Source organism: Canis lupus, chromosome 1, assembly GCF_048164855.1.
Source record: "Canis lupus baileyi chromosome 1, mCanLup2.hap1, whole genome shotgun sequence".
In the NCBI taxonomy this organism is placed as follows: Eukaryota; Metazoa; Chordata; class Mammalia; order Carnivora; family Canidae; genus Canis; species Canis lupus.
In genome coordinates this window covers 44,013,912-44,302,269 of record NC_132838.1, presented here as the reverse complement: position 1 = coordinate 44,302,269, position 288,358 = coordinate 44,013,912, and the positions used below count along the sequence as shown (strand labels likewise).

The following is a 288,358-nucleotide window of genomic DNA, read 5'->3' as shown; positions in this document are numbered from 1 at the left end:
ATTGTCAAGAAAGATTTCTAAATAATAAAGGTAAGTCATATCATAAAAATGCTAGACTTGTACCAATTCAGACATGCATTTTGTTATAGAAGACATGAAGATGAAGGGACATCAGAAAGTGGCATTGAAGCATTTCATTTGGTTTGATAGCAAGTATGAATTTGCAAAGTAAACAGTCTTAATTAAAGATAATTCTGGAAAAAAAAAAGATAATTCTGGAAAACCTCTATACCTGTGCAAATTGTTCTACATCTCAATTTTGAATAAGTATCCCTAAACTTGTATTAATATCTTAATATTTGGCTTTGGAAAAGAATAAAGTGAAATACACCCCAAGAAATCAGTTACCAGGTCATTTGCATGGTCTCTATCTTTGGCAAAAACGATAAAACTAATCTAAAGACTAAGCTAAAAAAGCTTGCTTCTTGGATATAACAGTATTTTTTCTAGGTATTTCTATTAGCTTCAGGTTGAGGTCAGCTCATCTCTACTCTCTGTCTCTGACTTAGGAAATCTATCTGTCCATATTTCTGGCCTTTTAAAATTTCATTATTTTTTTCATGTTACTAGTAATGATTTACTCATTAACAGTTCCCATTTGATAATCATCGTCTTCCTATTGACCCTCTTCCAAGTCTCTCAAAAACCTGTATTTGTTTCCACCAGTAATTCTATGATGGAATACATATCAATTCTTCCCTATAAGAATGCCCAAATACACAGTTCCAGCACATAGTTCTATTTAGTGCAGATCATCTCCAGAGTCTGACATATGCAACAATCATCTTTAACCTTAGAAAACTTTTGGAAAAGTGCATTGTTTAAAATTACCTAAAATTCATGAGGTTATTGCGATAATGGGCCTAAATAATAATGTAGATGTAAAGATTTATTAACTTCAGTAGAAGTTAGAGTTTCAAATCAGTTATAAATATTGTTGGGTGCAAAGCAAGTGCAAATCCACATTTTTTAAAACCTCAAAAGAAATGAATGAAAATTATATATGTCATCATGATGAGAAGGTTGCAAATGAAGCCCACCTATTCTGACTTTCTATGAGGATATTATTTCAAAACAGTTCAAAGCTAATAGTTATTATATATAGCATACTTGACCAACTCACAATCAGACTCACAAATATGAACCTTCCCACATGTTTCAAAAGAACTACATCTTTACCAATTTGGTGAACAAAATAATACCACTTGTCTTTTATTTCTAATTCCCATTATATATCCACTTCTCCCTTATAATGTGAATGTGTATCATCTCCCTATGATTAGTAAAAGAACTTGAGGTATATGCCCCTGTATTGACTAGATCCCAAGATTATCAACAGAAGGGCATACCTTTCAGTTTTATTGCTAAAGAATCTTGGTAATAACTGATATTCTATACTGATGCACTAATTACTTGTTCCATGACAATATCAAGTCGCTGAGCCAAAATGAAGAAAATATTCTGGATTGAAAAGTTAAAAGTTGCTCTTATGTCTCCTTGTAGACACATTGAGGAAATTAAAGATGAGTAAAAGATGTTTTCATATGTAAATATAGCTATCTGCAGAAAACATTGCATTCATCGGTTTGCTTCTTGAAACTTAAAGCATAATAGAAGGGAAAAGGCTCTGGGTCAAAAAGTAAGGGTGTGGTTTCTGGTCCTTGTTTTCCACTCGTTACTATGTCATCTTAACCAAGACACAATTTTGGATCCATTTTCCTCAACCTTATCTCTAAAATTAGTGTGCTGAAATTTATAAACCTTAAAATCCTCCAACCGCTGAGTTTCCATATAAGAGAACAAAAGCTCACTGAATATTCAGATCACGAAATTCTTGTCTATCATTTAAAAACAGAAGAAGAAACTTGCACACATATTAACATCTCATTTCCATAAATATTCACTGGGCACCTGCTTTCAAGGTATTATCATATCCAAGTATTGTTGGAGACATAGGATGAAAAACTCTCCAAATTTGGTGCAGTAATAGAAATTAGAAGTCTTGTATGCTATTATCCTGAAATCTTGTATCCTATTATCCCCTATGATGGGGAACCTAAGGCCATAAGTAAACCATGCTGCAAGAACCTGCCTTTATTCTATTTTACAGTTATTTTTTCAATTATTTTAAAGTATATATTGTAATTTAAAGTATATATTATAAATACGGTATATTACTTTAAAGTATATATTATAAATATGGTATACATACATTGACTTCAATAAACAGGGCTTATTGTTTAGAATTAAACTTTACTTGGAAAGTAATTTTTTAGAAAATACCAGCAATTTCAAAATGTTTCACATTACAGTCTATTATGAATCACTTTAGGAAAAATAAAATACATAGTATCATTTAAAATATAATAATTAGCATTACTATTCTTTTCACACAGCATTATTCATTTAAGAAAAATTATATTTTCATAAGAAAAAGCTGTTATTCCTTGATTAATAATAGAAGAGAGCAGGCTTGTCTTCATTATGCTGTTATGAAAGTTGCAAAAGCCTTATAATATTTATTCCTGTAAATGACCCTACATCACACTTAAATGTTGAATCAGTAGAATTTTTTATGCAACTAGCCATGTCATAAAGTACCTCTGACCAAGAGTCGCATCATAAAATTAAATACAGAGAATTTTAAATACACAAAAGTTGACAGAATTGTGTGAACTTTCATGTACTTTTCATCCAAGTCAAACAAACATCAACCCATAGCCCTCCTGCCCTCTCCTCTACCACCCCTTTCGTATTTTCTATTTGTTATTACTTGGAGGTAAACCAAGGGCATTGGAACAATTTTATTCATAAATATTATCTATGTATCTGTAAGTATAAGGGTTTTCTTTTTTTTAAGATTCTATTTATTTATTCATGAGAGACACAGAGAGAGAGAGAGGCAGAGTCACAGGCAGAGAGAGAAGCAGGCTTCCTGCAAGGAGCCTGATGCGGGACTCGATCACAGATCCCAGGATCACACCCTGAGCCAAAGGCAGATGCTCGACTGCTGAGCCACCCAGGCATCCCTAAGTATAAGGATTTTCATCTCTATTTTATAAAGTTTCTTTTTTAACAAAAACACAAATCGTAAACAATAACAGTAATTAACTCATAATATGGTAATATCCAGTCAGTATTAAAATTTTCCAATTGATTTGTAAATGTCATGGATAGCCTTTGGATTCTTTTATACAATCCTTTAAAATTAATAAAATAAATCCATACATTGGGACTGATTGATAAGTTATTAATATCTCTTTTAATCTATAGCTTTCCTTTCCATCTATTTTTCCTTGCAATTTATTTCTTCAAAGTAAAAAATATTTGTCCCATACAGTTTCTTACACTTTAGATTGTCTTCATTGTCCCTTAAATTTATCTTATTTTCCTATTTCTTGTTAAGTAGTAGTCGATATAAAGATTTGATCAGATCCAGTTTCATCCTCTTTTTAAAAAAAAAACAATATATACATAAGTATATGTTATGCAATCAGGATGCAAAGAATAATTCATTGTCCCCTTTTCTGCTAGCAGTCCTTAACGTAGCATTAGTTCAATAGGGTGAAATTCTAATGTCATCCTCTCTTCTCCATTTACTCTCTTCAACAATTCTTTAAAAAGAAACTTTCCCTTTTCTACTATTTTTTGGCCAATTGTAAAAACTTATTTAAAAAATCAAAGTAAATGTTTTATCTTTCTCTTGATTTACCACTGTCCACAACTATGAAATGGTTTTTCTGAATCCCCCAGTGATGACCAGTCCTTTTTTCAAAGAATAATTATAAAATTATTAATGTAAGCATAATGTATGTTTTTGTTATTTGTGTATTCTTTCTCTTGATTTTTTTGTTTATTTTTTATTGGAGTTCGATTTGCCAACATATAGTGTAACACCCAGTGCTCATCCCATCAAGTGCCCCCCTCAGTGCCCATCACCCAGTCACCCCAACCCCCCACCCACCTCCCTTTCCACTACCCCTTGTCCGTTTCCCAGAGTTAGGTGTCTCTCATGTTCTGTCCCCCTCACTGATATTTCCCACTCATTTTCTCTCCTTTCCCCTTTATTCCCTTTCACTATTTTTTATATTCCCTGAGTGAATGAAACCATATAATGTTTGTCCTTCTCCGATGGACTTACTTCACTCAGCATAATACCCTCCAGTTCTATCCACATTGAAACAAATGATGGGTATTTGTCGTTTCTAATGGCTGAGGAATATTCCATTTCATATACAGACCACATCTTCTTTACCCATTCATCTGTCAATGGACACCGAGGCTCCTTCCACAGTTTGGCTATTGTGGACATTGTTGCTATAAACATTGGGGTGCAGGTGCTTCACTGGATCTATATCTTTGGGGTAAATCCCCAGCAGTGCAAAGGCTGGGTCATAGAGCAGATCTATTTTTAACTCTTTGAGGAATCTCCACACAGTTTTCCAGAGTGGTTGTACCAGTTCACATTCCCATCAACAGTGCAAGAGGGTTCCCTTTTCTCCACATCCTCTCCAACATTTGTGGTTTCCTGTCTTGTTAATTTTCACCATTGTCACAGGTGTGAGGTGGTATCTCATTGTGGTTTCGATTTGTATTTCTCTGATGGCAAGTGATGCGGAACATTTTCTCATATGTTTGTTGGCCATGTCTGTGTCTTCTTTGGTGAAATTTCTGTTCATGTCTTTTGCCCATTTCATGATTGGATTGTTTGTTTCTTTGCTGTTGAGTTTAATAAGTTCTTTATAGATCTTGGATACTAGCCCTTTATCTGATAGGTCATTTGCAAATATCTTCTCCCATTCTGTAGGTTGTCTTTTAGTTTTGTTGACTGTTTCTTTTGCTGTGCAGAAGCTTTTTATCTTGATGAAGTCCCAATAGTTCATTTTTGCTTTTTTTTCCCTTGCCTTCATAGATGTATCTTGGAAGAAGTTGCTATGGCCAAGGTCAAAAAGGCTGTTGCCTATGCTCTCCTCTAGGATGAGATGGATTCTTGTCTCACATTTAGATCTTTCATCCATTTTGAGTTTATCTTTGTGTATGGCATAAGAGAATGGTCTAGTTTCATTCTTCTGTACGTGGCTGTCCAGTTTTCCCAGCACCATTTATTGAAGAGACTGTTCTTTTTCCAGTGGATAGTCTTTCCTGCTTTGTCGAATTTTAGTTGACCATAAAGTTGAGGGCCCATTTCTGGCTTCTCTATTCTGTTCCATTGGTCTCTGTGTCTGTTTTTGTGCCAGTACCACACTGTCTTGGTGATCACAGCTTTGTAGTACAACTTGAAATCTGGCATTGTGATTCCCCCAGCTCTTTTTTTTTTTCAATATTCCCCTGGCTATTCGGGGTCTTTTCTGATTCCATACAAATCTTAAGATGATTTGTTCCAACTCTCTGAAGAAAGCCCAGAGATTTTGAAATGGATTTTGAAATGGATTGCATTAAACGTGTAAATTGTCCTGGGTAGCATTGACATTTTCACAATATTAATCCTTCCAATCCCTGAGCATGAATTTTTTTTTCCATCTCTTTGTGTCTTCCTCAATTGCTTTCAGAAGTGTTCTGTAGTTTTTAGGGTATAGATCCTTTACCTCTTTGGTTAGGCTTATTCCTAGGTATCTTATGCTTTTGAGATTGACTCCTTAATTTCTCTTTCTTCAGTCTCATTGTTAGTGTATAGAAATGCCACTGACTTTTGGGCATTGATTTTGTATCCTGCCACATTGCCAAATTGCTGTATGAGTTCTAGCAATCTTGGGGTGGAGGCTTTTGGGTTTTCTATGTACAGTGTCATGTCATCTGTGAAGAGGGAGAGTTTGACTTCTTCTTTGCCAATTTGAATACCTTTTATTTCTTTTTGTTGTCTGGTTGGTGAGGCTAAGACTTCTAGTACTATGTTGAATAGGAGTGGTGAGAGTGGGCATCCCTGTTCCTAATCTTAGGGGAAAGGCTCCCAGTGTTTCCCCATTGAGAATGATATTTGCTGTGGGCTTTTTGTAGATGGCTTTTAAGATGCTGAGGAATGTTCATCCCATCCCTACACTCTGAAGAGTTTTGATCAGGAAAGGATGCTGTATTTTGTCAAATGCTTTCTCTGCATCTATTGAGAGCATCATATTGTTCTTGTTTGTTTGCTTGTTGACATGATCTATCATGTTGATTGCTTTACAAGTGTTGAACCAGCCTTGCATCCCAGGGATAAATCCCACTTGGCCATGGTGAATAATCTTCTTAATGTACTGTTGGATCGTATTGGCTAGTATCTTGTTAAGAATTTTTGCATCTGTGTTCATCAGGGATATTGGTCTATAATTCTCCTTTTTGGTGGGGTGAGTTTGGAAGTATTCCATCCCTTTCCGTCTTTCAGAACAGCTTTAGTAGTAGGTATTGTTTCTTCTTTAAACGTTTGATAGAATTCCCCTGGGAAGCATCTGGCCCTGGACTTTTGTGTCTTGGGAGGTTTTTGATGACTGCTTCAATTTCCTCCCTGATTATCGGCCTGGTCAGGTTTTCTATTTCTTCCTGTTCCAGGTTTGGTAGTTTGTAGTTTTCCAGAAATGAGTCCATTTATTCTAGATTGCCTAATTTATTGGCATATAGCTGCTAATAATATGTTTTTAAAATTGTTTATATTTCCTTGGTTTTGGTTGATCTCTCCTTTTTCATTCGTGATTTTATTAATTTGAGTCTTTTCTCTTTTGTTTTTAATAAGGCTGGCTAATGGTTTATCTATCTTATTAATTCTTTCAAAGAACCAATTCCTGGTTTTGTTGGTCTGTTCTACAGTTCTTCTGGTCTCTATTTCATTGAGTTCTGCTTGAATCTGTATTAACTCTCTTCTTCTGCTTGGTGTAGATTTTATTTGCTGTTCTTTCTCCTCCAGTTCCTTTAGGTGCGAGGTTAGCTTGTGTATGTGGTGTTTTTTTTTTTTCCAATTTTTTGAGGGATGCTTGTATTGCAATGTATTTCCCTTTTAGGACTGCTTTTGCTGTCTCCCAAGGATTTTGAATGGTTGTATCTTCAAATTAACCCATGTTGGACTAGGATAGGCCTCTTCAAGTTTGCATCCAAGATTTTCTGACCTTTTCTAAGAGGTCTTTGATAGTTTTCTTAGTGTCAGATGTGATAATATGTTCTAGGTTCATCTTATTTATTTCCTGCCTTAAATATTAAGTCAGCCATTTATCAAAAAAGAACTTTCTATTTTATAAAAAATGAAGGCCAAATTCTGGACACTATGGGTATGCACATCTTCTTGGCAAGTTATAATTTCTAGGCCTTTTCAGTGAACAGTGCCGATAAATAGGATTCTTTTGTTTTTTCCAAAAGATAAAACATCTCATATATTCAGCAACGCATCATAGACAACAGAGTACAACTAATTCTCTGATCTAGAAAATCTCAAAAAATAGTAAGCTGCTATAATTAATAAATGACTTTTTAAAAAGTCTTCAGAATACAAATAAATGTTGGAAAATTAATTGCATTTTTTAAAACAATGATAAATTAAATATTGAAATTAATAAAACATAGCCATATGTAATAGCATAAAAATATGACATACTTTTGGATAAATTTAACAATGTTTATGTGAGACTTCTTACTGAAAACCATGAAATATTGATGAGAGAAATAAAGAAGGTATAAATGAATGGAAATATGCACCATGTTCATGGATTGGAAGACTCAATAGTTTTAAAATATCAATTCCCTCCTAACTGATTCATAAATGTAATATAATCCCAATCAAAACCTCAGCTTTTTTTTCATAGAAATTGAAAAATCAATACTCTAATTTGCATAAAAGCATAAACAAATTTGATTAATCAAAACAATTTTGGGAAAAAAGAAGAATCTTAGAAAACTCACACTACTGCATTTGAGGATTTTCTATAAAGCTGAAAAATCAAGAGAGTGTGGTTTCTCTGTAAGCGTAGACAAAATAGAATATCTGATAGGGACATCATCTTAAGGATACCAGAAGAGCTAAAAGAGCACATGGCAGGTCATCTACCATAGAAAATGATCGGGTTTAAGTACGCACAAGTGTCTGTTAAGACTTCCTGGAAGAACCCAAATTTAAGCTGAGATCAGAATACAGCAATTCAAGAGAAGAAGTGGGAGAATGAGGGCATTCCAGGTGGAGGAAACCATATAGGTCACACCCAGCAGTGAAAGAGCACACCTGATTAAACAACAGAACTAAGATCATAAAAACTAGAAGACAGAAGAATGATTTGGTTCAAGGGAAACAATTGGTATGTTGTCACAGAAACAGTAAGAGAAGGGAATCCCTGGGTAGCTCAGCGGTTTAGCACCTGCCTTCGGTGCCGGCTTGATCCTGGAGTCCCGGGATCGAGTCCAACGTGGGGCTCCCTGCGTGGAGCTTGCTTCTCCCTCTGCCTGTGTCTCTGCCTCTCTCTCTCTCTCTCTGTGTGTGTGTGTGTGTGTGTGTGTGTGTCATGAATGGATGAATGAAGTCTTAAAAAAAAAGGAAAAGAAAAAAAAATAGAGAAGATGGTGACTTAGATCCCATTGTGATGGTAGGGATGTACCTTGAAATGATAACTTGCTGGATCAACTGGCAGAGAGTTAGAAAAGGGAGAGACTCTCTGTGGAATTCAAAATGACAGTGTCTAATCATCAGTTGGATAAGAGTGTCTATCAGAAAAGAGATTTTGAAGTATAGATTTGAGAATAAGTGTGAGTATAAATGGTCATTGAAGCCACGAGAATGGATGCAATGGCTCCAAAGAAGGAAGAGAATAGAAGGCACACAACAGCAAATCCATTCAGCAAAGCAGAGTTTAAGTTGATATACTCTTCAAAGCAATTTGGCACATACATATTACAATTTAAAATGTACATATCACATAACCTGAAACACCGCTATCCACTTCCACCCCGGTGCAAAAACCTCCTACCTATATAAAGGAGGCACACTGACCTTTTTGTTATAGAGTAATAATAAATCACTATAAGTGTTTCAACAGGGAAATGGAAAAATTGAATAAACAAACTGATTTACACACTATGGAATACCAAACAGCAGTATAAAAAGTGAAGTAGACCTATATGTACAGCCATGGAGAGCTTCCTCAAGACATCTTTAAAAAAAAAAGTTTTATTTATTTGAGAAAGAGAGGGAGCACAAGCAAGGGGAGAGGAAGAGGGAGAAGCAGACACTCCATCAAGTGGGGAGCCTGACAAGGGGATTGGACACCTAATTCACAAGTCATATCCCAAAATCTTTAACTTAATCCCACCTGCAGAGACCCTTTTTCCAACTAAGGTCATATTTACAGGTTCTGGGGGTTAAGATGTGGGGACATATTTTTCTTGGGGGCCACAATTCAAACCTTTACACACTTACTTTTTTTCTTTTGATAAAGACCTACTTTTTCTTATTTTTTATGTCTTAAGATGATATAACTTTAGACATTAAGGGAAACACACGTAGAAATAAAATAGAAAATGCACCAAATGGTGCAGAATTGCTAGGAACGTGCAGTGTTTGAAAAACTCAGTGTCCGAGGATGAGTAAGAAAATGGAAGAAGAGGAAGAATTCTTGAAGAAACAAACTCTTGTCATACATTTTTTATATAGGAAGAGGCTGGTTATGGTGATTGGAAAAGGAAGCCAATTAGGAGAAGGGCCTCATTTATAAAAAATCTTTACATAGTTTATGTTTGCCGTGTATAAACAGAGTCTGTTGGATCTGATCTGATAACCATCTTAAAAATTCAAAAAGCAATGTTGCAATCTTGTGACTTAAAATATCCTTTGTCTTCTAGGCATAAGATAGGGAGTCAAAGAGAAAACTGTGACCAAGTCCTGCTTTTGGTAACGCTACATGGAGCATTATTCCCTTACCACACACTGAGTAACCCATGCCAAACGCATTGCAGCAAATAACCCCAAATGACCTTGGAAGCAAGTGTGTACAAGAACGATTGGATTTCAGGAACAAGTTTATTAGTTACATGAAGCAGTCAAGTCTCTGATGGATTCCATCCTGCAGTTTTGGTTTGTTTCATTTTTTCATTTTAAAATAAACTGTGAGACCCTCCTTGGCTAAATTCAGGTATCAGAAGGGCAAGTGGAAAAAGGAGTACAAATCTGTTACCCTGACAGCTGTTTCAAAGGAATTATAGATCAAAACTGCTGTTCCATCAGGTCAATAACAAAATGCTCTCCTTAGGGGTCTGAAAAGGCAAAGGGAAGAAGAAAATCTGTTCTGTTCGGTCTATCTCTAGAAACAAGACACTGAGGGAGGAGAGAATCCAATACACCCCTTCACTCAACCTTTTTTCTGTCCTTAAGGATCTGCTCACTAATCCCACAAGGTGTTCTATGGCACAAAACAACACAATAGGGAAGACACTTTCACAAGTCATCTGCTGAATTTCCTCCAAGAAATTGCAGAAGTCAATGAAAGCTTTTCTCCTTTAACACCTCCTCCTATGTAGTGAATATATATATATTAGAGAGAGAGAGAGAGAAATATATATATATTCGAATTATTAGCGCCACCTTCAGCCCAGGGGTGGTCCTGGAGTCCTGGGATCGAGCCCCACATCGGGCTCCCTGCAGGGAGCCTGCTTCTCCCTATGCCTGTGTCTCTGCCTCTCTTTGTGTCTCTCATGAATAAATAAATAAAATCTTTAAAAAAATTTTTTTCCCCTTATTGTTGACATTAACTTTGATCAGTTCATTAAGGTGGTGTCTTTCAAATTTCTCCCTTGTAAAGCCACTATTTTTCTGTTGTAATTAATACGTTTCTTGTGGGAACACACTTTAAGACTGTGCAAATTTCCATTTTCCATGATACCATTGACTTCTCACTTATTATCTACTGATTATTCTTCCTAAAAAATATTACTAGAATTCTTGGCAAATAGTGATTTCCTAATACCGTCATTTCTTGTAGAGTTTTAGTTGGGATCCTTCTGTAGAAAAGAACTTGCCCCTTAAATTATTCCAGTCATTTGTTTGTGTTGGTATAAATGTACTATTTTCTTATATTCAGTGGGTTGTAGTTTTTTGCTATAATTAATTTTTTGGTTGAAGTATAAATTGTCCTGTATTCAAAATGGTCCTCGTGTCTTTTGACATACCCTCATTTTTTGAGATTTCCTTATTTTTTTTAAACAAGCTATTCCAGGTCCATCTTATACTTTTCCTCAGTATATTAAGTTCCTAGAGCTGCTGTAACAAAGTACCATAGGTTCTGTGGCTTAAACGACAGAAATGTATTGTCTCATGCTTCTAGAGGTTAAAACTCCAAAATCAAGGTGTCAGCATGGCAGTTCCTTCTGGGACTTTAAGGGAGAATCTGGTTCCAGGCCTTGATCCTTGGCTGGTAGAGGTCCATCTCCCACTCCTAGCCCATGTCTCTTCACTTCATTTTGCCTCTACACGTCTCTGTATTTTCACATAATATTCTCCCTTTTTATAATGACACCAGTCATATTGCATTATGGCCCACCCTAATGACCTCATTTTAACTAATTACACTGCAATGGCCTTATTTCCAAATAGGGTGACTTTCTGAGGTGGTGGGGGTTGGGACTTCAACATACAAAATTTGAAATGACATAATTCAATTAATTGCACTGTGTGGGCCCTAGAATCAGCGATTTCTCCAAGGACTTCTGGCTCCTTTTATAGGAAATTAGTTTTTAGAAACCAGTATGTATTGCTGGATGGTCCCTCTAATTTGGGGACATTATAGGTACTTGGCTTTCCCCCCACCCCGTGATATGGACATAGCTAAGAAATACATATGCCAACACATCTGCTTCTACTTTCATAGCTACATCTGGACCTAGATATAGATATTAGTGCAATCATATACAAATTGAGTTTACACTGAAACCTATGATTCTAATCCAATGTCACAGAATTTATTATAACCTTCTTTCTTTCCTTAATGTAAAACTCTCTCTAATAGCTAGAAATCCGGGTCTCCTTTTCCATAGAATATTTATTTATTTGCTCAGGCCATAAATATCTGCTTTAGAATTGATAAACTAAGCCACTGTGGAAAACAAGCATTGTGAGTTTTTAGTCCAGCCTGTAAGGAACTCGGAAGCGCTAACACTGAATTGAGAGGATATGGAGTAACTCTCATGTTGGTGAAAGTGAAAAATGGTACAGCACTTTGGAAGACAGTTTGATGATTTCTTACAAAACTAAACATTCTCTATCCATGTGATACAGCTCCAGTAAAGCTTCTGGTATTTACACAAAGGAGTTAAAAATGTTCATACAAGAACCTCACAGAAATGGTCATGGCAATTTTATTCATAACTGTCAAAACATGAAAGTAACCAAAATGACCATCAGCAGGTGAATGGGTAAAAACAAAACAAAACAACAAAAAACTGCAGTACATGCAGAATATGGAATATTATTCAGCACCAAAGAGAAATGAGCTGTGAAACCATGAGAAGACACAGAGGAAACCTAAATGCTTATTACCAAATGGAAAGAGCCAATCTGAAAAGGCTGCATATTGTATGATTCCAACTATGTGATATTTTAGAAAAGAAAAAAAATGGAGATAGTGAAAAAAGTCAGCAGTGGCCAGGGGTTGGTGGGAAGGGAGTGATGAATAGAGGACCTTTAGGGCATAAAAATCTTCTGTATTCTGCTCAAAGGGGAGTCTGCTTGTGCCACTCCAAAACAAAACCCTCCAGCTTCCCCTGGCCAGGGAAGATGGTCTTTGAGACATTATTCCTCCATCTTCCCAAGTTGATAGCTTCCTAAGTGAAACAACCTTTCCTGCTCCATTCTCACATGGCTCTCAAGTATTGCTTTTTGAGCAGTGAGCAACCAAACCTAAGTTAAGAAATGGTTCTCTGTTCAGTTTCACCTGTTGTCAGCATCTCATCTGCTCTCAACTACTCTAGCATGCACTTCACACCCTAGGAAATGGTGCTCTCCATTGCTGAATACTTTTTCTCTATCCCTACCACAACAAATTCTTATTCATCCTTCAGTGATAAGCTCTGCTCCGAAATCCTGCCAGATTTTCTGAAGTAGACCTAGCACTTTCTTGTAGCATGCTCCTCAAATATATGCCGTGGTCTTCTGGACAAAGATTCACACTATATTATCTCACTAGCTATGAATTTTCCCAGGGCAGAGATCGAGGACTGTTCTCATAATAGGATATCGGTAAGGGTGTTTTGAATCGATCAAAGAACTACATTTTTCAGTAAAGCTTTGCAAAACTTCTTTTATTTTGCTGGGAGCAAGATTAAGGCACTAGCACAGGTCATATAATTGATGTTAAAATCTTGAGGTGTTTTTGAAAATGACAAATGATTCATGCTTTTATCTTAGAAAGTATTCAATTTTGAGAAAGCCACATACTTATATATTTTGAAGTAGCTCTTGATTTTTATAATTTTGCAGGGATTTAGAAGGGGAGATATGTACTCTACATAATTTCAATGGGAACAGATTATCTACAGGTAATTGAGGGGTCTTTGTTCCACAGAAAGGATAAATTGTCACCAAGATCCACAGAATTTGAAGTTATCTTTGTAAAGGCAACAAATCTATGTATATACTTTAGAAATCAGTGATTTCTAGGGCAGCTTAGATTAATGGTAAATGACACAAAAAGAAAAAAAAAACTTTCAGGAGAGAAGGAAGCAGGTTTCTGAGTGACAGGGTCGCCTGTGTGAAGGAGTTTTGTGTTTAATGTTTTTGCACCTGTAATATCTTGGTTTTATGAAGGAAAAATAGCATGATTAATCGCTTCTGGTAAGTTCCAAAGTCATACGTTCAAGGGAGGGGATAATGAGGGTCAGGAATATTCCAAAAATAGAAGAGTTCATTTTCCTTATTGCAAGGAAACAGAAAATATTGTTTTTACTAGTGTAAAATATTTAGAGTGTCTGTAGATAAGATTTTAGCTTCTTAATATATAACCGCATGTATATGCCTGATTATGGTACTAGCAAAGGTAATGTAAAGGCTTGTCTTTAAATCACTCCTAGTGACTTCCTTGCATAATAACCATGGTTGCACGGTATTTAAAAAACAAAATTGCTACTAATATAATATTAATAATATATATATTTTTTCTATTGCTACTGTAACAAATTACCACAAGCCTAGAACAGCACAAATTCATTATCTTCCAGTGCTGGAGGTCAAAAGTATGGAATGTTTCCTCACTGAGCCTAAATCAAAACATTGACAGCCACATTCTTTCTAGAAGAAAGAATGCCTCCATGCCTTTCCCACCTCTCAAGGTCACCTGCATTCATTCCTTGGCTCTGGGCCATTGCCTCCCTCTTCAGAGCCTGGACTGCACCATCCTGACCTGTTTCTGGCAACACATCTGGCTTCTCTCCCTCCTCTGCCTCCCTTTACCCATCTTTTAAGTACTGCTTTGACAACATTGGGCCCACAGAGATAATCCAAAATAATCTCTACCTTTCAAGTTCAGCTGCACTCCATCTTCATATTTTATTCTTCTTGCCATATAACATGAACATGTTCATAGGTGATGGGGATTGGGATGTAGACATCTTTGCCAGGGACAGCATTCTGCCTACCATATATTTACACATAGACGTAGCTATTTTTAGGTTTTTTAGAGAAAATTGAGGTAGGAACTATGGTTTTAGGACAAGAAAATAAGAAAGCAAGCAAATATGAGACTCCAATATTAAACATAGGAGGTCATTTGCTCTATAAGTTCATTAATAATAGCAGATCTGCAGTTTTTGCAGTTAGAAAGCATGTAGCTACTATGGCAATAAATAAAATGCAAATCCATTTAACAGCATAACTGAATTCCCTAGTGGCTTTTTTCCTTCACATATTTTATTCAATCATTATTTTAAAATATTATCATGATCCTTTTGGAGAGTCTATAAAGTTGATGACAAAAAGGAGTTACTTGTATTTAAAGTATTGGGAAGTAATACCTTCATTTTTTAAATTGCCACTAATTGCTAAGGCAGAAAATACTAGAAAGCCAACCTTCTAAGGGTGGCCAGTGAATAGAGAATACAATAGACATCATTTAATCCACTGTTTTGATATACTTCAGATAAATGGATGATGTAGCAAGCATGCAGCTTATGTACAGAGATGCCAAAGACCACCTCCATGAGTTCAAATCCCTGCCTCTTTTCTTGCTATTGATCTAGGTCAAGTTACTCAAATTAATTCCATCTTCCTTACTATAAAATACATAAAATATTACTACTACCATAAAGTTAGTGTGAAAATTTAATTAGGGAAAGTTTATAACATATTAGCACATTATCTGGCATTTGACAAGTCCTCAATAAATGGTAGCTATTACTCTTATTACAAAAGCATCCAGAATGGTACTCAGATGTACACAGCCAATGAGAGAAATCCATGATTTTCAGAGATAAGGTTCCTTTGTCTGGGCAGTTTTGAATATCAGTGAGGACATCAAGCCTCTATTATATGCAGAATAAAGGAGTACTGAATCAAACAAATAACTATTTACTGGGAAAAATGAATTCTGGATATAAATGAAAGAAGTATACCAGAAATATACTTTTAGTATCATACTGAAAACCTATGGAATGACAACACAAAATTAAGTCTAATTTTTCTGGCAGGGAAAAAAAAAGACTTAAAAAAAACTGAATCCCTCTATTATTAAAATAAAAAGAAAAAATATAAGTACACCAGAAAGAGATGTTAGGATATGCATGTTCAAATGAATAATTTTCAAGAAAAAGGATGGTTTTTTAAAACTACATATGTAAATGTAAAATTTTACATTATGTGCCTCATCAGAAAGCTCATAAACTCAATCAAAACTCAGCAAACTGGCCAAGGCAAAGTAGTCTCTGAATGAAAAAGAAATACTTGCTTTATGACACTTTTAGAGAATAACCATGAAAGGCCCATGCAATTTCATCAGAAGTAAAGAAGAGGAATGCCTGGGTGGCTCAGCGGTTGAGCGTCTGCCTTTGGCTCAGGGCATGATCCCAGGGTCCTGGGATTGAGTCCCACATAGAGCTCCTCACAGGGAGCCTGCTTCTCCCTCTGCTTATGTCTCTGCCTCTATCTCTCTCTCTCTCTCTCTCTCTGTGTGTGTCTCTCATGAGTAAATAAATAAAATCTTAAAAAAAAAAAAAGTAAAGAAGAAATTGCAGAGGACATTGCATGCTATGGAAGCTCCAAAGGCCGGTTGGGGGGCTGGGGGAGGATTGTTTTTCTTTCTGTATGAGGCTGGAAATCAGGCCATCAATAAAGGACCTGATTAACATGGCACAAAAGGAAATGACACAAAAACAACCATAATCTAATTATTTGCTTTGGATTTTACTGAGGAAGCTTGTAAGAAAATTCCCATTATGAAATTTTCTCTGAAGGAATGTCACGTTTGAAACAGAATAATTGCTCAGAATGTTGTCAAAGGGGGTTATCTGAAAAACTAAATGCAAATAATTATGAAGATTGCATGGCATATGTGAAAAAGTTTTTAAAGGCAGACAGCAGTGAAATTATGAAATTGAAAAATCAGTACTGTGGCTGTAACTCTTCTACAAGAATTCCAAAAATACCCTAGATATAACGCCTGAGTCCTCTAAATATGGCAAGACTTTAGAACTAAAATGTCATAAGCAGTAAATTCTTAGCCAAGGGACCACTGTAGAAAAAAAAAAAAAAGTATAGAAGAAAATGTTAACAGAGTTTTGCAATGGACCTGAGGCATTTGACAAAGTTCCGGACCACTGGTTTCTTTATCATGAAAGGCAGTTAAAGTCCATTATTCTCCAGCTTTATTTGCTAAGTTAACTTTTACCTGTGAAAAAAGAAACACTTTGGGACAGAAGAGGATGACTTAGAAAGCAGGGATCAGAGCACTCATAATCATATTTAATGTTTTCATAAGCTATATGGAATAAAAGAATAGTTCAACAAACTATGGAGCCAGTTTTATTTTTCAAACAGTTGAGTGCTTATGAAATCCCAGACACAGCAAAAAGTGCTGAGGTCAGAGAAGTGGGTGAGTCATGGTGTTTTCCTTAAGTAATTCACCCTGCCCTGGGAGATATGACCTCAAATTGATGATTGGTGTAAGTGCAAACAATAGGAATGTACAGAAGGAGTTACAGGTGTTCACATCCTCAGGATTTGTGGATCTCACTAGCTCTTTCCAACGGAAACATCCCAAACCTATGAGGACAAGCAGAAAGCCAGAACCCTAGAGACTGTTTAACTTAGCACTGAGTGGCAAATAACATCAACTTTAAAGTAAACAGATGCATGAAAAGCTGGTCTCCAGCCTCCTTAGATGGCATGATTTATACTCGGTCATGGCCTCTAAGAGTCCAAGAATACCACGTCTCCATCTGTACCAAATATACTTAATGTGATGCTTGTCTCTGGAACTTGCGAGAAGTGGAATGATGCATAAAGACCATCGAAGCACTATTTAGAGACTCCACACAGAAAGACTGTTGTAGTGACTTTTACCAGAACATAACAGCATTCCTTCAGACTTCGGAGAGAGAAAGGTTGCTTGTTTCTGCCTTCTTCACAACAACTGCTATACTGCAACTGTAACAGATGGTTTGCAGATTAAACATGATGTTTTGTGTTGAAGCACCAAAGTTTTGGTGAACAAATTCATTAAAGACATCCTAAAGCATTACATAATTCAGTCTGAGACTCACCACTGTCTTCTAAATTCTTCTCCTTCTAGATATATTTAAAATATTTCAAATGTATTATCTCTTTTTCTAGTTACTATAGTCTTTAGTGATTCCTTAAAATTTTTATCCCATACTCATTTCTTGGATAGCAACTGTTTTCTAAGGACAATTTTTAAAATGATATCAAATATGTTTCTGGTAATTTTGTTCCATCCAATCTTTCTTCAAATTCTTTTGATGTATCCCATGAATCACCCTCTACTTGAATAAATTCTACCCCTAATACAGTGACAAATATATTAAAATGTGTTATCATTCCCTTTCACCATTACCATCAATAAAATGAGTTTATTTTATGAACAAATTGAGAAATGACTTAATTATGGTGTCAGTGGGATGCTTTCTTTGCTTTCCCTATAAATGGATCAGTCTCATCAATAGTCACTGAAGGCCCATGACCTGCTTAGAATCTTGCTAGATTCTGGGATAAGATGCCAGTAGCTACCCCAAAACACACCTCTAGCTGAATGTAGGCATCAAAAAAAGCATAGCCGTAAGTTTTATTCTTTAGTTACTTTAAAATAGGCAGTAAGTTTTAAGACATTTTGTAGCTTATTTTGCCCCACTGAGTATTTAGTAGTTCCCAATCGTGGTGGCATTTTGTTTACTCTCCTTGCTTCTGGGAAATAGATTTTATACTATTTTATTTTATTTTGCAAAATGGGTTATTTACCATAATAAGCACAAATATACCAATTGGCAGCTAATTTTGAAAGGACAGATAGTAATGGATCCAAAATTAAGTTTGTAGGATAATAATGCATTTTGCAAGCAAAGAAACAAAAAGCAGTTCTTTCTGTAAAGCATTTGTTCTTAATTGCTATAGGTCTCAATACTACTAAAAAAGCTATCAAAGGAAAATCTGCTTATTTCAGGTACTAATTTTTTTAAAGGGTATTCACACTATCAATTAGCAGTTACATTATTTCTCAAATGTTTTTATAATATCTCAAATATTCTGGAATCTGTCCAAATAATATAAACAGACTGACAATTAGTCTGTGAGCCCAATGAAGAAATTAAACAAACCTTATTTTTTCTGGCATGGAAAGAACAGTTTTCACTAAAAAGTTTCATTTGGTAAAGCAGCATTCTCTGTTTATGAAAACCACAGGCTCTACATTTTTTGTTGCTTTCTTTGCATTCTGTAAATATATCTACAGCCTGCTACCCTTAGGTAGGATATGAATAGGAAAGTCTATTTATTCAGTCAACTCATATTTTTATCCCATCCTATGCCTATCAGATAATTACCAAGACAATAAAACAAATGACCAAAATTTCCGCATGCATATGGTTTACATTTAGTAGAAGGAAAATATAGGTCTATCAAAAATGTCAACATCCAAGATGTCAAGTGGGTTGTGAAATACTCCAGTCCAAAACTTCAAAGAGTGGGTCAGGATGGAAATGTGAACTTGGGAATCAACTGCACAAGTGTTTAAAGGTTTTAAGATTTAAAGTATTTAAAGCCATGAGGCTGGGTATCATCTTGGGGATTCATGTCATCAGTAAAGCTGTAAGAACCAAAACTGAGCCCAAGGAAGTTCAGATATGTAAAGACTAGGGAATGATGAAGAGTCTAAGAGAAGTAATCAGTGAGATCAGTAGGAAAATACCACTGTAGTGTTCCGAAGGCAGAGAAAACACTCTTTCAAAGAGGTATCCATGATCAGCAGTGTCAAAGTGAGGTGTTGACCAAGAATTAACCATTGAATTTAGGAATACAAAGGTCATTTTGACCCTGACAAGAGAAATTCCAGGGAAGCGATGGTAGAATGAGTAAGAGGAGAATTAGAATGCAGGAACTATAGCAAACCATCTATGTTTACAGTCTAGATATAAAAAGAGCAAAGAAATGGAATACTGGCAGAAGGGAGATGTGGGGTAGGATAGGTGGGTTGTTTGGTTTTGTTTCTTTGTTTTTAAGAGGGAGATAAATTTCATGTGTTCCTATGCCAATGCTGATGATCCAAATGAGAGAGAAAACCTGGTGATATAAGACAAAGAGGTAAATTTTCTTTTCTGATGTCACTGATAAGCCAGGGAGGATGGGATCTTGTTTACATGTAGAGTGTTTACCTTTAGTTAGGAACAAAGCATAATTCATCTAGAATAATAGAAATGAAGACATTGCATGAGCTCAAATGGGTGTCTGTGTGGTTGGAATTGTGTGCTCCCCCCAAAATATGTTGAATCCTTAAGTCACCAGAACCTGTCAATGTAAATTCATTTGGAAATAGGACCTTGGCAGATGTAATTAAGTTCAAATTAATTCATACTGGATTAGAGTGGCCCTCATCCAGTGTCTAGCGGCCTTATAAGAAGATAGAAATTGGAACACAAAGCCATAGCCACACAGGAAGACCACAAGAGACAACAGAGGCAGAAATTGGTGCTAGGGATGCTAGCAACACCAGAAGCTAGAAAGAGGCAAGGACTCTCCTGCAGGAACTTCAGGGACCACATCATCTTACTGACACCTTGATTTTGAACTTTCAGCCTTCAGAATAGTGAGAGAATAAATTCTGGTTGTTTGAAGGCACCGAGTTTGGAGCATTTCCATATGGCAGCCACAGGAAAGTAAAACAGTGGTATACACAATGGTAGTTCTCCTTTGATTGCTTCCTCTCTGAGTCACAAGGCATGATGAACTATTTTTACATTTATCAAAGCTTCTGATATGTTTGTTTTTTACAAATGTCTATAATGTCGAAGTTTTTTTTTAGTTCATTAATAATGGAAACAATAGGAAAGACAAAAGATTTGGGTAAAAGAATGTTTCAGAAACATCATCAAACAGGAAAGAAATGCTTGAATGAGATACTAAATTATATTTTCAAAAATTGGCTACATTTCTACAGAGTAATAAAGCCATAATACCTTTCGAAGTTTTCTCTACCATGCTATAAAACCATAACAATGTTCACATTTCTCTGCCTTAATCTCTACCCCTAATGATGGCAAATCACCAACATCTCTATCCATTGCGTGTTATTCAAAAATTCTGTGCTACACATTTCATTTCCAAAGATCCTCTGAGGAGGTATGATGTCTGAGTTGGAAAATCTGTTTTTACAGGTTAATTTAGAAAATGCCCTAGAATGATATCAAAATTACAAGCAATTGGCCTTCTTGCTTCTTTCAAATCTGGATAATTTGGGATAATTTTTCCTAATTGTGCTGTAACTGAGATTTATATCCAGACTCTATGACATCAGAGTAGATACTATTATTTTATTGACTACTTCAAACACTGATAAGTGTAAACTATAAAACAAACATTCAACAGATTATAAATGAGCTTACTTTCAGGCAGCCTGGGTGGCTCAGCGGTTTAGCACTGCCTTCAGCCCAGGGCATGATCCTGGAGACCTGGGATCAAGCCCCGTGTCAGGCTCCCTGCATGGAGCCTGCTTCTCCCTCTGCCTGTGTCTCTGCCTCTCTTTTTCTCTGTGTCTCTCATGAATAAATAAATAAAATCTTAAAAAAAAATGAGTTCACTTTCATCTGATAATGAACTATAACATACCAATTAAAGGAAACAAAATTATTTTTTAAAGACCAATTAGTTTTCTATGTCTAGAAAAATTTTCTTTTGATTTGGTTACAATATCAGATTTTTACATTTATAGTAGGCTAATCCATTGACCCTGATACTTAAATTGTCATACATCTTGAATTTTCATAAATTCTCCTTCTGTTTTCTTCTTCCCAATAAGCCTATAATTAGCTTGATGTAAAAATTTCCTCAGAAAGGACTGTGTAGTGACCACATTCCAGAAGAGATCAGTTAATTTACTAGTCACTGACCTCACTGACTTTATATATTGTAACATTTTAAGATATTCTATCATTTCTAGTGCTTCTAATTAATCCCTCTCTTGATGAGAATGATACCCCAACTTGACTATTTAAGTAGGCCAATTATTATACTATTTGAGCAGTTTAAGACTTGATTTATTTAATATACTAATAACTCATAGATATAATAACACCCATATAATAAGCATTTTAGTCCTAGGAATAGAAATGGCTGTATTTATGTTCTACAATTAAGCATGTGTTAATGCTTAATTTTTTATCTTAGATGGGCACCAACTGCCAGTAAGCTGAAAACATCACCTCTTCTAAGTAAGCGCCTGAGACATTCACTATATTGAGTCAAGAAAAACAGTAATTTAAAAGCAACTAGGTCAATAAAAAGTGTCAAAATCTCTTGAACTGCACTGTCATCATGTCTTGGGGGTCTTTTTAAACTCAGTGAAATCAATGAAGAGTATCATAATTTGGGGTTTTTTTTAAGATTTTATTTATTTATTTATTTTTGAGAGACAGAGAGAGAAAGAGAGGCAGAGACACAGATAGAGGGAGAAGCAGACTCCACGCAGGGAGTCCGATGTGGGATTCTATCCCTGGTCTCCAGGGTCACGTCCCGGGTCAAAGGTGGCACCAAACCACTGAGCCACCAGGCTGCCCAGTTTGGTTATTTTAAATTTACTTTTTACAATTCAGCATGAGTAGTTTTTAAAATGGATTTCACTTATTTTAATTTTTGGAACAAGCTTTACATTCTACGGTCTTGGCTTGCTGGCTAATCATTTAAAGAATGATTGACTCATCCTAGGTGGACCAGTTTATACATTTGGCAATAAAATATTATTGTTGCTTTTTTGGGTGCTTAAAAACTTATTATTAGACTGTTTATATGCTGTTTATAGACATTAATCAATCATATGAAAAATTTACTTATTCAGACCCTAGAGCTTTGAGGCAGTTCATAATTTGGACTATCATGGAGAAAAATTCATAATAGAATTTTAAACTATAATACTCATCATAATACCTCCTTCAACCCCTGACTAATTCTTACTATGATAGTTATTTGCAGCCATAATTATCTAGATGGCAAAAACAAAAGGATTTTGCTAGTTTAACATATTTTCCATCTAAAGTTAAAAGCAGCTAAAGAATATCACCCAAATATATTGCAAATTATTGGATACAGTTCAACTGTGGGTATTGTGCATCTCTATATTTCAGTTAATAAAACATGTACAAAATACATGTCTTATACACCTATAGAGATTAAGTAATAAAAGTCATTTAATATTTAAATAAATACATTTATTTCTCTGAATAACAAATTCTGAACACTCAATTACTTTTTCTAGCATGGAGAGTCAAACTTATGGGGGTTAGCATTCAACCAGTGGCTTCGTTAGAAAGAAATCCTTCATGGAATATTCCTAGATTCAGAATATTTTAGGTTGCATAGAGCTTTCTCAACACCTCTGAACAAGAGCCAGGCAAAATTATGACAACATCGTAGAGGTGAAATTAAGATTTTAGATGAGGATCATCACCATGATGCCATTTTGAAAACTTCTTCACTAATATTAATAAATATATTTTTCTTTCAATATACTCTCTAGTCATCATTAACCTAGATTAAGCATCAAATGCTGCTTTTAAATAATTTGGCAAAATCCTTACTTTTTTCACATTAAATCCTTAATTTTGCTCTACCTGATATAAAGTAATAATTTTTTAGATCAAAGAAAAAACTTTTTGTGGAATAAATATGAGGAAATGTCAATTTTAACACTTCTCATGTTTATAGAACAACTTGGATTTTTATATTACCTTAAATATAAACAAAATAAAATTATAAAAGTGATATATTTGAGATTTCAGTAGAAAGAAAAACAGTGAACATCAAAGGAATATCATTAAATAAATGATAAATAAATTAGAAAAAGCAAGAAACAAAGTGGAAAATAAAACACTGGATAACAGTAATACATGAATTAATTTAAAAAGATGTAGACAAAAGTTAAAGCACTTATAGAGAAGGTCATAGATATTCAGTTAGATCAACATAAAAAAGTAGGGTTGATTATAAAATTTTATAAGTATATCTTATAAAATATGCAATCCTAAAGAACTCAAAATACGGAACAGAAAATACATTACAAAATATAACAATAAAAATATTTTGCAACAAAAAAGAACTATATCTGCAGACCAAAAGAGGCTTCAAGTTTGAGAAAATGACACAGAAGGATTGACACCCAGGTATCTCCTGATCATTATTAAATTTAAAAGAAAAGGAAAAAAACTCTTCAAGCATCTTTGGAGATGGAAGATGTTTTTACAAGAGAGAGAAAATCAGACAAACTTATGATTTCTTCATAGCAGCATCCAGAATTAAGAGAAAATGAAACAATATCCACTAAGTGTTGAGGTAAAGAAAATTTGACCCATGGTTATATAACTAGTCATTTAATAAAGAGCTGGCAGAAAACAAAAAAAAGAACTGGCAGAGAAACATTCCCATATATGAACATTCTCAGGAACTATAGCAAGCATGATTCAAATTTTAATAAATGTGTAATGGAATTGAGACAACTTAAATATATATATATAAACCCTGCTAAATGTATCAATGGGAAACACTGAATTTTTATTTTTTTAAAGTACTCTGTCTCTTTAACTGTGTCAAACATTATTTTTTAAAGACTTTATTTATTTATTCATGAGAGACAGAGAGAGAGGCAGAGACACAGGCAGAGGGAGAAGCAGGCTCTATGCAAGGATCCTGATGTGAGACTCGATCCCGGGACTCTGGGATCATGCCCCCCCTGAGCCAAAGACAGACGCTCAACCTCTGAGCCACCCAGGCATACCCAAATATGTGTTAACAAGCTAAGGTAATTCTTGAAAATATGAAATTAAATAATCATATTATGAAGGTGAAGAAAGCATAAAAATGGAAAAAGGTTGAAGTGCTTTAATTTCTTCATCTACCTTTTTAGGAAGACAACAGGCAGCTTTAAAGTTGGATAATCAAGAACAGAGCATTGCATATATTACTTTGAGCTATAAATGGGATGACATGAGGGAATTAAGCCTATGAAGAACACAACCCACTCTAAAATGTGAGCCAGAGTAGAAAAGGAAACCGAGAGAAAGACATTATTGAATAATTTTCCCATTTTTTTCCCCAGCAGGAAGATAGTGGAGCCCATCTACAATAGGTAAAACAATAAAAGTAGTTCAGTATATTAAATAATGACATAAACTCAACCACTAGAAGAACGAAAGTAAATTATAAGCCTTCCAAATGACCTCAGGGAAAACACTCATGAACTACAATACCACAAATTAAACAATTAAAGGCAAGGTTCAGAACAGCACACGGAGTTTTCTAAAAGAAACCACAAGAAGTTATTAGCAGTGGTTTTCTTTGAGAGTATATTGTGGAGAAGGAAAGGGAGGGGAAAGTAGAAAGTCTCACCACTTTTGCTGTGTTTTGCTGAGCCGCTCACATTTTCTGACTGCTTTTTTATCTTCATTAATAAGTTCTATTGCATAGCATATATCAGTCATGAGAAAACAACTAAGATAGGTGTCTCACAAATGTCACAAACCCTTGCATGCATGATACATACATGTTTCTGTACAATCATTAATTATCTTTATGTTCTACAATTGAGTTTATTGATTCTTCATAAGCTCATACAATTTAGCTTATGCTCAATCAAAGAGAGAGCACAGAGAGAGGCAGAGACGTAGACAGAGGCAGAGAGAGAAGCAGGCTCCATGCAGGAAAGCCTGATGCGGGACTCAATCCCAGGTCTCCAGGATCACGCCCTGGGCTGAAGGCAGACACTTAACTGCTGAGCCACCCAGGCGTCCCTATCATTAAATTCTTAAGTCAATACATAATGGATCAGAGATATGTGAACTCACCTTAAAAATAATGCATATCTCTAAGACCTGCAAAACTTGATTGGTACCTAATTAAATGTATTATTTAAAGGAAGTTTGTTCCTTGGCACAGATATGATATAAAAAGAAATATTAGCAAAGCAAAACAATTAGCATTATCCTGACTGCCCAAGAAAGAAATAGTTTTGGCCCCAAAACAAGAGTAACACAGTCCATTTGGCAGCTTATCCTACTTTTGGTAATGAATGCATTAGACTCCCTTAGCCTAATGCCACAAAATACTAAAATGATGTAAATCCACCTAATTCATTTGGATCTCAATTCACCAAGCTTCCTTATAATTATAATTTGGCTTATCACAATGGCTTATCACATTTTCAGGGAAAGAATCTGTTAGTCAGAAAACCTAATTGTACAATCTTTTTTGGCTGTCACAATTTTTATTGTAGGGGCAACTGGGTGACTCAGTTGGTTAAGCGTCTGACTTTGGCTTAGGTAATGATCTCAGGGTCCTGAGATTGAGCCCCATGTCGGACTCCCCGCCCAACAGGGAATCTGGTGGTCCCTCTGCTCCTCCCTCTACTCTCTCTCTCTCTCTCTCTCAAATAAATAAATAAATAAAATCTTTGAGAAAAATATTTTTATCATAAAGTAATGCATAACTATTTTGGTTCATGCACAGCTTTTGAAATCTTAATTGAAACCATTCTTGCTTGGGTGGCCCGGGTGGTTTAGCGGTTTAGCGCCGCCTTCGGCCCAGGGTGTGATCTTGGAGACCTGGATCGAGTCCCACGTCAGGGTCCCTGCATGGAGCCTGCTTCTCTCTCTGCCTGTGTCTCTGTCTCTGTCTCTCTCTCTCTCTCTCCCCCCCCCCCTTTGTGTCATAAATAAATAAATAAATAAATAAATAAATAAATAAATAATCTTAAAAAAAAAGAAATCATTCTTGAGAGATGGATCTATTCTAGCTGTAAAATTTTTAAAAACCATACATCTGAAGCTGCAAAATGAAGAAGATGTTGTGTTTTAAGGACGGGAAGCCAAGGATATCGAATCCATCAAAACAAGGATGCCATCCAATAGTAAGAAAGTCTACGAACACACATCTCACTATTTCAGTTGACCACACTTTCCTATCCCTTATTGTGTGCCCACCTCTTTCTAGAAACTCTGTATAGTTAAACTATACAGAAACATAAATATATGTCATAGTTCATAGTAAGGGCAAGTTACCTAGATCAAATTAAAATTTTATAGCAATTAAGAGATAAAAGAAAACTGTAAGGAGAGAAATCTGGAAAATTTTAATAGGACAGTTGGAGCTAACATCTAAACTTGAGGAAGGGGAAATATTTAACTGTATAGAAAAATAAAATTGAAGAAAGTTATTCCAGGCAAAGAAGGAGTCTAGGAACAAAGTGCTAGAAATAAGCACATGATGGATTGTAGGGTTTAGAAGGTCATTTTTCTGTGATGAAAGTTGAAACCAAAGATTACCAAAAAAATTACAGATAATTTTAGTTTTTAAATACTTCTATTTAGCATCATAATATTCACAAAGATTGATCAGTTCATGTTTATTTTTAGTAATCATCAAAGTTACTTATGTGGCTTGTGTAAGATGGTGCCCAACCATTATTATCTATATGTATTTTTATCACATCTCTTTTTGTAACAATCTCAAGGCACATTTATAACAACAATAACGATAACCCACAAATTTAATGATGTTAGCCATATTCCTAATCTAAGGACATGGAGTTGTTTACCCTTCAATAAATGCTGTGTTATTATGTTAAATGTTTGGAAAGGTTCTCAAAAGGCTTAGAACAAAATGACAGTAAGTACTTTCACATTCCATAGGAAAGTGCTAAACCACCTATGCTGGACTTGACAATGAAATGGAGGAAAATTGGTTATGTGACCCTTAAGCCACCTTGAGGAAAGGTTGAGATGAAGCCCATAGAAAAAATTCTTGGGAGAAAACTCTTGGTGTGTGTGTGTGTGTGTGTGTGTGTGTGTGTGTGTGTGTCTCCTTCACACAGTCTCAAATCTGGTGAGAAAGCTTTCAAGGAGACATTTAGGGAGTCTAACAAAAGTCTCCTAAAATTTAGGGGATACAGAACATTAGTATTTAATTCATGACTCAAGTCAACTCCAGAAAAGAGCACTCAGCAGGAGCTTCTCACTATGATGGGGCAGCAGTGAAAACCTCTCCTTTCTCTCTCTCTCCTCCCTCTCTCTCCCAGACACTAATTGCATCTATATTAGACCACTTGATAATGTCTCACAGGTCACTGAGGCTTTGCTCATTTCTTTTTAGTCATTAATTTCTTATTTCAGTTTGGATAGCCTTAATATTGAGTTCGGAAGTCCAATGATCTTTTATTTTGCAGCCCTTTATCTGCTGTGGATCCCATCCATTAAATGTTTTAAGATGAACTGTATGTTTCATCTCTAAAAATTCTAGTTGGCATATTTTATTATATCTTCTATTTCTCACCTTGTATGTTCACATTTTCCTTCAAATCTTCTATTTCTCAACTTGTATGTTCACATTTTCCTTCAAATCATGAGCACATTTATAATAACACCTTTTCAAAATTCCTTTTTAAGATTTTTAGACCAGGGAAAATACTCTGTATACTATAAGAATGAATACTTGTCATTATATATTTGTCCAAACCTTACATATAACACCAAGAGTGAACCCTAGTGTAAATTGTGAACTTTAGGTGTTTATGATGTGTCAGTACAGGTCCATCAATTGTAACAAGCCTACCACTCTTGTGTAGGATATTGACAATGGGGAGGCTAAGCAGTGTGGGGGAGGGGGTATATATGGGAAATCCCCATACCTTGTTCTCACTTTGCTGTGAACCTGAAACTGCCCTGAAGAAATTCTTTTAAAAATATATTTGAAAATCACATCCCTAATAAACCAGAAAACAAACAAACAAAAAGGTCTTGTCTGATCATTTCGTTTTTTTCTGTCATTACTAGGTCAGCAGCGTTTGATTCCATGAACGATTCCCTTCTAGCACTTTCTTGGCCTCCAGGATCCTAGGTTTCCTTTTGTTTTACTCTGGCGACACACACTCCATTTGAGAGCTCATGTCGTGGTATAGCTTGGAAAATAACATGTCAATGGTTCCCAGATGGTACCCCGGCCTACACATCTCCCCTGAAATACTCCTATCTATTGCCTGTGCCACATCTCCACGTGCACACCTGACATCTCAAACTTAACCTGTTCAAAATTGAACACCTGATCTTTTCCCCAAAATTGTTCTATCTGCTCCACCTCCTCCTGCATTTTACTATCTCTCCTTTAGCCTGGCATATTCTTTTCAAAGATAGCCACATGGTTAACTGCCTCATCTTCTCTGGATCTTCGTTCAAATATTATCTTCTCAGTGAGGTCTACCCTAACCACCTAATGTAAAAATTTGCACCCCAAACCTCCATGTTCAGCATTTACATTGCTCTATTTTTTCCAAAGCACTTACTATGTTTTACTACTTTATACATAGCACTTCACTTGCTCATGATGTTTACTGTTTATAGTCTCACATCCCAGAGAGAATATAAGTTTCAAGAGGGGTAAGGAATTTTCATCTGTTTTGTTGACTGATGAATCTCAAATTTGGCACATAATTGATATTCCATACATATTATTTATATGAATGATATATTTTAGTATATATTATATAGATGAATACATATAGATATATAGCATATATATATTAGTCTAAGTCAGTAATTTGGCAATTCATAGGCACAAAATTGAGACATCAACTTTATAGTCTATAAACTATGATTTCAATCTATTATTATATTTTTCTGAATATTGCTTATAATTATATATTTTATCTCAAATATGGTTTAAGTTCTTCAAGAGTAAAAATTATGTTTTGGAATTTTAGTCCCTCTAGTATTATTACTGCATCACTTTGTATGTAGTAAGAGTAGACTAAAAATAAGAATAGTATTTTCAGTTTCTATTTTATTCTGGAGACCTGATTTCTAATGCTGGCTATTTTATTTATTTTATTTTATTTTATTTTATTTTATTTTATTTTATTTTATTTATTTTAAAGATTTTATTTATTCATGAGAGACAGAGAGAGAGAGAGAGGCAGAGACACAGGCAGAGGGAGAAGCAGGCTCCATGCAGGGAGCCTGATGTGGGACTTGATCCCGGAACTCGAGATCACACTCTGAGTCAAAAGCAGATGCTCAACTGTTGAGCCACCCAGGCATCCCTAATGCTGGCTATTTTAATGTAGTTAGTAATTTTTTTTAAATGCAGTTTGTTCCAAACATCTTAATTTTGTCTATCTTTGAACTTTTTCTTGTTTGCTCTGTTTATTCCCATTTCTCTACTATTCCCAATTCATATTTTTACACCACTTCTATCATAGACAACCATTGTAATGTGTTTCATTTATATAAATGTATTTATGTATCTCTTTCTAAAACACAGGGTGTTGTTTGTGGCATATTTATTTTTATCTTATATAAATTGAGTTGTACTCACACATCTCATTCTATTTTTTTTGGTCACTATACTGTTTTTAAAATCCCTCTGTTGCCATGTACACAGCTAATCTACAAAACAGCCATTCTATGTGTCCCTTGATCTATTATTCTTTATCTAAACAAGGTAAATAATAGTAATTCTTCTGCTTATTTCACCATGTGATAATGAAGTTCCAATATGAAAATTCACATGAAAACACTTGGAAAGCATTAAAAATCTCTCTGCAAATGTAAAGTAATAATATTTTACAGAACATTGCAATAGTAGAGATTACAACAGAAGTTTAAAAGATACAATGCAGAAGATAATATATGTAAGCTTACTGTATTGAAGAAGGGTCTTCATCTTTGCTGGTCCAAGGAGCCATAGAGAGCTGGTTCTGCACTAGAGATTAGTATGACTGAGATATAAACCAGAATGTAAATGCACTGAGTCCACTGGTCTTTCTGATAACCGGAATACTGACATTTATCATCAACTTGCAATAAAGGTGGAATTATCAGAATTCTTTTAAAATAACTCAGAAAAAAAAGGATTTAGATGTTCAGCTAAGTTAAATGGTTGAGGGGCAAGGACCATGACTTATTTTACCCAAGATAAAGCGACATGTATATGATTTTTTTGTAATCTCTTATTCAACTGATTAGGCACCCTTCTGACTTGAACACTACTAATGTATACTGATAAATTATTTTTCTTAGTACTTTTTTTAAAAATACTTGTTCTGAAGAATGACTATTCCTTAACACCACATTTTATTTACATTCTTTATATAACATCTTTAAATAGTTACATTTCATATGTAATATACCAAATGTATATGTATGATTTTATGATTATATATTATAAAAATAATTATAGTAAATAATCTTGGAAACAATACACAGATTAAAAATAAACATTGCACATACCCTCAAAAACCTATACCTCTCTCTTTACTGTATTTCTCTCTCTCGGCATTACAAAGATTATTTCTTGCCTTTTTTAGTTTTAGTTTTACCAAATCTTTGCTTACTACTGTACAATATATTTTAGCTTTTGAATTTCTTATAAATAGAATCATACCTTATATGGCCTTCTTTCTCTCACTTTGAGGCTCGTGAAATTTCCAGTGGCAATACATGTGGCTATAATTCATTTATTTTCATTCTTCCACCGCATTCATATGTATGAATAGACCATAACCTAGTGCATTCTATTATTAATGGAAATTTTGTTGTTCCCAGTTTTTTGCTATTACAAAAAAAGCTGTTGTATACATTATTCATGAGTTTCCTCATACCAACGTGCAAAAGTTTCTAAGCTTTATTCCTAGGCCTTGAATTCTAGGTCATAGTATACGTGCATCCTCAACTTTATGAGATACTGTCAGGCAACTTTCCAAAATGTTTGTACCAATTTATATTTCCACTAGCAATGTGTGAGAATCTCCTTTGTTACCCAGCCTTACTCACTGTGCTTATTATTTATTCATACAATCCACATAATTAGACTACTGCTTCCTCTCACACAATCATATTTTCAATTCTAACTCTCTTAGACTCCAGTGCTTCTGCCGATCCTCTCTCCTGAATTGAAAACTACTCTATTTCCCAAGGTAGCTCTCTCACAATGGTGATCCCCACCTATTATTTGCTGAAAATAGGTACTAGCTTACCCAGTGAGACAGCAAATTACAGCAGGATTTCTTGACCTCATCACAATTAATATTTTGAACCATATAATTCTTTTTGAGAGGATATGTCCTGTGCATTTTGGAATGTATAGTGGCATCTCTAGCCTCTACCCACCAGATGCTAGTAGAAGGTCCCTCTTTCAGTTGTGAAAACCAAAGTTTCTCCAGGTATTTCCAAATGGCTATCTGGGGCATTTGAGAACCTCAGTGGTAGAGCACTACCCATATCCTGACTAGAGAATTTAGGCTAAAATAGTTGTAGCAAAGTCAGTGAGTTGAGGACATCAGTTACACAGAAAGCAAAGGTGCGTTTGAGACACACTTGCACTTCTAGGAATGGAGAGGGACATACTTTCTTTTATGCCTCCTGCTAAGTACAACTGAAAATCCTGGATATTTTATTTAAAACAGTAAGACTTTTTGAAAGATGGAGAAAAAAACAGGTCAGAAATCTCAGGACCCAATAAATGACATAGTTGTGAGTTCCATGGTTGCTTGTTGGTTTGTTTCCAGAGCTGATGGGCCCAACAACATGGAAACACCAACAGTGGGGGGAGAAACATATCAAAGAAACAATATCTGCTTTCTCTTGCCAAAGGACCAGAAGAGGGACAACTTAGAAAACTTGTAGACAGTAACTACTTTCTTTTAGTCAAGAAACTCAGAAAAATCTGTGCCTCCCCCAACTCATGTAGCAGAAACAAAGAAAGAAGCCTAGACCTCCATTCTTATGAAGCTGTAAGGAAGAACCTCAACATGCCTGCCAGAGCAGTGTCAGTCAAACGAAACCAAGAGAAAGCCAGGACCACTCGCCCTGCTGGCTGGTCACCAGGCTTTCTCCACAGTATCACTACAGAGCAAGGGGCAAACTTGGACTTCTGCCCTCACTCTAAGTAGTAAGGCTCCTCCCTATTGGGATGTTGTCAGAGGAAGCCTAATATAAATCAGATCTATCACTATTGCCAGCAGTAACTAGACTACCCTCCCACAGTATCAGTGGAGATCACATAAGATATGGTAACACTCACCCCACCCAGCAGGTGGGACAAGGAGTATCAACAGGTAGGGAATTTGGCAAAATTCCCCCAAACTGGCAGTAATAAGGCAATGCTTGCTGTCCCTTGACAAAGCAGTGTCAGAAAAAGACAATTAAGATGGAAAGTGAAATAAGATCCAGGCTCATAATGTAATACAAATGTGTCCAGATTTCAATTTTCAAAGTCCATCATACCAAGAACCAGAAAATTCCCAAATAGTGAAAAAGGACAATCAATAGATGCTAACAGTGAGATGACAGAGATATTAAAATCATCTTACAGGGTGGATTTTAAAACCACCCTGATAAAAATGCTTCAATCAGCAATTATAAAAACTCTTTAAACAAATTAATAACAAACAAGTAAGTAAATTTCAGCAAAGGAAATAGAACTATAAAGACTATCAAATCAAATAAAATGGAGATGAAAATCCTCCAAATAGGCAAAACCATATAAACCACATAATCAAAATTAAATCTAGCTTATTTCATAATCACAAGCAAAACTTAACAGGTTATTTCTTACAAATGTCTCTGAAAATCATAAAATAAATTTAAGTCATCTTCCTACAAATGGTGTAAGATAATTACTTTAAAGCAAAACTCTGCCGTCTGGAAATCCTCTTTGTAATAACCAATCCATAAACAGCTTTCTCATTTTCACCTCATAAGCCATCCTATGACATCATGCCTCTTAGATTCGTATCTATTTGTTTTGAATTTGAAAGCTCTCAGATCATGAACTGTTTTTATATGCACAGTGAGCTTTTATTAAATAGTATCTTATGTGTATGGATTTCATTTTTACTGTTTCTGAATTTTTGACAAGAATTACATGAAAATTTTAAAACTTAAAACTGCAGTAACTAAAATAAAAGAGTGAATGGACTCAACTAAGAAGCAGTAGATGATAGAATAACAAAAATTATACAATCTAAACAAAAGGAAAAAATAGGCTCAAAGAAATAAGCAGAGCCTCAGGCACATGTGGGACAATAACAAAAGATCTAACATTTATGTCATTGGAATTCCACATGGAAAGAAGAGGCCAATTCTGAAAAATTAGAGAAATTATGATTGAAACTTCTCAGATTTGGCAAGAGGCATAAGCCTACAGACTCAAGAAGCTAAACAAAGTCTAAACAGGATAAACCCAAAGAAATCCACACTAAGACTCATTGTAATTTTTTTAAATGTTGAAAGCAGTCAGAGAAAAATGACACTTTACCTTTGGAAGCAAAACAATTAGAATGACAGTGGTTTCTCACCAGAAACTATGGGAGATAGAAAAAAGTGACAAATATTTTTCAGGTGCTGAAAGAAAAGAATGAATTTTGAAAGAAAATACCCTTCAGAAATGAAGGGGAGATTAAGACCTTATCAAATGAAGACAATGAAGAGAATTTTTTACCATCTGACTTAATCTAAATAAAGGAAATTATCTAAGCAAAAAGGAAATGATGAAATAAGGAACTTGGGAGCATCCAGAAGAAAGAAAAAGATATGTAAACATATGGATAAAGCAATACTTTCCTTTTCTTTAGTTTTCTAAATTATTTTTGAGCTTGGAAGCAAAAATACTGTCAAGGATTAAGAGAGAAAACATTTAAGACAAGCATCTTATAAAAGGGGAATGATAACGTGATATAATGGAAGGTAAGCTTATTATATGTTACTCAAACTGGGAAAGTGACAACTCTTATAAACTGTGATACGCAACTGATATAATATTGATATTGATATAACTTAGAACATCTAATTATAAAGCTAGACAAATAGATACTAAAGATATCTAAAACACTTTAAATAAATAAAAATGGAGTTCTAAAAAAATTGCATGTAACCATTAGGAAGTTAGGAAAAAACAGAGAAATGAAAAATAGAGAACAGAAACAAAAAATAGAATGGTAGACTTAAGTCTTAGCATATTAATACCTATATCAAACAGAAATGGCCTAAGCACACCAATTAAGAGACAGAGGCTTCCAGAGTAAATCAAGAAGCAAGATCAAACTATATGCTGTCTACAGGAAACTTGCTTCAAATATAAATATATATATTGAGAGGATATATCAAGGGGAGCCCTGGGTAGCTCAGTGGTTGAGCGCCTACCTTCAGCCCAGGGCGTGATCCTGGAGTCCCAGGATAGAGTCCCACATCGGACTCCCTGCATGGAGTCTGTTTATATATATTGTCAGTTGTTTGTATTTTTATCACCTCATGATTGACAGGATTAGAAGTAGGGTGTTAATTTCTCTTAATTCCAGCCTATTTCTGGTTTATCTTTATGCCTAAGATATAGGTTCCCTGACTCTATGAGTCCCAGACTTCTTTGGCAAACCCTGAACACCAACTATGGATCCTTAACTGTTTAACTTTGCAAAATCTCTGGTCAGCTTTTTAACCTCTCAATAGCCTCTTCTGGAACCAGCAAATAATACTGGAATCAAATCAGGAATGTCCAGATACTCATGATGCCCTGATGCCCTTTGAAAATCTCAAAGGAGGGATGCCTGGGTGGCTCAGCGGTTGAGCACCTGCCTTTGGCTCAGGGTGTGATCCTGGAGACCCCGGTTTGAGTCCCGTCGGGTTCCCTGCATGGAGCCTGCTTCTCCCTCTGCCTGTGTCTCTGCCTCTCTCTCTGTGTCTCTCATGAATAAATAAAATCTTTAATAAAAAAAAAAGAAGAAAAGAAAAGAAAGAACAGAAAAGAAAAAAGAAAAGAAAGAAAAGAAAGAAAAGAAAAGAAAAGAAAAGAAAAGAAAAGAAAAGAAAAGAAAAGAAAAGGATATATCATGTAATCATTAATCAAAGGATTCAGAGATGGCTGCCCTAACATCAGACCAAGTGAACTTCAGACCAAAACGATGGCAACAACAAACAACAACAAACAAAGAAAACTTCCAAGGAGAGAGGGAGGATTATACAATGAAAAAAAAGGTCAAACCACTAGCAAGACTCAGCTATTCTATATATTAGGTACCAATAGAGCTGCAAAATATGTGAAGTGAAAACTAAAAAATGTAAAGGAGAAGCAGATAAATCCACAATTATAGTCAAAGACTTCAACAACTAGACAGAAAGTGAGCAAAATATAGAACATACTAGATATAAGAGAAAAGGTAAAATGGCCATCAATAAACAAACTCTAAGGAACATTATAGAATATTCTGCTCATGAGTAACATAATGTACATTATTTTCAAGTGCCCATGGAATTACACATATACATATATCTACTTCGAGATCTACATCTCTAGACTTCATATTCTGACCCATAAAACAAACTTCAAAATTTTACTTATTTTTTAATAATAAATTTCTTTTTATTGGTGTTCAATTTGCCAACATACAGAATAACACCCAGTGCTCATCCCGTCAAGTGCCCCCCTCAGTGCCCGTCACCCATTCACCCCCAGCCCCCGCTCTCCTCCCCTTGCACCACTCCTAGTTCGGTTCCCAGAGTTAGGAGTGTTCATGTTCTGTCCCCCTTTCTAATATTTCCTACCCATTTCTTCTCCCTTCCCTTCTATTCCCTTTCACTATTATTTATATTCCCCAAATGAATGAGACCATATAATGTTTGTCCTTCTCCGATTGACTTACTTCACTCACTTACTTCACTCACCATAATACCCTCCAGTTCCATCCACATTGAAGCAAATGGTGGGTATTTGTCGTTTCTAATGGCTGAGTAATATTCCATTGTATACATAAACCACATCTTCTTTATCCATTCATCTTTCGATGGACACCGAGGCTCCTTCCACAGTTTGGCTATTGTGGACATTGCTGCTAGAAACTTCGGGGTGCAGGTGTCCCGGTGTTTCATTGCATCTGTATCTTTGGGGTAAATCCCCAGCAGTGCAATTGCTGGGTCGTAGGGCAGGTCTATTTTTAACTCTTTGAGGAACCTCCACACAGTTTTCCAGAGTGGCTGCACCAGTTCACATTCCCACCAACAGTGTAAGAGGGTTCCCTTTTCTCCGCATCCTCTCCAACATTTGTGGTTTCCTGCCTTGTTAATTTTCCCAATTCTCACTGGTGTGAGGTGGCATCTCATTGTGGTTTTGATTTGTATTTCCCTGATGGCAAGTGATGCAGAGCATTTTCTCATGTGCATGTTGGCCATGTCTATGTCTTCCTCTGTGAGATTTCTCTTCATGTCTTTTGCACATTTCATGATTGGATTGTTTGTTTCTTTGCTGTTGAGTTTAATAAGTTCTTTATAGATGTTGGAAACTAGCCCTTTATCTGATAGGTCATTTGCAAATGTCTTCTCCCATTGTGTAGGTTGTCTTTGAGTTTTGTTGACTGTATCCTTTGCTGTGCAAAAGCTTCTTATCTTGATGAAGTCCCAATAGCTCATTTTTGCTTTTGTTTCTTTTGCCTTCGTGGATGTATCTTGCAAGAAATTACTGTGGCCGAGTTCAAAAAGGGTGTTGCCTGTGTTCTCCTCTAGGATTTTGATGGAATCCTGTCTCACATTTAGATCTTTCATCCATTTTGAGTTTATCTTTGTGTATGGTGAAAGAGAGTGGTCTAGTTTCATTCTTCTGCATGTGGATGTCCAATTTTCCCAGCACCATTTATTGAAGAGACTGTCTTTCTTCCAATGGATAGTCTTTCCTCCTTTATCGAATATTAGTTGACCATCGAGTTGAGTGAATCCACTTCTGGATTCTCTATTCTGTTCCATTGATCAATGTGTCTCTTTTTGTGCCAGTACCACACTGTCTTGATGACCACAGCTTTGTAGTACAACCTGAAATCTGGCATTGTGATGCCCCCAGCTATGGTTTTCTTTTTTAAAATTCCCCTGACTATTCGGGGTCTTCTCTGATTCCAGAGATTCCAAATCTTAAAATAATTTATTCTAACTCTCTGAAGAAAGTCCATAGTATTTTAAAATGGATTGCATTAAACGTGTATATTGCCCTGTGTTACATTGACATTTTCACAATATTAATTCTGCCAATCCATGAGCATGGAATATTTTCCATCTCTTTGTGTCTTCTCAATTTCTTTCAGAAGTGTTCTATAGTTTTTAGTGTATAGATCCTTTACCTCTTTATTTATAGGTTTACTTATAGGTTTATTTATAGGTTTATTCCTAGATATCTTATGCTTTTGGGTGCAATTGTAAATGGGATTGACTCCTTAATTTCTCTTTCTTCAGTCTCATTGTTAGTGTATAGAAATGCCACTGACTTCTGGGCATTGATTTTGTATCCTGCCACGCTACCAAATTGCTGTATGAGTTCTAGCAATCTTGGGGTGGAGTCCTTTGGATTTTCTATGTAGAGTATCATGTCATCGGCGAAGAGGGAGAGTTTGACTTCTTCTTTGCCAATTTGAATGCCTTTAATGTCTTTTTGTTGTCTGATTGCTGAGGCTAGGACTTCCAGTACTATGTTGAATAGCGGTGGTGAGAGTGGACATCCCTGTCTTGTTCCTGATCTTAGGGGAAAGGCTCCGAGTGATTCCCCAATGAGAATGATATTTGCTGTGGGCTTTTCGTAGATGGCTTTTAAGATGTTGAGGAATGTTCCCTCTATCCCTACACTCTGAAAAGTTTTGATCAGGAATGGATGCTGTATTTTGTCAAATGCTTTCTCTGCATCTATTGAGAGGGTCATATGTTTCTTGGTTTTTCTCTTGCTGATATGATGAATCACATTGATTGTTTTACAAGTGTTGAACCAGCCTTGTGTCCCGGGGATAAATCCTACTTGGTCATGGTGAATAATTTTCTTAATGTATTGTTGGATCCTATTGGCTAGTATCTTGTTGAGAATTTTTGCATCCATGTTCATCAGGGATATTGGTCTATAATTTTCCTTTTTGGTGGGGTCTTTGTCTGGTTTTGGAATTAAGGTGATGCTGGCCTCATAGAACGAATTTGGAAGTACTCCATCTCTTTCTGTCTTTCCAAACAGCTTTAGTAGAATAGGTATGGTTTCTTCTTTAAATGTTAAGATAGAATTCCCCTGGGAAGCCATCTGGCCCTGGACTTTTGTATCTTGGGAGGTTTTTGATGACTGCTTCAATTTCCTCCCTGGTTATTGGCTTGTTCAGGTTTTCTATTTCTTCCTGTTCCAGTTTTGGTAATTTGTGGCTTTCCAGAAATGCGTTCATTTCTTCTAGATTGTCTAATTTATTGGCGTATAGCTGTTCATAATATGTTTTTAAAATCGTTTGTATTTCCCTGGTGTTGGTAGTGATCTCTCTTTCTCATTCATGATTTTATTAATTTGAGTCTTCTTCTTTTTAATAAGGCTGGCTAATGGTTTATCTATCTTATTCATTCTTTCAAAGAACCAACTCCTGGTTTTGTTGATCTGTTCCACAGTTCTTCTGGTCTCTATTTCATTGAGTTCTACTCGAATCTTTATTAACTCTCTTCTTCTGCTGGGTGTAGGATCTATTTGCTGTTTTTTCTCTAGCTCCTTTAGGTGTAAGGTTAGCTTTTGCATTTGAGTTCTTTCCACTTTTTGGATGGATGCTTGTATTGGGTGTATTTCCCCCTTAGGACTGCTTTTGCTGCATCCCAAAGACTTTGAACGGTTGTATCTTCATTCTCATTAGTTTCCATGAATCTTTTTAATTCTTCCTTAATTTCCTGATTGACCCTTTCATCTTTTAGCAAGATGGTACTTAACCTCCATGTGTTTGAAGTCCTTCCAAACTTCTTGTTGTAATTTAGTTCTAATTTCAAGGCATTATGGTCTGAGAATATGCAGGGGACGATCCCAATCTTTTGGTATCGGTTCAGACCCGATTTGTGACCCAGTATGTGGTCTATTCTGGAGAAACTTCCATGTGCACTTGAGAAGAATGTGTATTCAGTTGAGTTTGGATGTAAAGTTCTGTACATATCTGTGAAATCCATCTGGTCCAGTGTATCATTTAAAGCTCTCGTTTCTTTGGAGATGTTGTGTTTAGAAGACCTATCAGTGTAGAAAGTGCTAGATTGAAGTCACCAAGTATAAGTGTATTATTATCTAAGTATGTCTTAACTTTGGTTATTAATTGATTGATATATTTGGCAGCTCCCACATTCGGGGCATATATATTGAGGATTGTTAAGTCCTCTTGTTGGATAGATCCTTTAAGTATGATATAGTGTCCCTCTTCATCTCTCACTACAGTCTTCGGGGTAAATTTTAGTTTATCTGATGGCTTTAGTTTATAAGGATGGCTATCCCTGCTTTCTTTTGAGGACCATTTGAATAGTAAATGGTTCTCCAACCTTTTATTTTCAGGTTGTAGGTGTCCTTCTGTCTAAAATGAGTCTCTTGTAGACAGCAAATAGATGGGTCCTGCTTTTTTATCCATTCTGACACCCTGAGCCATTTGATGGGGTCATCAAGGCCATTCACGTTCAGAGTTACTATTGAGAGATATGAGTTTAGTGTCATCATGATATCTATTCAGTCTTTGTTTTTGTGGACTGTTCCACTGAACTTCTTCTTAAAGGGGAATTTTAAGAGTCCCCCTTAAAATTTCTTGCAGAGCTGGTTTGGAGGTCACATATTCTTTTAGTTGCTGCCTGTCTTGGAAACTCTTTATCTCTCCTTCCATTTTGAATGAGAGCCTTGCTGGATAAAGTATTCTTGGTTGCATGTTCTTCTCATTTAGGACCCTGAATATACCCTGCCAGCCCTTTCTGGCCTGCCAGGTCTCTGTGGAGAGGTCTGCTGTTACCCTAATACTCCTCCCCATAAAAGTCAGGGATTTCTTGTCTCTTGCCGCTTTAAGGATCTTCTCTTTATCTTAGGAATTTGCAAGCTTCACTTTTTAAATGTCGAGGTGTTGAACGGTTTTTATTGATTTTAGGGGGGGATCTCTCTATTTCTTGGATCTGAATGCCTGTTTCCCTTCCCAGTTTAGGAAAGTTTTCAGCTAGGATTTGTTCAAATACATATTCTGGCCCTCTGTCCCTTTCGGCACCCTCGGGAACACCAATTAAACGTAGGTTTTTCTTCCTCAGGCTGTCATTTATTTCCCTTAATCTATCTTCATGGTCTTTTAATTGTTTGTCTCTTTTTTCCTCAGTTTCCCTCTTTGCCATCAACTTGTCTTCTATGTCACTCACTCGTTCTTCCACCTCGTTAACCCTCGTCGTTAGGACTTCTAGTTTGGATTGCATCTCATTCAATTGATTTTTAATTTCTGCCTGATTAGCTCTAAATTCTGCAGTCATGAAGTGTCTTGAGTCCTTTATGCTTTTTTCTAGAGCCACCAGTAGCTGTATACTAGTGCTTCTGAATTGGCTTTCTGACATTGAATTGTAATCCAGAGTTTGTAACTCTGTGGGAGAGAGGACTGTTTCTGATTCTTTCTTTTGAGGTGAGGTTTTCCTTCTAGTCATTTTGCTCAGTGCAGAGTGGCCAAAAGCAAGTTGTATTGGGAAAAGGAGAAAAAGAGAGGAGAGAAAGAAGGAAAGAAAAGAGAAAAAGAAAAAAGATAAAAGGAAGAAAAAAAAGAAGAAAAAGAGAAAAAGAAAGAAAGAAAAAAGAGTGGGGGAATCAAAAAGCAAATCAAAAAGCAAAAACAAAAACAAAAACAAAACCCTAACAAACAAACAAAAGAAAACAAACAAACAAAAAACAACAATAACAAACAACAACAACAACAACACGGGGGAGTATCTTCTGATTCTGTGTACTTTAAGTCCCTTGACTTCCCCTGGAACTTGTCCTTCTAGCTGGTCTTCTGGGGAGGGGCCTGTTGTGCTGATTTTCAGGTGTTAGCCCTTGGGGGAGCTGCTGTGCCCCTGCCTGGTGCAGGGCTCAGTGGGGGTTGTTTGCCCCGTGAGGCCGCAGGAGGAACAGCCCCAGTGGCGGGGCAGCTCTGGAAACCTGGATTCAGCTCCGGCAGGAACTCCGTCTGCAGGGCCTGGAGGCTCCAGGGCGGGGCCGCTGGTCTCAGCTCGGGGCAGGAGCGTCCTCGCTGTCCTGGGCCCTCCCGGCCTCTGCCTGTCCCGGGGGAGGCCGGATCCTGGGCTGTGTCCCGGCGCCCTGTGCTCCGGAGCCTGCGCTGGTGGATTCGCGCTCCCGGCCCGCAGCCCCCTCAGCGGAGCCGCCGCCCGAGCCCCCCGAGCTGCTCCGGGTCCCGCCGTGCGCGCTGCAGCCCTTAGGGAGCTCGGCGCACTCTCCTGGGCGCGCAGTTGCTGTTACTGTCCCGGGGAGCCCGAGGGCATCCCCTCCCTTCTGGGTCCTGCTCCACCTCCCTGCGAGCCCCTTTCCCCCGGGAAGGTCGGTGCAGCTCCTGCGTCTCCGGGACGGGGCTCTCCTGTCCTGGGGACACTCGCCCCGGCCTCAGCCCGGCTCCTCGCGGGGCCCCTCCCCCTCGGAGGCCTTTTGTTTCTTTATTTCTTTTTCCCCGTCTTCCTACCTCGATAGAAGCGCGAACTCTTCTCACTGTAGCATTCCAGCTGGTCTCTCTTTAAATCTCAGGGCGAATTCGTAGATTTTCAGGATGATTTGAAGGTTATCTAGGTAATTTGGTGGGGACAGGTGACTTGGGGACCCTACTCTTCCACCATCTTGCCCCTCCTCCCAAACTTCAACATTTTAAAATAATTGAAACTATACAGTGTTTTATTTGACAGCAATGGAATCAAACTAGAAATCAATAACATTTAGATAATAAGAAAATCTAACAAGATTTGAAAACTAAATAATACATTTCTAAATCATGGGTCAAAGAAGAGATCTCAAGGGAAATTTTTAAAGTACATTGAACAGAATGAAAATCCAAATGTGACTTATAAAACTTGTAAGGTGCAGCTCATGCTAGGCTTAGGGTAAAAATATTCCAATGTAGTAATACATTGGAAAAGAAGAGAAGTCTCAGGGAAATGATCTAAGCTCCCTCCTCAAGATGGTAGAAAAAGAAGAGCAAAATAAACCCAGAGCAAGCAAAAAGAAGGAAACAGTAGAAGTAAGATTAGAAAAGAATGAAATTAAAATAGAAAAGCAAACATGGTAACCAAAGGGATGCAACTGGAGAATATGTCAAATAAAATGGATTTCATATAATGAAGCCATTATATGGAAGGTGTTTCAAGGTGTTAAAGTTTGCAAATTATTGAAAATTGATAAAGGGCTACATAAAAGGACATTTTAGTGTAGGTGGGTAAAAATCACAAAATATGATTTAATGTCATCATATTACTAAACTTGATGTGTAAATTATGGAAATCTGACTTATTATTTATTTAACACATATTAATTTATAATTTTGAGTCACTCAGTACAAACAAGAAGGAGGCATGATGAATTGAGATGACCTTATGGAATATCTATCATGGTCCCATTGCTGTCATAGACTTTGATGACATTTTCACAGACACAGTTTAAGGCAGCTCATACTTAAAGGTGTTCTATATCAACTGTAGACTTCATTCCGACCCTGCTCTAGGAATTGTGCTTTTGTAGTTTATCAAAAATGAAAACTATAAATAATAATGTAAAATACTGGTAGTATTGAAAACTATGGGGTTTTCAATTTGTATTTGTTACCTGTGTTTCTCATTTTTTTTTTTTATTTTGTGGCCAAGCTTTCACTAAAGGGCATCTTCACAAACAATAGGTAACCAAACTTTGATTAAAAGGAATGCAACTGTAAAATTTCTTTATAAGAGATTATTTGAGATACGGCAATATGTTTAGCTTTACTTTTTGCCAGCTTTTAATCAATGTCTATTTGCTTCAGATTCCTTAGCAGAGTTAGCAAAATAGTCTCACGATAATTCCAGGTCATCTGGGAGGCCCAGTTCCTTAGGATTCCATCACAAATATTGGACTGTTTTTCAAATTTTCACTGTCTGTTACATTATTTATCTTTTCTCTGTAATCCTTTCCTTCTAATATCCATCCTTTTATTTTGAGAGAGTGGGAGCATATGCACTAGTTGGGGGCTGGGGTAGGTGGGGTAGATGGAGAAGGAAAGAGAGAGAATCTTAATAAGGCTCCATGTTCAGCATGGAGCACCATGTGGGGCTTGATCTCATGATCCTGAAATCATGACCTGAGCAGATATCAAGCGTCAGTCACTTAACGGACCAAGCCACCCAGGTGTCCCAGTTAACATCCATCCTTATAGTCCATATACTATTCTCAAATCTCTTATCTAAATTAAGAAAAGAATCTTAAAATACTGATTAGATATTTGTCTAGGGTTAGATTGCTTTAGCTTTTTATTTAGAAGTCACCATTTCAAACTCCCTCTTTACAATACCACATGTTGGAGCTCCAGTGGCACAATCAGCACACGGTACTTTTACAATCCCACATACACAATTTTTATTGTCTATTATGATTTTCTCATAACTTATCTTCTAGAGGTTTTAACAACCAAACAACCTCAGATATTTGTTAATGCCTTTCTTGTCCTAACAGCAAACTATAAAGATAAGTATGCATAGATCTATGTTATTCTATGTTCTGATAAAGGTATAAAACTCAAGATATTTTAAATCATGAAGCCATTATATGGAAGAATAATAAGGAGAAATGAAATATAAGATGCTTATTTTGGTACCTTTATAATTGGCCTGAAGTTCTCTCTTAGCTTATGAGAATAAAACATATTGTTTTGCATTTGTTTTAGCAATATATTGCTATATTGTAATGAATATATTCATAGTAATATATTCATTAAGCCTACATATGAAACTACTAAATACAGTTTTAAACCTACATATAAAACTACAAAGTATATACACAAACTATTAAAACAATATACAATATAAAAGAACAAGTGATTCAAACAAAAATTGCAATTGTGCAAATTTAATTTGGTATTAAGGCCCATTTACTTTCATATTTCTAGATGTTTTCACAATGATACAAGATGGTGAACTTGAAGCCATTTTGAAAATTTCGGTCTTTTCAAAGCCTTATGATTAGAAACTGCCCCCTCCCCTCAAAAAGAGATAAAATACTGAGAATGCTCTTTTGGCTTTATCAATGGTAGAGGTAAGACATGATTTTCTTGAATATTATCTCCTGAAACTTGGTAAATTTTTAAGTGGTTATACAAAGTTTTCATTTTTGGAAAAAAGAACTGAGAAATAAATTTGAATATCTGTATTCATTATCAATTAGCAATTATGTTGCTTTAATCTTAACAAAAGTAATTGCAGTGTTGCCAGCAATAAGCTTCTCCAGAAACATTGCAGATACATGTATTGCCTCAAAACAACATTTCCTATTTTTAATTAAATAATTTGCCTTATTTTTTTCTGATTATTTATAGAAATACTGAAATACTCCAAGTTTAGATGTTTTTTTTTTTCAGATCGTTGGTGATAAATGTGAATAAATTCATTATAATAAGTATGGAAGTGATAGGTATTAGTATCCTTTTCAAGGGAAATCTAAAATATATCATCTGTTGTATACAGTTTTCTTTGAGATTCTCAACTATAATATTTCTTTTTTTTTCAACTATCATATTTCTTACAGAATCACCTCATTAAATCCAATGATTTAATTTTGATTTAACAAATTTGTTTTTACATTTTCTCATTTTATCTACTAAAGAGAAAATATAATCATAATACATTTTTGAAGTTTTATAATTTATTTTGTTCTTCAACAAACTTTTTTCTGAGAATGTCCAATACAATACAGTCATTAAGAAATAAAGCTACTTCTGGGTGTTCACATCTTAAAGCTGTTACATACATCATATCCTTGATGGCATCTCCAGTACTGCTATCTAATGATTTTCATTGTCATGAAATCATATGATTGTAGAATTCTAGATACACCCACAGAACAGAGAGCCCAGTTCCACACAGGGCCTGGGCATAGCCCATCAACATTAGTGATTGGTGATCACTGAGATTTTTGATATACCTCCAATGACAGAGCCTCACTTAATGTCAGAAGCAAAAAAAAAATTGATACTATTCAGGACTATATAAAGAAATTTTTGCATAATTTATAACAGAAGTACTCTGCTAAGTGTTTGTTGCCTTGCTAATAAATACATCTGTAGAAAAATTTTAAGGCAATTATGGAATTATGGCTAATTTTAGGATTGCTCCCCATCACACATTTTTCATCCATACCACAGCAACAAACCCTCTCTCTTTCTATTTTAACTCAAGAAGCAGCATTAAATAAAAGTATCTGCTTTTCTTAACTTTTATTTATACTAATATGCAATCTCCAAATCACCATTTTATCACTTTGAAAGGGAAAAAAAATAACATCAGAAAAAATAAGAAAGAGTTCTTACATTTGGATGGGAGTGGTAAAAAATGATTTTCCTCACCCATTGTTTCCCTAAATTATCCCTGAGCTTCCACCTGATGATCTTTTCTTCCTGTCATTTTCCTGATGTTTATGGCCAGTAATTAATTTAAACAGATACAGCCAGTTATTTCATTCCTTCCCACTCAGACACCCAAAGACGAATTTTTGCCATTCTAATTCAAAGAGGCAAAAGGGAATGAACTACATTCTTGAGCTCACTTGTGACATCCCCTTTCATGCACAGAAAGAAAATACCCTGTGTTTCATTACCTAAAATCAAATGTCATTACAATGTACCCCTGAGCATCAATCCCTCAGTGTAGCATTATGCGCAGAGCAGGGCTGTGAACACTACCCCACCTCCACTGGCAGGCAGACATGAACTGCAGTGCTTTAGTGCCTTCTGGTGTTGATGCCTAGAAACGCAGTTGGCATAATTTACAACATGTTTATAACATGCAGCACAGACAGCTTTTGCATATTTGCAAGAAATTTTCTATTATGATTGGCAGAGACACCTCCATGGAGAAGCATATTCATTCATTGTTGAAAGAAAACAAAATCTCAGCAATCGCCTTTTAAATTCCGTATCATTTGATTTATATTAGATGTCCTTACTATTTCTCTCAGGAAAAGAGTTGGAACAAAGGCAGTGTACAGCATACTCTCTCTACAAATATACTAGCTAAGTAAATACAGAGAACGCCCCCAATTTCTTTGAGTGGTTTTTTTTTTACATTTCAGTTTTTTTAAAGAAAAATATTAATCATGAACAATAGAGATGAACGTGGCCAGAACTGCTTCACTCATTTTTTAAATTATTTTTCCATGAGTAACTCCTATTTTCACCGATAAGAAAAAGGACTCTTAAAAAAAGGAAAGAAAGAAAGAAAAAGGACTCTTAAAAGATCAGCTTTGAAAATAACATACTAAAATATAAATAACCTGAAAATAGTTTGATCTTTTCACAGAATTCTAACGAACGTTTTTACACTATGACAAGAAAGATTAGGAGAGATGATCAAAAATCAGGTTAACCCTGGAAGTAAGCAGGCTGAACTTCCATGAAAAAGCAGAGTAAACATCCCCTAGGACAGTGAGGATCCATTTAGCAAATGAGTTTTTCCAGTGTGCTCAGAGGAAGCCTTACAAAATCCCTGAAAGATAATCATTTATCCACAATTCTCATGTATCATTAGGACCATCCATACCCTTGTAAAAATTAAAGTCCTACACACAGAAACATACAAATTACAAGCAATAAATTTCCCCTTAAAATATTGTAAAATATTTAAAACCCTTCCTAATGTAAAAATTATCCAAGTCAACGTGCTGAGAAAGAAAATAAAGCCAGCAGCATTGTCCAGAATCCAACTTGTTAAGAAACTTGTTAAGAAAAATTTTATATCTCTCAGTATTATATATCTTATTTCACAAGGATAACTTGTCTTTACCATGCACAGTAGGCATGATCATAACAATATAGCCACCATCATACTAGGAGAAGATCACTTCTTAGCTTTCTCTAGTGAACAGTGTGAATTTAAATTGAACTTTTTTTTAATACGAAGGTTATAAAACAAAGCTTCTTGGATTGGAACTTAAAATGTCACATTTGTTTAGCTCTTAATCAAGTAAAACTAAAATAGATTACCAAGTCCTTACTTAAAATAATGTATGGCATACTTACTTTTAAGACGCAACCATTTCCTTAAAGTAATTAAGCCTTAAATTAGGTTCTAATTCAGAATGGCATCTGATTAAATGGGAATAGTTGTACCTAATCATGGCAGAGGGGAGTATGGCCCTTGGATCTATGTGCAGAATACCATCCTGTGCTCAGGGTCCCTGCTTACCCTTTCAATACAGTATCCTTTTCTTTTCTGATCACTGGCATCCTGCTGGTACCTACTCCTGAACCCAATAGCTAATACCTCTACTGTTCTGCTCTTTCAGTGAGTTCAGGGCATAGTGACCTCTTCCTGTCTCAGAATACCATGGATTTGGCTACCTCATCTATTTGGTTCTTGCCTAGGCACCGCGCCTGTGTCTCTGCTCTGAGGTCACATTGCTTTTATCTACAGAAGCCCTATAATAGCTCTGCAATTTCCAAATTCAACTTCTTTTCCTACCCCACTGAAAATTTCTCAAGCCCTCCTAGGTCACAAGGAAGTTTATAATGAATGGGCATGGAAGACCTCTTGCCTGAACAAACTATTTTTACTCTTCAACTACTGGGGTAGCCCTACTGCACATATTGTAGTAATCTCTCCCCATACTCCCAAATGTGACACGAAGTACAGCACTATAGTATCAGCTATATGAATTCTCTCCACCTTTCTATTTTTCCCAAGAAAGGTTTCTACATTCTCTTCCTGAATGATGTAACTTTCCTACACCATAATCTCTTCCTACTCACGGATCAGTCATACACACATACATATTCTTCATTAGGGCTAAAAATACTAGGAAGTACACAAGGAGAAGAATCAGATCACCAAGAAGAGAAAAGCATCCAAAGTTGTTTCTAAAGTTATCTCCATCTTAGTAGAAGTATTACCTTGGCACTCCTACTTACAGTGTTCTACACCCTGAAGGATCTGTAAGGAAGACTAAGCCATCTGTTTTCATTATCTGATTTACTTCATCATTTCCTTTCTTCTTGCAAAAGTATTCATAATCTCACCAGTGAACACGCCTGTAAGGGCTAATGCAAGGCCATCCAAGCAAATACTCTCTAAACATTGGTTTAACCCTGAATTTGTATTTGCAGAAAGAGCCTAATTTATATTAATTAAAATTCTCTCTTTCTTTGTGTTCAAAAAGGATTTATTATATTTAGTATATGTACTGAGTGTACACTGCATTTTTTTACTTATTTGGAATTACAGTTTTACTTCAAAGTCTTCCTATTCATTCATCACCGGGCAACATTAGTCACTCACATTTGCTAAGGGTTGGGATACCTCACTTGGACATACTAAATATCTTTTGTTTTTTGGCATATCAATTTCATAAGCCAGACCATGTCTTGGAGGTATATGTTAAGACATATCTAGGTGATAAAATATGCTGTTCATGTCCATATTACAGTACTACCCCATGCATTATTTCCACTTAGAAGGAAACTAGTGGTAATACAAAAAGCATCAGACATCAAGAGGCTTCTAGGTAGTTGGTCTCATGGTCAAATCTAAGGTCTGCTGTTGTTTCTCACACTATCCACCTCCATCTCCACAGCAACTGTGACAGAAGTTAAGAGAAGCAGAGCTTACTCTGCTATTTATGTACAACATAGAGTCTAGTTTGATTGCATCAGGATCACTTTATATTTCGCCAGTGATAAATAAGATCACAGGAAGCCTGGCTTGCCTGGCATGAGAAATTAGTGTATTTCTGTCACATTTTGTGTTCCTTATAGATTGGACCAGTAGCCTTTAATCTATCTCTGGCAAGATGACTCAATTACTTGTCTAAGTTACTTGTGATCCAATTCCCCTCCCATACATACTCCAAACAACTTTCAGACTTATTTTTCTAAAATAAAAACCTGATCATAGTAGTCAGATTGCTAGAGCCTCCAAGATGGAGGTAAGAATGCTTATAATGGTTCAGAAGGCTCCTTCTCTCCTTCTCTAGCTCCTCATTTTCAGTCACCTTGAGTTGGGTCAGTTTTCTGAATCCATTTGTCTATATGGACATACCTTGCTACTCAAGATCAATGGAATTACAGTATCTACTGAATTACCAGAGGGACTGAACTAGAATCTACATTTTAACAGATTCCTTCAATAATTCTTAGGTACATTAAAGTTTGAAAAGCATTGGTCCACATAATGTTAACCACTCAGTCAGAAATGAAATGACTTTCAAATAATCCTTGAAAATTTATGAGTAGACCTCTATGTATCTTAGTTTTTAATTATATCTTAGTTGGATTTGGGTTAAAGGGAAGATCAAAATAGTTTGTGAGGGAAATTGCCACTGGAAAGCAGCCAGTCTAACTTCCACTGGGTGCCTTACTTTCTGATAGAACAAATACCAAATACTGGGGAAAAAATGTGTAACAAGCAAATTTTTATTTTTCATCTTATAATTAGTTGTTTATCTTTGTGGATAAACTGGCATGAAAGCCTCCTAGAAAAAGCAACAGTGAATCCATCTCCTCCCTTTCCAGGAGATCCCTCTGATGGATGGACACAGTGCACACTGTCATCAGTGAACAGGACCATTAAGAGACCACAATGCTCTACTCCAGTTAGCACTGTCATGTTTGGTTACCCTGTGTCACAGCCTGCTATCAGCCTATCAACACCCTGCTTACCTCCTTACCTTGTGGATAGTGTCGTTTGTCAGAGGCAGCCTCCTCCTTCCTGTCCCAATAAACTCTGGCTTGTAGTCGAAGTTAACAAATTGGTGATTCTTCCTGGACTGGGAACCTTGAGTAAGTGTCCTGAGGGCAAAGGCACATAGAAGTCACTGATTACAGCAACAAAATCAGCAGTGCTGATAGCATTGTAGACAGATGGTTTGTGCTCAGAGCATGGCTCTCCTCCTTGCTCACTGCCTCCCTTGCCCATTCCCAAACCTGGCTGCCCAGTGTCTCTTGGCCAGTTCCCTTACAAAAAATCCTCTATTGTTTTGAGTTAGCCAAAAATTGGTCTGAGGGTTGCAACCAAAAAAATTGATAATAAATTCCCCATGATGAAAGTGGTCATCAGGACTAAAGACTTCACCTAACGACTGAGTCTACATGGTCACAGGTAAGAGGCTATTTCTACCCTGGGTGTGACTGAGTCTGTAAGTCTCTGCAACTCTGCCATGAAGAATGGTTTTTTCAATGACAAAGCATGGAAGTCTTGGGGACCATGTGGGGGTAATTGCCTAAGCATTTTTTTTAAAGTTGTTACGAATTTATTATGCATTTAAAAAACTTAATTTAAAAGCCAACAGTGCAATATAAAGATCTTTTATATCTGGTCATAGCAGAACAGGTTCAAAATACATTTTCTTTTTTTTTTTTTAAGATTTTATTTATTTACTCATGAGAGAGACAGAGAGAGAGAGGCAGAGACACAGGTAGAAGCAGGCTCCATGCAGGGAGCCTGCCGCAGGACTAGATCCTGGGTCTCCAGGATCGCGCCCTGGGCCAAAGGCAGCGCTAAACTGCTCAGCCACCCAAGCTGCCCATACATTTTCTTTTAAATGTATTCAGTCAACACACAGTTCTTTGTAAAAGATACACACACACACACATCTATACCTTTGTTATGATACAAGACTTATACTGTTATTCCATCAAAAAATAAAACAAAACCTCTTAGAAATATCTGCAGATATATTTAAAGCACTCTGTGATAGGCGGGTGTTATTTAATGGTACATGTGTTGATGCAGCAAAATATATATAAATCTATAAAGTGTTTCTTTGTCCTTTGTTCCAAAACAGTAGGAAGACATTTGTCATGAAACTGAGCTTCATTAAACCATCATATTTCAGAAAGGAGTTTGATATGTATATTGCCCCCAACCTTTCTTTGTCATGGAAATCTGTCTGAATATGCACTCATGCCTGTAGTTAAAGGGCTGTGACATCCAGGACTCTCTCATTCACAGCAACCGCAATGTATGTGAGGCATTCTCCTTCCAGCTCTGTATTTATCTCTTCCTCCAGCTCAGAAAAGAAAGCAAGACAGTCAACGGGACATGGCAATGGGCAGCATGCAGCCACGTGTTTCCTATAGCAGCATCGTGTGGCACGGCAAAAACCAGGACAGCAGAACCCCAGACAGCTATTTACGGTTCTAAAGATTTTTGTTTTGGAACCTGATTTGTCCATCAAAGTAGTTAAATTGTTCTTAAATTAAGGGGTGGTGGGAAAAGACTCTGAGGGAATGCTGACATTCCTCTACCATGAGCAAGACTACATTATTTCCAAACTAAAAAAAAAGAATTCATACCTGCTAGAATTGTTTCACTTCTGCCTCCTTCCAAAAAATAACTTGAGGAAGATTATTTATATTATTATCTTAGCATGCTACTTATGCAGTTTTTTGTTTGTGATAGTTTTTGACATTTGTCATTGAGCTTAAGACAAATATACACATTCCAGAATTGTTTTAGTTCATGATACTTTTTGAGTGAAATGTGGGTATTAATAACCCAGAAATCTCAAGAAAACATATTATTGAGTTTGATAAGAATAAAGGTCAAGTGTATATGCCTAACCAATTATAATTTGCTATGTATAAAGTCATGAAAACATGTTATAAGTATGCCTAGATAAGTCCAGCACTTTAAAGCAGCTAGGACAAACATTAATTTTTACTTGCACTTCTGTTAATATCTTTATTCCATAAACCTCTATTACTAAAATCAACACTTAAAGAATGAAAGTCAGGTGTTCATATATTTTTGTGCTACCTGCCTGGCATTGGAATATCAAAAAACAAATGAAATCATATTCATTTGTATTCTTTTTCCTTCAATTTATAATTTGTTATAAATTGTCATGTATTAATGCCACTGAAAATTGCTTTTATATAAGTTCTAAAAATTCATCTCCTAAATAAGCTAAGAGTGTAAATAAAATGTCACAGGAAGGCTTTACACATTGGAAAACTAGTTCAACACCCTAGAAGCATTGTCACATGGCATTCTGTCAACAAAACTTGAAAAAATAGATTTTAATAGACATTTAATAGATAAAATATTTGCATTTATTTATATTAGTGTGTGCCATCTAAAAAGTGGGGTTATAGATACAGATTTTTATTTTTAAAACTTTTAAATTTTTTTTGCCTTCTTTTAAAATTATTTGTGGGGCACCTGGGTGGTGCAGTCAGTTAAGCTACCAACTCTTGGTTTCAGCTCGGGTAGTGATCTCATGGTCCTGGGATTGAGCCTCATATCAGGCTCCATGCCTAGCATGGAGTCTGCTTGAGATGCTCTCTCTCTCTCTCCCTCTGCCCCTCGTGGCCCCCATTAATGCACTCTCTCTCTTTCTCTCTCTCTCTCTCTCTCAAATAAATATTTAAAAAGATAATTTAAGTAATCTGTCCCTCAAACGGGTTTGAAGCCATACACATATAAAAAACTGTGCTTTCAATATTGATTTTCAGTACATTGGTACAATGATCTCGCCTATTGTTTAGTAATTTTGACTTACTTCATGTTTACTTTAGATACATCTTCTACTAATATCTTTTAGTGATTCTTTTCAACCAAACAATAGCAGACATTTAAGAACTAAGAAATGAACATACAATGTATGTACAATGAACATATCCTCACCAAAATATTTGAAGATTAATGAGATTAATTTGGCTATATGTGAATACAGACTTCTTTAGCCATCTGGAGTTTACTTTCATGGGAGAAGTCTGAGATAAGCTAATTGGTATTATTTTTATAATAAACAATTTTGTGTTCTCCTTTCTTGTTTACTCAAAGCCTTTCTGCTTGGTTTGTGGCACCCTTAAATAATCTACTGTTACTTAATAACTTTCTTTAAATTATATAATAACCACAATTGCTTAATAACAGAATGTGTGTGCTTGTTGATCACAACACATCTTCTCAAACCTTGCAATCAGATTGGGCACCTCCAGTATCATTTCTTATCCCACACTGATTTTCACATGGTATGAATGTGCTTTGGACCAAAGCATCCACCAAAAATCTAGGTTCACATAGATATGACATCAAAAAAAGGAATGTTGTGCAATCTAAAAATGGAACCAGGAACTACCTAAAGCAAGGAATTTAAACAGTATTTGAAAGATATCCAGTAGCCCAGTTTCCCTTAAAACTTTTAAATAGCCTAGGGTGAGCCTCGATGGTTCAGTCAGCTAAACTACCCAACTCTTGGTTTCAGCTCAGGTGGTGATCTCAGGGCTCTGGGATTGAGCCTCCTGTGAGGCTCTGTGCTCAGTGAGGAATTTATGTAAAGATTCTCTCTCTCTCTCTCTCTCTTCGCCCCTCCCCCTGCTTGTGTGCTCATGTGCTCTCCCTCTCATAAATAAATAAATAAATAAATAAATAAATAAATAAATAAATATTTAAAAATGTAAAATATCCCCCTGTGCCCTGCCTGAGCTTATAGTGGTGTCCAAGGCATTGCAGCACAAAGTTTAGGAACCACAGGTTTAAAAGACTCTTTCTTTAATCTTGAAATTGGGCCACCTGAGTGGCTCAGTCAGTTCTGCATCTGCTTTGGGCTCAAGTCATAATCCTGGAGCCTGGGGATCGAGCCCCAGATCAGGCTCCCTGCTCAGTGGGGAGCCTGCTTCTCCCTCTGCCCTTCCCCCTGCTCCTGTTTTCTCTCAAATAAATAAATAAAATCTTTAAAAAAATATTTTGTTTGATACTAAATGAGAATGTGGATCTCTTGTCATGAAATCTTTTGGCTAATAAGGAGCCTTTTTTTAACAGTAAACTTTACAGTTTATATGTAGTCTTTAAATATTTTTAAATTTCTTTCTGGCTTGCAGACAGCTGCCTCTTCACCATGTCCTCACACAGCCTTTCCTCTGAGCACACACACTCCTGGTGTCTCCTCCTCTGCTTATAAGGACACCAGTCTTATTAGATCCATTGTGACCTCACTCACCTTCATTTACCTTCTGAAATGCTTTTCTCCACATGGGAGATAGGGCTCCAGCATAAGAATTTGAGAGGACACAATTCCGTCCATAACAAGCTACATCTGTACACTCTAGCTTACTTGCTTACACACAAATACTTGTTCCCCTCACTCACTTCTTGCTTTTTCGATATATATGTGCCTCTTAGCTACTTGTCACCTATGGTTTCATCATCTTGTCCTCTATTTCTTACTTCATGTAGTTTATGTTTTTCTGAATTAAGCTGATAGAGGGTGGGAGGCACCTTTTAAATTGTACAACTAAAATTTTTTCTAAAGAATAACTATCCTCTACTATACTCTTTGCCTTTTATTTTACAGCATCTCTCCTGCACATGCCTTTGGTTGGTTTTACCTCTGCTCTTTCTCTAGTCTATTGACTTATCTTTCAGGAAGTAGAAAACTACAAAGTGTCCATTTCTAGCATTTACTTATAAAAAAAATCAAAGTTCTATGAATGATCCCTAGTTCCCTTCGCTGTGCATCAGGTTGCTCACAGAGTTCTCTCTCTCTGGCTCTCTGGCGAGGGGTCTGGTTGATGGGCACTGACTTTAATGAAAATTGTAGCGCTTTACCATCTTTTATTGAGAGTAAAACTGAAGAACTGAGAAGGGACCTGGTGGTTTCTAGTAGTGGAACATCTGATTATGGTCGTTGGAGCTTATTACTGACGTGAGAAATAGTCCATTTATTTTTCTTTCCAAAAATGTCTGTAATGTACATGCACCTGTCAATACCTCCATTGTATCAGTGGGATCAGAGGCTTCGGCATCTATTCATCAAACAGGTATCAAAAGGAGGCAAATGGGTAATAAATATTTATAACTATGTATCTATAGCCTTGACTCTAGCTTCCTTGCAGGAGAAATGGTTTCTTTTGCTCTGGTATGCAGAAGCTGATTCTCTGCAGTTTAGGTAAACTGTGGTCATAGATGGTTAGCTAATCACAGAACCTGCTAGTGTCTTCAAACCCACAGAGTTCAAGATTGATCAAACAAATATATTCTTCATTTGACGTGAAAAGGATGACTGTCAAATTGGTTCCATGTCAGAATAAAATTTATTAACCCGTAAGTGTTCCCAGACTTCTTTCTCCCTCCACTCTATTGTATGCGGGAGGCTTTCTTACTAGACTAGGCATGTTGGCTTTTGTGAGAAATAATTGGAGGAAGGTTAAGAGGGTGAGAGGAAAGTGTGAGGTGCTCAAAGGTGACAGTTGCAGAAAAATTTAGGAGTGGAGTATATCAGGCGTAGGAGCAGCTTTGGTGTAAGTCAGGTATATGAGAAAGGAAACAAAAGGGATTTTAAGTACTATTGGGGACTGAGTGTTCCCTTTATGCGTCATTTTGGAATTACTCTTGCTTTCCAAGACATTCTTCTTTCAACAGTGGGGTTGAGTCACCCAGGTCATGTTTTCAAGTGTTATATTTAATGGTGGTAATGGGAGTAAAATTGGAGTTTTGAAGCCAAGGTGTTTTACCCAGCTGGATTTCAGATTTAACTCAGCACCTTTGATCTGAGCCACATGTGTAGTAAGTCTCCCTGGATTCTGTAGAGAGGAAGAGAGGGAAAATCTGGACCCAGCATGAACAACAGTGGTTTTTGGACTACCACCAGAAAGTAAGAGGGATCTCGTGGAGACCACACTGAGATTGGAATTTCAATTTGGGGGGAATGCATGGGTTGGTACAGGATGTTCCAGGCAGAAAACCAGATTTGTGCAATGTTATGCCAGTTAACTAAATTGAGAAAATGTTTTAAACTTCTTAGTGAGTACTGACCAGGAACTGTACTGTTAAGTGGACCACCAAATTTCTTATAGAGATGCCAGACCAACAGGAGCTGATGCAAAGGTTTGGCCCAGTTCCACACATTATGACCTTGGGGACATGGCCTTGACTGGGGCCCCCCAGTCTCGACCCCCCTAAGACAAGCCATTTGCAACCAGAAAATTAAAACATTCTTAGGAAATAATTGGCAGAACATAAAAAGAAGGACTTTAACACCAAGTTAAATTGCTATCACAGAGACAGTGAAGAGATGAAAAATCACCATCATATGAAATTTTATGAAGCTTTGTGCTAAAAAATTTCTTTCTGGATTCAGAGCCATCAGGGTGGATGTTTCCATTAGGGCTGGCCCAGAAAAAACAAATTGGGACTGAGACAACAACCACAAAGTATATTAAACACAAAAATAATTGCCAGTGACCCAGGGAACGAGCAATATTCTGGCTTTATGTTCCATGAGGAAGAACCACTACATGCTGTCTGCCAAGGCTTTGTATTAGGGTAAGATTTAATTACATATATCAGGGGCTTCTGGACAGCTCAGTAGGTTAAGCATCTGCCTTGGGCTCAAGTCATGATACCGGGGTCCTGGGATTGAGTCCCACAGAGTGCTCACCACAAGCACTCTGCTTCTCCCTCTCCCTCTGCCATTCCCCCCACTTGCGTTCTCTAGCACTCCCTTTCTCTCTCTTTCTCTCTCTCTCTCTCTCTCAAATAAATAAAATTTTTAAAAATAATTACACATATCAAAAAAAATTTTTAAAGAATCTAGTATTGGCTTATATAAAACCTAATTTTATTTCTTTCTAATGTAAGGAAGCCTGAAGCTAAGCTAAAATTGGTTGTCCCTTAGTAATTTCAGAGCGCAGAGGGAAGGATGGGAAATTGTGTCAGTGCGAGCTCTATGATACTCCCTTTTACTTGACTCTCATACCTGGAAGTTAGTTAAAAGCCTATATCTAGCTGTAAGGAAAAGCAAAAAAGGAAGAAAGGAAAAAAGAAGGAAAATACATGATTTGAGGGCACATTTTTACTTCATTATTGAAATTATGTTAACAAAGAAGGTGAAAAAGAATATTGGAGTAAAAAAGAAAAGCACTGGTAGTTTCTGCCTAAGGACCATAAAAATAGCATTAAAATCCCAGAAGAATACAACCTATGAAAACATTACACATCAGTATGCAATTCTTGTCTTTACTCAGGTGCTGAGGAGAAAAGGAAGGTGATTCTAAGAAATAAATGAGAGAACAGTCAGCTCAGCGTCCCCTTGAGTCCTGACCCCTCAGTTTAGCAAGGATAATCAGTGGTTACGTCTTTCCTTGTTCTCACGCACACACATACACTTCCACAGGTTTCATTTCATTTTGAGTTATGATAAACAGGATCAACTCCTTGCTTTGCAACTTGCTTCTTTATGCAGGAAAATTACATTTCAAAAGAAAGAGATCTGACTTTATGTTTAATACGTCATATATAATTTTAATGCTTAATGTAATGACTAAAGCATAGATTTCAATATGGCTGCAGATCTAGATTCAAATCTTTGCCAGGTTTCTTTCTTATAATTATGTGTTAATCCTTTAATTTTTTTAACATAGATTCTTAAAAATGTGATCGCTAAACTGCAGAAGTGTCAAGAACTGAGATTTTTACCCTACTTCCAAGTTAACAAAGTAGTCTACCACATTTTCATGAATCTAACAAATGACATAAGTCTTGTGGGTAAGAGACAAAGGAAATTTATTACTTGTAGTAATAGTAGTATCCTTACGACCAATATTCACACCAGTGTCCTAAGTTCCAATTCCCAAAGAGTGATGGAAAGAGGATCAAGCACCCACAGTGAGGTAGGTTACAAAAGAGGTATATAAACTTAAGGATCTCGAATAGTATATGACAGTCAGTAAATACATCTGCTCTTTGCTCCAGAGGAAGACACAACTTCTTATCTTCCCAGGTTCTTTACTGTGCAAGTCATCCTTGAAAAGGTAGTTTAAACACGACACTTAAAGCACAAGGAACAAGGGGTGCCTGGGTGACTCAGTCAACTGAGCGTCTGCCTTCATCCGAGTCTGCTTCTCCCTCTTCCCTTCCCCCGTTTGTTACACTCTCTCTTTCTCTCTCTCTCTCTCTCTCACACACACACACACACAAATAAATAAGTAACATCTTTTAAATAAATAAATGAGGAACAAGGAACAAAATCAAAACTAAGCAAGTGCGATTACATCAAACTAAAAAGCTTCAGCACACAAAAAAAATAAAAAATAAAAAGCTTCAGCACAGCTTAAAAACAAACAACAAAACAAAAAGTCAGCAAAGTGAAAAGACAACCTACAGAATGAGAAAAAATATTTGCAAACCATCTATCTCATAAGGAGTTAACATTCAAAATATATGAAGACATTATTTAACTCAATAGCAAAATAATAATAATAATAATAATAGTAATAATAATAACACAATTTAAAAATGGGCAATGGGCCTGAATAGACAATTCTCCAAAGAAGATAGATGGAAAGCTCATGAAAAAATGGCACTTCCAGGAATATATCCAAGGGAAACAAAAACACTGACATGCTGATACGAAGAGATATCTGCACCTCCCAGTTCACCGCTGCATTATTTATAACAGCAAGGACATGGAAACAACCTAAGTGCCCATTGCTGGTTGAATGGATAAATAAGTGATACACACACACACACACACACACACACACATATAGGAATACTGTTCACCCATAAAAAAAAGGGGGAATGAAATCTTGCCATCTGTGATGACACAGATGGCCCTTGAAGGCATTGTGTTGTTAAGCATAGTAAGTCAGACAGAGAAAGACAAATATTGCATGATCTCCACTTACATGTGAAATCTAAATTTAAAAAGAAGAAAAAGAAAGAAGAAAGAAAAGAAAAGAAAAAAAAAAAGAAAAGCTCAATGAGAAAGAGCTTACACTTGTTACTAGAGGCAGAGGGAGGGGGAACAAGAGGGCAATTCTAAGATAAATAAGTACTAGGGCCGTACAGTACTACATCATGACTAGCTAACCCTGCTGTATGATATATAAGAAAGCTATTAAGATGGTAAATCCTAGTGTCCCATATCACAAGGAGAAAATATCTTCCTCTTTTTTCTTTCTCTTCTTGTGTATCTAGATGAGAAAGAGGATGTTAGCTGAACTTACTGTGGAAATAATTTCACCATATATGTGCTCTGTGCCTTAAACTTCTATAGTGATGTATGTCAATTATTTTTCCATAAAACTTTGGGGAAGAGATAGTTTGGAACAAGGCAATCAGTGCATCTGCTTTTTAAAAGTACAGATATAAAAGAGACCCTTGGAAAACTGTCTCTCCATAAAAAGGCATGTGTATATTTACCTTTGGTAACTATCATCAAATTACTTTTCAAAAAAACTGGAGACATTTACCTCCCATAATATTTGCAGAAAAACTAATTTCCCCAGATCCCACAAGCATTGATATTTTCAGCCCCTTCAATTTTGGTTGAAAGTTTGAAAATGATATTTAAGAATTACTTTAGTTGTATTTCGTTGACTGCATTTGATTTATGTACATTTTCATGACCTTACTGGATATTTGTATTTTTTCTTTTGTTATTTGCCTATTTATATAATTTACTCACTTTTTACTACAGAGTTGGTTTCATCTTTTCTTTATAAGTTTCTGCTAAAGATAACAAGCCTTTGTGTAACAAATATTTTTTTAAGGTTCTCTTTTTTCTTAACTTTGCTTAGCTAACCTTTGCCATATAAATTTAAAACTTTGAGGTAGTCAAATCTTTTCTTCTTGAATTCTTTTCCTGATCTGACCAAATCTCATACAAATACTCTTAAATTTTTCTTCTAACATTTTTATCATTTTATTTTGTATATGTAAACTTTTCATCTAAGTTGGATTTATTTTTGTATGTGGTAAAAAATTGGAGTCTGTCTTGGATTTCGCTGAAGAATGGCCATTATGTTAGTGTCACCTATTTAATAAGCCATTTTTTTGCAAGTGAAATGAAATACCAACTTTTTCACATCTTAATTTCTTACATATATTTATATTTGCAGCTGTGATTTCTCACATAACATTTATATTTATCACTGGTCTCTGTATTCTATGCCATTGATCTACTTGTTAATTTGCATATAAATATCATACTTTTTTATTATAATAAAATATGTAGTGACAAATGTCTTCCCACCTAGTGGAATGCTGGTAAACAATTAATAACTGATTGACTTCAAAGCCCTGACTTGTAGCGTTTGCTGACTTCCCTGCTATAAACACCCCACCATATCTGACTTACAGCTGTCATTACAAGGTCACTTTTCTTAGAATTGCAATTTTTTAAAATCTAAGTGTCTATTCCTCGAAACTTAGGAATAATTTATCTGTAAAACTGTGTTTGCCATGTGTCATATTTGTCTTGTTTGTCCATATGAGTATGTATGTGAATGTTTTCAATTAATAATTTAGTTTCTCTAATGATACAAGACAATTCAGCATTCTGGTAGAAATGTAATTACCCTAAGTTTTTAAATTTCAGCCAATAGAGCTACTCTGATATTCTATATTATTCTTTCAGTATGCACTGCATCTAAACTGTGGCTCTTACATCACTCCTTAAAAAACAACAATAATTATTATTTCTGACTTCTCTCATGGTATTGTGATCAATCTTGCCAAAAACCTGTGAAATGTATTTTTCTTTGAAATATTCTTTTGTCTTTTTGATTCTCAATTGTAACTTTATTATCATTATTTCTTTTGCATTCCTTCTGTCCTTAAGAAGGCTTTTTCTAAAATAAATAGTTAAGACTATAAGTTTCCTTATAAGTACTAGTTTAGCTACATTAGTAAGCTTTGGTACATAATATTTTTGCTTTCATTTAGTTCAAAATATTTTCTAAATGCTGAAATTATTTTTGACCTATGATTGACAGAAGAGTCATGGCAGTTAAAAGAATTTTTTTGTTTAATCCATTCAGTAAACTATAAAACAAATATAAATTTAGATAATAGGTATACAATTTAAAATAAAGTATAAATGATCATGTTAAGAAGTATTTTTTCCCTATTTCAGTAAATTTTAACTCATGTATCTCTGGCTTTCTTATTTTGATCTATTAATATGAAATTTATTCATAGATTTCTTGATATTGCATAGTCTTATCTGTTCTATTACAGATGTATTCATGTAGAATATCCTTCCAATATGTTAGTACATATGCTTACAAAGATACGGGGTTTTTGCATCAATACGTATAGTTAACCTGGACTAAAGTTTTATTCTGTGTTTCCTTTTTGTTAGGCTTTGGTATCAATGTTTTCTAATCTTATATAAAGATTTTGAAATGTTCATTGTTTTTTCCATTTCCTTAAATTTTTTTAAAACATTGCAATCATCCTCTTTACTGCTCTCTTGTAAAAATAATTTTTTCTATAATAAGCTGTCTCTTTATACCTTCTATATACCTTTATATCTTCTGTGGCCAATTTGGTCATTTGTATTGCAAAATGCAATGCTAAATCAACAAATCCATATAGTTTAGCTAGTTCTTACTAATTGATAAATCAAACAGCCAAGTTTAAAAAAGATTTGAAGACCAAAATTATCATTTGAAAGTTTCTAACATAAAGCCTACTATTGCTCAGAGTATGATCACACTAGTGGATGAAAAGACCCTTGTCCACTTTCCTTATCCTCTTACAGTATTTCAGCATCTCCATGAAAAATGGCAAAGGGTAATGTCTGCCTCATGGCTGAAAACAGAACATCAGACAAATGCTTCTGTCTGAGGAGATCCTTGAACTTTCAAGAATATCCCATGTAAGCTGACCTGAGAGGTCACCAACCCCTAAATACAAGTCTACAAACACTATAAGGCTGCACCATTTTGTCCCAACATCCCAGTTTCCCCAGTGCAAACAGCAAAGTGTATAAGAGCTGAGGTTGAGGATGTGGGAATGGATTTGGATTAAGAAAACAGAAAACTCCCATTGCAGACACATCACCTCAAAGAGGGCAGTGCCTTGCCTTTGGTTGGCAACTTATGGCCACTTCTTTGGAAGTTGGACTCTGGAAACCACCCACCTCCCCTTATGGTCACATTTCCCCTCTAAGTAGCACTGTTCACTGAGTTGCCTTTTAGAATAAGTCCATGCTATCTCCCTGTCACAGGTCCACATTTGGTCCCCAGACACTCATATCTTTGTGCCATTATCTCTACAAGAACACATGGCTCCATGGCTCCAAATACGGTCCTCACTACTTCACTATCGAGCAGGGCAGCTCCAGCCATAGCCTATCATTTTTACTTTTTGCCTAACAAGAGTCAGTCCCAAGTCCTTAAGCTGCCTCATCTCCAGAAAGAATAAACATCTGAAGTAGTCTATAAAGCAAAACAATTTCAAAAATAACAACATGCTTGGAACTTGAAACATGTTCTTGGAACTGTAGAAGAAAATAAGCAAAAATAGAAAGAAAAATCTAAAAAAGAATAATAATAAAGTAAGACCAACTGTAGCATATGTTAAAATATATAGTGACAATAACAAAATTCTTAATACCACCTATCAATGGGGTCAGAAGGGCTGGGGCAATGCTACAAGCCTCACCAAGTGTGAAGGAGAACCCACAGGAAGAAGGCACAGGTGTTCACAGTCTCTCCCTACCCCATGGAGACACACTGGGACTGGGCACAGGTTGACTTTCTCATGGAACCCAGCAGTGGGACTCTGCCACACTGCTGCTCTCCATCATCATAGGGTTCATGTAGAAACCATCTGCCCAGACAGCTGCATGTTAATACCAGAAGCACGTGAAGATCTTGTAGGAGGTTGAAACCATACTGACCCTTCTCCCTGGGAGGATAGGAAGCCATGGATCCTAACTAGAGTGATGCAATGCAGAGAGAGCTACCAGGGAGAGTCAAGGACAGTCCTCTCTCAGCAACTAGGCAGAAGCAAAACATAATAAGATCCAAATGAGTATGAGAATTTAGTAAATGGTAAAAATAAGGTATCAAATAATGGAGGAAAGACAGATTACTCAAAACACAGTATTGAGATCATGAGATCCAACTTGAAGTGAATTCCAAATGTATGAAAGATTTAAAGATTTTTTTAAATAATAAAACCATGGCAAAAAATACATATATACTCATATATATGCATGTATATTACATTTTCCAAGTGCAATGAGAACATGCCATGCACACTGCTCTGCATTCTGCTTGTTTTCATTTAGTTACACACATAACATTTATACAAACACATACATACATATATATGCATAAATATATACTATCTCTCTGAAAAAATAAGCAATTGACAACAGTGACAGCATCTGGAGATAAGTAATGATTGAGTATGACAGAGAGACATAAAAAAATAAGTAAACTCTTAAGAAAATTTTTAAAAATTCAAGTTAATTAAATTTTACAGAAATATATGCATAAGCTAAACTATTGCTTCTCTCCAAATTCGCATGTTGGAGTCCTTACTTCCAGTACCTCAAAATGGGACTATATTTGGAGATAGATTCTTTAAGGAGATAATTAAGTTAAAATGAGGTCGTTAGGGGATGGGATAGAAGGGCAAAGGGTATTAAAGACGTGATGAGCCGTGGGTGTTGTATGTACATGATGAATCACTGAATTCTACTCCAAAAACCAATATTGCACTGTATGTTAACTAAGTAAAATTTAAATTAAAAAATAAATAAATAAAGGTCATTAGTTTGAACCCTAATCCAGTATGACTAATGTCCCTATAAGAAGAGATTAGGATCAGCCATGTGTAGAGGGAAGAACATGTGAAGAACTAGGGAGAAGATGACCATCTACAAGCCAAGGATAAAGGTCTGAAAGAAACGAACCCTGCTAACACTTTGATCCCAAACTTCCAGGCTTTAGGATCGTGAAAAAATACATTTCTGTTGCTTGGACCACCCAGTCTGTGGTACTTTTTTATGGTAGTCCTAGAAAACTAATACATATTATATGTTACCATATGTATAATATATTATATATAACATATATGCATATGTGTATATTTAAACATATATGCACATATGTAAATATGTAGTAATGCAAAATTGAAAGCAAGATTTAATTGGATTTTATTAATTTTGTCTACAGTAATAACTTTAAATGAATGTTTTCTTTACTATAAGATTTATGTTAATCCACTTGAGTCCTAGAATTCTTTATTTTTTAAATAAAACTCAGGTTATTGTCATTATTTTTTTCCGTACACAAATGCTGAGTTTTAAAGGTCAATTGCCCTTAATTACTTGGGCAAAAGAGATAAATATATATATATATTTATAAAACAGCCTCTTCAGGTCATTCACAAAATTATTGGTGGTCTCATTGTATTTCTTATAGAAAGTGCTTTTTATAAATTACCCTCAGAATTCTAAAGTGGAACAGCAGTTACCATTCATTTTCACTTCTTTGATTAGAACTAAAGCGAGAACCAAACAGCTAGTTTCTGAAGCTCAGGAGCACCTGTTATCTGAGGATAACCTCCCAAATGCAGGATTGTTGAGGGAAAATAGCAGACAGTTCTAATGGGGGATAGAAACCTGGAGTGATTTACTAAATGTAAAAAAAGCGGGTCTGAGTTTACTTAAAAATGCTTTATTTCTGCTTTTATTTTTCACCCCTGGCTCAGACTCACAATTTAAAATAAGCAACATATGCTGTCAATTTTATAATTTACAGTGAAAATGAACCAAGGAGGAATACACAGCAAACCAATACATTCAGATTGGAAATATTTGATTTTTGGATAGCCGAACAGGAAAATAATTTCAAAGGGAATGATGGCAGGAGCCACAGGTTCTTTGATGTTTGCCTCTTTCCCCGCGGAGCACTATCCTTTTCCAGACTCGGCCTGTTTGCAGAAGCAGCTGTGCTCATCACTAAACACCAGATTCCTTCCTTTATTTTCTCCACTTTGAATCTGCAAAATATTTAAACTTTTTCCAAGTAATGTTGGACATGATAATTTAATGGATGTCAATTTTAAAGGAAGGGATTCTCCTTCTGCTGTAGCTCAGAGCTCCACTCACCATCCCACAGCAACAGCAATAAGTGAGGTGATTTGTGTTTTCACTTTCGTGATGCAGAAGCTGATAATGAATTTAACCGATTAGGTGCCTAATCCCTTCCCTTTAGAAGTTTGCAACCTCTGGTAGAACCTCTTATTCCACTGACAAAGAACAACAGAATGAGGACATAATACCAGAAGACCAAATACCTGTTCATGTCATAGACCTTTTTTGGGACATGAAGGGAAACAAGTCATGGTCACACAGAGATTCACAGAGAGACTAGAGGCTGCAGAATAAGGGACAGGTAGCATTGGCACACTCACTGCCTGAATTTCCAACTGATCTGGGAAGATTCTTCAATGAGAGTAAAATTTCAGAAGCTCTTGAAATGACGGAATCAAGCTGTGTTTTTCCAGAGCAGGTAATTTCTCAAACATTCTAGAACCTAGTTGTATTCTACACTTGACTCAAGAGCATGATGCAGACTGTGTGCTTGGCCTGTATCTATCCTTTTTCTGGGGGTGGTCTATGCAGGTAATAGAGATAAAGGGAAAACTTCAGAAACTAGAAAGTGAAGTTTAATCATCAGGATGTATTAGTTGTACAATGAGTAGCCAGGTATTGATTTAAATAAATAGTGACATCATTTCTAATGTATTATTAGAACCACTTTCCCACCATTCATCTGTTACATAAATAACTCAAAAGTCAGGTGTATGCACGGTACTATTCTAGATCCCCTTCCAAATGCATTTTGTTTTTTTTTTTTCAAACTTCAAATTTTTGTAAGATTGTATTTATTTGAGACAGAGAGAGAGGAGTGAGCGACAGACGGGGAGAGAGAGGGACAAGCGAACTTCATGCAGAGCCGGATGGGCAGGCTCAATCTCAGAACCCTGAGATCATGACCTGAGCTGAAACCAAGAGTTGGACACTTAACCAATGGAGCCACCCAGACACCCCTGAATATTTTTTAATGCAAAGATTTTTGCCTATTTTACCTTCAATGGGTAAAAAGTGGCAACATAGCTAGAAATATTGTGGAATATGAATGAACCAAATAATACCAGTGTGGTCCATCCAGAGCCACTCTGTCTGATATAGTAGCTCCTAGCTACACATCACTTTCTAAGTTAGTTGAAATTAAGTAAAATTTAAAATTCATTTCCTCAGTCACAGTGGCCACATTTCAAGTGCTTAATAGCAACCAATGGCTAGCAGCTTTCATACTTGGTGGTGCCATCGGTGAACAAATATTCCGTTACTGCAGAAAGTTATAGTGGATGCTGCTGAGCTAGACACATTTGAAAGTTGTAGCTGAGAGGATTATTGGGTGGTTGTTCCCTCCAGGGCATCTTGAGTTTCCACTCAAAAAAGAGAGTAATTGTTGCTTTTTGTCTGTTATTATATATCCACGAAGGAGAGCTTTAAATGGCTTGGAATCATTAACTTATCTAACTATCCCATACTCTGTAAAAATTATTCCAAAAGGAACAAAACAGATGTTTTGTTGGAGAGAAGAGGCTTAAACTTCAGTGGCAGTGCTGGAAGCGGTAGGAGAGGAGGTAAGTTACTGACTTAGGTAATCTCCTGCCATACAAACAAAAAGGCAAATGAGAAGGTAGAGTGAAGGGAAAAGTTCTTTTGTAGAACTCTACGTACGAAGTCCAAGGTGAAACTATCTTCCTATAGAACAAGTGAAAGTCTAGCCACAGGCACACTTCGATCATCTTCCATTCATTCAGACAGGCACTTAAGAGGGCTCAGAACACATTCATTTTGATTTCCATTAGTAAAAGACATAACAGAAGGAAAAGAAGGTTAAGAAACAAAATGTCCATTTGACATTTCTGGCTAAGTTGCTTAATAAATGTTTTTCATGCATAGAAAACGTAAAAGCCCCCATTTTAAGAGGTCACTTCAGACATCTTTGCTACCATCATTAGGGTATGTTTAGAGAGAAAGGAGCAGTAGCCTCCTTTTTAAAAGCACCAGCTTTACTAATTATCTTAAATAATTTGTTTTTATGTTATTTCACGTCACCCAAATTTTTCCTTCCACTCCAACTTTGCCACTTTGGCTTTTCTTCACCTAGCAATTAAAGTCCTTCAGGGAAGCCAAATTATAAGTAGAGCAGCTGCTGGGAGCTGAGATAGAGGCAGGAATTTGTGAAGTGGTTTCCTTAGCAATGGGAATGATTCGAATGTTTTCAGAGCTAATCTGTTCCCTTCTCCTGTCTCTCTCTACTTCCTTTACCATCCTCATAGCCTCATTCACAAACCTATTTTTCCTCTGGCCTCATGCACATTTTTGTTATTTACCTTAGGACATATTTAAATTTATTATTGTTTTCATATACACCCTTTAAAATCCTGAGTGTTGTATTTACCATTATTTAACAGTGCTACTTACCAAGTGTAGGGAGGCTGAACAGTGGCCCCAAAGATATCAGATCCTATTCCCTGGGACCTGTAAATGATGGCACTATGGAAAAGTGGACTTCACAGATGTGATTAGGTTGAGGGTGGTGAGATGGAGAAGCTATCTTGGATTTCCCCGGGTGAGCCCTGAATACCATCACACCTGCCTATAAAAGAGGCATAGGAAGGGGCACTTGGATGGCTCAGCCAGTCAAGCGTCTGGCTCTTGATTTTGGCTCAGGTCATGATCTCAGGGTTGTGGGATCAAGCCCATCCATTGGGTTCCATGCTGGGCATGGAGTCTGCTTGAGATTCTCTCTCTCCCTCTCTCTCTGCCCCTCCCCTACCCCCTCTCCCCCCAAAAAAAGGTATAGGAAGATGACATACACACACACACACCTCTATGAAGATGGAAACAGATTACAGTGATGCAGCCAAAGCTAAGGAATGCCAGAAGCCACCAGAAGTTGGTAGAGACAAGAAAGGATCCTCTCCTAGAGGCTCTGAAGGGAGTATAATCCTGCTGACACCTTGATTTCAGATTCTGAGTTCCAAAACTGTGAAAGAATAACTTTCTGTTGTTTTAAGCACCAAGTCCATGAGAACTGGTTATAACCTCCCCCAGGAAACTAATACACCAAGGACAATTAAAAAGTAAAAATATCCTTATTTTTCAAACAGGCATAAAATTTACATTTTATTATATGCTAGAAGTCCAAAGACAAGAGCATGAGCACACCATAACTAATTAGAATCTTTTTTTGATTACTACCTACAGACACTGTCAGAAAGGTGGATTGCTCATTCTTAAAGCTAGAAATAATCCCACACACTTGCTCTAAAAGGCAATGATGGCTCCAACAATATCATTAACATATTTCCTCTAGAGCAACTATTGAAGCGAGTGGCTACTTCCAAGGCAGGAATAGAAGAATATTGACAAAGAAGGAAGCCACTTCGTCCTTCAACTCTGTTTTGCGGATAAGCAATCCTATCTAGGGCAAGAAAATAAAAAGACAGCCCCACTCCTGCCCTTGGTGGAGGAGCCTGGAGCCAGCTGGGTTGCCTGTGACAGAGGGAGCAGCTGTGCAGGGTGGTTCTCCCAGATGCCAACTGGTAATATGCAACGACAGCATGCAGGTGCCTCTCTAGGCTTGTGAGTTGTCAAGTGTTTATTAAGCCTTTGGGATTGGGGATAAATTAGCCTGCCTAAAAAGATTGAAAAGAAAATTTGGATTTCCCAGAAATGTATTCTGTTCTGTAAACAGAAAGACTTGGATACAGAAAGTTCTGTAAATGATGCCATAGCAGAGGCCCCTTGAGGAAAATGCAAAATAGAGTTTCCTTCCTTAGTGCAATTTTGTTCTACTTGAGTGAGTGCCTTGAAGAGATGGCCTAGTGCTGGCTGGTGTTTCAAATGTATTTCCTACCCTCCTAGTTTAAGGACTCGGAAAAAGTTGTAGGCTGTCCATGTAGAGTGCAAAAGTCTGGCCCCTCGCAGATATCACTTGGTTGTATCACTTGTGAGAGAAGACATGAAAATCAAAGGGGCAATAAAAAGAGAAAAGGCCTGGAGGCTTTCCAAGTCATCTGAATGATGTCTTACCATAATCTTATAGGAGTCCAGCACTTGCATCTGGAGATACGCAGCAGAAGAAAAATGAAATAATGTGTATGTAGTAATTGTTATGCAATGAGTACTGTGCTAGTTGCCTTACATCTGTTTTTCATTAATCCCTTACAAAAACCCTATAAGGTGTAATTCTCCCACAGTCTATAAGATTTACCTGTCTCTATAGAGACAGAGATTAAATAATTTTACTCAGATCATTCAGACAGGAAGTGAAGAAATCAAATTTTGAACCCAATTCTGTGTGACTCCAAAAGGTACATTCCATCATTACACCTCACCAAGATCCCTACGAGAACTCAATGAACCCTGAAAAGTCCATCAGATTGATGGTGCTTCTATTTCTTCCATCAGTGAGAACAGAAAAACCAGAAATGGCCACGGTCTTCAAAATGGGAGAGATGAGAGACAATCTTTATGAGACTTGGAAAGCAGCTGGAATGTTTCAGGATGGGACAGACTTACACCTACTGTTAGGACAAAATAAGCTAAAAAATTCCCCAACTCTTTTTTACCCCCAGCTCCACATATGTCTATACCACTCGTTTATTAGGAAAGAAGCATATATTCTAGAAGGAAACTTTTCTTTGTTGGAGTGATGCCTTCATTGATTAAGGTAAGAAGCCTTTTTAATGAAAATCAAGCCCAGAAAGAAAAAATGTATATTTACAGACTAAGATCAGCTTATCATCTTTGCAGGAAACTTATATTAGCAGAAAGAATATGCTTCCCTCACATAAATTGGATTTGGTAGTCTTTGAAAGAAAATGAACTCTTGTGTTGACAAAGTGTGCTGCCTGTATGTATTTTAGGAAGAAATATTGCCACTGAATAACGGAAAGTGGAAAATCAGAGAGAGGAGGCATCCATTGATTTATACCTTTCTCTCTTTCCAAGAGAATAGAACTCAAGGCTACCTGTGAATCAGTCAAACACCAAGCCTAGAAAGACCCTATTATATCTAACCCAAAATGGTAGCAAAAAGAGGGGCCCACCATACTGATTTCATTTCAAAGAAGATAATTCCCTTTAGGAATAACAAGATACTGGTGGTTATGAAGAAAACAAAGAGTATTTTGAACTTAAGTCATCTTAGTTTCTATGGACCACAACTCCACCCCAACCAGAGCCATGTGAGTTTCAGGTTGAAATTTAGTTTCTAACTGAGAAACAGGTAAAAGGGGAAGAATCCTTAAGTACCCACTCCTTTGGAGGTCAAACTACGGATATTAAATACTCTTAGGTGGAGAAGAATCCTAGGAAAGAGGGAAATTATCTACATGATGGCATTTAAGGACTTCTGGATTGGCTGAGACTGGCTAGAACTTCTATTAAGGTTGTTAAGATAGGACTGAAGGGACATTGATGAGTGTATTGGGCATTGTTGGTTGGTTATCTGCATTCATTTCATGCCTCCTCCATTGGCAGCCACGATATGGTTTAAATAGTTTTAGACCCCAGTCCAAGTTTTAAGACTAAGAATTGACATATTTTTCATGGCATGCTTTGCTGTGAATGCTAAAAGAGAAATACAAAGTTTAATTAAGAGAGTTGAGTATTAAGGAAGGGTTTTTTAATTTAAAAGAAACAAAGCATGTTCCTTATCAAACAATTTAGAAATACAGAGATGTGAAGAAAAATAATCTTAATAAAAATAAATATTTTATTTAATAAAATAATTTTATTTATTTATTCATGAGAGACACACAGAGAGAGGCAGAGACAGGCAGAGAGAGAAGCAGACTCCTGTGGGGAGCCCTATGTGGAACTCGATCCCAGGACCCCGGGATCATGACCAGAGCCAAAGATAGGCACTCAGCCACTCAGCCACCCAGGCGCCGCGATGTTTATATATTGATGTTAATGACCCAGTGTGTAGGAAGAAATTAATGATGAAGAAAAGAAACATTTGTAGGGACAAGTCTGTATGTTCTTTAATGGAATGATTATCAGCTCTTGAAGAGATGGGCAATCACTCTCTGGACAAGAAAGAAGGTGGGAACCATAGCAGGTGGTTTGGCAGATATGGTGGAGAAAGAATGTGGAGACTATTCTGATGGTCTCTATTTTTTCAGGAAAATAATCAGGTAAGAATAAGAAAGTAGATATTAAAGAGTTAAAGAATGAGGAATAAATGTTTCATAGTTGAAAATTGACTGTATAACAATTATCCATATGTATATACATTAAAATATGGATAAAACTGATAGAATTTCAATGAGAGTTTAACAACTCCACAGTCCTTTTCAAGAGGTATTGGCACACCACTCTCAGAGGTGTGAGCAACCAGACAAAAGTTGTGAAAAGTATGGAAGATTTGAGCAACACAATTAATAACTAATAATCAATATCTATTAATCCAATAGAAAGAGAGCTTCCTATGCCATCACTCCCCCTTAAAAAAAAAACTACTTCAAATCATCTACATGCAAGATTGCTAATAATGTTTCAACAAGGCCCAATAATGATCACCATACAGGTTGTTCTCTGACTCATCCTAAGAAAATTAGAAGGCAACAATAAGCCTCTTCCTACTCCAAAAACATTTCAAACTAAAAAACAAACAAAAAACTCCTAAATAATTTGTGGGTTAAAGAGAAAATACCAATATACAATAGAAAATATTTGCAACTGAACAATGAAAGTGGTACATATTAAAAAACCAGGGGATGTAGCAAAAAGCAAAGCATGTTCCTTATAAAACAATTTAGAAATACAGAGAGATGTGAAGAAAAATAATCTTAATCCTGCCACCCAGAAATAATCTGTTATCATTTGCTGTATACGTTTCCAGGCTTTCCCTGTCCTTGTTAGCCTATTGGTGAGTCTCATCTGCAGGCTGAATGGAGAAAGGGCTTCAGAGCATCCTTCAAAACAAAGATCAGTTTTTTCCTAAGGAGTTTTATAGAGTAAAAGATTTTTCATTTCATATCTTAGTCAAACATAATCTTTTTCATTATACTACTGTATCATTTACTTTTATTTATTTTCCCACTGTAAATTCATGCTTGCAAAGAAGGCTCTCTGTAGTTCCAAAATCTTTGCTTCATCTCCGTTTAATATGGTTTCAGAAGGGAGCTTCTAATTTTATTGGCTCACCTGTTTATTTTTAACATCATCAACCAGTTACCACTTATGAGATAATCAATCTTTCCCCCAAAGACCTAAAGTTGTGTCTTTTCTAACCTATTAATCCATGTTTAAAATAGCCGTTGCTGTATGAGAAAACACACCAAACTTAGTGACCTTCAACACTAAGAAATTATTATTCCTTACAAGTGTTCAGGTCAGCTAGGTTACTCTCTGGTTGCGGCTGAGCTCAGCCATGCCTCCCAGTTAGCTTGAGTAGTAGGAGACCAGGATCACAGATGAGCACTCTCATGGATTCTGAGGTGGGGAGGCTATAGAACGGTCTAGCATGACCTTGTTGGGACGTTTGCGCTGCCTTCCAGTTGTCCCTGACATGCATGTGTCTCTCACATCATTCATGCTGACCGAAGCATGTGTTCATCGTAATTACAGAGAAGCAGGAAAGAATAAGAACAGTGACTCAAGAGGGCAAGTCCTCATGTGTAAGAGCCTCCTCAGCTTAATAGTGTATCACATTGACTAACTTCCCACTGGCCACCGAGACCCACGGCTGCGCCAAGAATCAGGTACCAAAATATGGTGCAAAATACAATGTGAATTCAGGAAGGCCATTGATATGAGCTATTCATGAAATCAGTCTGCCACGACCTACGTCCAGTTATGAAAGTTCAATAAGCAGCTTAATATAGAGTAGACAAAATTCAACTTCCTACAAACTTTTAAAAGATTCTATTTCTGGGAAATCTATCAAATAAATTTTATTGTGAAAACTATCTCTTCTTTCATTCTACCTTTTTACTGTTTAATGTTGTCTACAGTTGACTCTTGAACAACATGGGTTTGAACTGAATGCGTTCACTTATATGCAGATATTTTTCCAGTAAATACAGTACAATATTTTCTCTGCCTTATGTTTTTTCTTAACATTTTCTTTAGCTTTCTTTATTATAAGGATACAGTATATGGCATATATAATATATAAACTATGTGTTAGTGGATGGTTTATGTTATCAATAAGACTTTCTGTCAACAGTAGTCTATTAGTAGAGTTTTGGACGAGTTAAAATTCATACAATGGGGGGGAGGAGCAAGATGGCGGAGGAGTAGGGTCTCCAAATCACCTGTCTCCACCAAACTACCTAGAAAACCTTCAAATTATCCTGAAAATCTATGAATTCGGCCTGAGATTTAAAGAGAGACCAGCTGGAATGCGACAGTGAGAAGAGTTCGCGCTTCTATCAAGGTAGGAAGACGGGGAAAAAGAAATAAAGGAACAAAGGCCTCCAAGGGGGAGGGGCCCCGCGAGGAGCCGGGCTGAGGCCGGGGCGAGTGTCCCCAGGACAGGAGAGCCCCGTCCCGGAGGAGCAGGAGCTGCACCGACCTTCCCGGGGGAAAGGGGCTCGCGGGGAGCTGGAGCAGGACCCAGGAGGGCGAGGATGCCCGCGGGCTCCCCGGGACAGTAACAGAGCAACTGCGCCCCGGGAGAGTGCGCCGAGCTCCCTAAGGGCTGCAGCGCGCACGGCGGGACCCGGCGGGACCCGGAGCAGCTCGGGGGGCTCGGGCGGCGGCTCCGCGGAGGGGGCTGCGGGGCGGGAGCAGCTCGGAGGGGCTCGGGCAGAGGAAGAGGCTCCGTGCGGAGGGGGCTGCGCGGTTCCAGGAGCAGCTCGGAGGGGCTCGGGCGGCGGCTCCGCGGAGGGGGCTGCGGGCCGGGAGCGCGAATCCACCAGCGCAGGCTCCGGAGCACAGGGCGCCGGGACACAGCCCAGGATCCGGCCTCCCCCGGGACAGGCAGAGGCCGGGAGGGCCCAGGACAGCGAGGACGCTCCTGCCCCAACTGAGCAGATCAGCGGCCCCGCCCCGGAGCCTCCAGGCCCTGCAGACGGAGTTCCTGCCGGAGCTGACTCCAGGTTTCCAGAGCTGCCCCGCCACTGGGGCTGTTCCTCCTGCGGCCTCACGGGGTAAACAACCCCCACCGAGCCCTGCACCAGGCAGGGGCACAGCAGCTCCCCCAAGTGCTAACACCTGAAAATCAGCACAACAGGCCCCTCCCCCAGAACACCAGCTAGACGGACAACTTCCAGGAGAAGCCAAGGGACTTAAAGTACACAGAATCAGAAGATACTCCCCGGTGGTTCTTTTTTTGTTTGTTTTTGTTTTTGTTTTTGTTTTATTTTGCTTTTTGATTTGTATCCTTCCCCCACCCCCTTTTTTTCCTCCTTTCTTTTTCTTTCTCTTTTTCTTCCCTTTTTTTTTTTTTCGGTTTTTTTTTCTTTTTCTTCCCTTTTTTTCTCTTTCTCTTTTCTTTCCTTCTTTCTCTCCTCTCTTTTTCTCTTTTTCCCAATACAACTTGCTTTTGGCCACTCTGCACTGAGCAAAATGACTAGAAGGAAAACCTCACCTCAAAAGAAAGAATCAGAAACAGTCCTCTCTCCCACAGAGTTACAAAATCTGGATTACAATTCAATGTCAGAAAGCCAATTCAGAAGCACTATTATACAGCTACTGGTGGCTCTAGAAAAAAGTATAAAGGACTCAAGACACTTCATGACTGCAGAATTTAGAGCTAATCAGGCAGAAATTAAAAATCAATTGAATGAGATGCAATCCAAACTAGAAGTCCTAACGACGAGGGTTAACGAGGTGGAAGAACGAGTGAGTGACCTAGAAGACAAGTTGATAGCAAAGAGGGAAACTGAGGAAAAAAGAGACAAACAATTAAAAGACCATGAAGATAGATTAAGGGAAATAAACGACAGCCTGAGAAAGAAAAACCTACGTTTAATTGGGGTTCCCGAGGGCGCCGAAAGGGACAGAGGGCCAGAATATGTATTTGAACAAATTCTAGCTGAAAACTTTCCTAATCTGGGAAGGGAAACAGGCATTCAGATCCAGGAAATAGAGAGATCCCCCCCTAAAATCAATAAAAACCGTTCAACACCTCGACATTTAATTGTGAAGCTTGCAAATTCCAAAGATAAAGAGAAGATCCTTAAAGCAGCAAGAGACAAGAAATCCCTGACTTTTATGGGGAGGAGTATTAGGGTAACAGCAGACCTTTCCACAGAGACCTGGCAGGCCAGAAAGGGCTGGCAGGATATATTCAGGGTCCTAAATGAGAAGAGCATGCAACCAAGAATACTTTATCCAGCAAGGCTCTCATTCAAAATGGAAGGAGAGAGAAAGAGCTTCCAAGACAGGCAGCAACTAAAAGAATATGTGACCTCCAAACCAGCTCTGCAAGAAATTTTAAGGGGGCCTCTTAAAATTCCCCTTTAAGAAGAAGTTCAGTGGAACAGTCCACAAATACAAAGACTGAATAGATATCATGATGACACTAAACTCATACCTCTCAATAGTAACTCTGAATGTGAACGGGCTTAATGACCCCATCAAAAGGCGCAGGGTTTCAGACTGGATAAAAAAGCAGGACCCATCTATTTGCTGTCTACAAGAGACTCATTTTAGACAGAAGGACACCTACAGCCTGAAAATAAAAGGTTGGAGAACCATTTACCATTCGAATGGTCCTCAAAAGAAAGCAGGGGTAGCCATCCTTATATCAGATAAACTAAAATTTACCCCAAAGACTGTAGTGAGAGATGAAGAGGGACACTATATCATACTTAAAGGATCTATTCAACAAGAGGACTTAACAATCCTCAATATATACGCTCCGAATGTGGGAGCTGCCAAATATATAAATCAATTATTAACCAAAGTGAAGAAATACTTAGATAATAATACACTTATACTTGGTGACTTCAATCTAGCTCTTTCTATACTCGATAGGTCTTCTAAGCAAAACATCTCCAAAGAAACGAAAGCTTTAAATGATACACTGGACCAGATGGATTTCACAGATATCTACACAACTTTACATCCAAACTCAACCGAATACACATTCTTCTCAAGCGCACATGGAACTTTCTCCAGAATAGACCACATATTGGGTCACAAATCGGGTCTGAACCGATACCAAAAGATTGGGATTGTCCCCTGCATATTCTCGGACCATAATGCCTTGAAATTAGAACTAAATCACAACAAGAAGTTTGGAAGGACCTCAAACACATGGAGGTTAAGGACCATCCTGCTAAAAGATAAAAGGGTCAACCAAGAAATTAAGGAAGAATTAAAAAGATTCATGGAAACTAATGAGAATGAAGATACAACCGTTCAAAATCTTTGGGATGCAGCAAAAGCAGTCCTAAGGGGGAAATACATCGCAATACAAGCATCCATTCAAAAACTGGAAAGAACTCAAATACAAAAGCTAACCTTACACATAAAGGAGCTAGAGAAAAAACAGCAAATAGATCCTACACCCAAGAGAAGAAGGGAGTTAATAAAGATTCGAGCAGAACTCAACGAAATCGAGACCAGAAGAACTGTGGAACAGATCAACAGAACCAGGAGTTGGTTCTTTGAAAGAATGAATAAGATAGATAAACCATTAGCCAGCCTTATTAAAAAGAAGAGAGAGAAGACTCAAATTAATAAAATCATGAATGAGAAAGGAGAGATCACTACCAACACCAAGGAAATACAAACGATTTTAAAAACATATTATGAACAGCTATACGCCAATAAATTAGGCAATCTAGAAGAAATGGACGCATTCCTGGAAAGCCACAAACTACCAAAACTGGAACAGGAAGAAATAGAAAACCTGAACAGGCCAATAACCAGGGAGGAAATTGAAGCAGTCATCAAAAACCTCCCAAGACACAAGAGTCCAGGGCCAGATGGCTTCCCAGGAGAATTTTATCAAACGTTTAAAGAAGAAATCATACCTATTCTCCTAAAGCTGTTTGGAAAGATAGAAAGAGATGGAGTACTTCCAAATTCGTTCTATGAAGCCAGCATCACCTTAATTCCAAAGCCAGACAAAGACCCCGCCAAAAAGGAGAATTACAGACCAATATCCCTGATGAACATGGATGCAAAAATTCTCAACAAGATACTGGCCAATAGGATCCAACAATACATTAAGAAAATTATTCACCATGACCAAGTAGGATTTATCCCTGGGACACAAGGCTGGTTCAACACCCGTAAAACAATCAATGTGATTCATCATATCAGCAAGAGAAAAACCAAGAACCATATGATCCTCTCATTAGATGCAGAGAAAGCATTTGACAAAATACAGCATCCATTCCTGATCAAAACTCTTCAGAGTGTAGGAATAGAGGGAACATTCCTCGACATCTTAAAAGCCATCTATGAAAAGCCCACAGCAAATATCATTCTCAATGGGGAAGCACTGGGAGCCTTTCCCCTAAGATCAGGAACAAGACAGGGATGTCCACTCTCACCACTGCTGTTCAACATAGTACTGGAAGTCCTAGCCTCAGCAATCAGACAACAAAAAGACATTAAAGGCATTCAAATTGGCAAAGAAGAAGTCAAACTCTCCCTCTTCGCCGATGACATGATACTCTACATAGAAAACCCAAAAGTCTCCACCCCAAGATTGCTAGAACTCATACAGCAATTCGGTAGCGTGGCAGGATACAAAATCAATGCCCAGAAGTCAGTGGCATTTCTATACACTAACAATGAGACTGAAGAAAGAGAAATTAAGGAGTCAATCCCATTTACAATTGCACCCAAAAGCATAAGATACCTAGGAATAAACCTCACCAAAGATGTAAAGGATCTATACCCTCAAAACTATAGAACACTTCTGAAAGAAATTGAGGAAGACACAAAGAGATGGAAAAATATTCCATGCTCATGGATTGGCAGAATTAATATTGTAAAAATGTCAATGTTACCCAGGGCAATATACACGTTTAATGCAATCCCTATCAAAATACCATGGACTTTCTTCAGAGAGTTAGAACACATTATTTTAAGATTTGTGTGGAATCAGAAAAGACCCCGAATAGCCAGGGGAATTTTAAAAAAGAAAACCATATCTGGGGGCATCACAATGCCAGATTTCAGGTTGTACTACAAAGCTGTGGTCATCAAGACAGTGTGGTACTGGCACAAAAACAGACACATAGATCAGTGGAACAGAATAGAGAATCCAGAAGTGGACCCTGAACTTTATGGGCAACTAATATTCGATAAAGGAGGAAAGACTATCCATTGGAAGAAAGACAGTCTCTTCAATAAATGGTGCTGGGAAAATTGGACATCCACATGCAGAAGAATGAAACTAGACCACTCTCTTTCACCATACACAAAGATAAACTCAAAATGGATGAAAGATCTAAATGTGAGACAAGATTCCATCAAAATCCTAGAGAAGAACACAGGCAACACCCTTTTTGAACTCGGCCATAGTAACTTCTTGCAAGATACATCCACGAAGGCAAAAGAAACAAAAGCAAAAATGAACTATTGGGACTTCATCAAGATAAGAAGCTTTTGCACAGCAAAGGATACAGTCAACAAAACTCAAAGACAACCTACAGAATGGGAGAAGATATTTGCAAATGACATATCAGATAAAGGGCTAGTTTCCAAGATCTATAAAGAACTTATTAAACTTAACACCAAAGAAACAAACAATCCAATCATGAAATGGGCAAAAGACATGAACAGAAATCTCACAGAGGAAGACATAGATATGGCCAACATGCATATGAGAAAATGCTCTGCATCACTTGCCATCAGGGAAATACAAATCAAAACTACAATGAGATACCACCTCACACCAGTGAGAATGGGGAAAATTAACAAGGCAGGAAACAACAAATGTTGGAGAGGATGTGGAGAAAAGGGAACCCTCTTACACTGTTGGTGGGAATGTGAACTGGTGCAGCCACTCTGGAAAACTGTGTGGAGGTTCCTCAAACAGTTAAAAATATACCTGCCCTACGACCCAGCAATTGCACTGTTGGGGATTTACCCCAAAGATACAAATGCAATGAAACGCCGGGACACCTGCACCCCGATGTCTCTAGCAGCAATGGCCACGATAGCCAAACTGTGGAAGGAGCCTCGGTGTCCAACGAAAGATGAATGGATAAAGAAGATGTGGTTTATGTATACAATGGAATATTACTCAGCTATTAGAAATGACAAATACCCACCATTTGCTTCAACGTGGATGGAACTGGAGGGTATTATGCTGAGTGAAGTAAGTCAGTCGGAGAAGGACAAACATTATATGTTCTCATTCATTTGGGGAATATAAATAATAGTGAAAGGGAAAATAAGGGAAGGGGGAAGAAATGTGTGGGAAATATCAGAAAGGGAGACAGAACGTAAAGACTGCTAACTCTGGGAAACGAACTAGGGGTGGTTGAAGGGGAGGAGGGCGGGGGGTGGGAGTGAATGGGTGACGGGCACTGGGTGTTATTCTGTATGTTAGTAAATTGAACACCAATAAAAAAAAAATTAAAAAAATAAAAAAAAAAAAAATTCATACAATGGATTTTTGACTGTGCAAGTGTAGGTGGGCTGGTGTCCTTAACTCCCACGTTGTTAGAGAGTCAGTTGTATTTTTCACTTGTATATTTCTTTTTCAATCAAATATTTTTTGGTTTGGCTATTTTGTACTTTCATCTATTTTATCATGCTTTCTGAAACTAATAATACTCATTCTCATCTTTTCTATTCTTGTTTTGTTTCCTGGTCTAAGTCAATGTGCTGTAATTTGTAAAACATTTCTTGTTCCAAAATTGAATGCAAATGCTTTTAGTTATTCTACATTAAATATAAGGCTATCCGGGATCTCTGGGTGGTTCAGCGGTTTGGCGCCTGCCTTTGGCCCAGGGCGCGATCCTGGAGACCCGGGATCGAATCCCACATCGGGCTCCCTGCATGGAGCCTGCTTCTCCCTCTGCCTGTGTCTCTGCCTCTCTCTCTCTCTCTCTCTCTATGTCTATCATGAATAAATAAATTGTTAATAAATAAATATAAGGCTATCCATCAATTTAAGACAGCTATTTCTTATACTGTGGAAAATTTCTCAGTCTATATAATAACATTTTTTGCTCATTCAGAATGCAGTTGTACTTAATATAGCTTAGTTTATCAAGATGATCGAAAACTTTTCCCTTGGATATAAGTGTGATGAACTATGTCAATAAGCTTTGTAGTGTGGAATTACTGAAAAAAAATCCATTAGAAGTGTTGAATTATTCTTACAGTGCCTGATTTACTAACATGTAATATTATTCATGTTATATTCATGTGGTTCATTTGTAATATGGCATGTGTTTGGGGAAAACTGCAGAAATTTTAGCATTAAATTGAATTGGGAAGATTTCTACTTCCCTGAAGAGTTAAATAGTTTCTATAGTTTCTGTTTCTTTTTTTTTAAAGATTTTTTTAAATTTTTATTTATTCATGAGAGACACAGAAAGAGAGGCAGAGACATAGACAGAGGGAGAAATAGGCTCCCTTCCGGGAGCCTATTGCAGGACTCCATCCCAGGACCCCAGGATCATGCCCTGAGCCTAAGGCAGACATTAAACCACTGAGCCACTGAGGTGCCCCAGTGGCTCTGTTTCTGGTGAGATCTGGAGTATCTCACCTATCAAATTTTTTCAGCTTGCTTTTAATAATCAGAAACCCAATTTAAACTAGATTAAATATAAACATATAAACAAGCAAATTGTGTTGGCTTGTAGAACTGACAAGTTCCATGTTGGCTTCAGGCTCTGCTGGCTTCTGGTGCTCAAATGTTGTCTGGAAGACTCTACACCATTTTCCATGCCTCAGCTCTACTTTCTCTTGTGATTTCTTTGTTTTTCGATAGATTTAACTCATGTACTATAAAATATGGTCTATATTTTGATCTTACAACCATAAAGGAAAAATGACCCTCTCTAACTTCATGTGTATACATGTAGTAACAGTGGCTGATCTTGTTTGAATGACACACCAATCACCTGGACGATCACTGTGGCAAAGGAAGTGGGGCATGTTATTGGTCAGACTCAAGTCACGACCAACAGAGGTAGACAGAGCTGTTAGTACATTTTGAAATTTACTAATTTATTAAGTGATCCACTGCACTGTCCTCTTGATGAAATATTTTAGTTACCCCTTATATCTCTATTTTACTAATCATTTTTGGTGTCCTAGGCCATTAAGTATTTTTAGAGGAAAAAAACAAACAAATATATTTAGAGGAAAACAAACCATGTGAAACTAATATAGGAAATTTTAAGATTACAATATAATAAACACTTGAAAGGATCATCAGACATATTTTTAAATCTAACAATTATTAATGTTCTTATTACTTTCTGTATTCAAATTTAAAATGTAAAACTTTTAAATTGTATTTTCATTTTCTGCCTACATATATGGAATATGTTAGCACTGAGTTTATCCTAAATATAAACTTCTTCACTTGCCTATCCTTGATCAGAATTCCCTGTTGACTATTCATTTTTGAATACAGAAATTGTTTTTTAGCATAAACTGAATGTTGGAAGAAGCCCAAGAGAAATTAGCTCCATGGTCATTTAATTAATTTTAATTGGTCAGGGATTTAGAATTAATTGCTAGGACTTTTAATCACTTTTGAATTTTCATATTTCAGGGCTTTTTCCCACAATTATATGGTAATTAGCCCAGGTTCTTAAAATGTGTTTTCTTCACCAGAATTGTTTTCTTGTGCTCATGCTGCTTGCCTGGTTAACTCCCTCTTATCTCTCAGGGCCTTGCTTAGACACCACAGTACAAAAGACCTTCAACTGCTGACCTAGCTTACATCTCCTGGATATATGTTGTCCTTGACAGTACAATTTTTCTTTTAGTATGTATCTGTGTTTATGATTTTATATCAATTAGGAATCAGTCTGGAGACAGAGATTTTATCAGTTTTTTCCTTTCACCTCTTTATCATTGACAGCTAAACAGTAGTAGGTACATAACAAATGTTCAATGACTATTTACTGAATTGGTTTTAAAAACTGATTTAGGGACGCCTGGATGGCTCAGCGGTTAAGCATCAGCCTTTGGCTCAAGGCGTGATCCTGGAGTCCCAGGATCAAGTCCCACATCGGGCTCCCTGCATGGATCCTGCTTCTCCCTCTGCCTATGTCTCTGCCTCTCTCTCTTTGTTACTCTCATGAATACATAAATAAAATGTTTTTTAAAAAAAAACTGATTTAAACATTCAATGACTGTCTCTATCCACTAAGTTCAGTGCGGACAGCACAGCGTCTGTCCTGCCACTACCATATTCTCAGTTTCACATATAGGATCTGGCACAGAATAGGCATCATTGCACATTTGCTTAACAAAGGTTGGGAAACATCAGCAAAATGAATTCAGTCCTAAGATGGTGCACTGCAGAAGGTCTCATGGGGGTGGTGGGTACAGAGGACAACAGCTACTCTGTGGCCCGCCCTGAGGGCAAAAAGAGACAAAGAAAGACCACATCAGATTAGTAGGTGGCAGTTTTAACCAGCAAGAGAACATACATTATGAGGTTTGTCTCGGTTAGCCGTGGGATGACTAGATCTTCATACCTGCCCACCAGAATCTTAAAATGTATATAGAGGCTTCAACAAGGTTAAATCACATACCCAGTCCAGATGGTCTCAACAACACATTACTCTCTCAAGGCTGCATCCTTGAAACAAATTCTGGTGTAGGAATAGTGAGTAGGATGTACATTCCAAGGACAGAGGAGGAGGTGAGGAGTCTCCAATTGCCTGGGTCCAGCTTACAGGTCAACCAGTGGTCACATCCTCTTGATGACGCCCTCCAACAACATTAAGCTCTGTCTCTTCATGAAAGAATATCAAAAGCAAGTAAACAACATCCCCTGATGTTTCCCTAGAGAGCATCAAGAAGCATTATGGACTCTGTCAAACTAATCATCACATGCAGATTTGATCCAAATATTTACTTGTTCAACTGATTTTAGTCTTCTTTAGCTAACTTCCATAACCAAACTCCTAATGGTGAAGTGTCCATCTAAAGGACCTTTGTTAAATGCCCAAAAACTATTTATGTTAACTCTTAGTGAACTCTTGCCGAATACTCCAGATATAGGGATTAATATCATTCCCATTGAATTTCCTTAGAGTTGTAGTATGCTCTCCTACTTTACAGTCAAATGACTCTTTGCCAACCCTTCCCTTATTCAGAAGGAATCATTTGAAAGGACAGAAATTCTTTGCTCACAGGATTTATGGCATCTTAATATAGATGAACCAGGTTTACTGAAATCCCATGACCTATGCAAATCAAAGGCCATGTAAATCTAGAATCCAGAAATTGAAAAGTAAATGCCTTCATTGGCCGTGACTCTTACAACACTTTGAAACAACTCCATTAATAATAATTTTTTCTTGAAATACTGCAAGAAAGAAACACAAATTCATGAACTTCTTTATGGCTAAAAATCACTTACTTACAAGAAACTTGGATTACAGATATCCCTTCATATCTCATTGTCGAGGTCTAATTCAGTCACCCTGAAGCATCATTTTGGCACATATGATAGCAATTTTGCCACACCCATATTTATATAGTTGAGTCATATGGCACAAGAAAACAGATCATCAATCACACCCTGACCCCTACTCCCACCAAGAATCTGGACTATCATTCCTCACCACAACCCAGTAATATATTCCATAGACTGAACTGAATACACAGGTCTACAACCAAGCCAATATTGCCTTTCCCATTCTACAACTATTTATTGCTACCAGCACATTGCCTAAAACATTGGATTTTAAAATACAAAGTGTTTTTAAAACCTAGAAAATAGGCTATTCTACAAATGCATTATTTATTACAATAGTTTTAATTCTTTTAAATAAAAATATTTTATACCAGAAGTAATCCCAATTTACTATTGAAAAATTAGAAAATAGAGATAGGCAGGTTTATTTTTTTTTTTAGATAGGCAAATTTTTTAAAATCCCACTATTCTTCAACCCAGAGATAACTAGTATTATCATTTGAGGGCATATTATGATAGACATTTTTCTATTTATGAAAATACAGATATTTTTCTTTTAGAAAAATGGCATTATGCACATTTTCTATCCTACTTTCTTATTTAGTAGTATATCAGGAACATACATTTCGGGGCACCTGGGTGGCTCAGTGGTTAAGCCTCTGCCTTCGATTCAGGTCATGATCCCAGGGTCCGTCCAGCATCAGGCTCCCTTGCTCAAAGGAGAGTCTGCTTTTCCTTCTCCCTCTGCCTCTCTTTCCACTCGTGCTTGCTCTCTCTCTCTCTCTCATAAATAAATAAAATATTTTTTAAAAAGCAACACACATCTCAGGTTATGGACATATTACAAGTTGAATTGAGTTCTTTAAAAAATGATGAAGTTCTAACCCCTACTTCGTCTGAATGTGACCTTGGGGTTTGGAAACAGAGTTCTTGTAGATGTAACTGATTAGAATGAAGGCATGTTGGAGTAGAGTGTGTCGTTAACCTGATGTGACTGTGTCCTTAAAAAAAGATGGCTGTGTGAAGACAGACACACCAGGAGAACATCGTGTGATGATGAAAGCAGAGATGAGACACAAATCAAGGAACACCAGTGATTTCTGACAAACCACTAGAAGCTAGGAAGAGGCATAGAAGGATTCCCCTACTGATTTGTCAGAGAGCACAGACCTGCCAACACCTTGATTTCAAACTTTTAGCCTCCAAAACTGTGAAAGGATAAACTCCTATTGTTTTAAGCCTCCTAAGTATAAACCATTACAACAATCCTAGATAATAAGTACTAGAAGGAGAAGTTTAAAACAGTAATGATATTAAATAGTGCCACAAAATGGATGTGTGCATGTAAATACATACACAATAGTTCTTCAACTCATCAAAAGGATTCGCTGAAAATGTGTAAACCCAAAGAGTAGCATGAGAACTTCACTTAGGCCTAAGCCTTAGCATAATAAATATTAGAGTAAATGACATGGACTATTGTGTGAAGTTCTTACACAAGGAAAAAATGTTTCAAAAATAATAAAGTTATGCATCCGTGAGGATCCATTCAGGACACAGCCATCTCACTAGGAATTGGAACAGGGGAAATATATTGTCTAACTAGTCAAAAGGTGGTTACTAAAGTGTACAGGGTAGCAGCTACAGGATGGTTAGTCCCTGAGGGCTGAGGGAGAAGGGAATGAGGAAGGAACCAGGCAGGAATTTAGGAGGGCTGCAGGCTGAATTTCAGACCTGTGGAGTGGATGGAGTGGTTGCTACATGCTGGTTGCCACTGTGATGAAGAAGTTTGATGAGAGCACTCATGGTGAAATAGTGAAACCACCAAAATGTTTTGTCTTTGTGGTGATCAAGAAACTTGCTGGAGGATGCTGCCACTGGACTGCAAATGCAGTTCATGGTCATAAACAAGTTTGCTAGGTGGTGTCTTCAGTTAAAGGCAAAAGGCATTCAGCTATAGTACATGCTTCTGTGCCCACTTCACACTGGTCTCCTCTGTGCCCCAAGGAAAACAGAACATGGAAGCAGAGAGTCTCTTCCTACTCTCTCTGCCTGACAGTGTCCCTCAGCATCTTCTCAGGGAAGCCTAATAATATCAAGCCAGCTGGCAAAGGGTACATATAATCTGCAGGGGCTAATTCCATCATCACAAAACAGGGCAAACAAGGATTAGTATGAAGCTGAGAAGCAATGAATGAATAACTGGCACAGTCCACCCCTTTGGCCACTCAGTAATCATACACATACCTCAACGCACCTTTGAGTCTCCATACAAGAACAACAACACAACTCCATTTCTACCTAACAAGATGGAAATTTCTTTCATACTAGTAAGGAAGCTCTCATTCTTTCCCCAAAATGGAAAGACACAGTCTCAACAGCTGCTGTATCCACCACTGGCTATATTAATCATTCCACATACTTAGTTATAGTCCCATTAAATATCCTATTACCTAAAGACTAAATTGCAAAGCTCAAATCTAATAAAATTCTTTAAAATAACACCACAAAGGAGACAGAGAAGTAAAAATAGACAATACGTATACACATAGACATAGCAATAGACATATAAACATGAACAAGCAAGGAGAAAATATGCATTGCTATACAGTCTTTTTTTTTTCAAAGAAGAAATGTTTATTACTGTAGTAATAGCAGCGGCCAGATATCAACATTTTTGTACAAGTTTCTGGAGCCCCAGTTCTGTAGAGCAACTTTTCCATGTCAGTGCTCTGAAAATCTTGCATATGGTTCGTAAAAGCCATGTAGGCAAGACGCAACTGCAGACAGACCCATTTCTTGGTGGGAAGCTTCGTGATCATCTCAGAACATGGAAGGATAGGCAGTGTTTCTTTCTGTAATGGCCCCAAGGCAGTAGTTGACAGCTATCAGGTCCTTATTTCGTTCCCCATTCTGTTTTCATTTTGCCCTAAGTCAATCCTAAGCTCCTCTAAGTTCCTTACCTGGAAGAGTAACCAAAAATTTCATTCCTAAAGGATCTGAGTCTCAATCATCCTTTCTTGCTTTGGTTGTTGTTGTTTTCCATTAACTTTATTAATGGATGGGATGAAGAGGAACCCCAGAAGCTTCCTTGATTTCTAGATACCATCCTTTTTGCCTCTACTGTATGGCAATAACTTAATTTCCCCCTGGTAATTGGAATTAATCACTTTGAACATTTGAGTATCCATCCCCCTCATTTTTCCTGTTGCTTCACTGACCTGAGGAGCCTATGATGATGGCAGTCTCATCTTCCAATTCAGTTGAACCATTGTTTTGTCACCTAGTGGAACTTTGCTATGTATTTATAAAATATATAAAATATGAGATATATAAATTTTAAAATAGATAAGATTATACGTATTCAGGGGTGTCTGGGTCGCTCAGTTGGTCTAAGCGTCTGACTCAATTTCGGCTCAGGTCATGATCTCAGGTCCTGGGATGGAGCCCCTTGTCAGGCTCCATGCTCAATAGGGAGTCTGCTTGAAGATTTCCCTTCCTCTCCCTCTTCCCCTCTCCCCACTTATGTTCTCTCTCACTCACCTTCTCTCTAAAATAATCAATCAATAAATGTTTTTTTTAAAAAGATTGTATGTATTCAATATATATGCTATATTGATTTGTGTCGCCCTCAATCATATGTTAAAATCTAATCCTCAATGTAATAATATTTAGAGGTGGAGCCTTTGGTAGGTAATTAAATCACAACAGTAGAGCTTTCATGAATGAGATTAGTGCCCTTACATAAAAGAGACCCCAGAGAGCTCTCTCACTCCTTCCACTATGTGAGGACACAACAAGAAAATGGCCATTTTTGAACTAGGAAGACACCAAATCTACCAGCGCCTTGATCTTGGACTTGAGAAATAAATGTTTATTGTTTAAATCATCCAGTCTACGGTATTTTTACCTTACCTTGACCTGACTAAGATAATATGTAATCCACATATTGTCAATGTAATATGTATATTCATGTACTGGTCAATATAATATATGTTATATAGCTACTCCACTTCTATGTCTTGATTCGCTGACTCGTGTCCTGACTTTGGGAGAAAACATCACATGTTCTCCAATTTAAACAACACATTGTGTCCTATAAGATAAAAGCTTCTTCTTTCAAAGCTGTGTTCCTCTAAACCATACTGTAACTGAGACCTCAATTAGCCATTCCATTGTTGAAGTAGACCATCCGCTTCTACATGATAGGGTATGTCATCAAACCAGTTAATTTCATTAGTGTGAACCAACTATTTTATTTCCTTTGCTACAAAATGAGTTCTTTGATCAGAAACAATGCTATGTGGGATATCATAACTATAGATAAGGCATTTTGTGAGTCTACAGAACATGGTGCTAACAGTAGAATTACAGGCAGGGAAGACAAATTCATATTAAGAAAACAGGTCTTATTCAGTGAAGATGACTCTGTGCCTCACCATGGTGGAAATAGTTTGCTGTACCAATCAGCCACCATGTTGCTGGCTGGTCCCCCCAAGCATTAGTGCCACACTGGGGACTTAGTGTTGCTCTCTGTTTTGGAAGGTCAGATACTAAGCAGAAGCAGTAACAGACTATCTTTTTATCAAGGGCAGCTCAAGCTGTAGAGTTCAGAGAGAACCTCAGTCCCTGTCGCCATCATGAGCACTCTGTTCCAGAGCCACTGAACAAGCACTGAGAGGGGTGGGGAAGAAGCTGACTGGATCTACCTAATCATCCCTTTATCCATCTGATTACTGAAATTTTTATGGATAGCTTCCTCCAAAATTGTTTGTAATATCAGGATTCCTATACCTCAATTCTAGAATGTTACCTTCAATAGTACCTTTGGACCATCTTTGTGCCCTTTTATCTTTTCAAGTGTTTCTATTTTCCAAGTGCAGGTCTCTTTGGTATGTGTGACTAGAGAATAGCTCTTTATAATTTTATTGTTGATGTCCAACTTAAAACTCTATCTCTTCATTGTGGAAAAAAATAAATGCATGACACATTCTTTGTTACATTATTAGGCATTTCCTGTGCCTGTACCCCTTAAGTATCTTTTTAATTGTGTTAGGTTGAAAGTTATGTGGATTATGTACATATACACCACTATTCTCATCTTTATCCCAATTCCACTTTCTCCCTGCCTTTCAAGATTTATATTCTAATTGAGTTTTCCAGTCACATGTTTTAAAATGATATTCCCTTAACTTTAAAACTTGTGCCAGCAATACACTCCTCTTAATCAAACACTTCCCTAATCTTAGTCTGGCCTGGAGTTAAAGTAGCATTTCTAGTATTTCCCAAAGTTTAATATGAGTAATTACCCAAAGATCTTGCTAAAATGAAGAATCTGACTTGGTAGGTGTGAGATGGGACTGGAGACTGCATTTCTAACAATTTCCAAGGTTATGTGCATAGAGCACTAATCCATGGGACCATTTTTTAAAAAACAAAGGAATAAATACACAAAAGCAACTATTGTACTGAAGCCTGCTCTCACCAGATCATAGGAGCCTACTGTTATATTTTGAGGAATTTTACAAACCAATTATTAACATAGCCATTGTTAAGTTATGTAAACTTTCAATTAAATGAATTATACTAAAACAAAAGAAAAAATATCTAAAATTCAACACTTCCTCATTAGTTTCCTATATTTTATTTTTGTCCAAGCTCTTAAGGTTATTCCTATCTATTATGACTGTATAATGAAAAACTGTAAGTGATGTCCAACTGCACATCTCTTTCCGATGCTACTTTCGGTACCATCACATAGGTCACTTGAAATGTTCATGGTGGTAGTATTTATAAAATGGGAATTTGCAAACACTACAAACCAATTCCTCCCCTCAACCACCCCTCACTTTTTTTTTTTTTTTTCAAAAAAGCGTTAAACATTGCTAGTGTACCACTGGTTCATTTGGGATTTGGGTCCCTTTATCTAAGGTATTACCCAAAGCATAGACTGGTTAGACTCAGTGCTCTATAACTGCACTCAAATCCCAGACTTGAAAGAGAGAAAAATAAATACACTACTTTACTTCTTTCATAACTAAAAAGAACTCTACTCTTAGCATTGAAACATACACTGACTCTAAAGAGAGCAAAAGGATGCATTTAGGGGTCAAATGAAATTTAAAATGATAAACGTGTTCAACCTGATTGCTAAAAGCAATCTAAGAGCAGCTTAGAACTCAAATACTTTGATGATTATATTGCGTTTGTATTACACCTTAGAGAGAATATTTATATTTGTTATTTGTGAGAATGTCCGTGTCAGATTATAGGAAGTCAAAGGGTTCTTGAAATATTTCTTTGAAATTTTTGGCTCTTTCACTATACAAAGAAAAGGATTTTTTTAGTTTAAAGAGTCCGTCTGAAGTAAAATCTTGTCACTACATGAATTAGAATGGATGTAGGTTTTAGGAATCTATAGTAATACTCAAAAACACTTTGGAGCAAACTGAAATCCCTCCTAGAATGAGACTTTCCACACTTGCTGGCTTTATATACACTTTAATTGGACACTTACTTAAATATCTGCCCTCCCAAGGAATTATTCAGCTTCCAATTCTTTTTTGTTCTTTTTTTTAAAAAGATTTTTATTTATTTATTCATTCAGAGAGAGCGAAGAGAGAGGCAGAGACACAGGCAGAGGGAGAAGCAGGCTCCCCCAGGAAGCCCGATGTGGGACTCGAACCTGGGTCTCCAGGATCACACCCTGGGCTGAAGGCAGAAGCTCAACCGCTGAGCCACCCAGACGTCCCCAGCTTCCAATTCTGTCTTACGATATTTTCAGCCTTGGTATATGAAGGAAAATCTGGGTGGACACTGATACCTGGTAAGTTTTAAGTGTGTAAAATTTATTCTTCATTCTCTAAACGATTCACTCATTTAAACTCAGTTAAAACATTTCCCCACTCCATTAGTCTCCATTGACCACAAAAGATAGAAGGATACTCTCTCCTACCTTAGGTCTGAATTCTAAAGTTTATTTCCTATTTGAGGAAGAAAATCAAACAGAGCACTATCTGGACAAGACTGTTTGAAAATGTCCAGCATGCAAGCCTCTGAAGGAGTTAAGTAAGAAGCATTCTAAATTGGGGAAGGGGATGGAATGTTTTATGAGACTTTAACAGGAGGAAGGAGATTTGTCGAAGCTCAGCTGGTTCTGGAAATGGGAAGAGAGGGATTTTTCACATAGATTAGCAGCCATTGTATGAACAGCCTGGATTTTATCTAAAGGATGAAGAGGAAGAGTTTGGAACTATGTCATGTTTGACAGTGGGTGGAACAGCTGCCAGGGACAAGTGTGCATGAAGGCCACAGAGAACACCCTCGGGTTTTATCACTTCCTTGACATTTTCAATGCACCTTACAGTTAGGACAATGATAAAAACTATCTTCAACTCTGGAGAATTAGAAGAAATGCTACTAATAATTACTCCAGGATAATAGACGTGAACCATATGGTCATCGTACATTTAGCCATTTTCACCATTTTTATTTATTTATTCTGCTCAATTAGATTTTTTCCTTTTTTTTCTAATCCAAGTGTAGTTGACACAGAACATGACATTAGTTTCAGGTGTACAACATAGTGATTTGACAAATCTGTACATTATATTATGCTTATCCCACGTGTAGCTGCCATCTGTCACCACACAGCATGATTACAATATCATTGACTGTATTCCCTATGCTGTACCTTTCATCCCCGTGACTTACTCATGCCTTTACTGGAAGTCTATATCCCCATTCCCTTTTACTTTTTTCTCCCATCCCCCTACACACTCCCCTCTGACAACCATCAGTTTGTTCTCTGTATTTAAGGATCTGTTATTTTAAATGTACACCCATCACAACACAGTACCAAAGAGGCTTTTAAAAAATCACTTGGTTAAAAAAAAAAAAATCACTTGGTTGACCATAGTAAAAGAATAAATACAAGACTGACTCCTCAGAGGATTCACTAACTATAGCTCCAAAGTCCCTTCAGGTGGTTTTAAAGTAGTTCATGCTTATTACTCCCTGCCCTAGGCATAACTACCATGTGCACCCTGAGTCCCAATGATAGCACAGTTAACCAGTTTCTATAATACACACTAACTTGTTATTTTCCCACTTTTAGAATTCCAAAGGAGAAAAAAAATAACACCATTTCTTTGTAGAAAGGAGAAATTGCATTTTGTATATAAGAAAACTAATAAAATGTACTGACTATAAACATTTTAGTTAGTGGAAATTCATGGCAGTTTCTATCAGAACATTCCTCAACTCAAGCATGCTGGGATTTTAAATATGTATCTGTTGTATTTTTTTAAGATTTAATCTATTTATTTGAGAGAGAGAGTACGTGGCGGAGGGATGTTGAGTGGGGAGCAGATGGAGAGAGAGAAGCAGACAGAAAGGGAGAAGCAGGAGCTCAATGTGCTCAGTCAAGCACTTAACCCACTGAGCATGCCCAGAAGTCCATATCCACAGTATTTTTAAAGTGTTATAAATTTATTCCAAATCCTGTATTTATTAAAGAAGTGTATATCAAAGGTTTTCTATAAATTATTTGGAAATATATCAATGGCTATGAAACATAAAAGAATATAAAACAAGATCAGATCAAATTTCCTGAGCACATGAACATTCAAGTTGTCTAGCTAAAAAGATACACAATTAAAACACACAAAGTGTTTCTTATTATTGGATAATTTTGTGAACCACTTACTACTCTTTCTGTAAATTTCCATCTCTCTAATCAAACTGGAATAAATCCATACAATTCAACAAATATTTAATAAGCATTATATATATGTTAAAAATAACTTGCTAGCTAAGCATTTTGTGTTTTTAATATTAATAAAGTAGGATACCTAGGGGTTCCTGGGTGACTCAGTCAGTCAAGTGCCTGCCTTTGGCTCAGGTTATGATCTCCAGGTCCTGGGATCAATCCCTGCATCAGGCTCTCTGCTCAGCAGGGAATCTTCTTCTCCTTCTCCCTATATGCTTATTCTCCCATATGCATAATCTCTCAAATAAATAAAAATAAAAAATTTTTTAAAAAATATAAAACAATAAAATAGGATACCTATAATTGAGGGGCTTATAGTCCAAGAGATTAAAAAAATGTTAACAAAAAATTTAATATATTTCTTTTACGTGTGTCAAAATAGAAGGATAGATAATTCTAGCTGATGAATCAGAACTAAAACTTTGGATTAAACAAAGATTCACATAATCCAAGCTAAAGAGAAAAAAATCCCAAATTATTTTCCTTTCAACAGTGGATATTTTAAAATCACATTTTATTATAAAATTAATTTATGAATATAGTTAATTTTGAAAATATGTAAGACAACAAAATAATTGGCACCTAGGTGGCCCAGTTGGTTAAGTGTCTGTCTTCAGCTCAGGTCAAGACCTCAGGGTCCTGGGATCCAACCCCCAGTCAGGCTCCCTGCCCTGCATAAAGTCTTTGCTCCCTCTCTGCCCCTCTACTCCACTCGTGCTCTAAATAAATAAAATCTTTAAAAAAACAAAACAAAAAAAACAGTAAGATGAAAATCACTAATAAGTCTACCATCCCAAACTATCATTGTTATTTTTTCCTTTTATTCTCCCTTTATTTCCACAAATACACTTTAAAAATAAAATTTGGGTAAAGAAGATTTATTACTTTGTTCTTTTTTCTTTAATATTATATCACAGGAATTTCCTGCCATTACATATATTTCAGAAATATAAACTTTAATGGCTGCAAAGTATTCCACTCAAAGATTTGTCTTTAGTAAAATACAGTAGGAAAAAAACTTTTCTTCTAACATAAATACATCTGTGCCAAACTCTCATAACACATTGTTGTGTGAATAAATACTTTTCCCCCTAGAATAAATTCCCAGAAGTGAAATTACCAAATCAAAGGAAATGAATATTTTAAGGCTTTTGATAGAAGTTAACAAATTGCTTTCAAAAAGATTGCTAATTTATATGCCAGTCAACAAGGTATGAGAATTTTCAATTACCTGTGAACTCAAAGATGTCATTATTATTTTTAAAACAAAATGACAAAAACAAAGACCATTTGTCAATTTAGTAGGTGAAAAACAGGGTTATTTTATTTTGCATCTCTTTGATCTCTAATTGCGTTAAACTTTTTCACATTTATTTGCTGCTTCCATTTCTCTTATTCTTTGCCTCATTTTATGATTTACTCATTTCCCCTCTTGAGTGGTACAATAATTTTTATCATTTTTAAGAGTTTAATATTAAAAACTTCCATCATTTGTCTGTCATAAACATGGCAAATATTTCCCCAGATTTGCTATTACCTTTTAATTATATTGTTGATTTGTCTATTTCTATAAACATGTAGAGGGTGGAATTTTTGAGCCTTAAAAATTTAAATTCCCTTTAAAGTTTTTGTCTTTGCAACAAGCTGAGAGGCACTGCCCCCTGCAAGATTACATAATCATTGACTAAAATTTTATTTTAGTCCTTTACACTTCTATTTTTACATTAAAGTCTTTAATTTTTCTCTGTTCTGCTTAATACTTTCCAGCCATTTAATGCTTTTTTACCTGGAATTCTACATATATGATTCCAATATTATAAATCCTCCATTTGCCTAATAAAACTGCCTATTCTTTTATTTGAACTGCTTTTACATGTTTTTATATGACACTCTTAATAAATTTGATTTTTCTTTTACCTCACCCAAGAGCTCCATTTTTAATTTTTTTTTTTTTTTTTATTTATGATAGTCACAGAGAGAGAGAGAGAGGCAGAGACACAGGCAGAGGGAGAAGCAGGCTCCATGCACCGGGAGCCCGACGTGGGATTCGATCCCGGGTCTCCAGGATCGCGCCCTGGGCCAAAGGCAGGCGCTAAACCGCTGCGCCACCCAGGGATCCCCAAGAGCTCCATTTTTAAATTAAAAACTTACCTTCTGAATTGTATATGTTTTTCAAATGTTTTTCTTTATCTTTATGACTTTAAAAATTGCCACAAAATATCTAGAGGGGTGTCGTTTAATGGTGCTGTTTATAAAGACTTATGTATCTCAAACAGCACGTTCAATCTTTGTTCTCAGCTCAATTAGAGTTCCTAGGTTTGGTCTGGCTTCTATGATACTATTTTATGTTCTTGCTGTTTCCTTTGTTTTCTTTACTATGTGGACTTTTCTAAAAGTTTTATTTTACTTATATAATCTGCAGTGTTTCAGAAGATACTAAATTCCATTCTACTAGTGCAAACCTTTAAAGATTTCAAGTTTTTCTTATTTAATATACTGGTCTTTTATAATATATCTGAGGTATTACACAGCAATTGTTATGTGATTTTTTAATATTACATATTGTAAATGCCTTCATTTTAATTTTTAATAGATTTTATTTATTTGAGAGAGAGAGAAAGAGAGCATGAGCAAGGGGAAGGGCAGAGGGAGAGGGGGAAGCTAGCTCCCCCCCCCCACCCCAGCCCAACCTAGGGCTGGATCCCAGGACCCTGAGATCAATCATGACCTGAGTTGAAGGCAGAGGCTTAACTGACTGACCCAGGCGCCCCCATTTTTATTTTTGTATAGAAAATATTTTTACTTCATTCCATTTCCATATTCCTCCTCATTTCACTTAGTATTACAATTTATTTATTTTTATCTTCTTTATTTCTTCAGTCTGTCACTCAGCTTCAGGTTTATTTCATGTCTGTCAACTGATGTGTTATGAACTGATTTTTTTTTTCAAAAATATCATAGAGATGTCATTTTAAAGAATCATTTTGTATTTGAATATGTTTTTATCTCCCTTTATAAGCCAAATTGGCTGATTATACGATTATTACATCAAATTAAAACCTTGCAAAATATGCTCCATATCTTTGGCACTTAGTGTTGCATCAGACATTTTGATAGATTATCTCTTTTTTTCTGAACGGATGTTTCTAAAGGGCTTGTGGTACTGGAGGGAGTTGCCCGATTTATTTTGTCGTTGTTTCCTTTCTGCAGCCCCAGGATATGTTGTGGTGTGAACATGTCCTCAGTGCCACTGCCTGAAATGTGGTAAGCCTTTCAATGTGGTAAGCCTTTCAAGCCACATGCAAGGTGGTTTTAACTGGTTAAAGTTTTGATGATTGTCCTACTAATTTTTGATATTTTTCTTCTTTTTTTTTTAAAGATTTATTTATTTATTTATTCATGAGAGAGGCAGAGCTACAGGCAGAGGGAGAAGCAGGCTCCCTGCAAGGAGCCCGATGTGGGACTCAATACCAGGACGCCGGGATCATGACCTGAGCCAAAGGCAGACGCTCAACCACTGAGCCACCCAGGTGCCCTAATTTTTGATATTTTTTATTCAGCAATAAGGTCACTTCTTTCATTTCCATCTTTTTGTCATCTATCCCTGCATTCTCAAAGCACTTCTGAATTTTATCCTCCAAATTTCTAATCCTGTTCTCCGCTATTTTAGCTCTGACCCTTGCTCAATTCAGGGTGAATTATTATTCGACAATTTTACTTCGAATCTTTGTCTCAAGTATCTCTTTCATCATATCCCATGGAACTGTAATGACTGCCCAGTCTCTCTTTAGGACTTGCTGATTCTATTTGGTTGGAATGATGTCTTTTTGCATTTTAATAAGATTTTTTTTCATTCTCCATGAGGTTTCTTTCCTTTTTTTTCTTTTTAAAAATTTTTTTGAGGTTTTCTTTTCAATGATTTAATGCTAACTTCCAGATTTATCTCTCCCTCTGTGTTTTCATGATGATACTCCTTCCCTTTTTCCTGCACTATAACTCCATATGATTGTATTCCTGTTTTCATCCTTGAATGAGGCAAAACATATGGAAATGAGGTGTTCTTCAGCAGACCTCTTGTATGATCTGTCCATGATACTACTAGTCTTATGTAGCCGATGTTTCCATTATCTTATCAGTTTATACCTAAAGAGTAAATTACTGTGCAGAATCCAAATATCCGCTCCCTTGTGGTAATTTATCTGGTACAGTTTTGCTTCACTGGGATTGATTCATTTCTCTCATGCATTGTCTAGTTTCTCTGAGTTAAGAAAGTCCACACCCAGAACCCACTGTTGCTAAGGTTCTTTCAGGGTGCCTCCTGTGTCTTCCTTTCTCCTCTTTGTCTTATTGGTTGTTGTGTTAGTTTTTTATGTTGTTGTTTCAGTTTTCACATTTGTCTGTCTTTTCAGGTATTGGTAAGAGATTGAGATATGCTATATTTGGAGCTGCAAGGTAGAGATCATTTAAAGCTTAAATATAAACTCTCAAAACCCTTAACCTCTGATTCTTCTGGCAGCATATCATACTATATTTATTTCTCCAGTCCATTGTTCTAGACCGAATTGTGTCTCCCCCCAAAACTGGTGTGTTGAAGTCCTATCCTCCAGTATCCAGGATGTGACTTTATTTGGAGATAAGATCATTAAAGAGGTAACTAAGTTAAAATGGGGTCATTAGGATGGGCCCTAATCCAATATGACTAGAGTCCATATGAAAAGAGGAAATTTGGTTACAGATGGCACAGAGTGAAGACCGGGGAGAAGATGGCCATCTACAAGCCAAAGAGAAAGGCCTCAGAAGAAACCAACCCTTTCAAGACTTAGATCTCAGACTTCTAGATTCCAGGGCTATGGGGTAATACATGTCTGTGTTTTAACCCTCCTAGCCTGTGACACTTTGTTATGGTAGCCTTACCCAATTAATATCTCCACACCAACAGATGACTATTTTACCCACTCTCTTCATTCTTCAAGCCTCCTTATCCTCTCCTATGTTCTCACTTTCAGCTGATGACTCTGTTTCTTAGTTCATTGAGAAAATATAAGCAATGAGAAAAGAACATCCACAAACACTACCATTCCAACCCACAGGCATATATGGCACATACATGGAACAAATATAAAACATATAAAACATCTAAGACCTTTGCATTGGATATTCCTACTGTTCTTCCCCAACATGTCTGCATGGCTAACTTACTCCTCTCTTTCAAATGATTGTTCAGATAATGCTATTTTTCTATGAGTTCTACCCTGACCAAATTATTTGAAATTACAATACACTTTCCAACTCTAAACTCATCCTTACTCTGATTAATTCTTTTCATAGCACCTACTAATAATCTATATGATTTATGAATTTGTTACATGTTATTTGTTGTCTGTCCCTACCAGAAGACAAGCTCCAAGTATAGAGGAAAACATGAGTTTTTATTTCTAATGTATATCAAACACCTAGATCAGTGTCTGGACACAATAAGCACCAAATAAATATTTATAAATTATTTAATAAGCTGGATATCTTCAAACAATTATAACTAGCCTCAACTCAACTCCCCTGTATTATTTGTGGTATACTTACAAAATTGAAAAAAAAAAAAAAGAGTTGAAATGGTAACCTATGGCATCTACTGAAGAGGTACACAGGTACACCACTGTTTGGGGACACCAGTTGACTATCAGTGTCTTAGGACAATAAGTAATGGATCTGGTATTTATAAAGGTACTACCCTTCGTTACACAGAAGTGCCCTTGTATGCTGCCTTATGCCTAGGAGAAAGTAGAGTACTAAGTATCTATAAGAATATCAAGCTACCATCTCCCTATGTAAATTCCTATGCTTGGTGAACCTTTATTGGTTTACTGGCTTTTCCCACAAAGTTCCCCACTCTGCCAAATTCCCTCAGGTATTATAGCTCCCTTAAAATGGCTCAGACTTCTCATTTATGAGGCACTGTTACTCAGAGGTCAGGGGTATGGGATTTGGAGCCAAGTAGCCTGAGTCTGAGTCCTCACTCTACTCCTAGTTCATATGGCTTGTCTTACCTGCAGCTTCCTCATCTGTAAAATGGATCAAATGACAGTGCATATCAGAAGGACTCTATGAGGACTAAAATAGCTACTGCAAGCAAACTATTTAATAGCGTCTTTTCAAAGATTAAGCAATCAAAAAATGTTATCTATTATTGTTGCTGTTTTTGTTAACTGGCCCTGGCATCCATCTGATACCAAGATTGAATTTTTTAGAAAGTCTTGCAGTGAAGCAATGTTCACTCTGTTCCCTTTAATTCCCACACTAGAATTTAATTTTCTCTATTTCTTTAGCTATCACCACTTGGGCTGCAGAATGCAGACATATTTGTAGGTAAAACTAATTTTTATGCACTGCTGAATTTTCTTGCTCCCTATGCTATGCAGCTATGGATTCAGGCTTATCATGGTTCTCCTGTGATAAATTGTCTAGCTACCTGGAACTCAGTCTCCCCAGGAGAAAGTTTGCCTGCCCTCTGAGCTCTCATAACTCTAGGACCCCAACAATCTGAATCTGTACTCAACTTTGACCTATTAGATTTTCATCATTTTATCTCTAATATAAATGCTTGTGAACTTGTAGCATGTTACCAAAATTCCCTGAATTGTATAAATTCTCTGCCACTTAGACACAAATCATGATTACATATAGGATTACTATTGTCATAGAAACTAGTTTTCTCAATATATCAAAGTTTGACAGCTTTATTTTATAAGACTTTACTGACTCCCCCTATTATGTGTCAGTCCTGAACAAAACTATCTTATTTCTCGTGTCAGCATTCTACAGCATAATAAGGAAACATATCTTAAATAACCAATTCCCAACATTGACAAAGTAATATACGTGATGGCCTCAGAGAGATATAACACAGTAGGCTATTAGTTTCATTGTGTTTAAGTATAGATATCATTATATCCTAAGAATACTTAGTTGTTTTAACAAGCATTTCAGTGAAATCTGTTAAATGGCTTCTTTGTAGTCACAGAAAATTGCATGAAAGAACAAACCTATAACTTTTCTTCAGAATTTCTGATGAGAAATTCTTGACATGGTTAACATTAGATCAATCCATTTTACATGAGTACATGTGTCTATATCTATTCTTTAATTGGAAAGAAAGAAACTTTATGAACAATGGCTCAATGCTGGAGCTCAACAGGAGACCCATTTTGATGTAGTCCCACAATTTACTAGAAAAAAATCTACTTTTTACCCTAGATTTATGAGTATTTGATCCAGAAACAATTCAGTATGTTTGAGAGTATCCTTCCAGTACCTTTGGGTTTTTGCCCAGTTTCAATCAAAGCAACATTTTTATTATCAGGTGATTTCTTTCTGTCCCTTTGATGTAGCTTTAACTTGTTAAATGCATGCTCAATTCACTCTTTTTTATCAAACTGTTTTCAGGTTGATTTCTAAAGGTAGAGAGTATTTTTAGGCTCTACACTAGCTCTTCCACTTACCTTATCAAATCTCATAATTACAAGCAGACGTTCAGGTAATGATCAGGAGGGAAAGGGAGACTGCAAGTGTTGATCAAAATTCAACACATTTATTCTGAAATCTGACCAGAGTGAATAATGACCACATTTCTATTTTCTCAGTTGGAAATGAGATGAACTTTATGTGCCCCACCAAAACTCCTTGGTACCATTAAAATATCAAAAATTAACCATAGCTTCTCTTTGTAGAATTTGAGAACCTACATTATTTGTACCTGAATATCGCTGAGAATATTATGTTACTGAATTATTTTTTAAAGATTTTTATTTATTTTAGCAACAAAGAGTACATGTTTGCAGTGGAGAGGAGCAGAGAGAGAGGGGGAGAGAAAGAATCTCAAGCAGACTCCCCATTGAGTGCAGAGCCAGACACTGGCTGGATCTCACAACCCTGAGATCATGACCTGAGTGAAATCAAGTCAGATGCTTAACCTACTGAGCTACTTAGGTGCCTGTGAGTTGATTTTTAATTGGTGCTTAACACTGACCATACATTAGAGTACATTAATACATTAGAGTATTCTAATGTATTTATTTCATTTATGCCAACATTTGTGTTTTAAAAATCTCATAAATTACTTAATTGTAATTGGCATAGATGAGAACATTAATCATGGCAAAACTGTTGACTTACCTTGATTTTCTTGGGCTCTAGGTAAATTTTGGGGAAACCTACTGCCTTTTTAGTTACTGGGACCTACATTAGATCTTAATATCTCCATGAACAGAAACTAAGTCTAAATTTCCCCCCTTTCTCAGTATAAGTATCCCAACAGTCATTCAATAAATACTTGTAGAGTTAATAAGTGGATGATTAAGTAAATTAACAAATCAACTCTCAAGGAATGATTTTCAGTTTTGTTTTGTTTTTAAGATTTTATTTATTTGTGAGAGACACACAGAGAGAGGCACAGACACAGGCAGAGGGAAAAGCAGGCCCCATGCAGGGAGCCCTACATCCGGGGTCTCCAGGATCACACCCAAATGTGGCGCTAAACTGCTGAGCCACGGGGCTGCCCTGATTTTCAGTTTTTGACCCAAACCTTCACATTAAGGGGAATCATGAAATCTGTGGTTAGCTTATTCAATAATGCCTACATTCCTGAACCTTCATCTGTTTTGCACCTAAGAGTCCTTCCCTATTTCTGCTTTTTTTTTTTTTTTAGAAAAATATTTGATCTTATTTTAAACCTTTTTGCTGCTGAAACCTGGCTCCCTGCTGTCTCCTCCTCACCTTGTAAACTCAGGTGGTAGCCTGGTCTCTATTCTCAACTCATGGTCACATGACTTGTCTCTGAGACCTATCCATATTTCAAAATTAGCCAGGAGGGAAACAGGAGAATCTGAGTTTTAAAGATTTCCAGTGAAATATTTTCTTCATGGCTTACTTTGACGTTTTGAATTTATTTGGGGTTTTCTCACTTATTCTTTTTCCTCCACAGACAAAAACTATAAAGCAAACACAGCCTCCTATGTGCCCATGGGAAATACTAGAATTTACTATAGAATCCAAATGTCCCCGTTACTCAGATCTTCCAGAAATTTGCAGGGATTCACTTGACAGAGAAAACTGATGCCTCACTTACATCAGGTTAGGATCTTGCTCTATGTCCTTGATGAATAATATTAAAAATGTAAGTAGCTTCATGCATATTTCAAAGCGCTATAAATATAGCAACCTAATTTCTTTTCTTTTTAATTTGAGGAGAGTTTGTGAGATCTTTCCAAAGAGGTGCCAAAAAAGTCATTGTTGGTTTCCTGATTCAGACCTAACTTCCCTGTTTATCTCCACCCCTTCCAATACCCCCAGTGAAATGATAATACATAAATAAACCCACTACATCAGAGAAAATGGTCTATCCAAAGAGAAGAGATTTTTAACAAATTTCCAAAAGACAGAAACAGAATGGAAACCTGTTGACAGATTAAAAACAGCACTGCAAAATATGCAGAGGAGGATGACAGCAAAGGAGGGAACTTATCTCTCAAGTCGTATTTCAGAGAGCTTCCAGACTCAAGATTGGCCAGGACAAAAAGGAGAAAGGAGTAGAATATGGAAATATCTTCAGAAATTACGTCTTTTTTCTTTTTCAGTTATATCTAGGTAGAATTGACAAAACTGTAAGATATTTAGTATTCAGTGTGATGATCTGATACACATATTTACATTGTAAAAGGATCCTTCCATGGAGTTAATTGACACAACCATCATTTCAATATTTACTGTTTGTGTATATGTCATCAACTATAGTCACTCTGCTACATTTGCTCCTCAGACCTTAGTCATTTTGTAACTGAGAATTTGTACCCCTTTACTAACCTTTTCCTATTTTTCCTGCTACCCCCATCCAGCAACCACTTTTCTATTTTATTTCTATAAAAGAGGAATATCTTAAGCAACTTCCTTCTTTTCCTACTCCTAGGAAGGACAGATTTTACACTAGCAAACACATAAGAACTTTAAATAAATTTACCAAACTACTATGGAAATACACGGTTGACAGGGTGGCTTCTGGAACTCCAGAAGAAAGCCTTCTCATTCTGCCATTCTGTTGGGGACACCATTCTAAAAACTAGCTTCTCTCCTTCTCATCCTCAAGTTAGTAAGTGTGGTTGATAAGCTCTTTCCATACAGAGAGCACAGAGTAATATTTCCTACTCAGTGAAAAATCAAGTAGAAAAATGCCTTACACACACAACAAGAGAGAAACACAGACCAGTTTCCTTCAAATTTAACCAAGTTCTCAATTCGTAACATGGACAAACAACTCAAGATCGCCAGACATGTGTAAGAAAACAAGAGATTAAAGAAATCCTCTAAAGGAACAAACAGAATAGACTCACCAGTACATTTTAAACTTTTTTGAGTCAACCTATGTACACATATGAAATCTTTCTTGTGGTTGCAGAACACAATATGCATGTTATGACCTTAAAAATGTAGAAATAAAGGTGCAGCAGACACAAAGTGGGAGGGGTGAAAACTATAGACAAAGACAAAGGTAGAGGTTTCAACAGCAGCATCTTCCAGGGTGATAGAGGCTGTCAAAAGAAAATGCTTACATTGGCTGGAGTAAGAAAGAACACATTCCTTTAATGCATAAATGTAGCTAGCAGAAGAATGATATCAAAAATTACAATGAAAGGATAGGAAAAGAGAAGTAGAGTGTCAACTAAATCCTATTCTTTTAAATCTAGTAGTTATATTAATAATTCAAGTAATATAAGTAATCACAGAACAAATAAATACAGAAACCATTTATATTCATTTCCTGTGGCAAATGACACTGAGCATGTTGACAGTTTACAGAGGACTATTGTTTTTCATTATAAGCCTTTCTGTTCTGTTTCATTTTTTATCTTGTACATAAATTAATTTTAAAAATCAAAGCTGAAGATGAGTGCAAAAGAGAATTATTTTCTCTGCTTTCAAAGGTCAAGAGGTCATAACTTACTGAATTAGTTCAGCTATCATTGGATTGGCTAAGTGGCCTTTAACCACACAAAAAGGTTGGATATATCTACCCAGAAATGCCTCAGCAGAATCTCACAGGTGTTGTCACAGAGTAGTTAATGTGAGACCCAAGGTGGAAGGTCACCGTCTTTGGCATCCAGGCATTGAGAAAGCCCAGATACACACCTCACTGCCTCTGCTCTTGTCTCTACGCTCGTCTCCCCAAAACCTCCTTTGATCTTCCTCATTTCTCATTTTTTTTTTTGATCGAAGACTGTGGCATCCTTCATTCCTGACTTTATACTCAACTGTGGCTTGCGTCTCTGGCTTAGTAATTCAGTTTTAATTTCTACTTACTCTCTGAATTTATGATTTGGTTTGGCATCTTGAGTCCCAAACTGCTTTGATACCCAACCATCATTATCCAAGCCCACAGGCCAAATCATTTCTCCAAGATATTGTACAAGCCTGAAGAAATTATAATGTCACTCTCTGAGGTTCATGAGTTGACACAATAACTTTGGTAGTTCAGATTAAAGAAATATCACAGAATCAGGGACCTGGGCAACTAAATTCATAACATCATCATTCTCTGAAGGGTATATCAATAGTTTGCCTCGGTTTATGCTGGTTTCTATAACAATTTTCTCTAGAACATCCTGTTAATTATTTAAATCATAGCTTATTTTTATCATTTAACAAAGTCAGTACCATAAAGTGTCATCATTTATACTTCACCACTTAATCTTAATTGCATACATTATAATGTAGTTTGAAATTTGTTTTACTTTGAGCTTTGTACAACTGTGGGTACTCCAAATGAACAATGACAGACATTGAGATCATAATATGAGGCAGAGTACTTCAATGGGAATCTTCAAAATATAGTGTCATTAAATATTTCAGTATTCAATTGGTAATTGCCTATAGTGCTCAAAAAAGTTTTTAAACCTTCCTCTTAAATATCAACAAACCCATATAAAAATTTATTAAACAAATGTATTGATTATTTAATAGAAGACTTAATGAAACCATAGGTGAGGATGCTCTAGAACTCCTTCTCTATTATTCACTAGCTTCCAGAACCTGAGCAAGATTCATAATCCTTCTGAACCTTTTTCCTAAACATCCAAATGGGGACATGCTAGTCAGAGCTTTGGTCTACAAACAACAACAACAACAAATTCAGACTAACTTACACAGAACAAGAATGTATTTGAAGGGTATTGGATTGCTCAAAATCCAAAGAGTAGCCCATTTCAGGCTTATAAAATGATCAATAATTAGGGGAGGTGAAATAATGTACATGAACATTCTGCTCAAGACACCCCTGGAAATGGCACCACAAACATTCCAGAATCATTTTAGACAAATTCCCTGCATCACTGAATCCCTCACCAGGCAGAAATATCTAATCAACCCAGCCTCTCCATCTACCTTGGGAATCCTGAAAATAAAAATATTAGCTAATATTTTTATAGCACCTATTTCATGACTGGTACTACTCTGAACCCCACAGATGTAATAATGCATGTAGTCCTCACAACAAATACATGAGTTTCTTCTTTTTTATCAATTAACTAATAAGGTTTTTCATTTTTGTCAGCCAGCTAATGAGTTACATATGATAAGTATTCCCTATTTCACAAATTAGGAAATTGAGGCACAGAGATGTTAAGTAACATGACAAGATCACACAGCTGGTGAGTGGTAATGCTAGAATTTAAACCTCTTTACAGTAATTTGTGTGTCCTCGGTGGTGATTAATATGTCAACCCCACAAATCATCAGAAGCCTGAAACATAATGTATGTTCAGTAATTATGTGATAATCATGTAATAGTGTGATTGTATGGTAATTCTTCTCGTCTTAATGAAACAGGAATTACTAAGGACGAAATATTTTATAATGGCTTGCTAAAGTATATTTGCTTTTGAAGTACATGCTGGCTTTCTGGATTGAATGGGTATAGTCCTCTTGAGTAGAAGACACATTGGTATCTGAAGATCAAAACTGCACAGATAATGGGAAAAAACACTGACAATAAAGTCAAGATGAGCACCTTACCATAGGGCTTCCCATCCATTACACATCATGACATTCAGAGAAAATAATAAGTATTTGTACAGCACAGTTCTGTGTGTGCCCTACACAGCAGGATATTTGCAGCTGGAGCTTCCCGGTATCCCACCTGGTCTCTCCCTAGAATAGGAGTGGGTATCTCAGAACACCAATAATCCATTCGCAGCACATCAGTATGAATGATGAGCACTGCCTATCTACCAGAGAATGTTCTTGAGTATCAATAATTAATATTTGAGATTATGTTTTAATAAAATATTTTCCTTTTAAAAATTACTACAAAAGATTACTAACCAAACTTAAGCTTCTATTTACCTCATTTGCACAGACTTTCAAATTTATGCAAGTTGTAATCAGCTAAAACTACTAATAGAGTTTAAAAAGGGTTGGAGGACTGCTTAGTTACTGCTGATGCATTGGGGTGTTGATCTCTGTGGACAGGTGTCTACCTCTGCCTTCTGGAAAACATCTTTATACATATGGAAGGGCACAGCATTTCCAGGAATGCAGCACAGCAAATACTGATTTACATAGAATAGTCCTCTCTCTTCTCCTCACCCCTTTATCCGTACATACTAATGTATTTCTAGTCCCCCAAATGTGACTTACTTCCTTCATCTCTAGCCTTTGCATGTGATATTCACACGACAGAAAATGCCCTTCCTTCCTTGTCCCCCATCCTTTTACCCAGTTAGCAATCACCTTTCAGCAAGACTCCCTAGGACTGCTAGGGATCTTTCTTTTTCAACTCCTATCATCACCCCCATTGCGGCACTCTTCACTCCATAGCATATTAGACCACTCCATGGTCTATTTTCTTGGAGGCCATCCTGTAAGAAAAAGTAAGACTAGGGTCTTGTTCGTGGCTCCCTATACCCCTAGCTTAATATGTAGCACCAAATGCTGATGCTTTGTCCTTCTTCCTAAGTGGTTCATTGTTAATTTCGTATCAATCTATATCACCCTGTATTCAATGAATTAGCTATTTTCACTGGGTAATTTCCTTTGACATTAGTACCACCAATAGAGAATAAGCAAGTGGGTAACACTGCATGGCTTACTCTTCCCTTACATTTTGCCCAAAGTTCACCTTCCCAGTGAGACCTTCTGTAAATACCGTATTTAAAATTGCACCCTCCACAAGAACATTCCTTACTTTTCTCCGTTCTACTTACTATTGCCCGAAACACCATTTGTCTTATTTATTAATATGCTTCTTATTCATTTATGACTATTGGAATACAAATCCTACAAGGGAAGTAATTGTTGTGTCTTGTACATTGTTGTGTCCCAGCAATGCCTGGTCCATAGTAGATGCTCAGTAAATATTTATGGACTTCCATGTCACATGGAATTGTTTTTTCTATTTGTTTTGTTTTATTTCTTATTATTTTATTGCCATGTGTATAGTAGGAAAGTGGGTATTACAATTAGTTCCCTATATTCAACAAATGAGACATTACAGACAATGTAGTTAATTGGTCTAAGGTCACTTAATGAATGTAGTTGTCCCAACATAAATCCAGAACTCTTGGAAATAACATTGCTTACTTATTTTTTTCCTGTGATCCCCTTTCTTCCTTAAACATCTCATTTCTCCACCAAAATTATAACAAAATAAATTGAACACAGCTTATTTCCATGGGCATCCAATAGATTTCATGAGTTGGATGACAGTCATCTTAGATTGAGATTAATTATTCCATCCAGCCCTCATCATCTCACTTGTTCATGTCTGCACAACTTTGTTTAAGAAACACTGCACCTGGGTGCCTGGGTGACTCAGCAGGTTAAGCATCTGCCTTCAGCTCAGATCATGATCCCAGGGTCCTAGGATCAAGCCCCACATTGTTGGGCTCTGTGCTCAGTGAGGAAGTCTGCTTCTCCCTCTCCCTCTACCCCTCCCCCCTGCTCATGCTCTCTCTCTTTCCCTCAAATTAATAAATAAAATCTGAAAGAAAGCAAGCAAGAAAGACCACACCAGGAGCTCCTGGGTGGCTCAGTTGTTAAACAATCAACTCTTGATTTCGGCTCGGGTCACGAGATCAAGACCCACATCAGGCTCAGCATTGGGCTTCACACTGAGCTCAGCCTCCACACCGAGCCCAGAGTCCTCTTGTTCCTGTCTTTCACCTTCTACCCCCTCACCATTGCTTCCCCCCTCCACCGCCATGTATGTGTGTGTATGTGTGTGTGTGCACCCTCTCTCTTCCTCTCTCTCTAAAAGAAAGGAAGGAAGCAAACAAGTAAGCAGGCACACCAGAGTGTGCCATCTTTCCACACTATACGGAACGGGTTTGGAATCCCAGTCTACACACAATCATTGTGCAATTTTTAGAAAAAATCATCCAACCCCCTTGAGTCTCAGATCCCTCTTATATGAAATGGAATAATGGTAACAGTAACAATAATAATAATACCTATGTCCTAAGACTATTGTACAGGGTAGAGATAATGCAAGTCAGGGATTTAGCACAGAGCCTGGTATACACTAAGTGCTCACTAAGTGGTAGCTCTTGCAATGATTGTTATCGCTATTATTTTGGGGGGTGGAGTGAATGAGAAAAAAAGTCTTGATGTTGGTTTCTATTTAAAAGCTCATTTTGGGGGCACTTGGGTGGCTCAGGGGTTGAGCATCTGCCTTTGGCTCAGGTCATGATCTCGGGGTCCTGGGAGATCACCCACACTGAGTTCCCCACAGGGAGTCTGTTTCTCCTTCTGCCTATGTCTCTGCCTCTCTCTGTGTATCTCATGAATAAATAAAATCTTTAAAAAGAATAGAAGTTCAGGGGTCCCTGGGTGGCGCAGCAGTTTAGCGCCTGCCTTTAGCCCAGAGCGTGATCCTGGAGTCCTAGGATCAAGTCCCACATCAGGCTCCCTGCATGGAGCCTGCTTCTCCCTCTACCTGTGTCTCTGCCTGTCTCTCTCTGTGTGTCTCTCATGAATAAATAAATAAAATCTTTAAAAAAAAAAGAATAGAAGCTCATTCTTATCACTTGGAAACAGAATAATTTGTCCCCACTTATTTTGTGTGAATTGGGAAAATGTACTCTCTAGAAGAATTTTTAATGTTTTGTGACCCAACAATAATGTTGAAGGTAGAGAGCCAGGAGAATTTCACTTCTATGTTAGGTTCTATGATGTGATCACCCAAGGGCAGTAAAGAAGGATTGTAACAATTCATGTCTTCCTTTGTCACCTGAGTAACCAAAACTACCTAGAAAACTGTCACACCTGAGCACCTGGCTCTACTGAGACTGACATGTTCCACCCATATCTCCCTGATGGATGTTTTAGGACTCTATAATGGTGGCTCACTCCCATAACTGAATACAGTAAGTGGAGGCCAAGAAAACTAAGCCATCAATTTTAAGAGGATAAACTGCTCCTAATGAGACTATCGCATGCCAAAATCAAATCATTTCATAACAATGTAAAATATCACAAAGACAAAAACAAGCCTGATAGCTTCAAAAATAAACCTCTGCCATTAGTTTGGGTATTTTGAGCAAAACATGTAATTGACCTCTTTCAGAAGCTTCTCCTCACAAAAAACTGAAAACCACTGGAGCAAATACCTATTTTCTAATCTTGAGAACTCTTTTACACTAAGGGAGAGAGAAGATAGATATATAATATGGATTCAGCCATGTCTGAGGAGTCCTAAAATCACTTGAACATGCAGAATAAAGTGCAGTGTGCTCTGAAGCAAAGTGACCTACTTTATTAGAGCCTTGAATGACTCAAGCAGAAGACTGATGAAATTACAGTAAGTTATTTCTTTACCAAAGTAAGAGAAGATTATTCATAATGCACCAAACAACAACACCCTCTAGACAGTCCAGATTTTTGAGACAAAGTTTCTGTACTTGGCTACCGTTGGAGCACTTTGCATTTACATTTGAGCACCTGAGTAAGTTCGGGTCTCCTGATGGATCACAGGTGTGGTTACTCTGCAGTGGGGCTCCAGAGTCAGTGCTGGGAGTCAGCCATCTGGGGGGCCTCTGGGAGGAAAACTCAGCCTCCACTCATTAGTGCTGAGAGGGAACCTTGCACTTGGTATGAGAGAATATGTGAATAAACAGCATTGATTTTGTATGTTGCTGCCATTATCATTCATTGTTACACCTTTTCTTACATTTTTAACAGGTGCTTTTGGCTATTTGACTCTGATTTTTAAAAAATCATTAATTTAGGAGAAAAAGGTGTTCTAGCAATGATCAAAATTTCTCAGGTGTCAGAACATTCTCCATTCTGGATTACTGCTATAGAAATCCGATTCTTATGCCCCAAGTTCACCATCAGGGTCCCCAATCTTTTACTTTTTATTTTTATTTTTTTTTAAGATTTTATTTTTTATTTATTCATGAGAGACACACAGAGAGAGGCAGAGACACAGGCAGAGGGAGAAGCAGGCTCCATGCAGGGAGCCCAACGTGGGACTCAGTCCTGGGTCTCCAGGATCACGCCCTGGGCAGAAGGCAGGCGCTAAACCGCTGAGCCATCCGGGCTGCCCAGGGTCCCCAATCTTGTTCAGCATCTCCTTTGCTGTAGCCACAACCTCTGCATCTCCCTCCCATCATCGCCGCCATGGGATCTCTCCCTCCTGGATGGACCATTAGGCCTTAATGTTGTCATCTGGGGGATCCCTGGGTGGCTCAGCGGTTTAGCACCTGCCTTTGGCCCAGGGCATGATCCTGGAGACACAGGATCGAGTCCCACGTCAGGCTCCCTGTGTGGAGCCTGCTTCTCCCTCTGCCTGTGTCTCTGCCTCTCTCTGTGTGTCTCTCATGAATAAATAAATAAATAAAATCTTAAAAAAAAAAAAAGCACTTTAAATATTCTCAACAACACCTGAGCCAGGCACAATGCTGCTCCTACCAGGGCCCTGTCCTGAGGTAGGTGTGAAGACCTCCTCTCCACTGTATGCATCTTAGCATCCCAGAAAAGCTAGATTTATGATCCACCCTCATTTTACAAGGCACACAGTTCTCTTCCCCACCCCACCCCCACTTCTACTTTGTGAGCACTGTATTCAAAAGCAAATAATCAAGTTGAAATTGCTTGTTGTTAAATGAAGTTTATGCGCTTCCAGATCTGTAGGAACCAGTGGACACATTGACAGGTTACTTGGGTTTCTAGGACAAACCATATCACATTTGATAGAGAAAGACAGGTAGACAATGATAGCACATTGTCTACCTGTACCAGATGACATGATGACTGCAATTTGCAAACTTCACTAGAAATCATTCTAATTTCTGTGTGTTTCTATAGATGTTTGTGTTCACATGCCTCCTCTACATGTGTGATTTTGAGCATATATTACATATATGTGTATATGTGTGTACTATACTCTCCTCCCCATCAATTTTTTTTAAAGATTTTATTTATTTATTCATAGAGACACAGAGAGAGAGGCAGAAACACAGGCAGAGGGAGAAGCAGGCTCCATGCAGAGAGCCTGATGTGGGACTCAATCAATCCAGGGTCCCCAGGATCACGCCCTGGGCTGCAAGCGGCGCTAAACCGCAGCACCACTGGGGCTACCCCTTCCCCCATCAATTCTCCCTAGCAATTCCAACCATACTCATGGCTTCCATTATCATCTACAACAGGTGACTTCCAGGTGTGTATCTCCAGCCCAGACATCTCCTCTGAGTTCTGGGCTTGTCTATTTGATATCTTCTCAAGCTGAACACGCATCATTTTATCATCTTGGTTCCTCTTTCTGTGAGGCAAGGTGGGGTGAAAGGGAGTTGTCCTTTCTGTGTGTGTTTTTTTTCTCTCTCACCACCACGCGCTGAGCAGTATAAAACAGAAATCTGAGTCATCAGTTTCCTTTCCTTCTCCTTCATCCTGAATGTCTAATCCATCACCAAGCCCTGTGTATTTTATCCTGTATTTTTCTGGCCCAGAATATCATCTATACCTCCTTTCACACCATAATCCAAGCCAAAAAGGAGTACAAGTATGCTGTTTCCCTTTGCAATAGAGCAAAGCAGGAACTAAGTTAGAAATATAAAGTAAAGCCTACTTTACATTCTAAAGGCACCAGAAAGCATATGGGGTCCAGACACCTCCACTGGGGCTTATTAAGTATTCAAAACTGCTGGAGCCCCCAAGCATGATCCTATTGTCTCCCTCCAGTCTATAAAAGCAGATATATGGCCATGAAGGAAGAGGATTCAGGAGAATAGTAGAAGTTATGATTAGAGGAGATTTCTGCAGTTTAGGGAACTACAGATCATCCTCCATCCCCAGAACCATCACTTTGCCCAGAAAATCAGGTGAAGAGACCAAAGAATGGGTTTTCATTAGCTTCTTTTTTTCTGGTAGACTTGTTTATCTGTTGCTTATGACTACTTGAGTGAAGAGGAAAAAAACTGGGAAGAGATGTCACTTCAGAGATGCAACCACATTTGTTTTGAATTCCAACATTTGTTTGAGTAAGGATGAGTAAGTGTCCCATGGGCCCAGTAAACAACATGGAAGTTACTTGGATGTGAGTCATCCAGCCAGCACCTGATACAGCGGGGAATGGCAGCAGGGCGAGGAAGAGCCAGCAGCCAGAAGGTATGGATGGGACATGGGAAGTGGGGTAAGGGCAGCCAAGCAGCCAAGCATGAGGAGGCCCTCCAAATGCCATGGAGAGAACCCATGTGGTGCCACCAAGGACAGTGGCAGTTAGAAATTTGCCACGAAAGGAATGTCTTCAGCCCACTGGAATTTACAGAGAAACAATAATGGTCAAGAGAGAAGGTCATGGTCATCAGATAAAAGAAAGGTATTTGATTCCTTTTCTCTTATCTTCTCCCTAGATCTCAATATGTCAAAGAAGAAGGGACAACAGAAAGGAGAGAGTGAAAGCACAGGCCATACCCTGTCATCACTGAACATTCTTCAGGCCAAAGCCTGGATGATGCTGGGAGAAAGTGGAGAGAGTCTGAAAGTGACATAAGTTGGAGGTTTGACATGGGCCTGTCATGAACTGGACCCAATGATGGAAAGTGTCCAACAGATATGGGTCTGTTCAGATGTCACCAAAGGATGGCAAAACAAGATCTGACAGAGTGTATTTGAAGGGAGTAAGAGGAGAAAATAAAACTTCTACAGTTCACATTTGTGCTTAATGAAGCATAGACCTTCCATCAACTAGATGTAAAAGCTACCAATATCTTTCAACTAGACCACTATATTAAATCACTGACAGTGGCAACATCTGCTCTGGTCTCTCTCAAATGTGATTTTGTAAAAAAAAAAAAAAAAAAAAAAGAAGTGTATCCAACCATGTCACCCTCCCCTATCTAATTAAGACCTTTCCATTTAGGATCTATTATTTTAAAGACCAAGACAAAAATACTTTAACTTGAACTAGGAAGACTTGCAATAGGTGGATCCCACCTAAAACCCCAACATCATGCTGTTCCAGACTCTCTTCTGTAGCTATTTACTTCAGCTTTCTTTCAATTCCTCCTACTTGCCATGCTCCTTCATGCCACAGGACATTTACACTTGTTCATCTCTTTGAATCTGTCCCACATTTTGCCCAGTTAACTCAAATTCTTCCTATAGATTTCAGGTCAAACATTATCTTCTCAAAGCATCCTTTCTTGTCCCTGCTAGCTAGGTTACATCCCATGATTCAAATTCTCCTTTTAGTGTGGATAACCCCTTCTGGTATTTATTTGTCAGAGGTGCACTTTTATACCAGTATGTGTGGTTATCTGAATGACTGTTTCTGTGCTCTTTATCCTCTCCAACTCCCAATATTATGTTCTGTAATGGCAAAAACCATGTCTGTTAATACTAGTTTTTGTATCTCCACTGTCTCACACAGTATGGACACAGTAGTATAAAATAAGTCAATGTTTGATGAATTAATGAACTATAGAATTTATGTATTATGGTCATAAAAATAATAGCTACTTAATTTAAAATCTGGAAATTCAGTAGTAGCTTTTTTCTTAGTTAATCTGGACTGATGTTTTTAAAATGTTAGTGGTCATCATTATTTTGGCCAATTGGTCAGAAGCCATGACAACTTGAAAAGTTGACAATGAAACCCAAAATGCAAACAAGATCTCAGGTGTTGAGCCTATGATCCATGTGTACCAGGTCATCAAGATGCTGCTTCCTGAGCATCCTCAGGTTAGAATCAGGAAACCCTTGAATAAATCAACTGGGGAACAAAAAGAACAGAAGATAAAACTACACAGACCCACTGACAGAGTCTACCTTCCAATATTAATTGAAAGGGAAAGTATACTAACGAAAGCACTACAGAGTGGATATATGGTAAATCCCCAATAATACTAGAAAATTACTAGAAAATTACTCTAATAATTATATATGCAAAATATTTTTATTTGCCAATAAAGTATGATCATATGCAAAATTCAGCTGCAAATTCTTTCATGTTTAAGTTTTTTATGTATTACAATTTTCAGAATTCTGACCAGGCTAATGTTTTTACACTTTTAATAGTAGACTTGCCAAAGGTTCAATTTTTCTTACATTTTTATTTCTATTTTTCCTTATATTTTTAAGGAATTAATAGTACACCATTTTACTAGAATTCAGAGATAGTATTAAATCAGCTTAATACATTCATATTTCACTCTGGACGTAGTTGAATTTTATAGACATACAGCAGCCAACCTTCCCAGCATCAGACAACACATGGAAAATTACTTAGATTTCTCTAAAATCATTGGTTAATAGAAACTGTCATGGCTCAGTAGTACTTTGTGTTTCTGATACTGAAGTAATGTCAATCCTAGAATGGTTATTCTTAGTGTGAAATTGGCTGCTTACTTCTGGGAATACCATTTGAAAAATAACCGTATGTTTTTAAGGTTATTCTTAGAGTGATTAAATAATTTCCAAATGGCTGCTCCAGGCTGGAGAATTTTCTTTCTAGAAAAAAAACTTCACTACTTTTCAACCCCAGAATGTCATCTTCAATCTACAAAATGGATCATAAACTAAAACATTAAAGGGAAAACGAAACCTTATATGTGCATCAAAGTTTCAGTCTGTGCCAAATAGTGACAAGCCTTAAAAAGAAATGAAGAAAAAAAAAATCCAGGACTCTTTGGAATATAAGTGCTATAATCCTTTACTAGAAACTCTTTGATTTAAATGGGATCTGAACACTGTAAGCCCATGAGTGCCATATAATTAAAAACATATTTAAGGTAAGAGTTTCTAAAAGACATATTTACACAGTCCTTTATTTTACTTAATCCAAAAAGAACCCATGTAATCTTAATCATCAAAAAAAGTAAAAAACAAAAACAAATAAATAAATATTAATCATCACTGTGAAACTACGGCTTAGATATGGTAGCGATAGTTTTTTTTTTTTTTTTTTTTTGAGACAGACAAGATTAGTTTAAGTGAAAATGCCTGTTGTTTTTCATTTTTTTTTTTTTGAATTTCTGGGGTAATCAATATCCAAAAAGACTATTCCATGTTATTATTCATAATTTTCTTATCTCATAACTATCAGTATCATTTGTTTTTTTTTTTATCAGTATCATTTGTAAGAGGAAAAGTATGTTCTGTGGTTATTACTGTATAAAGTCATAATATTAATGCAAGCGGGGAAAAAAAACCTTGATAAAAATGACATTTTTTACAAGTAAATCTGTGAATTAATCCAAACAATATAGGGGTGGGATAGAACTCAGAGGATGGACGAGAGGGTAGATAAGTGGTTGAGACCCCTGCCCTTTGTGTAAGAATGTGATGTTCATGACTCATTGTCAGGAAGCCATGCTCTTTAAATTTCAATAACGGTGATGAGTTTATCCTGAGTCATCCACGCTCTTGCCCAGATGTTTCTGTGACTAAGTGCTTAATTTTCAACAAGTGCATGCCAGCAAAACAAACATATAGCACAAGATATTTATATTAATTTATAATGTTTATAAAAATCAATAATGTATTAAATTGCTATAATTTCTAAACCAACTCCTATAAATATGCAGATTTGCTGCACAAAATGATCCAGGCCACTAATATTTTTCACCACTAATCACTGAAGACTCTCCAGCCACCTAGCCAGCACACCAAGTCACCAGCAGTCTTAAAAGACAATTTCATATTACCAGCCTCTAGGGTTGTTTTACTGCTATTCCCGATCTATTCACAGCCATACAGGTTTTTTTTCCCCTTCATTCCACAAAGTAGGAAGCAAAAAGGATTTTTCAACTCTTCTGTGCACTTAGAGGGAGTATGGAGGTCTGACTTTGACTTAGGTCATGATCCCAGGGTCCTGGGTCTGGCTCCCTACTCAGTGGGAAGTCTGCTTGTCCCTCTCCTTCTGCCTCCTCCCCTCTCCCTGCTTGTGCACTCTCTATATATAAATAAATAAAATCTTTATTTAAAAAAAAACAGAAAATCATAAAGAAGAGAAATATATTTACAGTGTTGCACTGTTATTTATTGGGGAAAAAAAAGAAGCTACACATAACTGGACCTGCTAAGTTCAAACCCACGTTGTTCAAGGTTCAACTCTATTAGGCAAGGTTAGGCCACATATTTTTTTTGTTACAGCCAAAAGAGGCTGCCTCTTTTCTGAAAAGCACACTAGGGAAAGCTTCAAGTTTTCGATCTTTCTACAGATCTCACAATTAGTAGAAGAAATCTATGGAAATTCTAGAAGGAGAAAAGTTAAGTCTTTGGAGTTATTACATGAAATCCTTCCAAAATTCAAGATCTTCCTCTTGGCCTGCTCTACTTACATTGATTGTCCAATAAGTAGAGATCATATAAGATAGAAATCAAGATAAGTTCAGCATAGTTGATACTAGTTGTGGCTTGATAGTAACCTGCATGTCCACCTGATTTTTCCATGTAATAATACCTTAGGACCAGGAAGTTTAATTGTGGAAGGAAAGTGGTTCTGTTTAGAATAGTAGACACATCATAGTTAGGTAACTCCTATCCCTCCATTACTTTCCTATTTTATTAAGTAAAATGCATAAAGAAGATAAGCCAGTACAGAGATTTATAAAATTATTTTTAAACAGAGGGCATTATCACATTTGCATTTTGAGCAATCCTTTCTGGGACAATATTAAGTGTGGTTTCAAGTGGGAAGAGCACAAAATCAATTAGAAAGCTATTTCATGAAGGCAGGCGATTAGGAGCCTAAGACTAGAGGTCCAGCTGTTTCATTTGTGCCTCAACCCACCACCACTCCTTAGTCTTGCATCACTCTTGGTGAAAATTGAAATGACAGCCAAACAATCAATGGAGCTGACATAATCCAAACTGAGTGGTTAGAATCAACCCTCCTGAAATAGAATAAGGTGATGGGCAGAAGGAAAAGCAGCCCAAAGCAATATTGTAGGGGGAAAAAGACCGAGGTACTGAAGCTTGGACCTTAGCAGTGAGCACTTTTTATCAGGACTTTGGGAATATCCTAACTTCAGCTGTTGGTGGAGAAGCACTCAAGAAAGGAAGATTGGAAAGAATAGAAGGTAGAAAGCAATAGAAAAAGCAAGCAGTGATGTGGACTGAACAATTCATTACCAGTGACTGCAAACTGGATTAACTTATGTACTGTTCATTGGGAAGCTAAGTAAAAAATGATTCTAGATACAAATGTGGGATGGGAAGACTAACATTCTTCCACTTGGTTCCATTAGTTTATTTGAAAGAGTGAACACTCTCAGACCATCAAACCCACTCCTGTTCAAAGGGAAATCCAAAACCACAACCAATCATAAAGATAATTTATTTCTGTATTATCATCCATTTAAAATTATCTGTTTTATTACTTATTCTGATTATGCAGATAATTTGGAAGAAACTTTTCTTTCAACTCTTTCCTGCTTTTATATTTCATTAATTTTTAAGTACTCACCAATCATTGGACATTTAAGATCTCATTACAAAAGAAATATTCTAGTGTTTAAAGTTACTAAAACAAGACTTCATTGGTGTTAAATGTTCACTATCGGTTTTTTTTTTCTATGTTGTGAGAATTATTTGGAAGAGGCAGGAATCAAGAACATGAGCACAGCTTTGGAGATACACAATTTAGTCTCACGTTTAGACTATCTTTAGCTGGAATCCAGTTAAACATTTCAAAGGAACGTTTGTGCTATATGTGAGAATAGCAGAGCTTTGAAAGCATTAGCACACATAAAGGAGAATAGCACCTTTACAGAAATTAAATCTCAACTGAGGTCAAGCCTTAGTTTTCAGCCCTACGTTCTCATGTTGTTTTCTTCTTTAAAAATTAACATTTACAAAAGTATTCTAAACATAAAAATAGCCAATTTATTTTTAAACCTTTTATTGGAGTAAAAGATAGCATAATGTTTGCCACATTAACTATTTTTAAATATACAATTCAGTGGCATTAAATTCACAATGGTGCATAACCATCCTCATTGTTTCCAAAGCTTTTCTGTCGCTCCAAATAGTACCCATTAAACAATCATTCCTATTCCTCCCTCCTCCAACCCCTGCTAACCTCTACTCTAGGTATTTCACTGGAAATACCCAGTCTTTCCATCTCTAGATATTTCACTGGAGCAGAACCATACAATATTTTGTCATTTTGTGTCTGGTTTATTTCACTTAGTACAACGTTTCCAAGATTCATCCATGTGGTAGAATGTATCCAAATTTCATTCATTTTTATGACTGAATAATATTCCACCTTATGTGTGTACCATATTTCATTTTTCCATTCATCTGTTGATAGACACTTGGCTTGCTTCCACCTTCTGTCTTTTGCGAGTAATGCTACAAAGAATATTGTCCTACAAATGTCTGAGCCCCTGTTTTTAACTCTTTGGGGTATACACATGCAAGTGAAATTGCTGGGTCGTTTGATAATTCTTTCTTTATGCATTTAATCATGAGAGATGCAGAGACAGAGGCATAGAGATAAGCAGGTTCCCTCTAGGGAGCCTGATGCAGGACTCGATCCCAGGACCCCGGGAACAATCACATCCTAAGCCAAAGGCAGACGCTTAACTGCTAAGCCATCCAGGCATCCCTTTTTTAAATTATTTATTTATTTATTATTTTTTTTTTAAGATAGAAAGATTGATTAGAGAAAGAGAGAGCAGGGAGATGGGATCAGAGGGAGAAGGACAAGCATACTCTGTGCTGAACATGAGCCCAATGCAAGGCTTGATTTCAGGACCCTGAGATCAAGACCTGAGCCAAAATCAAAAATCCTGAACCAAAATCAAGAGGCAGGCACTTAATTGTCTGAGCCATCCAGGCACCCCCATTTGACAATTCTATATTTAGCTTTCTGAAGAACCATCAAATGTTCCACAGTGACTGTACCATTTTATATTCCCATTAATGGTGTATGTGGGTTCCAATTTCTTTATATTCTTACCAATATTTGCTATTTTATTTTTTATTATTATTATCATTTAGCCATCCTAGTTGGTGTGAGGTTTCATTATGATTTTGATTCGCATTTCCCTAATGACTAATTGCAATTTATTTGTAAAAACCAAATTAAGTAAAATAGTTAATATTAATGTTTCTAAATGTCCATTTCTGGTCTTTTATTTTCTAAGGTGATCTTTATTTTTTTTTTTTAATTTTTATTTATTTATTTTATGATAGTCACAGAGAGAGAGAGAGAGAGAGGCAGAGACACAGGCAGAGGGAGAAGCAGGCTCCATGCACCGGGAGCCCGACGTGGGATTCGATCCCGGGTCTCCAGGATCGCGCCCTGGGCCAAAGGCAGGCGCCAAACCGCTGCGCCACCCAGGGATCCCTAAGGTGATCTTTAAATCTTTATATCCTTAGATCAATATTTTCAAATGTGTTTTATAGGAAAGAATAAACTTATTTGCATTTTTTTCATTTGTAATATACTCTAGAGCCAGATTCAGCAATGTTTGGATGAAATATACGGTTTTCATTTTAAGTGTGCAATAATTCATGGAATATTTCAAACCAAGTTGATAGCAGCAGAAAATACATTCAATGTCCAGATATTACTAATCTCTTTAATAAAAGTTTCATATTCACCTGATTTAAATAATATATAACACTCTTCTAGTTCTATGAGAGACTCTTAAAAAGATTAGATGAAAAAAAAAGATTAGATGAAGGACTTTCTCTTTGTATTGTTTTCTTGATCAAAGTACATGTCTGCATTGCTTCTTGGCCTTTTGGCTAAGATCAAGTGTAAAGTACAGGTCTGGGCAGCCCCGGTGGCTCAGTGGTTTAGCGCCGCCTGCAGCCCACGGTGTGATCCTGGAGACCCAGGATCAAGTCCCATGTCAGACTCCCTGCATGGAGCCTGCTTCTCACTCTGCCTGTGTCTCTGCCTCTCTCTCTGTGTGTGTCTCTCATGAATAAATAAATAAAATCTTAAAAGAAAGATAAAGTACATGTCTGCTTATTAAAAATGTAGCTTTGTTTTAAAATACCTTAATAGTGTCATCTGGTCCACATGACTTTGTAAGATACAAATAAAAATATTTGTCTATCTTAATACTTAGTCCTCTCAAATTCATGCCTATCTTCATATTCTTATTTTATTTTTCTCAAAGTATAAAAACTGGGATTTATTTTTTAAGAGCTTATTAAGAGATTCATTTTTAAGAGTTGGGCATGACAGGGCAAGAATTATCATAGTTTAAACATAAGTGAAGTGTTCTAAAAATATGTATATTGCTTAGTAATTAATCTATAATTCAGACATCCAGTGATTTTAAAATATTAAATTTTGTATACGGTTTAGACATGCAGATGACCCATTCCTAATATTAAGATAAAGCTTCTTCCAAACAATCTTTTTTATTTTAATAACTTATTCTCCATAAAAGTATATATTAATTTGCTGTTTCCTAATTTCCTAACTCATACCAGTATGGAAAGAAAAATAACTTATGGGAAAATACACTCTAAATTACATTCAATAGTTCGATGACTATTAAAACAAATATTCCTCATTTCTTAATAGCATTCCATTAAAGGTTCTAAAAATAATGTATGGAGTTGCAGAATCACTGTGCAACTAATGTAACATTTTGTGTCAGCCATACTTCAGTTTTAAAAATGTTCTAAAATAAGGAGTAATGGAAGATTTTCCTTTTTTTTTTTTTCTCTTCTTCAAATGAGAGTCACTTAGACAAAGGATTGCCAATTTATCTTTAAGTTTCTTGTCTTATCTGTTTCCAACAGCCACACTCACCAACAAACCTCTCCCACTCAGAAGCATTGAAATAGACAGGCCAAAGTTGTGGAAAGGATGTATGTCTGTGATATGGAAACGGGAGTGGGTTGCTTCATTTCTGTCTCCTTCTGGAGGATTAAACTGATACTAATCCTGCAAAATATACAGAGAAAATCTCCTTTGCCAAAACACACACTCACACACAAGTCATTTGAGTAATAGGGGGAGGGATGCTTGAGCAGCTCTAACTTTCAAAAGGGGGAGACTGACTTCTAATTGGTAACAGAAGAGTTTAAAACATAACCAATTATCAATAGGTTGTAAACATTCATTGCCCAGGAGATCCTAATAATGTCCTCTACTAACAATTCTTCAAGTAATAGTGGGAAGTAATCGACAGAACATTCACCGAAAAACAAAGAAAATAGGCAGAAATAGCCGACCTAAAAATTAAAATAAAGGCAAGCATAGCGCTCTTGGGTCAACTAGACTTATTGCTACAAATGAGAAGGAAAGATATCTTGACACTTCATAAACTTTGGAGTCCCTAGATAACATGTGTGGTCTTACTAACGACGGTGAAAATGAACAGCCACAAAAAACGTAAACATCAGTAATGTTTGCCTAAAACAAATGGTTAAGTTGTATCTGAATCTGAGGGACTTTATCCACAAAATGGGGTGATGGAGCACAATCTACAATGACCTCCTGGGTTCTGTTAGAGTGCACCTAACCATGCCCAGGAGAACGGGAACACCCAATAGACCCGTAATTGACACTAAGGAAAGGGTGTTATCAGTCAGGAAGTTCCATCTCAATTCTTTTTGTTAAGTGTGACCACAAGCCCTGCAGAGCAAAAGCAAGAACCTCTCAAGTGAGAGCTTTTCATCATTTACTCCCTCTCAGTTGCAAGGAGGAAAGCATTTAAGTGATAAAGGGATTCTGCTCCACAGCTAAATGTGGTATCTGAGAAATCCTAAGAAATATGTGGGTACACACACACACACACACACACACATCCTTCAAAAGCATATCTGAGAGCAAGTGGCTGTGATAAGAAGTCTACTGACTACTAAAATCCAAAGCATTCTCTGCAAAGAGGAGTGCTTGGATTTTTTGATCAACAATAGTACATCTCCTGGAGTTCTCATTGGCCATAAATAAAGGAAATCAAAATAATGCTGTTTCTAAGTGTCCATCATACACAAATACTTCTATCATCTCCTGATAAGTGGGTATAGATATTTTGAACAGGAATATGTCTAAATGTATTGTTGGGTTTTATTTTTAGATACAACATGTATGGTAATGAATATGCTAAACTGTATCTTTCATTATATCCTATTTTATTTTATTATTTGCTATTTCATACAAATAACCTCTGGAGCTGATATTCAAGGTTTTATTTTCATCCATCTTCTCCAGCTTCCAGGAAAGAACTCCCCCTTACGTATGTAAACTTCCTATGATCATTCCATGTAACTTGAGCTTCCCCACAGCATGACAGATCCAGGGTGGTCAAATTTCTCACAAGCCTGCTTAGGGTTTCAACTACAAAAAGTGGAGTCTGTCAGGCCTTTAAGAGGCTAAGCTCAGAGAGCCTAGGTGGCTTAGTAGTTGAGCATCTGCCTTTGGCTCAGAGCATGATCCTGGGATCCTGGGACTGAGTCCGGCATTGGGCTCCCACAGGGAGCCTGCTTTTCCCTCTGCCTGTGTCTCTCTCTCTCTGCGTCTCCCATGAATAATTAAAATCTTTTTTAAAAATTAAAAATAAATTTAAAAGAAAAGATTGAGCTCAGAGTTGGCTGTGTATCACTTCTGTCATATGTTATCAATCAAGCAAATGAATAAGCTGTTCCATATTCAAGGGTAAAGGATTAGAATACTTTTCAATAAGGACAGTACAAAATAAGCAGCCATTTAACCTATGACAATCAATGGACTCAACAGTGCTCAAATTATCTGTGACTGAACAAATGGCTGTAAGAATCTTGGGGGAGGCCTTAAATGCAAAAATCACAGTAGAAGCTGGGGAAGAAACCATGCCTGTCCTAACAAGTAACTTTTCTCTTTTTGAGAACAGTTTTGGGCTTGCTATTAAGTTCTGATAGGGATTGGCCTTAGAGAAAGGGACACCAACTAATTAAGTGACCTGAGCAGAATATTATCAAGTGGATCATCCAATCCACCAACTAGAGACATGCCCAACAGACATGCCAAGGGGAAGGGGTACATATTTTCTCAGGCTTTGGTAGGTCTTTACTACACAGTAACATCAAGCGGATATTCACATTCCAGGATGCCTGTTCCTGCTGCACATCACTTAGTCCTCAGCAAACACCTGAGCCTTATTCGGAATTCCCTCTGACTGGATGACTGAGAAGGAAAAATGTTAAGCCTGGTTTACAGATGCTTCTTCATGATATCCACAGAAAATTGGATTATCATGGCTCTCTGTTTTCCATTTAACGTGGTCCTGAAGGACAGTGGGAATGAAAATTCCTTCAAGTAGGAAGAGTGTCAAACTACTATATTCATTGTTGTGTTGTCTCAGGTATGTGATTCTTACTATTAAGGGGAGATAGGAGTGCTGATGTATGGTTGGAGACAAGGAGGAGAATGCATATTATTTAGGGAATCCTACTGGATCCCTAGTAGTTCACCCACATGTGATTGTACAAGAGAAGGACATAATTCAGCAGCCTAGTACAGGCAGGATCATCAAGAGTTCAAAATTCCCAGGAATAAATTTCAAGTCACCTGTCAACTAAAGAAACTGTTCAGTGAAGGTATTGGTCAAAAGCAAAGGAAATGTGAAATGAGTAGTTAAGAAAGAAATTATTCTATATCATATATGACTTTGTGACATTTATAAATGATGACTACAACATCACCTACATTTTTGCATCGTGCTGCTATATTCTTATTTGTATATGACTCTGGGTTTTTTTCCCACTCTCTATTCTTACCAATGATATTATACAGGATGTGTGGGTAATGATGGTAATGATATTTTAGTGCAGAGATTACAGGATATCAAGATGCTGCTGAAAAAAAAAAAGATGCTGCTGAGTTATGAACCAATAGAAGAATGAACATAAACCAGAAATTAATGCAGAATCTGATGAGACTTTGTGCAATTGCTTTCAGAAAGAAGGTTGTTTTTGTTGATGTAGGAATGGATCCATTATGTTAGGCAGTAGCATTTTGAAGGCTATGCTTGCCTTTATTTTAACTGACTGAGCCACCCAAGTGCCCCTACTTTTGCATCTATTGAAAATGTTCATTTTTTCCTTTTGGTATGTTAATACACAAATTTCACTTCCAGACACTGCAGTACTGGGAGATGAGCTCAAGAAGGGTGGGGAGGAGCTGGAATTGGTGTTGAGTGAGCCGATGTACATTCTCTACCTGGTTTGCCCCTTTGGTTTTTCAACATTCACCTCTTCCCATCTTCCAGTACTTAAAGTTCCAAATAACCTCACAGTGACTTCAAAATATTTCATCTCAGGTCATGATCTCAGGGTTCTGGGATGGAGCCCCCCTTGCATTGCATCTGGCTCTGCACTTCAGAGGGGAATCTGCTTCTCCTCTTCCTGCTCACACACGCTCTCTCTCTCTCTCTCCCTAAAATAAACAAAATAAAATCTTTTTTAAAAAGTAGATGCAAAAGTAACACTCCATGGGTACCTGGGTGGCTCAGTCAGTTAAGCAGTGGACTCCTGGTTTCAGCTCAGTTTGTGATCTCAGGGTTTTGGGATCCCACCCCACGACCAGCTCCATGCTCAGTAGGGAGTCTGCTTGAGGATTCTTCTCTCCTCCCCCCTCTGCTCCTCTCTCTGCTCTCTCTTGTCCATGCTGTCTCTCTCTCTCTCTAAAATAAATAAATCTTTAAAAAAAACCAAAGTAACATTCTTTAAAATCAACTCATATTCATGATTGTTTCAAAGCTCATAACCAATAGAAGTTAACTTCCTAACCTGATAAAAGAATTTGCCAGCCTTGGCAGCAAAAGTTGCCTCATATTAAAATATATATACATTTCTACCATTACTTACAATATTCCAAACTAACACAATAAAACAGAAGAATAAATGAAATATTAACGTGAAATAAAATAGGAAAATGTGTCATTGTTTGCAGGTAGTGAGTGCATTTGCGTACCAAAAATTAAAAAATAGTAATGAAAACAATTATAATACTAACATTTATTAAGCCCTTACTGTATCAGGAACTTTTCTAAACTGTTTATTTACAGAAAGTAACTGAATAAAGAAATTATTAGCAAAAATTATAATCTCTACCAAAAACCAAATATTTTGGATAAAATATAATTTTTAACAGTCCAGCAAGTAATTAGATACATGCATATACAACATACACAATAAAATAATGGTCCTGTAAATATTGGAACCTAAAAAGAAAATATGAAATAAAAAAGCCTAGTCCCAATAGAAATAAGTGTGTACAAGTAGCCTAGAAATAACCAAATTAACAATGAATAAAACCTATAGGGACAAAATTTGAAAATATTATCTAAAGGCATAAAATACAAATAGATAAGCAAATGTAAAACAGGGGATTCAATATGGTATATAGTTCATGTCTATCTAAATTTATCTGTAAATCAATGTAATTCAACTCAATGTAGCAAGATTTCTGCTAAAAATTGACAAACTGGTATTAAAGTGCATATTTAAAATAAGCATATGAAAATAGAAAATAAGAAATTAAAGAATAAACAACAAAATGAGGAATTGTGGGTTATTTTGAAGTTATGGCAACTAAATATTTTATTGCACAGAGAAAGACAAATATATCAGTGGAAATAAAATTGGAAACAATGAAAACAAACAAACAAACAAGTAAACCTGCACTGAAAGGAAAGCTTCCTCTGTGACAGGAATGGCATCATGAATTAGGTCAGATAGGAAAATAAAATATGATCCCAAGATGAATTTAAATAAGCAAGGATAAAAAACAAGGTAAGTAGTTTAAAACTCTTTGAAATAAATGTAGAATATCTTTAGCACGTCAAGACAAGAAGAAATTTGTTAAGCAAGATATAGGCTGCTCAAATCATAAAGAAAAATATACTGCAAAATTAAAACATCACAAATGACAAAAGTAACTATAAGCAAGTTTAAAAAGCAGGCTTTGGACAATGGAGATATTTGAAACATATATAACATACAAAAAATTATTTATCAAAGTGTATCAAGAATTCCTACACATAGTACAGTGAGCAAATAATAAAGTATTCAAGCAGGAATTCAGTGAAAGGAAAATCACGTAAGCAGCAAATTAATTTTCCAGTTGATTTGCATGTAGGTGGGATCTGTGTAACTGAGTTTTGGCAAATAGGATGCCAACAGAAGCAATGAATGGTACTTTCAATTTGGGGGGGAAACTAAATAGAAATGGAGAAGGAGGAGGAAGAAGAAGAGGTGGAAGAAGAGGAAAAATAGAGAGAGAAAGGAGAAGCAACAGCACCTGTCACCACCTGCATGGTCCTTCAGCTCCCTTTATCCTCCTCTGACAAAAGTGAAGATAAAGTACTCCTGTGGCAGAGCTACAGGATGAAGGAAGTCAGCTTGCTGCCATCTTATTCCTTATGCAGGAAATTGAGTTCATGGCTTACTATTGCAGCACAGCCTAACCCTAACCTAACGTGACACTCAATCACTCAGTCTGATGTAGCCACAATTTCTACATCCCAGTTAAGGACAACTATTTCCCTCCAAATGTTCTACCTCCTTTTCTTCCTTGACATCCAACCTCCAATCCATCAGTGAATCTTACAGCTCTGCCTTCAGAAAACATCCAGAATTGAACTTTGATAATCATCATCCAAGTGATCTTCATCTATCACTTAGGTTACTTCAGTGGTGAAGCAATTACTCTCCCTGCTTCCTTATCATTCTCCTATAGTCTAATCTCAACACAGTAACTATAGTGATTCTCTTGAAATGCATGTCAGGATTTCTGTAACACCATGTCAGCAATGCAGTTGCTTTAAACCTCCCAAACATCTCCAGAAAACCAGATAGAAAAACCAGTACAGGGGCTTCTGAGTGGCTTGGTTGGGCAACAGACTTCTGATGATGTCAGTTCAGGCCATGTTCTTGGGGTCCTGGGATCAAGCTCTGTGCTCAGCAGGGAGTGTGCTTCTCTGTCTCCTTCTCCCTCTGCCTTCCCTGGCTCATGCTTGCAGGCAGGCACTCTCTCTCTTTCTCAAATACATATATACATACATACATACATACATACATACATACATAAAATATTTGAAAAAAAAATAGAGAAAGAGGCAGACAGTAGAAGGGAGGATTTTTGAGGGGCTCACAGAAAGGAACCCTAAGAAATATGAAGTACTTTGGAAGACAAGGCTTATGAACCTCAGGGACAAGAAGTAGAAATTCTTTCTATGCTAGACAAAGTTTTGAGAAACAAACAAATGGCTAACAGAGAGAGAGTACATATTTAATCTTTCCTGGTAAAAACCAAAAAAGAAATTCTTAGACTGTGATTCATAGAAAGCCACCCGAATCTGCATTTCTCCTAATATCCCAGGAAATCTCACCTTATTTTGTTCCTTATGCAAACATAAGAAACGACAACAGAAAACTCTAATGTCACACGAAATCATTACAATGGAAAGATAAATGAGACCTTAATAAATAAGACAAACAGTAAGAACTCACTAGAAAAATGAGGTCACAGTAGATGAAAACTGCAATGTAATATTTCAGTATTAGACAACAATTAAAGCTTTGATAAAAACAGCACGAGAAATAGAAAATCTCAGAAGAAATTTTTTATGGTTTTTCGTAATTTTTTTTATTGGAGTTCAATTTGCCAATATATAGCATAACACCCAATGCTCATCCCGCCAAGTACCCCCCTCAGTGCCCATCACCCAGTCACCCCAACCCCCCACCCATTTCCTCTTCAACTACTCCTTGTTCATTTCCCAGAGTTAGGTGTCTCTCATGTTTTGTCACCCTCACTGATATTAAGTATCAATAAAAAATTAGGAAAAAATAAAATAATATGTTGTAAAATAACGCTAAATTAGAAAAGCATGAGAGTAAAGAAATACTAAAAAAGACACAGTAGGGGAAATAGGAACAAGAAAGAAGAAAATTGAGGGGAAATCATACAGAAATAAAGAAAATGATTTTTAAAAATCCAGGATTTGAAAAATGTGTGTGTAGTAGGCAGAATAATGCCCTCCACCAAAGATGTTTACATCCTAATCCCAGGAACCTGTAAAAATATTGCCTTGCATAGTAAAAGAACCCTGCTGTTGTGATTAAGTTAGAGATGTTGAAATGGGGAAATTATCCTGGATTACTCAGATGGATACATTACAATCATAAGAGTATTTATGGGACTGAAGCAGGAGTGTCAAAGTCAGAGAATACGTGACATCAGAAGCAGAAGTCACAGTGATGGGAGCCCATGAGCCATAGAATGCAAGAAGCTTTGAGAGGCTGGAAAAGATGGAAATAGACTCTTTATAGCTTCCAGATGGAACAGAAACCAGCTAGTCTCAACTTCTGACATCCAGAACTCTAAAATTATAAATTTGTGTGGTTTTAACTCACAAAATTTGTGATAATTTATTGTAGCGACCATAGGAAATGGGTATAGGAAATGTGATAGACATTGAAGACAGAAAATAAGAAAACCACATATATAATTGAAGTCTTCAAAGAGGAAAACCAAAGTAATGGAAAAAACAAATATTTAAAACCATGATTGGAAAATATTTCCTGAAATAGAATAGTAAAGAACAGAGCACACTGTGTACCTGAGAAAATTGACCAGAAATGATCAACTTCAGGCCATACTGTAAGCCAAAATTACTGTTTTTTTTTTATAAAGGAGGGGATCCCTTTAGTTTCCAAACAATAAGTCAAAATCACTTATAAGAGAACAACTCTCAAATTAATATGAGAACTCTCCAAAGCAACTTCTATGTTAGAAAAAGAATGTAGCAACTTAAAAAAAAAAAAAAGATTTTAAAGGAAAGAAAATGTGAGACAAGAATTTTATGTTATAGCCAAACCTGTCTTCAACATAAAAGCCAAAGGCAAACAGCTATAAATATGGAAGATCTCAAGGAATATCATTCCTATAATCACTTCATGATGAATCTACAAAAGAATGAGGTTCAAACACAAAATATTTGTAGAAAGTTTAGCAAATATTTAACTTGATAGAACTAAGACTGAAACACAGGAATAAGGGTAAAAAAATAGAGTTTTTACATGTTTAATCATTAACATTAACAAAAATTACAACTTAGAAATATCATAGATAATGAAATAAGCCCACAGATTACCACAGATGACTTAATTAGAGGCAAAAGAATATTATCTGAAGCTAATAAGTTAAGTAATAGAAGCTGAAGTATATGTAAGACTTGAAATATACATAAGACTTAACAGTATATTTTAGGATAATTAAGGCAGTAGAAGTTTAAGTAATTTGGAGAATAGAGATTAACACCAAAATAATGCTCAAGATTAAACTTGGAAGGTCAAGGCAAAGCAGAAACTAACTTTAGTCTTAGATACAAACAGAATCTAAAAAGAGAGATGATTAAGAGTAATATAAAAATAGTATAGGGCAGCCCCAGTGGCGCAGCGGTTTAGCGCCGCCTGCAGCCCAGGGTGTGATCCTGGAGACCCTGAATGGAGTCCCACGTCGGGCTCTCTGCATGGGGCCTGCTTCTCCCTCTGCTTGTGTCTCTGCCTCTCATTCTCTCTCTGTGTCTCTCTGAATAAATAAATATATAAATCTTAAAAAAAATAAATAAATAAAAATAGTATAAATAAAACTACAAAATTTGAATCACAACTTCCTATATCCTGAAAGAATTATCAACAGAAAAGCTTTAAAAAGGACACTTATTTTTAGTTGAAATATTAAGCCATATAGAAAATATATTATAAAACAAGATAACAAACTGAAACCAACAATATCAATGATTAAGTAAATGTAAATGAGCTTAAATCACTTATTAAAACATTCAGATTACTTACACAGCAAAACCCAATACTTTGTCATACCTAAAACAAAGGGTTTTGGTAAAGTTAAAAATTTAAGAATAAGCAAAGATATGCAAGGCAATGCAAAAATAATGTTGTGAACAATATCTTGAGGTAGAAGGAATGAAGTAAAAAAAATAATAAACAAGTCAAATAAAGGTCATTTTATAATGCTAAAAGCTACATTCAAAAAAGTGCATAACACTGATATCTACCTACCAAAAAAACATGAGAGTCAAATTTTTCAAATTGCAGCAGAAGTAACCACTGTTCTTGAAATTCATAAAAATAGAACCACATGAGACTGGCTTCTTTCACTTGATAAAATGTTTTTAGAGTTTTATCCATGTTGTTGCATGCATTAATATCTTGTAGTCATTTTATTAATTATTTTATTTTTAGTGCTTTAGTCTATGAACATACCACTTATTCACTCTTCTATTGAGGAAATATTTTTTCCAATTTGTGATTATTATGCATAATTCTGCTATGGCATTCATGAACCTTCCTGCAAATAGGTTTTCATTTCCCTTGGGTAAATATCCAATATGGAATTATTGAGTCTTGGGGATAAGTATGTTTTGCTTTATAAAGAATTGAGTTTTCCAAACTGGTTGTACCATTTTATACACCAGCAATGTATGTGAGTCCCTTTGACTCAAAATCCTTTTCAAAATCTGACAATTTCAGAATTTTTCATTTTACCTTTTCTTGTGGTCATATGCTGATTTACATTCGTTAGCAGTTATAAACTGCATTGTGGTTTCAATTTACATTTCCCAGATGACTAATGACATTCATACATTTTTGTGTGCTTATTGACTACTTATAATATTTCTTTATAAAGATTCTGTTCAAATAATTTATCCATTTTAATCAGGTTGTTTTTCTTATAGATATTTGGGAGTTTTTGATATAGATTCTAGATAGACATATATGTCAGATATATGCATTTGAATATTTTCTTCCCAACTATGACTTGAATTTTCATTTTTGTACTGTGACTTTTGATAAAAAGAAGTCTTGATGATGTGCAATTTATCATTTCTGTTTTCATACAAAAGATTACTAAGTTTTGTAGATCCATAAAACTAGCAACCGTGTAATTTTAGCTTTTAGGATTATCTATTTCATATAATTTTTTAAAATATGGACTGACGTTGATAGTCAAGCTTCTTTTCTTTTTCAATATGAATATCTGGCATAGTACATTTTACACTATTCCTCTCCCCCACTGAATTGCATTGGCAATTCTACTGAAATTTATTTAACTGTAAAAATGTAGATCTGTTTCTGGATTCTTCATTCCATGTCATTGACTAATTTTTTTTTAAAGATTGTATTTATTTATTTACTTATTTATTTATTTAGGAATGAGTGAATGAGAAAGAAGAAGCAAGGGGAGGGGCAGAAGGAGAAGCAGACTCCCCACTGAGCAGGGAGACTGATGTGAGGCTGGATCAGGGACTCCAGGATCATGAGCTAAGCCCAAGGCAGAAGCTTAATGGACTGAGCCATCCAAGTGCCCCTGACTGACTATTCTTAAGCAAATAGTATGTCTTCATTATTGTATCTTTATACTAAGTTTTAAGTCAGGTGTTATAGAGATACTTGTGTGGCTCAGTGTTTGAGCATCTGCCTTTGGCTCAGGTCACAATCCAGGGGTCCTGGGATCAAGTCCTGCATCAGGTGGTCTGGAGGGAGCCTGCTTCTCCCTCTGCCTATGTCTCTGTCTCTCATGAATAAGGAAATAAAATCTTTAAAAGAAAAAAATCAGGCATTGTAAATCTTGGAACTCTTCTTTTTCAAGATTGGTTTGTGTATTCTCAGTCCTTTGTATTTTTATATGAAATTTATAAAAATTGCATTCAAAATACAATACAAGTACTTTTCCAAAAATGATTTTGCATCCTCATACCTTGCCAAATACACTTATTAATTCTAGTTGATTTTTAATTTTTTTCCTCTAAATTTACTATGTACAGAATCCTGTCATCAACAAATAAACATAAACATTGTTTCCTCTTTCCAAACCTCATGGCTTTCATTTTTCAGTGCCTTTCATTTTTTTAATCACTTATTGCACTAAGTAGAACCTCCAGTGGAATATTAAATAAAACTGGCAGGAGTGAATTTCCTTGTTTTGTTTCTGATCTTCAGGGAAAGCATTTAATATTTCATCATTACATATAATTCACTGTGTTTGTCAGGCTCTCCTCATCACATTGAGGAAGTACTTAATTGTTTCCTGTTTGCTAAGAGTTTTTTATCATGAATGGGTGTTACATTTTGCGAAATACTTTCTTTGCAACTTATTTAGATGATTATTTGTTTTACTCTTCTTTATTCTGATAATATAGTGAGTTATGTTTATTTTTCTAATGTTAAAGCAAACTTGCATTCCTGAAATAGACCCAGTATTTATGATGTGCACAATCCTTTTATGTATTGATAGATTGGATATATCAATTACATTGTTAAGAACTTTGTTTATATTTAAATGAGTGCTATTGGTATATAATTGCCTTTTTTTAAAGATTTTATTTATTTATTCATGAGAGACACAGAGAAAGAGGCAAGGATACAGACAGGGAGAACAGGCTCCTCGCAGGGAGCCCAATGTGGGACTTATCCACAGACCAGGGATCACGCCCTGAGCCTAAGACAGACACAACTGCTGAGCCACCCAGGCATCCCTATGATTGTCTTTTTAAATATAATTTTCCTTTTGGGTCAAAAGAAGGGTTATTCTAGACTCATAAAATTAGTCAGAAAGTGTTGTCTTCCTCTATTTTCTGATGGTACTCATATAAATTTGGAATTATTTCTTTTTTTTAGCATTTATAAAAGTCACCAATGAGCCACCTGGGCAGAGTTTTTCTTGTAGGAAATATTTTAATTACAAATTAAATTCCTTTATATAATATAGGAAGATTCAGATTTTCTGTTTCTCCTTATGCATGATTATTTTCTGTCTTTCAATGATTTTGACCATTTCATCAAAGCTATCAAATTTACTGGAAAACATCATTCATAATATTCCTTCATTATCTTTTTAATTGCTGTGGGAACTGAAATGGTACCTATCAATTTTCCCTATCAATTTTTGTTATTATATTTCCTCTCATTTTTCATTGTTAAAGACTTAGTAGTAGAGGTTTATTGATATTATTGATGAATTCAAAATACTTGCTCTTGCCTTTGTAGGTATTCTTTGTTTTCTCTTTCCTAGATTTCCTCTCTAAACTTTATTATTTCTTTTCTTCTTACTTTTGGTTCATTTTTCTTTTCTTTTCTTTTCTTTTCTTTTCTTTTCTTTTCTTTTTTTTTTTTTAGCTTTTTAAGGTAGAAACTTATTGCATTGATTTGACATTACATTTTTTTCTTAATAATTTTCTTAATCTGACAATTCTTCCTGACTGTAACTACTAATTTTGTGGAAAGAAAGAGAAGGAAAGCTAGGCTTAAAATGCAGAATGAACCCATGCAACTTGACATTCTCACAAGGCCTGGAACCTTGGGCCTTGCAGCTCAACAGCACGGCCCAAATGACACTGGACTAGGGCAAAATCAGTGAGATTCACATGGTGGTGGAGGGATTGGGCTAAAAGGAGATAGATAATCCCAATGTTATTAAAGTTGGTTATCCCCTCATTTTAGCTGCCAGACATAGGAAATAGCTCTCACTGTCTGGAAAAGTACTATCCAAAAAAGGTATAACTTCATCTCCACTATTATTTTATATACTTCTGATATGAAATTAAGCATTACAAAAGGTACAAAGATTCAAGGAAAAAGGACCTGCAATATCAAGATACTGTATCTAGCAGATGAGGAGGACTTTGAAAATACTAATGCATATAAATTATAGCAAAAGGTAAAGAATGGGTAAACATGGTAAATCTCAACAAATAAATGGAAACCACAAAAATAAAGATACACTAGAAATTCTGGAGCTGAAAAATACACCACCTGAAATCAAAAGTACATTAGATAGGCTTAATAGCCCAATGAACACTGCAGAAAAAAAGTGCAGTGAATTTACACACAGGTTGACTGATGCAAATTATCAAAAAATAATGAGGGAGGAAATAAAAGAATCAAAGAAACTGAATAGAAAATGTAAGCAATGTTAACTAATTTTACAAACACGAAATTGAGTTTCCAGGAGACGTGGGGGAAAATGAGAGGAAGAAAAGTTGAAGAAATAGTAGAAACTAATCTATTGTGGGGTACCTGAGTGACTCAGTTGGATAAGCATCTGACTCTTGGTTTCAGCTTGGTCATGATCTTAGGGTCATGAGATTGAGCATAAAGGTGGGCTCCCAGAGAGCTGAGCTGAATGGAGCCCACATGAGATTCACTCTCTCCTCTGCCCCTCCTACCCCCTCACCCCCATCCCTGCTCCCTCTAAAAAAATTAATATTTTGTGACTTATACAACTTCCTTCTGTTCTGATAGTTATTTCCTCCTTGTTATTCCTTATTTTGAGTGTTTGCACTTTATTCACCTTTATTTATTAATTGTACTGATGGTTTATTGATTTTATCAGCTTTTCAAAAAATCTGTTTTACTTTATTATTTATTCTGGTTCAATTCGTTCTGCTTACATTTTAGTAATTTCTTCCTCTGCTTGTCTTCAGATTATCTTGTTTTATTCCCCTAACTTTTGGGAGGAAATAATTATCATAATTGCTTTTAGTCTTTCTCAGCTTTAAGAACCCAACAAATTCCAAGCATGTAAATAAAAGAAATCTACAGAGGGAATAAAGACAAAAAGAGGAGCTTAAGAGAACTCAGAGAGAAAAGATAGATAATATAAAAGTAAAATGATTAATAGAGTGACAGTGGCTTCTCAGGAGCAAATATGGAAAATGAAATATGTGAAATGCCTTTAATTTCACATCTAAATATAACTAAAGAAATATGTGCTCACACAAATCACAGGAAATATTTCTAAGAATATTCATATCAGCAATGTTCTTAATAGCTCAAAATTTGAAACTATTGAAATGTCTATTAACATTAGAACAGATATACAAATGGTATATTTATTCATTATATCATGGTATGGCATATTCATAAAATAGAATACTGTGTAGTAATGAAAATAAATACAGCTCATGCATCAACATGGATGAACCCAAAATCGAATATAAGTAAAAAAAAGTAAGTCACAGAAAAAAATACCTATTAATTCTGTTTATGTAAAGTGTGTAAACAAGCAAAACTTAGAAAATATGTTTTAGCAATATATATATGTGGTAGGTAAAATAATGCTCCCTCACAAGATGTTAACCTCATATATAATCCTCAGACCCTGTGAATATGTTACCTTACGTGGTAAACACACACAAACACACACACACCTTTGAAATTGTGTTTAAGGACCTTGAGATGGGAAGATTATCCAGGTGGGTCCAATCTGATTACATGGAGCCTTAAAGGCAGAGAATCCCTTCCAGCTGTAACTGAAGGGAAACTAAGTAACAAAGTCACTTAAAGGAAGATGAAGTGTGATTTAAAAAGGTCAGAAAAATGCAACATCGTTGGCTTTAAAGGCGGAACATCAAGAGCCAAGGAATGTGAGTCGTCTCTGGAAACTAGAAAAGTGAGAGATGGGTTCTCTCCTAGAGCATCTAGAAAGGAATGCAGCCCTGTCAACACCTTGATTTTATAGCCTGGCGAGACCCACATCAGATTCCAAACCCACAAAATTATAAGATAATTCACTTATATTGTTTTAAGCTGCAAGATTGTGATAATTTGTTATATCAGTAATAGAAAATAAATATAATATACATATACTAAAATTATATGTTTTTAATGTATAAAAATGAATTAACACAAAATCCAGAGTCCAAATATACTCATAATTCTGAGGTACTGGGAAATGTTTTAATTCTCAAAATGATAAATACATGGTGGTTGTTTTTTAGTGTTTATTAAACTTTATCATGAATAATGTATTTTATACATAAAATATTTTTAAGACAAAAGCAATAAACTAGGCATGTTTGCCACAAAAGGAGCATCTCCTTCAGTGCTCTGAATAGGCATCTGCTTGGGTTGTAGATTTACTTATCAGTGCCATGACTGGATGGATGGATGAATGGATGGCAGAGCAGAGAGGTATGGTGGCAGTGTGGTCTCTTGCATTTTCTACCCCCTAGAATAGCAAGGTTGTGTGAATTTCTCATGAAATTCACACATGTGTGGACATCAGGAAACCTAACCTGTTTTTGAGTCAACTTGCTGGAGTCCCAGCCAAGAGGACTGCCCACTTGGTGAGAAGACTTTAGCAACAAAAGTCCATGGGGAGACTGCCAGTGACAGAAACCAGTGTGACCACAGTGCTGGAACAGCAAGCAGCTGGATCCCAGGTATAAGGGGCTGAACAATGGAAGCCCTTGCACAGCCCTCCTAAGAACTCATGCGTGTGCTCACAGCCAGCCAGCATATGGACACATGCCATATAAATGAAAACGCCAGTAGTCCATTAGTGTCTGTTTCCAAAGCACAAACAGCCAACAAGGAGAGAACTGTGGCCAAAACCAGTTAAATAAAGACATGTTTGCCCTTTTCTCTACATCTCTCGTCCCTGACTCCCTCCGACCCAGTGGAGCTAAGGCCTGGCTAGAGGAGGTGGGGGAGGGAGTAACAGAGCAGAGTGTGCCCAAACTTCATTCCAAGTCCCTTGTGCCAAGAGCCTATCCTGCAATGGAAATAAAAAGAGTTTTGAAAAAAAATAAATTAAAATTTTAAACTGGGCTGGAGTGAGCTTAATAATGGAAAGTGACCAGATAATTATGGAATCTGCCCAAAATATCATCAAGGAATGGGAAAAAGGGATTTGACACAGAAAGGTTTAAAACTGTAACTGTAAAATGGAAACTATGCAACAATATTCTGTCAAATTGATACTGCTAAAAAAAGTTACATTGACATGGAAAGGTCACATGACCCTGTCAAGCAGTGAAGTGTAATGTTCAAGTTCAAAGATAGCGGGGATTGTAGCCCCTACATCAAGTGTCATAGCTCAGCCAGTCTTTAACCTGAGATAATTTAAGCTTTTTGTGAATCTACAAAATGTAAAATAAATCCAAAAATGAGAAAGTATCTTGGTTTGCTCAATTTAAAAAAGGATAGTAGTACCTATTTTATAGGGTTGTTGTATGGATAAATCAAATTATAGGCACAAAGTGAACAGGATACTTGACACAGGGTAAGTGCTCAATGGATGTGAACTTTAATGACTGGGTGAGAGTCCCAGAGATTTTCTGGAGCTGGTGAGTCCTGGGCTACAGAATGAATAATCATTAGGGGACGGGTCCACTGAGGGGTGTTGGTAATAGGGAACGATGGGGACATTCCAGGCAGTGAAACAGCATAAGCAAAGAAACAAAGCAAGAAACAGAAGCACTGTGGTGTTGCAGGGGTAGGGGAGGGTGGGACAAACATTTTGGTGCGGCTGGAGCAGACCCTGTTGGTCAGGGAGAGAAGTCTGAGAAAGGAAGGTAAGGAAAGCCTCGAGTGCCCTACATCATAGCATTCTGTGCTCTGCATCCCAGAGAAAGGTCCAAACTCTTTCATTATTATACATATAAGGTCCTTTTTGATCTAGCTCCTGCCCACCTTTCAAAATTCAAAAGCTCACGCGATGCATAGACAGAGAGATAGATGACTCCAACATATGACCTGAGGTTTTTTGAATACATTAAGGGTCTCCCATCTCAGCACACTGCTCACACTCTCCTGAATGCTGGAAACGCTCTAATTCTAACTTCATGTGATGAATTCCTCCTTTCAAATTTAATTTAATAGGCACTACCACCACCACTGGGAAACCTTGTCATTCTTTTTTTTTTTTTTTTTTTTTTTTAAATATTTATTGGGCACTTTTTCCTACATGGCACTGTGTATGATGCTGGGGCTACAGTGTGAGCAAGCAAAGTACCTGCCCGCAAGAGGCAAGTCTTATGAGGGAGATGATCCAATACATAGGCAATTCCTAAAGAACGTTATGACTCAAATCTGTACAGGGCACTCTGAGAGCCCTGGACTCCTGACCCAGGCCCCTGGGATCAGAGAAGTTCCCCCTCATGACAACAATTCTTCTGTATTCCTGTCGCACCCACTTAGACTGCCAGGGAGGAAGGAGGAGGAAGAAGAAAATGAAGATGTGCTAAAACATTATGCTTTGGTATGTGTCAGCAGCAATGATAAAGCACTTTAGATGAATATCTTATGTAATTCTCACAACAACCCTATAAGGCATCTAGTTATTATTCCCATTTCAAAGACGAAGAAACTGAAGTAAAGAGGTAAATTAACTTGCCAGTGTCACTCAGCTACTGAGTGGGAGAGCTGAAACTCTAGCCTTGATCAGATTAATTCCAATTCCATGCTGTAAAACACTGTACCATGCTTTTTGTGTAGCCGTAAAATGTCTCAATTTTTAAAAGATGATTAGAGATTGAGAGCAATTATCACAATTCACTGTAAATATTGTTTACATGTCTGTCTCCCTCATTAGCCCATGTCCTTCTAGATTCTAGGAGCTTCTCTAGGACATAGAGAATAGAGCCTACACATTATTCACCTTTCATCTACAGTCTCAGATAAATGACTCAAAATTAGCACTCAGTAAATGTTCATTTGAATGCATTAATGCAGGTATGAATGAGTGAATCCTTAAATGAATGAATTATCTTAAGAACTGGAAAGAACTGAACACACGGAAAAAGCCACAGAGCTCTAGGGGATGATGACAGCAGGTAACAGGCAAAGGTCCAGGCTGGCAGGGCAAGTTGTTAGCATTAGAGAGGTCCAACCCAAGGCAACAGGCAGATGTCCTGGCATCCAGGCAGAGCTCTGTGGCAGTGGATTTGGCAACAGGAAACAGATGGAAAACCAGACAGGCAGGTGGTTGGCATCGAGGATTTGGGAAGCAGGTATCAGGTGGTAAGGTACTAGAGCAGAACCTCATTGCACTTAAGTATCTGAGTAAAGAGCGACATTCCTATCCCAGATGACAGAAGTGGGCATTCAGAGGCCAAAGGGACACAGCAAAAGACAAGATCTGAAGCACAGGTTCAGGATTCAAAGTCAGAGCTGCACCAGCATAAGAGACTGATAGATGCCTCTGCACTGCCCCTTTCTGGAATCCCTCTTGTTTTTTGGACCAAGAGGTCCTGCCAAGACTGTTGGTTAAGTCTGTTTATATTAATTTATTGGTCTCAGCTGTGGGGATAGGAGGGCTCTGGAAACAGGAAGTCAAACACATCGTTATTAAAGGAACGTTTCTGTGATCAGGCCAAAACCAGTGGAGTCATCCTTGATTTCTTAGATTCTTTTATACCACACATCCAAACAGTCAGCAAATCCTGTAAACTCGACTTTGAAAATGTATTGAGTGTTTGCCTTCTGCTTGATACTCCCAGAGCTGTGATTCCAGCCCTTACCTCCACCATTCCTCCTCCAGCTTGACTGTAATATCAGCCCAAGAGCACTCCTGGCTTCTGGTCCATCCCCTTCCCCTATATCCTCAGCCTAGGAGTCAGAGAGATGCGCTTCTCATTTTGCTCCAGTTCTTACCTGGTTGTTGTCTTTTTCTTATTGATCTTTAGCAGCTCTTTATAAGGTTATGTTATATACACAATGCATGTAATCTTCTTGAAGGCTGTAGCTTCTTGCATAGACACTCCATTAGAAACCTTCCAATGGCTTTCTAATTCACCCAGTGAACATGCCAACATGCTGAGCTACAAAGCAGTGCAGGATTACCTTCTTTTCTCTCTCTCACATCATCTCTTACAACTCCCTCCATTTGTCCACTGCTGTCCCGGGACTATGATTGACATACTCTCACCTAAGGGCCTTTGCAGTAGCTCTTTCCTCTGCTGGAATATTCTGTCTCCAGAAAGCCACTAACTTAATCTCTTGTTTCCTTCACATATTTATCTGAGAGAGAGACAGCATGAGGAGGGGCCAGGGCAGAGGGAGAGTGACAAGCAGATTCCCCACTGAGTGGGGAGCCCAACACAGGGCTCAACCCCCACATCTTGACTCAAATATACCTTCTTGGTGAGGCCTTCTTTCCTTCCACATGTATATTTTCAGAACCCTTTGCAACTCATAAGCACACATACTCTCCCCTTTTCCTGACTTAGTTTTTTCCCTTAGATCTTAAAATCATCTAATTTACTATATATTTTATGTATTTACCTTGATTTTTGTCTCCATCACTATAATATAGGTCCCAAATGGGTAGCGATTTTTTTTCGTTTTCTTTCTTGCTGGATCTCCAGTACCAGGAACAGTACCTGCCACGTAGCCACATAATAGATGTCCAGTATATGTTGCCCAAATGAATGGTAAAAAAATAGAAGTTAGATACACTTATGTTTGAGGAAGATTCTGTTTATGACTTTATGACTAACTAGAACTAAAACTAAAGTTAACTTTATTTAAATTTTAGATCACAGAATCAATAAAATTGAGATTGATACCAAATATATGTGTGCATGAGTGTAAATAATGTGTGTGTGTGTGTGTGAAAGAGAATCTTCTCATGTGTTTAGTAGCCATTCTGACTTTTTGTAATCAAGGAGCCTTTCATATGGCAGTATATTTATCAAATCCCAAGAAAGAAATTTATAGATCAATTTCTATTACCCCAACTTATTTACCAAGTGAAGTCATTGTTCTCAGAATACCAATTTTGGAGAAAAAAGTAACAGTTTGAGAGCTTCTCAAGAACTATTGTCCTGAATATATACAATTCCCCTTTTTCAAAATCATTTGACTCCCTATTAACTAAAATAGTGATTTTAAATACTAGACAAATGTACCAACAGCATATCAGACATTGTTAATAATCACAATCATCTTTCATGTTTAATATCAGATTTGGCTTCAGAATCCTGTGCAACACAGTAGTAGCAAGTGATTAGACTTGGTATGGAGGTGAAATCAATTTGCAATACTAGAGACTTTACTCCCCACCCCCACCTCTGGATGTCACCTCAGCCTACATTTAAAATTCAGTAACTTTATTAAATCACTAAGCCATACTAATCAAGTTTTCCCATGCATATCCTGTTATTCTGAACCAATACAAAATCATGATACCACATTGTGATTTCCAACCCAAATGCCCCTCCATGCATCTCAACATATGCAAATAATTCCCATTCTTTGCAGGGCTCCCCAAGGGCCACAGTCAGCTCTAAGCGATGAGCTGAGAGTGATCTCTAGACTCTACACTACTCACTACTGTGTTCCTTATGACTCACCTTGCAATCTTCCCAGAGGCCTGCACAATGCTTTGCATACTGAAGGTGCTGAATAATTTCTAAATGGCTGCAACTTAGAACTTAACAAGCAACTTCCTATTTGAATATTATATTTTAAATCCCTCCTTCCTTGAATTCTTATTACAAATCTGCAAGGCCATTCAAAACTAGCTCCATGGAATACAAAGAAAGTTCCCAGTGTGTACTTCAATGGGCCACTTTGATCATTCGCAATTTCTATGCTTTACAGTTGAGAGTTCTGATTATAAAACATGCAATTTCCTTTTTCATCATTCTCTGCCCTACCTCCTGGAAAGAAAAAATAATACCACATTATCTCAAGTGTTCTCATTGATTTCTTCTGGTTACTTCATGTATGTAGAGCCTATCTCACTTTGATTATAAACTCATGTCAAGGATAGGAACATTATTTTCCATGGTATTTCTATTTCCCACGATGATGCCAGGACAGACACTCCCTAATTGCTCTTTGAGTGAGTGGGTGACTGAATTAATGGACAGATGAGACTGGATGGGCAATCATTCACAGTATTAAGTAAATTCCACTAAAATTCAAATGTGAAGACTTAGGTGAGACTACGAAAGATTTTCATATACTACTTTAACATTGTCACACTGTGAAACTAGTTCACAGGAAATCAAGAAACCACAAAGCCTTTAGCAAAGCTTTGACAATGTGAATATAGATTTTCTGATTTGCAACTTAAGTATGTTGCAATATGAGACTCAAAAATTAGTTACCTGGGCTCTTGTAGGTCATGTACACAGTACACACATACATGAAGACATTCATTAATTTTATGCATCTCTGAATTTGCATCGATCAAAACATAGTAAAGATGTGAGAAACTACTGCAAAATCAACCTTCCCCACCTTCCTTCCATCAAACACTGGAGGAAGTTCTGACAAAGCCAAAGCCTGCTCTACAATCCAGCTACTACCACTTAGAATCTTCCCAAAATCTCAAGATAATATAACGTAGACCACTAAACTCTGAAATCTTTCTCCATTCACAAAGAATCTGACTGTAATAATTGAATATCATCATGTTTTCTAGTTGAGATAAATATGTTGCTATTTTCCATGGAGAAGCAGAGTACTGTTGTTCAACACCATATAAGAGATCTGTTGAACCAAAGAGAACGTGAATATGCGGGGCCCATCAAATGAGCACTTTTATAAAGTACTTGGGTGACCGAGACTCAAGTTTATTTTGTCAAACCACTGCAGGAATTTATGATGTACAAAATTGAGCATTAACTGATAAAAATCACATGAAGGTTTTTATATCTGTTTCCATGGACTTCATCCAATTATGTTGAGGTATAAAGCACTAATGCCATTCTAACAGAGTAATATTAAGCCTTTTAAGTTTGATGCTGATAAGTTAAAGAAACGTTAATAACTCATGATTTATAAAAATGTACATGTAAAATGTGAAACTCTAATTATATCTCACTTTATACATCTGGGAATCAGACTGTTTCCATCTAAAAAGTTTTCTGAGAAGAATGTGTCTCTAAGGCTTGATTGAAACCAATTGAAGAAACATGGTAAGCTCTGTTTACCAAAACTAAAGAAAAAAGCATGTCTAAGCAGTCACATTTTAACTGTCTTTCTGGCTCTACTCTGATGAAGTTTGCCTAGACAGAACAGTCAGGGTTTCCTAGATTGAAGCAAATCTCTTCCTTTTCCCTCTGCTTTTCAAAGGTAAAACCATTGCTTTTAAATAAATGAACATGTTGGAAAAGAGAGAATGAAATGTAAAGATGCCACATAATTTCTTCCTGAAATAACCATCCAATGTTACCAAACTCACTGAGGTAGATTTCAGGTGTCCTAAAGATGAAAAAGACCCCTAATTATGAGTAAATGTACTGTAAACATTTGATGCTCTGTCCTTTTCCAATATTTTCTGTCTGCAAATATCTTACTTGCAGATCTCCTGTCTGCCTTACTATGAAGTCATTATACCAAAATCTGCTGCTGTATCCAGATTCTACTTGAAAAATGCATTCGTAATGGTATGGAAATGATCATGATCAAACACTTCTTTTCATAGTTACCACACAGCTGCTTGATAACGATAAGCCCAAGGAGCTCTTAAATTCTGTACAAAGAGAAGGCATCTCCATGGCTGAAATGAACCGAAATCCATTTCTGACTCATATATAATAATTTTATTTATTTATTTATTTTTTTTTTTTTTATATAATAATTTTATATAACATTTACAGTTTTTGCAAAAAATTTGAAGACTTAATACCAGGCATATGGCAGACATTAATAAAGTTTATTGAATGGATTTTTTCACCGAGTCATTGTTTAATGCATTGCTGTTGCAAATATTTCCTGAGACCCAGATGTACACATAGATTGCAAGTGATCAAACTCTATGAGGTGAAGGTCATTAAAGCTGTGGTTACTTGCACCCATCTCTTCAACACTCAGAGTGTAGGCAACATATCCAGTTCCTACAACACTGTCATTGAGCATTCTAATTAATAATGTGTAAAGGATTTCACCACAAATTATACCTAGAAAGTCACCAAGAAGTTGCATTTGACTTCAGCAAGTAAATTATGGACAGAATATCCAAGTTGTTACAGGTGCAAAATGTTGCCCAGACAGCCATTATTATATTTTAGAGAAGCCCATGGAAGTAAAAGATCTCTTTTCTTGTTGATGATGCTTGTCATAAAGTTGGTTCTAAGAACAGGACTCTGGCATCTAGTTTAAATGTGTGACATTGCAAGGAGCCATCTTTGATAGAGTGGGCAGCGGAAACAATGCAGTCTATCTGCGGTCTTCTGGGAAACAACAGATTCTGATAGGCAGCAATGAGGATCCAAGAAGAAGCACCAGAAAAAAGAAATGAGGAATGCTTTTGCTAAGTGTGTTATTTATTCACTCAATCATGAATTCATCCGCTAAATCCTGAGTATATACAGTGTGCCAAATCTTGTTCTGAGCACTAGAGATAAAACAGTGAAAAGTGCAGGCAAAACTCTTGAGATACTTTATTCTAGAGGAGGAGAAGGAGATAATAAACAAGTAAACAGGGACGCCTGGGTGGCTCAGCGGTTGAGCTTCTGCCTTTGGCTCAGGGCCTGATCCCGGATTCCCAGGATCGAGTCCCACATTGGGCTCCTTGCATGGAGTCTGCTTCTCCTCCCTCTGCCTGTGTCTCTGCCTCTCTTTCTGTGTCTCTCGTGAATAAATAAATAAAATCTTTATACAAAAATAAACAAGTAAACAAATACAAGCCAACTCAGATAGTGAAAAGTATTTGAAAGAAAACAAAGCAAGAGAACCCAAGAGAGAAGAACTCTGGGGAAGATTACATTGAGTGGTTAGGTAAAGCCTGAGTTGGTGATACATTAACAGAGACCTTTAGGATATCAAGGAACCTACTCCAAAGATCTGGGGGCAGAGGACTAAGGGGAGAAAGGACAGCAAGTACTATAAGTCAGACTTATTCAAGAAAGTAAAAGAAATAGGTACACACCACATAGCTATGGTCTACAGGAGCATGGTGTAAGAGAAGTAATCTAGGACAAGGTTACGTAGAACCTTCTTGGCAGTGGTAAGGATTAGAGGTCGTATTTAAAGTACAGTGAAAACTCATTCGAGATTTTTAAGCAGCAGCATGACATGATGTGACTATGTTTTTAAATTTCTTTTTTTAATTGGCTCCATGCTCAGTAAGGAGCCCAACGCAGGGCTTGAACTCATGACCCCTGAGATGGAGACCCGAGCTGAAATCAAGAGTCTGACATCTAACAACTGAGCCACCTAGGCGCCTCAATTGATGTGATTATGTTTTTAAAAGATCACTCAGATGTTGTTTAGAGAATGTGTTGTTTTGGGGTTGTGGAAGAGAGACTAACTGCTGCCTTTTGTAGGTAGTTCCTGTGAGAGATGATAGAAGCTTGGACTATGGTTATCACAATGCAGAGGGAGAGATGTGGATGAACTGGGGATATGTGTTGGAGGTTGAGACAAGGTGACTTGCTAATTAATTAGATGTGAGGTAAAAAAAAAAAGAGAGAGAGAGAGAGAGAGACAAAACAAAGATAGCTTCTAAATTTTGACTACAGTAACTGAGTGGAACAATTTGAAAAGGAACAGGTTTGGAGGGGGTGGATATCTAGAGTTCTGCTTCTGAGATGTCTGTGAAACATAAGAATAGCCTCTACCTTGTAGAGAAAATAAGAAACATATGTATGTAAAACATTTAGATCGGAACCTAACACACAGTAATGGTTCAATAAATATTTACTAGTATAATTATTCCTCAAATGGAGCCATAAAAGTAGTTGAAACACCATAAAAGCATTCTATCAGACCAGGACCAAAGATATAAGTCTGGGAGTGATACAGGGTTTGGGGCTACCCAAACCATAAAACTTTTTTTTTTCAATTTTAATTTTGAAAAAAACCCACTTTTTAAAAAAATTTATTTTTTTTACATCATGGACCAATACTACTGCAAAAATCCAACAAAAATTCATTGCAAATAAAAGAAGACTTCCAAAGCACAACTGACTACTGTGCTTGGATGCCAAGGCATGCCATGAAAGTTTCTAAATGTTACTCTCCATTTCTGTACTTTTCTCTCATTAGAGACTAGTAAGGAACAATTCACAGACATCAATGCTGGTCCAGGAGATACACTTTGAAGTGCACTAGTACTTAAAGCCATGATGTGGCCAGAGAAAGGAGGCCTGGAGCAAACCCTAAGACGTATATTTAACCCACTTAGATAGAGGGGGGCGGGGGAGGCCAGGAGGGTGTTCTTCAGTAAGGGAGCCTGAAATAAGAATAACACCGTTTGAATGCAGGGGCGCATACAAGCCATGGGAAATCATATGTATTTACGAATAAACAGTTTTAAGTAGGTATAAGAAAAAAAAGCCTAATCATTCCAGCCAGGAACTCACTCCTCTTCCCACAGATGTCACATCTGAGGAGAGACACCCGCTTCCCTAATTCGCCCTCACAAACACTTCAAATTTAATCATCGGAGATGCAATCTAGCGCTCACGATGCATTAAGCATCCGAAAGCTTCTTCACTACCAAGCTGGGTTCCGCTTGCGAATGGAACAATTATCAGACCCGAGAGCTACCGAGCTGTCCCCGAAGGATGCTCCAGGCCCCTAGCATCAACGCCTCCGTGAGTTAATTCGCGACTCCTGCCTTGTCATCGGCTCCTCTCACTCCAAACTCGGGCGGCCGCGGTCCAGACCCCTGGGACAGAACATATGCCCCCCCCCCCCCATCCAGACCAGATCTGAAATCATTCTTACGGGGAAAAGGGTCAGATTTTTGGATGAGGACGTCAGTAAAGAACTCTTCACAGGGTGGACTCCTTTGGTGTGCAAAACTTGCTTAACTCCACTCTTTCTGGAAGCCCCGCGCGGGGACTGCTTCCCTGGGACCCCGCTGCCGCAGCTCCCCCCCCCGCCCTGCTTAAAGCCCAGCGCTGGTTTCCAGCGGGCTCCAGGAGCGCACGAGAAAACACCGCGCGCGGGCTGCGGGCGAACGTGGGGGAAGGAGCCCAGGCGCCGGAGCCTCCCCGCGCAAGAGGCTCCCAGCGCCGCGAGGCTCCCGCCGAGCCCCCCGAGCCCCCCGAGCCCCTCGCCCCGAGGGCGCCCCGCCGAGGCGAGCGCGCGGGGGCCGGGCCGCCGGGGGGGGGCGGGGGCGGGGGCGGGGGCGGGGCCGTGACTCACGCGGCCGCGCGCGGGGAGGAGAAGCGGCCCCGCGGGCCGAGCCGGGCGAGGGGCTGCGCCCGCCCGCGGGGCGCATGCGCGCTGCCGAGCGGCTCCCGCTCCCTCCCCGCCCACCCTCCCTCCTCCCCTTCCCCTCTCCCCTCCATCCTCGCCTCGCTCCCTCTCTCCTCGCCCGCTGGGTGCTGAAGTTGGGCGGATGGCAGCGAACCGGCTCCGCTAGAGGACCGAGCAGCCCAGCCTCGCGCCCCCGGACCCCTCGGTGCGCTGCCCACACCTCCAGGCCACGGGGTAAGATGCCGCCTCTGGACCCGAGCGGTGCTAAGTGAATGACATCAAAATGTCTGCTTGGCTCCGACGGATGAATTTTTAAAAGGTGGTGGCTGGGGGCGGCGAAGGAGAGAGGGGGCGGAGAGTGCCCCGCCGGAGCCCCGGCGCGGTGGCTGCGGGCGCGGCGGGAGGGAGGGAGCGGGGGCCGCGCCGCCGCTCCGGGAAGTTGGATCCCGCGTCGCTGCCGCCGCCGCCGCCGCCGCCGCCGCCGCCGCCGCGCGGGCCGCCCTCCGCCCTCCCCCCTCCGCCCTCCAGCTGCGGCCGCCCCGGGAGCCCGCGGTCGGGTGCGCGGCGGCGAGGCCGGGGGCGGCGGGGACCCCGCGGGGGCGCGCGGTCCGGCCGGGTTTCCGCGGTGGTTTGTTAGAAAACCGCATGTGACATTAACGGTGCCCCACCGACCGATCACCTCGGGGTGCTGGGGTTTGTTGTTTTCTTTTTCTTTCTTCCTTTACCTTTGGGTAAATGCACCCACCAGGTGGGGAAGGTGGAAGCCGAAGGGATTGCAGAAATGCATACCTAGAGCGTCGGTGAGCTGAGTGTGCGCGCGCGCGCGTGTGTGTGTGCGTGTGTGTGTGCAGGGCGTGGGGGTCTCTTTTGTTCCTCCCCTCCCGTTAGTCGTAGGAAGGGGAGTTCTAGTGTGCTTGGCTTCGGGGGGACCCGGAGGAGGAGCGCCCACCCGCCCCCTTAGGCGCTGCCCTGGTGGGTGTATCCGAGACGTCCCCTGCCGGGGCTGAGGACTCTTTTCATCGCCGGTGGAAGCACAGTTTAAAGGCTGCCCCCTCGCCAGCCTCCTTCCTCCTCGCCTCGCCTCGCCTCGCCTCGCCTCGCCCGGTGCTGCGGCACAGTCTGGCTGCAGACGCGCCGTCGTTTCCTCTGCTCCCTACCTCCCTGTCTCGGTGAAAAATGTCGGAGGACTTGAGGATGGCGGAGGGACAGCGCTGGCCTCGGGAGCCGCGGGCGGGGAGATGCTCCTCGCGACCCCGAGGCCGTGGGCAGCGCGTCCCGGGCAGCCCCGCGCCGGCCTCGGGAGGCGCTGGGTCCGGCGGGCGGCGAGGGGGTCGCGGGGCCGGGAAGGTGCCCGCCGCGGGGACCCGCCCTGCGCCCTCCGCCTCCAGCCCGAGCCCGAGCCCGAGCCCGAGCCCGAGCCCGGGACCGCTCACCTGGGACACTCCTGGTCTCTCGGGGAAGACTGCCCTGGCTCCTGGCATAGTTTCCCTAACCTCCCTGACTCTTCAATAAATGCCTCCCTCTTTGAAAGAGTCTCTGGCAGGTTTGTCTAGAGAACTTTGCTAGCTTCCCATAGTTTTTTTTTTTTTTTTTTTCCCCCTTTCTTTCTTTTTTAGATTATTTTACAGGGAGATTATTTCTATCATGGGAAGGCGATCATCAATCACAGAGAGGAATCTTATAGTTTGGTTCCCACTTAGAATAAACATTTCTGAGACTGGATGTCATCTGCATTTCCGGCGTTCATCCATACCGGTTTTCCGGGTAATGAATCCTCCTGAAACCATTTAATTGGAGAAATGAGAAACAGTTTGGGTTTTTTTTTTTTTTTTTTTTTATTCTTTTTTACTGTTGTAGTGGGAAATAAGGTTTTCCTCCTGGTCGCATAGCTCCTAGGAACTATGTGTGTTAAGTAATTTTGAAAACTGAAACGCTTTAAATTGTATTTGTTTCTAGAGTCTTTGGGAGTTAATAGTAGCAGGTATCCACGATATATGCATTAGAGCACTAATATCAAATGCAAAGGTGATTTGTGCTCATTAGTTTAAATGAATGAGAGCAGTTTGACCTCCTCCAGTTAAGTTGCTGTTATTAAGCCATTTCTTATGTTACCATGAACTAAAACAGTAATTAGCACACTCATGGGAGAGTAGATTTACTCAGTATTTTTATGATCTTAAAAAACTATATTTAGAGAAACCATAGGAGGGTAGTTTATGATTTTTGGAGATGATAAAACAAGTATTTATTATGAGAAGATTGGATGGTATCATTTATTAAATAGGATGAATCTCCATGGCAGTGACACCTGATCTCAGAACTATGGGCAGTCATCCACCCTCCTAAATTTGAAGTCTGAAAGACTAAGAAAACCACCTAATTTACAAACAACATAAGGTATCTGTTGTACCAATTTGGACCTTTTTTTGCTCTGGTTTCTCAATGATTCCTTGGTGTTTAGTCCCCAGGGAAGGGAATTAACAAGGAGAGTTAATTTGTTGTCCCTGTTCAATTCTAAGGCATGCCAGTTTTTCCTTCTCAAATAGGTATCTCTTTGCTTTTAGGGATCTCCCTACAGGGTCCAAATTTATCTGAACTCAATGTTGAAAGTCTAAATTACTATCATCCATATGGACTTCTGATCCTTTTTCTTAATAATAATATTCCTTAGGGGCATCTGGGTGGCTCAGTGGTTGAACATCTGCCTTTGCTCAGGTCATGATTCTGGGGTCCTGGGATCAAGTCCCTACAAGGGAGCCTGCTTCTCTCTCTGCCTATGTCTCTGGCTTTCTCTCTGGGTCTTTCGTGAATAAATAAATAAAATCTTCAAAAAACCACAACATAACATTTCCTATAACTAGGACCTGGGGCTTTGTAGACAAGAAGAAATATATATTTATTTATAATATATGTATCCTAACTTATTTCATCTTCTTATAAATGCCAAATAAAAGTAAATGATCTAAATCTAAATTGATAAAAAAATTTCGTTGACTCATAAGCTAAAATGTAAGAAAGCATTTTACTTGTTAATCTATAGTTGTAGAGACAATGGCCTTTGCTATAGAAGTTTGCTGAAAGACATGGGCTTTTCTGGAGAAGTGGAAGGTGGGCATATGGACAAAGAGGTATGGAGCCAAGAGAGATATAAATCTATCCAACTCCATTTCTGCTAAGAACTCTTTTTCTGAGAGTCCAGGTCTGCTTACTTAAAAATCAAATTACTGTACCACCCAGAAAGGCAAATGTATAGCCTGTGGAGGAGAATAATACTATGTGATATTTAAAAGCATTTTCGTTCATCTGACTAGTACAATTAAAGTATGAATGCATTATAGAGGCTTCAAATTGTAGGACATTTACTGGGGGATGTCCTGGATCCTCAGGAGTATTTTAAGTTTTTATGGAAAGCTTAAAAAAATTCCTTACGTGTATGTAGCCAGGACTTTCAGTGTTAGACTGACAGTCTTATATTCCCTTTCTCTTTCCCTCTCCACTTGTCCCTCAAAGACTTTGCTAATATCCAAAGAAAGTCATTTAGACTGGTTCTCCTGCTTTTGTGCCAGCACCTAGCACAGTATCTGGCAAAAGGCAGGTGTTAAATAAATCTTTCTTAAATGAATGAATGTTGCAGAATTGATATGGCTCATGAAAGCCTTTGGCATTACATTTATTAAAAGGAGTGCTCATGCTCATTACCAGGTACACTAGTTTGAGATCCTAAAGATCCTGTTCATGGTCCTAGGTTTTTGAAGGAAGCAATTTTTAGAATTGTCACTTTGTGAATATGCAATTTTTAATATAACATTTATATTCTTAGTTTTTTTTCAAATTATAATGGTACTATATGCTTATTTTAGATCCCCTAGTACACATAAAAATATATGAGATAGAAAATTAAAATTATGTGGGCAGACATGGATGTGATGAATAGGAACTTTGGGTCAAGCTGACCTTAGCTTATGTCCTGGCTTTTCCATGTAAGAGCTTTGTCACTATGGTTAAGTTACTTACCTGTTCTGAGTCTGAGTTTCCTCAGATATTCAACAGGGGTAAAGGCCCACCGCCTAAGATGTTTGTAAGCATAAATGTAATACAATGTATATAATGTGCTGAACATGTGCCTGGCATGTACCTGAGAGCTTATAATTTTTCCCAATGCCTAAAGAATTGCCATTGAAGTTACAGTGTAGTTTACCATGATGCATAATGTGTACTATTTTTTAAAAAATTAGAATCGTATTGTAGAACCTCATACTTGCTTTTTAAAAAATTAACCTTTCTTTGATATTTCCCAAGATATATTTAAAAATTGATATTTTTAATACAATTTAGTAATTGGAAAATAATTCAATGTGTGGATGTCTTAATTTATGTAGTCATTGTTTTATTTTTAGATTTTTATGTTCTTTCCCACATTTTACTATTTTAAGTGATATACATCCTTAGGCCTGGCTTTTGTCTACCTATCTGTTTAGCATTTTTTTGTGTGTAGGCTTGATGTTTAGCAGAGCCTCTAGTTCTTACCCACGTAATAATCATCCTTTGAAAAATCTTTCCTAACTTGATAGGTGAAAATGGTATTTTTTGTTACTAATAATGCTGATAACTTTTTTTTGACATGTCCTTTATTTAAAATTTTTTTTTGGTCTTTAGGGATGACTTGTTCAAGTCTTTTGCACATTTTTCTATTGGTATTCTGCTATATTTTTCTTATTTATTTAAGTGCTAATGTTAATTTTTAAAAATAGCAGGAGTAAACAAAGAAAGGAAATGCTTAGTGACAAAGAGTGCATGTGGCAGAGGCTACAGAGATCATTGTGGCTGAACCAGATTCCAGCTCAGCTGGAGTGGAGCAAACATCACCAAAGTCTGGAGATGGATCAGCCACGGATTAGGGCTGCTGTGGTGTCCATAACGTACTGCCACCTGCCTTTGTACCTGGGCTTTCCAAAGTGTCATGTCCCTTTTAGAAGCCTAGAGTCACTAAATAGTTAGGGTCTGCTGTTTTTCTGTTCAGGTACTCTGCGCACACAGTCATACCTTACTACATGATTAGATCCTGGATTTTCATGGATTATATATTTTTGTTAGTTGCCTAAACCGTAGGAGAACTTTTGGGTTTTCCTGAGATAAAGGAAATTTAAAAAGAAATATAAAAGTAGGTGGAGGTCCTCCGCAGGGCATTCATTGAAATTTCTCATCAGAATGCAATCAACTAAATTGAATTATAAAACCGTATCAGATCAGAATCTTATCTCAGATTTTCAGCTGGAGGTAAAATTTAAATATTTAAAAAGTGAGAATCTAATCTAGTCTCTTAATTAGTTCTGTATCTATAGTGTTTCACATGATTCAGCATTCTTATAAGCTCCTGGTTTTGACTTTTTAAATTCTATAACTTTTGACACATTTGGTTTCCAAAGCTTGAGTATTTAGTTGGAAAAATCTGCAAAGTCCCTTAGTTAAGAAACTACTTAGGGTAAACTGTTGTATGACCTCTGGTTCCAGTTTATCAAATATAGTAAAACCTCAGTAATTTAGCATCAGTGAACTTGGAATTTATAATGAATGGGAGGCCCTACTAGGACAAGCAGGAAGTTGTGGTGGAACAGGAAATCTTGTTTCAAAGAGAACTGGATTTGATTCTTGCTCTACTCTTTACTAGATGTGCAGACTTTTTCATTAAATTGTATAAATGATTCATACTTGAAATTCTAGCTTGAGTAATAAACATCTAAAATCTCTCTGAATTTCTTAAACTTTGTGTTTGAGTTTTTTTTTAATCTGTGTCAATAAATGTAATTTTATTATAGACAATGAATGTGGTTCACAAAGCAAATATTTACTTCCTTGTATTAGGTCACAGGCTTTTCGTAGTACTGCTGATTGTCTATTGAAATACAAAGGTTATAATTCAAGAGCCGTGACATTACAATAAAACAGACACAACCCAAGGGAAATTATGACATAAATGAAATGAGCAGGTAAGTGTTTATTTCATTTCTTCAATTATCTCAGGTCTTCCCAGTGGTATAGTGAGTTAAATCCAGGGAAAACCCTTTTGTTAAAATTGATAACACTGTCTCTATTTACTTCTAGTCTCAGTGAAAGGCAGGGGCTTGTTTTTGGTGTAGCATGAAAGACTATCTAATCTAGAGATTTTATGAGTCAGTTTTAGTTCTAGGAAGACAAACCCATGTCTCCACCCTGTTTCTCTCACTTCTTCCACTTATTCAAGCTTCAGTTAATCAAAATCAAATATTTGAAAGTCTGCTATATGAAAAGTGGTAATCTGTGATTTAATTTAGAGGATGTGAAAAAAAATGTGGAAAATCACCCTTAGAAGAAAGAGACTTTTATATTTTATTTTATTTTTTTACTATAATTTTTTTTATTGGAGTTCAGTTTGCCAACATAAAGCATAACACCCAGTGCTCATCCCATCAAGTGCCCCCCTCAGTGCCCATTACCCCACCCCCCGCCCACCTCCCTTTCCACAACCCCTTGTTCGTTTCCCAGAGTTAGGAGTCTCTCCTAACTTATTAAACTCAACAGCAAAGAAACAAACAATCCAATCATGAAATGGGCAAAAGACATGAACAGAAATCTCACAGAGGAAGACATAGACATGGCCAACATGCATATGAGAAAATGCTCCGCATCACTTGCCATCAGGGAAATACAAATCAGAACCACAATGAGATACCACCTCACACCAGTGAGAAAGGAGAAAATTAACAAGGCAGGAAAACAACACATGTTGGAGAGGATGTGGAGAAAGGGGAACCCTCTTGCACTGTTGGTGGGAATGTGAACTGGTGCAGCCACTCTGGAAAACTGTGTGGAAAGAGACTTTTTTAAACCAGAGAATGTAATTTTGTAGAATGAGCCCAGATTTGGGATTCAAATAACTGGAGTTGTAGCTTTAAGCTTGCTGAGCCTTGTATTATCATCTATAAAATTGAAGACCTGATGCTGTATACCCCAAAATGTGGAAGGATTAAATGAAATTATGTCTGCAAAAATGCTTCAAATACTGGCAATCACTATGCAAGTGTTAGATACTGCACTAGAGTTAAATAATTTAAATTAATCCAAGAAGCATCATGTAAATGGTAAGTCGTTGAAGGGATTTTAATTTCTGGCCAGTATTTGTCTTCACTTATGGGTCTTTATTAATGTTGAAGTTGTCCTCTGTTTGCTGGCTTATCTTTTCCTGACCAGCTTGTTTAACCAACCAGTTAAATAAACATCCATTCATTCGTAAATACTCTTGAGCACCTACTACGCGTCAGGTTCTATGATAAGATTTTTGGATGCAAAAATTAATTAAACATGGCCCCATTCTACAAGGACTTCACATATAAAATTCTTCAATTAGTATTTTGCTTCTATCTAGTGAGCATTGATCATTCTTGTTTGCAAGTCATAACTAAATACAAGGTGGAAGTAATGAGTAAGAATCTCCTTAGGATTCAGCAGTTTTAGGCGGATTGACCTCAAAGTGTAGACGTCTCTACCCCAAATGAAAGCAACTAAGGAGAGACTTAGATAAGGAGAAGGGAAAGCAGGAAGTGGCTCTCATTGGTGGATGATTTAACAGCCACCTCCACACCCAGACAACAAAAGACTAGAGGCTTAATGCTTTTTGTGAATCCACCTCGACTCCTGTTTCTCACTCATTAAAATAAAAAAAAAGTCTACATACATTTATACTATGCCCTTTCTGCCTCACTTGAAAAAATTTACCCTGCATGATCATTAAAATATAATTTAAGGTATATTAAAATGTTGGGGGAAGGGTGAGCGAAGGAAATCAGAGAGTGATATCCTTACTCTTCCTTAGGATTCACACTTTCTGTGCAATAAAAATATAAAATTTTCTCCTGATACTACTCTAATTTCTTCTTTGATAACAATCTTTTTGTAATGTAGCAAATTGATCAGAAATCCAGAATACTCTTTTCAGATTAAGGAAAATAATTACATTTGATTTTGGAGAAAGGAAACCATCTTCAACATCTACTTGTTGAAATCATTAGGGTAATTTCTTAACCTAGCAACTAGTTGTATCCTGTTCTAGGAAGACTTGATATTATTTATAAAATCAGGGGAAAGACTTCAAATCCTCTCTAGAAAAATGTGAACAGTTAATTTACCTATACATAATAATGAAAGACATTGACATTATGAATGAATGAACTTGAAGATAAGCTACACCCTCATTTCAGCCACTAAATTTAACTTGCTTGTCATTAAACCTGTAGCTAGGCTGTTAATAAGTAACCATATGTGATAATTTGAGTTTTGAACCTATTTCTTTCTCAATTTATTTCTACTCAGCACTACCATACCATGCAGCGTTTTCCTGTGCCCTATGAGTTTAATATGATCAAGACTTACATAAAAACAAAAGAAAAACCAATTATCTTTTATGGGGGCATTAAGGCATAGACATGCAATACAGCAATACAGTGACCTGGATAACTTACAGACTTATGACTAACTGAATGCTGTATTTTGGAGCATTAAATACGCTAATGTAAATTAGAGTATTGAATATTCCATTCTGAAGTGGAGTATTATCTTTACCTACTGTGTGGGTGAAACTTGACATTTGACTTAACCGTTTTCTCTCTTTGTATTATTAGTATAATTGGTAATATAAGTATTATTCTAGGTAAATCGAAAAGAAAAGAGTAGCAATTCTTTTTGTATATCTAGCATTTTATAGAAAACAGGTGTTATTTTATATAATTTTTAGGATCATTCCATAATTTTTGCCTGAGATTTAAAATGTATCAAGAACTAAAATATTAAATCTGTCAGGAGAAGAAATGAAAACAGCAGTCTTTTTGTTTTAGTTTCTTCTGGTGGTCAGGAATAAACTGGCCTGATTTTCATATCTCTGCTAGTTTATGATAAATAATATTGTCCATTTTGATTCAAGCTATTGGAGCCCATGTTTTCTTAATTTGCTCATGTCCAGTAATCTGGGTTTTTGCTGTTGAAGAAATATTTTAGACTAAATTATCTTTAGTAAATCCAATGCCTAATGACCCACCTATATTTACACAAATGCTGGATTTAGTTGAAGGATGTATTTATTTATCATTTTTAATGCTAAAAACAAAGAATCCTTATACATTGGTACTGTCTTCAAAGTTTAATATTTTGAAAAGGGAATTTTATATGACAGTGTTGGAGTGTATGTGTGTGTTTCCCCTTTTTGTTCATTGGTTGATAGCAAGAAACAACTGACCTGATGCCTGTGTAATCATAGCCAAGTGTTTAGGAGGAAAAGACACATATCTTAGAATACAAGGGCAAAAACCAATGAGATAAGAAGGAAAGTCAAGTACAAGGAAGACAGGGCTCAGCAAACAAAACTATTAGCTAAAAACTCATTATTTCTTAAAGTATAATATCATTCAATACATTATTATATAATCCTGCTATATTATATAACCACTTCCAATTTCGTGAATTCATGTGACCTAATCTTAAGAAGGTAATTTTTTTTCATTAATTCAGTAATTTCATTCACTGAACATCTGAGTAATGCAAGTGGTGTCTTATGATGTAGAATTTCATTAAATAAATGTTAATTCCAGGAAGGAAAAAATGTGAAGCACTTTTCTTGACCTGATGTAGGTTATGTTGAATAGTTAAGCATTCTTGTAGGCAATACCAAAATTCACTTCCATCTATTAAAAATCTCCAAATTTTTCTTTTTAAATGTAACTACTTCTAAGTCCATTTTACATAAAATCAGTATTTTCATGATATAAAGAGACCTTTATTTACATTTTGATTTAAAATACCAGCAATGAAAAATAAATAAAATAAAATAAAATAAAATAAAATACCAACAATGAATAAATGCACATGCTAAGATTTGTTTTATTGAGCAGTGGGCAGTGCTGTGGCTTAATGGCTAAACTATTAAGATTTTGGGCAGGGGTGGAGGGAGTGACAAGTGTACTTGGAGAAGATTATTTGCTCATTTTATTGAGATTATTTTTAAGGGAATGTGGATTTATGACTTAGTAGGCTCACTGAAAGTAGTTACTCAGTGATGCTGTTAGTTAGAACCAAAATCAACTTTGGCATTTAATGTCCTGGCCTCTGACCCCTAGCCCTGGGAGTTCTAGCCTGGTTAGATCTCAGGGAAGAAGGAAGAGTTCATGTGCTTGAGGGTAGAGCCCACAATTGAAAAATGAAATCAGAGGCAGGCAGAAATAATGATCTTTTGTTGCAACTGTAAATATGGCCTCTGTGGGTCTGATTTTCCAAGTGTTTGCATTAGCTCGCCAAGTTTTCTTTAGGTTCAGCTAGTCATCAATTTCACCTTTTTTATTTCCTAGCTCTTTATTTGTAATTAACGAAACGAATTAGAGCCCTACTCTGTAGCCTATAATAGGAAAATTAAATAAGCCATAGCTAAGATGTAAGGAGCCTAAAGACCAGTTGAAGAAAGAAATATGTATGTAAATTGCTATTGTTTTTCTATTCTAGGAGAGAAACAAAGTGCTGTGAGGACTCAGGCACTTTAGATTAATTTTTGATGGCTAGACCCAGGATCTGGCAAAACTGTCATAGAGTTTGTGACATTTCCTCAAGTTATTGAAAGATAGAATTTTGACAGGCAAACAAAGGTCTTCCAGGCTCAAAGATAATGTAAATAAAGGTACGGAACTAGGAACATTCGAAAAATACTTTATGGCACAGTTTTCCGGTATATAGTACATGTAAGAAATCACAGGTCATTAAGGCCAGAGAGAAGACAGGTCCTGGTGGGCATGGAGATTGGTGTGAGAAGCCAGGCACAGAGTGCCACAGCACTGTGCAGGTAAGAGCTGTCTTCATCAGATCTATGCTACAGAGAGGATCTAGAGGGAAATAGGAACACAAATTTAGCTGTCCAGGTAGGAGAAGCTGAGCCTGGACTGGGAAAGAGAAAGGTCCAACCTGAGGCAGTGGGAAGATGACATTGTGAGAACATATTCTACTCTGAGCCTCAGGACTCAGTCACTGATGAGATTTAGAAGATGTAAAAGGAACCTCAAAGCCAGCCTGGAGGACTTGAGCCTGTGTGTCTGGGTAATACAGGTGTCTCTGAGATGTGAAGAAAACCTGATGAAGAGGATAGGAAGGAAATAAGCTGAGTTCAGTTTGAGAGTTTGATGTATGTATCAGAGTTCTAGCAGATATTGACTGAGCAGGCTGTTGGTTAAAAGCCTAGTTGATTCTGTAGGAAGCAACAGGTCTGCCCTTAGGCTATGTCAACCTAGGCAAACAGTGTCTAGAATGAAGCTGGTGACAGTTCTGTTATGCATATTCATACCACAGCTGGATTGTTATTTTGAATTTCTTTCCTTCTGGACACCATGGTTGAAGGTTTGCAACACAGAAATTAACAAAATCCAGTAGATCATGGAAGAAGTGATCCAAGGAATTTGTACCTCCTGAACCTGGAATAGAGTGGTTCCCCTAGAGAATACGTGTATTTCACCATTTGGAGAAGAGTCATGTGAATAAGTAGATTAATTAAAAATTGCCCCAGTGATATTATAATGAGAATAATAAAACCACATGGAAGAGTCGTAAAGAGACAATATGTGGAGTGGCCCTGGCACATGTTTGGTATTCAGTGTGTCCTAGCTCTTAATGTTACTCTCAGGAATGGCATTAGGGGTACCTGGGATGCTCAGTCAGCTAAGCATCTGACTCTTGATTTCGGCTCAGGCCATGGTCTCATCAACCTGCCATTGAACTCTACTTTGAACTCTGTGCTCAGTGGGGAATCTGCTTGAGATTCTGTCCCTCTGCTCCCTCCCCCCACCCCACCCCTCAAATAAACAAATTAATATATTAAAAAAAAGAATTGCATTAGAACTGATGGGCATGTGTCATAGAAATATATTTTGCCATCCTATTGGAAATAACTTTTTAACAGTCAAAACCGGCTAGTTAGATGGGTTGCTTTGAAAGGCAAAGTGAGTTTGCTATCAAATGCTTGGTGGACACACACTTGGCAAAGATGTTTTAGAGGAGATTTAAGGAATGGGCCGGTAAAAGAACTGCAGGGCTTCATTCTGACTGAGGTTCAAATGGTTCCAGGGAATTTGGAATGTGAACTCAGGAGAGATGCCGGGGCTAGAAGTACAGTTTGAAAATCTTTTACTTAGAAGTGACAGTAGTAGATGATTGCCAAGAAAAAAAGGGTAGAGAGCAGTGAAAGCTTGGAATAGAATCCTAACGTATATCTGCATTGAATGCGCATGAGGGCAAAGAAGGAAACTAAGATCAGTGCACACACGCATGCATGCACAAACACACACACACATTCATACATAAGATGGGTCAGAATGGAAAAAAAAGTATTAAGAGGAGAATGAAGACACTGTAGTATGCCATGAAACCAAGGAAGTGGAGTTGGTTTTAACCAACTCTATTTATATTTATAGTAATCTTCCCCAAAAGATTGGGAAAGGGAGACAGGTTTATGAAGGAAGAGCAGCGGAGTCATGTTGAGTAGCAGGGAGGGTAAGCCTAGGACCAAGGCAGCACGTGAGATTTTGCAATGAGGAAGTTGCTTGTGATTGTCCAGAAGGCACTTGTGATTAATGATTTATACATCATCTATTTCTGAAAGGTCTGAAGCAGCTTAAATAAAAGCACTTTCACATAGGGCAATGAAAGTGAAACAAAATAGAGATAAGAGGGCACAAAGAGAAATAAATGGGGGGAGGGGTGCACATACCATAAAACATAGACAAGACTGCTCTTAAAACAGGAGCAGTTGGCTTTACTTGGGAGGTTCCAGTAGCCAAAACGAAAGGGTTGCAGGACAGGTTACCTATAACTCATTGTTTAATGAAAGAAAATAGTTTTTCAGAAGTTGTTTTATTTCCTGGCACTAAATTGCATGCAGAGTATATCCCACTGATTCTTTTTTTTTAAGGTTTTATTTATTTATTCATGAGAGACACACAGAGAGAGGCAGAGACATAGGCTGAGGGAGCCTGATGCGGGACTGGATCCCAGGATCCCCCCCTGAGCAGAAGGTAGATGCTCAACCACTGAGCCACCCAGGTGTCCCCCTTCCCCCACCATTGATTCTTAAATAAGGTAAAGTGACATATTAGACAATGAGGGCAACAGTGTTTCTGCTTGAAGATACAGGCTTGCTTTGAATTTTCTTTCTTTTTTAAAACCATGCAAGATCAAGTATGTGGTATTAAGTCTGTGAAAGACTAGCTGGGCATCTGAATACTCCTGACTCTGAAAAATCAGCATTTAGGACAGCATTAAAGAGGAAGGTATCTGGGCATCCCTGGGTGGCTCTGGTTTAGCACCTGCCTTTGGCCCAGGGTGTGATCCTGGGATCCTGGGATCCAGTCCCACATCAGGCTCCCTGCATGAAGCCTGCTTCTCCCTCTGCCAGTGTCTCTGCCTCTCTCTCTTACTCTGTGTGTCTCATGAATAAAAAAATAAATAAAATCTTAAAAAAAAAAAGAAAGAGGAAGGTATGCTAGATGGGAGAGAGCAGAGTGGGACTGGGAGGGAGGGAGGGAAAGAAGCACCTTACAACCTCCTGTCCTCTGCATTTGCCACTCCCTCTGCCTAAACTCCCTATTCTTTTCATCATTCAAGTTCCAGTTCAGATGTCACCTCTTCAAAGAGATCTTTTCTGGACTCCCTGCCTAATGTTGTTCCTCTCTAACAGGAATCTGCTTTGTTTAATTCATAGCGTTTACTGCTCTCTTAAATTATTATTAGTCTCCTTTTTCCCATACAGCAGAATGTAAACTAGTACACTGAGCGATGCCAAGAACAGAATAGGTGCTCAGTATGTTGAAGGCATGAATGTTTTGTGGATGGGGAAGAGCCCAGTTCCATGCTCTCGCTAAACGGAGCTATTGCTGGGAAGGGTAAGCGCTCCCTAAAATGGTAGCTGAGAAGAGAAGGATGATTGTGATAATGACATATTTTGTACTGGGAATTTTAAGAACACTGAGGTTTGAAAGAAGAGCACAGGTTCTCTGTACATTTTCCTTTCTACTCACAAGGAGCCAGGGCACTAATACGAACAGTAAGTTCGTGAATATTCATTGATCAGGTTTCTAAGGGACGAAGAGCATCAATAGGGCCCACCACTGTGGCAAAATTATCATTTCTCGCTTTTTGGATAAGATTATTTAATATCACCCATTTACATCTTGAAAAGTATCTTTCAGAAGTATCTTATGCTATTTTAGCACAAATAATGTGGTGTAAGACTCTTTCTCAGAGCAATTAGCTATTAGGTACAATTCCTTTAGGATAGCTCCTGACAATAAAACCCCTATTGGTGTCAATGGGTATGCGCACCTATGGGTGAGGAAGGCACAGCATGTGTATGGTAGAAAAGAATGCATCAAAATTGCCTCAGGTGTAAATCAAGTCACTGACATACAAATAGAAAAGCAGATGTGCCAGGTGAGGGAAGACCCTTAGAGGGAGAGGAAATAGGAAGCAGCTTTTTTTTTTTTTTTTAAAGATTTTATTTATCTATTTGACAGAGACAGAGCCATCACAAATGGGGGAGCAGCAGGAAGAGGGAGAAGCCGACTCCCCTCGGGGCAGGAAGCCTGAGGTAGATTCGATCCCAGGACCCTGGGATCATGACCTGAGCCAAGGCAGACCCTTAACCGCTTGAGCCACGCAGGTGCCCCAGGAAGCAGCTCTTGAGGTTGTTTGAAAGAAGTATGGAGGGGACTGAGTGGTAGGGGACTGAGGAGAGGTAACAGCAGCCTTAGGTGGGGAGCAGAGCCAAGGAAGACTTTCTTTAAACATTTATTTTAGGTGTAGGGAGGACAGAGTTTGTTGGCAGTGAGAAGCAAAATTATCAATGGAGAAGTTTCAGGGAAAATACCATAGACTTCTCTGGAGCACTCGTTTTATTCATTCTTGAAAATTTTTAAATGTTTCTGTATCAAAACATAAGCAAATATATAATATTTGTTTTTTCTTTCATTCATTCATTTATTCAAGGTCAGCCTGGTGCTTGGAAAAAATTTTGATTATTTAGCCCTATTTTGAGCTTTGCCTCCAGACTCCAGGGTGAAGTTAGCAGTTCCAAGGTAGTGGAATTTCCCCAAGGTTATAGGCAGGCAAGGGATTTTAGAACCACAGAGTATAATAAGCTCAAAAGGCACCTTGAAACTATCTGAGTCCACAGAAATAATGGGTTCTTTTTTCCCCTCATCTCCTCATCACTAATATTTTAACTCATAGCCAGAAGAAAGATGTCAGAGGACAACTATTACAAATTGGGTTTTCTCTAATGGGTTTACTGGAGGCATCCAAAATGACAAACGGTATTTGCAGCTTAGAAGATAGAATAAAAATTTTCAATCTAATTTTCCTTGTATGCTGAATGAGAAGTTTTAATCATAATATTAACTGTATTACCTAGTCCATTGATGAAATGTTTGGTTAAGACAAGTAAACAAAGAGTTTCCTAATTATAATTTGTTAAATCATTCCACATAGGGATGTCCGATCTAGAAAGTGTTGCCTTTGTGTAATGAGCAAAAGTAAGTTATCATAGTCTCAACTGAGTAAGAATGCAAGTTTAAAAAATAGAAATTAGTGTAAAAAAGAAAAATCTGATACCTCACAAACTCCTTGGGAAGGCAGTCTTTTGAATACAAAATGAAATAAGGAAGATTTTCTTTTATTCAAAGGCAGAATAGTGAACTGTCATTCAAAAATAGGGAAATAGGAGACTGAAGCTTGAATAATAAAAATGAAAGAAAGCCATGTTTAACTGCAAACCTTTCAAACTACAGAGCAGAAACTATATCCGAACCCATGATATTTTGTTGTGTGTTTCTAACTCTGCACTGCATTTGGCTTTTATAGGAATAATCTGGGAACATGGAATGAGTGATTTTGGGGAAAAGTTGTAAGAAAAATGGATCATGAATGATGGAGAGACAGAATTTTTGTGCATTGCTCATCTGGTAAAGTTTCTTTCTTTCTTTTTTAAGTTTCTTTTTTAACAAACACTTATTGAGCATTAACTGTGTTCCAGGCACTATTTTGGGAGATTCAGATTTATTAGAGAACAAAGTACACAAAAATGCCTGCCTCATGAGCCGCATATGTGTGATCTTTGATTTTTTTTTTAATAGACTCATAGAGGGAATCATTTGGAAAGCACTTGTGATCTTTTTTAAAGCAGAGCTATAAAAATATATGTATATTATTTATATTCTCTGTATATTCCATACACACACACACACACACACACACACAGACACACACACACACACATATATTCTTTATATATATGTTCTTTCACTGGTATTATTAGGTACAAATAAGTGACACTAAATGGGAGTATACCAAAGACACAGTGGCTATATCAGATTGGAATATAATGGGAATTTTCTAGACCTTGATTCTTTCAAAAGTTGACTTGTTATCAGTTCATTTCAAACTAACATACTGTACTACTACAAACGTATTCATTGCAAGTCAGAAAATACTCGAACGAGAGGTCAGAGGAAGGAGACAGCATTCTCCTGCCTTCTCTCCTTCAAGAAAATCTATGACTGATAGCATCCAAAGTTCTGGGCATAAGGGGGAGTGAGCTCATTTTTCTTAGGCTACAAATCTGACTTCCCTCCAGGATTTTCCCAGGAATGAGCTGCCTGTTTTATCTTCATCCCTTAGCTGTTTCTTGCATTTGCCTGCCAAACTTGCTTCCTGGTGTTCTATGCTCGGAGGTACATTTCAGAGAATTTAAAGCATAATTAACTGGAGTTGAAGAATTCTGAGGTACATCAGAAAATGTAGATCACATTTAACAGAGGTAGAAACCAAAAGGAATGAGTTCCTGAAATGCCTTATTTAGGCAGTAAGATAGGAATGCGGTTTTATTGTGTCTAAGCTCTTGGAAAAATTATGTATGGAAGCTGTATAATGTGCAGAGCCAGCATGGGAGTGAAATGAATAAAAATGGATAAAACTGTAAAAGAGAAGAGGCAGAGGCAGCTTAAAATTACAAGGAAGGATGTGGTACTTTTTTTTTTTCTTCCTTTGGACAGGTGTTTAGCAGATTGCCCTATAACTGACATGTACTCAAAGCTTCCAATTATATTATAGGAGAAGCAAGCAATATTTCCTGGAAGAACTCATTTCGAGCAATCTGAGTGCCCCTTTTACCTATGATTTGTCTCAGTTCATAATGACATATACAGAATCACAGGATGGCTTTGTTTTCAAGGATGGCACTGAAGCAAGAAATGATAAATTATCAAGAGTTGTTAGGGGTTTGATTGTTGCCAAGGGGAAATGAAGGAAAGAAATCTGAATGTGTTCCTGGAAAAATAAGTAAGTCTAGCTAATGCCCTGGTTGCTATTTTATTTGTGTTTCAATGACAGACTTGAGAAGACGTTACAAGTATTCCATCACCACTTGCAATAATTTAAGGCTCAACAGAGCAAGTGATATTTTCACAGCTCGGGCTTTAAAATACTACTTTTTAAAGTTATGTGATGTTTGGATAAAATTAAAATGTGATTATCCTAGTGCCTGATGATAGGAAGGATAGTATAGACTGTAGATAGCTTATTTTGTGCTTGTAATTGTCTTATGCAAATAATATGAAAAACTCATTGTAGAATTTATTTGGTTTAACTTCAAGGAACAATTAAAGGCTTCATGGTGAAATGAAATCAGCTTAAGTAAAGTGTTACACTTGTCCTTGACACTTCAAATATAACTATAATATTAGGTGTTGGGAGAAAACATGGTACCCATGGCTGTGAATACAGAATTGTCAGAATGTCCATTTAATCTTGAGATGGGATTCAGGAGATCAACGTTCTAGCTATAGCTACAAAGGGGCTATACAAAGGGGCTCAGTGAACTCATGAATCCTAGCATGACAAAAACTTGTAATATTCATGGAGGAGCACATCAGTATCATCAGAATATTTCTGGAGGCTTCCATTTGTCATCTAGGATTGCTGATTCATAGTAGACCTCAGTGTCTCACTCAATAGTGAGTTCTCTCCCCCAAAAGGAAGATTTTAGATGAAGACTCCATGTCCTGTGAGGACCAATCTCTTTTTCTCCTTTCTTCTACCACTCTCCTTACTCGCAAAGACCAGCATACTTACCCTGCAGAAAATGGTTTCTATGCTGCCACTTTTATGCCTTTGCTCAGACTCCTTTCTGCCTGGAATGCTGTACATGTTTCCCTTCACTTTTCTAAATCCTGACCATCTTTTATGGTCTAAGCTAAAGTCCTGAGACCTTCACAAATCCTTATCTGGCCACCTCAGTGACCTGTCCCTTCACTAAAACTGCCTGCATCACAACAGTGACATTTGTATTCTTGTCTTCCCCATGAGCAAAACTGTTTCCTTCCCATATTCTTATCAGAGGGTGGCATCTACATAGTCACTTGTGCTAGAACACCAGGAGTTGACCTTGAACTCACACTCACACTGCTCCTAACTAATCTATCCCTTACCTAGGCTTATTTTACTTCTCGAGTACTTCTTACCTCTGTCCTGTTTCTCCATTTCTTTTCTCCCCATTCACCATCATCATCTTGCCTGGACTATTGCAGTAGCCTCCTGCCTGCATTTTCACATCATCCCATCTGTTCTGCACACTGGTGTCAGAATGACCAACATATGACTTCTGTTGCTACTTTACACTCAGAAAGCATGCCATGTCTCCCCTTCACCTACAGACAAAATCCAAATAGTCTGCATGGCCCTCTGCATGATTCTTCCCTTCCTGGTTTTCTCCAGTTGCTATTACTTCTCAGGCACCTTATGCCCCAGTCACACTGAATGAATGAATGGGTGGATGGATGGACAAATGAATGAATCTTTAAAAAGTAAGCCGTGCTATTATAAGCCTCCTTGTTGTTGCTCACACTGTTGCCTCTGAATGAAATGTTTTACCTGCTTTTATCCACTTAGAAAACTTCACCCTACCTATTGCTTTTATTTTATTTTATTTTATTTTATTTTATTTTATTTTATTTTATTTTTAAGATTTTATTTATTTAGTAGAGACAGAGAGAGAGGAAAGAGGCAGAGACACAGGCAGAGGGAGAAGCAGGCCCTGTGCGGGGAACCCCATGTGGGGAACCCGATGTGGGACTCGATCCCAGGTCTCCAGGATCACGCCCCCAGCTGAAGGTGGCGCTAAACCGCTGGCGCCACCCGGGCTGCCCACCTATTGCTTTTAATAAGACTATCTCTGGCTACCCCTGGCATAATTCCATGCTTGCTCTTCCACAAGGGAACACTTGGCACAGACTTGAATGGACTCATAGCTAAGTTATAAGCTTATTGAAAGTGGGGACTAATTTTTGCTGGGGCTGGGATGGGGGAGGTGAAAGAACTTTTCTCTAAAGACCCACCATAGGGGATCCCTGGGTGGTGCAGCGGTTTGGCGCCTGCCTTTGGCCCAGGGCGTGATCCTGGAGACCCGGGATCGAATCCCACATCAGGCTCCCGGTGTATGGAGCCTGCTTCTCTCTCTGCCTCTCTCTCTCGCTCTCTCTCTGTGACTATCATAAATGAATAAAAAATTAAAAAAAAAAAAAAAAAAAAAAAAAAAAAAAAAAAAAAAAAAAAAAAGACCCACCATAGGGCAGCCCGGGTGGCTCAGCGGTTTAGTGCCGCCTTCAGCCCAGGGCCTGATCCTGGAGACCCCAGATGGAGTCCCACATCAGGCTCCCTGCATGAAGCCTGCTTCTCCCTCTGCCTGTGTCTCTGCCTCTCTCTCTCTCTCTCTCTCTCTCTCTCTCTCTGTCTTTCATGAATAAATAAATAAAATCTTTAAAAACAAACTAAAAAACCCCCACCTCTTAAAAAAAAAAAAAAAGACCCACCATAGATTTATTAGCTGTCCATAAAGCTGAAGTCTTACCTGTCAACACTTTCTGGAATAGGCAATGGTATATAGTATAAGGTGGATATAGAGTCACATCTGTTCACTAGGTGACCCAAGATTAAATTGGACTCTGTGAAGTAGACTACTTGGGATGCCTCAGACAGATTCATTGAAGTTGACCAGATTCCAAATTCCTTGAGGCTTCTCTGCCTGAGGTTATTATTTTGCAACTTGAGTAGAAAGAACCCAGAATCCTTAAAATGCCCTTTAGGCCCCATGTGATATGTCCACAGCCTCCTCTCCTTCAGACCTTCATATCCCTCTAAAGTCATCATTTCCACTCCTCCCTTGCTACTATGCCCCAGCCATACAGCCTCTTAGCAGTTCATGCAATGGGCCAGAACATTCCTAATTCAAATCCTTTGTTCCTCCTGCCTAGAATGGTCTTCCCACAGATATCCATGTGGCTCACTTCCTTATCTCCTTTATCTTTGTTTAGATATCACCTTTTCAGGGACACATTCTTTGGCCACTATCTAAATTGCAAGCCCCCTCCCCCTTGCTTCTCTCCACCTTGTTTCTCTCTATAGTACTTAGAAGTCCTGTGTGATTTTTATGTCTTATTAATTTCTGTATTCCAGGTACTAAAACAGCCTAGCTCAAAGTAGCCATTCAATAAATATTTGTTGAATAAACCAACAAATCCATCTGACATGTACAATAGCTCTTCTTGTGTATTTCTCTGAATAATCTTTATGTCCATGAACTAATTTCAGGTCCAGTAGTTGGTTAATGTCTGATCTTAGTCAAACATGTTCTGGCTTAAGAGTCATTTATCTTAGGTTTCTCTCTTGGCTCTGCCACTTACTAATTATGTGACCTTGAGCGAGTCATTCCATCTTTCTGGGTCTGGTTTTTCTCATTTATAAAACAGGGCTAATGATACCTAGTGAATTACCAGGAGTATGACAAATACTTCAACAAGCAAACATGTTGGTTGGTAACTATTTTTATTTATTATCTGTGCAAGGAACTGAAGAGCCAACATGGCATAATGAATAGTCAAACAGATGTAGATCTGATGTCTGTCTCTACCGCCTGTTAGCTCTGTAATCCTGAGAAAATTTACCTCCTTTCCTTAAATAAAGAAGTTATTTTATCTCTGAATTGATTGAAATACCAAATGAAATAATATACCATGTTTCCACAATTCTATATACAGGTGTGTCTTTTTTTTCATACGTTAACATTTTCAGAACTCGATATGTACTTGTGCTTTACAATCAGTGAGGTCTTAGGTTTGGTGAAATGTGGCATCTACTTCAAAAGTATTATATGTTAAACAGGATGGTAATTATAGTTTAGAATCTCTCAGGTCACTCTGACAGTTTTAAAATGTTTGTCTCTCTTCCCTTATTGGGAAAAAGTGACTCTCAGTGAATAATGATAAAGAAGCACATTTCATCTTAAAATTGTTGAATAGCCATTATTTTGCAGGTTGCCTTTAAAATTTGCTACTTTTTTTTTTTCTGATTTCATCCAAAAGAAAAGAAACTGTATATTTATCTAAAGCATCAACCACAAAGTAAGTTGCTCAGCTTATTTCCTTGTAATAAGAGGAGGGCCCTTTGTTTTTCTGGGTCCCTCTCCCTGTGTCTTCACCTCGAGTTTGGTTTATACTTTCTCTTCCCTTTGGTTTGGTCATGGAGAACAAGAATAGAAGAATATCCTGGCAACCTCAGCAACCGTACTTTAACATAATACGGTTGCTAGGAGAAGAGGGTAGTAGCCGCACTTGAGAGGACACGTGGCTCTGCCGGCCTGGAGAGCCAGTGGGCCGGAGCAGGCCTTCTCCCCGCCCTGTCTTCTGCAGGAAGGCATGGAAATAGAACTCTCCTGCCATGCCCTCTGTCAACGGGTGATACTATTTTATGGCCTATTTTAAATAAAATATAAACACAAAGGGAATAAAGAAGTTCCTACTAGTAAAGATGTCATCGTAAAGAAATGTCGTATCTCCAGCTATCAGTCCTAAAACAATCTCCTGTTGCTCGGAGAACTACTAACTCGGTGTTAGAATCCACCATAGGTCATTGCTCAACTGTTGTATCCTCCTGTATGTTTTGTGGTTTGTTGGAGCACCCTGGTTTTTAGTTAACAGACCTGGGGGAAGAGTGACTGACAAGGACTATGTCTGTATCTGCAAGAAATTCTCCACACATTAGCCATACTCATTGCTCACCAGATTATCACCAGTCTGAGATGGCTGTATACTTGAATAATGATTTGCGGTGAGAAAGCTCATTGCACAGTTCATTTTACTCATTCGACAATTATGGCAGGGATTTTACCAAGTGCCAGTTACTGAGTATCAGGGCAGCAGCCAAAAATAAATATATATTTTTAAAGATTTTATTTATTTATTTGCGAGAGGCACAGAGAGAGAGGCAGAGATATAGGCAGAGGAAGAAGCAGACTCCCTGCGGGGAGCCCCATGTGGGACTTGATCCCAAGACTCCGGGATCATGCCCTGAGCTCAACAGCTGAGCCACCCAGGCATCCCCAAAAATAAATATTTTAAGAGAGAATGCATAAAGCAAGACCCGTGCACAATGAAAACAGAATGCCTAATGTTTGCATTGTACTTTTCCTTTATTTGAGGAAGGCACCAAAACGTTTTGGGCTTAGCCCTTATTAGCATTTGAAAGAAAGTAATATTCAGACAAATAAACATTTTTGGATCTATCCACATAGGCCAGCCCTTGCTTGGCAACTGTGATTAGATTCTTCCACAAACATAGGGGACTGGAGGGAACTCGGAGTGACCACCACTGGCTATGACATTGTGTTATAGCCACGGGAGTGAGATAGGCCCACAAAAGTCAATGAACTACCCCTGGATAATTTTAAGACAACTCAGATAGAGATCTGTCCTACCGATTTTCATTATCTACTTGCTGGGTTCTGGACAGAGTCTGACTCCAGTATACATCTATTACATTCTGTAGCTGCCGTTTCGTAGACGAAGGAATGTGTGATTCAATTAATCATGTTCCAAGTACTGTATCATTCACCTACCCTCGTTTTTTCCTTCTCTGAAGAACTGATTAACCAGATTGACACGTAAGAAATTCTTCGAACTCGTGAGCGTATGCCAACCAGTTGTTTGATTCTTTTTTCCCCTTTGATCTGAATATTAAGAAATGAGAATGTTAACTTCTGTTTGGGTATGCTTCAATCCAAAATAAAAATGGAAATAGGTTACATACAGAGTGATGTGGCTATGACTTCAGTATGGAACTTAGAAACATTTTTTTCTTTGGGAAAGACTAATGATTTATATCCAAAAAAGAGTTCTAGTACAACAAATTATTATTCTACTCCTTCTTAGTCCAAATCACATTCCTGGGAATGTAACAACTCTAGAACTAGTCTTTCTGTATGTTCATGTCTATTTATGTACATATGGATATATTATATTCATGATTTTACTTTGACCCCTAAAGAAAAATCAGAGACAAACTATGTCTCTGGCAGGCTACGTTTTCTATCCTCCCTACTGGTGTCCCATCTGACTCTCCCAGCATCATCTGGTGTCTGCTGTTAGGACTTCTAGAAGGAGTGAGGTGATAAGGCTTATCACTTCCCTTAATAGAGGGCTGTGAAGGAGCAAAAATGCCTTTGAAGTACAAAGACAGGTTGCTGCATCTGATGGGATGCCAGGCAATGAATCTGATATCTTGCTGGTAGATACTACTGCATAACCACCTAATGCTTGCTAGTAGAATAAGTAGTAGTAGGATGGGTGTGAGCTCTGCAGTCCATCAGACCAGGTTCAAATCATTAATTCCAGTGCTTAGAGCATAGGTAGTTGCTTAAATTATTTAAATCGGAGGTTAATGGAAGCGGAGACTACTGGACAGAATTATAAAGAATAAATTAGGTAAGATATTTTTTAAAGATTAATGTGTTTATTCATGAGACACAGAGAGAGGCAGAGACACAGGCAGAGGGAGAAGCAGGCTTCCTGTGGGGAGCTCAATGCAAGACTCGATCCCAGCACCCCAAGATCACAACCTGAGCCTAAGGCAGACACTCAACTGCTGAGCCACCCAGGTGCCTCTAAATTAGGTAACTTAAAATATCTAGCAATAATGTCTAATATTTATGAGTACTTAAACTGTTATTCCCACACTTCAGCAGTCTTTTAACACTTGGGGACCTAAACTCCATTAAGTAACTGTCCTTCATCCCCTTGATGTCCTCTTACTCCTGGATACAAAAATTCATGTAAAAACTTGTCTCTGGATTGCTGTTTTCTAAATGCTACTGGGCACATGATAGTTGTTCGGTAAATGTTAGGATTAAAGAAGAAGAAAGGAATGTAATGAACATTTAAATCTACAGGTCATTTTTCCTTGCTTTTTGTTCTTAAGAAATATTTTACCATTTTCTCATGCAGTCAAAATACATATTTTATCAAGAGCCACAAAATAACGGCTGATTAGTTCACTGCTTTTTCCATTATGTGTCAAGAACAAATAAGTCAAAGTGCTGGTTAAGCTATTACATTTCATTCTTAAGTTACAATCCAACAAGACACTGAGTCGAAACAGTCACACAACAAACAGGTTCTGGATCCTTCTGCTATCACCAATGTTATTTTTAGAGGAAGAGGCCCTGTGATAAAGAAGTGCAGTCTCTACCTTTGGCCATGTTTTTCAGATGCCTTCTACCATCTTCCTGAAACTCTTCAAGAAAAGTTCGTTTATCTGAAATTAAACATGAAAGTTGGAGATTTTTTAGTTTTAAATGAAGCATTCAACCTGAAGACATGGAGGCCAATACTGTGACTCTTTTGTTCATCCAATTTGGCAGCTCAAGTTTTCTAATGGGACGTTTTCCTTCTAGAAAAACAAAATACGGAATCCCTGGGTGGCGCAGCGGTTTGGCGCCTGCCTTTGGCCCAGGGAGCGATCCTGGAAACCCGGGATCGAATCCCACGTCGGGCTCCCGGTGCATGGAGCCTGCTTCTCCCTCTGCCTGTGTCTCTGCCTCTCTCTCTCTCTCTCTGTGACTATCATAAATAAATAAAAATTAAAAAAAAAAGAAAGAAAAACAAAATACCTTACATTTTAGAGGTCAATGTGGACTATTACTTATGTGACAATGGCCATAATGGCCATAGAACTATAATGTAATAATCTGTAAGCTGAAAGAGACTTGAGATCGTCATCTAGTTTGATTCTCCTGTTAGGGAGAAGGCAGAGGAAACCCAGTGAGATTAAAAGGCTGACTTACTGTGTTAAGGAAGTGAACCCAGATTGACACTCACGATCTCTGTTTTGCAGCCACTCTTGCTTACTGAGTGTTTAAGTGCAGAGCAAACACTTTGCCGGCCTTTTATGTGCATCACAGAATCCTCACGATAAGGTAGTGAGTTAAGTCTTGTCATTCCTTTTTTTTTTCAAGTGGAGACAGCCCAGAGAGGCTGACTAACATTTCTATATTGCACAGCAGATAAGAGTCAGAGCCTGTCTTCAGACTCACTGAATGCACTTTTCCCCAACACTTTTTGTCCTTTTATACCCTATGCTTTTGCATATGATGTCTCTCCTACCTGATGGACTTGTTAGCCCTCTTCCCTCATTTTTTTTTTTTTTAAGATTTTATTTATGAGAGAGAGAAAGAGTGAGGGGAAGAACAGAGGGAGGGACTAATAGACTCTACACTGAGCACCAAGCCAATGCAGGGCTCAATCCCAGAACCCTGAAATGACCTTAACTGAAATTAGGAGCCTGCAACTTAACCAGCTGAGCCACCCAAGGTGCACCCTACTTCCCCCATTCTTAACACCCAGCTGAAATGTCATGACTTGAGAAGCCACTCCAGTCCTCTCCTCTGGATTCCAGTAATACTTTGTTCATATCTCCATCAAAGCCCTTATACTGTGGCATTCTGAATCCTGTATTTGTGTTTTTCTTCCCACAAGACCATTAACTGCCTGAAGACTCTACTCTGTCTTATTTTTCCCTTAAATTTCTTGGATTTAGCATTCACCCAGGACATAGAAGCGTTAGCTGGATGACTGTATTATAAGACAAACTCTGTGTTTTCGAGAACTGAAGCTGATGCATTCAAATTGTCAACTGAAAACAGTTTGGATGCTAAGTATTATTTGTAGTTATTTGCAAAACCAAGCTACAAATATTTCTTATAGACTAAATAATCAAGTGCCTTCACATATGGAGAGTTATGCATCCTACTTTTACGATTCAGCCAAAATGAATAATATATAATTAGATCATTTTTTCATAATCTGCCAAAAATTGGAGAAATGGATTCTGTTAACCAATTTGAGATCCTTCCTCTTAAAATACTTATTTGAGAATCATTTGGAGTAGTTTTAGGAATTGAATTCAGTATTTATATAGACTAGCATATATAATTCAAAACCCTGCTATACTACAGATTCAATTATTAAATGGATAGATTTTCCTAGAGTAAATACATCCGGTATTCAATTTCAAAATAGTTCATTAAATTGTAGCATTTTACCGAACACAAAGTAGAAATATTTAAAATCATGAACAATACTACTTCAGAAATACTTCTATTTTTTTCATGTTGTATTCTTTTTGCTGCTTCTGTTTTTTAATATCTATCACATGGTGGCCAAGATACACATTCTTAAATTACTTAAATAGATTCTCTTTAATATCAAAGTACTTGTTATGAAACAATGATTTTCTCCCTCTGCTACTCAGAATCCTTGAGTGATCTGCCAACGACTGAACCTGATATTTGAAAATATTACGTATATGCCCTTAGAGAATAAGTCTCTTAAATTTGTTTTTTCCCCAAATATTCTCTCCCCACCCCCCACCCCCAAAAAATATGAGGATTACTAGTAGCCAGAATCACAGAGGCAGAAAGTAGGATAGTGGTTGTCAAGGGCTGGGGGGGAAAGGAAGAATGGAGAGTTACTCTTTTATGGGTGTAGAATTGCAAGTCTACAAGGCGAAAATTGTTCTAGAGATGGATGGTGGAGAAGGGTAGCACATTCTGAATGTATTTGATACTACTAGGGGATCCCTGGGTGGCTCAGCAGTTTAGCGCCTGCCTTTGGCCCAGGGCATGATCCTGGAGTCCTGGGATCGAGTCCCGTGTCAGGATCCCTGCATGGAGCCTACTTCTCTCTCTGCTTGTGTCTTCTGCCTCTCTCTCTATGTGTCTCTCATGAATAAATAAATAAAAATCTTAAAAAAAGTATTTGATACTATTGAACTGTACACCTAAAAATGGCTTAGATCGTAAATTTTATGTTTGTATATTTTGCCACAATAAAATTTTAGAAAAGAAAAGTTATAATAGTCATCTCAGTCTTTTTACCCTGGAAAAAAGTGCAAATGAGAAATAAGAGTTGGCCAGTGATATTTTACCAAAATTTTGTCAGAATTCCATTGAAAAGAATTTGAGTACATGGTGCTCTGATTTGAACACTGACATCATGAACTCAATATATTTATTGAATAATTGATCCAGCTTTCTGCTTAGATCTTCAGTGATAGTTTAATAAAAAATCATGCTGTTAACTTCATTATTTTCACACCCTTTGACAGGCATATTAGTGCAAGCACAGGAATTCATACATAAAAATAAATAGTATATTCATAATGGATTAATAAAAATAATATGCATATTCTAGAAATATGTGATGACTGTTTCAGAAATTCCCACAAAAACATAGCAAACAAATATTAAACTCCTAATGGACATGCTTGAGATTTTGCATTATTATTAAAATTGTTTTTGGAGATAAATGTTTATCTTATTTAATTTATGAAGATTATGTTAGCCACAACATTATATGTGAATGTTGTAACTATAGAACCTACTTGTTGAATGTGGTAATTATTTTTTAATTTAAATTCAATTAACCAACATATAGTATATCATTAGTTTCAGATGTAGCGTTCAGTAATTTATCAGTTGCATATAATACCCAGTGTTCATCATATCACCTGCCCTCCTTAATGTGGTAATATTTTAAAAAGATTATTTATGAGAGAGAGCACGCACTCAGTGGGCATAGGGGTGGAGGGTGGAAAGAAATAGAGAAGGAGGGAGAAGGACAAGCAGACTCCACGCTGAGTGCAGAGTCCAATGTGGGGCTTGATCTCATGACCCTGACATCATGACCTGATCTGAAACCAAGAGTTGGACACTTAACTGACTGAGCCACCCAGGTGCTCCTGAATGTGGTTATCATAAAAAAGATTTAAAATTCTTTTTAAAAATTTTATTTTTTTAAAGATTTTATTTATTTATCCATGAGAGATAGAGAGAGGGGAAGGCAGAGACGAAGGCAGAGGGAGAAGCAGCCTCCATGAAGGAGCCCGATATGGGACTCTATCCCAGACCCTGGGATCATGCCCTGAATCAAAGGCAGATACTCAACCACTGAGCCTCCCAGGCATCCCTTAAAAAAGTTTTAGATTGAAAATCCTGATTCAAAAATGTTTTTTAGAAATTTAACTTACAACAAAACTGGATATTCTATTTGAAAAAAAGGTATAAAATCCCCCCACTAGGGCAGCCCCGGTGGCGCAGTGGTTTAGCACCACCTGCAGCCCAGGGCGTGATCCTGGAGACCCTGGATTGAGTCCCGTGTCGGGCTCTCTGCATGGAGCCTGCTTCTCCCTCTGCCTGTGTCTCTGCCTCTCTCTCTCTCTGTGTCTCTATGAATAAATAAATAAATAATCTTTAAAAAAAAAATAAAATCCCCCCACTGGGGATGGATGAGGAAGGGAAAAGAAAGAAAAGGGACTGGAAAATTAAATTCTGAGATTTTTGCCCTTCTCCCATTGATTACTTGTGCAACTTCCAATTTATTCAATACATTGAAAACAATTCTAAGAGCTACAAGAGAAACAGTTACTAAGTGGAAGCTCATCTATTTCCTAGTGACACAGAACCATACTTCCTAAAGTTGTTCAATGCTCTGAATTTTCTGTATTTGACTTTCAAATAATAAGTGTCATGATGAAAACATAGAAATTAGATGGAGAGAAGCAGAGGACTAGAAGTTGTTCTCAAATAAAGGAGATTTTATTTCCTCCAGTCACCAATTTTAAATGCTTGAATCACTTGAATATTATAGTTTACCTACAGAATCATGGATGTCTGTAACATAGTGTAGAAGAGTACATACAGAAAAACCTCATCCTTGATGATACCAGGTAGAAATAATCATATGTATATATAATACACTTCTATACATATTACAGTATTTGGGCTTGAAGACAACCCGGGAGGTATTAGAGGACTTTATCCTTATTTCACAGATACAGAAAGAAAGACTCAATGAATTTAAGGCACTTGTTAAAGGTGACCCAGTGATTTAATATAGGTAGGGCTGAAGCCCAAGTCTTCTGGCTACAAGACCAGTGATCTTCTTACTAGATTACTTTGAGTTTCTCTCCAGAAAGCTAAATGGAAATTTGTTGTATATTTATCCCCTTGTCTACTAAACCAAGATTGTGTTGAGTTGGTACCCTTCTGGGCCTCTCTCTGTTCTCCTTTTCTCTGTGCACTGTGTAAAGTATGTGTACCATTTATCTTATCCTTTAATTACCTTACTCAGATGTGTTGCAGTATCCCTACCACTTGTCCCCTTGTTTACTCCTCATCCTTGAAAAAAGGCAAGGAATGGTCATAATCAGGAGTTGGGTCCCTTGCATAGTAGATAAGATTTTGTGGAAGATAACGTGAACTTTCTCCTTGTGGAAAAAGAAAGATGAACCAAACCAATCCTAAAGTCCATGTACTTCACTGACTTAAAAAAATGATCACCATTTTGGGTACCAGTGAAAGACATCCCTGGAGAACAGTGAGTTTCAGAGATTCAGAAAGAAACAGGTCATATGACCCTAATAATCTAAAATGGAGTTCATCTGCTTGTAAATAGCAGGAATGGAGTTCATCTGCCTGTAAATAGCAGGAATGTGCCATGAAAAATATCCATGTTGAACAACACCAGCCTAAAATCTGGAATCAAATGACACATCGCATGTAAAATATTTTTTTAATTAAAAAAATGTTTCAAGTACATAGTAAGACTAATTACTATTGGTAATAACATTTCCTAACATCTTCCTATTTCTTGGTTTCCTCGTTATCTGTAGTCCTTGGTAGGACTCTCTCTCTCCTATAGGAAAGTGAAAATTTAGTATTCTAGAGCTCTGATGCCAGGAGTTAGTTCATGTTCCCCCTTTTACTGGTTTTCAAATGAAAGCAAATCATAGAAGGAAATTGAAACCATAACTGCTTCTGTAACACTTTGTTCCTCAGGGGGTACTTGGTCTAAAAGGAATGCACAACAGCAAAACACATTTAAGGTACAAGTTATATGAGTCATCAGATGCTGTTTGTATAATTCCAAAACATTCATAAGCTAAATTGTACTGGGATAATTTGTGAGCAATGTTCTGACCTCTAGCATTTCTAAGTCTCACTTGACTTTGTAGCTTAGAGGTATTTTTTAAAAGTGGACTGTGTCACTTTAATTCTGTGATTCCCAAGCCCATTCTGCTCCAAGCCATGTATAATTGTACATTCTTTATTTGAAAGGCAAAGTGAATAAAGATGGAGTTAGAGGTGGGTGAAGACAAGAAAATACTCTATGACAAAACAAATTAATGGATATTCATTTTATTTATTTATTTATTTATTTATTTATTTATTTATTTATTTATTTTGGATATTCATTTTTAGAATATGATACCAAAGTATTGTGGTGTCTTAGATCTTAAAACTGATAATGATAACAACTTTAGCATTAAAACCAATCAGCAAGAATACTTTTGACCGTCTGAAAGAAATGAAGACCTCTAAGACTTCAACTACTGCCATGAAAATCATGAAGTTAAAGTTGCACCACAATATTTACTTATTTTTTTTTTAGAGCGTGCACACACACGTGCAGTAGGGCAGGGGCAGAGGAAGTAGGAGACTCTTAAGCAGGCTCCATGACCAGTCCAGAGCCCACAGCACAGCTGATCTCATGACCTGAGCCAAAATCAAGAATTGGATGCTTAACTGACTGAACCACCCAGGCACCCCATGCGTCTCAATATTTAGATTGATCAGCAACACCGCATTTTGTACAGGCAAAGAAGATTTATCTGAAGTGGACAGTCATACACCTTGGAAAATTCTAACATAGCACTTCTCTAGATGGGTTAAAAGATGAATTATGTCTACATTTTTAAAAGAATACAAAAAAGTTCATTGATCTCTTGGAAATTTCTTAATGATTGGCTCAAATTAAAATTTTCTTGTAGTAGTAAATATCAGTCTTAAGATATTTCCAGCTGCATCTAGACATCGTATTTCCATCACCTTCCCTAATGCACTTTTTCTTGTTCATGTAAGGAGCTCATGGTTTGATCTAAATATGCGTTTGCCAAATACTGATTGAAAATTGATACTCATTTTTTAATTCCCCCAAAGTTTACAGAATATTATTCAATGGAAGCAATATTTTGAACTCAAGTATTTGTACTAGAATATGCTTAAATTATGGATTTTAAGTATTGTATCTTTGCATAATACATACCTATGGGAATATTAGCTCAACCATTAATGATGATATTTCCTTAAAAATATTCAAGGGTTTACACTTGATGAAATTATATGAGACAGTTATCAAAAATTATCATATTTTTCAAGGATGAAATTCTGTATCTCAATACACCAATGGAAGACATTGTACAGTCAGTTGTACTTTTAGACAATTGTATCCCTAGGCAGCCTCAACTTTTGAATATCATTTTCCAGTGAGATTAGTTAGTAGGAATCTATTCCAGATCCTTTTTATAAAGCAAACTTCTTTTTCTTTGTAACTTTCTGACCTATAGAATTAGGTAATTAGAAATACTAACATTTCTTTAAAATACTTAAAAATGTTTAAATTGTTTAGTCTTCATAAATATTTTTATCCTTGTCTAAATCTTGTATTTATTACTATACAGACTGTTGTTAAATGGTGTTGTAGACATTAGCAACTAGGGAGTGAAGTGTATATTTTTACCTCTTTCTGTTGTAGAAGTAAATACCCTTAATGATGAAGTTATTATCAGCATCCCTATTTTTTCTTTTTCATAAATTGACAATTTTTCTTTAATCTAAATTTATTTCTCTAACACAGTAGAGCAAATAACATTTGTGAAAAGGAAAATTTAACCTGGAAATAATAAGTGATTATTTTGAAAGCTTCATATACTCTTCAGTCCTTAAGTTAATCAAAGTAGGTCAACAGTAAGATGGTACTGCCAAGAGAATCTTAAAGATTATGTGGACTATATGTTGATGCCTGGAAAAGATTTATTAACACTTTATGTTTTATCTGGAAGAAAGGTTTCATTACACATTTAATAGACTAAGCCTACATATTTTAACCAGCATGATATAAAAATTAAAAATAATGTAATTATAATTTATATACTTATATTACATGTATAAAATACTAAAATCTTTTTTTCTTTAGCAGACTGTAAAATGAGTGGCTAGTGAAAGAAGATCCAAGTTTAAATAGATCATCAGTGTGGATAATTGCCTTGAAAAAAAGATGGTGTAATCATCTGTATCAATTTTAGAATCACACTTTTTTGTATACATTGACCCAAATTTTCTTAATATCACTTTTTTACACAAAAGTACCATACTTCTTTAATGTTGATGGCAGAAGCAGCATTCACCAAATGACTGGACCACTTCCAAACTGTTCCTTTCAACCACTTAATCACCAACATTACAGTTAGTTTAGAACCATGGTTTTCAGTTTTATTAAAAATGGACTTTCTCTTTTTAGATGAAATATTATTTAGGATTCAATTTCAAGAATATAAATGTTTTTACTAATTGGATTCAGTTGGCAAGATAAGCACGTAAATCTATTTCTGCCTTCCCAAGTCCCTTAAGAAAGAAATATATGTATATATAAATATAAATACAAGTATGTGTTTTATGATACATCCTTAACAACAATGAGGGGGAAACAAAGGAGGGGGAAAGAGAATACTATTGGCTTAATGTCTCATTTTGAGGCATTCCTGAAAGAAACAAAACAAGAGGAAACCAGAGTCCAAAAATGAGAAAACTCTTTTTATAGGTGGGAACAGTTCTAGAGCTTCTGCAAACACATAGTCAAAATACGTAGGGCAGGATGTGTTTCTGGGAAAATCATTAGATGAGCAATTGAAACTACATGTGGAACAACTGAATTGTTTTTCATTCTTGTTCCCCTTATAATAATCTGTGGGCAGCTGCAGTGTTTACCCCAGGCTAAAGCAGCAAAGATGTCTCAAAAAAACCTGGTACTATCCCAGATGGCTTGTAATCTGAAATATAAATGGGTAAACCATGTACTCCAAAGATAAGCTACCTGGATGCACCTCATGCCCAGTATGGCATACTCTGCACCCCACAGTCAACAGAAGCATCTGCAGATGGGCAAACAGATGGGAATCTCACATACCAAGACGAGTAGACAGTCAAGGAAGACCAAGAAAGACAAGTATCATGAAAGATACAATAATGCCAGCAAATTGAGAGACTGACATCTGAGAGAACAAAACAGAAACTTTAAAATAAGAATGATGTCTTTAGAGTGTGTATAAAACATAAAACATCTCATTCATAAAATAAAAATAAATTTATGAAAAGGAAACAATTAGACATTGGAAATAAAAATACATGTATTTGTCAACAGGGATAATAGGTCAGGTTTAATGCATATGAAATATTTAATGACTATAATAAAATCTGGGTTCAGTTTTATATTGTATTCAGCACCTAGACTAGTTATTTACTGTTACATAAAATTTGTCACCCCAAGACTTAGTAAGTAGTGAAACTCATCAGTTTATGTGAGTCAGGAATCTGGGCACAGTTTATCTGGGTGCTTCTAGCATAAATTCTCTCATGAGGCTGCTAAGAAGGCATCACCTGGGGGCTTCAGTGATCTTGAGGCTCAGCTGAGGAAAAGTCTTCCAAACTCAGTCACATGGGTGTTCCAGAAGCCTGCTAGTCCTCTTGGGCTGTTGGCTGCACACATCAGTTCCTTACCATATGGGATCTGCCACAAAATGGCAGAGTGAGGGATGAGACAGAGGTCCAAGACAAGCCACAGTCTTTTTATAACCTAACCTCAGAAACGATATCTCATCACTTTTGCCATATTCTGTTCCTTAACAGTGAGTCAGTAAGTCCAACCCATAGTCCAGAAGAGAGAATTATAATCTGGTGGCTAAAGGGAGGCAGGGATCATTGGGAGCCATTTCAGGTTTCTCAAAAGTGTCCTCCCATGACATCAGTAGCTCAAAGCTCAGACTCTCCTCTAAATCAGATCCAGGTGCCATGCCGCTTAGGCATAGTTTCCTTAAGTAGAGCTTGCTGAGCACTCCACCTGTAAGATGAAGAGACAGGTACCTGTCTCTCGTATATCCAACATCCAATGTCAGGACAGGCAAAGAAGAACGACTGTAGACATTTCTCTTCAAAACTGTGAGGGCAGCCCTGGTGGCTTAGCGGTTTAGCGCTGCCTTCAGCCCAGGGTGTGATCCTGGAGACCTGGAATCGAGTCCTGCATCGGGCTCCCTGCATGGAGCCTGCTTCTCCCTCTGCTTCTCCCTCAACCTCTCTCTCTCTCTCTGTGTGTCTCAAATAAATAAAAAATCTTTAAAAAAAAAAAACAAACTGGGAGGGCTGGGATGCCTGAATGGCTCAGTGGTTTAGTGTCTGCTTTCTGCTCAGGGTGAGGACCCAGGATCAAGTCCCACATTGGGCACCTTGCACGGAGCCTGCTTCTCCCTCTGCTTGTATCTCTGCCTCTCTCTGTGTCTCTCATGAATAAATAAATAAAATCTTAAAACAAAAAAAACTGGGAGGGCAGAGATGGAAATTCAAAAAAAAAATTACTCTTCCATAAAAATTCTGTAAAATGTTGGAAGTTCTTGATTAGATCTCAAGGGCTAGGACTAACACTTCATGCTGCTCAGCTCTGCATCTGAGGCATCTTTCCTTTTCTTTGAAAGGTAGCATGTGTTTGCAACTGAGTAGTATGTGCATATGTTTGCATTATGAAAGACCAGAGGATATGTGTATTTGTGGACACACACACACATGCAAATAGTTAAAAGTTGTTTCTAGGTTATGGAATATTTTTCATTATTGTGAATATCTTTGTTTCCTAAATTTTCTGCAATAAACATCTTCAACCTTTGTAAAAAACACACAAAATTTTTTTCTTAAGAATGGGGGAAAATACACGTAATTCAATACCCAAAGGTAATGTAATGAATGAATTTTTACTATCAGATCACAAGACACAAAATGTATAAATTACATTGCCAGTTTATTAATTCATATTATGAAATATTACTGCTAGCATTGCTCCCCTATAGCATTAATTATGTGAAAAGTCAAAATGAGAAGATTACTTGGTGAATACTGAATCCAAGCAAGAGATGAAATGAGTAACTAGTATCTTCACAATGTAAGTTGATCAGTGTTTCCACTGTGGTACAAATGGTTATACGGAGTCAGCCTGTTCAACGATACATGGCCTTGATCTGAGCTGGTTTTGCCTTCCAAATCTGCATCTGCCATGTAAAGAGATCATCTTCTGTTCTCACAATTTTCCTCAGAATACAGTTCAGTAGCTTAGATTTCAGTATTTTAAAATACAATTGTATTATGTCTCCCAAACCACTTTATCTCAGCATTGACCAAGAAATTGGGGAGGCCATTCTCATAAATGATGAACACTTTTATATCTGAATTCTCACTACTTTTACCCTCAGAGTTCTGTTACTTCTTTGATACTTTCATGTATTAAGAATATTTTGGTTGCACTTCCTAAATTACTTTTTAAAAGTTTAGTGTCTCCAACATTGGTAGATTTTTCTTCCTCTAGAAATCTACCTACCGCCTAAGTAATAGTGCCTACCTCTCAATTAAATGATTTAATATATTTAGTGTGTTTAGAATATTGCCTGCTGGCATTAACCATGGTAATAATAATGCTTAAGCATTCCAAACTATCCTGGAAGGGACATTGTAAGAGTTTGCATTTCCTTCAGGGCAGCTCTAAATATATTATCCATCACAGTGAATGTGGCATTGCTTCTTCCTCCAGAGATCCTTAAAAACAGGATTCATAATTTCAGTATAATTGATGTACTGGGTGATTTTTAGAAAGTGAGAAATGAAATCAATGACCACTGGTGTTCCTTTTTACCTGGTGATCCAATGGTTATTTTTCTTATGCTTAGAATTAACTTTCAGATAGCCTGGTAGTTACAGAATATATTTTTAAAAGCACTAAACCCAAATTTGTCATTAGTTCTGAAAATCAATTCTCATTAAATATGATGAATCACGGCATCATGTTATCGTATATACATGTGTATATAAAATGACTATATATAGTCATTTTCTCCTTTTGGGGAGTGGGGGTGGGGAGCAACAGGATACAATTGCCATGGTGCATTTTGTGGTTCAATCCATAAAAATTCTTGAAGCAATTATTTTAGTGTAGTGGTCAGGAATGACTAAAGACTGTGAGTTAGCAGGGACGTAATTATCCTTCAGGGGCTGAATGAAGGTTGTTTCTCTTAGACGAAAACAGGAGAACATGGATCCCAAAGAACTCTCCTGACTTATCAAACAGTAAAATTGAGAGGCTAAGGTGTGCCTGGGGGGGCTCCATCAGTTAAGTGTCTGCCTTAGGCTCAGGTCATGATCCTGGGATCCTGGGATTGAGCCCAGCATCAGGCTCCTTGCTAAGCAGGAGCTTACTTCTCCCTCTCCTTCTGCCCCTCCTGCTGCTTGTGCTCTCTCTCTCATTCGTAAATAAATAAATAAATAAACAAACAAACAAATAAATAAATAAAATTGATCAGGTTAAAAGGACATCCCATCTCCTTTACCCTGCATCTTCATATGTGAATCCCTTGAAATAAAATCATGTAAGCCTGCACAGTAAACATATGCTTATACGTGCAGATTGGGTATGTGCTTTTTGTTCCAAAAGGTCAATGTCTTAGGCACTTACTTGATTTTGTTAAGGAAGAAAATGTAAGAATAATGCATAAACGTGGCTATGAAACACCCAATGTATTATTTACAAATGCCATTGCTAGCTACAGAGGGAACCAGACATTTTGTGAGTGATTTTTCTTTCAATTAGAGCTGTACTACTCAAAGCATAATCTGTGGACTGATGCTGGTATGTGAGCTGATAGCCAGTGATCAGTCACAGAATATAAATCAGTGCATTGTTTTCCTTATTCTTCTGCAAGCCCCTGATCTCAGTGTAGACCAGTAATACACACTTTAGACTAGAATTTTGAGAAGCACTGAGCCAGAGTATTGTAGTTCCAATCAGTTCTGCTAGCCTGCTGTCCATGTTTTGGCCTCAGGGTCTGGTCTTGACCTTGCTGCTCATCTGCTCTATGACCCTGGTGAGATTTACTCAGCTCTTTTGCATCTTGGTTTTCTCCTCTGTACAAAGGATGTGGCATGGATAATCCCTAAGCTCCTTTGCAGAGCTATAATTCAAGTCGATGCAATGATTGAGTTTAGGTATAGAGAAAAGGCTAGGTTAAATTATGGCAATTAAAAATTATCCTATTAAAATGATGCCTGTGAATACTGTGTAAGAAACATGATTATGATAAATAAAACCAACAGTATGCCCTATGCCATCTATCAACTATGTAAAAATACATACATAAAAAAGACTGGGCATAAATTAAACACACACAGACACAGAGAATTATGAAAAGCATTGTGAAATCTGAAGCCTATGCATTGACTTTTTCTTTCTAAAAAGAAATTAAATTTTTATAACATGGTTATATTCCCCACAAATATAAATGAAGAAGCATACAAAAGTATTCAGTTAAATATAATGCACCTAAGATTTTGAGTCTTTTTCTATATGCTTTAATGAATGTCACTGCTGTGTTCCACTATTTGGAATATCCTATGGCATTTTTCAGTTCCTTCTTCCTATACCAGGTAAGAGTCTTCCAGAGCAAATATTTATATACTTCTAGTTACTCTGGAGTCAAAGAAGCTGCTCAATCGACAGTACCTGCATAACCTATTACATTAAAGGAGGCACAGCTTCTAGCTGAACTAAGGCAGGCTCCACCTGTCCTTTATGTTACCTTCCAGCCTTCTCAGACACCTTAAATCACTTCCATCTTTAAAAATAAAAATTTCCTCCCTTGACTCTACATCCTACCATTTCTAGCTGTTCTCTACCATTCCTCTCCCCTCACAACCAAACTTTGGAAAGAGATGTTGAAGCTAGTTGTCCCCCCTGCCTTACCTCTCCTCTGTACCACACCCCTTCCAGTCAATCTGAGGTCCTTGACCATCTATATGACCACTTTCTGATTGTCACTGACCACCTGTGTACTTAAATCCAATTAGATACAGAATCTACACTTCAATAAAACAAATTTGCTAAGGGCTTTTAAGTAACTCACAGATTTTTTTTTTTTTTAAGATTTTATTTATTCATGAGAGACACACACACACAGAGAGGCAGGCTCCATGCAAGAAGCCCTATGTGGGACTCCACCCCAAGTCTCCAGGATCAGGCCCTGGGCTGAAGGCAGTGCTAAACCACTGAGGCACCCGGCTGCCCAGCTCACAGATTTCTGAGAGGGTCAATGAGAGGCTCTATAGCTAAATGTCCAGGAGCAAGGCCCAGCTGGGCCATCTGTAGAGAACATAACCATTGCTGTCTCTGTTGAGCATTGATAAAGCTCCAGGCTGGTACTCCTGTCCTTGTACAGCCAAACCCTTCTACCACCTTACATGCCAGAAGACCAGTTCTCTGCAATGCGGCCATCTCTTCCCTCTAGAAATAAACATATCAGTCATTCATCTGATTTCCAAGGAGTTATTCATCACTGCATTCTCACAACCCAAGGTCATACCCCATACCTGAATGTTCTACATCAATACTTTCAACATTCCTCTTTCATGATAATGAGGTTTACAATGATAATTCTCAGTATTTGTGTGTGTGTGTGTGTGTGTGTGTGTGTCTTTAAAAATTACCCCTTAATCTGGAAAGCTACATTACAGTTTATAATATGGTCATTTCAAGAAAAACAGGTCAAGAAAAGCATGTCATTTTATAGTCTGCAGCATTAACAAATTCAAACAATTTTAACTTAAGACCTGACAATTTTAGCTTAAAAATCTTAAGGTTTTTCTTTGTTAAAATGTGGCTCTTTGGGTTTACATTTAATTTTAGCTGCTCTTAGGTTTCAATTCCAAGATCTAGCCCTGGAGTAATATTTACTGGTTTTGTTTCTTATTTGTTTCTCCTTCTCTCCTCCCCCATCAGTATAGTCCAAGAATTAATGAATCGTTTCCCTCAAAGATTAGTACTAATGACCCTATTTCCATAAAAACAGACTCACCACTTGGCCAGCTTTTTCTTCTGCAAGCTTGCCTGTAGGAATGATCCATTAGTTAAAATTTTAAAAGAAACTAGAAGATGTTTGTCTCCCAGAAATCTGATTGTGACATAGGCCTTCACCTGTTTCAGCACTTAAAAAAAAAGACATTTTAAAAAAATTTGTGATGAAAGCTATTAACTACTCTTTATGCCCTAAAAACTGATGAAGAAAACTAGCTTTCTTAGCTTCATGAGATATTCATTGATTCATTGTCAGTAAGACAAAATGTTTACTCACCATCGGAATTCAGATAAAATATCTAATTAGAGATACAGTCTTATCTTGGAGGAAATGGAGACTGGAATTTGTAGGAAAGAGCCTAGAGAGGAGGGAAGTTTTCTGATAAAAAACTGCAGAAATCTGTGTAGGGTCTTGAGTTTTTGCTGGGTACTAGGCCACGAATGCATAAGGTAAAATTTTACAAAATCAAGCAAAAAGGAGGCAAGAGTAGCAAGAAACAGCTCCCAGGGCTTACAGTTTGGTCGGAGGGCACTTAAGCTCCAACTGGCCAGAGGAGATGGATAGTCCACAGTAATCCCCTGGTGTGCATCTAGTGGGGACTGTGGTGGAGTCAGGCCTTAGTAGGAGAGCTGAACTACACTTGGAGACATGGCTCTTCAAGATCCACACTAGCAAAGCTTGCATTGAAGGGGCCTTCAGCAGATCATGCTTATCTACAAGTAGTTTACTGACCTGCCAAAACAAAGTCCAACTACCATTAAGAGAAGAAAAAATTTCTTTAAATTTGTGAGTGGATTATGCAAATATTTGGGCCTAATTTTGGGGGGAAGTTTTAAAGTCATGAATTCTCTGCTTTCATAATTGTAGGAACATTTAGATTTTCCGTTTCTTGTTCTTATGTCTTTCAAGGAATTAGTCCTTTCGATCTAAGCTGTCCATTATTGGCATAAAGTTGTTAATAGAATTCCCTTATTTTTTAAATATCTATTGGATCTGTCATATCACTTTTTTTCATTCTTGATATTGGTAATTTGTCTTCTCTCTTTCTTCGTTGACTTCAATTATTTCAGTTAATCAACCCACACATTCAGAGACATTTTGTTCATTTCCAATCTTTTATTACTGCAAATTATGATTTAATGTATAACCATGTGCATGTGCTGTGTCATATTTATGGAGATGAATCTTTGTAGAGATTGACATGGTAGAGTTTTGGGATTGAGTTTTTGGATTTAGATTAGCTATATTAAAGGACAAACACATATGTACTTTTGTTAAATATTGCCAAATTGCCCTCTATAATGGTTGAACAATTTTGTTTTCCCTGCAGTAGTATATGGAAAGTAGTTCTTTCTCTACAGCTTTTCCGACAGGATATGTTGTCAAGCTTTTGATTCATAAATCTGATATTTGAATAGTGGTATATCAAAGTAATATGATTTGTATTTATGTTTTCTTACATTAAAATGCAATTACATCTTTTTAGTATAGGACCATCTATATACATTTTTTGTCCCCTTTTTATTAGGCTTCTGGTCTTTTCTTCTGTTTAAAAGAGCTTTTTATATCAGCAGATTGTAACCATGCCTAGAGCAAATACTCTTTGATAATCTTCACAACTCTCAGTATTTGTACTCTGCATTTCCGATTGCCATAGTTGCTTCTTCTACCCTCTAAGCTACAAATTTAAAACAAAAATTTCTTCCATTTCAGCATTTGTCTATTGATGCTTATAGTGGTGTGTTTTTGTTTTGTTTTGTTTTGTTTCTTGCCATGCAAAGTCTTTTTATTTTTTCTAAAATTTGATCATGGTTTGCAAGATTTTCCCTTTTCCCATATTATAAAGAAATTCACCCATATTGTCTTGTAATATATGTATATTTTCAATGTTTGCATCTATGTCTGGAATATATTTAGAGTATATTCTGGTATTTGGTTGGAAGATTCCGTGAACATTATTTCTTTCTAAATAACTATTCATTTCTTATAATACCATTTAAAAGAACCCTTTTCACTTTTATTCTGTACTAAATTTCCATTTTTTGGTCTGTAAATAGTAGTATCAATATTGAACTGAGTTTACCTGTGAATGACAAAGAAGAATGGAGTTTTGCAAAATAAGGAATCAAATTATTTTTGGTTTATTTAAGACTAGGTTCCCTAATTTGAACTATGTAAATAGTTGTTTGGGTTTTCTTTAACTATGCAAATAATTTTTAAATATAGCACAGAATAAAATGTATGAATTCATTTATTTATATTGTTACTTATTTGCCATTTTGTAAATTCATGCTGTTAAAATCATCAGCCCAGTTTTGCTCTCTTTTCATCAGCACCCAAGGGCAGGGCAGCTCACAGTTTCATGCTGAATTGCACTAGCACGAGAGTAGAAGATGGCCCCTGCTTCCTCAAGCTTCTTCCCTCTTAATAGTGTACTTAAAAAGCAAACTCAAAGAATGGGCTTTAGTTCCTTTCCCGAACTGAAGTTTCCATATGAAAGTCAAACAATCAATCATCTAATAAACAATCTGTCTTTGATACCAACCATGAACTGCTGTGCATACAAAAATCCTTTTTAAAATATTCACCAACCCAATTACTGGTGAGACTATAGACTACTGACAACATCCAATTTACTAAGGCTAAGGAAGAATTCCTAAAAACTGTATCCTGTTTGTAACATCTAAATACCTAGCAACTGGGAGGGCAGTCTTTTTCCTGCCAGTTATAGAACTAAGGAAACATTTTTTTTCCATTTTACTCCATAGCCATTTCAGTATGTTAACTAGAGAGTTCCAAATGTTTCTGACATCCATTCTGCTTTGACAGGGACTTCGGTAGTAAGGAAGCTGTTGAGAATGAATAGTGTTCTAAATAGCCGATTTTATGTGATGAGTTAAAACAAGGGATGCAGAGCCAAACAAAATGAAAGGGACAGATTATTAGGAAGAATACTACTCAGGTGGAATCGATTTTGTCTGCCTGTTAAAACTCAGAAACACTGACTTGAGATCAACAAAACACTGCTGATTTCTGGTTGGGCCAACTTTTGTGTAAATGAACAGCCAGCAGTCAATTGTTACCCAACAAGCCACAGAAAACACTATCAGCTTTGGAAATGGAAGATTGTGTAAATTTGTATTACAAATAGGGATAGCTTTTTTCTTACGGATAGTAAGGTTCATGTCCTCAAGAATATTTTTAGATATTGAAAAAAAATTCCTTTTTATATTTCAAGAGTGACAAGAAACACTCTTGTTAATAATCTTAAAATATATCTGAATTCTAATTCATCTCTTGAGGTAGGTTTGAGTCTCATTTCTTAGTTTTGGTCTGGATGTCGTACTTAGCAGCATTCATTAAAATCATTGAACCGAACCCCTTTCATCAGTCAGTGAGTACATAGGACCCACATGAATGTGGACCAACAGAGCAACTCTTAATGGTGGACAGCCAAAATTTGTCTCCCTAGAATACTCTCTCTGTAGCCTCCTATGTCCTAAGGGACGAATCAGTATGGCCTACATTGAAGAGTTTGGCCAATATGGACCTCTTCCAAGAGGTCAAAGGGAAGGCAGAAGTTGGGATATTTACTTCCAGCATGGTCACCTGCTGCCTGCTTCTCTTAGTCAACCTCAGACCACAGCTTTGGTCAGAAGGCGTCTCCCCACGTAACCCTTTCTGTCCCTCTCCTCATAACTATTTTCTCTCCTTGTATCTGTATGACTAGGAGCCATAACATCACCTATATTACTTATACCTGTCCCCTGTTTTCCAGAGTACTGCCTTGTCCCTTGGGATTTCCCTTTTTTGCCCCCACACCCTTTTGTGAACAGCCCATCATAAAAGACTCTTTAAACCTGACTGTCCCCCAGTTATCTCCTGGGACCCTGACTGCTTAAACCCTCTTTGAAAATTTCACAGAATATCCTCAAAGTATTGCAGGCATGTTTGTGGCACCTCAAGATAAGTCTGGAAGAGTAGCAGATGCTAATAACATTTTCCCAAGTGGAGCATGCCTGTTTGGATAAAGCCAGGAACTGCCTCTTCTGGATAGGGCTTGAAGAGGAAGAGAAACAGAAGAGAGGGCTGAGCAGAATTGATGGTTTCACAGGAGAGGAGTGATACCATTCCTTATGGTAGTTGTAATGAAATGACATGTATGTTGTCTTCTAAAATATTTTAGAAGCCCCTTGGGAAATGTATTTGTAGTGAAGGGGGATGCCCTTTTATTGCAAACCAACCTACAAACTCCCACTGCACTCTGACTTAATGAAAACTGATGGGCCATTAAGATGAAAAACAAGACACTATCTTTAGACTGATATGAGCTATATATAATAGGAACTTAATGTATGCATGTTCATTGATTTTCTGGATTTGTAAACCTTCAATTGCAAATCACAATCTTTTTAATTTTGGATCGAATTTTTCACAGTTCATATAAAATCGAAACCAAGTATTATACATTTATTTGTATAAAGAATAAGTATTTCCAACAGGTATTTTAAACAAATGCTGACTTTTATAGGCTTCTTCACTGAATAAAATAATTTAACTCTGATGATTTCAAGCTACTTTGGAAAAAAATGGAAGTGCAGACAATCACAAAATATTGGCAGTGCATCATGGATTGACTGAGCTATCCAGCCTTTCTGGAGCATCTGGAATATATCTATTGCCTGACAAAGAGATTTACCTGAGGGCTGTTACTTCAGGTTATGATCACTTCTCAGATCCTATCAGAGCTTTGCCCTAGAAATTTGTGCTAGAGCATGTTGCATAGGTATTATTAACAAAGAAAGAAGGATCATAGGCTTTGGAAATAGGCAGTCTTAAGTTTAAACCTGTACTGGGCATTAGCTCGATACCAGGGACTAATCTGTCTGGTTTCAGTTTTCATGTATATAAAATGGCAATATCTACCTCACTGGTTTGTTTTGAGGGCTGCGTGAGAATGTATGTAAAAACTGCTCAAAAAAAAAAAAAATCTGAGTGTGTAATGGCACAGCCACTTTGGAAGACACTTTGGCAGCTTCTGACAAAACTAAACATATTCTTAACATATGATTCAGCAATCACACTCCTTCATATCTACCCAAAGAAATTGAATACTTATATAGACATAAAAACCTGCACATGATGTTTATAGTAGCTTTATTCATAATTGCCGAAACTTGGAAGCAACTGAGATGTCTTTCAGTAGATGAATGAAGAAACTGTCATACATCCAGACAATGGAATATTATTAAGCTCTAAGAAAAAATGAGCTATCAAGCCATGAAAAGCCATGGAGGAACTTTAAATGTGTATCACTAAGTGAAAGATGCCAATCTGAAATGGCTACATATTGTATGCTTTGCACTATAAAACATTCTGCAAGAGGCAAAACTATGGGGACAATGAAAAGATGAGTGGTTGCCAGAGGTGGGCAATGACAGGGGAGACGACTAGGCAAAGCACAAAGGATTTTTATGGTAATGAGCATTCTCTTACGGTATTTCAGTGACGGATATATGTCATTACCCATTTGTCCAAATCCATAGAGTGTTCAACATTAAGAGTGAGCCCTAAGGTAAACAGTGGATTTCAGGTGCTTATGATTTGTCAGTATAATATACGTCATTCTAGTGAATGATGATAACGGGGAAGATATATGTGTGTAGTGGGGGAATATATGGGAAATCTCTCTCAACTCTCCCTCTCAATTCTGTTGTAAACCTAATACTGCTCTCAAAAAAATACTCTAAATTTTTTTAAAAATAGTTATCTGCATCTCACTTGCATTAAATTATATGATCCATTTCTCCATAACTCAGCAACATAATGTCAGAAGCCCTATTTCATGAGGCTGACTTTTGCTGAGATCTGTAACTGCAGTATGTTTTATTTTTTTAGTATTTTAATGGCTTGTGAATTATGTGGAATAGAGCAATGTAGTAGCATTTTTTCCAGCCGCATGTGAATTGTTTATACATTTTCACATTCCTAAGTGTGACAATATTTCTGTTCCTCTATGACAAATCATTACTGTCAGCATTAACTGAGCAACTAATGACAGTAGGGCACTGCCTTTGATACTAAACATACATGTTAATAATTTAACAGTACACTTATCTTCAAAACATTTCATATAGAAAGGACAAAAGCATGCAAATCAGTGTAATTACCACAGTGTAATTACCAAATTGAGAGCTACTGTGCGCCCGGCACTGTGCTTATTACAAGGGTCTTTTCATTTAATCTCAAACATTTTGATGAATTATTAGGTAATATTATTATCCTGATTTCATAGTTGCATGACCTAAAGCTCAAAACGGTTAGGTAACTTGCTCACGGAGTAAGAGATAGAGCTTTAATTTAAACTTTCAACTATTGTAATAGAATACATCCTCCCTAACAATACTAGTTCTGATACCGGGTGCAGACAATTAAGTGTTAGAACATTGCTACTCGATGTGTGATTGCATGTGATTCCTGTGCTGATTTGCAAAACATTTGTTATTGGTCCATAACAAAGTAAATACTGAAATTGAGAGTAAGCTTTTAGAAATGTTTAGAGCAAATTTGACAAAGTAATTTTTATGTCTATTAAATCTAATAGTGGGGATCCCTGGGTGGCTCAGCGGTTTGGCACCTGCCTTTGGCCCAGGGCGCGATCCTGGAGTCCCGGGATCGAGTCCCGCATCGGGCTCCTGGTGTGGAGCCTGCTTCTCATTCCTCCTGTGTCTCTGCCTCTCTCTCTCTCTGTCTATCATAAATAAATAAATAAATAAATAAATAAATAAATCTTTAAAAAAAAATCTAATAGTAAAAACTAATCAGTGCTCTGTATTGAATCTTTTATTATTTATTTTTATTGTGTTTGGCCAAAGTATTGCTCCATGGCTGATTGGAAATTTAAAAACAAAAAACAAAACAGGGACACCTGGCTAGCTCAGTTGGTAAAGCCTGCAACTCTTGGTCTTGGGGTTGTCAGTTCAAGCCCCACGTGGGTCCTCAAATTTAATAGGAAGGAAGGAAAGAGAGAAGGGAGGGAAGTGGAGAAGAAGAAGGAAGTAAGTAACCACTGATAATATTGTAAAGAACAAAACAGAACAAAAAAACACCCTAGTCCTTCACTACCAATAGTGTGAGATTCACTCTTCAAATCCAGAAGATTAGTGGGATGGGAAAGGGTTGGAAGTAAAGTAGGAATTATGACAGTGTTATGACAATGTAAAGAGCTAATGATAATTGAGTACTTACTTTGTGCCCATGACTGTGCTTCTCCCTCTCTGTCCACACATACACACACATACCGTATAAACTACACGTATGCCATACACATGTATATATGTACATACGGGTGTATATATATATACTATATATAGTGTATATATATAGTATCACTTATACATATATACATATATTTCTTTGTATGAAGTTATCATTTAATATCTTTACAACAGCCCTAAAACTTTGAAGTAGATATCTACCGTGTCCATTTTACCTGATTATGTTCTGGATATTACTGCTAATATCTGCTGCTTTCCTCAGCGTATTCTTTACTAAAAACCAAACCAATGGAGATGCTCTCATTATCAGTGCTCTTTTGTGACTATCTGAGGCTGGAGAATAACTGTGCTTCCCCACTGGCCCCCCCCCCCCCAATAAAACCTGTCCCTTCTTTTCTCTTTTCTATATTTCAGAGGGTACTTGGTGGGAGGTTGGGAATAGCTGTGTCAGGGGCTTTGGGAGAGCCTTTATTCCCTCATCATACTTAGCTGTTCTAGTAACTGCTGCCCACTCTTCTTGGAATGAGTAAAAATGTTTTGCTGTGTGAGTAAAGAGTGCTGACTGAATTGATTTCATCACTTGTGTATTTCCTGGAGTTTGGTGAATTTATTAAAGCAAAAACAACAACAACAACAGCAACCACCAAGAAACTTGAGGTGAGGTGAGATGAATTTTCTAACAGGACCAGTGTGCTGAAAATGCATATGTTAAAGGCAGAGTGAAGGGAAGTAACTGTGTTGATTAAATAGACCTAATAATGTGCTACAGGGAAAAGGTGACCATAAATCCTCTTCCACGAATTTTTACCTTGAATAGAGCACAGGTGAGCTTTTGAAAAAGTTTCCTGGTTACTGAATTGTATCTTTAACTGTTCTCTTTTTATAGATGTCTATTAGTGTAACACAATATACATAGAATGTAGCTTTGGAAAGAATAGATAGTACATTATCTCATTTGCTGACTGTATCTGAGAAAGTGGCAGAGTTAAGCTGTTCTTCAATATAGAAACTATTAGGAAGTGCAGGAGAGAATCAGAGGTAACATTGGTTTGGTTGGAGAAAAAGATTTGAATAGTATATAGGGATATTATGTTAAACACAAACATAAATGGGATATATTTTGTGTTTTAGTTCTCTTCTGGTGGTGCTTCCACATAGTATTAATCCCTTTATTCCCATTTAATGTGTTTATATAGACATTGCTCTGTATTGAATTTCCATAGCAATTATCCTTGTTTGTGTAACAATCTTAAATAATTATGGGAACAATTACTATTAGGAGAAACAGTCTCTGGCATACCCTTTTCAAACGTGGTTTTATTATCTCTACTGATTTTTTTTTCTGTTTATAGTTTGTCTTTTTTTTTTTTTCTTATGTTAACATGCTTTTTTTTTTTTAAGATTTTATTTATCTGAGAGACAGAGATCACAGGAGCAGGGGAGGAACAGAGGGAGAAAGAGAAGCAGACTCTCCACTGAGCAGTGAGCCTGATGCAGGGAACGATCCCAGGATCCTGAGATCATGAACTGAGTCAAAGTCAGATGCTCAACCAACTGAGCCACCCAGGGACCCCTTAACTTCTTATCTTTTTTATGTGAATTGAAATAATAAGCATGTCTCCTCTCTGAAAAGCACTTCAGTGATTCCCAAACTGAGTATGTCACATAAATGAAAGTGCTGTCAGTACTTCCCTAAGTAAACACATGATGACTCCATATTAATCAATGGTATTTTCTAGAATGGCACAATGAAAGTAATAGCCATGCTAAGGATTCTTATTGTCACCATGCAGTGCTTATGGCAAAGATTTAGTCCCATTTCTAAAACATTCACCCTAAGCTAATGCTGCTGTTTTCAACTAAAGCAAAGCCTGAATAAGTCAGGTAAAAAGTGGATTTTTTTAAAAGCCCTACTTCATCTGTATTGGATTTTCGATTTTCTGTTATTGCTAAGTAATTGAGTGACTGCCCTTTCATATTAACTGAGCAAATCTGGCTTCTGTTGGGGAGCCTGTCCACTCACCTATGCTGGAAAGACACCTCTTTGTTTTGCTTCTCTCCTTTAACACATGTTGACTGAGCTCACTGGTTCTCAAGCTTATTCATATGTGATGAATTTTCCTGGAAAATACGGTGCTTTTCACCACTATCCTGTTGATGATACTAACATTGAAATCACTGATCTTTAAATTTTTGTGTAAAAATAAATACTGGCTTATATTAGTTTCCAAAATACATAAACAGTAGTAGGTATCAACATTTTAGGAAGAAAAAAGATGGGATAAAACTTATGAGAGACATTTCTCCTCATTAATTTTTTTCCTCTGACCAAAATAGATGATTGTATATGGAGTGGAATACTTGTTCCATTTCACAAAATTTCAGTTCTTGGTGGGAGCTTAATTGAGACACATAATTACTCTTTCATGTGTATCAAAATTACCAAGATGACTGGCCCAGCCTCTGCCCTCAAAGAGCTCATACTCTTGTAGGAAAAACTCACAAATGGCAAAACTCTAAAACAGTATGAAATTGCAGATGAAAGAAGGTCAAGCAGTGCTAGGTACTTTCCCATAGGCTGGTTTGTCAGAGCCTGCCAGGAAAAAGCACCTCTGTGAGGTGCTAGTGATACCAAAAAACAGTGAAGGTCTTTAGGATGTCAGAATTCAGTAATGAAACAGTTTTGCCCACTAATTACAACTCAGAGTGGTAGGTGCACCGTACGTGTCAGCACTGAGAGGGAAGCACTTATTTCTGCCCAAATGGGTAGAAGACAGAGGGAATGATAAGTGAGATGAGCATTGAAAGGGTATTATTTCAGCAAGCTCTTTTTGATTTTTCATCCCACTTTGTGGTTTAACTAGAAGATGCTGTGTCTTTCTGACTTACAGATATATCTCCTCTACACAGCAATCACAGTGCCTCAAGTTCACAACTTAGCACGGCCTGAAACCATGCTTCTCAGGCCTTAGTAGTTATACAGATCATCAGGGAATCTTGTTAAAATGTAGAACCAGATCCAATAAGTCTGAAGTGGGGCTTGAGATCCTCAATTCTAACAACCTCCCAGGGGATGGGATGCTGCTGATCCATGGACCACACTGTGAATGGCAAAGGCCAAGGTTTTAACTCGATATAAGAACCTTAGCAATTACCAAGTCACTCACTCAGTCACCCTTCAGTTACATTTAAAGCCCCATCTTAAAATTTTGAAGAAAAATCTTCATGTAAATATGAAGACAGAAGTTGTCTAGGAGTATAATAACAAGTATTGTGGGCAGCCCGGGTGGGTCAGCGGTTTAGTGCTGCCTTCAGCCCAGGGCGTGATCCTGGAAACCGGGGATCCAGTCCCGTTGGGCTCCCTGCATGGAGCCTGCTTCTCCCTCTGCCTGTGTCTCTGCCTCTCTCTCTTGAATAAATAAATAAAATCTTAAAAAAAAAAAAAAAAGAACAAGTATTGTGATTCTGATTACAGATTAGTGAGTGCTGTTCACTTGACACACTGCTAAGGTCAATGGTCATGCTTTCCCCTCCTTACAACCACTGAGTGAAGTAAATACTATTTCCTCATTTTACAAACAATGGCAGAGTTTAAGTAACTTTACTCACTGCCACCTGGCCAGGACAAGGCAAGCTGTATATATCACCTAGGAAAAGAAACCCATGGACATACTCACTGATGGAGTCAGACCTAACCACCCAAAGTATTGACCAGAATTCTATTCTTAGGAGTTTTCACTCTGAGTGAACAGGGATTACTTCTTGAATTCTTGGTAGTTTTAATGTAATCCTAAAATGATGTTTTTGAAAACAGCATACACAAAAAAATAGCCTCCCAGGCCCCCCCAAAAAGCAAAAACTAGTTAGGATACAGCTCTTTTTGTTTTTTCATATCTTTTTATTTATTTATTTTTAAAGATTTTACTTATTTATTTGACTGAGAGAGCACACAGCAGTCAGAGGTAGAGGGAGAAGCAGGCTCCATGTTGAGTAAGGAGCCCGATGCAGGGCTTGATCTCAGGCCCCCCGGGATTGTGACCTGAGCCAAAGGCAGATGCTTAACAGACTGAGCCACCCAGGCACCCCAGGATACAAATCTTTTTAGATAAACATGTCATGATATGGGAAATGACACTGAAGGCTTGCTCTGTCACACAGACAAATGCTGGCTTAGCTGAAGCAGAGTAGTTATCAGAAATTTTAAATTGAGGAGTGAGTTGTTTTCCTTCCCAGAGAAAATACATCACAACCAGGAATAAATATCTGTACATAGTGAATTGCTTCCTTGTCCACCCCAGTGCTGAAGAAGGCCTTACAAATTTGGCTTATTTAGCAAATACCTTTTTGGGGCTAAACACTGAATCAACAACTATATGGCAAAACTGAATGCTTTCACTAAACATGAGAAGATGGCTGCAATTATAATGAAGTTTGATTGTTGGATAAGGAGTTGATTGTGGGTACTGTGAGTCACTTGAGACTCAGTGCATTTACATGTGATAAAAATTACAGTGTTAGTGGTAAAATGAAAAACCAAACTATTAGTCTTCTTTCTTCACTGAGTAAGTCTTTGTGTAGATCCCTGAGATAGGAAGATTCTACCCAAATTTGAAGATTCTACAAAAATTTGACCACCCACCCTATGAGAAATGGTCTCTCAGCAAGAAGATAGTGATGGAAATCTTCAACATCTGTAGCCTGAAAACAGTGTACCATATCAGCTTTCTGGCAACATTAGGAACAGCTCTCTCCAGTACTATCTTGAGAGAGCTGTCACTTATTGAGTGCTTACTATATGTATGAAGATTTGTTCTGAGTATTTTACATATTCAATCCATTTGATGACCTGTACAGTAATAACGGTGTACTGATGTGTTCTATTATTATCAATCCCAAAGGGACACTTTGGGAAAGGATAAAGAGCACTGTTCAAACTTGACAGCATTTCTTAGAGCTGTAGGAATTATAGGTAAAAAATTTGAAATCTCTGCCTTGGGAAAGTAGATTTTTTAAAAAGTAATCTGAGGAATCTGCATACTCACCATCAAAATAGTCAATATTTATGTGCATCTACTAATGATAAAAATTACTGCTAGATTCCAGGAAGGCCAACATATTTGAGGTATCTATCTATCTATCTATCTATTTATCTATCTCCTTCCTCTTAAGAGTTTTATGATTTTATTGGGAAACAATATATAAACAAAAAAGGTGAATAGTATTAGTCTCAAGAACTGACAATAGGCTCTCTAAGAATGTAGAAATTGATAAAAACAGGGGTTCTCTTCCTCCTGATTGTATTTTGAAGAGAGTAGTTAGCTTGGGCAGCTCATTTCAAGAGTAGTAACTCTAGAACTAAGATATTCTCTCAATCTGGGGTGCCTTCGTGGCTCAGTTGGATAAGCATCCAACTCTTAGCTCAGCTCAGGTCTTGATCTCAGGGTCTTGAGCTCAAGCCCTGTGTCGGTGTCCATGCTGCACATGGAGCCTACTTAAAAAAAAAAAAAAGATATTTTCTCAGTCTAACCATCCATGTAAAATTGAGGCCTCTGTACATCAGCCTCAACCTTTTTCAAACAGTTGTCCAGCCTCTATTTGAATGCTCAAGAATACTTGGCTTGATACCAACCTCACGGGTAAATGAAGGTCTCATCTGAGTATCAGACAGACTTTCCATATATGGAAACAAGAGACTTAATTGCTTCTATTCGTCAATCCATCTCCTAACATTGGGATCTTACAAAGCAGATCTATATACTCTCCTACACGACATCACTTCAAATATTAGAAGAGTATGATTCGGATTGTCTGTCTTCTTCATTAGCGCAAACACCTTTGTTCTAAAAGTAGTATTCTTATGAGACATTTTTGAGTGTTTTTTTTTTTCTCCTCCTTCTAGTCTTCTGAACATATTGCAATTTCTTTCTTAACTTCTGGCCAGAATTAAACATAACCATTCGACCAGCCCAGATAAGACCCATCATCAGCTTTAGAAAACCTGTTTTAGAAAGCATGCTTCCATTACTGCATTCTAAGTTTTCATTACCTATTTTATTTACATCGTACTATTGATTAATACTGAATTTATTGTCCAGTTAATCACCTAGAATTTTTCATGTGTTCCTTGTAAGCCATGCTTTCTCTCATCCTCATCTTATGAAGTTTTTTTTAGATCCAAGCTCATATCCTTATATTTATCTTTTAAATTTCATCTTGTTTTATTTTGTTCATTACTCAAACTGTAAAGATTTTTATTTGAGATATAATTGACATATAACATTGTGTAAGTGTAAAGTGTACAAGTGTTGGTTTGATACATTTATATATTGCGATATGATTACCACTGTAGCATTAGCTCATACCTTCACCATGTCACATAATTATCATTTCTTCTACGTGGTGAGAAGATTTAAGGTCTAGTAACTTAGCAACTTTGAAGTATATAATACGGTATTGTTAATAATTAGATCAGTGCAACTGATGTTGAACTTACTTACAACTGATGTAGAACTTACTCATGTTCTAACTGTAATTTTGCATCCTTTGACCAGCATCTCTCCAGTTCTTCCACCTTCAGTCCCTGAACTACCATTCTACTCTGTTTCTACAAGTTCAGCTTTTTTAGATCCCACATATAAATAGCAGCATACAATATTTGTTTTTCTGTCTGCCTAGACATGTTGTTACAAATGGCAATATTTCCTTCTTTCTCATGGATGAATAATATTCCATTTTACACATATATATATATACATATATGCATAGAATTCATACAGAATATAGATGAGTAGAATATTATATTCCATCTATATTATATTCCATCTATATTATATTCCATCTATAATATAGATTCCATCTATATTATAGATGCACACACACATTTTCTTTATCTATCATCCATTGACAAATATTTAGGTTGGTTTCCATATCTTGGGTAGCATGAATAATGCAACTACAATGAACATGAGAGTTCAGGTATCTTTTCTATATCCTTTTTTATTTGCTTTGGTCATATATCCAGAAGTGGGATTGCTGGATCAGATGGTAATTCTAGTTTTAATTTTTTGAAGAACCTCTATACTGTTTTCCATAGCGGCTAAATCAATTTGTATTCCCACCAACAGTGCATGACTTCCCTTTTCTCCACATCCTCAACAATACTTATTTTTTGACTTTTTGTTAATAGACAATGTAACAGGTATGAAGTGATATCTCCTTGTGGTTTAGATTTGCGTTTCCGTGGTAACTAGTAATGTTGAGCATCTTTATATGTAAGTGCTGGACATTTGAATGTCATCTTTGGAAAAATGCCTATTCAGTTTCTCTGCTCATTTTTTTTTACTGTTTTGTTAATTTTTTTATTGAGTTACATGAGGTCTTTATATATCTTGGAAATTAACCCCTTTATGAGATACATGGTTTGCAAATACTTTGTCTCATTCTGTAGGTTGCCTTTTCATTTTGGTGATTATTTCTGTTGCCATGCAAAAGCTTTTATATATTTGGAGGTAGTCCCACTTGTTGATTTTTACTTCTGTTGTGTAAAGATGGTTTTGATCATTGTATGTGATCCTGCACAAGGGAAAAAAAAGCAATGTGGAGTAAAACTGTGACCAGGTGGAAATGAGATTAAAAAAAAGAGAGAGAGAAAGAAAGAAATGAGATCAGATGTCCTTCTTGCTTCTTGGAAGATACAACTAATGCCCAACAACAACAAAAAAGACCTCCCTCATCACTACCTCAGATTTATGGGTTTACCTCGCTAGTAAATTTGCCTAAGCTTTGAGGGGGGGAAGTGATAATGCTAAGGATTAATCTTTATTCCATAACAGCTTTCCCAGCACCTCACTATAAAAACTAAATGAAATGTTTTCCAAGGTGGCCAGTATGAGAGGAGCAGTCTGGGAGACCACTCACTACACGTGCTCCCAGCCTTGCTATGTCCCTGGGTCATGGGCCCTTCCAGGGCCACACAGCTCAGAGTATGAAGTCCCAATTTCGTGCACAAGTATGTACTTCTCTGTAAGGGAGAAACCAATTTCCCCACCTCATTCTCCTTTATCCTGTGAAATTAAACAGTTTCTTGACAGTCTATTTCCCTAGGGAGTTTGAATGGAAGAAAAGAGAATTGGCCTCCACATTATCGAAAGTGTTTGAGTTTTAGCCCTTGGTTATGCACTCTTTTGTAAAATTTTTTTTCTTTTTTCCTTTATGACATTAAAAAAAATTTGTTTTGCTTAAAATTAGAATCCATTAACTCTACAGAAGAAAACTATAACAGTTACACAGATTTTCCCTTCTGTATTTACAGATAAACTCCAGTGACTTTTCTTAAGCACCATTGTTTAGAAGGACACACAGGAAGTAGATGCAAGTAAGGTTTCCGGGATGTGAATAGCCGCTGTTCCCTATGCCCATTCACCCAGAGAGAGTGCTGTCACTAAGTAGCTCTCTAGAAAATTTTTCTTCCCCACTGTGTGTCACTAAGTAGCTCTCTAGAAAGTTTTTCTTCCCCACCTTGTGTATAATTCTTTGAACAGTGCAGCTATGTAGCAAAATATGACAACAGACTGTTTTTCTTATATATAGTTATATGCCAGGCAGCACAGGAGAAAGTTAGACTCCAAACACAGTTGATAATAATACTGAATATAAATATGGAACTGCTGATATTCCAGGATACATACAGATCAATCAGAGAAATAGAAGCAACCTGCTCCAAATGGTATGGGTACTTACAGAGGAAAAATCAGTGAGTAGTAATTTTTTTTTTTTTTTTGCCAGAAGGAAAATGCTTATGACACAACACACACAATTACCTCAGAAAAGCACAAAGAAGGCATTAGCCTGTGATTTTTTCCTAATGAGCCAAAGGACTTAGGAAACTGAAAAGTCCTACAAATCTAACAATTATTTGAACTCCTCTTCAGCGTTTTATACCATGACATTGCACCCAACAGGGCATTTCTCTATAAATTTTCCAAAATTGGGTATTTAACAGTGACAAAATGAAGGTATTTAATTCTCAAGAAGGTGATTAAATCTTCCTGCAAACTGGTGGGATAAGATATAGATAAGGACCTCTGTCTGGTAAAAAGCTGTATTGTATTTATGTGTGTGGGGGGTGGGGGTGCGGGGTGTTTCTCAAGACAAAAAATTAAATACAGAAAGTACAAAAGATAATAAAACAAATACTCCTGGGTGCAGTTCTCCAATTAAACAAATATTAATAATTTGTTATTGCTTCAGGTCTTTGTAAAAGAAATTATCAGATAAAGTTAAAAATCCCTTCTTTTCCAATCACATTTCCATCATTATACCCCAGTAGTCATGGATCTAGTTCATGTTTTATTACTTTACTATATATATTATCCAGAAGTAAATAAAAGGTATTGTTTTGTATACTTACAAAATTACATTAATAATACAAGCTGTTTTTTTAAAAATATTTTGCAGCTATTTTTCCATTCAATGTTATTTTACAATCTCCCTGTTGAATCCTGTAGATCTAAGTTATTCATCTTAAGTGTTGTTTTATAGAGCATCCTATAACGAGATCCCCATTTTTATTCATTCTTGAAAGGATGAAAATACAGATTGTCCCATTTAAGGAATTAAAAATATTGTATTTAATATCTTCATATACATATGTCAAAGCTTCTCCAATGTATAAACATGAGAGTGGAATTTGTTAGCTACTTTGTTATGTAGCCAGTATTATTCTTCAAAATGATTGTTTGAGAGCTTTTTGTTTACCCACATCCTCTCTCAAAATTGGTGCCCTGTGACTTTTTAACTGTGGGGAAATTAGCTATGGAATAATTGTTTTATTTGAATTTCCCTGATTACTAGTTCTGAGTATATATTAATCTAATTTGGGGCATTTGTATTTTCCTCCTCTGTAAATTGCCTGCACATCTCCTTTGCCCATTTTTCTATTAGGTTATTTGTATTTTTCAGTTGTGATGTGTTACTTATATTTTACAGGTAATAATCCTTTGTATCCTCTAGTCTGGTTCTTATTTTTCACTTTATGTGATCCTTATTTGTTCAAAGGTTTTTGATAAACTAGACTATATCAAAAATAATATTTTCCTTTCTGGCTTGGGCTCATAAATCCTTTTCCCACCCTGAAACTATAAAAGCATTTTTCTATATTTTCTTGTCAGAGTTTTGTAATTGTTTGTAACATCCAACCCTAATTCATCTGAAGTTTATTTGTGTGCATGTGTTATAACTTAAGAGATGTAATTATCATATAGAAATCTAATGTATCAACACTATGTACTGAATTTTTTTTCTGAATGATAACGGAGGCGTCCTCTAACTGAAGCATGATTGCATATGTGCCTGACTCTGTGTCTCAACTCTATACAAATTCCATAGTACTGATCTATTTATGTATTCCCATGCCAATGACATGTTGTCAAAATTATTTTATGTCATTGATAAACTATCCCCCTTGTTCTTGTTTTCAGAAATATCTTGGTTAATTTCTGCCCTTTATTCTTCAATGTAAATTTTATTTTATTTTTTCTTTTTTTAAGATTATTTATTTATTTATTTATTCATGAGAGTTCCATGTAAATTTTAGAATCCCTTTGTTGAGTTCTATGAGATTCAATTAGAATTTTTATTACACTCATATTGAATTTATGGGATAATATGGGACAGTTAACATTTTGAAGATATTTCATTTCCTCACTTGAGAAAATAACTTTCTCTATCCAGGTGTATCCTATATTTTTTGATAAAGTTTTGTAATATTTTCATAAAGTTCTCAAACAACTTGTGTTAGAAATATTGTCAGTTGCTTTTTCATTTTTTGTAATTCATTTGAATGATGCCTTTCTTTCTTGGATATATTCTAATTAGTTTTTGGTAGTATATTAGAAATATGTTGATTTTTGAAGCTTGACTTGGTATCCTTCTTGAACTATCTCTAATATCTTTATTGAATCTCTTGGAATTTCTTTGTAGACAACCATATCACTATAAATATTAAAATTTGTGTTTTCCTTTCCAATCCTTATTTACTTTTTCTTACTTGATTGCAATGGCTAGGAAATTAATAATATTCAGTGTTAGGTGTGATAGTTGACTGTCTTTTTCTTATCATTAATGAAATTGCTTATAAAATTCACCAATCAACACACATTTTTGTGTTATCTGCTATGTACCAGGCATTATTACAACAATGAACAAAATAACAAAACTCTTTACTTTCATGGAACTTATTTTCTAGTTGATTAGACAAGGGTGAATAGGTCATGCTTGAGAAGGGAGGTGTGTTTTTAAATAAGGTAGCAAGGAAGGTTCCACTGAGAATGTAACATAGGAGTAAGGCCTTTGTCAGTGCAAAGGCCCTGACACATGATTGTACCAGGCATGGTTGAGGAAAAGCAAGGAAGCCATTGTGGTTAAACAGAGTAAGTGAGGAGGAGAGAAAAGGAGATGCATTCAGAGAAATGAATGATGAAGGACCAGACATTGGCTTTGACTCCGAATAAGATGGGAAGCCTCTGGAAGATTTAGAGCGGATTTGGGTGGAAGAATCTTTGCTGAAATCATCTACTTATGCTTGTGCACTTTGGCTGCTGTGTTGAGACAAGAACGGCATGGAATAGAGAGAAGTAGTGAATGAGTAGTAGAATGAGATGAGGAGTAGTGAAAAACAGAAGGGAGTGGAAGGGAACAGTTAATAGGGCTTGCATTTACCGATTTACTGTGAGGGTCTGAATGAAAGAGAGGAGTCCAGGATGATTCCACAGGTTTTCGTTTTTGTTTTTTTCTTCTTTGGTCTGAGTAAATAGGTAAGGCTTTTCATTTTCTGAAAGTGGAAGAATTGTGGGAGGAACAGGTTGGTGGAGGAAGAAAGAGCGTCAGATTGAAACGTGTCTGCGATGGCAAGTTGAGAAAGTCAAGGGGAGACATCAGGTAGGTAGTTGGATCTATGAATCCTGAATTCAGGAAAATCATTTTTACTGGACTTCTAAATTTGAGATTCTGAACAGGCAATAGATAGGTCCAGTAAAAGTCTAATGAGTTCATAAAAAAAATGACAGAGGAGAGTTGTAGGGAGAGAGTATGAGATGGGAGAGATGAAGGAAAAAACAAAATAGACTGTGATGTGACTCACAGTCTAGAAAGCAAACAGGTGAGTGTGGTACCCAGGAAGGCAGGAGAAGAAAGCATTTCAAAGAGGATGGAGTGATCACTGTGTCACAGGTACTGATTGGCTTGGAGATTTTGATAAAAGGACTCTTAGATTGAACAATCTGGGGACATTGTGATGCATATAAAAACAGTGTTAGTGGAGGGAAGGACAACCCTTCTATTTCCCTAATTTATGTCATCTTAAATTTATTCCTAGACTTAGTAAACAGAGAAACATGAGATCTTACTTTAGCTAGTCATTAAGTTCAATATCATACTTTATCAATTTCAGTGCTTTGATATTTGTCTCTGACTTTGTTTTCTTCTGACTGAAGTAGGTTTTATACCTGATAACCTAACTAGAAATGCTACAAGAACATACAAGCATTTGCCCATGAAAAAAATTTTTTAAAGATTTTATTTATTTATGAGAGACACACAGAGAGAGGGAGAGACAGGCTCCCCACAGGGAGCCTGATGTGGGACTCAGTCCTGGGATTGGGGATCACACCCTGAGCCAAAGACAGATGCTCAACGGCTGAGCCACCCAGGTGCCCTGAAAAATTTTTTGACTATATCCCTTACATGATGAACATAGAATGTTTTTAATACATATTTTATTCTCCAATTTAGAAAAATTAGTGCTTGAAGACATAATTTTTGAAGCATGAGCTCACAATACCAAAATAATCAAAGTACATTATGGTTTTAATAAGTATTGCTGTCAGTTACACATGACATTGTATGTATGTGATTTACATACATGGCATATTTATGAAAAACATCATGTAGTAGAATTCATTTCTTTTTCTATTAAGTCATGCTATATTTGATATTCTTTTACTCAAATAAAGCTTTATTTTTTTATCCTCAACAAAGTCCTAGGTCAGGATGGGTCAGGTAAAATAGGTGACAACTCATTTGGCCACCTTTGTAAGGTCACAGGTATCAGCACATCCTGTACCTCAATATTTTTCTCATTTGCCATGATATGTATATCCCACCAAAGTAATTTCCCTGGATTTGGTGACTTTTTATCTTTCCACATTTCCCTACTGAATGAAAACAGATCTGAGGTGGTGGAGGGAAGGGAGGTGTTGTCTTTGCGACTGGGACATGTAACAGAGAAAAAGGCACTTTGCCAATATATGATCAGGCTCCAGCCCCTGGAGGGAAAAGTCAAACATACCAAGAAGAAGATGCAGTGCCTTGAAAGAAGCTAAGAGAACACCAAAACACACTTGATCTTCCTCACAATGTTACATAGTTAGAAACTTTGCAACCTGCTTTGTAAAACTCAGTGAACCTGACTGTAAACACCAGTGGAGAAACAAGTTATGTACCCCTGCTACAGTCATTTAAAAGTGTTCACCAAGGAAAGTGGATGAAATCATTCTTTTTTTTTTTTTTTAATATTTATTTATTTATTTATTTATTTATTTATTTATTTATTTATGAATGACAGTCACAGAGAGAGAGAGAGAGAGAGAGAGAGGCAGAGACACAGGCAGAGGGAGAAGCAGGCTCCATGCACCGGGAGCCTGACGTGGGATTCGATCCCGGGTCTCCAGGATCGCGCCCTGGGCCAAAGGCAGGCGCCAAACCGCTGCGCCACCCAGGGATCCCGGATGAAATCATTCTTGAGTAAAGAAAGAAGTTAAACATAAATCTTCCAACCTTGTCTTATTTACCTTACCAACTGATTTTGATTATGTGGCAATGTTGGGGGGGGTTTTGTTTTTTGTTTTTTTTTAAGATTTAATTATTTATTCATAACAGACACACAGAGAGAGGCAGAGGCAGAAGGAGAAGCAGGCTCCCCGTGGGGAGCCCGATGGGGCACTGGATCCCAGGACCCAGGGATCACTACCTGAACCAAAGGCAGGTGCTCAACTGCTGAGCTACCCAGGGTAGCTACCCACGGCTACCCGTGCCGTTCCTGCACGGCAACGTTGTTATGATAATTTTACGTAGCAGATAGTGGTGGAAGTTTGTCCCTGAAGTTTGTAAGATAGTCTCCTAAAATTTTTAAAGATTTTATTTATTTATTTGACAGAGAGAGAGAGAGCGTGCGCGCGAGAGCGAGCAACAGAGCATACAAGCTGGGGGAGTGGCAGGTGGGGGGGGGGCGGTGAAGCAGGCTCCCTGCTTAGCAGGGATGAGGGCCAGATCCCTGGGTCCTGGGATCATGACCTGAGCTGAAGGAGATACTCAACCAACTGAGCCACCCATCACCCCATAAAAAAAAATTTTTTTTGAGAATTTTTAATTTGACTGCTAAAGTTATTTGTTTTTTTTTTTCTTTCTCTTAATTTATCTCCCATCCCAATTAAATTACGTTCCCTTCAGCCTAAGCAATGTATCTTTCTTTTAGTTTTTTCATACCTTTTGTTTTCTCTCTTCTTTCAGCCAGTTGGGTACGAAAGTAGCTGAAATGCGAAAAAGACAGCAGTCACAAAATGAAGGAACACCTGCTGTGTCCCAAGCGCCTGGAAACCAGAGGCCCAACAACACGTGTTGCTTCTGCTGGTGCTGTTGCTGCAGCTGCTCCTGGTATGTGGCACTCTCTGTAGGATAGCACCCCTGAGCTAGCTGGGGGCTGACTACAGTGAATCTGCATGTTCATTCTTGGGATCTCCTTTTCCTCCTTCACAAGTAGGAATTATTGGAGACCATCATTGGAAATAGAATATTTCCCCAGAAACTACATTTAAATTGAGAGTAAGGTAAACAATGAAAACTTATTTGATATCCTGTTTTTCTCTATCCACACATCTTAAAGAGATGGTAAAAATAAGATTATGGTTATATACTTATTTAAACATACACAATATTCTCCAGGGTTCCAGAAGGTACAGGGACATTAAGATAATATCTAGCAGTACTGTACATCGCATTCAATGTCGTGTTTTAGTTATATGCTGTTTCACAGGATATTGATCATTCAGTTACAGAGCCACAAAACTGTGAGTCAGGGTGGCACTCTCAGCCACAGACACCTGAAAAAGGACAGAGAAAGAAGTACCACAGACCCATATCCACAAATCTAAAAGGCCAGGGCTATGATGGGCATAAAGTCAGTCAACTAGTTTCTGAACTTACAGCTGGCAAACATGCTTTCCTTTGTGATTTTATCACTGACACGTTCTGTAACATCATACACAGTTTTAAACTCTGCTATTTGGTTTCCTCATTGGCAAAATGATGAAGTTAGACAAGCTGATTCCCAAGGTCCTGTGTAGTACTAAATGTCCATGATGCAGGCACCTCAGAAAACCTGCTCCAGTTCCAAATTCCCCAAGTGCCTTCCAGTAAGAAAATCAATGACTCACAGTCCTAAGATTTATATGGATGAGATTCTCCAGAGGGATGCAGGACTTAATGAAAATTTTCCGTAGAACCATAAGTTTTGGGATCCTTTAAGATCCAATTCACAGGGACACCTCTGGGCCTCCTGGGCCTGGGTGGCTCAGTGGTTGAGCATCTGCTTTTGGCACAGGCGGTGACCCCGGGGTCCTGGGATCGAGTCCTACATTGAGCTCCCCGCAGGGAGCCTGCTTCTCCCTCTGCCTGTGTCTCTGCTTCTCTCTCTGTGTCTCTCATGAATAAATAAATAAAATGGTTTAAAAAAAAATCCAATTCACAAGTGGATCTTCTGAATTAGTTAGTGGTCTTCTGGATCTCCCTGACTTATGTCAAAACTCTGAAGAAAGGCCCAAAGGCTTGAATCATCTTCTTGTATATGATCTCTACAGTTATTGGTATTATTTGGTGGCATAATATTCTATCACTGTGGCCAAAATAGATGAAACGTGCTACGCTTTAGTGGTAGTGTTGGTGTTGAACAAGCTCTATCCCTTCTAGGAACCTTCATTTCCAAAAAACCATCAGACATTTTAGTAACTTGGAAGGTTTAGTTTTTATAAATATCAAAACTGCTTCCCAGATGATGATTCTTTGTTAAGGAAAGTCATAAGTGACTCCTTTTCTTTCATTTTTAAGCCTTCACTATTTCAGGTGGAGGAAATAGAGTTCTAGAAGAAGGAAATATTTCAATAAAATTGTGAATATTTTTTCCTTTATCACTCCTAAAGAGATCATTTAACTTTGGTCTGAATCCATGAAGTAAAGCGTAATGCCTTAATATGGTGGTTTGGAAGTCAGACTGCCTGACTCATGCTCGCTATCTGTTTGACTTTCAACAGGTTATTTTAATGTCCTCAAATTCCTCATATATCAAATTACAGTCATAAGAATCCCTACTTCATCAGGTTGTTGTACATTAAATGAAATAAAACACAGGCTGAAAACAGTGCCTGACACATTGTATGCATCTAAGAGATAGCTCACTGGGGGCACCTGGGTGACACAGTCAGTTAAGCGTCCTACTCTTGGTTTTGGTTCAGGTCATGATCTCAGGGTCATGAGATTGAGCCCTGCATCAGGCTCTGCACTCAGTATGGAGTCTGCTTGGGATTCTCTCTCCCTCTGTACCTTCCCACCTCTGCCTTCGTGCTCTCTCTCTTTCTTTCGCTCTCATTCTCTCTCTTGCATTAATTAGCTCACTGGATAGAACACTTCATATTGGAGAAAATAAAATCTCCTTAAAGAGGAGCTCGCTTGAAATAATGTATATGTATTTTTTAAAGATCTACTTATGAATATAATATAAAAACTAATCTTCAAAAGGAAAGCTAGTTTATTTTAGATTCTATAAGAGACATCCCAAATATATTGTTACATAGTGTTGGAGATTATGTTTCTATTTCTCATTTGTACTATGGCTATGTTCCAGGAATCAGTATATGATTTTATTTACCTGCCAAAATTTATTTCTGAATTGCTTCAGGATTATAACATCAAAACAGATAAGGAGTATGGAAGTTGTGTTGCGCTATATTCATTTGCTTGTCAAACACCTATTTGGCGACATTTCCTTTTTTTTCCCTCTCCTGCATATATTTAGTGAGACTTGCTTTTATTAATCTTAAAGAACACACTAACAAAACATTCAGTATGAGCTCATGAGCATGAGATTGTCACAGAAAACGGACTATGGATGGAAAACAAAACAGCTTTTGGAAGCTGCATGAACTCTCCACACCTCTGAGTTGATGCCTATTTGAGCTTAAAACATTTGGTGCACTGGATGAGGGCTCTGAGTTCTAGACTTAAGTGTCCTTGTCGAGAACTGTGTTTTTTAGCAATGAGTCATGGGTGCCTGAGTCTAAGCCATAAAGCACACAGTCTATAAATGTATAAACTCTTCCATATATGATAAATCAGAGGTAATTTCTAATGTAAACAACTTGAAAAAAATGAGAATAAAATCGTCTTGAACTATGGATTCTAATTGTGACAGTGTTATCTCATTGCAAATGAGAATCTCCTTAATAAATGCATTTTGAAAATATCATTTTTCTATTTTGGGTTTAAGAAAAAATATTTAAAGCCTTATTAGAGTGGGAAAACAAAAGAAATAAATGTTCTTCAAATTTTCCAGGCTAGGTCAGAGGAGCAGAATAGAAAGAAACACTAAAAAATGTTAAACTTAGGGACCAAAATAAAGTTAGAAATCAAAATAGGAAGTAACTATCATTTGTAAAAAGGAGCAGTTGTCACGTAGCTGATTTCTCCTCCTTTTAAGGAAATAAAATGCTAGGAAAGTAAATTTCTATATCGAGTAATAAATACAAAACCTCACCCTGGCCTTCAATGTTATGGATCTTTTCAACATCATAGTGTTTCCCTCAAATTTGCATTTATCTTTCATAGTTCAGCATCAGCTCCTCTCCCATATTTAAACTTAACTGTGTCGTAATAAAATGACCACTGTGCTTTTGGGGGTGGGGGATGATACAGAGATTAAGTACAAAACTGCTGAATATTTCCACGGTTTCCTTCCAAAGTCTAAAAAGCTGAGACTTAATCTGTAATGACTTGTTAAGCCAATCTGTTCTCTGTTCCTTTCAAGGAAACACTTCTGTCTTCAGATCAGTCTACTTCTCTTTTCTCCCCACAGCCTTACATTTCAAGGGGAGAAAACAAGGGAATGTGGTTTAGAGCATGTTAGTTGTTGTAACATGAATGAATCACGGAGGTCTGAGTTTTGGCCACAATATAAACCCTGTATAAACTTACAAGTCCTTCTATATGTGGGACTATGCTTAGTACTGACCAGAAGGAAAGAGGATTTTGTCAAGACCACTTGTCTAAAAGTTCAAGGCTGCCACTATGAAAACTTAATATTCCTTTTATGTCTGGATTCATACAGAGGTAATTAACCCTCTTCCCTTTTCTTGATGAGAAAGAAGTCTTTGAAAGTTGTGGGCTCTCCACCAAACTGCCATCTCTAGGACAGTAGAGGGCAGTGAGGCCCCTGCCACACAATGCACTGTAGATGGCACACTGTGTGCCATCTCAAAGTAGAAACTGCTTTGGGCTCCTGAAAGCAAAGTGCCTCAAGAAGGAAATGGAAAGTAGAGCCTTCAAAATTTATGTCTATTTCCAAATTGTCCCATGAGCTCTCTCCTAACATCAGAGGTTATGTTAAAATGTTTTTCAAAGAAATCTTTAGGTGCTAATCCATCCCTTTTTTGATTTCTTGTTTTCCTGGTTGTGTCCTATCAAGCAAGACAGATTTCCATGGTCAACCATGAAAAATCAGAACTCAAGAGACATCAGCTCTCATCTCTCCAGAATGGTCCTATTGACTTCTTATGCCGTGTGGTGGAGGTGAGGGGATGACTCCAGGGGGGTCTGGGGCTGGGATCTGCAGCCCTGGGCTCTCTGCTTCTAGTTTCCAAAGGAATGGCTCTGTCTAGCTATTTTACATATTAGACTTAGGTATAAGCTTTTTTTTTTTTTTTTTTAAAGATTATTTGAGAGAGAGGGTAGGGGAAGAGCAGAGGGAGAGGGAGAGACTGTCTTAAGCAGACTCCACATGGAGCCCAACACGGGGCTGGATCTCACGACCCTGAGATCACTACCTGAGCCAAACCCAAAAGTTGGACACTTAACCGACTGCACTACTCAGGCACGCCATGCTTTTGGCTGGAAGAAAAAATGGCCTTGTTAGAAAATGATGTCTGGAAAATGCTGTGTCTGATGTTCCAAATAAGGAAACTGAAGCTTGCCTACCTTCAAGAAGCTCATTAGTGACAGAAGTGAAACTAAAATGCAAGTCTCTTAATATCCAGTCCATTGTTCTGTCCACTTGAAGATGACACTTCCAAACTTTTCATTTCCAGGTTTGATATGAACCATTTCCAAAGCTTCTTAGTTTTCAGATTGAATTAACAGTCTCATACACCACTGTTAACAAGATTTGGCCCACTGCATTGGATATTCTTCATTCTCCTCAGGAGAAGTTGTCCCACCACAACTGAAATTAGCCCTGTGGAAAGCTAAAATTCATTCTCTCCCTTTTAGATACATGACTTCGCAGAATTCCTAGACCATGGGATAGATCTAAGTAAACATTAAACACTTCATAAACATGCTTTTGGCTGCCCCTCCCTCTATTCTTAACAAGTACCCCAGTTTCTGAATTCAAAACAGGGCAAAAATCATGTCCTATTTTATCCTCTGATGCTGTCACATTTTAGCTGTGTGCCATGAAAATAATACAATACATGCTTCAAAAGCCAAAGATTATTTTTCAAAAGAAAAAACAAAATACGCATCTGCTCCATGGTGAGGAAACCATCCCCTGGAAATAAATCTGCTAACACATGCAAGGTGAATCATTTCATCTGAGGCTCCAGTGATAAACACTGTACCTGTCCTACTCAGAGACCTGATTCATCTCACATGGGAGCGTAAGTTATGTGCCTTAGGCTGCCGAAGTACTCCATCATCATAAGTATCACTTACAAACAGTTCTACAGTTTTGAAACTCATCTCACCATGGCATAGGTGAATTTCCTCAAAAGTTTCTGTGACTTGCATAAACCTAAAACTCGCACAATCAAAAGCCATCTACTAAAACAAACCCTAGTTTCCCACACCATATCCACAAAATCAAAAAGTGGACATTAGGACCATGGACCTTCTTTACAATTTATTGAATTTATTGAATGCCTACTATTGCCTGATATAGTTGTACTTCATTGGCTTTCACTATATTTTCCCTGCCTCTACATAGACAGAGAATAAATTCTCAATAAGCCGTTGAATCCAGAGCGGTCACCCTCTAGAAAGCTTGGTATTCAAACTGTCTCTGCCAAGTCTGTGTTATGTATGACCAGAGTGCTATCTATTGGAAACTGCAAGAATTAGAATGCCTTGATCCTTTTCCATTGAAGGCATGCCATTGATACTCTTTTTGACTCTGTGTTTACTGTGAAGGTTTTTGAGTATCACGTGGCAGTGTTTAGATCATCAATGGAAAGATGTATGTGTATAAAACAGAATAATGTATGAAAATGTTATGCCCAGTCTCATTTAGAAAATAGAAAGAGTGAGCCAGAGAAGGGCTGGAAAAAGAAAATTAAATTAATTCAAGTCAGAAGGAGGCAAGGGGCAGCTTAGAAGGAAAGGTAGCTCACAGCCAGCTGGTTTGGTGAGGAACCATGAAAGTGTCCTGCTGGCTGCTGGGGATACCGAGGGTATGATTCCCCTGAGTGGAGAGTCAGAAAGAGAGTCTGGTATGAGGAACCTGGTAAGGAATCACAAAGCTATAAGAGGATATGGAGAAGAAGAAAAGGGGAAAGTCAGATGCCCTAAGCCTCACAGAATGTGGAAGAGGACTGCCAGCCCCCACCTTGCCCTGAGGGGATTGTGGGAGGAGCTGCCTGAGAGAGGCACTGCCAACAGAGAGCTGGGTGCCAGGTAGGGCCAGAGCAGGAACATGGGCTACAGAAGGCTGAGAACACAGAAGCATGTTTGACGTGGAATGGGAGTTCCAAAGAAATGAGGAGTATCCTCACAGTGGGAGAGAGAGGAGCCTCGCTCTAGCAAAGAAGCCCAGAGGCTGATACAAAATATACTGTAGGTATAGTGGTTGGAAGTACACTCTAGAACAGGGCCCTGCACAGGCATGTGAATTGGCCCAGGTGCCCCAGTTGACTTGAAGTCACTTCTGGGTCAGGATCACGAGCAGCTCTCTAATCTGCTGACTCACTGTATGTGGTAATGTGGTGAGGGCCACCTGGGTCTGGATGGGCCAGGATGTGGCAGATGTTTAAGATGACCTTGGCATTGGGCTGGTGCTGTTCATACCCATCGCCATGCCTCCCTCTGCCCTGAACAAAGCTGAACACATGAAGGGCCAGTTTGACTGCCCACCTCACCCTACTGGTTTTCATACTAGTGATTCTCCTGTTTAACATCTGTTTTTGTTTTTTGGGGTTAATACCTTTAAAATTTACTATGTGGATTTAATAGTTGAATTCATAAAAGTTCATAGTGGTCAATTGGTACTGAACATTTCTGTAAACATATACTAAAGTTACTTTAAAGTAAAATAAATTGACATAACATATTATTTGGCACATAGTAGATGTTTAATACTAAGGCGTTAAATGAATGACTGAATTTGGATTTTCTATTTGAGTCTGCTTTATAAAATATGAAAATTTGTGTCACAAAAAAACATTTTAAAAAATAACAAGCAGGGATCCCTGGGTGGCGCAGCGGTACCTGCCTTTGGCCCAGGGCGCGATCCTGGAGACCCGGGATCGAATCCAACGTCGGGCTCCCTACATGGAGCCTGCTTCTCCCTCTGCCTGTGTCTCTGCCTCTCTGTCTCTCTCTGTGTGACTATCATGAATAAATAAATAAAATCTTAAAAAAAAAAAATAACAAGCATATCTCTGAGGCCTTTGTATAATTATGTGGCAAGTGATGCTGATTAGGCAGCACCAGATTTCTTATGCATCATCTTCCTTCATTCTCCTTCGGACTCCTGCATGTGTGTATGTTAGCACTGATAGTAGTAGGATACTGGTAGCACTAGTTGTAATTAGTAGTAGAGAGGGGCAGGGGTTCTGGGAAAGAGCACTAAAATCTCTTTACTATTACTAGGATATAAAGTCAAAATAGAACAAAATAGAAGGTTGAAGAGATAGGTAGTTGACAAGCAATAAATACCTTTAGTGCCCTATTAAGGAGTCAGGACTTCATACTGTTTTGGATAGAAGTGACTGAAAAGTATTAAGCAAAGAAGGAGACAAAGTCCATTGTCTGTTTTAAGTATATCCTTCTGGAGGCAGTGGAAAGTATGTGAGAGGACAAGACAAAAAACAAGGGGAGTATCAGGAGATTTTCTAACAGCTTTTGTGAGAGACGTTGGGGTCCCAAATAAAAAGATGATAAAAGGAATGGAGAGGTGATCAATTCAAGAGACATTGGCTCTGCTACCAACAGTTTGCACTAGAGAAAGGGGAGGGGAGTATAACTCTACATTGCTTGCCCCTGTGGCTGGGCTGATGGCTGGGCTGGTGGCCCCATCACATGGGAGGACGCTGGAGTTGGAGGGTTGTATAGGGCAGGACAGGTGGTGAGCTGGACTTGCTCTGCTTAAGGCACCCAGGAGTTAGCTGTGGAATGATGATGTGAGCTAAGGATGGACACCTCAGGAAATTCCAACCTTGAAAGAGAAAGCAGTGGAAGTGCTGCATACATGGAATGCCGAGAAGGGACAATCTGAGGGTAACACAAAAGAAGGCAATGACTGATGGTGCCAGTACCTAGTACACCAGGGAGGCCTAGCATGATGAGAATCATAGAATGTCTTGTCACCTGCCCAGCTGGAAGCTTCTCAGTTGAGCTCTGTGAGAATCAAGCTTCTCTTCAAAGTGCACAAAGAGGGGGCACCTGAGTAGCACAGTGGGTTGGGCATCTGACTCTTGGTTTCAGCTCAGGTTGTGGTCTCAGGGTCATGAGATCAAGCCCCACATCAGGCTCCATGCTCAGTGCAGAGTCTGCTTGGGATTCCCTCTCCCTCTGCCCCTCCCATCAAAGTAAATAAATAAATCTTTTTTAAAAAAAGTGCACAAGGAGGTAGAATTTAGAGAGAGAACTGCTGACGGAGGAAACCATGAGTGCACCCCTCTTCAAAGGCTGTGAGGTACGCTGATCTCAGGTGGAGGTTCAATCTGAGGAAAGCAGGAACTCCCTTCTTGACTTAAAGCAAAATTATTCACTTTCTAAAACATTAAATTCAGCTCTTTCATATCCAGGTCAAATTCATTAACTCTCTGGATAATATTTAAGAACTTCCCCTCTAGCCTCCCCAAGTCAATAATAAAACCAAGCATATGACATTTTTGCTACCCCTACCCAATCTACAAAATGTTGTAGTAGTTACATCTGATTGAAATAAGTATTAATTCTTTATTCCCCCCCCTCATTAAAACTTTATTATTTCTTTTAGGCCTGGCTCAGTTTTTTCATGGTCTAGGCACAACAGACCAATATATTAAAATAAGCCTATTTTAGGACTTCACTTGGGAATTACCTGTTCCTTGTCAGATACAACAATAAAATCCACTTCTTCTATATATGAAGTTTAGTATATAAGTCTGCTTAATTGGGTTGTAGAAATATTGTAATTTCCAAGGCTATAAATTTTGTATCTTTGTATCAGATGTCAATATACTATGTATCAGTGTTCATCTGGGACTGTGGGTTCCTAAGTAGAAAGCAAATTTCTGCCCTTGCTAATTTTTCTATAAAGCAACATAGATTATTTAAAAATACAGGACCATTTTAATCAACTAATTCCATAAATAATAGAATAATGATTCCACGTGTTTTATTCTAAACAGATGTCATTTTGCCCCATTTAAAGACTATACAAATTTTAACACATCTTCCTCATCTGAAGCCTACTTACAAGAGGTAGCACAGGGAAGGGAAGAAACAGCAATGCTGGAACAAGGCCTGAATGTGTCCTTGTTCTATGACATACAACTGTGAAACGTTTGGCCAGTGACTTCATCTTTCTGAGCTTCAGTTTCCTCATCTGTAAGATGTAATTAATAACATACATAAGTCAGTGAGTGTAGGTTTCAGTATGGTCTAGGGGTCTCCTAAATAATCCTTTATTTATTTTTTTAAGATTTTACTTATTCGGGATCCCTGGTTTGGCGCCTGCCTTTGGCCCAGGGCGCGATCCTGGAGACCCGGGATTGAATCCCACGTCGGGCTCCCGGTGCATGGAGCCTGCTTCTCCATCTGCCTGTGTCTCTGCCTCTCTCTCTCTCTCTCTCTGTGACTATCATAAAAAAAAAAAAAAAAAGATTTTACTTATTCATTCATGAGAGAGAGAGAGAGAGAGAGAGAGAGAGGCAGGCAGAGACATAGGCAGAGGGAGAAGCAGATTCCTCACAGGAAGCCTGATGGGGGACTCAATCTCAGGACCCCGGGATCACACCCTGAGCCAAAGGCAGATGCTCAACTGCTAAGCCACCCAGGTGCTCCTGAGTCATTTTTACTGATAGGTATTACTTCTGCCCTGTCCCTATCCCCCCACAAGTCTCAAGCTGAGAAGAAATTACTAGATTTTGTAGGGTTTGACCACTGTGTGCTTAGCGTGTTCTAGTCACATGTTATCAGTGAAGGTAACAGAGCCTGTTCCTGCATTCTCTATCCCTGGCCCTTTCTCCCCAGCCGTTACATTCACCAGGACAGGTACAACTCAGCATTCCTAGAGCATGTGACACACAGCCATAGGATTCCCAGAGAGCTATATGTTCCTTGTATCCTGGGCCTGAATTTCCCCACAGATCAGGATTATTGCTTTCAGTCATCTTTGTTCTCAAGGAAGCTTCCTCCTTCATCCCATACATATTCACACACATAGTAACTAGAACAAAGCAGGCAAGGAATGCATGGAGGGATGGAGACGTGACTCTGCCAGCTGTCAGATGCTTTTCTGAGTATCAACCGCTAGAATTCTCTTTCACTCTGCTTTGGATGACAGGCACACAAGTTACCTAAAACCAGGCACTAAACTCCAACTTAACTGATGCATTTAAAGACTTAGACTACTACATGCCATTTTAAACACAGTGTCTACTAACCAAATAGAAGTCCATTTGGCCTTTTCACATCCAAGATATTTGCTTTCCCACAAAAGCATCAACTAACTTAATTATGGCTTACAGGAAAAATTACAGTGGGTTAAAAGATTAGAGCTTAAAATAGGATTTCAATCAACCTGAGAACTGAAATAGATTCTGATGATGGGCATGTATTATATAAAGTACATCTAAATATTCAGTCCTGTACTTCTTTAATTTTAAGGGGTGGGGGGAAGAAACCTTGTTCGTTAAAAAATAAAAAAAAATAAAATAAATAAAAAATAAAAAAAAATAAAAAATAATTTTAAAAAATAAAAAAATAAAAAAGAAACCTTGTTTGTGCCAAATAAAAAACTTCGGTTATTTAACTAAAAATAAGCTTTACATAATGGATCCAGATTTTAACTATGTAATAACTTGTCAGCAGTTGGCATCCTAAATAAAATTGATGTGTCAATGAACCTAAAATACATGATGTGGAGTTTGAAATAAAAATGCAATACTAATGGAAAAAGGGAATTTTTGAAACCCATCTTTTTAAACACAAGCATGTATAGAGGGATTATTAGCAAAGAGAGAAAGGATGAATAAAGAAATTTGTCTTCAGCTTCCATGCATCAAAAAAAGACATAATTACTTACATATAACCCAAACTGGAATGAAAATCGTTTGGAAATCTATTCTCACAATGGCTCTTTTCAAGAATTGCCAATAAAAATTTCTTGTCTGTTGCTAGATAGAAACCTTGCCAAATTAATTTATCTTAAGAACATGTGACTTAAGTTCCATACTACCCCAGCAAGAGACAATAGAGTTTCAATCAACTTACTGGAAAGAGTAACAATAGGGGCACCTGGGTGGCTCAATGGTTGAGCATCAGCCTTTGGCTTAAGTCCTGATCCCAGGGTCCTGGGAGCCCTGCATTGGGCTCCCCGCAGAGAGCCTGCTTCTCCCTCTGCCTATGTCTCTGCCTCCATCTCTGTGTCTCTCATGAATAAATAAAATCTTAAAAAAAAAAAAGGAAAGGGTAAAGGGTAAATATAATGTTAATAGGATTATGCCTGCCTTTTTTTTTTTTTTTTTTTTTAAGTATTCTGAATTAAATGACTCGGGGCTGGGGGCTATCCAGAACATTTTCTAAATACTAAAAGGAAAAAAAAAAAAAACAAAAAAAAAAACAAAAAACAAAACAAAACAAAAAAAATAAATAAATACTAAAAGGAAAAATTGGTGCAGTTATGTGCACCTCCTGAGATTAAACATATCCCCTTCGAGTTTGATTATTTTACTCACAGAAAAACTGAATGACTCTCCTCCAGTTCCTTAGAAAGATATAATTATCAAAACTCCACATGTAGAAGAATATTTTTCCAAATAAGGGTAATTACTCCCAGAAACTTTTTCAGTTTTTTTATTCAAATTTGATTAAAAATTATATTTATAAAGGCAACACAGCCATCTAGTGGACATATTTTTAACAGCAGATTATTTTATTTTGGAGAAGTTTATTAAATAAAAACTTAAGCCAAATAAAATACTTGTTTTATGACACGATTCTGTTTCACATATGATTATTATACGTGGTTACAAAAGGAAGAATATTTACGAGGCAGTGTTTTTACTTTTTTGGGACAAGTATTGTATAACATTTCCAGATACAAATTTCTAGCTACCATTTCCATCCCCACATACCCCATTCAAAACCAAGCTGTTTCATCAAAACGTATACATAAAACTGATGAGGCTGAAGTCAGAGGTTTCACTATGGCTGATTCATATATGTGAGAAATTGTGGATGGCATATGGTTACTGGCCCACCTTCTGGTGCCTTTTCCATTTTCTTTTCTAAGCAACACATTAATGCCATTTTCCTTTCTACATTTCCTTCTGCTGAAAGTTATTCTGCTGATGGGAGCAACTTGTACTCCGAGGAGGCTCTTTGCCGGAGCAACACCTGATCTGCAGTCATGACCAGCATCTCCTCTTCTCTTCCTCATCTAGGCTTCCCTGTCAAAACCCTCTGTAACAGCTCCTTCTTGGTCATCTCAAATTCCAGGGAGGAAATTGAGAAATTGCTTCTTGGCACTATCTACTGTATATTTAGCCCTCTGGGCTGTAACTCCTTTAGCCTGATAGCCGTGGGACAATGCCAAGAGAGGAGGCATTTGTACTCAGTCAACCAGTTTATCTTAAAGATTTTCCCCTTCCAGACATCTAAGAGCGATCAATCTGGGGCACCTGGGTGACTCAGTGGTTGAGCATCTGCCTTTGGCTCGGTCGTGATCCCAGGGTCCTGGGATCAAGTCCTGCATCGGCTTCCCCACAGGGAGCCTGCTTCTCCCTCTGCCTGTGTCTCTGCCTCTCTTTCTGTGTCTCTCATGAATAAATAAGAGCTTTATAAATAAATAAATAAATACATAAATAAATACATAAATAAATACATAAATAAATACATAAATAAATACATAAATAAATAAATAAAAGCAGTTAATCTCTGTAAATAACTAAAAAGGTAAAAATACTACAATTAATTCTTTTATATAAAGAGAAGTGGCATTGAATCATGAAGATGAACAGGAGACCAGAAATCAGAAGATGAGAGTTCAAGGCCAGCCCTGAAGTGTTGTAGTTGTGGGGATGGTGTAAATCAAACTCGGGGACTGCTTCCTCTGAAATAAAGTGGGAATGATGAATAACAACTTCCCTCCTTACCTTACAGGATTGTTGTGAGGAAGTAGTAGTAAGGTAATGTATAAGAAAGTGTTTACTTACAATAATGGCAGAGCGTAAGGCTTTTATTTCCTCACGGTGAAATTAAAAGGTCTTTAATAAACCTGGAATTGTCATTTTAATATGAGATTCATTTGCCCTTATATTTGATTAAGCATGTGCAATAATTTGCCTCTTTGTCTCAAGTTTTTGGTTTTTGCTTTACAACTGTGTGTATAGTGGATCTTAACATTATCCCCATTATGAGTGGAGGAAAATAAAGCATGGAAAGCTAAAGTCATTATAAAGGTATATTTTACATTTGGAGAGCACCTTGTTGTTTTCTTGGCCCATTACATAACACACCTCACTGCCTATTCTCATTTATTGCTCCCACCCTGAAACATCTGATCTGCCCATTTTGACCTACATTCATATCATGGCTTTTTACAACTCTTGAGCCTCTTACATGTGACATCCCCTCTCTGCTTGGAATTCCCTTTGTCCTGGTCTCCATCTTAAACACCTGTTCTTTGTTCAGCTCAGTTTAATCATTACCTCCTCTGCGAAGCCTCCTCAAGTCTTTCATGCAAATGCATAGACACTCCAACTACCTAAGAAACACTATATGCACACCACTATTTTAGCTCTCATTGAGTGCTGTGTGATTATTTACTTGTCAGAGCTTTTCAGTTTCAGAGGCTGTCATACTCATCTTGAATTCCATCCCAGGCTACATTGCATGAACCAGGTGTCTCATACATATTTATAAATTGTTGTTGACTCCTAAATAAAGCGGTAGTATTATTTTATCATGGTATTTTCACTGAGAAAAACAAAAATGAAAGATTTAAAGAATAACCTACCAGTTCTTTTTCAGAGCCTGAAGGATGTTGATTCCATTTTTGCACTGGAAAATTTGAGGTAGAAGCTATTAAATAAAAAAAGAAAAACTGATCTACTGTGAGAATTTTAAGATATTGAATAGTATCTGTCTTTACCAATGACAGTGAATCTTTCTCCAGCCTTGAAGTCATAGAATTAAGTTCAAGCATCATATGAATTCTTAAGTTGAGGTTTTGTATAAAAATATGTGGTTTTGTGATCGGCCTCTATCCTAGAGTTCCAATAGCTACTGTAAAGTTTTCATCTTATTGACAACTATTTCAAGGGCTCTCCCTAAGAATTAGTTGTTTTTCCTACAAAAGTAGACTGTTTTCTAAAATAGGCCCTACACACATTCATGATAATGAATCAGTAGGTAAGCTCTGCAACAAGCAGCAGGTAATGTTTACCCACCCCACTAGCCTGACTCCCCTGTAAACAAACCAACAATTCACCCCTAAACAAAGAAGGCAGATTTCCTTATTTTCTGAAATGTACCAAATGTATTTCTCCCTTCTCAAAGTTGCCACTCTAGAAGATTTCTAATGGAATTTTAAATGCTTATTTTAATATACTTAGCCTAGATTATTGGCACTGTCTTCTATAAAATACTTAAGCTTTGATCAAGACTCCTACAGTGAGCATTGTACATGCATTCTCTTTATAGCTTTAGTTGTTTAAAAAGCAGAATTGTTGGTTAAGAATGTTGTAAACAGGGACGGCTGGGTGGCTCAGCGGTTGAGTGTCTGCCTTTGGCTCAGGGCGTGATCCCAGATCTTGGGATCCAGTCCCACATCTGGCTCCCTGCATGGAGCCTGCTTCTCCCTCTGCCTGTGTCTCTGTCTCTCTCTCTGTGTCTCTCATGAATAAACAAATAAAATCTTTAAAAAAAAAATGTTGTAAACATTGTAAAAGTGAAAAAAAACCATATTTCCACCCGACCCCCTCATAACTGTTAAACTTGATTTACTTCTAAAGCTTTTCTCAAGCACATGAGTAGATCCATCATCTATCTATACTGATCTATCAGTGTGTATGTGTACTTATCTAGAGCAAATATTTCCTGTCATTTATTACCTTAAAAAAAAAGCTCCACTATATTACTTAGAGCAAAACCAAGTGAAACTGAGGACAGACATTTATCATTTCTAAGACATGGTTGGCAAACAGTCTAGTACCAACTCCTTTATCATTTTATCCATTTTTCTTCATCTTAAAGTGGCATTATCAGTGGTTCTTGATCATTGGAACTCTGAAACCAATTTTTTAAGAATAGTAGTAAAGGAAAGTTAATTAAAAGAATGCTTGACAATTGCTGAAAGTCAGTTTCTTTCTACAGGGCAGTGTTGTATCCGATATTAGATCAAGAAATGGAGCAGTGAACAGTTAGCAGTTATTGAATATCCATCATAAGCAGTTTTGGTACAAATGTGTGTCCATATTTTACCATCTGTAGAAATGAAAGATATAAACACAACCCAATATTTCATGATGATCACTCTAATATGGTGGCATTTGAGATGTTTGTAAATATCACAGAAACAGATCTAAGAGCCAGAATTCCTGTTCAGAAACTTGTGAATCATGCATGTGGATCCCAGATTTGTTACTCTACAGCAAAGACGCAATGGAGAACAAATTTTTTATTTTTATTTTTTTATTTTTATTTTTTTGAGAACAAATTTTTTAAATAAGATGTTGCATAAAGTGAAGTACAGCTGCATTTGCATGGCATACTCTGTGGGACACTGTGGAAATGTAACAGAAATACATTCTCAAGGAGGTTATTATTTAATCAGTGAAACCAGGCTCATTTTCTGGCCTTTTTATGGTATTTTACTATGTGCGTGCACATATGCACATACAAGCTCAGTAAAGCTTGGCAGGATAAGTATTAATTTCCTATTTCAATATGATCTTTCCAGAATTTACAAAAATGCTGCATATTTTATATACTTTGGCATCATGAATTTCTCCCAGGAAATTTCACAGGATATTGTTACTAGTGTATTCCTACCTCCTCCCACCCACTTTCCCATAGTTACTAGAAATACATCAACTTCCAGAGAAGCACTCCTACTCAGAGGTACTTTGAGAAGTTAATGGATCTTCTCACCTCCCTGACCTAAGCGTGTTGCCACATTGAGGGCTAAGTGTTCTAGATTACATCAAGTGCAGACACATTCAGTCTCCACATGCAGAGACATAAACAACTATGCTGCTCTCTCTCTCTGAATCCCACCTCACAGTTTTCCCCCTTCCCCACACTGAAGGCTCTGAGTATTGATTATAAGCCTGGACCTGCTGCTTGATTATAAGCTGCTTCTCTGCTGAACACTAGTCAGTTTGCTGGGTGTTTAAGTAACAATCAGCTTCCCAGAATCCTTTTAGCCACACCACCTTTGCAATTCCCATTGAGTTCTCTTTTATCCGGGTAGTCTACTTTTCCCAAGTAGATTTTCCTATCTAGTCTCTTTCAGTTGCAGATTGGCCCCTCTTCCTTTGATTCTTCCCTTTGCAACATTCTCTCTTTCCTTCCTCTTGCCTATGAGAATGAAAGAATGGATTAATATTTGAGTGCCTGAGTGGCTCAGTTAAGCGTCCAACTCTTGGTTTTGGCTCAGGTCATGATATCATGAGTTGTGAGATCAAGTCCTGCATTGAGCTCCACACTCAGCTTGGAATCTGCTTGAGGATTCTCTCCCTCTGCCCTTCCCCCCATTCACGTGCACATGCACACACTGTCTGAAATAAATCTTAAAAAAATTGAATTAATGAGACGATGTCTCCACTTCATTGCCGAACTTCTCAAATTAACAATGATTTGCTGGAATCCTCATCCCACTAGCCCCCTTCTTTCCACCACAACCATATTTAGTGCCCCTTTTATTCATTCACACAAGTAGTATATTGCCTCGACGCCTATCAGAGAGCATAATTTTTAACGTGTACTCAATAAAGAGTACAGAGTTGTGTGATAGAATGGGATTCAAATTACAACCGTACAACATATTTAGTGTCCAATGTTGGGCCAACCTACTAGACATCTCTGTGGCTCTGTTTGCTCATCTATAAAATGGGCACAATAAAAGGGACAGCGCCTGGCACATAATAGGCACTAGGAAATAATAGTTTCCATTTCCCCTCATTGAATAAATGAATGTCCAACAAGTGAAAGGCATGTTATCTGAACTTTTTGTCTCTGACCGGCTCCCATGAAGCTTCAGGGCTTTTAGAAAGAGGGATCAGTTTGCTAATTGCTATTCAGTAGCTCAAATTGAGTCATCCCAATACCGTTTCACAGTATTGCCCATAACCTCCCTCATTATGTCTCGTTTACATCTGGAACCTTGAGTGTTCCACCCTATAGTGCTGCTCAGCAGCAGTTTTCCTGAATCGGACAATTTGTGTTCTGGGTTACTAAAGCAGAACTAAAATCCTGCAGAATTTTAAAATTTACATTCTAGAGACACAGAGACCCCTCTGACCAATGCTCCTACCCATACCCTCACAGTGGCTGGCCTGCCCCTCTCAAGACATTAACAACTGACTAAACGGGAGGGAAGGACAATGACAAAGTCAAATATAAATCCAGTAGTTCGAACTTGAGTGGATGGAGGATTGATGGTATCCAGGACAGAACACCTAGGATGCAGAAAATGATGATGTGAATTGAGCAAATTTTGTTTTAGATTCTGAAACATTTTATCTTCTTAGCTATTAGTGGGGGAAAATAAATAGAAAACAGTGAATGGAACTAACCAAAAGTCAAAATGACATTACTCCAGAGAGTAACAATGATGTTGTATATCAAATATTAAAGCATATAATTGTGTATCTTGGGAGATCTTAAGTAATTCAAATTATGTAAGGATGAAGACAGAACGTATAACAGTACCCATTTTTGAGATTATTTACTTCATTATTTTGCTAAATAATTATTTTCATTTAATTAATATAGGCTTCCCCATTTAAAAATGGCATCACTCTTTGTGTACTTTATATATTCTCACATAGTTAAGAATAAAATTCTTCTATGAAATAGTTTCTGCCATTTTTTTTTCTTTTCTTTAAATATTGGTTTTCCCTAGACACAATAAAGTATTATACTACCTTGCAGCCTCACTGTTAGGAATGAAGAAAGAGGGGAAAATGCAGGAAGACCCACACATACCACAAAAATGGAGAGTATCCAAGTCCTAGAGGAATGGTAAGTGTGTTTTACCTTGTACTTGTGTCCTGTATTTGTACACCATTTACATCTACTCCATGCTCAAGTATCTCGTGTCCTGGTACCCCTCAAGATGGTCTTGTGAAATGAATGTATTCTCAGTCTGGGAGATCTTATTTTGTGATGGCAACTGCTTTTCATCAGTTTTTCTATTAACTGTGTTCAGCTATCAGCTAAAACACTGCCTGAATTTATCTTTCTCTTTTAAAAAGGAATTAATGTTAAAATGAATTAGCCCCCGATTGTCCTAATTCTTCTCTTTTCCATGAATATTTTTTCTGCATTTTGCTGTTTATCAGAGTCTAAAATACACACAAAAAGATACATAATTACCAAAGTTGGTCAGAAAGGGCACTCAGCTAGTCCCTCTTCCATTTTCCATCAGAACAGACTCTAATCAAGTATTTTCTCCAAAATGAAAATCAACTTCTCATTGTAATATCTATAGAACAAAATTAAAATACAAGTAGATTACTTGTATAATTATAGGTACTTTGTTTTTCTGCTTCCTATGAAAAAATCTTAATGTTGGTGCTTCATGGTAATTTTTCCATCTTAAAATTTTTTAAATGAATGAGGAAGTTCAGATATTTTGGAATAGTAACATCTATTTAAAATGCTTAGTCAAAAAATAAAAAATAAAATACAAATATTTCTTTCACCAAGTGTATTTCAGGTTGGAAAATTATTTCTTTTCCTTTTTTAAAATGTTTTTATTTAAATTCCATTTAACATACAGCATAGCATTAATTTTAGGTGTACAATACAGTGATTCGACACTTTCATATATCACCCAGTGCTCACCACAAAAAGTGTACTCCTTAACCCCCATCACCTAGTCCCATTTCCCCACCCACCTCCCTTCTGGTGATCATTAGTTTGTTCTCTAGAGATAAGAGTCTTGTTTCTTGGTTTGCCTCTCTTTCTCCTTTGTTAATTTTTATTGCTTATTAAATTCCATATAGAAGTGAAATCATATGGTGTTTCTCTGACTTATTTCACTTAGCATAATACCCTCTAATTCCATCCAATGTCATTGCTGAGTAATACTCCATTTGTGTTTGTGTGTGTGTGATTTATATATATAAATCATATTTTCCTTATTCATTCATTACTTTTTTCCCATAATTTGGCTATTGTAGATATGCCATTAATATTGGGGTGCATGTATCCCTTTGAATTAGTATTTTTGTATTATTTGGATAAACACCTACTTGTGTAATTGCTGGATCACAGGGTAGTTCTACTTTTAACTTTGAGGAGGTTGGAAAATTCTTAAATAAACCAATGGACAGGAAAGGAAGATCAGGACCAATTTACTGTGAGAATCTCCAAGCTTCTCTTTTCCGTGTCTTTGATGTATAAGCAAAGGGAGTAATAACTGGTGCTTTCTGCATGAACATAGTCACTGAAAATTTGAATATAAAGATCTAGAAAGTCCTCAGTGTCATTATAAAGGCCCTGCGATTTTTAAATCTCATACGCCATTCATGTGTAATACTTCATTCATAATATTCAAATATAGTAATGCTAGAGCCTAGGAAAATATGTAACAAGTACACACAATGTATTTATATTTCAGATCTAGTGACAAATGAAAAAGTAGCTATCAGAGAAGACAAGGGAATGTGTACCTTATAGCTTTAACAGTAAAATCTACATCAAAAAATAGAAATAAATGCATAAATATACATCAGATGCAAACAAAAAAATGCAGTTTGCCTTTCAAATTAATGCATAGGCTGTCTTTGTCAATTTGCAATACATTAAGGTCTGAACATTTCCAGGCTTCGTTACAAATTTGAGATAACCATGTGCATAGTGTACATAGCCCCTTGCTATTTGAATGCTTTGCTCTGTAACACACATTTGGGCCAAAATGAATTTTTCTTATTACCCAGAAATAACTAAGCCTCGTCCTGACACTTGCCAGATCTGGCCAAAGTAATGGGCAGTGGCCACTAGATGGCAGCAAGTAAATAGCCGTTTCTATCTTTTCTCCCCTACCTGGACTAAGAATTTTTAGGTCCAAGTTGCCTTTGATTATGGCCCAATTCTGTCTTTGCAGTCAAAATCCTACTTCAGATGAAGTCTTGTCCTGGTCTCAAAATTTTGACAAGATGATGAAGGCCCCAGCAGGAAGAAACCTTTTCAGAGAGTTTCTCCGAACAGAATACAGTGAAGAGAACCTACTTTTCTGGCTTGCTTGTGAAGACTTAAAGAAAGAGCAGAACAAAAAAGTCATTGAAGAAAAGGCCAGAATGATCTATGAAGATTACATTTCTATACTATCACCAAAAGAGGTAAAAATCTGGAAAATATTAATGTGGGCTTCCTAAGACCAAGGGTGAATCCAAAGGGACTTCTGTCTACATTGGGTAATGCATGGGGCTCTGTGGAGAGGCTAGAAGCCTTCCCTAGATAGATAAGTGAGATTTTATTTCGAGAATCTACCTGAACATAGGTTTGAAGGCTAGGTTTCTGCATGCTTTGATCATTTATCTCTTGCTGAATTGTGTGGTAGGCTATTTGCTTTTCAGAACATTACAAAGCCTGTTAAGTATAATTTGGTGAATACAGTGACTCACCCTAAAGTGGACAAGAAGAATTCCTGTGGGGCAGTGTTTCTCAAAGTGTGGTCCCAGATCGCCTGTGTGAGAATCACCTGGAGTGTTTGTTTAACAAGCACATCCTTGAGGCCTACCTAGGACTTCCGAATCTGAATTTTTGGAAATAGAGCCCAGGAATCTGGACTTTTAACAAGCTTTCCAGGTGTATTACTAGTTTGAAAACCTCTGTAACAGGAGGTTTAAAAAAAAAAAATGCTTCCCATGTTTGTTGATGCTTATGATATTTTTTATAGAACTGAAGAATGGGCCTTTATGAGCCATTACTATTTTAGGGGAAAGATGGATAATAACAATTTTATTTATTCATTCATTCATTTATTCATTCCAATTATCCTGTTATTCAAAGTGTGCTCTATTTTTGCCATTGCCGAAATGTACCTAATAAATAAGGAACATTTCAAGCAACCAAATTAACACTTTTCCATTAACTTAAAAAATTTTTTTTGATCCTGAGAAATGCTCCAGCTGCCAGAGTTAAAAGCAATTGATGAGGGAGGAATTAGTTGTGTAGCCAGGCCTCTGGAGTGCTGAATGACAGAGCTCCAGACATGCTTTAAAGCATTGGAATTTAGAGGTTCTTGAATCCTTCCGTTCTCCATACCACCCTCTTTTTATCTTTTCTGTTTCTGCACATTTAACATCCTGACCTGCTACCTTCTGCTCCACACTCCTCTTCTGTGTGTGCAGACATTTATAGTTCTCTAGAAATAGGCTGTGCTCACTGGTGCCTCATTCAATCAGGGATGTGGCCCCAATAACTGCCTTATACTCCTCACTTTGCAATCTGTAAAATGAATCCATGTCTACTTTAGCAATCTCTATGTTTGGAAGGCTATATAAACTATTTCACTTCTAATGAGGTATATCTAATTAAGCTTTAAAAATTTTGTTAAGTAATAATTACTATTGGCATTCCAGACTACTCCAGTAGTACTGTCTCTACAAAATGAAAAACCTGGAATTGGATACACAAAGATTGTTTTATTTTTTATTCCCCTCATTAATATAGAAAAAGTATTCATAGCCTCAATGCATTTATTACTGACGCCACTTTGTGGTTCTAACATCAGAAATACATTCTTCAGGTTTGTAGACTATCTGGAACCTGAGCATCTAACCAATTCTACCTGGATTTTATTAGCATATAAATTTCAGTAGTCACCCTTCAAATTTTGTTTTCTGACACTGGAGAAAATACATGTCACATGAAGACAGCCCTGCCTATATAGTACTAAGAACACTGAACCAATCATTCAAGTGCATGGGATACTGGTTCTGGCTCTGCTTCAACCTGATTGTGTGGCCTGGGATAAATTAGTTCACTTCTCTAATTTGTTAGTCAATTTGTTTACAAAAATAAAGATAAAAAGGGAAACAAAGAATAGTAAACCAATCCAGAATGATAGTGGTAAGGCTCCTGTGCTACTTAGTGCATTCTCTCCACCAAGTGACATGGCTAATCAGTCATGGTTCTCACTGCTATTCCCAGAATTAACCTGAGAATTTCTTTCAACACAATATTCAAAGCAGCCTCTACGAACTAATTGGAGTTGGGACCCATTTCCCGTTTGGGGCCAATCTGGCCTTTCTACCTCTGAAACTCTATTGTTCCTACTTATTCAGAATATTTTTAAACATGAATATTTGAATCATTTATAAAAATAATGTCTAATTAACTAAAAATTGTCATGGATTCCATCTTTTTTTTTTTTTATGGATTCCATTCTTAACTAGAACCTCATCTTTCTTCCCTAGACTCTTGTTTTATCTTAATTTGACTGAGTTATCATGCTCCTCTTGGCTAAACACAGAGAAAGCCTACATTCTTGAAATTATTTATATAGAGAGAACTTATTTTCTTCATGAAGCAAGTGTGCTTGAAATTACATTTCATTATTTGAAGAGCATGTTTTAGGCATTTTTAATAATTTGAGCATTACGTTATAAAATAGATGTTTGTAATCAGGAGACAATATAACTTCCATTTCTTGGTATAGCGTACATTTCAAGAGGGAAGGGGCCAAATTTGGAATTAAAAAAACAACTAGAAACAAAGAATAGCATTTTTTCAAAAGTAAATTTTATATGTGATGTTCTCAAAGAGAAAATGGGGGTAGTAAAGAGGAATTTAAGATTAATAGTAATCTTGTTGCAAATAGCAGATACTGATGGCAGCTTATATTTGTTAAATATTGAAAGGATAAACCCAGCAAAATAAACAACTTTTTACTAATAAAAAGTCCATTTGGGGTTACTGGCTCAGTTGGTAGAGCATGCAATGCTTGAACTAAGTTTGAGCCCCATGTTGGGTTGTAAAGATTATTTTAAAAATAAAGTCTCAAAAAAAACTATTAAAAGCCATTACCTACTATAAACAGGATTGATCTATTGAATGAATAAATAATTATGAATCTTGCAACAAATGTAAGACATAAGTGAAGAAAACTGTGTTCAGTTTCCTGCAAATCTCTTTAGTGATGGCATTGTCCTTATCACTGTACTTCCTTATCATTGTTCATTGCTGGCATTGTCCTAATCCAGCCTACTACGACTTACCATCCTTATGACACTAAGCAACTCACTTTAGTGCTCTCTAGCCTCAGCCTCATTTTGTAGAATGGCATAGAAAAAGTTCAAAAACTCATTAAGTCTCTCACTTTCAGGCTCTTTCCCATGGTGATTTGATTAGTAGTAGGAGTCGTTTGCTTCTTCTGATTTCATTCTGAATTTTCAAGTTGCTATCTGGGAGGAAAAAAAAAAACAGTAAACCTATCTAAATTCCAAAATTATCTAAAAATAATGTGTATGTGATAGACATGCAGATTCTGTGTGTGCAAGTATGTGCCTCTCCAAGCAAAATTATGTGAATTTAGCGGTTTCAATGATTTAAATTAGTTTTTCTAAACAAGACTCATTTGACTGTATTCTCCTGGATTCATTTCTTTATGCATGCATATGATCATTCAAAAAATATTTGACTGTTTCCTATGAGCCAGATACTGGCTTAGATGCTGGGAATATGTTGATGAACAAGAAAAACACTGGCCAATCTTTTACAGAGCTTACATTCTGGGAAGACAGAAATCATGTCATAAGCAAGTAACTAAAAATTGTGATAAACATGAAAGGGGGTGGAGGTCAAGGGTGTTTACAATAGGGGTCGTTAGGTAGGGTCACTCTGAGAAGGCAAAATTCAAGTTGATAGAAAGTTTTGAAGACAGTGTGCTTGATCAAAAAGGTGTCATGAAACTTAAGGTTAATTATTATCATTAATAGCACTTTTGGGCTTAAACTCTGTTATTGACAAAATGGTTTCACATATATTATTACAATATAAGTCTCACAAGAATCCTTTAGCCACTAAGACAGAGGGCACCATTTTATAGCAAAGGAAATGAATGGATTCTCAGAGGTGAAACAACTGCTTTAGGACAACAGAACTATATCTGAAAGAGAGAACACAGCCCAAGGTCTTCTGATTCCAAATGCGATGCCCTTACAACTGTAATATGTTGACTGGTAAGCCCATTGCCTTGTAATTTCTTCAAGAAACTTCTATAGATTTCTATAAACCCATTCTTAGAGCTTGAGACAAAAAGAAATAGCAATCATAACTATATGCCTGAACTGTCTCTCAGGCAGGCAAGAGAAACATTTGAGCCCTACCAGGAATATATTTGCTGCACTTTATCCTACCAGTGATCTTTGTTCCAAGAGATAAATTCCAATAGTCTTATTTGCAATTTATAACTATTTTCAGTAGAAAATAATCAACACAAAGTAATAGGACTAAAAGTCATATTTATACACAAATTTATACACATGGTATAAATTTGTTAAAACTGATGGGAGAATCAGATATTCTTTATAAAACATCATGAGAAAACTAAATTTAGTTAAAAAGAACATCTCCAGTGCAGAAGCTGTCATTGGTAAAATTTAATATGAACTTATAAAGGGAAAAAAATCAGAATTTTACTTCAAAAAGAATCCTAAATAAAGCAACTTCGATAAAATTAAAAATAAAATGGAAAAATGGAGGAAAAAACATAATCACGATATCTAAAGAATTGTTTAAGGAATTAATCTGATTAATTTTAGGAGGGTTTCCACAAGGGAAAAAGACTTCCATTGAAAATTCATCATTTTCAGTAAAATTCTGCCCCAAATATCCACAAAGTCAAGATTTCCATTGCATCTTGATGGATAGAACAGAAATGCAGGGTCAAATGTAGTGTGCAACCTCTGGCAATGTTCACCTATTTCAATGTTTTCCTCTACTGGGTAGGAAATGTAACAAGATGAAGCAGGTGTATCACTCAGTTTGAGCCAGGTTTTCCCAAGCCACACTAGCAAGAATTCCGTCTTAATCCCCTCCACACCACCTCCACCTTTGTTGAACCTTCAGCAATCATGGCATTTTCCTCCCAACTAGTTTGTGAAGTTGCTGGTGGATATTTGTATGTTTACAAGTCACTTGCTTTTCTTCTTCCCTGGTCTCCTGCTCCCTGTGTGACTGAATGCTTCCAAGTCCCTGAAGTCTATCACAAAGTCATATGAAACTCTTAAACTTCACTTGCCACCTCTCCAACACAGCCTCTGTTTCCAGCACTGCTACAACTGCTGGGTGAATGCTGCCCAATCCGTAAGAGCTGTCTGGTGCCCCATCCCACAGGAGTACTTCTTTTTTTTTAAATGCTGTGACTGCTGCATTGTATCCTCTCTTCCCCTACCTAGATGTGTTTATGAGGACTGTGTACTACCAGTATTCCCATTGCCCAATGGTAGGTCTTGTCTTGTGCTTCTCAACTTTCTCTTCCCTTAGGAGGAGTTATTTATGGGAAACTTCTTTGTCCCTTAAGCCTTGGACCTCAGATTAGATGGGATTATGAGCCATCTGGTTGTGCTTGAATCCAATGATGACTATGGCTCAGGCCCATACTGGGATCCACCCCCACTAATTTGTATTATAGATGTTCCACAATCTGAAGCACAAAGATGCCACCAGATGAAATTATAGATTATTATACCTGTGGGGTTTATCCTTGTTATTTGACCTCTCTACACTTCTTTTGACTGACAGCCTTTCCAAACAAGCAGATATTAAGGTAAATATTTTATGTTTTAAATAGAAATCACAAATGAGTTTTTGTTACAGGTTACTAAATGTTGGATGGTATTACTTTCTCTATGATCTTCCACCTCTGTTTTTAATTTGCAAAAAGTAAAATTATACAATGAGGACTCAAGACATTTAATAATTCAAGGTATTTTATTTCTGTCTCCAGGTAACTAATATGGTTCTAGCTACAAACAATTATACTATATTTAATTATGCTGTTATTTAAGAAATAAATGATTTTCTTTCTTTATTGCTAATGTAACATTTCCTCCTCCATTGAAACAAAAAATTTTCAAGTGTGAAAGTAAGAGCAAAAACATCTACAAAAAGTTTAATGTATTTGGTAAGATGAAATCTTACCAAATAACACCACTTGTCAGTATAAAATTGGCTTAAACTCCAGTGTCAAAATATTCCTGTTGAGTAGAGAGATAAACAATATTTTTAAATAAAAAGCTTAGAAAAAAAAAAAAAAGCTTAGAAAAAAATTCTGTATTTTTTAAATTATTTTGTACTTGATGATGACCTCAAATGGCAGTAACACAGAATAAAACCTAAATGATCCATTTCTGGTACTTTTTTTTTTTTAAGAATTCCTTTAAGACAATATGTAGTTCAGCCAAGAGACTTTTAATTTTTTCTGTAATTTTTTCTGTAATGTTGGTCTAGCTAAGCCACAGAAATTTAGTCTGGATCACTATCTCCCTCCCATAGCAACCATCTCTGGGGTGTAGCAATCAAACCAATGGAATAGGGATCACAGAGCTCAAGAATCTAGCAACATCTGATGGAATATGAGCCACTTCAGTCATTAGGACTTAGACCCCAGGCTTAATCCAAACAGCAGGTGGGAAAAGAAGCCGGAACCAAAAAGGCTTTCGTGAAATACTTATGACAAAACGTTTACCTATAAATATGAAAGGTTTGTATAGTCTTGGGTACCTCATGAGACAGATAATATGGATCACAATGCTCTAGTCCATGTTCAACAGTGAGGAATGAGACCGATCAGGACAAGTTGGGGATGGCTGGCCTCTTAGGATTTGCTAGCATGTCACTTCAGAGCAGAGCTTACTTCTGTTGCCCAAGCATTCCTTTATTACTACTTATTTTTCCCCAGTTCCCTTTCCAGAAGTCCTACCAGCTCCAACAGGATCAGCATTTAGTGAGGGAAAACAAAACAAAAAGCTATCATTTGCAGAATTTTACTTATTTACGCTTTTTAAATAATACTGTACTGATTACTTGTATGGGTATTCTGAATTCCTACTTACATTTCTCCTTTCAAAGACTCCACTTCAAGCAACTGTTCTACTTACTCTTTAATACACAGAAGACATGGAGAATGCCTGCTGTGGTTTTGCTCTTCTGTACCATTTTACATTCCTGGTTTCTTACTTTGATGCTGTAGGATTTGCTGGGATATAAAACCATCAGGAGGGGGTGCCTGGGTGGCTCAGTCGGTTAAGTGTCTGCCTTCAGCTCAGGTCATGATCCCAGGGTCCTGGGATCGAGCCCCGCATCGGGCTCCCTGCTCAGCGGGGAGCCTGCTTCTCCCTCTCCCTCTGCTCCTCCCACCCACTCATGCTGTCTCATGCATTCTTTCTCAAATAAATGGATAAAAAAATAATAATAAAAAAAAAACCATCAGGAATCAGCACTCAGTATCATGCTAATTTTTGCCAAAGAACTACTCTCTGCTAGATTTTTACCTTATCCCATCAAGAGAGTCACCTCAGCAGTCACATAAAAGGATAAAAATTTGTATTCTGGCTAGGGATTTTCTGGTGCCTCAATGAACAGAAATGGATCAAAACCCCCTGAGTTGAATGCATAGACAAGAAAAATCCAAATGAGCCAGGATATCTGTGAACTGAATTTTTGGTTTTAAAGACAAGTTGTTTTTTGTTTCTTTTAATTTAACTTTTGAAGAAGAAAAGTATGCAAGGTTATGCAGCCTTGGAAAAGGTAACCTCAAAAAAAAAAAAAAAAAAAGAAAAGAAAAGAAAAGGTAACCTCAAGATTTTAGGCAGTTGAATTTAACTCTTTGAAGTTTCTTTGAAATGTCACAAACCAGTATTTACTTAATTGAGATCTTTTGGAAAAAAAATGTTATTTAATGTATCTGCTCTTATTTCTTTTTAGGTGAGTCTCGATTCTCGAGTTAGAGAGGTGATCAATAGAAATCTGTTGGATCCTAATCCTCACATGTATGAAGATGCCCAACTTCAGATATATACCTTAATGCACAGAGATTCTTTCCCAAGGTTTTTGAACTCTCAAATTTATAAGTCCTTTGTTGAAAGTACTGCCAGCTCTACTTCTGAATCTTAATTTTCACTAAAAAAAAAAAAAAAAAAAAAAATCATTTTGGAGGGCTGGGATGGGAAATACAAGTAGTTAAATAACACCAGAAACTGAGTTCCTGGAGAACTCCAGTTTAGCATTCCTCAGGCTACTGTGAAAATACAACCATATGGTCTTTGTCTCCATTTTTATCAAGGTGATCCTGGTTAAGTTTGGAGAAAATACCACATAAAAACAACGAATTGCCAAATTAAGTTTGTTTTATTCAACACTCATTCTACTTGCAAGCAAACTGTATTTGTAGTCCTATGAACAGTCTCCTAGTGTATCCCCAGAGACTGCATGTGCAAAGTAAAACTGCTTCATTTGCCACGTAGCTGTTGTAATATTTAATCCAATGGCATAACTTATATCTGTATTTAAGGACTTTTGTGCAATATGGTCTTATAGAAATAATTGCCAAAAAAATTGGCTGTGGTTTGCATTTTTAAATATAATCTAAGACAGAGAAAGCCAATTTTTAAGTTGTAACAATGGTATTCAACATGCTATATACTGTGTTCAGTACACTCATTTTGAAGCCAATATTTCTGTACATGGAAAAAGAGCTATTTATCTCTGTTTGTTGGGAAATCCTAATGGGGGAATTTCCTCTGGTTGTTCACTGCCAAAACTGTGGCATTTTCTTTACAGAATAGTTTGCTATGTAAACAACAAATAAGAAGAAGAAAAGAGAAAAAAAGCACAAAACAATTTGAAGATATTCTATCTCAATGACAAATCAAAGAGTGATAATTGTTTTTAATTGTAATAGAAGAAAATCTATGTATATATCAGATGTCCAATACTGTAATTAACTTATTAAAGACTGGCTCTCCAGTTCTAAAACGGTTGTGTAAAGTATGTACTTTAGCAAGAAAAAAATTACTAAGCTCGATAACTTAGTTTTGGGATATTAAAAAAAAATAGGATTTAATAAAGGAATGCCTACATGTAGCATATAAAACATTTTGATGAATAGCATCTGTCCTGTGGCATATTTTCCTTGAAAGCAAAATCTAATGAAAAGCTAAGTTTTTAACCAAGTGAAGTTTTGTAAGGGTTATGAAGAAGATAATCCTCTACTTCAGACCTTAACTGTTTTCATAGTATCTTCAGAATGACTTATTTTAAAAATGTTAAAACCAAACTATTAATACTCATCCATAACTGAAAGGCAGTACAGTGCTCAAATCTTTAGCTGCCATATTATTTTTTATAAGTACTGGTAAATCTTTAAGACAGAATACTTGCCTGACATTGGCATGTACTTTTGACACTCAAGAAAACAGTATCCTATCATGCACACACAAAAGTCAGTGTCATATTTATATCAAGGTGTTACATTTGAATATTAATATCCCCTGGAGGCTATTTTTTTAACTTAATAAATATAGTATTGAGTCACCTAAAGTGAAAGTTTTAAAAATATTTATATCCACTGAGAATACTGGCCTTATATTAAGGATGATATTAAAATTATAGGTTTTTGTCATTTTTTAACTACCTCTCATTTTTTAATTTATTATACATTTTTAAAAGAAACAAGTTTGGGGTTTTCTTTTTAAAATTTATTTTACTTGAAAGGTTGGCATCGTAAGTTTCTTTTTCCATAAAACTTAAGACATTTCAAGAATTGTTTTTTTAAGTGAATTTGATTTTCTAATTTATATAGAATTCAGGAGATATGGTTAAAAGGGCTATTATCTATTCCCTATGCAAATATTTTAACTGTTGCAGTGTTTGACAAAATGGGATTAAAAAAAGTTTGCAGAGTAGAAAACAAAATGTTCTGTTTACACTGGCGTTGCTGACTATCCTACCATATTCAGCACTTTTAAATACATTATTTATGAAAATGTAGTTAGAATACAAGATAGAAAATATTTATAATAATTTCTTTTAACAAATGCCTGTTTTTGTCTGAAAGTGTTAGTGTGTTAAGACATACTTTATCCATGTCAATTAGATATTTACTATTTGAGTAGTTTTCAGTAATATGTTGAAAAAAAGATAGCTATGAAGATGTTTACAAAAGTCCTATTTTTTTCCAAAAGAGTGAAGAAAAACCTAAAAGAATCATCACTTCTATTGTGAAGTTCTATTGTTCCTAAATTATTTAATTTCTTCTTGATTAGAATTGAGTTTATCATGCTTCTATGATGTATACACATATATGTTGTAATATTATACTTGTTGCTATGTTTGAGGCACAATAAATTGGTGCACATGAATAGAAAATATGTAATATACTATGATACACTGCATGCATCAATCTTTTTAAATGTCGACTTTATATTCTTGTTGTTACTATAAATGATGGTGACCTGCTAGCCATAAGTTATCTTTATAAGATACTTTGGACTATTAGATGAATTGTCTGTTTGACAATACCTTTAATATTTTACCAAATGTAAAAGATAAGGGCCCTTATAAAGAGTCCTAATCTCTAACCTGGGCATTTGTAGAATACAGACTTTGAAGTTAGTATATCCTTTCGAAACCTGGTTTGGAAGTTGGGCTGAGAATGATTCTAGAGCAGATTTACACATTGGATGTTGGTAACCATGTTATGGAAGCACTTCTGCGCTAAATTCCTATTTGGGGGGGAGGGGAGGTTTCTCATTTAATTTCAAAATTAAATTGTTTAAAGTTTCTATCTAAGAGTATGTCTGTATATTTGCAACTCTACCAATTTTTAAAGTATAGTATAACTCTTTCTGTTTTAATTACAGAGCTGTAATAAACACACAAAATGCCCTCAACTGGTGTCTATGCTACCATTCCAAGAGCACAATATTTGTTATGGTAGAATTTGATTTTTCCTAGTGAATATATTCCTCCCTGGGGACAAATTAGCACTTTAGAAGGGTACATTTTGTGTTTTAGATTGTCAGGATATCTTTGTGTACTGTTAGAATCAGCTAATGCACACAGAAAGAGATTAATGCTCTTTCTATAGTGCCTAAATTCAGAGTGTCTATCATTGAAAGAGAAGTAGAGGGTATAGATTATATATAAATATATATAACAAATTGGAGAGCCAGATTTCTTCAGAGATGGATCTTGTACATAGATCACACTAATAATGGATGGATGACACTTCTTCTTCTTTACGCTAAATAATTGTTATTATGTTACTCAATGGTAATATTGATGTTCCAACAGTGTTATAGGGCAGCTCTAAGCACAATGGGTGCACTGGCATATGAACAACAATAGCAAAACACAATTTTGATATCAACGTTATGGAGTGTAAAAATCAAGACCGTAATGTGTTTTTTTTTTTGTTTTTTTTTGTTTTTTTTTTTAAGACCTTAAAATATGTACATAGGATGACCAGCTCTGATATTTGGTCATGGTGCATGGGGTGTTTACTAGTGTCCTTTAATGCTGCCTAAGTTCTTACAGAATGAAATGCATATCATATATTTACCTAATAGTTCAGTTTTGCAAAAGGACTATAGAAATAGGTAAATAATGTTTATATATTAGGGGCAAAAATACAATTTCACCCCATTAAGCTGACTTAAGATAATACCTGATTCTTAGTTTTGAACGTATCCATTTTTTTCTATACACTTTTAACATATTGAAAAAAAATGTCATATCGTAATTTGTTACAAGTTACATTTGCAAAAAATACAATCTATCAGATGCTTTGAGGAATAAATAAAGAAGGAAGAAATGTTAAATACAATCAGAAAACAGGAAAATAAGAACTCTTTCAATAGCCACCTAAAATTTCTTAGGCCTAAAATGCCTATAGATAGAACCCTAACAAACATGAATTTTAAAAACTTTGGAAACAATGGCAAATTATTTCGAAAGGTGGTAAGGATAGTTCCGGAAAATTCTCTTTCCTGTGTATTTATATTAACAGCATATGACCCTAATTTTCAAAATATATTATGCAAACATTTATATTTGCATGCTCTTGTCAGTTCTTTTTAAATTTCTGACCAATATAAAATGCTTGTTCTCCTGAGAAAACAGTATTAAATCTGTAAAAGTTTTAGTTATTCCTCACTTGTTACTACTGCAAATATTTATCAATAAAACTGATACCAAAAACATGGCTGCTGATCTTCCCTGTAACATTCTTATAGTATCTTTGAAACACATGATAGTGCGCAGACTGAGATTGTCGTTCCCAAATACCAGGCTTTACTTATAAATTTGAAATCAGGTTACCTTTCTGTCTCATGTGACTTTGGGCAAACATTATATTGAACCTCTCTGAGCTTGTTTCCTCATCTTCAAGTAGGGATACTCCATTTACAAGGTGGCCATGAGAATTAAAAGAGGTCAACATGGAAAGCATAAAGTGTGACATATATTTATTATTATCAAAATTCTCCAGTTCAATAATTATTCTCACTTCAAAAATATAGGAATTAAATGCCACCTTAATGCACTTTTCTCTTCTTTTGGAAGTATACTTTGAAAATGATTTAATTATTCAAACAAATACAACCATGCTTATTTCAAGACGGAGGACCATATGAATCTGTTACTGCTTTGTTCATTAATATGATTCAAATTCAGTCTGCAGTTCATGAACATCACACTGGACCTACAACCAAGAAGTAGATTTTTTTCAATGACACACATACATGGATATAAATATATAGATGTGTGTATGCAAATGTGTATATAATATTGTAGGCTTAAAATAAATGCTTAAATAAGATAAATAAAAAATAAATCATTTGAAAATTTTATTTCCAAAGGAAATAAAAAACATTCCCAAGGATAGGAAGAATATAAACATCAAGTAATTTGGCAAATAAATATGTGGAAGTAAAGCTAAAACTAAGTTATGAGAGACTATTAGAAAACATTGATATTGGCATGGAATAGAAAGCATTCTGGTATGATTTTTAAAACAATTTTACCATGAAAATATGAAATTAAAAGAAAAAAAGTGGTTGTGTGTTCATAAAATTTTTCATTAAACCTTTTATTTTAGAATAGTTTTAGATTCACAGAAAAGTTGCAAAGATAATACAGAGAGGTTCCATATACTGCACACCCATTGTGACACTTGTCACAACTAATGAACCAATATTGATGCATTAAGTCCACACTTTATTCAGATTTCCTCAGCTTTTAATGTCTTTTTTCTGTTCAAGGATTTCATTCAAGATACATACAACATTTAGTCATCCTGTCTTAAGTTCCTCTGAGCTGCAACAGTTTCTCAAATTTTTTTTTGTTTTGTTTTTGATGACCCTGACAGTATTGAAGAATACTGGTCTAGTACTTTGTAAAATGTCCCTTAATTGGAATTTGATGTTTTTCCCACGATTAGACAGGTGTTACCAGTTTCTGGAAGACCACAGAAGTAAAGTGCTATTTATATCAAAGGTACATACCATCATCATGACTTACCACTGTTACTATTGACCTTGACCATCTGGTTGAGGTAGTGTTTATTAGGTTTCACCACTGTAAAGCAATACATTATTAAGAGATCAAATTAGAGGTAAAGATACTGGACATTAACACTGAGCTAAAAAAATTCTAAGCAGAATCCTCAGCACTGCTATTAGGTTCCATTAAATGACTGCTAACATATACCATGAAGAAAATACAATAAACTAGAAATTGAAATGGGAAAATAAAACTCCAAAACTATAGCTTAAATATTCACTTAATGGAGGTGAAAGTGAATTTTCTGCCTTGAACTATCTTTACTTTATCCTCTACATCCCTTGGATAGTAAAGATTTTAATTGTCAGAAGAGGTAATTTAAATCTATTATTTTTTGCTGAGTGCTTTTCCATATTGTCCTCAACAGAACAATGAACACTGATTATTGAAATAATGTGAAAGACTTGATTTTTTTCCCCCTTGCTCTAACCTATTTGTCATATATACAACTTCTTGCATATGATTTTAGGGTGTTTGCTAAATATAAAAATAATTTCAATGTGTTTAGTTTTGTAAAATTTATCATATCGAATGTGTGCAATTTTTTACTACCATGTTCATTGTACTTAATCTATATATCCATATTTTGTAGTCTGCTAATATTAGTGGACCATAAAGGAGTTGTGAATGCATGAATGCAACTTGAGACACATGCTTGGTTATTTGGCACTGTCAGAATACTGTAGGTACTTATAAATTGAATAGATAATCTAGATTATATTTCCTCCAATTTAAGTTGTTTTGGGTTTTTATTTCCCCGCCCTTGAATCTATGTTATCTTTTTACCTCTGTACAAATAATAGACTTTCTGAAAATGCTAGAATCTTCAATATGTAATACTCAAATTTGAGCATGACAGTAATGTAAGGAAATTCAGAAGTCTCAAACTATTTTTTTTTTTTGAGTTTTCAAAGTAAATCAAACTACAGTTGTTTTCATTTGACTATATTGTGGAAACCTATGGATATTATTGTAAGATGCACATGCATTACACTTTTTTAAAATGTTTTGAATTAATAAAGAATTCACCATTGTATCTGTAGAGCAAGTTACTGTTTCCTCATTGGTGTAACAGAGTAAAAAGTACACTTATTTATATTACTTAAATTGCTTATGCATCTTAGGGAATATAATTTCTGGCTGGATTCTTTACAGTGTTCCATAAAGTTATCGCTTCTCACACTTTTTCACCTTTATAAATAATAAAGTATATTCTTGAAATAACTTGTTCTGAGAACTCAGCTGAGAGAGATTAATCGTGTTGAGTTCAAATGACTCCCGCCATTTCTATGGTTTAAAAAAAAAAATTCAAAGTGGAGTTTAGATTTGGGAAATAACTGATTCCAATAAAGTTAAAAAATGGCCTGCTCAGTCCTGTTCTACACTCGGATCAGAATTAAAATAAAATGGGTTTCAACCACTATCTCAAACAATTTTATTAAGTAATGTGGCTTGAATACACAAAGTGAAACCAATAATTGAGGTAATTACTTGGAGCTTTTAAGTAGCAATACCTATTTTCTGCTCTATATAATTTGGAGTCATCTCATTCCTCCACTTTGCATTTGTCTGTAGACCTAAGGAATGAATTGAGACAATGCAAGCTCACTTTACAAGAATTTTACTTCACCTTAATAGTTTTGATTAGACGACTTAGGGATGACCTAACCTTGTAAAAGGCTCCCGTATATACCACTTGATTAAAAAAAAAAACAAACCAAACAAACAAACAAAACCCCACGAGTTTACAGTATTTCAGCTCTCTCAACAGTGAAAACATTTAGAACATCCTGCGCAAAGCAGTTAGGTAGTGGGAGTTCCCAGGCTGAGTCAGCCTTTGCATCCCCAGGACTGTCTTGGTTTTATTTATTCCTTTATATCCGTCCCTCGGGTGGCTCTGAAAAGCTCTTTTGAAAGGTGCAGAGCATTATACAAACAAACCACAGTATCCCAGGCACCAATCCGCTAGCTCAAGGTTTTTGGAGAGAGATGGAGGAGGTTGGGCTACCGAAGGCGGGACTCTGAGGCTCGCTGCGCTGTGGTTTACTGGTTACCGATTGAGGAATCACTCAATCCCTTTCCAAGGTAGCTAACGGTAACTAGGAGTGAGGATGGATGGGCAGCAGACTCGCTGAGGAAGGAAGGAAGTTTGAAAGCGAGTAAATGACGTGGCACCTAAGGGGGCAGGAAAGCGGATCTGGGGAAATCACTCTCCTGGCGCTAGTCCCGCCCTCATTAACACGAGCCTTACCCACCGTCGAAAAGAGGCACGAGCAGAGAAAAAGGAAGAGCCGTAGCCGCACGTACACACGGCGATGCCCAGCCTACAGCTCGCTCTCGGAGACGAAAAGCGCGGCTGGCGCTGGAGGACTTCCGGGGCTGTGTCCTCAGCTCCCCTCCCTCCCCTGCCGAGTCCTCACTCGGGGCTCGGGAACTACAGCCTCGACGTCAGAAAACCGCGTGGCAGGCTGCAGCCTCCGCCTTCCAGGACAGCACAGCGCCCGAGGAGACTCAGAGAGGCGTTTCCGACCCGGCTTCTAAAGAGGCCGACGGTCCCGGGACCCACTCCCACCACTTCCCGCCCCGCCCCCTTCCGGCCTCTGCGAATCCCGCGGTATTTAAATGCCGGCCGGGAAGTTCCCACCCAAGCTTTCGGGAGGCCCTTTAAAACTGGCGCGCGCGCCGGGCGGGGGCGGGGCCCGCCCAGTTCTCGCCGGTTTCCAAACTCCGCGAGGTGTCGCGAGACTCGCTGTCCGAAACTTCCGGCTTTGGTAGACGTCCCAGGTTGCCCCCTTAGCGATGCGGTCCCGGTTTCTATGGAGTGCTGTGCGTCCTCTGTGGGCCCGCCGGCTGGTCAGCCCCGCCCGCCGGCACCTAAACTGCGGGAGCCTGCCGCTGGAGGAGCTGTTCGCCCGAGGCGGGCCCTTGCGGACCTTCCTGGAGCGCCAGGCAGGCTCCGGAGCCCGGCTGCAGGTCAGGGGGGCTGAGCTGCTGGCGGCGGCCCAACTGCTGAGCGAGAAGGAGCGGGAGCTACAGGAGACCGAGCAGTTGCTACGCGGTGAGGGCCGGGCCCAGGGGGACGGGCAAGTTCTGGGCTCTTCGTTGGTCTTTCCCGCTAAGCCGCTGGTCAGGTGTTCACACCTCCCGAGTTAGTTCTTTACTCATTTGGAATTCTTTTTTTTTTTTTTGGTTTAGATCGGAGGTGGAGGCGTCACTGTGTGCGTTCTCACCTCATCGTCGCCTGTGTGAACCCTGTGCTCACTGGACACAATGTTCCGCCCCCTTGTACAGGATTTCAGTGTATTGATAGCCTACTGTCAGCAGATCTTCAGCTCACCAAGGACACACAAGGGACTGTCCCCAAATAAGGGCTTGAGACCAGTGTTTCTTAGAGTTGTGGTAAAGGGGCCATCTGCGATATTCAAGAGAGGTGCACGCTAAAACCAGACTTTGGACTCAGAGTCGGAGACCTAAAAAGATGCGCTTTTAACGGGTTTCCTAAAGTGATCGGTGTGCATTCGACTACTAATGGGTCCTAAGTTTCTGCATTTCTACAAACTCCCGGGGACCGCGCTTTGGCTAGTATGGCTCTAGAGAGGGTCACAGTCTCTTCGGGGAGAGAAAATTAGTACTAGAGCCGCAAAATGAGACGAGATATCCGAATAGACACCTGGGGGGAGCAAGGAGAACTTGTTGGGAAGGCCTCGTGCAGGGATAAAGGGCCACGCTACAGGATATTAATAATAGTTTATTTAACCGCTATTGATCTTTTACCACACTCTGGCCTTTGCGTAACTGTTTTCACGTATTAACTCATCCAGTTCACACATCAAACTATGAAGTAGGTACTATTAGCCTCATGGGCCAGGAGAGGAACATGAGAAATCGAGGTAAAATAACTACTCAGGCCAAACAGCTTTCGAGGAATGTGGAGTTTAGACTGGGCTGACTCCAAATCTTTAATCACTGTACTCTTTGTTAACCAAGGAAGAGGAGAGGTTATCAGGAGTGGCAGGTTGAGACATTTTCTAAGGAGAGTAGGGGGAGAGATGTGAATACTAATTTTAGAAAGTTGATTTTGGGACGCTGAGGTGGCTCAGCGGTTTAGCGCGCTGCCTTCAGCCCAGGGTGTGATCCTGGAGTCCCGGAATCGAGTCCCACGTCGGGCTCCCTGCGTGGAGCCTGCTTCTCCCTCTGCTTGTGTCTCTGCCCCCCCCCCCATGAATAAATAAATAATCTTTTAAAAATTTAAAAAGTTGATTTTATCCTGTTGGCAGAAGAGAGCCAGTGGAAGCTTTTAGATGGGGGAGTGAATGATAGAAATGGCTTTCTTGCTAGGAAAGCTTGATTTGTGGTAGTTTCAAAGTCAAGCTGTAACGAGATTGCAGATGCCATGGAAAACAGAACATCAATGCGGTAGTTTAGGTGAGAGAGAGTCTAAATGAAGTTATTTAAGAGAAAAGGTGGATGCCCAGAAAGGGCGGGGGGGGGGGGATTAATTACGCATATTGGGAAAAATACTTTTGGGGAAAAATTAAATTGGTTTCATAGCTTAGACCAAGCTTAAAATCAAGTGGATTTAAGGGTTAAAACTAAGCCTGAATAATCAGCATATACTTGACAAAGTAAAGCTTGGGAGCAGATGAGAATGCTCAGGAAGAATTTGTAGAGACAGAAATAGGACACTAACAAAAGCAGAAATACATAGTATTTGAGGAGCAGGCAGAGGAGGAAGCTATAAAAGATAAAAAAAAAACAGGCAGAACTTTGGGACCTTGAACAAGAGAAATGAAGCAGTAAAGACCAATTAGAATTTCAAGTAGGGAATTGTTGATACCCTAGAAAGGGCTCACCTTTTCAACTCAGGCTGAAGTAAGCCTGTAGATTTGGCAATTTTGTCATGGGTGATTTTAATAAAAATGGTATTATTATGAAATCAGATATAACAGCTGGAGAAGTAAATGAGAATTAACGAGAAATAATAGACATGGCATTTAATCTCCAGGAGTTTGAGCAGGAAAAGAGGGGGTGACAAGTGGCTACTTGAAGGGCTGGAAGAGACAAAGACCCTCTTATAGTGGGGAAAACATAAATATACTAGTAGGCAGAGGAGAAGGCAGGCATGTGATAGTGGCCTGTCAACATGTTGATTAATAATATTGAATGAAAAAACTAGTGTAGTTCCATGGCCTAGGAGTAACTCCTCAGTCCAAACTCTAAAGCCATTAGCCACAAATGGCTAATGAGCACCTGTAACATAGCTAGTTTGAGTTGAGATGTGCTGTGAGGGTAAAAACAGATTTCAAAGACCTAATATACAAAATAATTTTTAATATTTTTAAAGTACATGTTGAAATGATAATATTTTGGTTATACTGGGTTAAATGAAATGTAGTATTAAAATTAAATTACTGTGACTTTAGTTCCAGTCTCCTTAGCCTTACAGAAGAACTGCATTTCAGAACTGAAAGGCACCTTAGAGGTCATCCAGCCCAGTCCTTCATTTTTCTCAAGATAATGGAGATTCAGAGAGGTTGGATATGTTGCCCTAAGAGAACCTTTAGTGGTTGAACTACGACTAGAATTCATTTTTCCTTTTTCTACTTCAACACGTTTGCCATTTCAGCAAATTTCTTCCATGCCAAATTCGTGCCAGAATAATTTCCTGCCTTCCCACCAACACTTCCCATCATTGCTTATCTCATGGTTTGTGTTGTCCTTACCTCTCCTTTTTCTGCCCTTCCCCAAAATAAACAAAAAACAATCTTTAGTGTGCTATCATTTTAATATTTAACCACCTAGTGTTTTAGGTTGTTATTCTTTGTTTTTCTCCCTAAGAAAAATAGAAAGAAACTAAAATTATCTAAAACTCTGCCTTGAGGGCAGGTCTTACATATTAGTTCCCAGCATAGTTGGTTCCTCATAAATGAACAAACATATAAACTGATACTTTGTAAAGGTCCAATCTCAACAAAGAGAGCTATTTGTAAGAGCTAAAAAAATTTCCCTTCTCTCCTTTTTGTAGGTTGCATGTTGTCCATAGGGTAGAGGGATGAGACGGCATATTTTATAGGGTAAAAATGAAAACTCAAAAGATGAAATAAGCGAGTAAAGCGAGTTGGGGGAGTACTTCATGCAGACATTCTGTGAATATTAGAAGGATCTAAATGTTTGGGTGAATATTTATATTAATGAAATATAATGTGTTTGTTAAAGAGATAATAAGTAACTTTCAGTTTTTTAATTCAATTGTAGTTTAACTGATGGAGCTTTCTGTTCCTCTTCTGTTCTAACTACTGGATGTATTTGTTTTTATATAGTCTAAGTTGGAAAACTAAAAGCATATTTGTTAATATGAATATTTCATGGAGGGAGAGTTATAGAATAGTTTAATAGCTTCTTTATTTTTCTTGTAAATTCTTTTTTATTTTCTACTTCTGTCATCAGAAAAAGGTTTGTTTAAAGTTACACGCTAATAAACACTAATGTATAAAATGCTACTTTTAATTAATGGCAGTTATTAAAAAGACAAGAAAGACATTTTATTTTTCCCTTTAGCTACAGTAATAATAAAATGATCTTGAATTATGTTGGCAATTTGACATTAAGGAAACCTAACCTACTGTTTTATTTTCACATTCTCAGATGAAAATGAAGATTTAAGGAAACTTGCAGAGAATGAAATAACCTCATGTCAAAAAGAAATAACTCAGTTGAAGCACCAGGTATGGTATCTGTGCAAAGAATAAAGCACTTGTGCTATTACTTTTAATGAATTTTATTAGAAGTTTATAAAAACAACTCAAGAACTAACTAGCTTGTTAGTATTTAGAATTATAGGGTTTTTTAAAGCAGGAAAAAGCATACTCCATGTGACCCTTTTTTTCATACTAAAAGGATTGGAGAGCTGTGGGGGGCGGGAAGTGACTGTTATATTGATAAGATTTTTCAGAGAAGTAGTGAAATAAACATCAGTATTGTTTTCCCACTCTTTAGGTATTTTAAGAGAGGTGAGAGTGGGGTAGATGATGGATAGAAGAGGTTATGGAGAAGTAGTAGATTGTAAGCTCCTTGGCAGCAGGAATATTTCTGTACCTTTTATCCCTGACACTATTAGAGTTCAAGACCTAGAGTAGGCCTTTGGGCTTTTAGAACTGAATTATAAGGCTTTGGTTTTACATCTAGGAGAATATATAGGCATTAGATGAAAAGTAATCATTATATTAAATTAGAACCACTCTTTGTTCATTCTGGAAACCAGAGCTTAAAGATTTATAATAGTTATCTCTGAGGATATAAGTAAAAGGACATGGTATGTGAGTAAGGGGCCAGAAAAGGGGGTGCTTAAAGATTCTGTCTTTTATCTAGTCAGATATGGACTCATCAAAAGTTAATATCCTTACCAACCATTCCAGAGGGAAGGTTCTACTATGAAGTGAAAAGTCTCATGTAATTTAACTTCTACCCATTTTCTAATTTTTTTGTGAAATAGAAGCACATATGTATTAAAGGTTTCTATTCATTGAATAGTGTTAATTAACAAACACGTAAATTCAATCATTTACTCAAGATTTGAATGATCATGTTATAGCCAGAGATATAGAAAGGTAGTATCAACCATAAATCCCAACCAACATGAAGTATGATATTTCAAAATTCAGGCAGACCTGGGTTCAAGTTCTAGTTCTTCCACTTTCTAGTTGTATGTTTCAGGGCAGCTAGATCAAATAACTAAACTAAGCTTAAACTGAGTTTTCACATCTTAAGTAGATCCATTAATACTACTTGCCAAGACTGATTTAAGAATTAAAGTATATAAAGTGCTTAGCGTAGTGCCTGTCATAATTTAAGGGACCAATAAATATTGGTAACTTTTCTTATTTAATTTACCTAATCTAAGAAGCTTTTATTCCGTGTCCCTTAATTAGTACACACTGAAAGGAAGGAGGACTGATCTAGGCAGCAGGATTTGAGTTTTTATGCCTCTCTGCCAACAAACACTTTTCCCTTTAGCAAGTCATTCAGTCTCCGCCTCATTTTCCTTGACATGTAAAATGAGGGAAGAGGGCCAGATCATCTATCATTTCTTAGGGCTTTTTCAGTTCCAGGATTATAAATTTATCTTCCAAATTAAAGAAACTTAAAAAGATACAATTTGAGTTTATTTTTTTTTCTTTTCTTTACTGCCATACTAGGCTATAGATTTCAAGAGGATACAGTTAGAATCTTCTAAAGAGAAGATTTACATGAGGGACGCCTGGGTGGCTCAGCGGTTAAGCGTGTGCCTTCAGCCCAGGGTGTGATCCTGGAGACCCAGGATCGAGTCCCACATCGGGCTTCCTGCATGGAGCCTGCTTCTCCCTCTGCCTGTGTCTCTGCCTCTCTCTGTGTGTCTCTCGTGAATAAATAAATAAAATCTTTAAAAAAAAAAAAAAAAAGTTTACATGAACACCAAAAGAAACAAACCCAAACTGTAAGTTTCAGCTGAACCTTATAGCATTTATAATTGAAACACTAATATTTTATAGAAGTTGTGCATTACTATATGGTTCTCATTAGCAAGACAGTTGAAGAGCAATTGGAAATATTTGTTTAGGGAAACTTTAGGTAAATTAAATATTTAAAATCCTGCATCGAACAAAATAAAATAAAATAAAATTCTGCATCTAGAGGGTCTCTGGGTGGCTCAGCAGTTGACCGCCTGCCTTCAGCCCAGGGCTTGATCCTGGAGTCCCGGAATCGAGTCCCACGTCAGGCTCCCTGCGTGGAGCCTGCTTCTCCCTCTGCATGTGTCTCTGCCTCTCTCTGTGTCTCTCATGAATAAATAAATAAATAAAATATTTTTAAAAATCCTGCATCTAATCATTTAGTTATTTTTTTGTTAAGTTTTAAATAATTCCTAATTCTAGGAGGGGTGATATTTTTGTATTTACAGATTATCTTACTTTTGGTTCCCTCAGAAGAAACAGATAAGAATGATTTGATCCTGGAGGTAACTGCAGGAGTTGGGGGTCAGGAGGCAATGTTGTTTACTTCAGAGATGTTTGATATGTATCAGCAATATGCTGCTTTTAAAAGATGGCATTTTGAAACCCTGGAATATTTTCCAAGTGAAATAGGTAAACTGTTTAATTTGTTTTGGGAAAAGTACAGATTTAATTTATCCATATGTGTCCTAGCATAAGGGTGGAAAGACCATGACTAAACTTTATAATTTATCGGTAAGGAAGCTTACCTGATCTTATGCTCATCATTTACTCAGTAATTTTGAATGCAAACATACCAATTTTGAAGTGACCAATGTTAGTCATTCACTACTCACGACTAAATGATTAATGGTTTTTAAAAGTGGTCTTTTAGACATGTTATTGAAGCAGTTGATTAATACCATAAATACTTTGTGTAGTGATTATTAGTAATAAAGGTATTAAGTATTAAAACACTGAATATCATGGACTTGCTAAAGTTTTCAATACCTTTTACATTCTGTATGCTTATATTGTTTTGTAGTTCTTTTAAATATATTGCAAGGTGGTAGAAGTGATGGTCAATTGTTCATATATCGCAAGAATAATACTTCTGTTCTTCTAATATTTTCAAGGTGGCCTTAGACATGCATCTGCTAGCATTGGGGGTTTAGAAGCCTATAAACACATGAAATTTGAAGGAGGTGTGCACAGAGTACAAAGAGTGCCAAAGACAGAGAAGCAAGGCCGCATCCATACTAGCACCATGACTGTAGCAATCTTACCCCAACCGACTGAGGTAAGGCATCAGTCTCCTCTCCTTGGAATCCTGGGCCCAGCACAGTGCCTTGCTCCCTGATCACTTTATTGAACTGATATTCAATATTAAAGTCCTTTTCTTATCATTTGGCCTTCATCACATATTTTAGGTTTTGTGAAGAATCTGTTACCTTCGTCCAAAAAGTATGATTTCACAATAGATGTAACAAAGGACCTAATGTAATGTAATGTAAAAAAAGACCTAATGTTGCATTATTTGTTTTTCTCCACACTAAACTTAAAGTAGTTATTCTGAGATCATCTCTATAGGAGAATCTACCTACTTTAAATAGAGTTTAATACTAATTACTTTTCACAATGATTTTTGCTTTGTCTTGACTTTCCAAGAGTGTTAATATCAAGAATGCTGTTTTAACAAGAGTAACTACTTAACATTAAAATGGGAATATATTGTTACAATGTTCATAATGAGTATACTTCATTCTCATAAACAAATTCTTAGTCTATATAATGTTTGTAAAAAAAAAAAAAGAATTGTTTGCTTTCATTCCTTCTGCTGAAGGTGACAGGAAATATAGGACTTGTTTTTCAGGATGAAGCATGAATGATTCGTGAAGAAGGAAGTTTAATTGAGGGTTTCTATTAATTTTGGAGAAAGGTGCTATTTGACTCTAAGTTCCATTTTTTAGATCTAATTTTTGTGTGAACCCTAGAGGAAGAACAGAACAGTTAAGGAAGAATGTGAAGTAGAATAAATGGCAGGAGCCACACTAGATACCAGTCACTGTTGTTTAAGCATCTTGGAGACAGAAGTAGTTTACAGAAAAAGATGGGGTGAAGTCTGTACCTAATGCTTCTAATGCTTCTAGCAACTGCATGATGGAGCCACATGGAGACAGGATACATGTAGGGCCTGTGAATGGTAGAAGTCCTGCTTCCAGGGTTGTAGATGTGTCACAGAGTGGTCCACAGCTGTTCATGAGACAGCTTTTTAAATCTAGTGCTTCAGGGATCCCTGGGTGGCGCAGTGGTTTGGCGCCTGCCTTTGGCCCAGGGCGTGATCCTGGAGACCCGGGATCGAATCCCACGTCGGGCTCCCGGTGCATGGAGCCTGCTTCTCCCTCTGCCTGTGTCTCTGCCTCATTCTCTCTCTCTCTCTGTGACTATCACAAATAAATAAAAATTAAAAAAAAATAATAATAAAATAAATAAATCTAGTGCTTCAGATGGGACGAGCATTACACTGGTGTCACATCCTAGTGTATGTATGACTTCTTGGCTTTGCTCTGTGCCGTTTCCATGTGCCTCTCCTCTGTCTCCAGATATATTTAACTCCTTTATTTAAAATGAAACAATAAGCCTACCCTTAGTTCCTAAGATAGCATTGTTTTTTTTCCTGTGTTAAATCCTTTTTAAACTCAGAAATAATCCACAAAAGCTCACCTAAGTTCCTATATTCACATTTCTGATATTAACAAAGTTCTTCTGTCGTGAGGTAAGGAGGATAATTTACAGAGAAGTCTAGTTTTTGAGGATTTGGAGGGTTTCCGTTTTTTATTATATTTTGATCCAGTACTCTTCCAAAAATGAGACTTTTTACCCTTCCATCTACTTTATATTCTTAAAATTAAACCTTTTTAATCTTATCTTATATTCTATATGTGACATGTATGTATAAATGGATAGTTCTTGCCTTTGAATAGCTCATATACATGTGATATTTTTAAATCCCAGTATTTCCTCTTGTGTATAGATTAATCTGGTGATTAACCCAAAAGATTTAAGAATTGACACTAAACGAGCCAGTGGAGCTGGAGGACAGCATGTAAATACCACGGACAGTGCTGTCCGGATAGTTCATCTTCCAACAGGTACGCACTTAGGCCTTCAACATAAAACTTTGAAGAAAGAAATCAAATTCTGAATAACTTGACTAATTTTCCACTGTAATAGATCTTCAACTACCAGATATACACTCCTAAGGATTATTATTAAATACTTTATTTAGAATCCTTAGATGAATCTGCGGGATAATTGCAAAGCCAGGAAGATGGAGGGATCTAAGCCCAGAGAATTTCCATACTGGTGACCATGAAGAAAAGATAGTCCTTCCAGGTAGCTTCCTAAAGTTTATATTTAGTAAATATCACTATTAAAAGAAAATCCGGGGCGCCAGGCTGGCTCAGTCAGTAGAGCATGTGACTCTTGATCTCAGGGTTCTGAGTTCAAGCCCCATGTTGGTATGGAGCCAACTCAAAATTAAAAAAGAAAATAATAAGAAAATCCAAAATCCTCAGAATGAAGTCATTATCATGGGTTCTTCTTTGTCAGAAAATGCTCTAAATCACTAGTTTTTAGCCTTCTTTGAAGGGAGGGGGACATGGACTCCTCAGTTTCTCAAGAAAATGAAAGCTTGGACTTGCTACCCAGAAACATGCTCACAGGTGAAGTGCTGCACTTAACTTCCAGGGCTGCTGCTTCATTAAGTCCACCCATAAATGTCCAGCAGTTCTGATTATAGATAGGCAGTGGAGCTACATCTAGATATTTTTTATGTCTTCAATATACTATCAGGTAGAACTAAACATACTTTACAGTCATTACTGCAGTGATTTACATGTGATTTACATGATTTATAAAGAGCATATAGATAGCAAACCTCAGTCACCTAGAAAGATTATAAAAATCTCTTACTGTGACCAATCTCAAATACGCATGGATCGGCATATGGATGGTAGGAGTTTTTGGTTTTCCTTTTTTTTTTTTTTTCTTAAATATTAGGAAAGCCTCAAGTTAAACTCTAAGATGATGTCTATGTAATACATAGTATATAAACAGGAATAGGAAAAAAAATGGATGAAAGTCCTCATAAAAATATGGATAGTGACTATCTCTGGTAGTAGGATTACCTTTTTAAATTTTTGTTTCTGTGATGAGTAATTACTACTTTAAAAAAATCATGGTGGCCAGCTAAGGGTATGGGAAAACAATCCAAATTGAATGATTAGATGCATATTGTTCAGTATGCCTTCAGTATGAATATATTTTGCACTATAGCATATCAAGCCTAAATGTTCATTTTTCTCAGAACTCTATAAAAGTTATTTGTTTATAGTTTTCCCTTTTTTATTAGAGTTCTATTTTTTTCTCCTCATAAAGGAAGAAGAAAAAGAAGGAAAAAGAATATTCCTTGATAATAAATGAAGAAGATTTTCCTATTAAAACTCTTTAATTCTCATAACACTATTCAGGTGTTGTTTCTGAATGCCAACAAGAGAGATCTCAACTGAAAAATAGAGAGATGGCTATGAAAAAGCTACGTGCAAAACTGTACAGCATGTATCTAGAAGAAGAAACAAGTAAAAGATACAGTGCTAGAAAGATTCAGGTAAAGAATATAAAAAAATGCTCTAAAGTATAAAATATTTTTAGATAACCCAGTTCTTATATATGTTAAAATTGTTTCAATATATTTGTTAAAATAAGGAAACAATTCAAGTAGCTGAACTGAAGGTTATAATTGTTTTATAGTAATCTTAAATTTCTGCCCTGGTTTCTATATTCAGGGGCTTGTTTTTCTCAGACTTTTAATCAAAGTTACTAAAAAAGGATATATAGAATCCTCATTTTTTAATTCTTTGAAAATTATGGAAGAAAGTTGGAAAGCAAACAACTTACTTTCTTCGTGTTTGGTATTTAATTTTGTAACTACAGCACCCTTGATTAGTTCCTTTTTACGGGAATTCATCGCTGTCAATACTTCCAGTGACAAATATAAATGTATATATTTAGCTACCATTTGAATACCATCCCTATGCTAGGCTGAATGTGTACATCATCACGGTGTAGTAGGTATTATTTGGCTGTTTTTTATAGATAGGAAACTAAAGTTTAAAGTTGAAATAAATGCATGAAGCCATAGAGCACTGAAATGGCAAAAAGATCAAATGCTACATACAACTCTGTTGGCCTTTAAAGCCCCAGTATTCTTTATTTATTAATGCTTCCATGTTATTTGAGGATTCAAAATGTTTAAAACTTGGTTCTTACATTGTGTGTCAAATTATAAATCAAGAGCTTAATCTCCAGATAAGTTAAATTTGTAGGTTTAGTTGCTCTGAATCTAACTGTATCTCATATCTTTTTATATAGGTTGGAACTAAAGGAAGGTCAGAGAAAATAAGAACATACAATTTTCCACAGAATCGGGTCACAGATCACAGAATAAACAAGTCACTTCATGATCTTGAAACTTTTATGCAAGGGGAGTATTTACTGGATGAACTTGTACAGTCCTTGAAGGACTATGCTGACTATGAATCTTTAGTAGAAATTATTTCCAAAAAAGTTTAAATTAATTATTAAAGACTTGTCTAGCAAATCATACTGTGTGTAAATAATAGTAATCTCTTAAAAAACAGGAGTTAACTCAGTTGGAAGTAGTGTATGTACTTTTAAGGCATAATTTATATAAATCTCAGTATATTAGTAAAAAATATACAACAGTACAATCATTACTCTGGTTATATATTTTGGACTCTTCCTATGAGAAGTACACATACAAAAACTGTATTTTATGTAAAATGTTTAACAAATGATCACAAATTTGGTTTAACTTATGAAAAACTTCAAACATAAAATAATAGTAACATGATAATAAATGTTATATTAATCAAAGTCTGGTTAAGAGACAGAAAGCATACCATGAATTTGAACAGGAATTCCTAGTTAATATCAGCTCTTTTGTGAGAAGACGGACTCCAGAGAATTGAGTCCTATAAGGGAAGGAAGCGTGAGAAAGCCCGCCTGAGGCTGCACAGCAGTAAAAGACTGTGGTGCGGATGGAGGGCCAGAGTGAGTACTGAAGTCCTTACTGTACTTGATATAAAGAAACAGGAGGACCCCCCTCCCCCGCCATTCTTCACCGATGTGTGTGATCCTTCACTGCAAGAAAGAGTAGTAAAGTCACCTTGTTTAACTAGGGAAGGGAATGGGAGAAGGGGAGGGGAAAGGAAGGAAGAAAATGCAGGAAAAGTCCCTTATCCCATAAAGTAGTGAGAGAAAAGCTGGAAATGCTGCTCTCAATGACTCAAGTTTTTGAAAACATGAGAGATACTAAAGACTACAATTATGAGAAGAGCTCTACCTGGTAGATAATGAATAAACATCGAATTTATAATAGTTACAACGAGGCAGGATTTCCAGAGAAATAAAATGATTTAATTAAGGTTCTATGACTGAAGTGTTAAAAAATTATGAAACAGTTCACTCCTCCAATTCCATGCCTTTCTCTATTTGTTGGTATCTACAGTAATCTGAATCCTTGTAAGCATATATACTACATAAATTTTTTATTTTTTATTTATGATAGTCATACAGAGAGAGAGAGAGAGAGGCAGAGACATAGGCACAGGGAGAAGAAGCAGGCTCCATGCACCGGGAGCCTGACGTGGCATTCAATCCCGGGTCTCCAGGATCGCGCCCTGGGCCAAAGGCAGGTGCCAAACCGCTGCGCCACCCAGGGATCCCTATACTACATAAATTTATACTGTTGTGGGGTAATGTGTTTTTTCCCTTAAGTCAACTTGTATTAGCCAAATTTCCTTTAGGGCCCTAGCTTGTGCTAACTTTCAGAGTAATTTTATCTTGCTAATTTATTCTTAGAATTTTAAAGCTGGCCAGAGGTTATCAAATACATCAGAGAATTTTGAGAAAAATCACTCTCTGCTTATGAAAGCCCCTTTACCTTCACAAGAACGTTTGATGAAATGGCTTCCAGTGACCCATCCAGCTCAAGAGAGAAAGACCTCATTAGGCCATATTCTGTTCCACCCATGCAAGCCTGCATCTGCCAGTTTGTTTCTTTTGCACATTACTAAATATTACAACATACTATTACGTAATTTATCTTACTCTTCTCATAGGTAATAGAGAAGCTGGATTGAGATTATGAGGGGTCTTGAATGTTGGATTTCATTCTGTAAACAAGAGGAAGATATTAAAAGTTATTACCCCCCCCCCCCCACTCCCTTACTCCTGGCCCCATGGGAAAAGGTGTGAGGTGGAAAAGAGCTTTTGATCAATTTTTAAACTTCCTGTCCATTAGAACATCACAGCTGGTTAGAAATCATCAGAAGACCTAGGTAGTTCTAACAACGTAAGATACGTATCAGTAGGTGTATTATGAACAGATACCAGGGTAATTGGGTGATTGTCAGATTCTGGTCTGTGAACTGACATTAGATTCCACTTCACTCACAAATCTATATCAGTTACTCCTAGATTAATGGATATAATTTTTGGTACCTAGGGAAAGGTAAGGGTAGAGCAACACAGTCTTGGCACAAAGCTACTGGAACCCCAAGTCTAACATTGTAAGAGCCTTGGGATTTGCAGCTGTCTGCACAAACAGTGCATCTATTCAGTTATCTTCATTATAAGCCATGCATTGTTGCTCCTGTCTGCCCTTGCTTGTGCTGCCCTCCCTACCTAGAACAGACTCTTGGCTTAGCTCAACAGACAGACTTCAAAGTCCAACCTAAGGGGCACCGTAGCCGCTAGGCAAAATTAACTGCTCTTCATTGGTATGCACAATACTATACCAGGATGACAACATTTATAGCAAGGTAATAACCTTATTGGTTCACTCCTATCTCAAGATTGTGTTTAATAAGGAAACGGGAAAGAGTGAGTCGGAATAGAATAAGCATGTTGCCAGACTTCTCACATTGTCTCATTAATGGACAAAATGTTTTCTTAATTCTTGTTTCCCCAGGACCTAACAATATGCTACAAAACCTATTCTAAAGGCTCTCTAAAGGTGAGATTCTAAAAGGCAATTATAACTAAGTATTTTGTCTACAAATCTGATGTATTGTTCAGAAAAAAACAATAGAGTTTAATTTCGAAGTGGCCTACAACAGCAGTTAATCAAAATTCATTCAGCTGGAAAAGCAATTTCGAAGATGCATAAACAGACAATCACTGTTTAAAATTTAACTTGTCATATTCCTCTAACCCATTTCTCAATGTGTAATTTCCATTTCTTTAATGGCACTACTATTCTCTCAAATCTAAAATGTAGTCCTCTAAAAAGAAAATTTGTCTTTGATTCCTTTTCCTCACATGCAGTTTATTGCTAAATACTCTTATCCTCATTGATTCTATTACCACTACTGTTGTCCAGCATTACTTCACCCCTGGACTACTTTTATGATCCCCGACTTCTCCTGGCATCCTCTCTATCTACTTTATAATTCAGGTTACACATATGTAACCGCCAGATTCATTTTCCTAAAAACCAAGATTCTGATCTTGTCATTCTTTTGCTCAACAACTTAATACGTTCCTACTGCTTTCCAAATAAAACTCCAACTCTTTAAGTGTGCGTACAATACAGCCATATCCAATATCATTTCATAGCAGTCCATTTTACTCCCCACTCCCATTACGTTACATCAAATTAACTTTTTTCTGATAATTGAGTTGAATTTAGGCTTTCCGCCATTCTGTTCCTGGTACCATGCTACCCTCTTCCCCAGTCCCTCAAAAGACATCCTCAACAGCACTGGTTTTCATCTATGGGCAGTCTTGCCTCTAGGGGACATTTGGCAATGTTTGGAGACAACAGGAGTTAGTCTAAGGATGCACAGTTCCTCCAATGCCCAGGGTAGTCCCCCACAACAACATATTATCTGACCCAAAATGTCAACAGTGCTGAGGTTGAGAAACCCTGTCTAACAGATTACTTCCTTATCCTAGCATATAAAAGTAACTCCTCTGTTCTCTAAAAATTCCCAATGTAATGAGATGTATTTGACTTATCCAGTGTTGCATTATTGCTAAATCTTATACTCCTTTTTCTCCTCCCGTCTATGCTCATGATGCTTTTATTCAAAAATTATTTACTGAGCATCTGTCTATAAGGTGGCAGTCCCAAATTGTAAGCACAAGGGCAGGTGCCATGTCCCAATTACTTCGAGATAATCCATGATGTCTTGCATGCTGTAGGTCTGCAATAAGAATCCACTGCAAGAGGGCAACTCTCTGTGCTTCATTTTGCACCAAAAAAACTCAATAATCCCAATACTGATGAGCAGGAGGAAAGAAATACATGCATCTGTTGATGTCTAGTAAAATTCAAAATGGCCCAAAGTTTCTCAACAAAAATGAAATTAACAGGTGGTCATGAATCCACTGCACAAGTTGTCAGTTAAAAATATTTCATAATCATCAATTAAAACGCTAACACTTAAAATCAGCATTAAATAGGCTGAAAAGACTTTCATAAACTATTCTGTGCAATAAAATATGCTTAGCTATGTATATTACCTTATACTGCCAAAGTAATTTTAATTTTTCCAATAATATATTTTAGCCTTTTCCTGAAAAAATAACTGCTGGGGAATACCTCTTAAGCCAATATAGTCCATATGCTCAGTTAATTTAAAGAAAACCCTTCCTCCCCTCAAATATCATACATTTGTCTACATCTGAAAATAAAAAGGGAATAAAGATGATCTCCAAGGTCAAATGGGGAAGTAATGTGAAAATGTACTATAAACAGTTTTGCCTCCAGCAAATACTGTCATTCCTCAATATAACACAGAGGAAGGTACACGGATTTATACAGCGGAATGGGATTGGAATTTTTGCTTAGTAGCTGTAGTTTTGTGAGAATAAACTTACACTTCTAAGCACAATCAAATGAAAATAATGCCAAAGATTATTGTGAGACTTAAAGCCTTCATTTGCAAAACACCTAGAAGAAAAAAAGCTAATAGTTTTAACATTCATTCAACAAATTACTCCCTAGGTGAAATCCCTCCAACTACCACTGCAATCAAAAGAAACTCTAAACTCCACGTATAAACATACAGAAATCCCACAGGATCTGGCTTCTACCTCTCCTACCTAGTTTCCCACTCTTGCACTTGCTCAACGCGCTGTAGACATCCATATAGCCCTGGAACAAGCCAAGCACTTGCCCTCTCTGCCCTCTGCTTACTACGCAGACCTCTACACTGCCCACTCAATAGTCAGATCTTGGTTCAAAGCTCCCAAACCCTCCTGATGACCCAACGTCATTAGTCAATGCATCTACCGCCCACTCTCTATCCCATTATCTTGTCTTATATTGCTCTTTCCTGCACGAAAATTGTGAACCGTTCATTTCTTTCCCGTCGGTATGTGAACTCTTTGCAGGACAGAACTTTTATCTTTTCAACCTTCTATCTCCTGGACCTAGCTCCAAGGCCAGGATAAGGCAAGCGAGTAGAACGCCATCACTCGGGTGCAAAGTTTACGAGGATGCCCAAATTTCAGTAATCCAGAAAAATACTAATTTAAATCAACATTCTAAAAGATGAAAAATTATGCGAAACACCACGATAAACTCATGAATCACAATTTTGCAACAGAAACCGGATCCACCCGGCACTTGCGGAGCTCATCCGGATCCCAGCCCTGCCTCATCAGGACTTGCCACCAATTTAACTCAGCGCTTACCGTGAGTCAACTATTAGCTCTCAATAATCCTGCAGATTATCAGCAAGGGAGAGCCGCTGAAAACAAAGATTCTTGGAACTTAAACCTCCTGGCTTCATTGGGCTGTTGCCAAAAAGCTGAATGCAAGGAATGTACTGTCACCACGTGAAGGCACGTGCAGACTGAAATATTCAGTATGACTAATCACACGGTGCCAGCTCTCATCAAAGACTAGGAGTTCTCCGACCCAGGCCCCCGCCATTCCCTTGGCTTGAAGCCTCCGGCCCTAGGGTGTGGGGATCGGGATTCCCACGGCAGGACGTTTCATAAATGTATTTATCTCGCAGCAGGTCTTTCTCTTGCGCTGGGCCCCTGAAGTAAATAAACAAAAAAAACCCTGTTGAGCGTAGATACAGATTTAATAAAGTTAACGTCCGTACAAAGCGGTGGTGGCTGGAGAACTGGAGCTGAACATACAAGTAAGTACGTTTACAAGAAAGAAGTGACTGTCCCGCCATCCCAACCCGCCCCGCCGCGGGAAAGCGCGGCCCCACGTCTGCAGCGGCCGCCGCCGCCCCCGCAGGACCCGCCGCGCGCGCCGGAAGCCTCGCGCAGCCCCCACCGCGGCCCGCCCCCCGCCACGGGGAGAAACGCTGGGGCCCGCAGCGCGCAGGCGCCACCCCGCCAACTCCGCAGCCACCGCCCGCCACCAGCGCCTGCGCAGACGCAGAGGGCAGAGGGAGGGGCGAATCTGAGAGGGAGCGAGGAGCGCGCCTAAATCCTAGAGAGGCGGGCTAAGCCGGGCTGGGGGGCGGGCTTGTCTTCCGGAAAGTCTGGATTCCCGGACGACCGGAGTCGCCGCTCCCCAGACACCCACTCGTGTGCTGATCGAAGAAACTCGGCTACTCTTTGTACCCACTGGAGATCTTCAGACAGAAGCCGGAGCTGCCCTCAGGATGAAACTAGGACTGGCAGGAGACCCGTTCCCAGGACGGAAGGAAGCTTGGCGGGTTCACGCATGCGTGGTAGGCCACCTCCACGTGCGGCCGGGCCGCGGCCTCCCCGCGCTCGGAGGCCCCCCCCAGGCCCGCCCCCCAGGCCCGCCCCTGGCCCGCCCCTGGCCCGCCCCTGGCCTCAGCATCTTTCCGGACGCGCGGAGCCTGGGAGAAGGAGGGAGCTTGGACCTCAGGGCTCGGCCCCGCCTCGGCAGCCTCCGATTGGGCGTGGATGAGGACGTCCCCTCCCACCGCCTTCCGATTGGAGCGCGCGTGCAAGCAACGCACCCCATTGGGCCGTACGGATTTGGGCACCAAATTCAAAGATTTTAAAATACCAGCTGGCGCCTTTTAGGAGCTAAGCCCTGTGAGGCGGCCGGCCGGGTCCTCTGCTGTGTAGTTGTCTCCGCACCTGAGGCCGACCCCACTTCCACTGGCATGAGCCAGCGCCCCTGCCGCTGCTCCCCACGGCTCCCCTCCGGTTCCTGCCGCTGCAGCTACAGCGCCCTGACAGCCGCCGGGCGCCCTCGCCCCTCCGACAGTGAGTGAGGAGTGGGTGCGGGGGGCACGCGTTACCCGAACGGGGTGCGAGGGTGGAGGGCGGCTGCGACCGAACCGACCCCCCTCCGGGGTCCGGGCGTGCGACCCACGCGGGGCCGGGCCGGGCCGGGCCGGGCGGGACCCGGCGGCGGGCGGGCGGGCGGGCGGGCGGCGGCGGCGGCGGCTCCGGCTCCGGGGGCCGGGGGAGGGAAGGCCAGGAGCGCTGAGGCGGGGTGGCGGGCGCGGGTCCCATCTCCCACGCCGAGCCCGCGCGCCAGCCCCGGCGGAGGTGTAGGTCCCGGCCTTTCGGGGCGCCCTCTTGCCCTTGCAGGATCTACCTATCCTTGTCCCCACCCCGCTTGAAGAGGCGCCAAAGGCCCCCTCCCCTCCCCCACCCCGGGGCCTGGGCTCTGACAGGGCTCGCGAGCCGCGGGGCCCCGGGGCCCGGCCAGGTGCCTGCGCCCCACTCCCTCGCGCCTTGTCCGTGTTCGCCCCGCACCCTCAGGTCCGCAGGCCATTTGCCCGGGTTTTCGCTGCCTCACTCTTGCTGGCGGGCGCGGGAGATCCTGCTGGCTTATCTCCCGCCTCCTCCACACGGCCCGCGCCCTGAGGGGCCACCTCCCCGACCCCTCAGGGTTTCCATGGTCTTACCCCTACCCACTCCCGCCAAATGGAGGGACCCCCTTGTCGGGCCAAGCTGTACTAGGATGTTCAAACAAAAACATTCTTTTATTCCTCCATTTCTCCCTTGGCCCAGTACTCCTTGAGAAGGCCTGGGGTCAAGGGGGGGGGGGGTGGTCAAGCACTTTTTAATACAAAACCGTGCATTTGCCCTTCTGTAGCTGATTTTCTGAGAACTGAAGAATTGGTTATTCTTTTTTCCTGTGCTTCTGAAGAACTAGATCGTCCTTTATTCCCAAACTCGGATAGAGTGGAAGGCACTCAAACGGTTATTTTCATCCTCTTTGTTGCTATCTGAAAAGAGATCCAAATGCATTTATTTTGCCTCAGAAATACCTTTTTTTTTTCCTTCAAACTAGCAATTCGAGTGTGTGATATTTGGGAATCAATGAAAGATGCCCCTTTGATTAGAAAAGGAGTCTAGAAGAGTTGAGGAAAAAAGTTTTTTAACAGGTTAAGTCTATTTCCAGAAGCTCCTCATGAAGCTCTGAAGCTTGATGGCTTTAAGAAGCAGTGTTTTATTTAATTACATTCGTCTAGTATTACCATCTTGCTCCTCAGAATACTTGCTATCTCCATGAATTTTATTCTCTGTTTACAATTTGAGAAAATAAGATTAAAAGCTTATTGCATCCGAGCAGTTTTGAAGACAAGCTTTCTAAAATTTTCTCTTAGAGATTATGGTTGATTGGCAGTTTATGGCTGCAAGCCTGGGGGAGGGGGTGTCTCAAACTCTTAAGGAATAGCCACGCCTAACGTTGGGCACATGGTGATTATCTTGGAGGTATTGCAGATTGTAGAACTTAATCATTAAACGTTGGGATAGTTGTAAAAATTTTTAGGCATTGTAGCTTATTTAGCTGTGGTATTTTAATATGGAATGTCGGCCCTGACTTGGAAAGTTAGATGGAAGGTCAGTTGTTCAGTTGACCATAATACCACCTTTTCGTGATTGGATGGTGGGTTGGTAAATGAGGTTCAGAAAATGCACTATGTTGAATCTTCACCAACAACATAAGGTAGATACTAGTATCTACATTTTAGAAAAAGTGAAAGGAACTAATTGAATATTTTATGTCACAAAGCTGTGAAAAAGCTAATATTTTTACTTGGAGTTGGGTCTGATTCCTAGAAAAGGCATATGATACTTTAAATATATATATATGTTTTATATATATATATATATATTTAGAAGTATATACCGTGTAGAATGTATTTTACTACTTCTGAAATGTTCGTGATTTGCAATGAAAGGATTTGGTTTAAAAATGTGATAAAAATACCGTATGTGTGATGGGACTGCCATGCATTTAGTTCAGTTTTGTTTTTAACCCCATTTTATAGATGAGAAAATGGAGGCTTTAAAAGTTTACTGCTTTAGTTTTCCCTGATTCAGCAAGTAACACTTTATACCTTATATACTCAAGACTTAAACCCCAGGATATTTTTTTTTACTCCACCTTTCTTCATTCACATCCAAAGCATCAGCAAGTTCTGTTGACTCTCCTTAAATAGATCTTAGACCCACCCAGTTATCTTCATTTCCACTGCAGTCATCCCAATATCAGTTTACCCAATTCTCTGGACGCCTGTGATAATACACTGCTAACTAGCCTTTCTCTTTCCACTTGTACCTTCCTACAGTCCGTTCTCTACAGCTGCCAATGATCTTTTGAAAATGTAAACCGGATATCTCAACTCCCGAACCCTTCAAGGCTCTTTATTACACAATGAATAAATCCAATCTACCCTAAGAGTCTACAGACCATTCTGCCTCTCCAACTTTGAAGTATATAACATAATTTTACATTTTAAAGCTAAATCCACCATCATCCAGATTTTGGAACCAATAAAAGGAACCAGAGTTCCTTGAAGAAATAAGTGATTCCAGGGCTGGAATAGGAAAAATACAAGATGAGCCTGGAGCATCTTGTCATGCCAGAAAATAAGAAATGCTCCAAAAATAAAACAATGGATATATTATAAGTGGACATGAACTTAGTGAAAGCTGAAACGATGTCAGCAACAACATAAGTAATGCAGTATTGGGTTATAACCCAAAGTCCATGAGCCTATACTTTTATCTCACTTACAAGTGAGGCAGTGGAATGAGCACTGATTTATAGTCAGGAAGAGTAATCTGACTCTTAACTGCCAAAATGTGGGCGAGCTACTTCATTCAGTGTCGTCATTTGTAAAAATAAAGTAATATCTGTCTCCCTACATCGGAAGGTAATGAGGACCAAGTGTCTGAAAACAAATTGGAATTGTAAACTTCTAAGCAATTATAAGATGTTTGAACCATCATTAAGTCTAAATTTTAAAGAGCTGTTCATATTCAGAGTGGTATTGAATGAAAGGGTTCTACAGCATAGTTTCTGAGTAACTGGGTTCTAAAGATGAGCAGAGAAAGAATGCCTTTGAAAAGAATTAACAGTTTCTAAAGTACAGTTTCGAGCCTCTTCCCTTTAGGCAGCCAAATAAAGATGTGTCTTTGTAGGTGGCTTCAACTTCTTTATTCTCAAAATGTGACCATATGTGAATTGTACATAATTCTTGAGAGGCAAAAAATCAAAACAGTCATTTGGATTTTTTTAATGTGGGTGGAAGGGAACCACTCAGAAAAATGTGTTCTAGAGTTATGTTTAATGTTGGTGTTAGAAAATACGTGTTTATTTGCTTTTTATGACCTTGAACTTAGTTTGAAACTAGTTTTTAGGACTAGTCCAAGGTTTAGTGTAGTCCTGGAGTATCTACTATGTCTTTCAATGTGTTCAAGAGACTTGCCTACCTACAGGTAACTCTCTTTTAGTACTTAAAGGTTTTGTTCTAAATAAAAACTATAAAATTAACATAGAGTACCAATATTTAGTATAGACTAAACAGACTGGTACATACACTGACAGGATAAATTAACTACCTATGATTGGCTTGCAGAGGGAATAGTAGGTCTGAAATGCATTTGAGGTATATACTATTCATATACTCTGCCTTCAATAATACTAAGTGATTTTCTTGAACCCATTTACTATATTCCTTCCCAGAATTGTGCTTTTGCTCAAGTTAACCTTCAAATGAATGTTTTTTCCAGCCTCGATTGCCTGACAAAATCCTAGTAATTCTTTAAAACAGTGGTTCTCAACTGAGGAATGGTGATTTTGACACCGCTGCCTCCCCCAGCCCAACATTTGTCAATGACTGGTGACTAGAAACGTTTTTTTATTGTGCTATAGGGAGTGGGGCTGCTAATGTCATCAAATGGATAGAGCCTGCTGAACATCCTAAAGTGCACAGGCTAGCCCCCAACAACAATTATCCAATCTAAAATGTTAGTAAGGCAGAGATTGAGAAACATGGCTATAAAGATATTTTTAAATGCTGCCTGTTCAGTAATAGCTGATTTCTTAGGCTGTGGGGGTGGTAATATAACCCTAAATAGGTGTTTGGGTTTTTTGAAGCTTAATTTTGAATTCTCTGAAATGTAAATTCTAATGAATGATATCCAGAAATAATTGCATGGTTTGTTAGTAGTATCATTATTTGTTTTTCCCTTTTATGCTACTTATCATAGATAGCAAGTATATTATCTTCAGTTATTTAAAACAACTGAACAGTAATGCACACCTGCTGCCCAACCACCCTCTTCTATCTTGTCTTAATGCTGATTATAGTGTTGTTCTATTTTTACCACATCGTCTCATTGGTAGCTGAACTATTCTTCTGGCTTTTTGGTTAATTAGTCATGAGAAATCTTCCTTCAGTAATTGAAGATTTCAGAGTTTCTATTTCTAGCACATATTAGGCAAGATAAGGGAGATGTTCCTGTGCTTGAGTTCACTATCCAGCAGGGTAGACAAACACCTTAAATATTTATCAGACTCGCATATACCTCTGATCCAAATTAAACTTAAGAGATGAGACTTGTGGGAATTCAGGTAGATTTTAACTTGTAGGTGTTTAAATGTATTGACTTTCAGTTCTTTTTCTAAGCTTATCAAAAATTTTTTTTTTTTTTTTTTTTTGAGATCTTATTTATTTATTCATGAGAGAGGCAGACTTGGGCAGAGCGAAAAGCAGGCTCCCTTGCAGGGAGCTGGATGTGGGACTTGATCTTGGGATCATGTCCTGAGCCAAAGATCAGCACTTCAACCACTGAGCCACCCAGGCATCCCTACTTATAATTTCTTGATTAATTATTGTAAGGCTTATAATAATTTGTAATGTCTAAGTCTTATACAAATATTTATTACTTCAAGGATTTCTGACTTCAGACCCCACCTGATGTATTATTTCCTTATTTGTTCCATAAGTACATATATTTATTAAATAGTCCCTTTTTCCAATATTTTTTACTCAATCAGCTACACTCTAGAAGTCAAATGTTACAATTATACTCTAAAAGCAATCTTTTTAAGTACCCTTTTAAGAGTAAGATGTATGTGCTTATTACTAAAAGATTTAAATACTATTCATTCATGGTCACATCTTAGTAAATAAACTTGGATAATTTCCCAGCTCCGTAGGCAATACATAGTGCTAAGAGATTGCAAAGTAATTCTACCTCTCTGTATCCCAATCTAAGAAGTAGAGATGTGTGAAGATTTTGTCATTAAGTAAATTTTTTTTGTTGTTTTACAGGTTGTAAAGAAGAAAATTCCACTCTTTCTGTCAAAATGAAATGTGATTTTAACTATGACCATATTCATTCTGGACTTAAATTGTTAAAGCCTGATGACAGTGGAAGACTAAGTTCCTATACTCCTGCATATTTGGAAGGTTCTTATAAAGACTGCATTAAAGACTATGTAAGGTTATCAGAAATTGGGTCACCAATTGTGAGCCCCAGGATTGTAGAACTTGAAACTGAAAATGAAAACAAGCCCTTTTATAACAAGGAAAATCAACATGTACAACAAATCCTTAATAGTTCAAATGAGATAGAAGAACTAGAGACCAGTGGACCTTATGAAGACAGTGGCTATTCTTCATTTTCCAAGCGAAGTGGCTTCAGTGAACATGAAGAGAGTAGCCTTCTGTTGGAAAATTTCAGTGACAGTCCACAGTCTTGCTTACAGATGCAAAGCCCAGACCAATATCCCAGCAAGAACTTGCTGCCAGCTTTTCATCTTGCAAAAATGGTTTGTTCAACATTAAAAAAGAATGCCAAACGGAATCCTAAAATAGACTGGGAGAAACTAAAGGAATTTATATCTAGTGAAAAATTCAAACTACCAAATTTAATTGGCAGGAAAATGGGCTTGGAATGTGTAGATATTCTCAGTGAACTCTTTCGAAGAGGACTCCGACATCTCTTAGCAAATATTTTAACACAGCTCAATGATATGGACTTAATCAAGTAAGTATGATTACCTTGAGTATTAGTAAATGCACTGAACATTTTTGCTAGATGGCTTAGCACAACCAGCTCATACAAAGACGTAATAGAATAGTCTTGCATTGTTTAATTGAGGTAATGACTGCCTGATGTCTGGTATTTGACCACTTCGATGCCACTGAGGTGAAAGAAACTTTTTAAAGTAAGCATTTAATCCAGTTATTTCACATTTCATATTTATACTATTAGGAAGCTATTTTTGTTAAATTAGGATTTTTGTTCCTTTTGGTTTGAAAAGTTATAGTATGTAAGCTATATCATACATGCTTAATTATTAAACAGTAGCCTCATTCTGGCATATAGAATCAGTAGGCTTTATGACTTCTACCATACTTTATGAAATAGTTGCTGATGTTTTAGGCCATTTTTAATGTAGGGCTCTCTTTGGTTTGACAGTGATGAAAATATGGAAACTCACAAATGGATCTGATTATAACTCTTAGACACCTCATACTACCCTTCCTCATTCCACCAAAGATCAGTTAGGATGAGGTGACAGATTTAAGATAATTATACAGACTATTGGGTTAGATACCACTCAATCAGATTCATTTTGAGCTTTTTGAAAAATTTTTTAGAGAAAGCAAGTGTTACTCTTCACACTGGTCTTTATGAAATACAGCTAAAGCAAAACAGGTTAGTGTAGATTTTTATTGTTGGCTTCGTGGAGGATTATTGATACATTTTTTTCGCTAACAAAATGGATTCTTGAAGTTGATGTCTACTGATAGCATTGTGTCCTACAAGACTTTGAAATTTGCATACAAATTTTTTTGATATTGAATGGTTCACATGTGTCATATATACAATGGGGGCGACTACTTACTTGATACTTGCAGATATTTGGAAAAAATGAAGTACAAAGCAATGGTTCTTAAGCCTGGATGCACTTAGAATGACTTCATAGGGAACTTTTAAAAACAACCCTGGCCCTCATTTTAAGCCAGTTAAACTCAAATGACTAGGCATGGGATATCCTTAAATCTTAAGCATCCCAGGCAATTCTAATATGTAACCAGGTTTGAGAAGCACTGCTAATAGAAATGTTTCTTGCACTGTTAATGTTTCTGAAGCATATTCATTCCTCTTAGCTCTTTGTGATGCTTTAATTGTTTCCTTCATAATCTTTTACTTTTCCAGTGTGTCTAGAGTGAGCACAACTTGGAAGAAGATTCTAGAAGATGATAAGAGGGCATTGCAGTTGTACAATAAAGCAATACAAAGAGTTACTGTAAGTCTTTGGAGTTGATATTTTCATTTTAAAATATAACACCTAGTGCTCTTTACTTTTACAAATAGGGAAAAATAGGACAAAAAACTGGAAATCCTTTAAATTCACAAAGCACTTCTGCTTTTCATGACAACTGTTTAAACAAAATTCAAAGATAAAGGGAAAAGAATACCACCTAAGTAATTTATTTCTTGGGTTTTTCCTGGAAATGGAATGTCCGGAAGTACAAAAGGGAAAATTGGTCAGTTCTTTAATAATGAGAGTTGAGCATATAGTTAATCTTCATTGACATCTATGTTTTTTCAGTTAAATTATCAAAATATTGATTCTTAATGCAGAAGGGAATTCATTTCCCTTCCAAAATACTTGGTAATTTTGAAGATGTTTCTGAGAGTATCAATACATGTTTGAAGTTTCAAGCCTAGCAGTTGTCAGACATGGGTCTAAATTTTGGTCCTGCTACTTATTTTCTGTATAACTTTAGTCAAATATTGGTTAAATTCTCCAAGTTCAGTTTCTTTATTTTGATAAGGTGGTATTAATGGAAAGTTTTCTAATCTAAAAGGTGGTTTTGAATCCATCCATGACACTGCTATGACACTTAAACATGACTATTGCCATTTACTGGTGGTGAAAAGAATGACTTTGTTTTGGCATTAGTACATGTACTAAACACTATGTAGACTAAGTATTTAAAGTGCTTTCTCATAATGTCTGGTTTGCAATTTCTGTCAGTATTATCTATGTGAATTGTGTGTAGCTGTATTTAAAGCATTTGTGGGTAAATTGGATGTACAGAGAAATCTTTTACATTCTCATTTGCCTCTTTTTTACATGTACAAACAATAAAAATGCCTGATTGTGGAGAATAAAGGTGAAATTTTTTTTAAGTGCTATTAAAGTTTTTTTTTTTTTTTTTTTAGGAAAAGAGCATTAAGTTTTCACCACATGCTTCAACAAGAGAATATGTTATGTTCAGAACCGCATTAGCTTCTGTTCAAAAATCAGCAGCCCAGACTTACCCTAAAAAAGGTGCTCAAACCAAGTTATCCAATCCAGGTGATCAGAAAGATTCTTACAGTCGACATAATGAATTCTCTGAGGTAACTTTTTGTTTGTTAATAAATTACAAGATACTGAGCATTAAAGTGATTTATTTAAGACTATAGGAAATTATTAATGTAGATTTTATCTTCTGTCCCTTTCATTCTACTCTCAAAAATGTTGGCCACCAAGAAACCATTTGTAATTCAAGTAATCAAACTAGGAAAGTATATAAAGTACATCTTTCTGTGTAGAAAATAGATACCGTTTGACATTATGACAGTTCAGTGATGTTAAGATCTAATTTGGAAATACTAAGAAAACCTTGATTTTAAAATTTCTTATACCAAACTGTTCAATATACATTTTACAATTGCTGCCTTTGGTATCTGAGGAACAGAACTAAACAACACAAAGGCCAACTCTCAGAAATTGAAGCCTTCCTATTGTATCTTCAAATCATTGGGTAATGTGTATTAGAAGTTCTACTTAACACATGGATAATTTCTCAAGCTTAATTTTAAAAAACTGATCTTATCTAAGAATACATATTTGAAGTAAAATGTTGACTGCTGACTGCCTTCATGTTGGTCAGTAAGTATAAGTGACGTATAGTGAGGTTTAATTTTCTTAAGTGTTCAGGTCACCTGGGTGGCTCAGTGGTTGAGCATCTATCTGCCTTTGGCTCGGGGCGTAATCCTGGGGTCCTGGGATTGAGTCCTGCATCAGGCTCCTCACGGGGAGCCTACTTTTCCCTTGGCCTTTGTCTCTGCCTCTGTGTCTCTCGTGAATAAATAAATAAGAACTTTTTAAAAAGTCTTAACTGTTCATGTAGTGACTAATATATGACTTCAAAAAACATTGAGCATCTGCTGTTAGGAAATTTGTGGATAAGAAAAATATGGCACCTTTCATAGCTTTCCAATCTAAAATGGACAATGGCTACATAAAAATAAATTCCATACAATGTGGTAGGTACTTCTTAAAAAGAGAGAACTAGAGGTGAAAGAGCAGCCAACTCCAGAGTGACACTAGGAAGACTTCACAGTAAAGATGGCATTTAAATAAGGCATTGATGTGTAAATAGCATTCATGAAATAGAACATATTTAAAAGTAGCATTAGGAAATGGCCACTAGACCAGTTAAGTGATATTATGTCATTCATTGAACACTGAGCTACTTAAGAGCAGGAGTTGTCTTATGTGTGACATGAGTCCTTTCTTCATGTATTGGTGAAGGTTCAGAGGTACCCTTCTTATTTTTTCTAACTAAATTACATTTAGTCTCACTAAAATTTGTTTATGGATTTTCTTCTTTCTAGGTTGCCAAGACTTTGAAAGAGAATGAAAGCCTTAAAGCCTGTATTCGCTGTAACTCACCAGCAAAATATGATTGCTATTTACAGCGGGCGATCTGTAAACGAGAAGGCTGTGGGTTTGATTATTGTACAAGGTGCCTATGTAATTATCATGCCACCAAAGAATGTTCAAATGGCAAACCCCTAAAAACCAATTATAAAACCGGTCCTCTGCCTGGTACTAAGAAAAGCAAGAAGAATTTACGACGATTGTGATGTCTTGTTAATAAATCAATTGTACCTGATCATGAAGGTTAGTTAGGAAATGTTAGGTTTTAATTTAAAAATGTATTGTGATTTCCAGTTTTGTGTTGAAATCAATGTAGTACAGAATTTATGCCCTGGTGAGTAAAGAGAATATATAGCCTCTTAAAGTATTTTACAATTTAATGTGAAAAAGTTAAAAATTCTCAGCATGAATCAGAAAATTTAAATTTTAAGAAAAAAGGAAAACTAATTCGTTATCTGATATTTGTGATACAGGGATAAATTAAATTGATTTAATTTTTATGGTAAAGGAAGGCCATGTAATTTTACCTAGATAATCTTAAATATATCTTGTTTAACACCTAATTAGCCTTTGAGACATTTTATTCTCCTTACCAAATTAGTATTTATCAAAATAACTTCTGGAGCCTATTTAAATGTTTTGTCATCTCTCTTTAACCTCTTTTTCAGTGTGTCTCTATTTCCCAAAATGTACCCCTTGTGAAATCTTGTTTTTTTTTTTTCTTTTTGTAATGTCTATATTTTAATATTTTTGTACATATGTAAAAATTGTATTTTTTATGTCAAAGTAAGAAAATAAAGATCACTTGAATATATATACATGTAAATGTAAATTTTGTACCTGTTATGAATAAAATTATTACAAGCTTAATCAGTAATGTGAACTTTTTACTTTGATAAAATTCTTAATCTTAGAAACTGCTAAATTAGGAAACTGTAGGAGACTGCATTTGTATATGTGAAGACAGAGTTGGCTCCACTTGTGTCTGCTCATCTGGGAAACTAGTGACATTCCCAGTTCCATTCTGATCCCAGTATCCTCCCCACTTCCAATATTTTAGTAGTGGAATTGGGTCTTGAAATAAGTATCTCAGGATGATTCAATGCAAGACCAAGTAATACTTTGAAAAATACTAATATGTTAATTCAATTATTACTAAACCAATTAAAACTATGAGTTAAATGGCCACATAAAGATACTAGGAAGGTTAAAAATATATAAAATAGAATGCTATCTTTGCATTCAGAACATCTGTGCTGATAAGAGTCCAAGATAAGTGTACATACATTTTTATTCCTTAATTCTAAACTTGAGTATGTTTTGGTTTTAGTTAGGATTATGGAGAAATTTAAAAAATTTGAACTCAGGCAAAAATCCTAAAAGGTTTAAGAGTGGGCCTCATCCTCAATAGAACTTCAAAGACTCAAGGCTTTTGCCCTTCATCTCAGCAGAAGCCTAAAATAGAAGAATTGTCTTAAATGGATATATGGGTGTGTCTTGTCCAATTAAAATGCCCATAAATTAACAGGGACATAAGCAACTATTGAGGTAAAATTGACAAAACAGTCAACATTCAAAGTATAATTTGGCATTTTAATGTATATACATGGGTGAAGCCATCACTACAATTAAGGTAATGAATATTGTAAGTATCCCAAAATTTCCTGTCCATTTGTAATCCCTATCAGTCCCCAGATGATCTCATTGATCTGTCACTGTTGATTAGCTTGCCTTTTCTAGAATTTATAGGAATTTATATAAATGGATTAGTGATGTTAAGAGTACATAAAGCATGTACTCTGACTAATCTCACCATTTTGAGATATGTCCATTTTGTGTGTACGAGTATCTCCTTTTTTTAGCAGTATCTTGGATATACCTTTGTTCATACATTGACCTAACATTTGCCTCACACCCCCACCCTGTTTTTTGCTATAACAAATGAAGATGCTGTAAATCGTATACAAGTCTTTATAAGTAAGATAAGTGGTATGCTTTCATTTCTCTTGAGTAAAAAGTAGTAGAATGCTTGGGTTATATAGGTAAGTGTGTGTTTAAGAAAGTACCAAAATGCTTTCCAAAGTTGCTATACATTTTACATTCACCAGCAGTGATAGTTGTATTTACTTCATGTTCTCAACAACACTTTAGTCAGTCTAAGTAACTTGAGTCATTCTAATAGTTGTGTAGTAGTATATCACTATTAATTTACATCTCCCTAATAACTAATTATGTTTAACATCTTTTCATGTTATTTGCTTTCCATAAATTATCTTTGGTGAAGTATATAGTCAAATGATTTGAGTTATTTTGTTGTCGTTTTATTATGGTTATTTGAAAGTCTATATTCTGGGTAGCAGTGTTGTATCAGGGTGTGACTTTCTTAACTGTCTTGGAGTTTTTATTTTTGATGGAGTCCAAATTATCCAATTATGTGTCTTTTATGTATCATGTTTTTGGTGTTATATCTAAAATGTACCTAACCTAAAAGCATATAGATCTTTTTCCTATACTTCTAGAAGTTTTATAGTTTTCAATTTCACATTTAGGTCTATGATGTAGTTAAGTTTTGAATATAGGTATGGGCCAAAATAAGTATCCCCCTGTTCCAGCACCATTTGTTGACAGGACTACCCTATCTCTATTGAAATGCCTTTGCATTTTGGTAAAAATCATTTTTGAACAATTTCAGGACTCTGTTTAATTGATCTATTTGTCTCTGGAGCTTCAAATCCACACTAACTTGATAACTAGCTTTAAAATAAGTCTTGAAATCATGAGTGACATTATGCTTTTTCTTTTCTTTCAGAAAAGTTTATTTTTTAAGATATCTATCCTAGGTCCTTTGTATGTCTACATATATTTTATAACCTTGCCAGTTTCTACAAAAACATGATAGAATTTTGATTGGGATTGTAATGAATCTCTTAATCTTATTAGAGAGTTGACATCTTGAGTTTTTCAACCCTTGAACATAGCTCTATTATTAATGTCTTTAAAATTTTCTCTTAATGTTTTATCTTTATTTATTTATTTATTTATTTTTAAAGATTTTATTTATTTATTCATGAGAGACACAGAGAGAGAGAGGCAGAGGGAGAAGCAGGCTCCATGCAAGGAACCTTAATGTGGGACTCAATCCCGGGACTCCAGGATCACGCCCTGGGCTGAAGGCTTGCGCTAAACCGCTGAGCCACCCCGGCTGCCCAACAATGTTTTATCTTTTAATTGTACATGTCTTACACATCTTCTGTCAGATATATACCTATAAAGTCATTTATATTTTAAGTGGCATTTTTAATTTCAATTGTTAACTGTTACTATATTGAAATGTAGTTGGTCAATCTTGTGTCCTACAACCTTCTAAACTCAGTTATAATTGAGAGTCCCATCTGATTTTCAATGTAGATGATTTTGTCTTCTGGATATACAGTTTTATTTCTTCCATTGCAGTCTATGTGTCTTTTCTTTCTTTTTCTTGCCATATGCTGGCTAAGACCTCCAGTAAAATGTTCAATAGAAATAAAAAAAGAAGGGGCGCTTGGGTGACTCAGTGGTTGAATGTCTGCCTTCAGCTCAGGGCGTGATCCCGGGGTCCTGGTATGGAGTCCGCATTGGGGCTCCACAGGGAGCCTGCCTCTCCCTCTGCCTGTGTCTTTGCCTCTCTCTGCCTCTCATGAATGAATAAAGAAAATCTTAAAAAGTAAAAATAAAAAAAGAGACATCCTCATCTTGTTCAGATGTTAGGGGGAAAGCATTCAGAGTGATGTTAGTTGTTGGGTTTTTTATAGATCCTCCTTATCAAATTGAGGAAGCTTCTTTCTATTCCTAGTTTGTTGAAAGTTTTTATGAAGACTGGATGTTGGGTTTGTCAAATGTTTTTCCTCCATTGATTGATATATTCATATAGTTATTCTCTTTGAATTTTTTAATATGAATTATTGATTTCATGTGTTAAAGCAACTCTGCATTCCTGCGATTAACTCCACTTGTTCATGATGTGTTATCCTTTTTGGGTATTTTGCTACATAATAAGAATTTTTGCATTATATTCATGAGGGATATTGAGCTGTAGTTTTTTTTTTTTTACAATGTCTTTGGGACATATTCTCTGCTTTTCAATTTTCTGAACATTTGTGTAGAATTGATAATTTTTCTTTTACTCTTTGTTAGAATTCTCCAAGGAAGCTGTCTGAATCTGGAAGTAGTTTTGTTTTTGTTTTTGTTTTTGTTTTTGTTTTTGTAGAAAGGCTTAAATACTTTTTTCAGTAAGTTATTCAATATATCCATTTCTTCCTGGATGAGCTTTAGTAATGTATGCCTTTCCTATTAATTTCAGTTACTGAATTTATTGGAATAAATTGGTCACAATATTACCATATTATCCTTTTACTATTTGTAAAATTGGTAGTGATATATACATTTATCTCATTGCTGACAGTTGCTTGTGTCTTGTTCCTTCTACTGATAAGTCTGGTAAGAGGTTTATCACGTAGATTGATCTTTCCAAATAATTAGTTATTTTATAAGTTTTCTTTCTCTTTTCCATATTTTTGTTGTTATTGTTCATTTGTTTTTGTTTACTTTCTTCTGTTTGGTCTTCTTTTGCTAGGTTCTTAAGGTGCCAGCTGAGGTCATTGATACGATCTTTTCTTTTATAGGTGGTTAGTGCTATAAATTTCCCTCCAAGTTTTGTCTGAGCAGTATATCACAAATTCTGGTATTTTAATTTTGTTTATTTACAAACGCTTTATAATTTTCTTTCTGGTATGTATTTTGATCCACAGATTATTTAAAGTATGCTATTTGGTTTCTCAGTATTTCAGAATTTTCCAGATATCTTTCTTTTATTGATTTCTGATTCATTGTTGTCCAAGAAGGTATGTCATGTGACTTGAATCTTTATTGACAAATATTTTATGGCCTAGAATATGATCTTTCTAGGTAAATGTATCATGTCTACTTGAAAGAATGATAAATTTTGCTGTTCTTATAAATGTTAATTGATTAGGTCAACTTGGCTAATAGTATTTCATATTTTATATATTCTTTCTGATTTCTATCTACTTGTACTATTATTAAGAGATGAGTATTGAAATCTCCAACCTTAATTATGGATTCGTCTATTTTTGAAAATTATCAGTTTTTGCTTTATGTATTTTGCAGCTTTGTTATCAGCTACATAAACATATAAGATTGTTATGCCTTTTTGGTAAAATGCTCCCTTTGTCATTTTAAAATGACTTTTTAAATTCTTGGTAATATCTTTGCTATGGAATCTACATTGACTAATATTAAAATAGGCACTCCAGCTTTTTGTTGTTGTTTTTTTTTTTTTTTTTTTAATTTTTTAAATTTATTTATGATAGGCACACAGTGAGAGAGAGAGGCAGAGACACAGGCAGAGGGAGAAGCAGGCTCCATGCACCGGGAGCCCGATGTGGGATTCGATCCCGGGTCTCCAGGATCGCGCCCTGGGCCAAAGGCAGGCGCCAAACCGCTGCGCCACCCAGGGATCCCCTTTGTTGTTGTTTTAATTAATGTTGGCATAGTATGTCCCTTCCATCCACTTTTAACATATTTTTTATCTTTGTATTTAAATGTGCTTCTTCTGGGCATCATATAGTTGAGTTTTTTTTTTTTTTAAACTCAATAATCTCTGCCTTTTAATTGGGATAATTAGGCTATTTTCATTTAATATGATTATTGATATGGTTAAGTTAGATTTTACCATCTTGATATTTATTTTCTATTTGTCTCATCTATTTCCATTTTTCTCTGTATCTGCTCTTTTTGGATTCAGTATTTTATGATTTCATTTTATCCCGATTTGTTATTTAATTAGCTATAACTATTTTGTTTGATAGTCCACTATAAGGCTATACCACAGTTTGTTTATTCACTACTTGATAGACATTGGGTTGTTTCTGCTTTTTGGCTATTATGAATAATGTTTTTATGAACATTTATATACAAGTTTTTGTCTGAACAGTTTTTTTTATTACCTTGGGTTTACCTAGGAATGGAATTGCTGAGTCACATGGTAATTCTATGTCTAATTTTTTTATTTTTATTTTTTTTTATTTTAATTTTTTTTAAATTTTTATTTATTTATGATAGTCACAGAGAGAGAGAGAGAGAGGCAGAGACACAGGCAGAGGGAGAAGCAGGCTCCATGCACCGGGAGCCTGACGTGGGATTCGATCCCGGGTCTCCAGGATCGCGCCCTGGGCCAAAGGCAGGCGCTAAACCACTGCGCCACCCAGGGATCCCTGTCTAATTTTTTTAAAGAGCTATTTTTCACCGCAGCTGCTTTACTGTAAATTCCCACCAGCAATACATGATTGCAGTATATAATTCCTTTAAAATCTGGATTATTTCTATTTATTTTTCTTGTCTAAATGCCATGGGTAGAATCTCCAGTACATAATCTGGGTGATTTCTATTTATTTTTCTTGTCTAATTGCCTGGCTAGAACCTCTAGTACAGTGTTAAATAAAAATAACAAGAGTGGGCCTCTTTGATTTTTTCCTAAACTTAAGATATTCCTTTGCCTGTGCCACCATTCTGTATTGGATATTTGGGAGACAGATAAATTGTCCCTTTAGTTCACAGATCCTTAGATTGAAAAAAACTGTACTTGAAGAATTGTATTTCAGGAATATACCTTAAGGAGCCTCATCTACAACCAAGACCAGATTAAGGTAATGAGATTCTGGATTTTCAGCTGAAGCCATAATAGACTTTTGAGAGTTTGAGGAGAGGAAAAGTCAACTCATGTGAGAAGGATATGAATTGTTGGGGACCAGAAGGCAGACAATGGTAGCCATGAAAATGCCCCCACAGTGATTTTAACTTCTTGATATTTGCACCTTTGATTTGCTGTACTGTATCAGGTTTGGTCTATGTGACTAATAGAAAACAGCAGAAGAGATGGCTTGTCACTTCTAAGACTAGCTTATAGAAGACATTGTGATTTTTACCTTCTTTTGGGGAAGGTCAATTGTGAGCAGCTTCTGCAAAGCCCCACATCATGGGACACCTAAGTCTTTGAAAAGTCCCAAGTGAAGAATTGAGGCTTCCTGCCAATTGTTAAGGCTGAGTCTTCTTGAAAGCAAATCCTGTAGTTCCAATCAAGCCTTCAGACAACTATAGTCCCTGCCAATGTGCTGAATGCAACCTGAATCATGCAACTAAACTGCTCCCAGGTTCTTGACCCCTCCCCACCAAAACTGTGAGGCAATAAATGTTTAGTGTTTTAAGCTTGTAACTTTGGGGGTGATTTGTTACGCAGTCACAGATAACTAATGCAAAGTGGCCAAATCTTTCTAGGAGCATTGGAAAAAAGAAATAAAAAGAAGTCTTTGATTACATTCAGAGGGTACCTTAATCAGCTGACCTTGGTCAAATGTGGTCTGATCTAGATCTGATCAGTGGGAGCCACCATTTAGTGGCCAGTGCTGCTTCCCTGAGGCCTTTATTCTAATGAAGAAAGTTCAGGTTTCCCAGTGCTGTAGCAATTGTTCTTTTGTCCCTTAAGAACACTTATATTTCAATGTTTCTGTTAAAATCTCAATGTTTGTATGCATCCCGTCTTTTGCGAATATTCTTAGTGTCAGCCATAGATTTCCCTGAAGCAAATACTAGCATATTAGCACTAAATCCTAGTTTGCCTTTAGCCAAGGTTCATGTTGAAGTGATTTCACATCCAAAGCTTAGCATTTCCAAGTCTTCTAGCTGGGAAGTTTGTCATGTCCAGTTCATACATCTTGAGGACCTGCCAAAAAGACTACATATGAAATAAAACAATGATAGTTCCTTAGTACCATTAAGTAGTTTCTTAAACTCATAATCTTATCCAGATCATTTGGCATTGTTCCCTTTTCCCCAAATTCTGCTCAGCAAGGTAAACAACACAATACCACAAGATGGTGCTCTTATAACACCATACTTTTGAGTTTGCTCATTCATGAGAAGTTTAATATAAAAATGGATGAAACAATATTGCTGTTCCTCTGTGCAGTTTGTGTTGTCATATTATAAAATAAAGTCTATAACAGAGTGTTAAACTAGGGTAGGTAGATATAAACTATTCACTCTTGGGTCTCGAGTATCAAGAACAGGTCTCGCTTATCTTCAACATTCTTATCCATTACTGATATTCGAAGTCTAGGTCTGTACTGTTCAGTGCAGTAGCAGCATGTGGCTACTGAAACTTGAAATGTGGCTCATCCAAATCCAAATTGAGATTTACTCTAAATGCAAAATATGCACCAGATATACTTGATATGAGGAAAAGCAAAACCTCTAACAATTTTTATTTTGACTACTTGTTGAAATAAATAATAATATATTGGATATACTGGGTTAAATAAAATTCTATGAAAATTAATTTCTAGTGTAACATCTAGAAAATTTTAAATTATATATGTGGCTCTCATTACATTTCTATTGGACTATGTTGGTCTAAGATCATATAACAAATTAGGTATCAGATGAGTTTTTTTCTGGCTTCATAACCTAAACGGGTCACAGTATAAAACCCTAATACCCAGATCTACTATACCCAGATCTACTATACATTCTAAAAATAAGTCAAGTTCTAGGTATGAAGATGAGAGGGCATTGCTAGAAAATGAAAGAACAGAGGTCTAAATCGACTTGGATCATTTTTTTCAGAAATCCTACTACTTAAGGTTTTGCAGTAAGTTGCTCCTCATCTGACGTTTGCCCCATCTTTACTCCTAAATTGACAGGTAACTGCTATTATTAGATCTTGGTATCCCATCACTCAGAAAATGCTAAATACATATTTGTGGAATGTATGAAGGCAGGAACTGTATGGATTCAAGAATGCTGACTTCTCTGGGAGTCAGTGGAGTGCCATTGAACTTTAACAGAACCTGCTGTGACCCTTTCCCAAAAGCGTGTTTGCTCACTTTCCTCAAGAAGAAGCTTTTCCTTTCTTTCTGAGCTTTGAGAGAACTTAGAATTGAAGGTTTGTAAAATACTATTTTGTTAATGCCCTCTTTGCTTTTGTTATTAAGGTTTATTTTTTGGTCCAATACTCTTTTACATATCAGACATAGATAGGAATGAAGAATTCAAGAGTCTAGCTGCACCTTGTCATTTAGTTTCAAAAGGATTATAGAATAGATGGTGAAAAGAAGTTACTGTCATTCAGGTAAAAGTGAAGAGGAAGGAACCATCCCTTTTCTTGTTTAAGCGCTGATGGGTAAACATTCATTGCATTTTGTTAATATAGATCTTGCATGTTGCTGATATGTAGGCGAGAACTCCACCCATAAACCGAAGAGGCCACATTGCCATATATTAGATAAACATAAACTTTTATTTGTCCAAAGCACCTGTAGGATAGCTGTGTCCCAAAATGGAAAGAACAGTAACAGACAGTTTTGGTTTGGAATCCTAAATTTCCACTTAGTATTAACGTTGGGCAAGTTTTTAATGTCTACGAGCTTTAGTTTTCATGTTTTTGGGAAGGCAATAACACTTACCTGATCTAAACATAATGATTAAAAAAAACAAAACAAAACAAAACATAATGATTACATTAAAGAATATAGGTAAAGACTTGATGTAATAACTGGCACATAATAACTGTAGCTATTGTAATTTTTTTATTTTGGCCAAAGTATTAATACAAATAGCTGGATGTTTATGATTTCTAAAAAAAAAAAAAAAAAAAAAAAAAAAAGGAAGTCCTTCCTAAATAATACTATAATTTTGATAAGGTGAGAATAATCTCATGTTAAATGTTCCATAACCTATATTTTTTACTCTTAAGAATTTAGAAGCTGTTTTTTTATCATCAGTAGGTAAGCGGAGAAAGTCCTTTTATTACTAGAAAGTAATTTTGTTAAAGCATAGATTAAATAAAAGTTTGTATGACTTCAAATCTCATGGAAGTTTACCATTATTCATTTATCTGTTTATTAAAAACATTTATTGAGTACCTTCTTTGTGCAAGGCAGTATGGTGGGTAATGTCAAATGCAGTCTTTTTCAACCAGGGTTCCAGGAGAGAATTGAGCTTTAATGACCTAAGACATCTATTTTATACATTAAATTAACATTTCTCCTAGGCATTTAGAACAGCACTAGTTATGAAACTTCCTTGTGGAAATTGAGAAAATAATCACTCAAGTAATTCATATTCTGTGACTCTGGTATGAAATCCAGCTGAGAAAGTCTAGAGGGTAAGGAGAAAGAAAAAAAAAAAAACCTAAATTAGCCATAATTGAAACAAAATTAAACAAATACAAAGTAAGCAAAATACAGTAAGAGAATGGAAGGAAAACTACTTCTAACAAGAGGATCAGAACAAAGGAAATATTGAAAAACTCTTCGGAGATGATAAGAATCACCTTTTTTCTTGTTCCCGCCCCTTCCTCCTTTTTTTTGTTTCCAAATATGCAGTATATTTTACTATGCCCTGTGATTAATTCAGAAAAGAACTAGTCAAGGAGCTTGTGTGATTTCTGGAGCAGTGGTAAGCTCTGTAGGAGAGTTACACTAGAAAACCACTCTGTGAATTCCAAGTGGGAATGCTGATGGCCTCAGAATTCCCTTTTCTACTGTGAAGAAAAGAAATTCTCATCACTCATTTTCTTCACACAATAGGAAAAATGGTATATATTTCATGACAGGAGTTAGGAAAAATCCACTGGAAATTGTTTTTTAAAGATTTCAGAATTATGTGGCAGAAGAGAATGAAATGATATTACAGATTGTGACAACCCAAAGAAGTACGTGTATTGTTGACCTAACTTCAGGACACATTTATTTTTAAGGAATACTACTAGTTTTTAAATGTAAATTTACTTTTTAAAAACATTAAAAAAAAATTTCGATTAAAAATATTTCAGTATTTTTAAGCACAAATTTTTTCTTTCCAGAGGAGGAGTTAAAAGTATGCTAAATGAGGGGTTAATGGATTATACAAAGATAAAAAGGTCGATAACAGTAAAGCCAGTGGGTCAGCCTATGGAAGGATCGATTTTCTATTTTTAGAGCATATTGGATCATATTCTTTCTCTCTAGATAAGTTAATATGCACATGAAGTTTCAGATTCTCAGAATATGGATGCACTAGGGGCACCTAGGTGGCTCCATTGGTTGGGTGGCTCAGTTGGTTGGGGGCCCAACTGTTGATTTCGGCTCAGGTCACGATAGAGTCCTGCATCAGGCTCTGCCCTGAGCATGGAGCGTGTTAAGATTCTATCTATCCTTTTCCCTCTGCCCCTCCCCGTTGCACTTGTTCTCTGTCTCTTTCAAAAAGAAAAAAGGAAAGAAAGAAAGAAACATAAAAGTAGTATGGGTACCCAATTACTCATTTAATGCTGTCACCATCTTCCTGAGAAATCCCAAAAGGACCAGAGAGCGTGGTTGTGGGCAATGTTTTCTCACCATTCCAGGGAACGCTAGGAATTAATAGAGTCTTTCTGAGTACCTCCTGGCCTCCAGGGAACAAAGTGCTTATCACTGCTGGGACTGAGGAGAAGAGAAAGGAATAAGAGGGCAACACTTCCCACCCTCCTCTGCTACCTGAGCACAGGCAAAGCATCAGTATCCGACTTCATATAAAATGCCAGGTGGTTGCCATATTGCACTAGTTGGCTTAATGTTTAAGGTCTATTGGCTTTAATCACTTGAGTGTATAGTCTGGTAAACAAAGAAATAATGTCTTATTCTGCACCTGCATTTGCTGAAAGGATGAAGGGTACAGGGTACAGAGGCAGCCTATAAGTACCTTAGGAGAGCATGACCCAAGAATTCATGAATCCTGAAAATTCTAGCAGTATGAAGAAGGAAATGTCACATTTCCTGTTAGTAATTCATTCCTGCACAATAGTGTGCAACAGCTTCATGTTTATGCTTTGTGACATGTTGATAAATACTTGCTTAACTGAAATTATTTCTAGTACAACTTCTAAATTTGTTATTTATCTCCTGAAATTTTGCCTTATAATTTTTTGGCACAGTTGTCACTCTGGAGACTTTGCTGTGTGTAGACTGTGTGCCAGGGATCTGCGTCATGTTCATTGTTCAGAGTCTCGCTCAGAATTCTTATGTCTTGTTCCTGGAAGATTTTCCTGCCACTTTCATAAGCCTATAAACTTTCCAAGGGCTGAGAATGTCCATGAATTTGTAGTTTTCTCATTCTGCTTCACTATCCCTCCTTTTCTTTCCTTTCTTTGGTTTTCCACCAGAGGGCATAATAACCCTATCTAATACACAGTTTGGCATCAAACCCTTTTAATGCACGAACTGAAACTTTTTAAATTAGTTTAAAATGATTCTAATTTCATTACCCTAAGGCATTGTGGTGAAGAGCAGTGGTCTCTGCAACCAAACTCTCTGAGTCCAGATCCCAGCTCTGCTATTTACAAGCTCCACAGCCTTGGAAATGGCTTCATTTCCTTTCTAAACATCAGGGTTCTCTTCCTTGTAAATAGATTTAACAGCCTGCCTCCTAGGCTTTGGTGAGGATTACAGGAGTATAGACACCTATGTAGAGCACTTAGAACCCTGCTTGGCTTATGGTTAAGTACTATGTAAATGAGAGCTCTCTGAAAGTGTATGAAAATGGCAGTTCTACTTATCTAGCAGTTACTTGGAGAGCATCAAAGAGTTGACAACTACTAAATAAAGCAAATTATTGCCATTTTTGAGTGTTTTGTGTGTCCCCTACTTTAATGCATTATTTCTACTCAACGGACATATGAAGAAGTCTATGCTCATCTGTTCATTGATCCATCCCAAGAGCCAGAAGAGTGCCTGCACATTGGAGGTGTTCAATAGATATGTTTTAAATGAATGTAAGCTATTTTTATTAACCCATGTTCACAGGTAAGAAACAAGATCAAGGGAGTTGGTACACATCTCCCAGGATCACACAAGTAAGTGGAATATGTTGTATATAAACCCAAATTCTATCCAAAGTCAAATATCTTTCCATGGAGTTTTCTTACTTTAAGAAAAGTTGAGAGAGAATTCAATGGTTGAGGAAAGTGAACTTTGACTCTCCTAACTAAACGGCTGGGCCATGTTTTTACACTGTTAGAATGGAGAATGGAAGACATTCCTTTTAGTAACACTTCATGAGGATTGTTTCCTCCAGAATTTAAATGGTGCTTACCAAAAAGTCAACTTAATGATAAGTTACTTATTCTCAAGCAAGTCTAGCAAATATTCCTTTTTCCTGAGTCATTTTGCAACTGAGTTTCCATAACTGAAATGGCACATGGAAAACATAAAGGAAAAAGAACTTCAAAAGCCAACTTACCCTTAAATTTACTTAAATTTTTGTTCTTTTTATTGAGATATAATTGCCATATGACATTATATTAGTTCCAGGTGTGCAACACGATTTAATATTCGTATATATTGCAAAATGATCACCAGAGTAAGTCTAGTTAACATCTGTCACCACACAGTTACAATTTTTTTTTCTTGTGATGAGAACTTTTAAGATTTACCTCTTAGCAACTTCTTAATATACAACATAGTATTATTAACTATAGTTACCATGCTGTGCATTATATCCCCATGACTTATTTTATAACTGGAAGTTTGTACCTTTTGACCAACTTCACCTATTTTGCTCACCCCCTACCCTCCACCTCCAGCAATGACCAATCTATTTTCTGTATCTATGGGCTTGTTTCTTGTTTTTGTTTTTCATGTGTTTTTTTGTTTGTTTCTTTTGTTTAGATTCCACATAGATCATATAAATTTGTCCTTCTCTCTCTGGCTTATTCACTTAGCATAATGCCTTCAAGTTTCATCCATGTTGTGGCAAATGGCAAGATTTCTTTCTTTTTGTGGTTGAATGATATTCTGTTTTATATATGTATTCTATTATATATATATATAATTTATTTGTGTTTCTCTATTTATTTTTTATATTTCTTTATAAAGATATATATTTATTGATGAACACTTTAGTTGCTCCCATGCCTTGGCTATCGTAAGCAATGCTGCAATAAATTTGCAAATGCTGAATTTACACTTAAATTTACTTGTTAGATGGGCAAGCTGGGTGGCTCAGTGGTTTAGCGCCACCTTCAGCCCAGGGTGTGGTCCTGGAGACCCGGGATGGAGTCCCACATCAGGCTCTCTGCATGGAGCCTGCTTCTCCCTCTGCCTCTCTCTCTCTCTCTGTCTCTCTGGGTGTGTGTGTGTGACTCTCATTAATAAATAAATAAAATCTTTAAAAAAAATTTACTTGATGGAGGGCACAGTGACTAGCCCACAGTTCAGGCTCAGTCTGTATTTGTTGAGTGCCTATGTGAAAGAGGAAACAGAAAAAACTATGTCTAAGTATTCTAGTCCCTTGGTATGCCATGTGTGGTCTGCTGGCCAGCAGCACCCAGAAACTGGTTAGAAATCTGAAGTCTTCGCTCAGACCTACTGAATCAGAATCACTATTTTAATAAGATCCCCAGATAATTATATGCACATTAAGTTTTGAGTTTCTAGCCAATATAATTAATTGTGGGAAACAAATGATTGATTCCTGTTTACTAATCAATTAATCACATTTTATTAAATATGCTTCAAAAAAGCAAGGAACTGGAAGAAAATTTATACCAGGCACTGTAAAACTCCAAAATATTTTTTGAAGTGCGGAGCGAGAACCCTATGTGAATGTGTCAGAAAATGGAAACTACAGACATTTATTTTTCCTTTTTTGGGGATGTGCCCATCACACCAATTTAGGATAGGTTTCTCCAATTTTACAAAATGATTTCTTATGTGTATTACTTGTATGAAAGGTTTGATTTCCCTTTATTTATGGGTTTATATAGCCTGAAGCCACTTTATTGTCAATATTACGCTTCATTACATGAATAAATCATCAAAATGTGTTTCTTAAATCCAAGGTAGAGATGGATAGCCAAGCTTAAATTCATGGAACTGTCATTCTTTTTTTTTTTTTTTTGGAACTGTCATTCTTTGTAACAGATATGTCATGGTAGATTATAAAACTTTTCTGCCTATGAACAGGCAAAGAAATCTGCAGTGATATTTATAGATTTCAGTTATATATAAATATAAAATCATCTCTGCCTAATATACTATATAATATACATATTATATACATTATGCATGTATTACAGATACTATTTTGGTGATATTTAACATATATAATGTATTTTATAATGAACATCACTAAATGGACAATTTATAACATTTGTAATGTCATACCTTTTCAAATGTTGCAGGCACAATAAAAATTTGTTATAGTAAAAGTAGGTATTTGTCTTTGTAAATACTTAAAACAATTATAACATAGTAACAGCTCTGAAATACTAGAGTTTTTTCTTTTTTGGTATTTAACCATGTGAATAGTCCAGTACTATTAAGAATTGTTAATAAACT

General features: G+C 37.2%; 3 protein-coding genes across 24 annotated transcripts; all 3 read left to right on the top strand.

Moving 5' to 3' along the window:
* Positions 1-147,278: 147,278 nt before the first annotated feature.
* On the top strand, positions 147,279-243,501 carry RGS17 (regulator of G protein signaling 17). 13 transcript variants are annotated; one of them, XR_012031944.1, is made up of 7 exons: positions 147,307-147,447; positions 208,488-208,631; positions 212,714-212,813; positions 226,821-226,910; positions 229,000-229,234; positions 234,535-234,669; positions 236,829-236,966. XR_012031944.1 is itself a non-coding variant. In XM_072828434.1 (7 exons), exons 2-6 carry the CDS (start codon positions 208,538-208,540, stop codon positions 234,666-234,668), a joined length of 543 nt encoding a protein of 180 aa, XP_072684535.1. In that variant the 5' UTR covers positions 147,307-147,447; positions 208,488-208,537; the 3' UTR covers position 234,669; positions 237,684-243,501. The 13 variants fall into 13 exon arrangements, 12 of the variants coding, with proteins under 12 accessions (XP_072684539.1, XP_072684490.1, XP_072684535.1 ...); XM_072828434.1 differs by lacking the exon at positions 236,829-236,966 and adding an exon at positions 237,684-243,501 and having other exon boundaries at positions 234,645-234,669; XM_072828425.1 differs by having other exon boundaries at positions 234,645-234,669.
* Positions 243,502-245,199: 1,698 nt separating this feature from the next.
* On the top strand, positions 245,200-268,643 carry MTRF1L (mitochondrial translation release factor 1 like). 9 transcript variants are annotated; one of them, XR_012031923.1, is made up of 10 exons: positions 245,205-245,523; positions 249,111-249,190; positions 251,401-251,584; positions 252,067-252,230; positions 253,965-254,082; positions 255,463-255,599; positions 256,364-256,476; positions 258,988-259,031; positions 261,631-261,719; positions 262,048-262,099. XR_012031923.1 is itself a non-coding variant. In XM_072828304.1 (9 exons), the coding sequence occupies exons 1-8, from the start codon at positions 245,265-245,267 to the stop codon at positions 259,016-259,018; spliced, it is 1,086 nt and encodes a 361-aa protein (XP_072684405.1). In that variant the 5' UTR covers positions 245,205-245,264; the 3' UTR covers positions 259,019-259,031; positions 268,552-268,643. The 9 variants fall into 9 exon arrangements, 4 of the variants coding, with proteins under 4 accessions (XP_072684427.1, XP_072684405.1, XP_072684392.1 ...); XR_012031922.1 differs by having other exon boundaries at positions 262,045-262,099; XM_072828304.1 differs by lacking the exons at positions 261,631-261,719; positions 262,048-262,099 and adding an exon at positions 268,552-268,643.
* Positions 262,431-273,821, top strand: FBXO5 (F-box protein 5). 2 transcript variants are annotated; one of them, XM_072828277.1, is made up of 5 exons: positions 262,431-262,722; positions 268,552-269,269; positions 270,449-270,539; positions 271,463-271,642; positions 272,906-273,821. In XM_072828277.1, exons 1-5 carry the CDS (start codon positions 262,716-262,718, stop codon positions 273,155-273,157), a joined length of 1,248 nt encoding a protein of 415 aa, XP_072684378.1. In that variant the 5' UTR covers positions 262,431-262,715; the 3' UTR covers positions 273,158-273,821. The 2 variants fall into 2 exon arrangements, with proteins under 2 accessions (XP_072684378.1, XP_072684367.1); XM_072828266.1 differs by lacking the exon at positions 262,431-262,722 and adding an exon at positions 262,829-263,233.
* The last annotated feature ends 14,537 nt before the right edge of the window (positions 273,822-288,358 follow it).

Coding starts and splice junctions, on each gene's coding strand:
- RGS17 (XM_072828338.1), top strand. CDS start 208,538: ATGAAGGAACACCTGCTGTGTCCCAAGCGCCTGGAAACCAGAGGCCCA. Junction 208,632..212,713: donor TGTTGCTGCAGCTGCTCCTG/GTATGTGGCACT, acceptor CTATCAAGCAAG/ACAGATTTCCATGGTCAACC. Junction 226,911..228,999: donor ATCCAAGTCCTAGAGGAATG/GTAAGTGTGTTT, acceptor CTGTCTTTGCAG/TCAAAATCCTACTTCAGATG.
- MTRF1L (XM_072828285.1), top strand. CDS start 245,265: ATGCGGTCCCGGTTTCTATGGAGTGCTGTGCGTCCTCTGTGGGCCCGC. Junction 245,524..249,110: donor GACCGAGCAGTTGCTACGCG/GTGAGGGCCGGG, acceptor TCACATTCTCAG/ATGAAAATGAAGATTTAAGG. Junction 252,231..253,964: donor TCTTACCCCAACCGACTGAG/GTAAGGCATCAG, acceptor TCTTGTGTATAG/ATTAATCTGGTGATTAACCC.
- FBXO5 (XM_072828266.1), top strand. CDS start 263,131: ATGAGCCAGCGCCCCTGCCGCTGCTCCCCACGGCTCCCCTCCGGTTCC. Junction 270,540..271,462: donor AAGCAATACAAAGAGTTACT/GTAAGTCTTTGG, acceptor TTTTTTTTTTAG/GAAAAGAGCATTAAGTTTTC. Junction 271,643..272,905: donor GACATAATGAATTCTCTGAG/GTAACTTTTTGT, acceptor TCTTCTTTCTAG/GTTGCCAAGACTTTGAAAGA.